Genomic DNA, 239,972 nt, shown 5'->3' with positions numbered 1-239,972 from the left:
CAGGTCCAGAGGAGTGCCACAAAGAGGATCAGGGGCTGGAGCATTTTACCTATGAGGACAGCCAGATTTGGGGTTGTTTAGCCTAGAGAAGAGAAGGCTCCAGTGACAGCCTATAGCAGCCTGCCAGTACTTATGGGGGCCCTACAGAAAAGATAAGGAGGGACTCTTTATCAGGGAGTGCAGTGTTAGGATGAGGGGTAACAGTTTTAAATTGAAAGAGGGTAGTTTTAGATTAGATATTAGGAAGAAATTATTTACTGTGAAGGCAGTGAGACCCTGGCACATGTTGCCTAGGCAAGCTGTGCCTGCCCCATCCCTGGAAGTGTTAAAGGCCGGGTTGGATGGGGCTCTGAGCAACCTGGTCTAGTGGAAGGTGTCCCAGCCCAAGGTAGAGGGGTTGGAACTAGATGCTCTTTAAGGTCCCTTTCAACACAAACCATTCTATGATTCAATATTCAACCAAAAATATCTTTCCATAATACGAGCTAGAGCCTAATTTTACATACATCTTTCTCAACAGGATCTTTTTGAATGGCAACATAGTTCTTTTAATTTTGGTAATTCAATCAGGATAACTCTTTATAGCTGCCTTCTTGATAATTGCTTGCTACCTTGCACAACATTAGGTTTTAGTGAAGAAAGCCACATAGAAAACACTGTGTTTACCTTGGTGAACTCGGCAGTATAACCACATTGCTTGAAAACAAATCCATTCATGCAAATTTGGATGCCTCTGAGCCACCACATGTGTCCCACATCAGCATACAACCTTCTGTATTTTGAGAACCTCATTAAACCTATCAACACTTGTATCTCCTCAGACTGATGAAACAGGAAGTTTCAAGACAGCAGTAGGGTTTTCTGTCCCCTAGCTATAATCTGCTGAAATTGAGAATTCCCTTCAGAGTTGTTTCCCCTCATGGGAAACGGGCATGGCACAAAGACCATAGATTCAGCATTTATTCAGAGATATGATTCTCCATTTCAGAAAAAAAATATGTAATACACAAAGCAACATAAAGATACTTCTTATTAGCAGAAGTGCAAAAAAATAAATCTTCAAATAAGCAAAAAAGTCTGATTTAAAAAAACCTCACTTTAATTATAGTGTGGTTTGTTCAGTTTTCTTTTGAAGACACCTAATATATGGTATGATTTACACAACACTGGCAGTGAGCTCAAGACAGAAGACTCAAATCTAACTGTAGAAGTAGGCAAAACACTACTCATCGAGATTGTCCTTATCAGCTGAGTATGGCCATTTGAGTTTGCATGTACAACTAATTCCAGTGGCTAAACATTCTTTTAATGAAGTGTATTTTTATATTTTCATATGTACGGCTTGTACTCGTAGCTGATGACAGCAGTCCTCTCTTTCCAGAAGTGCACTTACACTCCTGGCTCCAACAAACTCAAGAGAAAAAAAAAAAAAAAAGGAAGTACACAAAGGAAATGGCACTTCACAAGTTGTAGTCTTCAAACTATGCAGCATACAGACTCTGGCTGTACCTCTCTCCCTCAAGGGTTTGCGCAGGTCCCCTTCCAAGATGCCCCAGGGCTCAGGCCCCCAAGCTGTGCCAGGAATCAAGGCACTGGGTAGTAAAGGAAGGCATAACAAGCAGGTTGGGCAAAACCCCTCAGCTGTAGGTTTTCTTTCTAGGGCTTCAAGGAAAGAAGCTACAAATGGGGCCATATACTACAAAATACTACAACCTTCAATAATATCACACCTTTTCACATCCCTCAGTGCCCTGCACCTCCCAGTGCTGTGACTGCTCCGTGTGTTCAAATACGGCATTAGGTTATTTCCTTCTCAGTTAAAGCACTTTAAAAAACAGCACCAGAGGGTTTGTAAAGCAGAGCTGAAAAAAAAAATACCACAAGAGTTTAACTGAGAACCTCTTGTTCAGTTCTCAGGAGTTCAGAGAACCCAGTGGTTTCTTTTTGACAACAGATAATTTTAGTGGTGTAAGTTATCTGCGCTGCCGTAGCTGTTGGAGCAGCACTTCTCAGGCTCTGGGTCATCAATAGGTCATAAACCTCCATGCAGCAGTTTGCAAAACAACTACACACAAAGTAAGATGTTTTTAAAAGATATCTGTACATTCCTTGGTATGGAAAGAACTAAACAAAATCAGCACTGGAAAAATGATAATAATACAAAAGCTTTGCCTCATTATTTTGATTGCAAATAGTGATAACTACTGTGGCAGCACTCCACAATGCATTTGTGATTCATTTTTCCCCCCAAAGAGGTTAGGCAATTCTCAGATTTTTTCCAACAAGTTTAGGAGGCCATAAAAAGACCTTGAAAAACACTGATCTAGATGGCCTCACCATCAAGGTTCTCTGTCTGAAAACCTTATTTGCAGATTCTCACCAGGCAGATGCTAGGGATATTGAACTAGAGGAGAGAAGAGGAGAATTGAGATAATGAAATTTCCACTCATGTTGTTTTTAGAATCAATGGTACAAACAATACAAAATAGAACTTTTTATTCTGTGTTCAAAGCATTGAGAACTGTGATAAACACACGTCATTTAGAATTAGGAAGTATAAAAGAGTCAAAGAACATCAGAAAATAAGTGAGAGGTAGCTCGTGTTTTAAAATAGTACCTTCATAGTACCTACAATTTTCGTATTTTGGCAACATTTACATTACTAGACACTTAAGGTGAAAGGGAAAAGCCCATCCAAAAGGGCCACATGCACAGAGCAGCAGCAACCCAGCAGTTGGTTGTCTACCACGAGACAGCATATCAATGCAAACCTTAGCCTCATTTTTAATTAAAGACAGAATCCTAAAAGCACTTAAAAAGAAATCTGGGTGGCATTTAGGAGCTGAGCTGAGGAATGCAATCCTCAGAATTGCTGTCCAGTCTTTTACACACCTAAAATTTGTGGGTGTCTGAGTGATGCCACTGAAGTTGTGCTGCCCACACTCAGGTTTGTTCAACAGACTGCTGCCCATTTCAGCCCCAACCCAGCTCTGATTCAGGACTCTCCAATTTGGCAAGAACTTCAGTGCACTCTAACTCAGAGCATAAGCTCAAACAACATACAACACACACCAGTCTCAGGGAGGAATTCCTGCTACAAACATCACCCTCCCCTTCAAATTCATGCACTGTTTTGCAAATAAATCAGTAAGTCAGTATTTAGAGGACTCACCAGGACTCAAAGACCTGCTGTAATTTCCTTACTAGACTGAGGGAACCCAGACATATTCTCTCTTTCTCTCTCCCAGTAGAATCCTGCAATCCTGAAACTGCAGACTGCTTCAGAGTATTACAGAGTGAGGATGTACTTTCTCCCGCAGCTGAAGCTATGGCACTTCATCCAGACCAGGAATGAAAGCCTCATATACAACAAACACTACAACCTTCAATAATATCACACCTTTTCACATCACTCAGTGTCCTGCCCAAACAGTAAGGCACCCAGCTTTTACTAGGAAGACACCTGGGCTTTGATTCCTGCTGCACGTGTGTCAGACATCATAACATCTTCATGTTAAGCACAGAATCCTTCGACTCTGATGATAGACAGCCTGAGTGGCCAGGTTACAGTGAATAAGCAAACTGCCTCCTTAGATCTCAAATCTCTTTCTTCAGGAGAGATGGGAGAAAGCCCATCCCACCCTACAGGAGCCTTTTGACCAGAGCAATTTCAGGGACAGTGCAAGACTTGAACTTGATGGCCACAAACTGATAAAACAATTGAGCTTTGGTTTTACCTACGTCCTTTTGTAACCACAAACTGCTTTCTTCCCCACTGGCATTTCACTTCACATTAGGCAGCTCCAAAATCACTTTTTTTTCCTCCTTGTGAAGACAAGGGAACAATACTGTATTGCTCACAACATGGTATTGCTCACATCAATAGACCAACTTCCAATGCTAAATCTCCGCATAGAGTCTTAGTTTTTCATGTCATCCCCGTTGTCTCCCAATGAAAACAAATTAACTCACATTTGTTCCTGGTATAAACCAATCATACTAAAAATTGCTTCACCTGAAAATTTTGAAACATACTATAAAAGGCTATCTGGAAATGCAGAAGAAATAGTTTTCAAAATAAATACTATCATCATACTCAGCCACAATGCTCCTCCTTCCCTGCTGCCATGGGAATTGCACTGAGTGAGGGATATGCCAGTTTGCAGCTAACCTTCCCATCACAAGGACCCTTACCCATAGCGTGCTGAGAGGCTGAGATCCAGGAAAAATCTGGTTTAGAGAAGAAAAATAAAATCTCATCTCAACCTGGGATTTGTTATAGGAGGCTGGAGAGGAATAGAAGGATCCAATCGAATAACACTTTTTGTACATCCTAAAAGGAAGACAATGAGTCCCTAACAGGTGTGGGATTGCCACCCCCCTTGTGATATCCAACAATACAGTTACAGTCAGCTGTACAACTGCTTCAGATTTGTTGGCATCTTGTTGCCTAGCCAAGAAAAAAGCTGACATTACTTCTGAAAATGTTTGCTTTATTATACAAATAATATAAAAGATAAGGAGTATCAGAGAGGAACATAAATCAAGAGGTCCTCTTGGTACCATCAGAGTTAAAACCTGTAACTTTAATATATAATATTTCAAGTATTATCAAGCAGAGATAATCAGACTTCAGTTTAATTGCTCCCTTTGTGAAAATACTTTATTAAATTAATTAACCAAGTTACCTTCTCAGAGCACAATCCATTACTAATTCTAAAATTATTGATCTTTTCATTTGGAAGCCATTGTTCAGCATCAAACTGCATTTTGCAATTAGCATATACTAGCAGACTTAATAAAACTCAAGGACTCCTCTAAGAACCTTAGAGACTACAGAATGAAAATATTCCTAAGTAGGCTCAGAAATCACCATCGTGCATAGTCATCTTGATCCTAGGCAGGGAAGGCAGTAAAAACTTAAGTACCTATTGGCAGCATAAATCCCGAGTGAGCTCACTATGAAAAAAATTCTCTTTTCTCTTGTCCAGCCAACACTGACCTACAAACTAATCCAGCTGCATCACCAAGGGTCTCCATTTTGCCCTCCAAGCTGTACCTCACAGGAACATATATAAAAAACCACAGCATTCACCACATCACGCTGACTTTGTATTCCTTTCTCACATTCTGCTTTGGAAACCACTAGTCACGAAGTCTTCAAGTTCTGTGCAAACAAAAAGTGAGCATTATCTATTGTCAGGGAAGCTGTTGTATAAGAGAAAAGCACCCACAGACTACACTGAGTGGAAAAGCCTATTAAAACAGCACTACTAGCATTCCTGACAATTTACATAACCACCAACAAAAAAGGAAACCTGATTCTAAAGTAATTCAGGAAAAGTAAAACTTAAGTTTGCATCATATAATTTAGCAAGTGGATAGTTTAAATCATTCTTATATTTCAAAAGCTGAAATTTCCTCAAAAATAGTGACTGGAGGAATACAAGGCAAAGCTTATTTACAACCATGCTCCACATATGCAAATTTTCATTATCAAAAGGAAGTTTCATTGACGCTAAATAATAATTATTGCAAGGCCCACAGAATTTCTGTCCTTCTCCTTGCTCTTCTAAGCTACTGCATTTGCCCTCACTTCTTTCATGCTTCCTCCATTTCTCCACACATGCCCTTTCCATAAACAATGACAGACTGACATTCAGGTGGAATTGAGGCCTTTCACTTAATTTCTTCCTACCTTAATTTTGTCAGTGTGTAAGTTTGCATGGTGACTGTAGGACCCCAAGTGGCCTTGGCCTTAACTTCTACAAGATGCACAGGCTTCTTTCTCCTTAGAACGAGTGCTTCCTTTCCACAAAAATCTCACTGCAAAATACAAATATTTTCTCTTGAGAGCAAATGTCATCAAGTTTTCTCAGGATACACATTGAATCACCTAGTGCAAAACTGCAAATATGACATCAAGAAGTGAAGCTATAAAAAAGGCATGCATCAAAACAACATACCTGTTGTTCAAAGATAACAGATAACAAAGAAGAAAATTCCTAATGTCCCAGCTTGACAGGACCTCTCACTTTGATCTTGCTATGAACTGGTATAGAAGATCCTCAACCCAGCAGTAGCAATGGGCATGTACCCTCCGTCAGGGTCTGAGCAGCAAAAAGCCTCAGGACTGAGGTCATCTACCTACTGGTCACTCGTTCTGACCTGTTCCTGCACTGCTGGGGGCTCAGTCGACCTGCACCTGCCAAAAAGAGCAAAGCTAGAGACTGCAGTATCAAAAGGCCACACCACTACGAAAGCAGAGACCTGAGCCTAACTCAGGGGGGAGAAAACCTCATTTTCTATAATTCCTTATTTCTCATTACTCTCCATGTAGCAAGTTAATTTTTTTTTCTAGCTGATATCATGTTGAATTTGGGTGAGATACATATCTTTACTTCAGATGGATTTATACATCTGCATATACGATTCATTCATTACTGGAAGGGGGAAAGCAGTAAGTATTTCAGCAATTGAGAACATAACAGCCAACCCCCCCTGTCTTTTCTAAGTATGATGACCATTCTTTTAACTACCTACAAGCACAGAGATGAGTTGTTTACAGTATCCATAAACAGCTTGTTATAACACATAACTTTGGATGAACATTGCTGGTTTTGTCTTTTTCTCCAAACAGAGGACAGTAAGGGACGTGACCTGCACACAGAACTGCTGATTTATGCTGTGCTGACTAGAAGGAACTACACTGTCAGCAAGACAATTTCTCATGATTACAGTGTTTACTAGTCTCACTGAGACCAGAAGTCCATGTTCTGAATGTAAGAAGAAAAGCTATGAACAGTTCAGATACAAGACATAGCACATGTATAGCATGTACGAGCTAAATGTCTCCTTTATGCAAAAGGTAGATGACACATACTCTAATTAAAGGTTAGTCAAGGAGTATAATCACCAGAGACCAAACATGAGAGATTATAATCTTGATTACAGGTTGGTCAGATAGATCAAAGTAATAAATTGGCTCAGTGTTCCTAGAAACAACTTTGTGAACTTTTGATGAGAAGATTACTATGCCCTGAATTCCTTCTCTATCACTTGAGACTCTTTCTTGCCTTAAATAAGTCCATACAATTTAGTCACTTGCTTCTTATTCTTCTGCTTTGACCAGTGCTGAAACACTGGTGAAATGGAATGAAATGTTACACAGTGAAGATTAACCTTGATCCATCAAACTAAAGGGTGGCTTGAACCTTTCCTGGCCTATGCCTATCTGTACTCTCCAGGGCTGCAACCTGCACCCTCATCATAATATTGTGACTCAGTGCAGCTGGAGAAACTCCCCCCCCCCCTCCATGGGCTGCTCTAGGTTCTTTACTTCCTTGCCCCCCTCTTCACAAGCATCATTTCAGCCTGTTTTTCCTTGCCAGTGTTCTTCACTGAACTCCTCCACTGAGTATGAGCCACAGCTCCTTGCCCCTACTCTTCTCCTTTGAGCCCATGCAGCTGCCCCCTTCTCAGCCTCCCCAAATGTTAGCACAGCAGTGATCACCATGTGCCCTGAGCCATCTCTTCCAGGATCCCACCCACATAGATATCCTCCAGAGCTTACCTGAACTGACCTAGACCATCTCTTTCTTACCTCAGTCCTGCTCCACAGCACTTTCCCTCACATCTCCAAGCACCATCACATCCTTCACAGTGTGCTAACACACCCCTCTGACCCCTCTTCCAAGAGCAGAGAGCTGAGCTATTCTTCAGACTCAGAAGGGAACCCCTTAGCCCCCACCACCCTGACACCTTGCTCCACACCCTCCTCTCCCACCTGTGATCCCCAAACAATCCTCCTCCTCAGGCTGCCCATACACACCTCAGGATTTTCCATGTGAGGCCATACCTCAGTGCCTTTGACGATCCAACTCTAATGCCTTAGGACCACTTTTCTCCTCCAAACAAAGTGCCCTTCCCTTCCACTTTCCCCAACAAGCTTCTGTAAAGCCCCAGGGTTCCCCAGTTCACTGTAACATCACAAGTGACTCCATTCATTTTCCTGCACCCCTTGCTGTGAAGATCATGCCCCTGTTCTCCTGCCTTCACAGCCATGGCCCATATCCAGCATCCTGCACCCCCAACAGCTGGTTCCACAGCTGTTCTCCATCCCAGCAACTGACCTGCCTTCACTGCTGTACCCGTCAGAAAGTGGGGGGAAGAATGAGGGGAGGAGGGAATAAGGGAACAGGAACCATCTTCCCAGAAACTGATCTCTGAACCTCAGATGAAGAATGACCTCTGATCACCCTAGATTTTGAGAACACCTAGCTAAACTTTCTGCTCATGGCCTCCTGAAGCCGAGCCTGAATAAACACTTGCATCAGATAATAGGAAGTATTGTACTGTCTTAATATCAAGGAGAGAAACAGCAAGCAAAAAGGGGATTGAAAACCTGTTACTGTCTTGTTTTATTGGGATGCTATGAACTACCTGTCTTTTTATCATTAGACAGCAGTTACATAAGGATGCTCAGAGAATGAGTACTTAATGTAAAAAGAAAAATAAACAGTTACCAATATTTATTTAAAATAAATACAGTGCAATAGTTCCCCCTATTGACAGCACAAAATCAAACTACCAATCAATATTTCCTGGGTAGTCCTCAAATAACTAATTCAGTGTCCTGATGTGGTACCCACACAAGCTTACCAGTGCACAGTTAAAAATTGTGAAAATCAGTTGTCTTAGAAAATAATGAAGATTTGCCTAATGGTAGAGAACAGAATTTGGTTGATCTATAAGGTTATTTATCAAATATGCAAAATAACAGCATACAGTCCTACGGAAAGATTATAAAATGTGAGTGCATGCATTCTAAATGAAATGCCAGTATATTCATCAGCAAAACCAGAAACCTAAGTAAAGTTCAGCTTTACTGTATAGCCTCCTATGCTTGCTGAAATCTGAAGGACAGATATCAGGTTCGAGCAGAGACTTGTCAAACTGTGGCTGTATTTGGGGACTGACCTCTTTGGACAAAGGGCAAGTCTGACATTCAGTCTGGTCCACAATTCCCAACAAAAAGCAGTGAAAATATTGTTATTCTGCTCTAGTGTCAGTTCTTTTGAGCCAGTGGCAGCTGAGTTAAATCAGAGCCAAAAATAGCCACTTAGAGAAGTCAAAATGCAATTTGGGACTAGATATGCTTCTGCTCATGAACAGCAACCAAATCATTCCTCCAGCCTTATACACCAAGCTTTCACTTCTGGGTTGTAAAGCTAATGTGATTTTGCACTCTGGTCATTTAGTAAAAAAATAAGAGGCTGAAGAAAATCTTCTACTACATTATATCCTCATCTCACTTAAAAAAACCCCCAAAACATAAAAGAATAACAGAACTAAAGAGAGTCTACTGAAATAGGGATTAGACCATACAAATCTATAAATCAGGATTTTTTCAGACTTCTGTTATGATCCTGTCTCTCTGTACACAAATGCACCTGAAAATTTGCTAAATGCTATTAAAGACAATGCCAAATCTCATTTCAAACACATGTACAGTGAATGTGTCTTTTACCTAGCCAATATTCAGACACGGGTCAGCTGCTGACACCTGTATATGATCTTCTAGAAGTTGCCTTTGTATCAAAGTTTTTCACCTCACATTCAATTCTCCCTCTGCTCTGCCTAGAAAATATAATTATACATCAGTAGTAACACACACCTTCCTCTTAACAGCATCTCCAGTACCTGGCTTTTTCCCTTGAACAAGGATGCACGTTCCTCTCAGTGCAGAGACGGTGTAATACTGCTTGGTTGGCTCCCTGGCAGGTTATGAGAGCATTTCTCTTACTCCAGGTTTGCACAGAATGGCACAGAAATGCTTTGCTCACAGCTGGGGTTTCTGGTAAAGACAAAATATGACAAATAAAACAATAGTCAAAAGGATTTGCTTCAGGGCAGATTTCAGCTGCTTCATGTTACACCAGAGCCATGATACTACTGCTCAAAGTCTGCACTGAGGTAAGATGGGTGTGAAATGGTCGTAATTTAGCATTTTCCACTCACACTGGTTTTAACAATGTTACATCTGCTATTATATAAATCCTCTTTCTAATAATGTACTTCTTAAGGAAAAAGGTACTCGGAACACCTCTCTTGGCATTTACAGATACGATACTGGATCATTAACCCCTTAGGACGGGGATCAAATCTTTTATATTGGAGAGATTCCAGCTATTACCTGGAATGCAGAATGCTGTAGAAAGATGCTCTCTATAACTGCTTGAAAGGAGACTGTAGTGGTGAGGGTCAGCCCCTTCTCCCAGGCAACCACTGACAGGATGAGAGGACATAGTCTTAAGCTGTGCCAGGGAGATTCAGGTTGGTCATCAGGTAGAATTTTTTCACGGAGAGCGTGGTTAACCATTGGAACAGACTGCCCCGGGAAGTGGTGGAATCAGCATCCCTGGAGGTGCTCACAAAACATAGTGCTATGGTTTAGTTGATAAGGTGGTGTTCAGCCAAAGGTTGGACTCGATGATCTTGGAGGTCTTTTCCAACCTCTGCGATTGTCAAGGCTCTGCTGCACAGTACGAATTAGAAAGGTCTATTTATTTCTCAGCCTCCTGAAGACAAACAACTCCCTCCCTGCTCTGACCTTTCCCCAGGTCGACTGTCACGACTCGGGTTCCCGCACGTCTCCCAGCACCCGAAGCAGGGCCGTGCCGGGTTCGGCGCTCCGCCCTGGGTACGCAGAGCCCGGCAGAGCCCGGCAAAGCTTGGGCCCCTCGGGGCTGACTCACAGGAAGGCAGTGTAGGGCCGGGGGCGGGCACAGCACTTAAAGAGGGCGGTGGCGGGACCGGAGGAGCCGCCGGCAGCAGCAGCACCAGCGCTCGGCCGCACCCGCGGAAAAGGCAAGTGGGGCGCCGGGAAGGAGTGGATGAGTGGATGAGTGGATGGATGGATGGATGGATGGATGGATGGATGGATGGATGGATGGATGGATGGAGCGTAGCGCCTGGCGGGACAGGGGCGCACGGAGCGCTGGGGACAGGCGGGACCGCCAGGGACAGGTGGGAGCGCCGGAGAGTGGCTCCAGGGCAAACCCGGCGGCGGCCGGGCGAGCACCTGGGCACACGGAAAGCGGGATATCCCTGCTCTGCGCTGTCCAGGGAGCAGTTGGACGCATCTCCATACCCGCCGTCACGCGTCGCCCGCTCCTGCCGGGAATCATATAATGGTTTGGGTTGGGAGCGGACTTTAAAGGTCATCTCGTTCCGCCTGGCTGCCATGGGCAGGGGCACCTCCCACTAGACCAGGTTGCCCAGAGCCCCATCCAAGCTGGCCTTTAACACTTCCAGTGATAGGCAAGCCACAACTTCCCTGGGCAACCTGTTCCAGCGCCTCGCCACCCTCACAGTAAAGAAGTTTTTCCTAATATCTAAACTAAACCTACTCTCTTTCAGTTTGAACCCACTCCCCCTTGCCCTGTCACTACATGCTCTTGTAAATAGCATTTCCCCATCTTTCCTGTAGGTTCCCTTCAGTTCCCTTCAAGGGCCATCCACAATGAGCTAAAATTGCTTCTCAGCTTTCCCTGTGACTTCTTTTGCACAAAAGGAATATGTATTGTACTGAACATGTCACAAAAATCCCAGTAACCGACCATACCTGTGTGCTTTGCATGCATTTATGCACATGAGCATCCCTGCACCTTACCTGGAAGGCCTAAGGGGGCTGCAGGCTGAACAAAATCCTGCCTTTTTTACTGTTGTTTTTCTTTAGATAAAAAAATTAAGTTTCTTTACTAATATTTTTAGGATGTCATAATCACCAGAATTCACTAGAAATTGCAATAAAAAGTCCCATTGAAAGTGAGCCTTACTATCTGATTTTTTTTTTTTTTTTTTTTTTTTTTTTTTTTTTTTTTTTACTGAGTATAAGTTCAGAAAAAAGTTACAGTTGGATTCAATGATTTTGGAGGTCTTTTCCAGCCGTAACAATTCTGTGATACTATTCTAAAAGGTATTAATGCATCATGATTTGGTTCACTGTAAGTACGTCCAGAAACAAGACCTGGGATTCTTTGTAACTATCAATATAGCAACACAGTGAAACACTCCTGTGCCTTACTCCTGCTCAGCAATTTAAAGAAACAAAGTAAATATTCAGGCAATATTTTTTTCCTCTCAGAATGGAAGAAATAAAAGAGGAGGGATGTGTCCCTGGGCACATTTCCACTGACATATAGTGTCCTTCATACTACACACTGAATCATCCCATCAGCCTTTGTTAAGGAGAAACTAAAACCCGTCACTTTTACTTTTGCATGAGTAAGTACTCAGGACTCCATTACAAACCTTGAGATATTTCATCCTTTTTTTTAAACTCTGACTTAAGAAAAAGCAAAAAGAAAGACCACAGCACTAAAAATATGATGTTTTCTCTATTTCAAATTGCTGACATTCTGAAACCACGATTCAGAACTGGAAATAGAAAAGCTGCTTATAAAAAGGTCAGCTTTCTACAAAAACGTCCATTTTGATGAAATCTCATCTTTTTTTTTTTTCAGGAAGTTTCTGTCAAAAATGTTCAAACAGATCTGTAATTTGTTGATGTACTGCAATGCAATCATTAGCCCCTGACTGGATTTTATGTCTTTTGCTAACACGAACAAACATTCTGATGAAAGGGAAGATCACCTCTGGTATGGGAATAGGGTCATCAAGGACTGAGATCCCAGGGCACAGGCCTTAGGGCACTCCTCTTTTCTGCTCATCCAGGGTGGCCTGTTCTCAACACTGCCACTGACTTTTTGTCCACATGCAGGATTACAGCCTGGCAAAGACTGCCCTGAGGCCATGGTGTATCAGTCTGTCCTGCACTGAAAGCATCACAATGAAAATGGTGTTTTCACCAGTGGGATTAATGATGATGGGGTGTGACCCTAGAGAGCAGGTATCAGAAAGGTAATGTTCTCATGAGTGGAGAGAGTACTCAGGCTGAGGTGTCCTCATGGAGAGTCTGCTCACCCAAAATAATCTCTTTAGACCATGGAGAGGAGCAGATATTCATTCAGCTCACCTAAAATCTGGAACAACCAAGCTTCTATTTCCAGGATCTCAGTAAACAGGAAAAACTTACTTGGAATAGTTTTTTTCACTAAGAATTTCAGAGCCTGTCATCAGGAGGTGCTACTTTTGAGTGACTTACAGTTTTCATATGACTTTATGCTTAGTTGTTTTTTTGTTTCTGTAACATCAAATATAATTCTACGGCAATTTAAAATGGAGAAGATGTACTAGACAAACAATTTAGGTGGTAAAGCAGTACTCTCCAAACAGAAGATGTGGGGCTTTAGGAACAGCACAGTAACACACAACCATAATGGCTTTAGGAAAAACTTGAGTGGTATGAATTCACCAAGAAGAGAATAAATTCATTATTTTCTACTACTCTTCAATAAAAATAGTTTTGACTGGATTTGAAGAGTACAGTCCTAAACTACTTCTCTTGATGAGAGATGCTGTGTAAATCTCACCACTTCATAAGCATCAGAAAGTACCCCAAAACATTTACATTAAGGAAGGGAATTGACCGAGGTGCCTATTCAAGTGTAAAAATCAGAACTTTCTTTTAATGGTCTTGCCCACTTTTCTCCCTCTTCCCCTTAACAGATTAAATTTACTCAAGTACCACCACCTGTTTTGAAAGAAGGATAGACAGAAATGTTGAAGTACATAAAAACTTCAATGAAAATAAGTGATTTATGCACTTTGGATTAGCAGTTCATATTCACTTTTCAATGGCAAACATGTTTCACCTTTTCTTTTGCAGTATGTCCCAATGGAGTCAAGTTCAACAACTGGAAATAAAATTTTTGGAGCAGGTGGACCAGTTCTATGATGATAACTTCCCCATGGAAATCCGGCACCTGCTAGCACAGTGGATAGAAAGCCAAGACTGGTAGGATCACATTTATTCTCTTTCATAATTTTCCAGTTACAAACAATTCTTTTGTTTTCTGGCAGGTTTTAGGGTGCTCATTTATGAACCGTACAGACATTTGTACTCCAAGAACAGTATTCCACCAGTTATGGATTTAGCTGTTTAAACTTAAGGAATATCTGGAGGCAAGGTTTCGCATTTGAACTTACTCCTAAACAAAATCCAATAAAAAGGGTCTAGCTGTAATGATATTACAGGTTTTTCATAAAAAAAATAATGCAAGTTACTTTCAATGGAAGTGTTATACAATTACCTGTTGAAGCATAAAATTATTCATTTGTCCAAAACCACACTTAAAGCTGGATAATTCTGGGGAACAAGCCAGCTATTTCCAGGAACTCTTCTCTAGAAAGTGAATTTATGCACAAATTTGGATTGAATTTACTTGATAGTTATCGTAAGAAAATTCCAAACTAAATGCCAAAAAACCATTATATTAGCTATATCTCAATTTTTCAAGCTAAACCCACAGGACTATTGCACAAAACCCAAGCAAACAAAAATTTGCACAGGAATATAATCTTTCCTTACAGTTTATTGTTCAGTATTTATGGGGCCGTAGGAATGCAGGAAGCAATAAAACCTCCTTTTTGCTAGACTTAGTCTTAGCAGGCATATCTCAAACAGGCATCTGCCATCTGTTGGGCAAGGAAAAAGACTATCCCAAGGACAAGGATGCCTTGCTGTCCAAACTCTACCTTCCTCTCTCTTTTGCTCCTTAATGTTATTGCCCTTCACATCCAAGCTGTACCATGAAGAGCAGAACCAGTAAAGCCTGGTTTTACCTGTGTTTGCGTCCTTTGTCCCCTACATACCCTTCATCAGTAGCTTCAGAGTCTTCCTGTATCCCCAAATAGTTTGGCCAGGCGAAGGCTCATCTGGTGCCTGGTGTGAAGAGATATATCTGCTGACTGGCCATCTGGCTGTTGCCTCCTGGAGCAAGTTATTACTGCCGTTTCCCTCAGTGGAGGTATTAATTTGGATTCCTCTCTTCTACCAACCTGCCAGATTTCCATGAAATTTGTAAGAACGAACTATTTTTTGGACTTCAAGTCTGTTGTCAGCTTTGTCTGAAACTAGACAGCAAATTCAGTAATTATATCTCTGTGACTGAGTGAGAGGGACAGTTTGCATAAGCCCCATTTCCTCTGACAAGTGAGGTAGAAGTATTTAAATATTCACTGGAGCAGAGACTAGAAAACCCTGGTTGTCTCCTCTGGCTGACTCCTCACCCTGTTTTTATAGCTGCATATCTATGTGAGTATAAAACACCTCAAAATCTTAAAAATCAATTATTGGCAAACCTCTAACGATATTCAGGTCACCATATAGTTAAAGCCTTTTTTTGCTACCTAGATTTCTGAACAGATTATAATTTTCTGTACTGATAGACTGACACATTACCCGACACTTTAAACGTGTGGTTCTCATTCACTGATTATTTTTTTTTTTTTTTAGGGAGACTGCAGCCAACAATGAAGCAATGGCAATGATCCTTTTACAGAATTTGATAATACAAGTGGATGAACAGCTGGACCGGGTTTCACAGGAGAAGAATCTGCTCTTGATACACAATCTGAAAAGAATCAGGAAGCTGCTGCAGGTGGGTCATTACTTCAGATGACAGATTGCATTGTAAACTGTTACTGGTCTCTAGAGGCTGTGCCCAACCTCTGCTGAATGTACTTTGTTCCTGTGCACAGCTCAGAGCTGTCCTGATTGCCATAGACTCCAAGCTGCTATGGGAAGGCCAAGCTTTCAACAAGATAATTCAAAATAATAATTCCACTGCTGGTTTGTTTGTAGAACAATAATTCATATTTTAATGCATGCAGCTTGGATACAAGTGCTGCGACTTCTTAGCTCTCTGTGTATCTGTGTTTCACTGAGCTCTTACAAATAAAACTGTATAGTGCTTATGGATGTTCATGTTTATTACAAATGTAGCACCTTTCAGCCACATACAGATATTTAACTATGGAATAAAAATACATATTTGGGGCTTAAGGCAGCACCTGAAAAAGGAATCCCTGTAAATCATTAGCATGTTTGCTGTTTTATGCTTAGCTGGGATTATTGTTGTGAATGGCTTAAAGAATTTTCTGTTAGACTTCTGCAAAATGATATTTATTTTGATTAGCTGAATGTTTCTCTAATAATTGTTTATCTAAGGCAAGGATTCTCAGAGTTCCACTTCATTAGTCACCTACTTCCTGACATCTATCTGTCTTCTGCATATTCTTTATATGCATAAACATTAAACTGAGTTTAATGAAAGTTTGGGGGTTTTTCTCCTCTTTGATGGTGTTTTCCATCAGTACCTAAATGATAATTTCACTGCTTGCAAAACATTTTTTTTTTGAGAGAGAGAGAGACATATACACACACGCTGGTCTGGAAAATCTTACCCTGACTTAGCCAATTTTTTTTTTCTCTTTGTGGCTGTGTCTTTCTGCTCTTTATCCCTAATTGTGGCCTCTTAAAAACATGACAATATTTCCATCACTACCACTTTTTCATCCTGTGTTATGCAAGTGGCCTCCTGTAACTTAAAAATAAAGTCACTTTCTGTTTCTTTTCTGGTTTGTGTAGCAGCACTTTTCATAATTTCAGTACTACTCAAACACCAAATTTACTGAACTGCTTTTGGTTTTAACTGCAGAAAGCTTAATCCTGTAATTTCTCTCATGGTCTTGGCACATTTTATCACAGTAGGGCTGAGACAGAGCTGTCTCACCTTTGTAAAGGGTTATTCCACAGTGAGGTGAAATGTGTGGAAAGAGCAGGACAATGGTGTATTCCATTTGTACGTTGGTGTATTCCCGGCTTAAAAGATAGTGCATTTATGATTATACCATCACAATGTGCACATGCACATTGAACCAGTATATACGTACAGACAAGCTCTACAAAACTAAAGTCTCTCCTTGTTCCTTCTACTCTTTGCACCATGTATTTTTTTCTAAATTTTTTACCAAAACCTGAAGCATCAGTGCTGCATAGTCTGGGAAATTGGGCATACCAAGACAAGCAATCGGGCCTTGGGTGCACACATGTGAGTTCACAAAATAACCAGTGTAAACATGGCCAGAGTGAAAAATGCTTCCTTGAAATCCTGGCATGTTTGGAAATTATATCACGAAGTGCTTCACGAAGAGCACAAAGCAAAGGAGGCTTACTCCAGACAGACAAAAGGAGGACAGTTTTAAGTGATTTGTGATTAAACGGTTTCTCAGGTGGCAAGAGTCTGAGTCACAATTCCAGAACAAGCCAAAATGCTCGGGCACCCCCATTACAGCTGAACAGCTGGGTTACAGTCACCATGTACTGGTTACAGGAGCACCAGCGCTGGTCTTTTCCTTCTCTAGAAAGAACAACAGTCAAGTCCATATAGAGTAACCTGACCCATCATTTCATTCCATTGCTGGCTCTGAAAGGTAGTGCCCCACAAGGTGCAACATGAACCAGCTTGTTTTCTCCATCACCCTGTAGCACTGCCAGGCCCTGCCTTAGCAAGCTTTCTCAAGCAGGCAGGTCCCTTTGCTCCCTTGGCTTGCAAAGGTCTGGAGATTTGCATTACAAACTCCTTGAGAGGCCACGTGTGATACTGGAATTATACTGCTTATTAAAAAAGGATCTGAGTCTTGAGCTTTGTAGTAGAATGTTTCCAGCTGAGCAAAAAAACCCAACCGCTCTCCCCATCACTAATAACGCTGGCCTATCTCCATTACATCAAGACAGCAGATAACCTGTATTCAGATAAAAAGCTACTCGTTTCAAATTACACATGTGAACCACCAGATACAGATATTGGAGTTTTTCCTGACCTTTAACACTATCACCCACAGTCTATATTCTGATTTCCAGAATAATTTATGTATTACTCCAGCCTACTCCAAGGCTGGAGTAGGTCCAGGCCCTTGCAATATTTGAGAGTCGTTATTATTATTATTTTTTAATAAGACAAATAACTTAAACTCTCTTAAGAAATCTATGACACCAGTTATTTGGATGTTTGCGTTACATACTGTGTTACAACTTTTAATTTTTAGAACACAAAAGATAAATCCATTTTCAGCCAAAGTATGGGCTGCATGTTCTGTAGAGCTGCACAGGCAGTCTCCTGGCTTCAGCTGTTAAAAATATTTCTTCATTGCTTAGGTAAGTACATCAGGAAAGAAATGCTATAGTAGTTGAAATCAGCTGATAGCCTATCTTTGTTATTAACTGTCAAGCGTTATGAATGGACTGTGAACTGTACATGACACATAGCATGGACAGTATCTGCCGTAACGCTCTTAAATTTGAGTATGCAAATTATGTACTTATGGGTCTAGTTTTTTTAATGCATCACCGGTTGCATTTTATTGCTGAATATATGCAAAGTTTGGAGATGGGCATTTGGCTTCCCACCCACAGCTGGAAGCCCTTGCAGATACCTAACTCTTGTGATTTGAGCTAGTTTGTGACAGTTTCATGAGACAACGCCAGAAGAATGTGACTGATGTGCGTAGTGGAGTGCCATGGCTCCTTTTGTCCAAACGTACCACTCACAGAAAGGGAGGCTGGAAGGGTACGCCGTAAAACTAATGAGATTTTTCACTGACTGATGAAAGAAAGAGTGGGTTCCTAAATAGGAGAGGAAGCTGCTTTTGTAAACATCTTTTCCTTTCTGGTGACTCTGAGAACAGTGTTGGTTTGACTTTCTCTGAAGGTTTGTTACCATGAGCCCACCTTTATCTCTGCTTCGCTCTCTAGTGCAGGCACTTCTTTGAAATGTCACAGTTCACACTCCTCTTCCTTCCCCTCTCTACCACACACACAGAAATACAGGCACATGCACAGCGAGCACACACACAAAGCTGTTCAACCTCAATACACGATCTGAGTACAATCTTTTTGGATTATTTTGAGCCAAATTGTGTTACCATATTGAGTAATACTCGACAAATGAGATAATGCTGGAAATCATCCCTTATCTCTACGTACACAGCGTTATACGTTGAGCTATACTAAAGGTTCCTAAATACTATGGCAATAGTAATAATAAAAAAGATTAAATTAGAGAACACACAGAAGCTATTCAGAAGGAATCTGCAGTTCTTGGTAAAACACAAAATGAGGGACTAAAATTTAATCAGAAATACAACTGTAGTGTTAGTGAAGAGCAACCTTAGAAGAGAAAGCAATGCACGCTTTATAAATGGCTTGTGCAGCTGTTTGTCAGACAGACAAGGACTCCTTAGGATCAAGGTTCCTGGTGCTGCTACTGAATCTAGAGATAATTATGTCTAGGACCTTCCAGCGCCATAGCCAAGCACACCTCACCTGAAAGATCTCCCTGGGATTCTGTTTTGTTATAAAATTGAGAAAATGTTTTATTTTGACCTTGACCTGAAACATCTTGACATAAATATGTCAGTTGTTCCATGAAAATAAGTAGTGAAAGAAGAGAGAATTTGCCTGCCTCATAACTGTAATACAGTTTTGGGCAATCTTGGGTGTTTTGAAGGTCAAAGAGTAGAACTCTTAGCAGAAAGATGGGTCTGCCTGGCACCTTTGCTTTTATCCCACAGGGACCATCCCTATTCTCTCACCATTAGAGAAATAACTATGGAACCTGGCATTTTTTTGCTTAGACTGCTTACATCTTCAAAATTATCTGGAGGCAAAAAAGAAACACTGACCAAGAAACATGCAATTTGTAAAAGTTGTAAGCACTTGAAAATAGTGCTGAGAAACTTAGTTAAGCAGCTGTGGTTACTGCTAGCTCTCTGTAATTTGCTTCTCTATTTCCTGCTTTCATTGAAATATCACTTTTGACACTAATCTGGTATAAATGCACATATTGTATTAAAATCATGGTCAGCATTTTAGGTTAAAATCCTTCATATGTACTTCTTACATTATTATTACTTCTCTAGTCAGTAAATTGGATTCATTTTTATAGCAGAGCAGCCTTTGGTTTCTGTGCTTTTCAGTGGGATACGGAACAGCCCAGTCACTTTCTAATGTTAAATTCTTTGTCCATCTTCCTGCAGAGCTCCTGCTCCCCCCAGCAGTGGTTCTGGAAAGGGAAGAGGCAGAAAATGTTCAGAGGCAGTGGAGGAAAGAGTGGGGAAACTATGCCTGTGGTTCTTTCTCCTTCTTAAAACCTAGATGGAGAAAAGCAAAGCAGATTAGTCACAAGGAGATGGTTTGTGCTGTTGCCATGACAACAAATAGTAAAGGGCAGATGTTAAGCTCAGGAGAGCTGCCTAGCGCTTCAAGGAACCAAATTGCAGGTGCAACAGTCTGCACAGCCTTGGCCCTTGAACAATTACATCCTAGTTTTCAGAAAGAATGTTTTCACATGACAGTGAACCTGTCCCTGATGTAAGCTCCTGTACAATACTCAAGTAGATTTAGTACACAAAGACGAGTGGTGGAATGCAGAGACACTCATGTAAGACAGGCACTGTCCACATTCCTGCCTCATATGCCAAAATCCTCAGTCAGTGAAAAGCAGCCAGGCTGCAGTGCACCAGAGGAGCCAAGGCAGGGGAGGCTCAGAGTAGCTTGGGAATTAGAGGTGGCCACTACACACCAGTGTCCCACTGTTCCATTTAGGAATGATGCTGGTGGACAATTGCCTGTAAGTCTCTAATAATGTTCAGTGATGTTCATCTCAGGGATGTCCTTCCCCCACACACTCCAAGCTGGAAATCTGGAGCACTCATTAGGTACCTACTAGACAAGAAGCAGCTCCATGGAATGCAGCCTGGCCCAAGGGTGGGTTCAGGTGAGCTCTCAGGAGCTGAAGAGCCACTGTCTGTGCTGTGCACTACAGTGGGTGCAGGATGACATCAGGACAAAAGCAGGAATTCCCAGAATCATCCTACTCATAACTGAAGCCCTCATTTATGCTCTAGACTCAAGATAACTTCTGAAAGCAATCCTTTCCCATTAATGGCAACATGCATCTGTGTCACATCACTGTTTATGGTATTCAGGGGGAAATCTGATTACATAAATCTTCCTTTATAAAAGTGAAATAACAGATTTCAGGAATAATAAGAAGGGCTACTCTACTCATTTACCATTGAAGCCGAAGTTAATGAGTATATTGTGTGCTCTGGGGAACAATTTGCTGTAAATTATGTATATTCATGAAATCCATTTAATACTCACAGGAGATTCTCCAGTATTGGTGAACTTTACCCAATCACCAGCCCTGCTAGATTCTAAGATGAGGGGAGGAGGGGCAATGGGATTCTACCTGAATGAGCAGGTCTCTGTGAACACACACCACTAACACGTTGGGGTCTGCTTATAAAGGGAGAGGTCAAGCAGAATCACCAGATATGATGATTCACACCAACCAGTTATATAAAAACAAGCTTTTGGAACTTCTACTAAGTAGCTGGGAAATAATACTTTAGTTACATATACTTTCTCCTGCAGAGGTCTGTTTTGGTTTTTTTTTTTTATGGAAAGGTCTGGAACAGCATCTGAAAGTATCTTCTGTCATCTTAAACAACATTATGGCACTTCTTTCCATATAAAATTTACTCTGTTTCTACACAGTACAAACAAATAGCATCTTGCTTCACATGATGCTACTTAAAACAGTAACACAGTAGTGCATTCCTAATTCTGTGTCATGTTCTTTGTTATACTGCCCAGTTTGTTTCTATTTGTAGTGGAAACTGAATATCATTGTGCTTCTCCAGACAGAACTAAAATGAATATATAAAGGTTTTTTAATTCAAATGACTGTTTACATAAGCCTCTATATCAGAAAGGTACATGCATGAGGAATCCTAAGATTATTTATTTCAGTACCTCAAAGAAAGGGGACAAAATAGCATTAGATCTGAAACAGGACATTCCAGTTGGTACTCGACAAACAATTCTAATAAGCCCTGTGCTGAGAAACAGCTGCAAAGAGTGGAAAGAGCCATTGAAGTTTACGTTGCAGTTTCCTGTTATAGCGTACAAAAGGGTAAGAATGGAACAAAATGGAGAAAGTTCCTAATAAACCACAAAACATCCATTTCAAGATGTTATTTACACGTATTTAGCGCTCATGCAGCCTGCCAGATCAACAACTCGACACGTTAAAGTGGGACATGTGTTTTGAACCAGTGTGTCGTGCTGCCTAACACAATTCAGATTGTGTTAGACTGCCCCCAGTGAGTTTTCCAGTTCAAACATTAAAGCTGTTAACAAAAAATGTTGGCATTCAAATGGGAAACCCTGCATAGAAGCCTGTAAGCTAAAGCAGCTAGCTGTCTGCTCTTAGCAGTCACAGGCTGGTGACTGCACGTCAGCTAACAAGGATTATAAAAATGATTGATACAACACTGAAAGAGGTTACCTATTAGAAGTAAAATATTTTTGGGTTTCTAGTTATTATTTAAAGAACACAATTCTAACAGTTTATAAAATGTTTCAGTTTGGTTTTGTAGGACGAATAAGAGTTAACTTACAGACAGGGGTAAAAAAACAAGGAAACAAACTAAATAACCTCCTGTGGGCTTTGTTCATTCTGAAGTATTAAGACCTCAGTTGCAGTTGAACATCTGCCTGAGAGATTATTTAATAATACTCAGGTCTTTGAGTCCAGAAGAGGAGGGGGAGTTGGGGATCAGTCCTCTGTCCTCTGCTGGTTTACCCTTTTTCATAGGGAACACTGTGTTTTTATTTATTTTCAAATAAATCTCATTTAAAAATAAGAAGTTATGTATTCTCAAATAAATCTCATTTAAATAAGAAGCATCACTACATTATTTATCCCTCCCTGGCTGTACAGCTCTACTGTCAGATGATGAGTTCTAGAGACATGTATTTTCTGTAGCTGTATCTCACCCTACCTGCTCAGAAATCTGCCATTTCTATAGACTGTTCCTTGACTGATTTTAGTGGCTGCTGGGTGGGACTCAGCAGTGGAATTTGAGAGGTAGACAAAAAGACCTCTGCCTTCACAGCTCATTCACTGTGCTTTTGCAAACAGCTTTGCCTATTGCAATTTGGGTGCACATGCCCTGAAAACATTATGATCTTTTGGAAGTTATGCATCATACGCTATGAGAAAAGCAGAACTACAAGGCTACAGACCTGTGTATTAGGACTTCCCACACATCATAGGAGTTTTCTAAAACAATGAGGTTGCCTTTAAGCTTTCTCATGTATTTTGAGACGGGGAAGGGGAAATCTAAAAATAAAAGTATAACAAGAGCAGTCTAAATAGGTAGTGTCACAGGTACTTCCTCTTAAAGACCTAGATAAAACTGAGCCATCTTTCTTGTAGAAAATGATTTTTTAGTATGAATACTGCCTGTTTAAATACAGGGTCTCAAGAAACTCCCAAGCAATTCATCTTTATCGGGGTAACATAAGGACTGACTCTTTCTTTGTATTCTACTACTGTCTTCATCAGACTTTCTGCCTGGATGCATAAACAAAGGTAGAAAACAAATCAAGGCAACATGTTGTTTGTTATATTTGAAGGTGAAAACGGGAAATAAGTGTGTACGGTTATGCCTTCCCACCCACACATTTCTTTGAGATACACAACAAAACCAAATCTTTCTTTTTTTTTTCTCCCTGGTTTTTGATTTTATGAAAGATGAGATATTTGCTTATCTGGAAAGATGCTGAATATCAGAATTTGTAAAATAAGCATATCACAAGTGAATAATAGGGAAGGAAATGTATTTTTGCTTGACTTTGTAATCCTGCTTCCCGTCTCCCCTCCCTTCCATCAGCTTCTCTGAATATTCATTCAGTATGAACAAACACATCGGTGGTCATACTAGTTAAGAGTTCTAAGCCTCCAAGTAAAGTTCCTATTGTATACAATTAAAAGCTCAAGAAGAGTTTTTCTAGCAGAAATTAGAAAAAAAGCCCCACAGATGATGTTTTTGATAGTTGGGAAAAAAAAAAAAAAGAGAGAGAGAGAGAAAAGAAGGGAAAACCCAACCAAATTCTGAAGCGCTTTTTCAGAATTGGAAAGCACTAAAACCTACTCAAGTCCTTTTTTAATGTCACTTTGAAAACAAGGAGATAACCAGGTAAACCCCTGACTGACTTTCTAAAGGTTGCACAGCACATCCTTTTACAAGTAGAGACCAACATTCACTAATACCTAATCCTCTACTTTAACCACTGAAAACAGTCAGTTGTGCAAGTAGTGCACATCCAGTATTATGGATAGGTGTGCACAGGACATAGAGACCTTTGACACATGAAAAGCAAGCTGCCACTATTAGTTTGATTGGGAGTGATCCACTATGTGATGGAACTGCCCACAGGAAAACCAGCTAAAACATGAAAAATTAAAAAAAGTGGAAGAAAAGAGTAAGAGAATGAATCTCTGGTCTAGATTTCTTTCATTTGTCTCAGAGAAAGCAGCAAATTTCAGATGCTAAAACTGAGAGTTGTTTGGTGTTCTTTTTAAAAGCACATATATTTTAAAGTGTCATAATATTTATTTTAAAGTTTCTTTATGATCTTGCAACTTACAGAATCAAATCTTGCATTTCCCCAGCCACTGTTTCATGCATCTTAACATACCCCGAATAGTTCAAGCTGTTTTAAAATTTGGCTAAAGGGTTTAAATTCTGCATGCTGTAATGTATAAATTGTTTTTGCAAAAATGTCTCTTTGTTTTTCACCGTGATCTAGTAAGATATTATCACAACAGATGTCTCTGGAGCAGAAAGAGCACATGCCAGGTGGTAATAGGAAGGTTTTCTCCAAGGAAATGTCATCAGCATTCACAGAAAATTTTCACCTGTTCAGAACGAAAGTTTAATTTCCCTTGTTTGTTTAAATTTAGCATCATGCTGGTTGTTATTAAAGAAGAAGCCAGTCCAAAAAAGATCATTTGGTTTTTGTTGTAACTCACGATAGGAAAGACCTCATCAGAACAGAATAGAAGAGAAAGAAATCTTCTAAGAACAACAGAATTAGCAGTTATTTCTATTTGAAACTTCAGATGAAAAGCAAATCCTCAGGTTCTCTTTGTTGGTATTTATCAAAAGACAATTTTCTCCACAAATATTTAAACTTAGTAATACAATCTTGCATAACTACAGAATCCACACTCCTCCTCTTCTGGCTGCTAATGTTCTTGTTACACTAAGTTAGGATTCCACCATCTCAAGTCTTTTTTGGATAAAATTTCTTAATTTTCAACTTATACTACTCTTCTGACGCTAAGAGAGAGTTTTCTGTTAGTCATTTAGGAACTAAGGTCATCTTGAGCAAATGCTGCCCTCAAACAATGACAAAACAGAAGTACAGAACAGCAAGAGATGGTAGTAGACAGATAATAAGGGAATACCAAGTGGCATATTCTGAATAATTACTGCTGAGAAGTAAAAAACACAGGGAGAAAAATTTTAGTGTTATTATTTTTAGAGAGTCAAACAAATTGGTTATTGTGACTTTTAGTAGCTATTGTTATTTAATAACTTACTACTGCTTTATTGTTATTTAATAAGTTACCATTGTTTAACATTACAATTTATTTATTATTTATCAATTTATTACTGTTGAGTTGCCATCCATCTGCCAGCTTACTGCAAAAGGGGCTTTTGATACAGCCTATATTTTACAAATATAGCTGTTTTAGGGAGCTTGGGACCAACAGAAGGGGATGCCCACTCAGGCTGTGCACACAGCTCAGCTCCATGTCAGCTCTCCAGAGTTCAGAGCGTCTCTCCATCAGAAAGGCAAGGCCTGTTCCCAGCCTTTGGTCACAAGCATTTCTACTGCAGATCCACCATTATTCCAGCTTTGTCTGAGGAGCTGCTGCTCCAGAAGTACAGGTAGCAGCTCTCTGTTGACCTTCTTGGTGTCTACTCAAAGTGAATCAAGTTGAAGAAGCGCCAGACAGGCACAAGTACAGGCACAGCTTATTATTAGAGCTTTATGAGTTAGTGAAGAAAGACATTTTTTAAAAAGTGAATTTCCCTTTACCTCTTGATTCAGATGGTTTTCTCTTAATGAAACAAAGAAAAAGATAGAGAGGAAGAGTTTTTGAAAGTTTTGCATATGAATACTGTCTAGAAATGCTTAGGAAAGTCCCTAATAACCGGCATTGTTAGCGGGGGATTTTAACACATCCCACTGTCAAAATATTTTTTTTAAGTGCCTCTTCTACATAAATGCATTTCTCCAGCTCCAGGAGAGGATATTTATTTCTTTTTGATTTTGCTAAATAGCTTTTGTTTGACTCCTTTAAACTCTTGCTGTGCTTGTATTCTCTCAGTCAATGGTGAGCTGGGACTACACACTCCTCAAGCATTGTAGCTTCAGATACCGACTTGTGGTATGGTCCTCATTTACAGACCATCTATGGGAAAGGCAGAACACTGTTTTACTAGTAAAAAAAAAAACAACAAACCAGCAACAAGCATAAATTAACAGACTTAGTAATTAATCTGTCCATCGGTAGGCTTCCACAGTCACAGATTCCTCCCCACAGCTTTCATCCCAAGCCTTATTAATAACAGGATTGTTTTTTCATCTAATCAAGGTACAGGTGGACGAGACAGGCTTAGTGATAAAACTGACTGAAGCTGAAACAAGGCATGACTGTTCTTCTCTCTCCCAGCCACCCTCTCCTGACTTCACTTGTGCTAGTCCTTAACTATAAACTCATCCTTTGCTGAGCAGTTGCAGTCCACTGAGGAGCAGACAACCCATTCAGCAGAAAAGCATGAGTTGTTTCCATCCCAGTTAGCAACCTGGATTGACTCTCTAAGGAATCAGATGGGCACTGGGCTGGCACCACACAGCTGGAGCACAGCCACTCTTTGCAGCAGTTAATTTGCTTTGGCTTTTGCTGTTGGACCATACCCTAACCTTACTTCCACATGACACTCCATTCAATCCTTTGCAGGAAGATGACAGCTATTTCCCACGTTTCCCTTCCCAAAGTTACATCCTGATACTGCACAGATTGGGAATGTGCTCAATAAAGGCGACTATGAATATATTACAGGACCTGAGTTGCTGAAGGAAGCGTGCAGCAAGAACATAGTTACTACCCTTATAGCCAAGAAGCTGTCAGGGAGACAGAAGTAATGAGAGATCTTTGGCACTGTTATTTGACATGGAAATCAGGAGTGTATCCTTAATCTTAAGTTCCCCCTCACTGCCCAGGAAGGAGCAGGCAGGGAAGGAGTGTTTAATGTTTCCTCCAAGGCATAGTGTGTCCTAGGGTGGTATTACTCACCACTTCTTATTTCCAGAAAAGCTCCTAAAAAACGGCCAGGTCCATATATCCTATTCCTCAGGGTAATTGATACAGCTGATAATTGATTGCTGGAGTAAAGCACTGTCCTGAACTGCTTTTAAAGACAAACAGAGCAAGCACTGGGACTGTTTTGGATATGCACTGGTTGAACTGTGGGCATGTACTTTATCTGTCCTGAAAAGACATCAGAAACCCTAGAAACATTAGAAAGTTTAGTTTCCTTGCTAACAATGCCATGGCACTCAAGGCTTCCTTAGAAGGGAACAGCTTTTACCTCAGTTATTTAATTTTAAGAGTCCTATATCTTTCACCTTAGTCTATATTAATCCTGAGATTAGTTCAGTTGGTTAGAGCCTGGTGCTAGTAATGCCAAGATTCTGGGTTCAGTCCTTGGAGGGGCAATTCACTGAAGAGCTGGACTTGAAGATCCTTGTGGGTCCCTTCCAACTCAGAATATTCTGTGATACCTGGAACCATCGTGTAACCAACACACAGTATTTAATACCAAGCAGATCAAACCAAGTCTCCATGATCAAAATTGCCATTTTTAATATAGTATTTCTTTACCTTGTAACTGAAGTCAAAACAAATTATGAAAAAGTCTTTCAGATTGCATAGATTTCATGCAAAAACACACAGGAAATGTTTAGTAAAAAGCATTAGAAATAAATGTTCACTGCCATGGTAGCTGTTGGCATACAGAAGCAGTGTGTTCACATTTCTATCAGATGCTTTCACACCCTCGTTTCTAATACTGGCATGAGATATCAAAGGAAGATACAGCATCAGTTTAAGTATGTATAAACTTACTGTGTCACATTCAGAGAAAGCTAGAATAAAAGAAGCTCTCAGTGGCAGAAGAGTGTCATGAGAATAAAGACTAATCATAAAGAGGGGAAAACAGAAGTTCTAGAATCCAGTTCTAGAAATTGCACAGGAAAATTAACTGGATTAATTCTAATGAATGGCCAAAAAATGTATGAGCACTGAATGAAGAGAATCTGAATTAATGATACTGGACGAAAGCCATGAAGGATACTGAGACAGTGATCACACAGTGATATCTGTGATGACAAATAGTGGTGAATACATCACGATGAAAGAAGCTGTTTGAGAGTCCTCAGTCATTCCAATTTGATAAACACAGTATAAACCAATATTAGTTCAAATTCTGCCCAGTCCTCCTTTACATCTTGGTGGTGTAAAAATATAGACATTTTTTGGTTCTTTGGCTTGGGATGAGATTTGCTTATTCCTTCATCTTAGGCATATTATTTTTTGAAAGAGAAAAACTGTTTATAGACATTACAATTTAAGCCTTCTACTTTATGCTGAGGAAGCCTTTCTGCTTGCATCATTACCATATTGATATGCTTACCAACTTTTGTTGGGAGAAGTGCTACGTGCTAACAGCAACATCCTACAGAAAATCGAAGATGTGATAAAATCGTGCACAGAATAGGCTGACAAGAAAGCCCTTTCAAAACAGCTGTGGTAGCAGTGGAGCAATTTGATCTCCAAATGATATACATCTCAGAATTGTATCTTTATAATCTTTGTAGAACGTCGCTAAGAATATTTTATTATGTTGGCACTGACTGATGCTGCACTGCAAGGCTGAACCAGCACTATCAAAGGCCAAAACCAGTAGGGGAGTCTTTTCCACCTGCACCAGGCTGTAGCTCACAGACACTGAAGCACATTGCTTGTGATTTCCAGAGGGACACTCTGAATTCTGAATTTTTTACGGTTGTATTTACTTGTCCTTGCAGGGCAAATATCATGGTAATCCCATGCATATAGCAGTGATCATCTCAAACTGCTTAAGAGAAGAAAGAAGAATATTGGCTGCAGCTAGCATGCCTGTACAGGTAATGAATTACATTTCATTAATCTGCTCCATGTTAATCTGCTCACATGCTTTTAAAACCAGATCCTGCCCTCTCATTCCACTGGAGTGATTTGTGTGCACTACGGGTTGCCAAATGTTGCCCTTTAAACTCATGTTTGAACTTCATTAGTGGCTCTACTGCTGCAAACATTGCTGTAAGGGACTTCTATGTCACAGCTAATCTTCAAAGACTTTAATCTGTGGGAAAGGTTTTAAAGAGATTATTCTTTGCAAAACAGATGTGTATATTTTAAATTATGCAATGCATTAATTCATATTAATTATGGAATGCAAAAGACATTCTATCCAATATGTTGCAAAGGCACTGATGATTTTTAGTTTGAAGAAAAAAACCCAAAACTTTAAAACTTATTTTTGGGAAATTGTTATGTATTTAAAACCCAAAGAGAATTTTCAAGCGAAATGAGTTCTTTAATTACCTGTGGATGTAATATATATTCCTATAGGAGTCTTGTGACATGGGCCTTTTTCAGAAATCTAATAATCTGTGTTTCAGTTTCTTTAATTTACTAGATGTTTAATGTCTGCACTATACCCATACCCTTTCACCTTTTGAATTTCAAAGTTAAAGCTTCATGTCTTTCAAATCTGTGGAACTAAACAGATCTGTGTGTTTACACCAGTCTCCTGCTGGTTGAACACTGGCTTCTGAATTCCCTCTCTGTGCTAGGACTTGCAATACAGTTACTATCGCTCATTATTATTACTCATCCACCAGTTATCTGTTCAATGTGTTACAGGGGCCGCTGGAAAAGTCTCTACAGAACTCTGTGGTTTCAGAACGTCAAAGAAATGTAGAACACAAAGTGTCAGCCATCAAGAACAGCGCTCAGGTAGCTTTTTTTGTCTGCTGTCTCTGCAGACATGATTTTCATACAGACATACCTGAACTATCTTTAAACTGGGTAGCACAAAGACTTCTGCCAACAAGATGCACTAACCATCTTCCATTGTTCCAAGGACACCTGCCCAGACTAACCTCCCAGGACACACCTCAGGTGTTAACAGTTCCTCTGGGTTCAGCGTGAGACCTACACATTTTTAAGCCATCACACTCATCCCTGTGCGAGTTGCAGGCAGACCACTGAGTGCAGTAAGAACATACCAACTGTCTCTAAAAAGACATGAGGTTCATTAAATGTGTTTCTGCAACTTCACTGCCTTTAGCTGGGTCAGCAGTAGCTAACCTTCATGACCTCTGAGTCACATACCAAGACCTTTGTAAAGCCGAAGGCGACGTGACATAATTACGTGGTTTGGAGATGTGAGGGGAGAAGAACATTGGGAGCTGATGGTAACCATCCTCCAGGAGTTTCTCATACCATTGCAGGGCAGAGCTGGGCTGAGTCAAACCTGTTGCTATGTCCCACAGAGGCCTTGAAAGCTCAGCCAGAAAATACCTGTCTGCCCAGTTCAAGGCAGGATAAGGACTCAGATTACCTATGGCTTTTTTGCTACCCCCCAGCCCCACTTTCAGCTTTGCAGCAGTCCCAATGTAGAAATTATATTCAAAATGCCCATCCATGTGTCATTCAAGAGCAACACTTCTGGTATACTGGAAAGAGGTCTTAGCATCATTCTCTCATCAGTGTATCTTTTCTCGGGGAAGTGTTAGAGTGATCAAACCCTTAAAAGGATAAAGCTAATTTTAGAAGAATGTAATACTAGATCTCTATCTAAGTATAAATTTGTAAGATAAGAATTGCAGACTGAAAGCAGACAAAGCAGCAGCCTATCATGCTGCTCCTTCTGCCCATGTGGGGAAGTGCAGCCACCCCTGAGAAACCAGTGAAAATGAGAACATATTCTAGATACCAGGGGTTTTTTAGTAGGTAATTAAGTTGAACACAGAAATTAGCCAGCTCCTTTTATATGTGATTTCATACCTTACACATATAATTTAAAACTTTAGTCTTCAAAATAAAGAGTAAACCAAAATGGCTAATTTTGTGTGTCCTAATTTAGCAAGCAAGTTTTTATATTTTCATAGACACTTAACATGCACATCTCAGGGAACTAAAAAGGATTGCTTATGAGTTGTTGGCAAAATCAAGGCTTCCTATAAACACACAGAAATAGACCTTCAAAGTAAAACAGATGATTTCCACATTTTTATTTTCCTTCTTTTTATGTCCTTTTTTGAATTATCATTGATTGGTTACTAGAAAACACCTTTTAAAAAGAACTCTTGAGAAATGCCAAAGCAGCAAAAGTGTTTCATTTCTTCACCCAAATTCTTAAGTAATTCTGTAAATAAATTCTGTGAGCTCTGCTCCCCTCTCTCACTCCACCTTTTTTGGCTTTGCACACCCCCTTGCAATTTCCATTTAAATCAATGCAAAATTATCCATTTGCCCTGCTTTAAAATTTCAAGAAGAGAGTAACATTATTGGTATAATAATTTCAGTTAATCTCAGGCTAAACATAATCATTCCTACTTTCCAGTATGTCTTTGAACTAGTGAACAAGAAGGAGTAAACTGTATCAACTACTTTGGCTGCAGGAGAGAGGATAATACTTGACTTTCTAAACAAATAAAATGAATCTAGTTATAAATGTGCATCTATAATTTGATCACCTTTTTTAAAGTTTACTAGATAGTAAACCAGAGTTTCCAGAACTGTTCAGGGATTTTCAAATGGTAGCAAAGTAAAACTACTACATTACACATTTGCTCGTTTCTTTTCCCCGGGAAAGATGACTGACCAAGATGTGAAATACTTGGAAGACTTGCAAGAGGAATTTGACTTCAGGTATAAAACAATACAAAGCTTAGGTAAGAGTCTTTACAATCATCTTTAGATCCTCTGGGAAATGGCTGATTCTGTGGCTAGACTCCAACATCAGGGGGTTTTGTGTGTCACCCAAATAGTATATCTAAACACAAAAAAATGGATCTTCAGTTTGCATAAAGTTATAGTCTTGGAATTATTATGACTTTTGGGGTTAAGAGGGTAAAGAGGAACTTGTCAAGCAAGTATCTATTTCTATAGATAAACTGCATAAGGGCATGAAAATAATCAATTTCTCAATTTAAAGAATCTATTTTTCAACTTCTTCAGTTATGACGTGGCCCTTCCTTGGTAAGAATTTCTTCCCAAAGCAGAGTTGTGCAAAATTGATCTTTTTAGCCTCTAACTTGGCTTTCTGTTCTCTTTTGACCACAGTGATGATAAGCAGCTGGTAAGCACTCTGACTGCATGTTTGAGCAGCCTGTGATGGTTGAGATGTGCACATGGCAACAATCCTTGCATGATCTCTTTCAGAAAAGAAACTGGGGTCTGCTTGTGCCTGCTCAGATATTTTAACATGCAAATATGCTGGGCTTGAAATGTCTGAGTTCTTAAACACATCAATCCTATATGTTTAAGGCTGTATATGGCCTAGCAACCAGAAGAGATCAAGTTGTCATGGTTTAATGAGTTGTTAGTCATCAGGCCACTCATAATTATTGGCCACACCGATGATTGAAGCCTGGCCCACTTGCAATATCAAACCTGCTTACAAAAAATGACTTTCAGGGCTTCAAATTTCACTGTGTCACAAGTGCTCTACACCAGCACAGCCAGCTTACAACGTGTGTGAGCAATCACTGTGGCTGAGCTGACCATCAGTTACTTGTCTGCCTCTACTGAAAAAGAGGGAAGACATCAATCCAGAGCTTAGCAGAGACACAGTTAGCACCAATTTCTTTTTTGAATGTAGCTTGAAAGATGCAAGAAGAGCAAAAGGTGGGGAAAGGTGAGGCTGGGGAAGAGCTGCATATGAAAGAGCATGGGGTAAGCTTGGGGATGCTTAAAACTAGACTATGATCCAGAGAAGGACACAAGCTAGGAGAGGGGGAAATCCCCAGTGACCAGTAGTCCTGGCTGCTGAAATCCCCACGGTGATGAACACTTTCTCTCTCTTTCAAATGCCTAACCTCCATTCTCTCTGCCAGACATCCTAATTCACACTGAGTCCAAAGAGCTTTAGCCTCACTGCTGACACCACGAGCATATTTGTGTGTACAGATCAATCACTGATCCAAGCCAGATGTACATAATAAACATGAGTATGCACATGAATGAGAGATGTAGAGATTTCTAGGTCTCACCTGTGTTTTTTTCTGCCTTTTCCTGTTCCACATACACATGTAGACTGAAGCCATAAAACCTTGAGTTAAACTTGTTCTAAAGTTAGTGCTTTCAAATGAAATATGCAGTTACATAATCTACTGATGCAGTTTATTTTTTCACTAGTTTGTGCTGCAGTCTGGTCATGCTTTTTTCCTCTCCTCCCCTTATAAACATGCACATGCACCCATGCACATATTTATACTGGGTTTTTTTCATCCTCTGCAGAGCAGAATGACAAAAACAGCACCCACATTAAACAGGAAATGTTGGTGTTGCAGGCAATGCTCAATACTTTAGACTACAAGAGAAAGGTTAGTGACAATGTTTTGTCATTTGTGGTTCATCTGCTTTCTCCCCTTATTCCCACACCAAATACTCAAATGTGTATGTGTGCCTTTTTAAAGTCTCATCTCAGAAGAACAGGCAAATTACACAGGAGTTAAAAATCCACAAAATGTTTGGGTGAATATGGGTGATTTTGACTAACAGTGAAGAAATTGGCAATTAAACAACAGCTCAACAACAAGGATATGATTCTGCACACTTCATAAGTGAGGCAATTTGTTTGAGTCCATGGCTTTTTTTTATGGTTAAAGCAAGCAAACAAAATACCAATGCAATATATATGACGCAAAACAAAAGGAGAACTTTTTGAACTTGACACTGCTTGCAAGTGCCAACATCTTGGAGGTGTTATGCCCACAAAGAATGCAACAATATTCCCTCTCACCCTCCCCCCCCCCCAAATACAAGTTTTACTGAAGAAGAGTTCGTAGAGATTCAAGATTAATTCCAAGTACAACCGGTGATGAATCCTGTCACTGAAGCAGTAGGAAGATAGTATGGTTACTTTCAAAATAATTGAAAAAAATGTAATCAGCACTTTATGATAATTGCTGAAACTTGTGGCAGTTGCCTGTGGTCAGTTTGTGACACCTTTCCTATCTTGCAGGAAGTACTGAGTAAAATAGGGCGTGTGATTCATGAAATCGATATGCTTATGAGCAACATGCTGACTGAAGAGCTGCTAGACTGGAAGAGACGGCAGCAGATTGCCTGCATTGGGGGTCCTCTCCACGGTGGGCTCGATCAGCTCCAGAACTGGTAAACCTGCCTTGAACTTGTCTTTCCACTGAAAAACCACAGGAAGTCTGCTGCACTTGAAATGATCAGTCCCTCAGATCAGCTGCAACAGCAGCAAATTTATCAGCAGCTAAGCAAGGAAATAACTAAACGTACAATTCGATCTGGTGGACAACATTTGCTGTTCAGAATTAATAACACTGCAGTGAACTGCTGAGCCTGCCTTGTGGCAGCCACTCATTTTTGGGTTTGGGAGTTGTTCCAGATATATGATACATACTCTCTTGGGAGTTTTGCTTGAGTAAGAACGGTGCTGACCGAGTTTGTCATTGAGGACAGTGGAAGTTTTGTCTAGGCAGGAGTTGGGTAGAGACTTTATGCTTTGACTCACTAGATACCTCACCCCTCCAGACTTCAAACTGTGCAGGAATTGAATGGCAGAAGTCTGTGAGGCTGCAGCACTAAAGTGATTGCAAATAAAAAGAAAATAGCCAGAGAATGTCACCATCCTGGTCATTTCTCTCCCATCAAACTTCTCTTATGAAAAGGCAAAATAAAAATTAAAACGTAAAAAGGAAGGAAAACCTTTTTAAGGTTTGAAGAAAAAAGATTTTTTGCCTTTGTGTGTGTGTATGTGTGTTTTGATTGGGTTTGGATTTTTTAAATTAAGTATTTTTTTCCCAATGAAGATGATAAAAATAGCTTAAAAACATGATTTTATACACACATACCCTACTGAAACGTTAGCAAGGGTGTTTGGATTTATTTTTCCTTCCTGTTTTTACACTTCTTCAGTCTTGGTAACTTACTCATTTTATATAAATATTATCCTTTCAAAGAATACATTTTGCAAAACTACTGAGCTGTAGGAAATAATTAATACTGGCAAAAGTGACCTGCATGTAAAACATCAGGACCTCATATATATTTCTCCCAAATTGTCACAGACGGTGTTCTGTTGTTGCAAAAATATTTATATTTGAAAATAAAGTAGGTAATATGCCAGATGTATTGATATACTCCCGTAAATGAAAGATGAATGGATGTGAGTTGGGTAAAGCTAGAAAGCACTAATCAATACTGACTCTGACTTCCCCAAGGAAGAACTTCACTAGCTCTTATGTTCTAAGAAATGGTTTATATGAAAGATTGCAAACTAATTCTTTGTCTTGCTGTAGTTTTACGCTGTTGGCAGAGAGTCTCTTTCAAGTTAGACGGCAACTAGAAAAACTGGATGAACTGTTGACCAGACTGACTTACGATGGGGACCCTATTCCTGTGCAAAGACCTCAGCTGCTGGAAAAAGTCAACTTTCTGCTCTACAATCTTTTCCGGAAGTGCGTAAGCCATTGTCAGTGTACAGAACGTTACCTCAACTGGAACAGTGAGACCATACTGCTAAGAATTAAAACAAAAAAAGTTTGAGTGTCTGAGGAACTTAATGACCAAGTTCCTAATATAAGAAGTACGTACAGCTGTCATCAAAACTCCTAGAAACTGAAGGTGCCAGGCAGCTTCTTGTGGGTAGCAGTTAAGGGTTTGTGACCAAGTTCTGGCTGTAAGTGAATGGCAGAAACCCATTTATTTTAGTTATGTACATTCTGCTGAGAAAACTTGTGAGGTTTCGTGTTTCTTGTTTTGCCTTTTTTTTAAAGCAAGTGTTCCTTGTCTTTCCTCTTCCCCACCAAGATACTCCTCTTGCTCCCCTCCCAATTCACCCTTCTATTAATAGAGAAAATATTATCATCATTTCTCTTGCCTTTTGTACTGGCTATACCAGAGATATACCACAAGTGACCATCTGAAAGTAAAACATACTCACTTGTTTTTTTATATACATACAAAAGATTAAATTATTAATTTCATTGGAGCCATGCTCAGTGTATTTTCACACCCTGTTTTATGGTTCTGATAAAAGTTCGGAACACCAAGACTTTTATCAGCCTTGTATTTTAGGACTACAGAGTTTGGTTTGATTTTCAATGTGTCCCAAATATCTGTTTTCTTATGAGAACAATTCAACTGTAAGCTGGATCATTTTGAGAACTCAGAGTTGGAATACACAGCTTCCACTTCAGCATCTGTAGAGAAATAAGTCTTTAAGAGATTCCAGCCCCATTTCCCCACCTGCTAAAACAGCACTTTGTCTGTACATATTCCTAAAAATCTATTTGTTTTGCTTTTTTTCCACACAGTTCATTTGTGGTTGAAAGGCAGCCCTGTATGCCAACACATCCCCAGAGGCCAATGGTTCTTAAAACATTAATACAGTTCACTGTTAAATTAAGGTAAGTGAAGAAAATCTGATATAAACTCATTTGTGTACAGCATTTTATCCTAGGAGAATCTAGACAGCAAAGCAGCCCAACTTGTGTTAGGGATCCTTTTAACTCTAGGGAGGTTTTCTAGAACAGGGAACATTGCCACACAGAACAAGTGACAATAAAGAATAAAACAGGGTGGGGAAGAAAGGCAGATTGTGGCCAAAAGTCAGCACCTTTGGGGTTCTGTATGTATTGAATTCTTGTTTAAATAACTTTACAAACTGAGTAAATAATGATCCATATCATACAAGCTGACATCAGAATACTCAGAGCCACTTTTGTACAGAGGAAAGAAAATCTACTCCATTTTGGGGGGCTCTGATGAATCAATGACAAGTTATTTCTCTCCCACTAGCTCCTTGCCTGACTTTGTGAAAAAGCAAAGATTCGAGAGGGACTCTCATCTCATTTCCACCTCACAGCAAAAACCACGTGTGGAAACTGGGGGGAGGGGAGGGTGGGAAAAAAGGTACATGGAGGAAAGTACATCTGTGGTGCAGTCAGAGATCATACAAATCCACCACTTAATTAATTATTGCTTCTTTGGTGTCTCTCCAGCAATTCCCTCAAATACATACTAAATTTCCCACACACTTGCAGGGAAAGTAGAACACTTGCCACTGGAACAGCCCAGCTCCTCTTTCTGAGTATTCAGCCCTGTAAACTGTGTTCTAATCCTAGATGCCTTATCTGTTTTCAGGTTATAATAATTTCTGATACTCTAGTCTGGAGCTACCAGTCTCTAATGTTTTCTGGTGAGAAATTCATTCTGTTAATATTCAATTTTGCATTTTCTGTTTTGAAGGTTGCTAATTAAATTGCCAGAGCTGAACTACCAGATCCGAGTGAAAGCAACTATTGACAAGTAAGAAACTTTTAAGATATTCTCTCTCCCTAGAGAGACAACAGGTTTTTTTCAATGGCTACCTTATCTGATTTAAATGTTGCTTTAAAAAGGAAAAGAAAAGAAAAAACAAAAAACAAAAAACCCCAAACCAAAACAAAGCAAAAAAAACCCAAACAGTTAAATGATCAGAGTAACACTTTTTCTTTTTTCTTTTTCTTTTTTTTTTTAATGTGGAAGATTTCTTTTTTTAAAAAAAAAAAGCTGCCAAGTCTAATTGATATTTTCAAATTAAGAGGCAGGGAGTCCATTTAAGATTTGTCTCAAGATTTAGATAAAGTTCATCAGTCTGATACAGCAGCATCACACAACAACTTAAAATCAAACTGTATTGCATTTATGGGATAGTTAGCTTTGAAATACTACTTATTTCCAAGCCTTCACCACCCACCATCCCCAGCCACAGGTACCAGCTACTCCCTTCTTCTGCCTGTTGTGCTTCTGCAAGCCCCTAAAAAACATCTTGACTGCATGGACATGGATGTTGGCCCACAAGAAAGAAGGAAAACACTCCCAGTGAGGAAGGAGCAAGAGAGAAGCCAGGACTGTTTCTCTCAAATCCATGTAGTGTCTGACAATAAATAGCAACATAAAATATACAGATTCAAAAGTCTAACTGGACAGTATGAATATCAGTTCTTCAGTTTAAAAATTGAAGTTGTACTGGTAATACAAACTAACCATGACAAGGCAAAAATCTACCATCTCAAGATATGTTTCTCAGCATAAGTTACGGCTTACACATTTACTGATTCACAATCTCTTTCCTCCCCCCTTGCCCCTCTTCTGTTTTAGGAACGTTTCAACTGTAAGGTAAGACAATAAAATATCATATTTCTTAAATTTTTCCCATATGGCAGTATTTGAATACATAAGTGTAATGTCCTCCACAGCAATCGTAGATTTGTTCTGTGTGGAACACATGTAAAAGCAATGAACATGGATGAATCTGCAAATGGAAGCCTGTCTGTAGAATTTCGACATTTGGTAAGTTTGACTGCTCTTTTCCTGTTGTATACTTCTGGTAAAGAAATAAAAGATTCTTTGGAAACTATGGAGGGAGAACTGTGTTACTGTCAAGCCTACACTCATTTTCTTTCTGTTTATACAGAAAGTTTACTCCTAGAACCTCTTTATACCATTCCATACTTCATCCATTCCATAAAACAAGATGATATATTTTCACAGAAATGACAAAGCGAATCCTAGTTAACACCAGAGAAGGGAAAGACTAATCATGCTGAATTACACAGCTTCTCAGAAATTGAGTTTGGTTAAAAAAAAAAAAAACAAACCAAAACACCAAAACCAAACCAACAACAACAACAAAAGCTAAACCCAAAAACAAACCCAAACCAAAAAACCCAACACACAAAACAAACAAACAAGAAACCCAAACCACACCACCATTGTCTAGGGAAAATGGAATCGAATGCTTTAGATCTAGTGGAAATTAATGCCTGTTACGACTGTCTTTTGAGAGACTACAGTACTGCTTCTGTAACTTCTCTAACAGCCATGGGAGTCCTACTTTTTGACTAGACTCCCTCACCTATGATGTTTCTGGGGCTTAACCACAGTGCCTCAGAGTAGTTTTGCAAAAAGAGATTGAGACGAATGGTCTTTAGTGCTTTTTTGTATTATACACTTCGCAAGCACCTTAATTAATGCTTTGTTACATTAACTTAGTTTCTGTAAAAAATCTTGAAAAATATCCTAAGATTCCTCACTGAATAGAATTTTTGAGATGTAGTGTCAGAGCCCTCATTACAGTATATGTCAGAGCCTTCATTACCTTATTATACTAAGAGCATCCTGGTTACAAATTATTTTCTTTATATGTACTTCTGTCTATAATTTCTCTGGTACAGAAATATTATTTTGTTTTATACAGCAACCCAAAGAAATGAAAACAAGTGCTGGAAGCAAAGGAAATGAGGTTTGTGCATTTATTTTACTTGTTGGTTTTGACTACTCTCACAAGTATTTCAGATATGATTTTATTTAAATCAAAGAGTTGTTAGATTTTGAAATATATTCTATTCTTACAGTAAATACAGGACCCAATTATCATATCCTAGTATAAGTATAATGAGAACAGTTCAGAACAACTCATAGAAATTTTCATTATATGCCTTAAATCTGTATATTTAAAAAGTTACAATAGAAGGTAATAAGTAATAATCCAAATATATGCATTCCTCTCTAAGGTCACCTTTTTGGTCATTTACATTTTGAAAAAGAATCCCAAACTTTTAAAGCTTTTTGTTGAAATAATTTTTCCTATAGGGAATGGTTCTTTAAATAGACGATCCGTTGGCCAAGTTCACAGCTAAAGTAAAGGTGTAATTATTTTTGCATCAAAGGAGTTTGCTTGCCTCAGCAAGCGTGCTTAGTTTACCAGCACTCGTCCCAATCCGGTTGTAGGTTCCCCTCTCGTGGTGACACCGTATATAGCACGCCAGCCCTAACAAAAGGTATCATAAGGGCTTGTTCACTAGCAGAGGAGCTTAAAATCCTTACATCCTTGCCTCGTGGAGAACAGAAGCCACAAATATTAACCTCAGCACTAAGCCTAGCCCAGGACACTGTGCCCCTGCATCCACCTGTAGCACAGAGCCCTCTTTCCATGCCTGTGCTACTCTCCAGCATCCCTCACGTGCAGACTACCACCCTCTGCTTCTTCCCCTGCCCAGCTTCTCACCCCTTCCCCTTCCTCACCACCTTCACAGCTCTGTCCTACGTCCTTCTTTTCAGCTCTGGCTTCTTACAAACGTGATTCCCCTGAGTGCTCCAGGTGTCATAGACAAAGGCAGAATCTCAGGCAAGAAAGTTACTGCCTTCATCCACTCACCTTCTGCATTTTTGGCAGGGGAGAAGGCAGGATGTCCTCATCCAGCCACTGGAGGCAGTAGGCAGGGTGAGGAAAGGCAGGAATACGCACAAACTCTAGGGCGGCCATGGACCATCACTGTAAATTTGGCACGGCTATTTAACAGCAAATATCTGCAGATATATCTGTGACTGAAGCAAGAGTCAGAAGCTTGCAGCCAATGAATCAGTCTCTGCCAATGCTATAGGAAAATTACTGTCTCCCAAGGCAATTAAAGTCATCAGATGCTTCTATGAATGCTGGCTATAATAAGCTAAATAACCTTCACTGGTTTAATGCATTTCCACATCAGCATAACTGTGGGTCAAGTTGTATTGGTAAGTTAAAAAAAAAATAAAATAATAATAAAAAAAATAGTCACTCATATCACAGCCTAAATAGCTGTAGTTATACAAGCAGAACAGTTACTTAAATCAGTATTTAAGTACAAAGCAAAGGTGTGACCAGCATGGAGAATTTCACCAAAACCTAAAGCAGAAGATACTTGTGCCCGTTTCACTCAGTGTTTCTGAACGGAGAACTCACAACTGGATTAGCAAGACTGAAACTCAAGGTTTGCCTCCCAGTTACTTTGCAATTTACAAAGTCATTTGCATCAAGACAAGCAAAGGCAAAAATGTAGGTTAAAAAATGTTGGTGCTCTACTTTTGGTAGCATTTTCCTCTCACTTCAACACATTGTGCCTTTAAAACTACATGAAGCACAGGGCTGTGGAGAATTAGGACAGCTGAGCTGTGACCTGGTTCACTGTTGATTTCCCCAAACAGAGCTTCTCCTTGGTCAAGTCAGTCTGTGGAGTGATTATTACATGAACATGGTTGGCCTGTACATGAACAAGGGTTGAGTTTTGTTCACTAACAGCAACTGTAACAATTTTAAGACTTGATTTGTTATAGGATGAGTACACCAGAAGTGTATATAACTTGCCTCATTAAAAAAATTTTTTAAAAGTGTAAGTTCTCTAATTTAGATTTGTCCTTTCATGTAGATTTACCTTTTTGCAGAGATGATTTTTCCAGGAGAAAAATTTAAGTTTCTGCAAAATTGTAATAGGGTCAGGGGGAGGTGTAGGGGAAGAAGTGGAGTTTCACCAACCCTTTTCGACTTTGTGTCAACAATACAGGTTGAGCTGGATTGATTCTACCTGTATTAAAACATTTGAGCTCATTTGATGGATGAGTGTTCCACGTAAAAGCCTTCAGCTCTAAGCTGGATTTTCCCTCTACAAGGCAGATTCATTATTCAGATGCCTAAGGATCTCCTGTGGTCTCAATCCCTCATTTATTCAGTATCTTTTGTTGCAGTGGCCTGCACATGTCCTGGAGGAGATGCTCCATAGGAAAGATAAGGCCACGAGGCACTCTGCCAAGGAATAGTTCTATTTTACATTGACTGAAAGCAGAGTATTTCAGTAAATGGAAGCATTTTGATTTGCAATTTCTTATTTTTTTTTTTTTTAAAGAAAACTCTGACAGAACAAACACGTGATGGGAAGAGAAAGAAAAACAACAAAGAAAAGAGGAAAAGGACAAAAATATTTTTATACTTTGAGTTCTGGGGATGGAAATGTATTTCGAAAGATGTTTCCTAAGGGGCAGAGATTTGGATCTTTACAGAGCTATGCCAGTTTGTAATCAAAACAAATGCCTGTACTACAAACTTTAATCAACAATGACACAGATTTTTTTTTTTCCTGTCCAAGGAAGGCTTGGGTTTTTAATACCAGATTTACTTAGGATTAATGATTTAGACCTCTACTCCTTCAACCAGTATCATCGAAGTACACACAAGAAACCTGTGTTCTCGAATGAAGGTCTACTTGTCATTAAAGATGTGGGGTTTTGTTTTGTTTCCAGTTTGTTTCTCCTTGAAGTTTAATATCTCTGTTTCAAGTAGAATTGTCAATCAGTAAAGAAACTTTAGGAAAAGGAAAGCTGGAGACAATCTCTATCAGACACACAAAATTATCTTTTAACTTTTTGTGTGTAAATCTGCGGTTAAAAACACCATTTTAGAAAACGTTAAAAGTGTAAAGGTATTGCTTTAACAATATTAAGGGGGTTTTTTTAAGAATCATTAGAAAAAAGCCCTCAGACTTCTGGCCTAATTTAATGTCAGAGTTAAACAAAAAAATTATTTCCTTCACTTCCTTCTTTTCCTGTTCTGCTGATATCTTTGATATGTGTTTTCTTTCCAAGGGTAATCTCAGCAATTGGATCACTAAAACAGTGTTAAATGCCGACTGTGTACTCACAGTTCTATAACCCCCTTCCTCCCTCAGGGCCCTCACATGGTGACGGAGGAACTGCACTCCATCAGCTTTGAAACACAGGTCTGCCTGTACGGATTGACTATAAATTTGGAAGTGAGTATTCTAGACAGATTTTCTGGGGCAAGAATAAAAGGCATTTTCCAGCAGTTTGCAGAAGAACAACCACGCTGGGCCAGACCACAGGTCTGTCTGTTCTAGATCTATCTCCAGCAGTAACCACAGGCTGGAAAAGAAGTGTAAGCTTTGGGAAGGAAGAGGGGTCTAAAAAAAAAAAATCAAAGCACAACACAGTATTAACACTTTTCTCAGCATCGTTTACATACTGCATTCATTCTATCCCCCAGACCAGCTCTTTGCCTGTGGTGATGATTTCCAATGTCAGCCAACTGCCCAACGCATGGGCTTCTATTATTTGGTACAATCTGTCAACCAATGATCCTCAGGTAGGTCTTCAGTATTTAAGTACTGACTTTCTGCCTTTTCACAGTTGTATTATTTGGTTACTAAATACATTAATTATAAAAGAAATATATATTTTCCTCTTAAACTGGCCTTATTTTCTTCACGTACACTGTTATCAACATCACACTTTAATGCTGTCCTCTTTATCTTTTTTTCCCCGCTTGGATATAAAACCAAACGCACCCTTAGCTTTCCTTTTTGTATGCTAAAGTAGCAGTTCTTAAACTAAGGAAAGGTGACAGCCCTTCTCCACAACTTCTCTAAGTTTGAATTTATCTCTTTTGGGTGCGGATGATCAAAACTAGACCTGTTAAAAATAATTCTACTAGTACAATTCAAAACCATCAAAGTAAGAATATGGGTGGGTCCGTAATGTACTGAAGTGCTGCTTTCCCTCATGCATTTTATAGGGTTTGTTATTTCTGTGGAGAAGATTATAAATGTTAAGTAGCAACTTCTAGTGGCTGTAACCCTGAGCAAAAGCAGAATCATTCTTTCTTTCTTTCTCAGTCTCCATCTGACTCAGCACATATTTTAGATTCAGTCACTGTACTTGCAGATTGTAGAACAGTGCTGTCAATAGCTCTCAGGCTTTCAGTCGGGGATTAGCGGCAGTCACACAGATGTCTGGAGGAGGGAAAGGGTCAGACAGTTTACCATGGAGAGGGCCTGAGAATGATGGCAGGCTGGACTGCATTATCACTCTCTGATACTGCAGAGAGTTTTTGCACAGTCTTCAGTGTGTTCATTAAGCGCACAGTCCAGAAACCAAATGAAAAACTAAGATAAGCCAGATGATTCAATAACATATCTCTATATCAGTATGTAACAGTTGAAGGTTTCCATGTACCAAACACTAAAATATAGTGAGAACATCTACATCTTTTGACAGGACTTAAGAATATATTCATTGTCCTTACACATGACACTACCAGAAGCACAGCAAGGTACTTTATCATCGAAGATGCACACAAGGACTCTCGCCCTACAGCTCTGCTCGGGCATCCCAGTGGACTTTGCTGGAAGGCTGTGGGTGGGAGGGCCCTCACATATTTGCCTCAACATTTCCCACATAGACAGAGCTCACTTTCAACACTTCCAGATTCTGCTGAAGTACCTGCAGCCTCCTTTTATAGCCTGCAATGTATTTCGTGGTTGCTAACTGTCTAAACAAAGCACTAATTCTGTTGCAGAATTTGTCTTTCTTCAACAACCCCCCTGCTGCCACTTTAAGCCAGCTCTTAGAAGTACTGAGCTGGCAATTTTCATCATACGTCGGTCGTGGACTCAATTCTGAACAGCTCAACATGCTGGCAGAGAAACTTATGGGTAAGTGTGTAGAAATACACAGATTTTGTTTGCCTTTTGGCTCTTATATTTGATAGTTAGAGGTAATGACTTTAAGCCCTTGTTATGGTTTAACCCCAGCTGGCAACTAAGCCCCACACAGCCACTTACTTACACACAGTGGGATGGGGAGAGAACTGAAAGAGTGAGAAAACTCAAGGGTCAAGGTAAGACAGTTTAACAGGTAAAGCAAAAGCCACATGTGAATGCAAGGCAAAACAAGGAATTAATTCACTACTTCCTGCCTCGGTCCGCAGGGATAGGGGAAATTGGGACCAGGCACTGCGGTTAGGGTTCGGACACAGTTGAGGTCTCGTGATGCAATGCCCGTTTATTCAAGGGAAACAAGGGTTTAAAAAACCGCGGTTTGAGGGGTGGACGCTAAGCCAGGGGGGTGCAAGAGATTGACAGCTTAGGGAAAGATGTGGTAGGGGGACAGGGGAGAGATGGGTGGAACTCTCGAATATCAGAGGGGATTGACTAATGGTAGCTCTCTCTGCACTGTGATAGCTACAGCTTATCAGTAACAGAGGCATGGGAAGACAGGGGAGAAGAAGAGATAAGCAGCTTTCAAAGGGGAAGCCTGAGGGAGAAATAGGGACAATATGGAGGTACAGCAGGATCTATAAATTTTTACAATAAACTGGGGTGTACAAGGGTTCATAAGCACACAACAGCAAACTGGGGAAAAACTGCCAGTCTGCTGGGTGGATTATTCCGTAAGTAAAAAGTCCATTCAGACTCCATTAATGCTTTTCCAGGCCACATATCTCTCCCATTCTGTCTTTTCATCCATCGCAACTTCCCATCAGCAGGCAGGTGTTCAATTTGGAAATCAGGGCTGGATCCATCTCACATAACAGTCACTTGGGAAGACAGATGCCATCACCCCAAGCATCCCCTCCTTTCTCCTTCTTCTCCCCTAGTTTACTTGCTGAGCATGTCACCATATGGTGCAGAATATTCTTTTTGACCAGTTAGGATCAGCTGTCCTAGCTGTGTTCTCTCCCCACTTCTTGGCACTCCCAGCCTACTCACTGGTGGGGCGAGAAGCAGAAAAGGCCTTGGTTCTGTGTAAGCACTGCTCAGCAAGAACTAGAACATCCCTGTACAACCAACACTGTTTCCAGCACAAATCCAAAACTAGCTACTGTGAAGAAAATGAACTCTACCCCAGCCAAAACCAGAATGGCATGACCTCCAGTTCCAGAGCTGATGTCAAAAATGTCACAGCAACATTTTTCTTCTTTAAAGAAAGGAGGTGTCAGCTTATTCCTATGACAAAGTAATTCAACTTTTGAACTTCCAGGCTGTAAAAAGGGCATCAAAATCACACTGAACTGTGATGTTATTTTGCAATAGATAATTACTTGGTAAGGAAGCATCTGAAATCAAAAGGAAGTATATTTTTGCTTGCTTATGAGGTTTGGTTTGGTTTTTGTTTCATTTTAAGTATCTGGCCCTGTGGGTCTGTTTACATCTGGGACCCATCCTTCACTGGTGTCAGCACAGCAAAGAGGCCCCATAACCTCAGCAAGATGAACTATTGAATACCCTGTTCCAGCTGTCCCACAGAAGGAACAGGCCTGAGAGAAAGCTGAGAAACAACGTTCAGGCTAAAAACTGAAAATGAGCACGTAGTGTTGCAGACACCAAGTCCCAGAGCATTTTAGGCAAATATTCCCTAAACTACTATTATCAGCTGCTTCAAAAGGATGCACTAAAACTGCCCCTTAGCATGCCCCTCTCCAAGTCCAGATGTACAGTACTTCCCGCACACCCCACCCAGTTATCGAGCTATATCTATTTCAAAACTTCACAAAGAATACATGCACCATTTGTCCTTTTTTTTGTGTTGTTTTTTTCTTTTAGGACAACAAGTCAGTTACAATGATTATCAACTATCCTGGGCAAAGTTCTGCAAGGTACAGTTCCAAAAGTAAAACTGGACTCTCATTTCCCTTAATACTCACACATGTACCTGACTCTGTTTCCCTGAAGTTACTGGCAAGATTACCACTTGCCATACCTTGGACTTGCTCAGCACAATCACATCCCTTGTAAAAATTTAACTAGGAAAACAACAATTCCAGAAGTTTAAAGCTTGGGATAGGAGATCTACTTAGTTATATTGCTACAGATATCAGAAACTGCCATTACAGTGTGCCCTATGTATTTCTGTAAATCATCAATAGATTGTGTTACCAAAGCATGCAATACGTTTTTCATAAAGCACAAGTAATTTTTTTTTATATGCTCAGTTGTGACCTAAATTATTTGAAGACAGTCAATATATGCAATAACTTTGATGAGGAATTTACTGCTAAAGAAGGATAAACCCATCTTATTCATGTTAATTACATTATTTAAACAAACATAGAACACTGAAAGAATTTCAACTTTCTCATAGTCATTTCACTCAAAATGTCATTTCTAACCAGGAAGAAACAACAAATGTGATTTTTTTTTTCATTGAAAAATGAGATGCTTCCAGCACATATTAAAAATCTGTTGGTTTTATGTCAGGCTGACAGAGAGATGTTATTCAAAACCGCAGTTGAAATTGTCATTCTGACTTGAACAAACCAGCTTATTCTTGAGAAACTGAGATAGCTATGTCACACAGATGTCAGGTAACAACACCCTCACAATTTTCTTCTTGTGTGTGTCTGTTTTGTTTGTGTTTTGTGGTTGTTTTTTAACCATTAGGAACATCTACCTGGAAAGTCTTTTACCTTTTGGGTTTGGCTCGAAGCCATTTTGGACTTAATTAAAAAACACATTCTTCCTCTTTGGATTGATGGGTGAGCAACCAGGAAACTGCTGTATATTTATTGATCTCTCTCTATTTTGTCCTTTACTAATCTCAGTCTTAGTTGTGCAGAAGAGAGTTTGCAATGAGTTTAACACTTCTGTCTCCCTTCTCCTATTTATACCTTCTGACAAGTTTTGCCAAAGAGGAACAACACTGAATCTCTTAGAAACACAGGTTTAAATCTATTATTCTGTTCTTTCTATACAGTCAAGTACTGTGGATAGATTTCAACAGGCTTCATAGTACTTTGAGCTCAATGTCATACTCCACATGTAAATCACATGAAGCTTTGGTCATAGCCTCAAGGCCTTATAAAGCTTTTATAATCAGGTTTTGGACACCTATATAAAGTCTGGCCAGATCAAGGCTGGCTAGAGTCCTGGGCAACCTAGTCTGGTGAAAGGTATCCCTGTCCATGGCACAGGGGTTGGAACTACATGATCTTTAAGGTCCCTTCCAACCTCAGCCCTTCTATGATTCTATGCATCACACAGATCAAAGTCTGTATTTTTTTCCAAAAGTAAACCCGTGATTCCCTGTTACACTACAGGTACATTATGGGATTTGTAAGCAAAGAGAAGGAACGAATTCTGCTCAAAGACAAGACACCAGGAACATTTTTATTAAGGTTTAGTGAGAGCAATCTGGGTGGAATTACCTTTACTTGGGTGGATCAACTAGAAAATGGTAAGTATAATTAAGAAAAAGGGAAAAAAAATCCACAACCAAAAAAAAAGCAACCCCAGAAGACCAAACCAAAACTAACTCAAACTCTGCAATATACCTGTAATATAGGAATTAAGTTTTTTTCTGGTTTGAAAGTAAAATTCTTGTGTATTATGTCTGAGTATGGTTTTGGGCATGATAAAAGCACCATGTTTTCTCAAACACAGACCAAAACTCTGACAGTCTACCCCTCGGCTCTTTATATTAACTAAGCTCTTTACTGCAGGCTTTAAATTTGTTCCCTCACGTGCAGAAATTAAATATTGGAAGATACTGACATTGGTAAGAATAGGTAAAACCCATGCAAGTGTAATCTTCAAAAGAAAGGCAAAAATGTGTTCCAACTGCAGACGTTGATCTATTAATTATCAGCGGTTACGGTGCCTTTGTGTTTTTACAGGAGATGTAACATTTCATTCGGTGGAGCCCTACAACAAAGGTCGCTTATCTGCCCTGCCTTTTGCCGACATACTGCGCGATTACAAAGTTATTATGGCAGACAACGTTCCTGAAAACCCTCTGAAGTATCTGTATCCAGATATTCCCAAAGATAAGGCCTTTGGCAAACACTACAGCTGTCAGCCAAATGAAGGTTGGGCTCCACTTCCCTATTTACCCCTTCCTGCAAAGCAGCTGCAAAGTCAAGAGGCCACTTGAGCAATGTGGGGAGAAGAGGAAGAGAACAAATTAAGATGCCTCATTTAATAGTCACTTCAAGACAACTGTTTTAACATGTGTCTATCATTTAGACAGCTTCATTTTGCAAATATGTACCTGGTCTTCGAGGTTACAGTAGAGGTGACGACAACAATATTTAAAAGAAGCTAAGAAACAGATCTTAGGGTAGATAGAGACAAAAAATAGGTTTTTTTTTTCTGATGCATTACAAAATTCATTGCTCAGGTGTTCAAAGGAGAGGAAATTGAAAAGTCATTCTGCTTACTGTCTTCACAGTTGTGTTATACTGTGCCATGCTGTCTCTTTAATTTCAAGAAAATTCAGTATATTCCAAACAGCTTGGAAGACCAACTTTAGTCCATTTCATTCAGCAGAACTATACAACAAAGGTCACTTATATGCACTGCCTTTTGCAGACATACTGCACAATTACAAAGTTATCATGGCAGACAATGTTCCTGAAAACCCCTGGCAACTGCACTGGAAAATGCAAAAAGGCTGGACAAGAATGCTTCAAATACATTCTGGCCCATGCTCTTTCTTTGTCCAAGTTACAAGACAGATAATTCTTAGATCAAACTCATTATCTCTCAAAAAATCCCTCAAACCCATAATTTTTAATAGATAATACACATTCTTCTGGACTTTAAGTATCAAAGGTTACAATTCCATTTGAACTCAAATTCCTACACAACTCAAAAATATTTGGAGGCTACAATTTTTCCCCTCTTCATTTTAATTCAGTGGACTTTGCCTAATGCTCCAATCCTCTAAAATTTTATGTATATGCTTAATTTCATGCAAAAGACATTGCTGAAGCTGTATCTGTAGAGATAGAGCTCCACACAAGCATTTGCAGAATCAAAATCTAGAGGCTCAGAGTAAGAAGCTTACAGAGTTATTGTGCATTTGCTTTTGAAGGCCTAATGAGATCTTTCATCAGTTGTGGTATCATATTCTGAGATGGCGATTCATATCAAGGTAGCACAGACAATTATGTGACTAAGACCTGAAGTCAATGACTAATCTCAGGAATTCCCCTCACTTTAATGGCTGTTTACTTACGCAGAAGCAGGGACTTTTCAATTTATTATGGTCTACAGCCCTTAAGACAAATAATTTCAAATAAATAATAAAATTACAAGATAATATTTAACTTCTCTAATATTTATTTTAGTCTCAAAGCCCTCAGATGGAGGAGTCAAAGGTTATGTTCCTTCTGTATTTATCCCAGTCTCCAAAATGTAAGTATCCTTACAGATGTATTATACTTCAACTGCTATTTTTATTTAGTTTACATCCCATTTCAGAGTTTTCCTTGCCTCCCTTCCCCAAACTATTTGAGAATAGTTTGGCATAGAAATACCTAGTGTGTTTTTATCTGGCCAAGGACTGCTAAACACAAGAAAGGGAAGAAAAGAACTTCACCTGTACAGTGCTTTTCCCATTTATGCAACAAAACATCTCTAAAAATTGAATTCAGATTTTATGGTACTCTGATCTATTTATCTTTCGCTGTCTCCTTTTTCTCTCCAGCAGCTGATATTAGGGAAAAGGGGGAAAAGGATAAACCTGACTCTATCTCCTACATTTTTAAGTGTAAAGCAGGTTGTTGGCATATGCTTACAGAGCCACCAGCAAGCCCAAGTACAGGCCTAACTAAGTGAAAAAACATTCACCATACTCCACTGATATGCATGAAGGGATTATTTATCTAAAATTAATTTTTTATATTTTATTTTTGCTTGTCTTTTTTTATTTTTTAGCCTAAATGATTCCACAGAACCACATTCTCCATCAGATCTTCTCCCAATGTCCCCAAGCGTTTATGCTGTGCTGAGAGAACACCTGAGTCCCACAGCCATTGAAACTGCCGTAAGTTGCAAACTTTTCCATTCCTAAGTTAATAATAAGCAAACAGGACACGTAGAGCAGAGATGCTGGTTATAAAAAGGCTGCTTGTACAATGACAAAAGAATCACAGCTCTTTCATCACTTGCTGTATTACTCTGAAACAATGGTGCAGACGTTTCCTATTGTAAATGGTAACAGGATACTGCAAATATCTTGGAAGCCCTGTGTTGCATGGAACTGCCTGACATGCTGGCCAATGAACCCTGAATGTCATAACACAAAGGTCCTAGAGTTCTTGCACGAACAAAGACTTTGCACTAACAAATACATGACAGTTGTATTATTCTGTAAATAGCAAAAAGGCCTGGGCTTGCTCAGAGGAGCTGCACAAGGAACATAAAAATTTTCAGTTCAGAAAACTTGCGTAAGTTTTTCAAGCCACATGTTTTTAAATGGGGTACCAAGGTGCAAAAGTAAAAGCAAATAAAACTAATATTAACTAAGTATGTAGAAAGATTGGGAAAATACTCTATGAACATCATATTAAAAAAAATTCCTCCTTTACTTACCGACTAGAAATTTTATTCTGAATCATCATGGCTTAGAGTCCTTAGAGCACTGATGTATACCCAGCTAGGGATTTGCCCAGCAGACTTCTCTCAGGAAACACAGCAGTGGTTTGGGCTTTAGCAGCTTTAAAAGAAAATTTCCTTTTTTAATACTAGCTCTTAGTTTTCTGAATGCTCAATGATTTATGATCTTAAAATAGTTACGTATTTAAAAGCCTGCTAACTCCCCGTCAAATGTACCTCTGTAAAACACTCCTCCTCACCCACAAACAGAACAAAACTAAACCAGAATCATGACTGTTGATGACTGGAAGCACAGTTAAGCTTTATATACAAATAGATGAGCTCTTTAATATACATCAAGTTGATGATGTGTTCAAGATGTGTTTTTCTTCTTCACTTTTTTCTCTGATAGCAATTGTGACAAACTAGTTCATCAGCTGAAAATGAAACAACCAGCCTGAACTAAAATTCCCGATCCAAGACCTGTCCTCACTCATTTCTGTGTTGGCTTATACATATGAAAACAGTTCTGACCTTCTAAAACGGCACTCATGAACTATGTACGACTTTGTGTTTCCCAGAGTTTTGGCAGTGTAAAATATTTGGCTTCACTTTCATTTAACATCAGCCTCCAAATGTTTGGTTTCTTCTAGCACGCACAGTAGACCTCAAAACAGCTCTGTTCAGAGCTTCAAAACAATGACCACTGCCGTCTTTTAGAGTCTTCACCGAACAAAAAGAACGTGTTTGGTGGCAAACTGGAAGAGTTCAATACAGTCATGTTGTGGTTTTTAGAAGTACTAAGACAAGTGGTTCAGTACTGCTAGACAGCAGGCGATATTTCTGTAAGATCTTACTAGAAATGTTTTCAAATTCTGCCAGAAATTGAATGAGAAAAATAGTTTTAGAAGATCTTTAAAGAATTCCTTCCTTTTTCCATTCTATTTACCTTGCTAAACAGAAACAAGGTAAATATGGAGGTTTTTTCTTTATCACCCCAAATTCACGCCAATCTACCCTGGTGAAGAGCTGGCTAAGTACAGTAAGCATGCAACCTGCATTATTAAAGCAATACTTTTCCTCCAATGCCAATAAAAAACACTGTGTGAGATACAGAAAACAAGAGTGAAATCTGCAGCAGGACAAAATATCCTACAACTCAGGAACTCAGTAAGATATACTTTCTGCAGTCTTGCTGCATTCCCTTCTATTTCCCCCTCTCCAGATTCCCTGACCCATTAGGAAAAAAAGACTCCAGGAAGAGCCCTGCTACACATATCCATAGGCTACAAGAACCACAAAAGTTCATATAAAAATAAATAGGTTTATTGCCACTGTTTCCCATGCAGTGTTTTCTAATGAGTGTTCCTATATTCTGTGAAGAACTAGGAACAGGATCCTCAGATTCTCATCAGTTTGTATTACATTGTCAAAGTGACACTGCAGTTACCTTGAGCCAGAGACAGTTTTATCTGCAGTCACTTTTGAATGAACAGCTGCAAGTGCCATGAGATTAATCTTTTCCTTCTTTTCTTCTAGCTGAGTTCTCCTTACTCAACTGACTGAAGTTCACATACTGGAAAAATCAGTAATCATGTGAATACTGGATGGGTTAAAGATGCCTTAATTTTTTTACAATCATCTTTGTAAATCAGCTTTTCCTGGAAACCATTATGTTATTCTTAGGTCTCTTTCTGTTATCAATCAGCATGAAAACAAGGAATTTTCTCCCTAGGGATTCAAATAGCTTTCTGCAAGTCAGATTTGCTGTTCTCCGTGATAAAAAGGCAAAATCCTTTCTTGTTTTGAAGTCGTTTGACTGCAGTGAGGTCCCAGCAGAGATAAATTTTACTTGCAGAATTAACTAACATTCTTAGAATTGCTGTAAATATGAGAATATAAGAACAAAATGTTTTGCTTCTGAAAACAGCACAGAAAGATAACTAAAGACATTAATGTGTTGGAAAAATTTAGGATTTATTATGTTAAATACTTATTGTTTAATTGTAATCTTGCACACCACTGGTTTAGATTCTACTTCAAAGCAAAGATTCTCATTCCCCTGAGTTCGAATGTCCCAGAGGTGTCTGGGACATTTTTCTCCAAAGAAGAAGTACCTTCAGTATAGATTTTTATCTGACACCACACCAAAAGTTGTGAAAGACAGGTGAGCGTGGCTGGGAAGAGAAGGGAGTTCTGGAAAGGAAGCAGACACAAAATTTGTGGTGTCAAAAAGGCTGTCTCCGATTTGCCACTGGAAGACAGAGTTAGTAAAACTTTCTCCCTCACAAAATAGTTGCAGGAGTAAATCTGTTTGGGCAAGGAGCACTCAGATACTACAGCACGTACCATCAGAAAGCCTAGAAATAAGAAAATCCTGACCAGTTGCAGTCTGGATACTAACTGATAGATGCCAACTGGGAAGCACAGTTTTAAAAACTGAGGAGCTGCAGCATTTGCCAACCACTGGGAAAATTGTGCTGCATGGCAGATGTCTGTCAGAGGCTCATTTAATAAACAGAATAGCTAGCTTGGTCTTGTCGGCTTTTTTTGCTCTCAGCATTCTCCCTAAAACCTGTGTTAATAGAATAATAAAGAAGCAATTCCAAGGACACATATACCGGCTCAATCAAGCTTTAAGTCTTATCCACAGAATACATGGTTAAGGCATGCAAAGTTCTCACAATACAAACCCTCGAATGTTTGCAACTTACTGTTTTCTTGAGCAGGTACAAATTAGACATCTGAGATGAAAACATAACCTCCTTAAATCAGTAAGACATGCATTTTACTTTCATTTCTCCTTTTTTACTCGCTCCTTTCACCCGTACCATTTATGTTAGTTGAAAGCAAGTGAACGGAAACAAGAGTAATGAGCTATTTCTGTGATACAGGGGGATAGATTTCAAAAAAACCCAAACACATCTCTGTTCATTGACCTGAGTGATTTACAGTGAGCTGCACATAAGTCATTTTCTCTCAGAAAGCATCATGTATAAATAATTTTACAAAACAACAAGAGCAATTCTGTATATAGTTTGGTAACATCTGTAACTTATATAACCAGCATGAATAAAAACAGATTTTGGCTTCAAGTTGCATACCTGGACCTCTGTGGATTTTTTTTCAAGGTACACAGAAACAGTCTTGCTGCCTTTTTGTTGATCTCAAGTCTGAACTACAAGCAGTAACACAGGCTTCTAGAGCAGCAAACATAACTTCACCTAGCATCAGCTACTGCATGCCTTTTCATTCTAAGCTCTTCTCACAATCTTAATATAAACTAAATGAGGGATGCCCTATATTTTTGACCTCATGAGAAGTACTGTAAAAAGGGGCCAGACATGACACGTGAGGCAGTCTCCTCTCCCCTTCCTCCCTGCTCCCTGAGCAATGCAACCCTTCAAGACTCCCAGCTATTAACTTCAGCATGATATAATTGGTGTTACTGAACAGCATTGTGGATCAGGTTTTCGCATTACAGTTTCTACTATTGCTTTAAAACAGATTTTGCAAGGGGTAGGTTTAACATGTCATTGAAAGGCATGTGACTTTAAATCATTTTACTGCTTTAAAAGAACACTGGAGTAGTTTACTGTAAGATAAATATATATATAGCCCAAGTCTCCTTCCACTAAAAAAGTATTTTATCCTTATGCTACTACAAGTAAGAATAGGGTTCTCTAGCAAGATGATGGGGAAGGGAGCAAACACACAAAGGGGTGTCTCAGACACTGCCAGAAGAAACAAAACATCCACTTTTAAGTACTTTTACTAACTGTGCTTACGCTTCCGCTGTGTTTTGCAGCAGCAAATTAAAAAATAACACGGCTGTTGTGTGCTTTGTGTCTTGGTGCATCACTTTGACGGTACTAATTAAACAAAAAAAAAAGTGAAAACTGTCAGTTACCTTCTGCTACAGCTTTTATTTACAGCCGTGTTTACATATCCACTGCTCTACGGCATTTCATGCCCCAAAGTTTACCAAACAGACCTTCTATTTCCTCGTTTCTTTCACGGAGTAACAGTTGCCCCCTCCATCTGAGGAAGGGGCGGGGACACAGAGGGCACCCAAAGAGATCCGAGTACCCTGGAGACCCGCACCAAAGCCCGCACTTTATTATCCCGGTCTTTGCTGACACTTCACAAAGGAGACAAAACCCACCCAGACCGTGTGCGCCCAAAGCAGCAGCAGCAGCGCCGCTATTCCTGTTCCCTATTCCTGTTCGCTGTTCTAGTCCTAGCGACTAGGACTTGAAAGAAAAGCGGGATGAAGGAATGGGAAGGGCGACAACGCTGAGCCGCCCGAAGCGGCATTCTCAGTGTCCTGGAGGGCGATGCGGGTCGCAGTGCAGGGACCGACACCCGCGGCTGTGCGTGTGCACGTCCCCGGCCCTGGCTGCCCTGCCTTCCCCCAGCACGGCCCGTTTCGGTTTCGCTTTCCCCTTCCCCTCAGCCGGGGCCGCTCCAGCGGCTTTCCCAGAAATCACGTGGAGCGGCTGTTCCCTCAGGGGGCGCTCCTCCTCCCGCCGCCGCGCCTGCGCACTGCGGGCCGTGCGGGCGTCCCGAGGGGGCCGGAGGCGGCGCGGCGGGCACTGCGGGCCGGGAGCTGGGAAGGGCTCCGGGAGCCGGACCGAGAGGTGAGGGGAGCTGCCTTCGGACGGGCGCTACCGGCACGTCGCGGTGAATGCCCGGTGCAGCTGGAGCTGTCGCTCCCTCCGACTGCCCCTGCCTTTGGCTCGACCACCGAGCTTTGCGCTTCGGTGTCTTTTCCTCCCGTGGCAGCGGGAGCCGTCTCCTAGCGGTGTTCATTCCTGGCAGGGATACCCATCAGGACATCACCCGCCTCCCGGGCGGCAGCGCTGCTCTTCCGTCACCGGTTGCATCTGCTCCCAACTCCTGCTCCCTGAACGCCCTTTGGCTCCTTCTGGACAGCTGCACCTGCCCCTGCGCGTCTCCAGACTCCGAACGCCGCCTGCTCGGGAGCCCCCAGGAGCGCTCCTGTGCCGGGGTCGGTGCTCTCTCCCTGTTCCTGCTGTTCCTGCTGTGGCCGCGTCGCCGGGCAGCCTCTGCCCAACAGGTGCGGTACCCGCGTGGTGCTCCCACCTGCGGGACTGAGCCGGGGAGCGGGGGGAACACGGGGAGGGAGCGCTGTCCTTCCCCGCGGGAGCCGTGCGAGCTCCCGGCGGCAGCACGGGCTGCCCGCCGCCCTTTGCTCCCGAACTGCGCCGCGCGGTCCGGCCGCGATCCTCCGGGAACGACAGGAAAGTAGGTAGAGAGTGTCCAGGAGGGAGCCCTGGGGTGCATCGGGAAGAGTGTGGCCGGCAGGTCGAGGGTGGTGATACTACCCCTTTACTCAGCCCTAAAGAGGCACATCTGGAGTGCTGTATCCGATTCTGGGCTCCTCGGTACTAGAAAGGCAAGGAGTTACTGGAGAGGGTCCAGCAGAAGCCACAAAGATGATGATGGGTCTTACAAGGAGAGACTATGGGAACTGAGCCTGTTCAATCTAGAGAAGGGAAGACTGAGAGGGGACCTCATTAATGCATACAGATATCTCTAAGTTGGTGCCAGACTCTTATCACTGTTGCCCAGTGACAGGACGAGAAGCAATGGCCATAATCTAAAACAGAAGTTTCATCTCAACACGAGGAAGAACTTCTTTACACTGAGGGTGGCAGAACAATGGAACAGCTGCCCAGGGAGGGTCTGGAATCTCCCTCTCTGGAGACATTCAAAACCCCCCTGGACACCTCCCTATGTCACCTCCTCCAGGTTACCTTGCCTTGGTAGGGGGGTTGGACTGGATGATCTCCAGAGGTCCCTTCCAACCCTAATAATTCTGTGATTCTCTGAGTCCAAGCTGAGCTGTGGAAGACACCCTCAAGCACAGTTGTTACGAGGCACACTGACCCAAAGAGCTGCAAATACATCACCCATTTAGGGGCTTCCAACGGGGCTCCTTTTCTCCAGGCACACCTGTGGGCTGTGATCATACTGCACTTCCCTTGAGCAAGGGCAGAATGACAAGAGGGGCTACCTGCCCTACACCTCCTCACTCATCAGTTTGTCAGTGGCAGGCTGTGCCCTGTGCCCCACTGTGTGTGTCTCTGATGCCTTCCCTACAAAAGGTATTGACTTACCCCTTCTTTGATGTTTCCCTGCTTGCATCCCCAAGGATCACGTTTGCTGCCTTATTACATTGCTCTGTAACCACCTCACTGGTTCTCTGCCACCACTCCCCAGTCCTTTCCTAGACTGGTTGCTTTAAGACACAGGAAGGTTGGAGTACACCTTCACTTAACCATTATGGAAAGCAGCAGATTAACTTCATGAATTTAGACAAATTCTTTCCTCAGCAATGTCACATTTAACTGTTTAGCCATGATGCAGCTACAGCACACTCAAATGCTGTGTTACCTGAAATCTGAATAGCATGCACATCAAAAGCCTCAAGGCCTCACTTAAAACATAATAGCATTTTTAACTCTCATTTGCTTCTCACACATAGCATATGCCACTCAGCAGCTGGGGGAACCAGCATACAGACACTAGCAGATTTAGCAGGAAGGCACATACAAGATAGTCCTTCACCCTGATGCTGCCCTGTTCTTTGGATAGGTCCTATCACCTTTTTTTTAAAGGTTCTGTATGTGAGTGGATTTGCATCTTACCACGCATGTTCTCAGCCTGTACTGTTCCTTGGACATATCTTTATGTGCTATTTCCACTACAACATGATAACCTGCAGCCTAATGAGAAGACTAACTGATCTGCTGCTAGAAACCATATGTCACAACATAAAGCCACTCTCATAAAAGTGTTATGACTGAGAGAAGCCATGCTGTACAATTCATTTAAATACCTTGTATCTGCTGCACAGATTACTTGAATTTAGCCTGAAAATGTGGTCATGAGAACTAAAGCATATAGCAGAAAAAACATCTTTCCAGTACTTCTCCATTTGAACTGACTTGAGATCTAGTCCATTTTCAGAGCAGGTAAGTGGGGACACAAGTACCAAGTGAAAATGAGTGCTTAGAGGGTTCTTTGATTTTAACTCACGCTCTTGGTGATGGAGAGTATCAACAGAATGTGAAACTCCACATGCAGAATCTCAGTCATGCGGAGTACAGATATCAAACACATAGATCCTCATTCTCATATCCTTGCTAAGCAAGAGAGCAGTAACATGAACCATGCCCTAAATGCCATGAAAAAGGGTTCAGAGGGGAAAAAAAAAAAAAAAAGCACATTTTCATGGGAAAGGGTTGTTCCAGCTTGGAGTCATTTTTCAGCAAACAGTGCAGTGTCCTAATTTGTAAATTCCTTTTTTTTTTTTAAATTTAAACAAGCCCAAAAGAAGTTTTATTGTGATTAAAGGACTAGCATCTAGAACTGTTACAGCTGAAAATACAATACTTTTGTTGGATGAAAACAGTTTTCCTTCTTACTCCTCTGTCTGGTTTAACCCCAGCCAGCAACTGTGTGGAGCTACCACACAGCTGCTCGCTCACTTCCCCCTCCTCCCTGTGAGGTGGGATGGGGAGCGAATCAGAAGGGTAAGAGGGAGAAGACTTGTGGGTTGAGATAAAGACAGTTTAGCAGGTAAAGCAGAAGTTGTGTACAGAAGTGAAACAAAGGAGTTAATTCACTGATTCCCATGGGCAGGCGGGTGTTCAGCCATTCCAGAAAAGCTGGGTTCCATCACACCTCATGGTGACTTGGGAAGACAAACACTATCATGCAGAGTGTACCTCCCTTCCTTCCTTCTTCCCCCAACTTTATATATAGAGCATGATGCCATATGGTGTGAAATATCCCTGTGGTCAGTTGGAGTCAGCTGTCCAGCTGTGTCCCCTCCCAAATTCTTGTGCACCCCCAGCATCCTGGCTGGTGGAATAGGGTGAGGAGCAGAAAAGGGCTTATCTGTGTGTAAGCACTGCTCAGCAGTAATAAAAACATCCCTGTTTTACCAACACTCTTTCAAACACAAATCCAAAACACAGCACCACACTGGCTACTGTGAAGAAAATTAGCCTTATCCCAGCCAGAAGTAGCATATCCTCCAATTTTATCAATGTTCATGAAAACTTATGTTATTTTTCACCAGCTTTGTCCAAATACTACTTAAAAATTTACACTGATTTTTTTTTTCCACCCCTTCCTCAGGATGACTCAGTGGCATCAGCTGCAGCAACTTGATTCCAAGTTTTTGGAGCAAGTTCACCAGCTATACGATGACAGCTTTCCCATGGAGATCAGGCAGTACCTGGCACAGTGGCTGGAGAACCAGGATTGGTAAGCTTAGAAATTAGCCTTTGGGTTGTGTGATAAGCAATGTTCTCATACACACAGTTACAGGCAGCAGCAGGTGAAGCAAGCTGCTTAGGTGAACCTTTGCTGGTAGGATGCTTTGCTGTGTGGATGTTGCAGCCTGTGTTCCTGCCCCTCTTCTGGGCTTTCTAGAGGGGCCTGACAGCTGGAATAAAACTGTCCTAGAGCTCATATTGCTTTCAATTGGTCTATAACAAAAGCAGCTGTTTTAAGACCGATCAGTTGCTGTCTTGGTAGCTCAGTCTCTCACTGTTCAAAGACTTTGAACTTCTGACAAGATTTCCGTGGAGTGTCTTCTATTTGAAGGGTCATACACCATGCACATGCATCAGGTTCAATTTTAAGATTCTTGATGTGCATGAAGTGAGCAAATGAATTTGCACACAATGTGGCAAGAATAATACAGAGAAAACCAACATTTCTGTCTGTATCAAGGAAAGTAAAGTCAAAGTTAAGAGAAAGAAATTGGTTTACATTGGAAAGTAATTCTTACTGCTTGCATATTCTACAACTGTAGTGGGGGATTAAAAATAAAGTACACCTGTAATGCATTTCTTGGATGCTGTATTAGAAAGGTATTTAACACAAGCATGCCTTAAATTATTCTAGGGAACATGCAGCCAACAACGTCTCTTTTGCTACGGTGTTGTTCCATGACCTGCTGTCACAGCTTGATGACCAATTCAGTAGATTCTTGATAGAAAACAACTTTTTGCTGCAACACAACATAAGGAAAAGCAAACGCAATCTGCAGGTATGCTGGGGTTCTATACATTTGCTTGAATTGCTTCAGTAGTGCCTGTAAGCAAACTACCCTGCCATGAGGGATATTCACAGAGAATGTGTGAGAATTCTACTTTAAAATCCAGAATTCAAATGTCACTCCATTTTTGTTTTAGTTGGCTACAGTTAGAAAGTTACAGTTTACTTACAGGTACAGTTACAGTTTCTGAGAGCTCTAGGAAAAGGGCAGTTGTAGTTTGTAAGGTGTTTACTGTATGTATTTGGGGCACTTACTCAACTGCAGTTTCACTTAACCCATGCCCTCCCCATCCAGTTTCCTCAGTGTCCTAATAAGCTTTTGATGCAGAAGAAACACAGGGAAAGAAATCCTTCCCATGTAACTGCAGAACTGCAGTTAATAGCAAAGGACTTGGCCTTAGGCAGCACTCTGCATTGCACTGTACTGGCAAAGAAAAGGGCCAGAGCAATTGGTAGTGAGTGCCAGTGCAGGACATATCCCTAGTGGACTTATTAATTTCATTAGTCAGTCCTCCACTCCTCCCTATAGGGCTCTATGCCAGAGGGTCTTCCTTCACCACAGCCTAATTTCCACTCACTGACCTTCTGCTTACCACAGGTAGGTGACCAGAGGACTGTTTTCTGAGGAGAGGAGAAGATGACTTGTATTTATACCATAGTAACTGGAGATAAGCAATGAAAGATCAGTCAAGAAGGCTGGCACAGCTCAGCGACCCCCAGGGCAGCACCATCCTGAGCAGAGCAGGGCAATATCAATCCACAGCATGTTCCAGCTTTGTATGCATATAAAACACTAAGGTTGAATTTCCACCCAGCCTTGACCACATGTTCACAAGTGGCAGCTAATATACCTTCTTTACATCACTGAGCAAGAACTGTACTCGCCAGGCTAGAACACTGCCCTTCAAAACCAGCAGCCATATGTCAGAGGGTGGGAGGGCAGCTCTCAAGAGATGAGCTATCTTTAGGACTGTAGGATAGTATCTCCTCCCAAAAATGTCTCTGACCCTTTCCTGTTGTTTTATCCCAGTACCATCTCATTGTATGCTAATGCTAATGAACTAAAATGAAATCTCACTCTTAGAGCTGGTGCAGCTGCCATACCCTGTAATCTTGGAGCAGGCTATGAACACAGTCACTCACTAATCTTTTTGCCAGTCTGAAGGTTATTGAATGACAACAAATTATGTGTGTGAACTTAAACAATAGACTGTCTCTAATGCTAGGATAACTTCCAAGAAGACCCGATACATATGGCAATGATCATCCAGCACTGTCTGAAAGAAGAGAGGAAAATACTCAACAGTGCCCAGCTGTCAAATGAGGTAACAGTCTTGAAATGTCTACTGCAGTTATATCTACCCTTTCCTATTATTTGGGACAGGGGGAGTGGATGAAGACTGAAAGGGGAGACAGGCTGTCCTCTCTCTGCCCAATAATATGTTTCTTAAAGACAGAAGAGTGAGCACTGATATGTACCAGCTGGACAACCCTGATGCACACCAGCTGGACAGCATGGCTTGTTTCTGCTCTATGAAGCAATTGGAGGACAAATGGCCTGGAAATAATTTTTATTCCTTGAGTGATGTAAAAGCTATGCTGTTTTTTTAATGTTTCTGTAGTATGACGTAGCCTGATGTGCTCATTGGATCTTATTTAAATAACTAGTGCTTATCTTATTTATCGAGCAAAATTTTAGCTTTGTTCTGCTGCATTTTACTCCCAAATCTACTCTGTGTTAAGCAGCTGAGCTTGATGCTTTTCTGGACTGTCTGTTTGGGAAAATGAGGCATCATTGTCCTTCCCAGTTATCTCCAAGTGTTTCTTTTTATTTTTGGTGGTTTGGGGTTTTTTGGGGATTTTTTTGGTTTTTTGTTTGTTTTTTTTTTAATGAAGCCCTTTTCTTTCCTCTGAATCATAGAAGGCCATATTCTTCTCCTTCCTCATGTGTTCTCCAACCTACTTTTTTTTTCCCCCCCTTTGCAAGAACTGTTTTGCAATAAGGATTCTGCAATTAGGAAGGGCATGCAAAATACAGAGATAGATGTAATCCACTTACGTAGAAATAAAGTGATGACTGACCAAGCACATTAAGTTCTGATACTGAAATACCTCACTTTCTGGCAAGTTTTTGTATGAGCTTTGGTAGTGTGGGAGGAGCACTCGGGCATGGGGTCTACTGCAACAATGTCCAAAACATCTCCTCTAAGAATGGGACTCTGACAGAGTCAGAGTAGCTGCAGCTACAACAGCTCCTCAGTTCTGTCACGTGACATAAAGCAGTTGCTACTTCATTTCCAGTATGCAATAAATTTGGGTCATCAGAAAGGGAAATGGAGGTATAGAATGGTTTGGGTTGGAAGGGACCTTAGATATCATCTCGTTCCAGCCACCCTGCCATGGGCAGGGACACCTTCCACTAGGCCAGGTTGCTCAAAGCCCCATCCAACTTGGCCATCACTTCCATCACTGTTTAAGGTTGGCACTAGGTGCACCATGCCCTGCCTCTGCTTTCTGTTAACTGCTCTCATTTCCCAAAGCTGAGAAGATAAAATACAAAACAAGCACATAAAAACCAACGGAGAATCCCAAATGTCAGAGCATGCTAAGATTGCTGTAATAGTTTGACTTAATCTATGATGGGGTAAACCTTTGCCAGTTTACCAAAATAAATACATTAGATGACCTCAGCTTAAGCTGAGGCGTTCATGAGAGCAGCAATGCAAATCTGACTGTCCTGCATTGGAAGAACAGCAAGTTTCTAACACCAGTAGTTCTGTTAATGAAAAATTCTGTCTTTCACATCACTGCAACTGAGTGATGTCATGCAGTAAGCTTCCTGACTCTTTCAAAGAAACTATACAGAGATGTAGAGCATGCTTGAATATGCTGTAGGAAAACAGCTGCATGCTAAGTTACCCCTTATGCCTGTACACAGACCTGTATTGTTCCTGCTCTTAGTCCATTTCTCCCCATATCCTTTATGGATGAATCTAATACTTGATGTAAATGTCATTCAGCCTTCAGGGTGGTTGTTTTCTTGAAGTACATTTAGGAGACACATGAAGCTAAGCAAACAAGAGAATGGATTTGTGCAGAGAAAAAACAGATATTGATGTGATGAAAAAAGTGCAGCATCACCACACAGTAGGCATTTTTAATCCTCCCTTGTTTCTTGCAAATTCTCCTAATCTTGATTTTATATTACAAAACCTTAGTATGATTTACCAGAACAAGCCATGCTTCCTCAGGTTATTTGCCAACAAAAGCCACTAACCTACATTAACAAAAAAAGTATTTGCTGTCATGGGTCACTCTGGTTTAACTTCCATTGTCGCTTTGCCTCTTCTCTCAGATGGAAGTGGGGGGCATACAGAACACTGTGACTGGGATGCTGGACAAACAGAAGGAGCTTGATACCAAAGTTAAGGCTGTAAAAGCCAGTGTTTTAGTAAGTATAACTTTTCATAGTAGTGTTTGTTGATTCATAGATGTCTAAAAGCTTTCAGTACATAAGACGTGATGAAATGGCAAATAAAAATAAGATAGTGGTTTGATTTTCAAGTCTAACCAGTGATTGTCTGATGATAAAAATTATTTGTCAGTAGCACCATAATACAGATTAGTATTTAACTCATTTAGCAAGGTCAAATTTCTTGTGCCTAAATTTTTGCAACAAAAATTTTACCCATCTGAAATACTAGCAACCAAGGAAAACCTCCTAAATCATATACTGACCAATTTGTTATTAACTAGAAGATGTATTTTTTTAGCATCTTGACTTAGCATATTTTTATATTTTTTTAGCTTGTTGACTTAACAAATACAGTCACAACAGAAAGTTTTCTCCAAACATTACTTAAAAATTAGAAAGTTTAAAATGCTGTGTGCTGTTCCAAATTTTTCCACTGTAGCCTAGGTTCTCCTAAACTCTGTGAACTTACATGGCTAGACAACAAAGACATATCTGTATTTTTTAATTAACAGATTTCAGTTAGCTGAGACTAAAGAGGGAGACTGAATAGAAGGTGATGAAGTTTAGGGATATTTCCTGTTAGGGACTTCCAGGAAAAAGCATTGCTGCAAAATTGGACTTCATGTCTGTAAGGGGCTGGTACCAGGCAGTGCCTTGCATTACTTGAAAATATTGAATAATTGTGGCCACATTCGTTTTTGCATTACAGGATGTGGAGCAGGACATCAAGACATTAGAGGATATGCAAGATGAATATGACTTTAAATATAAAACCTGGCAGAACAGAGGTGAGTAATTTTTGTATTGCATATAGTTTGTCAGAGTAAACTCTGCTGTCTTATGTCAGGACATTAACCTAATGATACACAACCAAACTTACTGGTAATTTCCCTCCTTTATTAATTCTGCTTTATGCTGAAACAAATTTCTGGAAATGCATTTTCTGCATCTGTCTTTTGTTACAGGCAGAGAGCCTCCTTGTTAACACAGTATTCCTTTGTCCTTTACATCCCTTTGCCAATAAAAGCAGCAAACCCTATAGAGTCTGTGACCATTCAACCATACACGTAATTAGCGTAGTTTAGGCTTCTCTTTGCCATTTTGTATTTCACAAATGACTTCCTGCTTCAGGTTTTGTAGCCTTTTGTGTACCAAGGGAAACACATGCAGCTGTTAAGTCCACACTGGTTTCTTTATACAGATCTGTCTCTGTTGTTAAGTTCTTTGTTCTAGAAAAGGCTTCAGTTTCCAACAGCAACTGGCAGTTGACTGTCCCTCAGAAGGGGGACATGTTCAGAAAATCCTGAGGGAAGCACCAAGTTTCAATCTTGTCTTTGTACCTGGGACATGTAGTACTTCCATGGGGCAAATGGGAGCCTCTAACTGAGGGTCAGCAGGCAGCAGAGTAGTAACTAGGGCAGTTACACATGATCTGCCAGCCTGGGCTGTAAACAAACTCAAGAGGCTGTAAACTTCCTCTCTTGAGATAACAGCTAACTTCTGTTACCGGGTTAAGAGGTACAGGCCTGAAGTCAGCATGAGAACAAATTGCTCTGTGTGTATCTTTACACAGTATAATCATTACTTTAAATCAGGTTCTTGCTCTGAAAAGCAAGCAAATTCGCATCTTAATTACTTCACTGAGGTAGTGGCTTTTCCTTGCATTAATGCTTTAAGTGCAGACTCTGCCCTTTCAGCAGGGGGAAAGGAGGAATCAAAAAAATCTAGGAGGCAGTAAACATTTCCTCCCTTAAGCTTTAAAGATACACTTCACTTGACATTAGCCAGGCAAGTCCTCTTCTCTCCACAGCATTTCTCCCACCTGTGCTTCAGCACTCCCTCAGCCTCATGTTCACAATTTGGATTTATTTTACAGAACATGAGTCCAATGGAGTGTCTCAGGAGGAATATAAGAAAGAACAGATGAATCTCCAGAAGATGTTTTTATATCTAGACCGCAAAAGAAAGGTAGTGCTCAAGTTTTCTTTTAGAAGTCAACAGGTCTTCATTTTAAGCAAATGTTCATTTTCATTGAACTGACATATATTAAAAAAACCCTTTTCTACTGCTAGTTTATCAGTTGAACTGAGATTTCATTCTTTCCATCCTGTTTGAAAGTTCAGAATCTCTGTAAGCAATTTTATTTCTCTTCTAGCAACCTTTATCAAACTCTGTTGGCTAAGGCTAAAAGAACAATGAGAAGGAAAAGGCATCATACCAATATTTATGTTCTTGAGGAAAAAAATTATTAAAAATCTGCAGCTATATTAGAGTTAAATATACTCTGATTGCAGTGCTCAAGTCTACAGCACACACTGGATGAGCCCAAATATACACTTGGGACATATATGGACGCAAGACACTGGCTCTTCAGAGTTCAGCAATACTGAATATGGTTTGTTTCTCCACTTAATCTACCAAATACTCCAGCTAAAAAAAAAAAAAAAGTGCTTTTAGAAAACAACCTCTGTTGACAGAATCTATTATTGAGGGGTTTGAGGAGTTTTGCAAGACAGATGAGCACTAACTAAAACAGTACTTAGTTTTTGTGTATGAAGTATTTTTAATAAACAGGGTAATTTCATTCTCTCTGCAGGAAGTGGTGAACAAGATAGTACAGCTGCTGCACAACACAGAGCACACACAGACTGCTCTTATTGAGGAGGAGCTGGTGGAGTGGAAGCACAGGCAACAGACAGCATGTATTGGTGGCCCACCCAATGCCTGTCTTGACCAGCTACAGAACTGGTAAGTCTCTAGTCAAGGACAGAATTGAAAGCATGTTATGAAGGAACACCAGATCTATGAAATATACTGATTATTTATATTATGCATTTTCATTCTGTCACAGCATAACTATAGTTCATATATTTTATTACCTCACCACATTTCCCATGAGCATGAAGGGTTCTCTGTGCACTGCCTGGTCCTTAGGGACAGTCACCTGGCTGATGTCTCTGCATTATTACATTATTACAGTGCAAAAACATGCTAAAAGTAATAAGACTGTGTAACTGTAGGTTTACCACTGTTGCTGAAAGTCTACAACAAGTTCGTCAGCAGCTCAAAAAGCTCGAGGAACTGGAACAGAAGTTTACCTATGACTCTGATCCCATCACAAAAAATGAAAAAGTTCTGCAGGAGCGAACAGACAGTCTCTTCAAACAGCTCATCCAAAGGTAATGGACCAGAAAAATCTTTTTCTGTTTGCATGAATAAATAGATGGAGTGCACCTTCCTTACTGTTCTCTCAGTATTTCATGAATCCTAACTCTGCATTTCATGAGATTTTTCCCTAAGTTTGTCACAAACATTAAATTACTGATTTTGAGATTTATGCTCTCTAGTGTTTCCAGGGGTTCAGGCCCATGGAAAGGGTTTGTGATCAGTCATTACTGAAGTTAGGAGGAGCTTTGCTACAAGATGCATTGATTTACAGAATTAAACTCCTAGTCTGTTAGTCCATTTCTTGCTTCAAGCTTCAACCCTACAAAGTTTAAGTAAAGAGAGGCAAGAAACAATCCACACCAAGCTATGCCCAAAATAAATACACACTAGATTCTCCAACCCTTTGTCTCTGAACACATCCTCTTTACCTTCAGCACAGGGAGGCCATCCCTGTCTCTATATCATCTCTGGGATGCAAGTTACTGTAGATGGTAATTGCCCCACATAAGATCAGAGTCCCACTCTGTAAACATATAGTAGACAAAAATGAATGCTACAGAAGACTTGAATCTAGGAGATAAGAGCAGGGGCTAAGATGCAGTAGTCCAACACCTTCCTGTGGTGGCTAGAACCCAGGTTTCCAGAGTCCCATTCAGATGCTTTGATCACTGATCTTCAGCTGAAAAACACAGGTACTGCTTTTCAGTGAAGTGAAGGCAACAAGGAAGAACTGTACAAATCCAGCTGCTGTTTGTGTTTCTTGCCTGTGAGTACAATGGAAGGAAAAGTCTCCATGCTACCAAGATTTATGTCTACACAGCACAGTGCTATACAGAAAGTGCCCAAGCTGGCAAGTTTGGGGTGTGTAGGAACAGGTTAGCCTCACAAGTTTGCTTTGTGGGGTTAGCTAGCCCTCATCAGATCCATAAGAACTCACTATAAGAACTCAGCAAGCCCTGGGAATGGCAAATGAAGCAACACTCCTCACTTGGACTGTGCTAATTACATCACAGTGTTTACTTGCTGTTGATTTCAGAGAAGTTTGATGTAGCAATCTCCCTGCTCAAGCCATCAATGCATTTAAGAAAAGCCAACCCTCATGAAATCACTTCTTACTTGCAATATTTTTAGCCCCATTGAAACATTTGAGAGAAAGAGACACACACACACCTCTGTGTAGATGGAAACTGAATGAATAAAATGTATAGTACTAATGGTAAATAACCATTTTTTTAAAATTTGCTTTTTATGTAAGTTCTTATTTCTGAAGGACAACACTGATAAATCAAAGTGCCTTTAATCTGTTCATTCATAGCTCCTTTGTGGTAGAGAGGCAGCCTTGCATGCCAACACATCCTCAGAGACCACTAGTCCTGAAGACAGGAGTACAGTTTACTGTAAAGCTGAGGTATGTTTTCCCCCTTCCCTGTTCCCTTTTTGTGGTAAGGCTTTCATGTCATTGGCTTCTTACAGCTGAGAGGATTGCACAGCTTGCACTGCAGCCCAAGTGCCATGTGCAGGTGGCTCTCTTCCAGCAAAGCTTAACTCACATTCAGCTTTTACTCTTTACCAGAAGTGGGGTGTATAGGATTGAGTGTATAAGAAACACAGCTAAACAGCAGACACATGCAGACCACTTTGTCATGCCAAAGAGTAACTCGTTTGTTCATTTAGTTTCATCTGTAACTGCTTGTCTTATATGGAACAAGCTTGAAGCCTGTATGTGGCCCTGAGCGTGCTGCTTAAATATGTGTAATAAGCAATGCCATAGAAAAAAACCCCATCTTGTGCAATTGCTGACGTTAAAAAGTATCTCTCTTTCCAGACTGCTGGTGAAATTGCCGGAATTGAACTACAACTTGAAAGTGAAAGTTTTATTTGATAAGTATGTTACATTTTTTCCATCCCACTCTGCGCTAATGGTAAACAGTCCCCATGTTCAAAATCCAAAGGGCAGTCATATTATAAGTGCTGAGGAGGCCAGGAGCAGGCTGGTTCTCCACAGCAGCAGGTATTATATCCTTCCCCTTTTCTTACCCATGCCCTTGCTCTAAGTCTCTCTCTGCCATTAGAGACATGTCACAAAGTACAGATGGCCTCAGCTTCTTGCCACCAGCTCCACTGGGATGCACCAAGGAGAGCTCACTACTGCTAAATCAGGCTGGGCACAGGGCAGCACCCAGGCAACAGCCACCCCTCTGGTGTGGGTGTTTCACTTGGATGAGCACAAAATGAAAACACAGAATTGAACTCCACCATTTCCAGTCACATAAGTCAGTCATGTCTCTAAAATACCTTCTTGGGTGCATGTAGAAAGGAACGTAGTTATAAAGCTGTCCTTGAATTAGGGGCATAAGCAGTCTACCTGTAACATAGGACATGATCTCAGAGAGAAAAAAAAAATAAATACAGCAATCTAAACAGACTAATGCCAATCTTGTATTTTTATAAACGGTTCAGGTGAATTTAGCACTTATTTTAAGGGCAGGGAAAGAAATGTAACAGGCTCTCCAAAATAACAACAGGGACTGTACTGTTAAGAAAGCATGTGGGTTTTTGTGTTCCCATTCAAGTAATTCTGTTCTTGAAATGGCTCTGGAGTCCAGAAACTTGCATGGAATAGGGAAAAGGTAAAAAAATTCCTATGTGGATGTGGGAGGTGGAGCTTTGAGAAGTCCACCACATAGAATGCCACTCAGTAAAATCCCAAGTGGTGGGAACACTGATTCAAGTGATGCAGCAAGTTATTCAATAAGTTATGTGGTTTAAGAGTAGACTTAGAGTGACAGAACTGTATTTTTTGTCCTCAGAGCAAGAGTTAAACTCTATACAGTAAAAGAAAGGACTTCCTTTGATTATAGAGCCCCTATAGCAACATTTAAGACTTGGTAAAAAACACCCTATGTGTAACACAAGATTTACTTTGACTGCTTGAACCAATTGTTTCCTCTTTTGCACAAAAATGTCACAAAAGCATTTTAACCAGTTCTCAATCAGTTCTGACAACTACTAAAACAAACACATGCATTTTCTCTGTGGCAGAAGCTTTAAAATATTTTTGTCTTTTCTTTTCTTTCTTGACAGAGATGTAACTGAGAAGAACTCAGTCAAAGGGTACGTGGCATCACAGTTTGATATATTAATGTTAGATTCTGTCAGTGAATGCGAGACTTAATTATTTTTTACTCTCTGTGTGAAGGTTCAGGAAGTTTAATATTTTGGGAACAAACACAAAAGTAATGAACATGGAAGAATCCACTAATGGAAGTCTAGCTGCAGAATTCAGGCATTTGGTAGGAGATTTTTTTTTTTCTTTTATTGATACAGCCATTAAATTTTGTGGGTAGAGAGTGTAGTAGGAAGGAAACAAATTGCTTTTGTTATTGAAGTAATTATTTGCTTTTGTGTAAGAGGAACTGTGATTATCTCTTCTTTTTCTCTGTTCTTTCCTTTTTGAAATATTTGGCCTGTTGCAAGCGAAATGCAATTGATTGTCACTGAAACAGGGACAGAAGTGAAAACAAGAGTATTTGCTGCCATACAGCTTATGCTGCAATAGGTTCTTTGGAGGAGGAAGAAAAACACCTAGAAATGTTGGTTTGGGCCTTTTAAATGAAGGCCCATGGGTAGGAAAGTTTAAAGAACTTTGAGTCTGGAAGATGAAAATCGTCTAGGAGTGGGCAGCTAGAAGGAAGTCAGTGCCTTCAACAGACCATACAACACTTTTGATCTGCAGATTGTGAGAGAACAGATTGGTTTCATCACTAAAAGGAAAGGAAAAATGCAAGTGCAGAACCACTGAACATGGAAGTCTCCCTTCATTGTCCAGAACAGAGACTGTCTAGAGCTTGTCATCCAGTTCAGAGGGGTACTTTGATAAACCAGTATTTCATCTGATCCTGATTTCATATTGCTTCTGTTCTTAAAAGGCCTCTTACATAAAGGCATTACATCATAACTGTGCAATATCTATTTTCACAGATGAAAAGTTTATAAAAGAGTGGTAGTTACCTACAGTTTAATGCTTTGGCTTCCACAGCTTAGAACCAAATAGAATCAGACACTAGTGCAGGAAGTTTGCATACAGAAGAGTAACTACAGCATGCAAATGTTTGTATCCTGTACCACTTCCATTTGTGGCTGATGTAAATGAGTGACAGGGTTTTTTGTTTGTTTGCAGCAACTGAAAGAACAGAAAAATGCAGGAACCAGAACAAATGAGGTAAGCAGCACTGACCTTCTTTTTGTAAAGTTTTTGCATAATTCTAAAAAGGCATTCAGGCATTTAAGACAGTGCTCTCTGCTCAGCCCCATGAAGACACACACAGGATGACAGATCATAGGGGAGGAGTTAAGTGTTCCTAGAACGTGATCCCTGTAGGAGGTGTCTGCAAGTGAGAACTACTGCCAGAATGGCAATGGGGCACTCTCCCTCACTGGCATCTAGCTTTAACACAGCTTTCTGGCAAGCACAGATTTTTTTTCTGTGACTTCTAAGTAGTAGTCAAAATAAAAAGTACCTAGAGAGGCAATTTTAGGAAGTCAGCATTGTCACTTGACTTTGCCCTGTGAGCTGTTACTGAGGTCTAGAGCAGGTAACCATGGACAGAAAAGAGCTTTCTTCATGATAAAACCCCATTACCTTCACCCTAGGAATTTGCAGTCCCTGAAAAGTTTTCTTTTAATTTTTGTTTTTAAAGGGTCCTCTCATTGTAACAGAAGAGCTTCACTCTCTGAGTTTTGAGACGCAGCTGTGCCAGCCTGGATTGGTAGTAGAGCTAGAGGTATGTCTCAGATGAAACAGATGGACTTAAATTCCTGTATGTCACTCATGCTGACAAATCTAAACTTTTTTTTTTTTTCCAAGTACTGGGATATCAAGTACTTTCAGTTATTTCAGAGTATGTGAATGACACTTCATACCTCTGTATTGACACATACAGTGACAATGCTGTCAGATCTCTGGGTAAATCAAAGTAGATGTGCTGTGCAAAGTGTTTGATAACCAACCCTGTAGTTTAAGCCCTCTAGGTATTTATTTCAGAAGCAATATGCTATGAACTCTGCTGTTAGTATCATCAGTACTGTCATAACTGACACTAAATGAAAGTCTTTATTAGAAAAAAAATCACCCAAGTCTTTCTAGTATTTCATCATACTGACATTTTCTCCCCTACATAGAAACTTCGATTGAAAAAGTTAAGACTATGCAAGCAGAGAATTAAAATGGAAATGGGTTTGTGGGTAATCTCAGGGAGGATTGCAGCAGCAGTACAAGGCAGCCTGACATGTTTCCTTTTGTGCCCCATTCAGACCACATCCCTTCCCATTGTTGTGATCTCAAACGTGAGCCAGCTTCCCAGTGGATGGGCTTCTATCCTGTGGTTCAACATGCTGTCTACTGATCCCAAGGTATTTGCAAGAAAAAAAATGGCATCACATCCTCTGTGTAATTTTGAAGCATTGTCTGTATGCAAGTGGCTGCTGCACTTTTTTTCCCTTGTAGATGACTCTTAATAACTTTCAGGTGTAGAGAGAGGCATAGGGACTCACTTCCCTGTCCTAAGCAGAACAACGTTTGAAACCCACTTAAGGGTAGTATACCTGTATTCAGTGTATACAGAACACACTGAGGAGCCAAATAAACATTCAAGAACTAAAATATGGGACACTTGAGTAATCCAGCAATTCTGGGAAAAGACATGTCCAAAGCAGAGCCCCAGAGACAGCTTTTCCTGGTAAAGAGTGCCTGTCAGAATAGGAACCTGATTTTGCAGAGTTGTCTCAAGCTGACATCCGTTCTTAAATCTATATTTTGTTTTGGCAATACACTTTTAAAAACTCAGGTGGCATTCCAAAATTAACGTTTATTAACTATAGGTTGTATTTTTCTTTTCCATTCTAGAACTTGTCCTTCTTTCTGAGTCCACCTTGTGCAAAGTGGTCTAAACTTTCTGAAGTTCTGAGCTGGCAGTTTTCTTCTGTCACAAAGAGAGGACTTAATGCAGATCAGCTGAGCATGCTGGGAGAGAAGCTACTTGGTATGGTCTACTTTCATCACAGATGGCCTGTTTGAAGTAAAGCTAATTCTACATCTTTTCTGCAATCCATTTTAAGTTTTTATTCTGTTCCCATGCCTTTACCACTTATACAACATCACTCTGTAGCAATAAAGCATTTTCCCCTTTTCAGTATGGTAGAGCTTGTAAATGAGATCAGGTCACAAAAAAAAATCTGCAGTTCTAACTTAGGAGTCTTATGCATTAGAGCAAGGCAGATTGGGGCTACTTCTGCCTTTTTAAGTAACACTCATGTTTAATCAGTCTTTGAAGTGGCTGTTTCTTGGCATCTTTTTGGCTTTGTTTTTAAATCCACCTCCATTCATTTTAACTTCATGCATGCCCTCAACTACAGTGGGGGATTAGTCTGTCTGCAAATACACAGTTGCAGTATTAAAGTGCAAACATTATGAAACCACTAAAGGATATCAAGTTGAATATCTCCTAGATGACTGTGCTTAGTGAAAGCCTCAGCAGCCCTGAGTTTTCTATTCAAAGTACTTGCAGTTTGCCTGATAGCTGGGGCACTGATCTTGCATAGCAGACTCCAGATAAAAATACTGTTGATTCAGTATATTCCACCTACCTAAACTTTCAGAAAGCATTTATATTTAAAGCTATTTGACACCAGTGTGTCTAGGTGGCAAGTACAGCATTCCAGTCTCTAACTCCCTTCCTCTAATTTCCCTAAGACATAAGATCTGACAAAAACCAACTGATTTAATAGATTACCTTTCAGAAATCTGCCAAGAGAATATTTTTATTTTTAATTAACCAACACACAGACAAAGAGACCAATGACATATTTCTATGGTCAACTTGCATTTCAGAACTGCAGGGACTTTGTCAAGCTCTGGTAACAGTAGGACTGCTACTTTTATCTCTATAGATAAAAATATCACACTGCTAAAAAAAATCCTGGTCATTGAACACTGTATGTTCAGGATTCCTTAGTTCAAGGAGACACAGAACCAACAGGGTGCCAGGATACAACTTACCTACTGTTTTTGCAATGTGAAAGTTGACAGAATCTTGATCTCTTTAACACTAGCAGCATCAGAAATGAGCCCCCTAACCCAGTTTAATTTTAAAAACATGAGAGGGAAAAGCATATTTATGACCTCTAATGGAAAGAATTTGGCTCCAACTACAGTTGGGGTCTGCAAATCTGCAGCTACTGTAATCACAGCATAGGATTTTACTTTGTGGTTTGGATGTGATTATGAAACACTGTTGAAATAAAAACAAGACCAGGGGAAATGATTGCAACAGGAGCAAGATGAGTCTGTGGCTGGGGTAGATCTAGAGTCAAGAGTTTCTGGGGCAAAAGCCTACAAGTCACCAGAATAGAGACAGGAAAGTGCTTAATCTCAAAGATATTCTAAGGTCTGCTGAGCCCCTATGGAAGAGCTTGTGGGCTGCAGTCTTCTTATTTTGCTGGAAAGAACTGTGCAAGCATTCAGTCTCCTTCCTGGAAGCATTTTGAAACTGGCAAGTGTTAGGTGTAGCACAGCTTAGAAAGAGTCAGTATGAATTGGTTCCCATTATGCAAGGTCTGCTGAAATAATTTGGTTATCTTAAAACCTCATCAGAGGGGAATTTTTCATGGCTACTGCAGGGGGAACTTGCAAGCAGAGTAGCCTGCCCTTCCTTTTCTTTCTTAGTCCAACAGCTGAGTTGTACATAAACACTCAGAACTTGGTTCTTTAAGTACTTTTAGCCTTACTAAGTAAATTATGGAGCATGACTGAAATCAGTTTATTGTGTTCAGGGCAAACAAGTGGAGGATCTCATGATGGCCTTATTCCTTGGACAAGATTCTGCAAGGTATGAACGAAGTTTAAAAATTGAAATGGAAGAAGCTCATTTTAGTTTGTTGTGGGTTTTGTTTGGGCATCTTTTGTTTGTTTTTCCCCTAGGATACCTTCTTTTTTAGTAACATATGCTAATTATTCTAAAGCTTACATGGTCATGGGAGGTTTTGGTAGTGGGGTGAAGTAGCAGCACAAGGAGGAAAAAGGGCTTGCAACAGCAAGGAGAAGATGATTTTGAGATTCCTTTAGATCCATGTAAACTCTATAGGAAAAAAATGCATCTTTCAAACTCACCATCTTCATTATTATTAATACGGTGGCTATTAACAGTAGTTCTTTATTTTGATTATTACAGAAAACATAAACAAAACAACCAGCAAGATGAACAATTCTTCTGTATCATAGTGAAGGACATTTCCTAGAATGGGGAAACTGGATTAGGGTGAGGATTAGAACAGGGTGGCCAAGAGGATCAGTACGATGACAGAAAACCACATCATGATATTTCATGCAATATTGGCTGCAGCAAAACAGGAGGACTCTTCATGTTTTCTTTCTTTAGACCCTTAACTGGTATAGATAAGACAGAGATTACAGCAGGCAGGAGCAGATGCCAGGGGAAGAGCAAAGTTCTGGTGACCTACAAACACTTGAGTTCATTAATATGGATGTCTCATGAGAAATTGAGATCCAGGTCTGAACTGAAAGTGTCTCTAAGCTCATCTGCTGCCCAGCCTGGGCAAAAGTCCCCTGGGATGGTTTGTATGTCCAAGAACCCCAATAAGAACAGTGCCCAAGCAGGAACAAAAGTCTTATCTGCTCTTAGACCAGCATTGTTGCACACGAGAGGTGATGGATCACATGTTTGTGGGTACTGTAGGCTCAGACAGGCATTTCTCTTGCCTTAAGGTTCATTAGCAATGGTCCTTGTCCTTCTGGTATGGAGAGACAGAAAAAGTCATAAGAGAATATGGGCAAGGGGTGGAGGAGAGGGAGAAAAATGCAAGAACAAGTAGATACTGGCAGGATTGAAACCTTGCTTTCCCTCTGCTGCTTAACAAAACTCATGTCTTATTACCCCTGTTCTCTCCCATCCCACTCCCGCCTTTCCATATTCTGAATTTCAGGAAAATATAAATGATAAAAATTTCCCCTTTTGGCTGTGGATTGAGGGAATCCTGGAGCTTATTAAGAAACATCTCCTGTGTCTCTGGAATGATGGGTAAGGCCTGAGTGAAGTTTAAAATGGGGTCATTGCCTCAGACTTCTCATTTAGGCTAGCAGTTGCATCCTCAGGTTGTGAGGTTGCTTGTGCAAGTGAATTCTAGTAATGAGGAAGCCTCTGATGAGGCAACTGCTAAAAGCAAGAACATCAGATGACTGAGCTGTCCCATTTAAGTCACAGAGCAGGGCTTTGAATGTAAGATTATATTTTGTTTTGCCTCTGCTCCCACTATAAGTTGGTTCTCTCCACACCCTAGAACAGAGCCAAGAAAAATGGAAGGAAGGATAAGTCATAAAGCGATCATCCATCTTTAAAACCAAAAAACCAAATCCCCTACCCAAACAAACACTATTGTGAGCCGCCTGGAGGTGGCAGCAGCCAGACTCTGAACACCTGTACCTGCACTGTGCACCCAGAACACAGCAGTCTTCGCTGATTCTAAGGTTATTACTAAGTAGAAAGACTCTGCCAGAAGGAAGCCCTTTAATACTGGTTTAGTAAATTTTGATTCTGGGATTTCCAATTTCCAAATTTATTTCTGCCAAACCTAGGTTTATCCAAAGTCAAATCCTGCATTTTAGCTTTAGCCACATTATGAAACACTATCAAGTAGCACACTCACAGTGGGGCCTCCTAGTATCCCACAAGGATCTATAACAGCAGGTTTGCTTTGTCTTGCTACATTCAGCAGCAGGCTTCACATTATTACCCCCCAACTCCAGATGCGTTCTGTCAAAGCCCTCTGTAGTAGGCTTGTTTCACTGCCTATTTCTTTGCTAAGTAGACTGCAGTGCAGTGGGAACATTTCCCACCACTGTTGAGGCAGAATTGCAGTTCCTGTTTGGTGTTCCACCTGAGTGTGGTGATGTGCCTACGGGATTGTTTTTGCATGTGGCTTTGATAGAGACTTGAATAACATCGCTCTTTGCTCTCAGTTGTGAGAGCAATCCCTCACTTAGGATTTAACAGAAAGAGGTGCAAGTTAAATCCTGAAACTCAGGATTTAACCTCAAACTCAGAGGTTTAGCACTATTAGCTTTTCCTCAGCAGGCTTTGATGGATAGTCACAAATCATTTTTTCCTAGAAAGTCAAAAAGAGAAAACAAAGGAAAAACTGTCCAACTACAAAGATATTTCAGTGGGAAAGAGACAAATCCCCAGTATTCATTAGGGCAGAGACTCCTTTGCATACAAGAGTAAGCATTACAGCCTCAAAAACACTTGCCTTTCTTTGTACTTGAGAGATAAGGCAACAACAGACTTTTGTTATACACAGGATATTGACTACCCAACACATCTAAAAGCAAACAAAACACAAAGCTCACCAAAGGAATGGCCAAAGCCCCATAAAACAGGACAGTTTACAGCATCTGAAATTCTAAGCAGAATCCCGATCATTTAGTATTTCTTGTGCAAAACCCACTTTTCCCCTGACTTACTGCACACAAAGACAGTAGCAGTATTCAAAAGTTCATTATTGATGCAGTATTTTGGGGAATAAGAAACAGTGCAGAGAAATTCTGACCTTTGGGGGAAAAAAAAACCAAACAAAAAACCAAAAACCAAACAATAACCAACAAATCAACCAAAACCAAACAGCTGGAGCTTGGCCAGGATTATGCCCTAGTACTCCCCCCCAGTACCTGTTCAGATTAACCAGTCTCTTATAATTACCACATCAGCCTCCTTGCCTATGCACTAACGTTTGCTGAGCATGGTGAGTTTGGGGGGTTGAAGTCACGCAGGCTTAACAGTTCCTCCAGAAAACATGAACAAGGAACAAAGCAAACCCCACACCTGTAAGAATGCAATCTAGTAGCTAGCAACCTTTTTTTCATCAGCCAAATAGGAGAAATAATTGTTCCTTAACATACTTCTGAAGTTAAAACTAACTGCTAGCTGGGATCTGACCATATTATGCACATATAACTCCACTTCTGCTCCCAGAGCCCAGCTTTGACAGCAAAAAGGACAATCTGTTTTACTCTAAGTTCAAAAAAAAAAATGTTTGTACAAGCCACCAGGCCAAAGTGAGAGTGCTGAGGAAAGCTGTGGTGATTCATGACTTCCATGGGGCATGAATCACCACCTGACTCCAGCCTGGCAGTCCTACTGCTAAGCTTTCCAGCTGTTCTCAGGACAAAGCCTTTTGCAAGGCTTTTACAAGTACTTCAGCTCTTAGGTGACAAAAGCTGTTAAGTTTTCCTAGCTAGCCCAGCACAGCTTAGGTTTTACATTGAGGAGTAACTCAGCTCTTTCTTTTCAACGTTACAGCTGCATTGTGGGTTTCATCAGCAAAGAGAGAGAACGTGCTTTACTGAAGGACCAGAATCCAGGAACATTTTTACTAAGATTCAGTGAAAGTAGCAGAGAGGGAGCAATCACATTTACTTGGGTAGAGGGATCTCAAAACGGTAAGTCAGTTACTCTTTGTTGATCTACTTACATCAGAACAAGAAGTCTTTATGCTCTTCTCCTCCACACTGAGGCCCAGTACAACACACCACCCCAGCAGCCCCCACCCTTACAAGCAGCAGGCCACAAGCAACAGCAGGCATGTGCCATACCTGGTGTAGCTCAAGCCACACAATGGGTTGCTCAAGGTTTCAGCTAAAACTAGTAACACTTCCAGGGTACTGCTTCTGGCCTGGAGATTTGACAGGAAAAACTGCCCAGACTGTACCCTGCCTCCTTAGGGTCTCTCCTAGCAAAACACGTGCACCTCCATCTTCTTCTAAACCCATATCACCATCTTAATCAGGGAGTTCTTTCCTAAGAAAAGGTCACTACAGCCACATTCATCATTACTGTTCTCTCCCTGTACATCTTTTGTGCAACACTCCTTTCTCAAACTGCTTTCTCAAACTCACGGCCCATGGAACGTTTGTCCCTCCTCCCCAGGTAAACCACGAGTTCACTTACTTCATTTTCCAAGCAGTTCTCCTTCCTCCCATTGTCCAGAAGGGCCAGTGAAGACACCTCCCTTCTTCAGTTAGCTGGACTATTCTCTCCTCCTCTCTCAAGGAAGCCTAGAGCTGTCACAGCTGCAAGATATAACCTTCCTCATATCCAATCAGGGTTCTCCCCTTATCACACTAATAATGAGCCCCACCTGCCACCATGGTGCAGCTGTGGACACTTCACTTGGATGAGCCCCAAACCTACTACAGCTGGAAAAGAAACTAATGAGTGTACTTGCACGACTTTCCTTTTGCAGCCTTCATTCCTGAGACATCCAAAAATGAAGCAAAGAAGGGTGATAGTTTTTGGAGCACTCAGGGAGGCTTTATCTGTCTCTCCTTATGATTCATAAGAGCTTCACACAGTGTATTTGGACCAACCTTCCTAACAGGCAACAGTGTTTGAATGATATAATTTGGAAGAAGGTTGAAAAGGTAGCACAACTTAAATTAGTTAGTGAAATACCAGTTGATGAAATACTGCAGTTAATTTCCATGGACAAGTCACATCAGTCATTCTGAATACAAAGCACATCAAGAGCCATCACTGTGTGCTATCCCCCCCTATGCCTCCCTACCCCACAGAACAATTATGTTCCCTTTGACAGGTATTAAATATTTACCTGCAGCACAGTAGGTGTCATCCAGGTAGGCCTTTTGCTCACGTGACCTCTGAATTTGTAGAAGTGGCTGCAGCTTTTCTGAGCAGTTTTAGAAAAAACTTTGAAACCCCCTTTAAGAGTTGCTGCTTCTCTCCTCTGCAGAGCCCCAGTTCCATTCGGTAGAACCCTACACCAAGAAGGAGCTCTCTGCTGTGACTTTCCCCGACATCATCCGCAACTACAAAGTGATGGCAGCCGAAAACATTCCTGAAAATCCACTGAGATTTCTGTACCCAGATATACCCAAAGACAATGCCTTTGGCAAATACTACTCCAGGCCTAAGGAGGGTGAGTGCTATAAGTGGCTGACTCCATGTATATTGTTCCTGAGTTACTTGGGCACTGTGCAATTCCTGTGGCATGGAAAGAAAGGAAGCGGTTGGCCTGAATTTCTTGGCAGTCTGTCCCATGGTGAGCTAAAAGGTCAGAAGAGGCACCTGAGCTTTATAGGTTAAGAAAAGGTCTGTTTTTAAAGAGGCACAACATGAGATCTAATCAGATCAAAACCTGAAAACCTGATTGTCACTGGCCCTCCAATTCGGCTTTTATGTGAGCCCATGAGCTGTTACAGAAATGTAAGTGCCCACTAGCAGCTGGAACATGACTGGCTATGGAAGGGGTTTTTTTTCCCCATTTTCAATAGGGGAAAAGGAAAAAGGAAAATCTGACTAAAAAATGGAAAAAATTAACCATAGTGCTGTAAAATGCATGATGGCGAGATTTGCACATTATCTGGGTCACAGGCTTTATTTTTGGTACAATGAAGATGGCCACGTGAAGTAAACTTGCAAAAAAAGCCCCAAACCCACATGCTTGTTTTTTTTTTTTTCCTTGAAGCACCAGAGCCAATGGATTTGGATGGTCCCAAGGGAAACGGCTACATCAAGACTGAGTTAATCTCTGTGTCTGAAGTGTAAGTGTCCACAAAAATGCTGTATTTTTAAGAACTGATCATAAGTATTTAGCTGTAGTTCATGTCTCTTCACAGTATTTAAGGTGCAGGTGCCCCTGCCAAATATTTCCTCTTTGAGGATCATTCATGCAGTGCTGTGTTTAAAACACCATTTTTAGATAAAAACCCTAGAAACTTGCAGGTAGTTGTACTGACAAATGATTTCTTAAAGACTTGTTGGACTCCTTGATTAGGATGTGCATCCCTGAGTAGTCCCAGTTCTCACTTAAAGCCATTTTGCTGGCTTTGCAAGCCTGGCGTATTGCTCACAGGCCAGGTCTTCTTCACAAGAGGCCTCTTTAGTGGCCCTTCTGGCCTCAGAGCCAGACATGGTAGCCCAGCTGTGCCTCATTTCTTTACTGAAGATTTATCCCTGCTCTTCTCCATTAGCCACCCTTCCAGGCTCCAGTCTCCAGAAAACCTGCTCCCCATGTCTCCTGAGGAGTTTGATGAGGTGTCTCGGATGGTGGGCCCGGCAGAGATTGACACTGTGGTATGTATCATGAACCAGCCGTTTGCTGGGTGCTTGAGCCAGAACTGGCTTTTCGCCTTTTTTTCCCCCTCCAGATGTACCTCAGACACTTAACACAAGTGAACACTTCAGAACATGTCTCTTCACACATGTAGGGAATGCTGGGGATCCAGAGTTAAACTGGGATTGCCATCAGTTGTTCTTTCCACCTGTCTGTGGGGACAGGGGCAAAGAACAGGAGAGCAAAGCTTCCTGTGTGTACCTTGTAGGTGGAGGGAAGATGAGAAGGGAGGAAGGAGCATCGCTGTAGTCCTTCCTGTGGGGTCTGGGTGGGGAGGGCCTCTAGAGTAGGAGTGCAGTTTGGATGTGTTGCTCTGGCAGTGCTGCCGAGATTCTCCCTGTTAACAGAGCAGTGTTGTCCTTGCAGGATGTGCTTCGAAAAAATATCAAAATAAAAGTATGGGATTTCCCCCCTCCCCGGGTAGTTGGATCTTAAGATGTGAGTCTGGTTTTATTTAGAGAGAACATGGTCATGCTCTGCTTAGCAAAGACTTGAGTATTAGGGCTTACTTGGCTTGTTTAATGGACATTTCCTTTTCTTGTTGCAGATGTGTACACATATGCAGCTCTGAGCTTTGGTTGAGCTTTTTACTGTGTCGTTAACGTGGCTGATTCGCTTTCGCGTCCTGCGCTGCAGTCCATGCCTTGGTGACACGCTTCGCTGCCGTTCTTTGGTTTCTCAACCTGAAGGTCCAGTAGCAATTTTTAGCTAATGGAAATATCAACAATAGCAGTCTCAGTAGCCCCCTCATGTGCACTTCTTTGTTTATTTAGCAAGAGTGGAGGAAGAGAAGAGGATAGGAATGTGAGGTCCTCAGCGAGAATGACAGGAGAAACATGCATTCATGTTTAAGGGAATTAGTTAAATGTAATTTTTAAAACAGTTGGCTGTACATAGAAGGCTTCAAAGGAAAGCTGGTTCTTCTGCAGAGGTTCTGCTCAGAAAGCTTGTGCCTTCCGTGTAACTACTTCTGCAGAACTTCCAGAGCTTTGAATTTTCATCTGCATCACGGAAAGGAAAAAGGAAACACTCTACATGCCACACCAAATCCATGTGCTGCTGAAGTTTGCTGTGGTTTTAGCTTTTCTAGGCATGGCATGTTGAAAGGACAGGAAATGTTACCAGCATTTCATTTTTGCGGTTTCTGTAAGGCATAACCTTGCGTAGGATGTTTAGCACAATCTTTCACATAAAGAGCATTTCTTAGGACACCACCTTAGAGCTGCATTGGCACATGCTGAGCTTGCAAATCCAGGTGTACAGTCAGGACTAAAGCTTCTGCAGACTGCAGTCATGCTGTCTAGCAGAGTATCAGACAGAATGAGAACCTACTCTTAAAAAGAGTGCAGAAGGGCTTGAAGTATGTTTTTACTCACTGTGCTTAGCCTATCAAGGTGAGGATTTGGTCACTTCTATCTCTTACAATAATACATGCCCCATTTAGGTTATAACAGGTGGAATGGAACTCAGTTTTCTCATGCATTATGAACCAGGGCATTTATTTAACTGTTGATTTGAATAGCTAGAAGATCCTACAGGCTTTGATAATGAAGTGGTTAGGGATTAGGGATGAGGCACAGGAAAGTGAGGGAGTTAAATTTATACAGAACAACAGCTGCAGGACATGCAGTTTGTGGCACTTAAAGGATGAAATTGTGTTTCCACCAGAGGAGGAACACATTTGTTTCTCAGCATGTTTGAAGATAATTAACAACTCACAGTTCAGAGGCAAGGCTGTCTCAGGCAGCTGGTCTCTGCACCAGGGGTATCTATTAGTGCAGACTGCTAATTAGCACACAGAGGAACAGAGGGACTGCAGAGTACTCGTGCTGGATCCCACCAGTTCAGGTGGAACAGCAACAGGAACAGGGCAGCTGGCTGTAGCAGGGGGTTGGACAAGGTGACCTCCAACTTCAGCCTCAGCCCAGCGGTGACTCAGGTGCTACTGCAGCCTCTCCCCCCACTGCTGTCTAGTCTGTTCCCATCACCTGGGAGAGCAGCAGCCGCCCATGGGACTCACAGAGGTTACAGAACTGCTTCTCTAGATCCAGCAGCTGCTCTTTGGGAGATAAAGGACTGGAGCAGTTTAGTGTGTTATGCCCAAGATGACTGTTGTGCCCCCTGCAAAGGCTCTGGAGAAAATTTAAAGGACCTATATGTATTTAAAGGAAAGCATTGCCAAACTGACTTATTTTTGGTGCTCTGAGTTACTAAGGTTAACAGTGCTACAGGATATCCCAAATGGTGACTTACTGCTTTTATCTTATTGTAACTAGCTGAATGTGTGTCTTTATTGTTAATACAAAAAGCATTTGTTTCTTGAGCTACACCTTGTACTCATGTTCCATATGCAGCAGTTTGTCTTCATTAATTTTATATTTGTTTTATCAACCAGAGTGAAATGTTCTTCTGAGATTTAAAGCAGTAGCCTTATTCATGGCTTGTTTTTTCCAGTAGTTCTTAAAGTAGTGATTTTTCCACAGTGGTATATTCTTTTGCCATTTTAAATAGATGGAACTGTCAGTTGACATTTTTGTCCTCTCCCTTGTTTGTTGACTACTTTTATTATAAAGATAATGTGTTTTCCAGTAGTTTACTACTCTGTATCTCATTTTAAACTTACTTGTATAACTAAAGTGTTAAAGCTCTGAAGCCTACCTAAGGGGGTATCGATGCTATTAATTCTCTATATTGTAGCAGGTCAGTCTGCTCTGGAGTACTTAGAAGGTGCCTGTTAACTTTTTTTTATTACTGATTGTATCATTTCACTGATTTGTTTTCTTCCCCACCCAAAGTCCAATAAACTGAATTTGAATTTTTAATTTGAGTCATCAGTAGGATAACTGATGTATAGCTAACCTTTGTGAGCTACCAAGCTGGACCACTGCTGCATCATTTTTTTCTGGGGCTATGAAGTGACATGATCCCTTGTCTCATTCATGCTTGTTGGGCTTTTATATGAACAGCCAGAAGAATAATAAAGGAAAGAAACTGTTGGTGTGATAAAGGATAACAGGAGTGAAGAGTAGGCAAGAGAAAGCCAGAGCTGTTGAAAGTACCTGGGCAATCCACTTAAAAATTCCACCATGAACAAAAAGCAATCAGTAAAAGAATGCAGCTCTGGAAGTGTAGGTTTCAAAAAAAATAACGAAAACAATCAGAAAAAAGCTAGATTATATAAATTAAGTCTGATTTCTTGTAAGCTTTGCACAATGCAAGTGTCCAGAGTAGGTTTTCCTGGACAGCCTTCTCCATGACTGAAGACTTATTTCAATGGCAGTCACATAGATAACCAATAAAACCAACCACCACCACCATCATCTTGGTATTTCCATTTATTATGCTGTAAAAAGCAACACTATCTGGAATTTATTTCTCAAAATAAATAACTTTCATTTTCAGAACCAGTACAGCTCAAGTTTAGATTCATTCATGGGAAACTGCTAGAAATACATTCATCACTGTCTAGTCCCCACAATACAGAATCTAAAGTCAAGATCAGCCCAGTCAGTTACAATGACCAGAAGTACACTGCCAGTAAGTATAGTCACGGATAGTCCAGCTCTTAAGCAAAAAAAATCTGGTACAATACAGTTTGTTCACAAGGATAGGCTAATTAATGCTAAGACTACCACGAGATTTCTGAGTACAAAGCATTAAGTTAGCTTAACGATTTTTAGGTTGTGATACAGAAGAAACATATATGACATAAGAACAAAGGAGTGGGGGAATCCTCTTTGGAGCATAAGGAAGTCAGCGTTGGGTAAGAGAACCAAAAGCTATTTACTGTAAAATCTACATGTCAGTGTCATGAATGATAAACAGCCAAACCAATGTACTGCATATATTTATATTCATAAATAACGCCATGTCTAAGTAGCTGCATCGCTGAATTGGACATTACAAAATAATCCATCTTCTCACAATGAGAAAATACTAAAACTAACCAGCAAAAATGCACTGAAGCTAAGACCGGCTAAAAGCACGCGGTATGAAAGTGTTAACTTTAGGGACAGCTATGATCTTCAATGTCAACCCAGTTAAAATCTTTTTGGTTTTGGTTTGTTTATATATGTGTACTATATAATATACTTATCTTTTAAAAATGCCAGTTTGAACAATGCAATGTCAGGTAAATAAAGCTAAATCAGGTATTTTTCTGAGAAGCTATAGGATGTGTTTTAATAGGGAAAAAATATGGAAGAAGTCAGATTACCACAGAAATTCAGAATACTAAAGCAGAATCCATCTGAAAGTATTCATTTACACTACAGCCAACAGATCTGTTGCCAGAGAAAACATGTTGGAATTTAGTTCAGGGTGCAGCAGAGAAGAGGCCTGTGCTGCTACTCAGTGGCTCAATAATTAAGAACCAAGAGGCTGTTTCGTTTAGGTCTTGGTTAGAACTGAGGTGGTGGTGACACAGGACATGAAAAGAAGGGGCTACAAGCCTTCAGAAAAATAGCTGATCTTCAGAAGAACAAAAACAAAAACAAAACCACCAAACCAAAAAACCCAACCAGCTTAAGAACAGTAAAATTCTTGAGAAAAAGTGTTTGATAATCATGCCAGCCAGCTTCAAAATGCTATTTCAGGGCTTTAGACTTTCAGACTCTTCCAAGATTTCATCATCATGAAGACAGTCACTGTTTGTGATGAGTACCAAGCACTTTTCCATGTGATTTGTCCTCCCTGCAGGGAGGCAGTATGGCATATCAACAAGAGACTGTACAGGAACTAGAAAGGTTTTGTTCTCAACTATACTGACCTGCTGGGTTGCTCTGGAGAAGTTACTTCTCTCTAAGCCTTAGTGTACCCATTGCTAAAGGAGGATAATGTGGTTCAGATCATCTTTATAAAGTGCTTGGGCCATTCTAGAAAGAATTTGGGCATTATTTCAGGAGGATCTTGGTGCCAAAACACAGAAAGTTTGAACTTTGAGATCTAATGACTTGTACACTACGTTAGGATAAAAACCATCATATACACAATTCTCAAGCACAATCTCCTTTTCCGTGTGCTAAACAATTCTTGCCTAAAATTCTTGTGCTAAAATTCTTGCCTATGTCCAACAACTGATGTGTTTTGTGAGTATCTTAAGTGACAGCTCACTTCTGAGGTTTTATGCCACAGTACTGGCAGAAGCAATTGCACATGGGACAGGGAGCTGTGGTAACATTGTACTCCTGCAAACAACAAATATCTACATCTACATTTCCCACGACAAGGCAAGTGCCGTGCTGGCTCCATGGCAAGACATTAAATGCCACCACAAAAGGCATTTACCTACTTGTGCTCCTGGTGCTGAACTCCTGTTCTACACCAGCGGAATCTCACTGATGCAATATCCTGCTCCCTGGCTGATGGCAGTGCAGGAAGAGAACATACTCAAAAACCTGGCTTATCTCCTGCTCTGCTCATGCTTTGATTGGCTCTATGCTCCTTAAAGCTGTTTCACTCCGTCCGTGTTCCTTATTACAAGCCTAAATTAGTTCAGAGTTACATGTAGTATTTGGTTTAGTTCTTTGTCTTTCCTGTACTTCCATTCCCCTCGCTGGCTCCTGGTGCACCCACCCAGGACACCACCTGCCAGCCCCAGAGGGGGTTTGAGGCTTGCCAAGGCTTGCTGTAGTGCAAATAGACCTGCAAGGAACACCTGCATGGAGTGGAAGCACCCGCTTTCCCCAGTCACAGGGAAGTACTTTAGCAGCTGAACATGGAGAGAGAGGAGGGAGGCAAGACAAAGGGAACTGAAAGAAACGCTTCCGAACAAAAACCCCACTACACACCAGTGTTACAAGTCACATTCCCCTACGCCATTTGGTCAAACAAACCTTTAAACACATTCCCTGACAAGACTACCTCTAAGAACAAGCCTAGACCATTGACAATTGTCACCTATATACTCTGTGATATTTATATTATGTAAACAAGGTTGTGTGGAAACAGGTTTTTTCTATTTTTTCCAAAAGATAAGTGCAGGTCCTTACTTAACACACCCGGCCTAAATCTACATCAGCATCTTCAGCTTGCAAAAAACCTCACTGACGCTCATACCTGACAGTACTCTGGCTCACCTTGGCCATACTGGAAACAGAGGGCTAGAGAAAAAAAAATTCAGCAAAAAAAATTCCTGACCACAGACTAGAGTTTACATAGAACACAAAAATAAATTAAGTAGTGCACAGTAAAGCCAACAACAGCTAAATATTTTTATACATCAATTATATGCAGCATGAGGTAATATTGCTCACATTATGGAGGGAGATTCTTAGTTGGTTTTGTTTCTTTTGAAGAGATTGGATTTGTCCTGTGCGTATAGAAACTCCTGTAACGTAACACTGAAGTAACAGAGACTTCTGTAAAATATATACCACTATCAGATAGAAACACACACGCTCTTCATTACTTATGTATACCACAATTAAATAGGTAAGTGATTTGATTCTTAGGATCTAGCTGAAGATGATTATAATAAGCCATCCAGATTTTTATGAACCGTTCGGTTCTCCTTCCCGTTGTTGGAATCCTCTGATGGCGTGTATTGGACCTGATATTCTTGGAGAATTTTAAAAACATCATGGTGTCCGAAATGTAAAGCTTCATCCATAGGAGTGTTATTCCACCTACAAGAAGCAACACAGTATTTTTAAGACCAGCACGTGAAGTACAGAGCCGAAAGCACCAAAAATCTAGTTCTTTACATACTGTGCTGATAATTCAGCACACAGACCACACTCAGCTCAGTAACTGTGGAATTACTTCATTAAGCTGAGCATAATTTTTTATTCCTGCTTGCTCTGCAGAACCTACAAAAAAGGACCCGGTTCCTTTTGCTTCAGTGGACTGGATCAATACATTTCACTCTTATTTGACAGATACCTCACTCAGGGAGTACGGAGATGCTACTGGAGCATCTTTCCCCCAAACCAGCAATAAAAACCACTCACCTGTCTTTGGGGAAAGGATTCACTTTGCATGCTTCCAGTAGAAACTTAACAACATCTACATGTCCTATAAGAAAAGCAAGTTTGTGAGTATATGTACTTATATACACCCACGTATATACAGACAAAAGCAGGTATGCACAGAGAGAGCAAAGGTACTCTAAAGCAAGCTGACCACCTCCCACTGACAGAGAGAGCAAATGACATGTGAGGAGATATTACCTTCTGCAGCTGCCACATGCAGGGCTGTCCGTGAATCATAGTCTCTTTGCTCCATATCCATTCCTGACAGAGCAAATCTTAAAAAAAGATTACAGAAGACAGTCTTACATAATTGAAGCAAGTTACAAAACTAGCATGGAACAACATCCCTCTGCTGAGGGCACCTTTTTGATGGTTAGGTTTGGGTCTTTTGTTTGAGTTTTGGGTGAACATATTCAATCTCTCTAGCTCATGCAGCTCAATGTCCCCAACACGGAAGCAGTGCATGTGTATGTTCATAAATAAACAACAGCAGGAACCAAACAAGCAGCATTCCTATTCCCAGACCCCCACTGATTTTTACCTCCGGAGTGCAGACACATCCCCTGTGTAGGCAGCAAACAGCAGATTTATCACAGACTTCACCTATAAAGAGAGATGAAGTCCAGTTTATTGATCTTCTTTCCTCAAAAAGGAAACCCAGAAAAGCCCAGGGTGGCCAGCTGGTTCAGTGCTTATGAAACTTGCTAATTGTATCCCCTTGCTTGGCCACGTTTTGCAGTACAGCATAAAACACTGGAAGAATTCACTCCAGCTTGCTTCGCTACCAGTACTGTAAGGTCTGTCTTTCCAAGGCTGAAGTCATTAAAGACAATAAAAGAACTATAAAGCATGCATTTCTGCTGTACTATGGTAAAAAATATGGGCTTGCTGGATGGACAAACCGTATTTCTCTTTGATTGCCCAATGACACCAAGTATTGAATTGCACAGACAGTATCACTTTAACAATTCATAAAACCATGAACTCCTCATAAGACTAACTCATTCTGGAAAAGTAAGATTTTTTTTTTTTTTTAATTAACTGCAAAGATTCCTAGTGCCAGGAGAAATCTATGTTAGCAGAAGAGAAGAAACAATACTGTCAGGCTACACCAACCTTGCCCCATGCACATTAAAAATGTGTCCTGGCTATAACAACTCTACAAGTTTTAACAAGAGCCAAAAATGACAAGCTAGATCATTTCAAGCGTCCCACATCAGCTTCTTTCATGAACTGATACAGCCACTGCTAGCCACTGTTTCTCAGTAATTTCCAGTAAAATTTCTAAATGCTGCTTTTGCTTTTTGAGTCTACAAAGCTCTGCCACTGCCACCAGCCAAGAAACAGAGATAAAGGAGGAAACTGATGCTGCGTTGACCTTCTACAACAAGGAGGAGAAACAAACAAAACAAAAAAATCCCCACCCACAAGCAAGTCTCCCACAGATTCCCACAAGAGCACTGGCATATTTTCACAAGGCCACAGAAGAGCCAACATCTGTGCCTCTTATAAACCACACTTGTGGAATTGCTTGTTGTTTTTTACACCTCAAATATGCACTGACGCAAAGAGAGACCCAGCTATAAGGAGAAGGCGGCGCAAAGGCCAGGATGGAAATACAAAGGGGACACAGAGCCATCCTCACTCCAGTACCCACAAACTACTGCAGCTCCTTTTTAGCTTGCATTATGAGCCCACCCACCCCACAGGCAGCTCCCCCAGCTGCCCCATGGCTGGGCCTGCCTCCTCTCCAGCCCTGGCTCAGCATCAGGGTTGCAGGACCAAGGGAATGAGCCACTGCCCAGCAGGGCTATGGGGTCTCCACCTTCCTGGGGTGATCTTGTAGCTGTCACAGATACACAGACTTGCACCAGCAAGTCCAGCTCAGGGCACCCAACCACACTCTCACTGGGCTTTCCATAGCAAACAGCACAGCCACACCCAAGTATCAAAATCTCCCAACAGAATGCACATCTTTTACAGACACTGGGCTGCAAACTGTATTTAAACACAGGTGTGAAAGGGCAATTTGGTTGCATAATCTCTACATTTCATCAAGATGATTCAGGCGTTTTCCTCAGGGAGGGAGAAGCTGAGCACTGCTCTGCTGCTGGGGCCCTGCAGGCAGACCAGGCTGGCTGCACTCCCACGTTTCAGGTCCTGCAGGTGCTGAATACTCTCCCTTTTCAGGATCTAGGATGACCAAAGGACACTCTTGTCTTTCATAAAAACCATTTCAGAGGTAACTGACCATTTTGGGCTGGGCTTCTTGATGTTTCTGGGAAATACAAATGTGTAATAAAGCAATAACATAAAAATAACACACATTCCATTTTTCAAAAAACCTTCCAAGTGCAGCCAGGGCCCAGAATCCCCCTGGATTCAGCTGAACACTTTGCTAAGAAGCCATTTTTTATAATGATGTGACAAAATGTAATTTGGAGGTTTCTGAGGCTTTCTAACACAATCATCTTAAGCCAGGTCTCTCAGCAATCTGGGAGAGGTTAAAGCTGCTCCTTTCTTAAGATACAGCGTGTAAAATCCAAAGCTACATTATTATGCATCTAAACTTCTTAACAGATCAAAACAAAAAAATACAAATCCAGATACATAGAAAAAAAATATCTGCTTAATTAGTTCAGAAGAAGTAAAACTGAGAGGAAACACAACTGCTCCCTGTACAACAGCAAAAGTAATAGGATACAAAAAACAGGAGAAAACCAACAAATTTAGCAGGACAATTATTAGTCGAGTAATTATCCGAAACTGGTCAGGAACGAGCTCAAGCTGAGAAAAAAAAAGCAGAATGTAGCCATCATAGCTGAAACAATCCCTTTGGGGCTACCATCACCCCTGCTTCTAGAAAGACTTCAGTGATTTTATGCAAGAACTGGATTTACTAGCAACAAAACACACCTTGACTCCGTAACTGAACCCCACTCTACCAGCAGCATAGTCCAGGCCAAAAAGTTAACAAATTTTATGAAGTGAAAATTTGTTAATGAACAAATGAAATTGTTCAAAAGGCACCCATAAACAACAGAAGTTTTACTGGGTTCACATAAAAAAAAGTTAATTCAATAAAATTTAGAAATCTGCAAACGCAAAACACATTTTGAATTCAAAGAATATACCATTTCTGTGAGCACCTTAAGGATCTTTCCTTAGTTTTCAAGAGAATATTAATCCAAGAAGCATATATACTAAATCATCATGTAAGAGGCTATCATTTACACTGAGAAAAAATTACTATGTGAACAGCACTTGCTGCCAGAAGCTTTGTAGCTGTGCAGAATCTCACTTAAGCTGCCATAAAGTCAAGTACAAATTCTTTACCCCCAAACTCACAGCATACTAGCCTGAAATAAGAGGTCCATTGCAAAAAAATCAAGAGCCAAAATAAACTCTAAAGTGGGAGTGGCAAACATAAAATTTCGGGGGGGTTAACAGTAGGGGAGAAAAAAAACCAGTGAAGATGACAGATGAGCTGTGTCCATTCAAACTAGGTAGGGCAAAAGGCAACTAATTTAAGTGTTTAGAGACTGAGTGAGTTTCTCACCAAGTGGCTCACGATCCTCACAATCCACATTCAATGCTGGTGCTTCTATAACTGCACTGGTGAACACAATTTTTCCCAGTGTTTAGAAACAGAAAGTTTACTACCTTCAACCCAACAGCCATGAACTACCTTTTCCTACTGCACGTAATTCCCTAACTATGAAAATTTAATAAAATGAGAAGGGATGGAGTCCCTCTGCTATATATGAGCTGGATCACACATTACCATACAGCTGTATGGCAGGATCAAACCCAGAGTGGAAACTGTTCCACCTTTTGTCAAACGGGAGAGAAAACCCACAGGCACTGAAGCAGATGAACTTGGCAGCTTTCTTCTCATCATGCCATCAGCACAGAGCTGCTCAGCACTGCTCACTCAGCTACGACAAAACCCTCTTTTGTACAACACTCTTTCCTCAGTGCCGGATATAATCCTGGTTATCCAGGTAGTGAAACCAGCACAGAAAGGTTCCTCAGGAATACCTGTGTCATTCAATGCTAAAGATCAGAAACACACCTCGTTGTTTCACCTTCAGGTTAGTAGGTGTTAGAGGTCTTGGACTCAGGTGGATGAAGCTATGGAGGATTCAAGTCCTGCTTCACATTGGAGGTGACCAAATGACCCCACCTCCAGAGGTCCTTTCCAATTAACAGTCCTGCAAGCCTGTGGGTGAGGACAGGCACAGCACAAGAAAGAAAAATCAAGACTGTTGTTGCTCAAGAACTACACCAAGGCCAAGTTAAAGGAAGGAAATACGCAGAGTTCAGAGTGGCAGGAAGTCACACCACTGCAGCAGACACTTCAGATAAACACAGGGGACCAAAAGGCAAAAAAAAAAAAAAAAAGGCACCAACCCAAAACCCCAAAAGCACAAACAGATTGTTCTACGGCACTGAAAGCTGCAAAGGGAAACTCAGTGTTAATGTGACTCCTAGTCCAAAGCTTCATATCACAGTTATTTTAAATATCTCCTAAACCTGGATATGTTAAAAGTTTCGAAGAAGTCTCCTTCAAGCAGTGGTCAGATGTGAACTGACCACACAGGAACAGAGGAGCACAAGGGCTGCCTCTGCCTTTCAGGGAGCACATGCCCAGCGCACAGCAAGTGCCCGGCTGTCCCATTTCTCTGCAAGCACACTGTCAAAGGACTTGGGCAAGACATGAGAGTTTTTCTTTTGTTTTTCAATTTCTCAGTGTACCAACTTGAAAAATCTAATAAAAAAAATGTTTAACTTCAGTGTTAATATGCTGAAGTCACTTAACGCAAGTGAAATTTCAACACATCCACCCAATCTGAAAGGCTTGGCTGGAACATGCAAATTGCCTTGGTGAAGCATTTGTAACAGAACAGTCTTTCCTACTTGAGCTGCACACCCAAATCCAGACTTATTTAAATGGTCTCATGATGGCTAATAGCAAATGACTGTACAAGACTGAGATGGAATCACTTCCCTCTTTACACAGACTGGGTTTAGAGAATTTTATTTTTTAGTGAAGAAAAGTGTGTCTATCACTGCCTGGTTCTAATTCCATCAACAGAAGACCACTCCAAACGCCTCACAGAGAGAACTCTGCCATCATGTTTGGCACTCAGATGGGAAATTGAGGCCCAGAGATGGAAATGAACTGCTACAGTCTCATGACAGGAGAGTGACCTGACACCTTCTGACCATTGACACTCACACTTCAGCATTAATATAAAACAACCAGAGCTCAAGTAGGAACCAAACCCAAGCAGCTGAGCGTACCAGCCCTGTGCTCTGTCCCTTCCTGCATGTCCCCATCACTACAGGGCTCTGTCCCTCTTTGCTACTGCTGCAACACCTCCAGCATGGCAGGGAGAGCCTCTGCTCTGCACTGCACTTGGGGCAGAAGAGAAAAGCCAAACAGCTGTGCACGCAAGGAAAACAAATCCTTTAGAAAAAATTAATTTAGCTCAAAGCTGGATTAATTCCATGAGAGGCTCTTAGCTAAAAAGGTCACTGAATCTGGATTTTAATTTCCTACTCTGTCCTGCTTCCTGAGAACATCTCCCCCTCCAATTTCTTTGAAAACATAACAGAATTTACATTCTAAAAAAAAAATATTACTTACAGCTTTACTGTTTCTCCAGGTGGCTGAGCAATACAGTCAAGCCCAATAGTTTATAATAGTGCTGCTCAAGGCAATACAAACAAGGATAAATAAACAAACTCCCCTAAACTTTCCAATGCTCTTTCCATGATATTTAGGGATGACGTCACAGGTTAGCCTTCAGAGATGTTCAAAATATTGAGGGAAAAAAAGGGTTTAAATGTATATTGTTTCTCAAGAACTTTACCATATCTGAACTTTACTATGCACCAGATTGAGTGTGCTCATAGGAGACCTTCAAATACAACAAGGGGAGTTAAAAAAAGAGTAGAGCTAGTTGAGAGAAAACGAGCAGCACACTCTTCTCTCACATCCCATTTTCTGTGCTTAAACTGGGATACAACATTTCCCTTTGGGAACCCTGCCCTCCTGACCAGCTGGTTTGAAGAACAAAGTTTTAAATGTTCCCCTGCACAGCACAGAGGTATAGAGACAGTTTGGGACATAAACTTCAGCTCTTGCAGCTCAGGACTTCCCCAGTGATATGTGACTGCCACACCAACCCCAGGGCCTGATGCACTGGGATCCCCGTGCGGGTCCCAGGTAAGCAGGGCTGTGGGAACATGACACCCAGACTCCTGACAAACGCTCCCAGCTGCAGGAGAGCTGCATGGTAATGGGAATGAAGTCCTGCAGCTCTTGGCCAGCGCAGAGCACAGCAGAGCAATCAGCAGGGCTTGTCTGGAAGTGACCTGACTTATCCACACCACCACCACCCACCCACGCCGGGCAAGGCTAATCTGCACGCACGACATCCTGGCTGCCTTCCTGGGGCACCTGCACGCACAGCAAGGGTGAACACAGCCCAGTTCCCTATTTATACCAAAAGTCTGTCAGATGACAGTTCCAAACTGCAGATCCTGGCAGCACACTGTTACAACCGGGAGGACGGCGAGCGCCAAAGGGCTCAGTGATGTCCCACACATTCCCTCCTGACTCTGCTGAAGGCCACCCACCCTGTTTGACAGCGGGGCCATACTGACACAGGGAGCACATGAGCCAAGGCCCGGGGGCCAGACGGCCCCAGGGACCCCACGGCCGGCAGCAGCCATGCCCATGAGCTCAGCTTTGCACCCATTGTTCAGAGCACACAGCACGGCTAATCCGGCTCAGCGCAGGATTAACTCGGAAACTCAAAAAATAGACTGTTAAGCTGTCCAAGGTGAGCACTCGTCTAGTGAACGGGGATTAACGCTTCACAGCGGAAAGAGACCGGCTACTCCAAACTCTGCCTACTCCCCAGGCCTCTGCAAATGGCCAAGCACTAACAAGGACAGCAGGAGCAAAGTTTACGTGAGCCACAAGCACAAAGCAATAAAATCTCCTGAATCAACAGAAATTCAACTTCACAGCAGCACTCTTCAGCTGCTGCTTTTCCTAAAGCTGATCGCCTGATGAGGGTCATCGGGGTACGCAGCAAAAAGCAATCACTCCTCTTGCTCTCCAGAAGAACTGCTGGTTTTTAGATGCTTATTTTATCCATGGAAAAAAAAATCCTGAAATATAAGACACCAGTATATATTCTGAAACAGCAACGCTGACCTATAAAAACCAGAAAAAGTAAATCTAGAGCACAAAGTAAACAATTTAGTCATCCAGTTTTTACACACGGAACTTGTAACTCAACTATGCTTGAAACACAGCCTTTAGACAGCTTTTCCCCTGGATGTAAGGTTTTAAAATCAAACTGAAAAACGAAAGAGAAAACCCTCAAACCTGCTCAAAATGAATTTTGAAGCTTAACTTTGAAATTAAACATAGAATATAAGCAGCCCATCAAAGGACAAAGATAAACCAGGGATGAATCCGAGAGAGGACGCAAATGTCTGTACCTTCAGACACTAGACAGGGCCACTTATTTTACAAATTAGCCATTTTTGTATTTACATTTAATTTGCAATAAACTAGAAACTGCTCTCTCTCAAGTCTAAAAGAGATTGTCACAGTTTTCTTTTAAAGTACCATGATTCAATACGAAGCCAAGTTGTACTTTTTAGGGAAAGAAATCTCAGTCAGAAGTCTGTTTTTGCAATTGAGCTTCTGCTTTGTTTCCCATGAAATAAAGTGAAAGCTATTACCCAAGGGGAAGTGAAGCATTTACTTTTAAAAGTAAAAACTAAGACTGAACTGTAAACAAATACCCAACCAAAATAATATGGATTTGTCAAAAGCACGTAGGTATTGCTCTGTCCACACACTGAAGTTTCATACAGCTTTTAGAACTGCTGGTGTTCAGTCTGGCACACACAGATCTCTAAAATCCAGAGTATGTGAGGAGTTGGAAGTGGTATTTCGATGGCCACAGTGCCAGAGCTGGAGCAGAGCACACCTAACACCCCTCACACAGAAACCTCCAAGCACAGCCTGGATCTGACCTGCCTGCCCCACTCCAGTGCCAGCAGCCTCTCAGGATGCAACTCCTGGACTTAAGTGCTGTGTCTTCTTCACCAAAAGACCCCCTGACTAGTTTAAGTGTCCACTTAGGTGAGGGCTGGCTCTGAAGCAACCTCAGAGCTTGCTGGTCAGGTTCTGCCCATGAATATTTCTAGGGACAGGCAATCCTTAAAGGCACTCAAACAGTCTCTAGATTAAGCCTCAACATTACATTATTCTACAGAAAACTAAGTTACATAAGAACAGATAATTTATCTAAATAATTTCCTGAAGCATGCAAGAGGCTCTCGGCTTCAGTAAGAGTGATATCTGATCCCACATACCTCTACAGCAACCCAACACCGACTGCCTCCGACAGAGCCTCTTCCCCAACTTCAGATGAACACAAGATCATAATATAAAGTTAGAATTCTTTGGGAAGGTCTTTGTTCCCATTATACTATGAATAATAATAAGATACATCCCAAAATTAATACATATACTTACACACATTAAAACATTGAAATTTTTGAAAATACAAACAAGGCTAGCTGTTCCACAAAACTTTCATTTATTCATCCAAGACTTTTCCCCTCTCTTTACCCTATCTTCTGCACCATCTATCCTTGTTTCCTCATGTAATTTGAAGAAAGTGCAAAAATACCTTTAGAACCTGTCAATATTTACTCTTCTGTGTTTTGAAACTAACACAGGAAACAAGATTTTGTCCATATTTTTCCCCAGCCCATTTTCTAACCCTCTGACTATCCCTTCTCTTCCTCAAGATGGTGCAAGGTCCTCTTCACAGCTGGGGACAGAGGACCATACCCAGCTCCTTTAGTTTTACGAGCTGTGGGTGCAGCATTTATTTTTGGACTGAAAGCTGCCACAAGTGACTTTCCTAGCTGCTACCACGGAGTTTATTTTTGGAGTTTCCCTGGTAGAATTAACTTGAAATGCTATTTGCACAGTATTTATTCATATAGCTTGTGCTGTTGATAGAAAACTAACAAGACTCACAAAACACTTATTTATTCCTCCTTAGAGTTTCCAGCAGCCATGTTCAAACACAATCCATGCATACAACCAAAAGCTGCTTCTCCCATGAGTGATGTCTAGACTGCAGCCACACAAGAGGCTGTATTTCCATGTATCCATACCTAAAGCAGCTCTAAATCAACGGTACTGCTATAGCTGCAAAACCCTCTGGCAAGCCAGTTTGTTATTATTTTTATCTTTTTTTTTTAAAGCTGGACAAAATCCCAGTAGGATTTTAAGCATCTTATTGCAATTCAACTATTAACATTTTCAAATCCAAATTTAATCTTTTAGAATAAAGTTAGTAATTTTCTCCTTCTGACTTCCTACATTTTTTAACTGCCTGGTACATACTGACAAAAAAATTTTCGGTGGTCCTAAAAGTGTCTGTTTAAAATCCAAAAACAGAGCAAAGACTTTTCACTAGGTTCAGTGAGCATCCAAACAAGCCTGAAGCTCAGTCTTGGTACTTGTCACAGAAGCTGTGCCTGAATATAAGAAGTATTTAATTAAACCAAATACATACATCAAAGATTTCTCTTGACACCAGGAAAAACAGAAGTCATAAACCCCTTCCTTCAACCTAAGAACTGTCAATCTGCTTTCCTGGAAAACACACAGGCTAAGGCTGCCAAAGGAGAAGTGCAGCCTTCCTGAATGGAAGGTCGAGTAGAGATGGTTTGTTCCCCTCTTCCCCTACTCAGCCACTGGCTTCAAACGGATTTCTACCATTCGTATCTCCCTCTTATTCAAACCTTTTGGAGATAAGTCAAAATGTTTAAAGTACTAGATTATGCCACTCAAAATTGCAAGTAATTAAGAGTATTGATATCCCATGTTTCAGTAAACTGCATTTCTTTGTCCATCTCTGCCTGAAGTCCTTTTTTTGTCAGAACACTTTAAATATAATCTAAGTATTTAAAAGCATCTAAAAATGATACTTGCCACAAAGTAGCACAACACCATAACTGTTTGTTCTTTTTTCCCCTGCTCTATTAATGTATTATTTTGAATATAATTTTAAAAGCTTAAGGACACAGGAAGCAGTAACTGTAAACAAAAGGTACTTTTCATCTGATCGCATTTGGAGCCATGAAAGACAGACTAAACCAGAATTCACCTCTTCCAACACCAATTTCTCGCTCATAAGATAGTCACCAAGTGGACACAACATTTTTGGAAAGAGTTTGGTATTCCTCAAAACAAAATCTGTCTACTTGTGAAAAGGCTAATTAATCCTAAATACTAACAGGCAGGAGGTGCAAACTCTTCAAGAGTACAGAAATATCCTTTGACTCATACAGAACACATCAAGAGTCATAGACAGTGCTGAGCTCAGTTCCACAATTAATTCACCCAATGAATGCTCACAGATGATTACACTGAATTATTCTAATTTTTAAACGCTAAATGAGATTCAGTATCTTGTAAATGAAGTCTAAAACAATCTCTATTTCAAATCCAGCTTGTGGATCCATAAGTAACAATCTGCTTCATACAATGTTTGGTTTTGCTCAAGTAGTAACAACAGCACTGACAGAACTGGCCTTGAGACGGAAGCAGAGACCTGGTTTCATGGCAACAAACACTGGGAATTTGCAATGCCTTATTATTTACAGTTCTGACTATTGATTAATTCTAAAGTATTAGTAAACTCATGCAGTTTAAATTACAGATAAGACTATTTAATTAAGATGAATTAAAAGTAATTAAACAAAATGTTTACTACAATAGGTGAAACATCCACTTACCTTGAGTAACTGAGATTCTTTCAGAAAGATCATGCCCATCTATTCCACTCCCAAGATGTGCAAACCCCATGGGGTGAGCTGAGGCTATTGTGGTCAGCCACGTTCCTGAACTCCCCCACTCCCACCCCTGCCTCCCCTCTGATGGAGGCAGAAGAAACAATCCTTCACCAATCCCAACTCCAGAACTTGATCTACAGACGTGGAGAGCGCGTCACACAAAGCAAAGTGCAGTTGAATCCTTCCATACAAGCCTCTCCCCACAAGAATCAGGGCATTCAAACTGAATTTTTACTAGAAAATAGTATCATAGCAGGGTGCACACATGGGGCAGTTTCTCCTTTCCAGTACCATCATCAGAAGCAGGACAGTCCCAAAATGTTGTGGGAAGCAGTGCATTACTGGTTTTGCCTTTCCCCTTTCTAGCACATAAAACCACCATTAAAGACGAACTGGTTCAAGGGGTACACAGAAAAAAAAACCCTACACAACTCAGAGCTCAAGATTCAGAGTCACTGACTCCATCAGTATTAGATTACAGGATCTCAGGAACAAACACTGCTGTAGTTGAAAGAAAATTCCAGCAAAAAAGACCTGGTACAAAGTGTCAAGAACAGGTACTAGGATGGACACAACCAGTACTGATGTCACAGATACCCCTGAACAGCTCACAAGTCATCTTCAGCTTTTAGGTATAAGAAGACCTGAAAGCACCTAATGCTGAAGCTTCCCCCCTATTCAGCTGATGATGTAGTGACTGGAGAGTTTCCCTCCCCATGCACATGTGCCTGGACAAACAGACAAGCCTGGAAAAAGAGGAGCTAATCTCAAGTGCTACTCACTAACAATTACTGACAGATGCCTTATCCTTTGCTTGATACCCACGTTGGTACAGACATACCCATCCCCAACCCTGTGTTTTGGGGATGATTATGTTGATTTCAGAAGGTACAAATACTGGGAAGAGGAGAGAAAATTAAGTACCAAAACTGCCTTGACTAGATTACAATGAGCGTGACCATGCTTGGTTCCACCTGCTGTTTCCAATTTCTTCTGGTATCAATGAATTAACACACTTCTTACTTTTGGAGACAACAGAATTAAGCACATCACTGAAAAGACTCTCAAAATATCAAGCAAAAATTCAATCATCTTTCACTAGACTTAAGACCTAAAGTTGGCTGATTCCACATACTTTTTTTTCAACAAAAAAAAAAAAAAACAGAACTACCTTTCAAGGGCATTTATAAACTCATAAATTGAGCTAGCAAGACTAGGCAAAGTTTCAGTTCTGGGTGGTATGCATTTGCCATCAGTAGTTTGGTGGGAAGTACACAAATGATTCTTTGGACAGGACAGCAACAAAGTTATGAATAAAAGTGACCCTCTCGAAGACTTTAACTTACTCTGCTGTCAAACTTTTTCAGCATTCCTCATCAGCAATGAAATGTTTTGTCAGTAAATTATGATGACTTGAAGCTCCAAAATGGTAAAATAACAATTCTTGCAGTAAACTATTACAGGAATCTCACAATACAGACTTTAGCCGTTCCTGCTCAGTCCTTTCAAAGACTAACTCCCCCCTAACAGTTCTGCAACAAAGAGCATGGGAGATATATACAGAAACCTTAACAAGTGGAATGAATGCTGAGCCATTGGTTCTGGATGCAGGAAAAAAACAAGAGCCTTTGAAGTAGTGGATACAGACATTACTAACACTGCAAGATTTGGGACCAAAGGACTGGGATCAACGACAGTCACATGAATAAAGTGGAATGCTGATGGGTGCTTTAGTGACCTAGCTGTGTTAAGCAGACAGGACAAAAGGATGTCTGCCTTTTCAAGGACCTATTGACAGGACTGATATCCACACAACAGAGCAGAGTGGAGTCATGCTCTGGCTTCCCAGGCTGTAGGTACTTCCCAATTTACGGATGACAGTTTACTCTTAAATACAGAACTTGGAACTGGAATTATTTCCAAAATAAAGGACTCTGTTCTAAGAAGATATTTAGGGCAACTGCACTGGCAACAGACTGATTCCACCCTACCAGCTGAAAGAAGAGTGGGGAACTCTTACCAGAACTTTGCACTCTACTCTAGTTGGGAAGGATTGTTTTAAACTACTAGGATCAAGTTTCTATAAATCTTTTTCTAATTTCTAGGCTGTGTATTTAGTTTTCCTTGTATTGAAAATATTTAGTAGCTTAAACAAATCTTCCACATCCATGCTTTTATCTCCAAACCCTGCAAACAGATATTATTCCCCATCAGCCTTGGTATACGGAACAAAATGTACTCAGCTGTTTTAGCCCATTTCTCTATGTCCTCAATCATAATTCTTAATCCTCTTCTGCAATAACAAGAGTGGGATTTCTTTTTTAAACACATTTAATCAGAAGAGTTTATTCTCAGACCAAGATTACATATTAATTATTTGACTTGTAATAATTACACGTTGGAGAACTTTAAAAGACAAGTCCTTTAAAAGACAAGTCCTTTAAAAGACAAGTCCTTTAAAAGACGTGTGAAATGCACTTCCCATTCAGAAAGCCAAAGCTACACATAAAACCAAAACCAAGTCTATCAGTCAAAAAAACCCTGATATTGAATGAGTAATTCCTGAAAAAACAATAAAGTTGCCTGCCTCAAGGAAAAAGCTGGGCTGGTGAATGACATCAACAGGAAGTGAGCAACATTATCTCTTCCTATCACTCCACTTGTGTTCTCAGTTCATTGTTTGGATAAGTGCTCTGATCACAAGGGGTCCTAACAGTAACATGCCATCCCTCATCATACTTCCATGCTGGCATTTAGCCTGATAGGTTTCAATAGAAAAATAAAGGGAATATGGCCTTTTCAAATCCTTAAACGACTTTATTTTCAATGATATAATGAAAAAAATATTTTGAATCCAGTGGGAAAATACAGCAGGAACTGAAAATGTTAGTTATGGCTGACGAAAAGCCAGTTTTACCTATGCCACTTCTAGGACTCCCTAAAGGCCAACAGATTACAGCATGATGGTAAATTCATCATGCTCTGTGAAAAGACAGAAGTCACCATTACAAGCTGCAGAAAGGGAAAATTCCAACTGTAGGCTAGGAAACAATTCTTCAATCAAAGTGTTAAAGCATTCAGATTACAGAAACCTCTTCACTGGAGGTTTTCAAAACTTGACTGACAAAGCCCCTGAGCAATACCATGTGACTGGATTATTCTTTGAGCAGGAGGCTGGACTGGAAGATCCCCAGGGATCCCTTCCAAGCTTTGCAACCTTGTGGAATGCCCTGCACTTCATAGAGATGGGTTATGATGACTGCACCCCAGTAAGTAAAACTGACCTGATTAAAGAAAAAAAGATACAGTATGAACATAAATTTCCAATTTACAGTGTGCACATGAATTTTGTAAAAACACATGAAGGCACAGCTGTGTGCCAGCTGGGTCAGAACTGGAGCAGAGCAGCAGCTAAAACAGGAGGCAGTACCTGACAGCAGATACACTCCCCCACATGCCTGCTCAGTACATGAAATACATCAAGGTAGGGCTGGCTGGAACATTTTTGAGAGCAGAAAAGCATTCTAGAATTACTTCCTTTTCCCCTTGTCCTTCCTTCAACCTTGTTTCCTGATCAGCCTTAGTGCCAAGGTGTCAAAGTTTCTATTATTCTCCTCACGTGCGAACACGCCTGTCTTGTCCTTTTAAAAATCTGCCTGGTCCAGTTAACTAACAGCCTCACTCTAGGTCAAGTATCCCTTCTTCACTGCCTAAACTAAGTTCTGTTTCAATTACTTAAACTGGTAAAAAAAAAAACCACAAAAACCAATAAACAAAATAGCCAACAAATGTGTCCCCACCACACTTCTGCCAGTCTGAACTCTATCCTAGGCTTTAGTTAAACTGCAGCCTCAGACATAACCATTACACACCCCTGCTACACAGAGAAGAAATGCACCTGCATTTCCAGAAGCAGCTGGACCACGTGCAGAGCTGTGCCACTCTTCAAGTCTCGCAAAAACTTTTAAATGTTAAGTGTCCAAGTGATACCAAAAGTCTGCATAAAGCAGGATTAAGATGTCAATAATAAAATTAACTCCTCCTTGCATGAAAACCAAACGGAAACAGGGCATTTCTCTTTCGTGTGCAATATTCTCTAGAGGGAGCAAATGGCAAGTCGGAATCCACGCTTGATTCAAGGTAGGTATTTTAATAATTTAGACTATTTAAATTATTCAACATACTAGGACATAAATTCCTGAAAGAAAATGGGGCTGTGCATGACCCAAGCACATCATTACACATACTAGTTAGTCACGTGCTTTCTAAACTGGACAAGAAGTGTGGAACAGACAAGATACTGGCACGATAAAAAAATAATAAGGCTTTAGTTAGATTTCTACCTGATTTAAAGCCTCCTGCCATCCCTGCAACTACTAGAGACACTTGCAACACTCATTCTCAATTGGACTCCGCAATGAAGGCAAATTATTAGGTGTATTTAGTCATCCCAATAAGAACTCTACTGAAACAAGTCTATTCTTCTTTCACTGCAATAACTGCTCCAAGACTCCCTTCAGAAAACTACAGAAAAATTTTTTAAAATTAAAAAAAAAAACCCAAACACTAAAAGCCTACAAACAACATTTATGATACTAAAACATCATACATAAATTATGAAGCTCATAATTAATTACTCTGTTCACAGCTAACTACTGTGCATCAATGACATGTATGTATCAAGACCAAGAGCTATAAGAGAAATGAAAACCCAACATATTCCATCCCCCCCTCCCACCCACCCTCTTCTGAATCCATTGCCTTTTTATTCATCTACCCACCCACTGGTCTTCTGACACAAATACACAATGAAAACCAAACTGTAAGAGCCAAAATAATTCCACGGTAAATCACCAGTGGCTCTCTCTTTGTACATACTACTCTTCTACCTTTCATCATCTTTATGACTTTTACAGAATAAACTCTTTTGATATGGGATATTTTTATATTATTTCATGTTATAATCCAGTCTACAGAAAAGCTAAATTAATAATTACGGCCATCCTCAGTATTAGGCACACCCCACTATCACTACTGAAACAACGTGGGGTTTGGACCACCTTCCTTGCTACATGTGATTATTATGCTGTATTTTTCCCCTCATAATGCTCAGGATCAGCAGTTACTACCCTGGCACTAGAACTATTAGGCACATATTTTCCAAGTGACTGAATCCGTATCTTCAAAACCAGACAAATACACAGTGACACTGATATCCTACTGCACCAGGACTTTTTTATTAAAAAAGTCACAGTGAGAAAGTTTGGCTTCTTTGACTTTTGCTTCAACTCTCTAAGATAACAGTTCAAAGAGAAAAAATAACTAGATTACTGTACAAAATGTTTAAGAAATCTTAGGAAGGTTTTCAATGACTGGTTTAACTAAATCTGCTTATTCCACCTACTTTTCCAGAATCTTTTTAAGAATGGGGTGCTCGCTATCTCAACTTCAACTTCAAAAACGTGTTCTCAATTGAGAGAAAAAAAATACAATAAAAATCAGCTTAAAATAAATTTATTAAACAATACAAAAATAAGCATGCTGGAAATCAAGATACATAAATAACATACAATGCAAATGAAAAATGGAAAACGAGACAGGTAACTTAACAACTGAGTCAAAAGGTACAACACAAATGCTAAAATAAAACTTTAAAAAGCATTTACATTTCTAATGAAATGTTAATGATGCTGACAAAGAAAAACAAACAAACAGCTAAAATGCTTGAATATCAAGAATTGCTATTACTGTAGCACAGGTGAACACTAAAACCGTTGCAGACTTCACACATGGAATGACCAGCCTCTATCACCCGTCCTTTGGGACCCGCTCACCAGACCCAATGTAGGTGGGTAAGTCATCAGGGCAGACCTAACTCTGGCCTCCAGGCACCCTGCCATGAAAAAGAGCCATCTGCAGACATGGCAGGCCAGGACAAGAAACTACAAGTGTAGGCAAGTTACAAAATAATTGGTTCAAAGGAATCTCCTCCTGAGATTCTACTCCTAGCTAGAGGCTGCCTTCAATTCTGAGACAGGCTTCAAAAGCATATATTACAGAACTGTAATATATATATAAATATATAAAGATTGTTTAAGCTGTACCCTAAATATTCTTATTATGCATATTAAAGATCTAGTAGTTTCTTTATTTTTCTATTTCCCATGCAGGACTTGACTCTACCACAAGTTCTGTATGTAACTGACAAACATAAATAGGGTAAAACTTTTTATTTTCAAGTTGAAACCCAGATGGAAAAATCTTCCATCTTCAACCACATTTTTAGAAGTGGCTTCAAACAGTACTAAAAATCCAGATGGGTAGAGTCAGATCAAGCAAATCCTGCATCATGCCTTTTCCATTTTTAATTAAATCAGTAATTTAACCAGCAACGTCATCACTGTAAATACTTTTCATTAGCAGCACAGACACATTACATTCCCTCTTGCAACTGAGGGTATTTCAGGTAAGGACATGTAGTTCTGCAGGATCTGAATACTTGTTACGTCTCTGTAGCTACTAGTTTACTGTAAAATCCTCAAAGGGGTGAGACATTTTTATAATACAAGACTTTGCCTTTACTCACTTTATTTTCAGGATAAGCACTGACAAACTTAACCTTATCATCAGTGATAAGATTATAAAATAATTATTATTCAGCAATTTATGACTGACACTTATTACTGACATCTGCACCACAGATCTACCTCTTCATCCCAGTAGGGCTTCAAATTCACTGAAAATTGCTTAAATACTTTTCATCCCAGGCTTCAAAGATCGGGAGCCCATCCTTTTACAACACATTGCTAAATGAAGATTATTCAGGGTTTCGTCAGAGTTATTTTTTTTTTAAAAGTTTATGCAAAATAACAATACCTAAACAGAGCAATTAAGAGGAGTTTGCTTTTTCAGAGAACATCAACTTTGCTTTATGCATCTTCCTAAACTCAAAAACATCTAGATGGGCCAAAAGAGGGGCAGGAAAAATTGAACTCTCCTTTTAGCAAAACTCACATATGAACACACCTTGGAGTTTTAGATAAACTAAAAAGGGAGAGGGACAGGGGAAGGTGAGAAGAGGTGAAGGAATTGTATGTCACTGCCTCTTAAAATCCTCAATCAGCTAATACCATTTATCATTGCTTGGACAAGTTTTCTGCATGATGTGTAATGGGTATGGGATGTATCAGATTATTTGCAAACTTATAAAAGTGATACAGAGAATAATTTTCTAAGATTTTTAGCATCATTAATAATCTAATACCTACAAGTGTCAAGAATTCAGCAAATCTTTGACCTCTGTCCAGCATTGCCTACAGAGCCTATCTGAAGCTTAAATATATCATTTTGAGCTACACCCTACTAAAGATACTCAAATTATCAAATTGTGCAGCTTGACAGATGCTGTTATCTGTAGAAAAATGCAAGTCCTGTTCTTCAGCAAACTGACAGAGCTGCAAATTCAAAATAATTAAAAAAAGAAATCAATGGTAACTTTTTAAGAATTTGCTCACGTGTAAGTAAACTGAAACCTCTGATCTTCATATATGAACGTGTGCACATATTAATGGTTGAAAAGTAAGTTAATTGTAAACAGTCTAATTAAGATCTACCTATCTGCTCTACTCTGAACATATTTCCTGCTCACTGCTCAGTTAGTTAGCACTCTAAACCCCAGATTGCTTACATTCCTCTCCAGGGTGGAGCACTGCACTATTAGTAAGGCAGACTTCTGAGTCATAACTACCAGCTGGCAGCACAAGCAGCTAGAGAACAGTTGGGTCAGACATCTTTCTGCTTTGTTAGTTAACTTGCAAATAAGACAAATTTTTTCCTCCTCCTCCCCGCTTCTCCCATTCCTCCCCAGCCATTTTTGCTCTTTTTATTTAAATATTGGCATTAATAATTATTAATGGTCTGATTAAAAGAGAAAAATAATCTTCACTAGCATGGCATATGCAAAGGGTCCATTTCTGTTCAAAGCAATTTGAAAGCTCACATTAAAAAAGAAAGGATATGATAATAACATGACTCAGAACCTATCTCCACTTAATATACAATTATTTAGAGATTCAGGAATTTGCTGTATTTTGCTGACACTATTTTATATTTTAATTCATATTCTCCTACCTTTACATGCTGACCCTTCTCAGAGGACACGTAAGTTCTTGCTTAGCTCTAAAGCTCATTTACTTAAAATTCTGAGATATAAACAAAAATAAACAGATATACACAGAAATGGTATATCTTTGAAAACAGTAAGAATTACCTTTTTTTTTTTAACTAAATGTGTTCTAAGTAACTACAAAAGTCATTTAACAGCTTTGGGTTTGTTGTTTGCATGTGCTTTTTCCCCACCCCGCCCTTGAACTTTGACAGTCTTTTTGGTATAGCATACAGAATTTACACAAAATATATATATAAATGGAACACCAGGCAAACAATATTCAAATCCAAGTTAAATCTAGAGATGCTTGAGGGTTTGTAAAATGAAGAATGTAATGAAACTAGAACCCATTCGTTTAGTTCTGCTCTCCCCGACCTTCCATTCTATACACTATGGTTCTGGAGATGTCCTCGTTTGATTCAGGTGACACTTTTTTCCACACTGTTTCTTTTAAAGCAAGTTCTTGCTGGAGATTCTCATAGTCCATTGGTCCAAAGGAATGCTAGTTGTTCAAGCAACATACATTATTTATTAGTGTATTTGAAGGAAAAAAAAAATCCATTCTTGCAGTCAATGCTAATAGACTCAAGTTTTTCAGCTCTTCACATAAACTGCTATTTTCTCTTTTCAACTTATAAAAAATTCAAATTCAAAACTTGGTAATTTTTAGATGTATACATGCATATCGAAGCATTTTAAAAATCATTCTACTGCATCTTCTCCTACTGAAATCTTCATGCCTTAGTCAAAACATTAATGGTAATGAAAACAAAGTTTTCCTTATCTCAAGCACCCTCACACTTTTATCTTTTCAGTCCACTCCCAGATATTGCTTTCGCTGCTTCCTAAGTAACAGGCTCTTGTCTACAGGACTATTCACACCTGAATTCACTGCCTGTGCAACTCTCAGCAAGACATGTGGTCTCAGAGATATCCCTATAAAAGTACAGCTAAACACAGATCTCATGCATTGCAGCCCAGAACAGAAAGGTTAAGCCCACCAGCTGGTCAAGTCTTTATTAAAGGCAACCAGTACAGTAAAACTCTTAGATCAGATATCATCTACTAAATCTAGCAGGGGAGGTGAACTGCATGAAATGGAGTAACAAATCTAATATGAAATTCTGCTACATGAAACCCTGTGACAGTGTGGTCCACCCAGGTTAAGTGTCCACTAATAATGTAAACTAACTAGATTATCTGAAAGCTTTGATGCAATACATGTCATTGAGCAGTTTTGTATTTAGAGAAGAACTTCCTGTATTTCCTCTGACATCTGCTAGCAATACTCACTGAACACAGACATCAACTTACCCGCTGATCACCACCTTCTCTGCGAGGATCAAGCTTTTTTGCAAAGTGTCTCAAATTATCGTAGTTATGGAAATTGCACAAAGAAACCAGATCCTGTAAATATTTAGAGAACATTCATTATTATCTGCATATGATAGCCAAATGCATATGAGATAATAATACTACTGCTTACGTTTTACATCATATCCTAGCAACTTAAGCCAGCAATAAGAGAAGTTTATTTAATAAATCAGTATCAATGTCCATAAGGCCCTTTGGAGGTAACATAATTACACTGTAAAGTTCTAATAATACCTTAAAACTCCTTCTTAAACAAGTAACAATTTGCAAAATATCTATTTTAATACCTTTCTATTCCAGCTGTATGGAACACTTCAGGAACAGAAAGAATAGCCTGGGCTAGTCCAGTACATCAAACTTCAATCAAAAGGATCAAACAAGAAAACGTGACATAATGGATTCTAATTCAGTTTGAATTACAGCATGAAAGGTTATAATTACAAAACTTGGCTATGTTGTTCTATTTTTAAAAGTGAATGTTACATTCACGTTACCTGTACACCACGATCAGGAATCAGTTTTTAGGTCTCATCACCACACACATAAATGCAGTAAATCCTGTTGTTCTATGATTTTATAGTTAATTTGTATAAATGTTAGATAAATAGAAGCATGAAAAGTTTTAACTGCTGCTCAACCTCCTATTTATAATTACATCATTGGTATTACAAGGTACTTTTCAGGAGAAAAGAAACAAGGAAGAAAACATTTTTCACATTCTCCTCTCCCACAAAACACCTTAATTAATCATTACATAGTACTCTACAAAATCTCTCCTGCTTCTAATGCTGCTATCAACAGACTATCCACAGCCCTTTTACTGGCAAGAGATGAAGCTAGGAAGAGCTTGCCCAACAGCTGGGTCTGATCTATAAAGACATCCTTTATGTCAGATGGTTTACAAAAATCAGTTTAAAAATACATCAGAATGGCAATATTTCATTACAGCCTTCTTTTATTGCAAAGAAATAAGAGTTGCATTTCCAGTGTTTTGCAGACTGTTCACTTTATGACAGAAGAAAAAAAAGTCTATAGAGCTCTACAGCTTCTAATACAGAATAAAAGAGACCAGCACTTTCACTACTTCATGAACTGTTCCTTTTCAAAGCTTTTCCACAATAGATTTCTCTAGTTTTTTTGGCATCATATTTTCTTAATGGTCACTGAATTCAAGTGCTATTTATTACTAAAACATGAATGTGTACTCTTGGACTTCCAGCCTTGAACCAGATGAAACTTGCTATGTAGGGAAGAATCACAAATCACTATTTAATTCACTTAGACCTCAGCTATGCTAACTGAAGCTCAGTAAACATCAGCTGCAAAAAGAAAAAAACAAAAAACCCAAAGGCAATGCAGCTTACATGACAGAAGTGAATTCCTTTAACACTGTTGCCCATCTTGTCCAAAGGAGGTGACCAGCACATCAAGCCCATGACATTAGGAACAACCAGAAGAATCCCACCAGCAACTCCAGATTTTGCAGGAAGACCAACCTATAGAATAGAGAATTACTGGCCTCTGCATACATTTTTCACTATTATAACACAATGCATCAGCATTTCACTGAAGATTATTATGCAGTATTTATAAAACATGGATCTGGAAAGTACTTTAAGCTGGGAAAGCATTAATACTCATCTCTTTTTAGATAGACAATAACCTGAAGCAGAATTGTGGCAATCCAAGGTACACAATCATAAAATTATTTGCTGTCAGGAATACAGTGAATCAGTAATACAGTGAAAAAAGATAATTTAAATCTATTATAAAAAAGCAATTATGACTAAGCAGTAGTGCACAAGTGTATCTCTCATGAACAGCTTGCAATGATGTAGTAGCATGAAGCCGCATAAATTTTTAAAAATCTTGACTGGAAAAGGTAAAAAACAAAACCACAAGAAAACTGAAGAGCCTGTCTATGAAATCACACAATAACCTACTTATTTACAATCTGGACAAAGCTATTACTTTTTTTCCAGTATGAATTAACAGCCTTGTAGCTCTCTAAGCAGTAACTTTCAGGTCACACAAAGCATCATAATCAGTTTTACATGTATAAAGGAAACAAAACAAAACGCTGAGAGCACAAATAAGATACAGTCCATCTTGAAATACTTACATGTAAGGAACATATTACTGGAAAATAGAAGCATGGTACATGTGCTCTGTGTGACAGACACTTTTATAACATGTAAGGACAATTTATGAGCCTGAGTTAGTGAAGAAAAAGCCAACTGTCTGCAAATGCTTTCTGCTACCTTTTACTCCCATGTAGCAGGATTTCTTCAGTTATGTTTTCAGTTACACCTGCATCATGACCCGTTTCTCCCATGAACAGCCCTTCCTAGTGAAGAGTATTTATGCTTTCACATGAAAAGGATTCCCAGCTGTGAAGTGGCAGAGTGCCATAAGGTATGTGATATTAGTCGTGCCACGAATCCTAGGTGAGATTCTCCCTTTTGGTGTGCTCACTTTCTAAACAATTCCTGGAACGCGGAAAACAGTTGCAGAGATTTATCTTCCTGGTCAGCTATAATTATCATCTGAAAACTACTTACATGGAAGGCAAACTGCCCTGAAAAGTCATACATGCCACAGGAATGCATTAAGCTCAAGGTATTCCGGACTGCTTCAGGACTCAGTACTCTTTCACCAGTGATTGGGCAAAAGCCACCGTTAGCCAGAGTTGCTGCCATCACACTTGCTGATTCACATGTTACTTCTATTGAGCAAAGCTTATGAAAAAGAAATAGAGATTATAAGCACTGATACTTCTAGCACAGTAAGGCCAACTACTGCAGGATCAACAATATGTCTCTACACAAATAACATCTCAAAATCACCTGCAGCATAACATTTGTTACAGATGACACTAAAGGCATCAATTAATACAGTCTGAATCTTTCTACTATAAAGATCCCAGCGACAGTGTTTGTAAGCCCTCTCAAAAGTTTGGGACAGTATTTTTTATGGGTAAGTGTCTCTGCTTGATTCCTCCCCCCACCCCCCCTTATGTTCCTTTGAGAGGACGAGGTCTGTAAAACAATCTCAGTATTTTGCATCTGCTTAAAATGTCAAAGCCACAGAATGACTGTTTTTTTCAATTTGAGCTCATTTTGTGTGGGTTTTTTTTTTTAAAGCCTTAGAAGATCCCACACATCATTAGAAGTACATTTTAAAGCTGCAAATTCTAGCACATGCAAGTCTTAATGCCAGCACTTCCTGCTGATGCAGCCTTATTTCACCTTTCTCATATATGCTTTTTTATATAGTAATGATACAACCACACAATAGTTTTTCCCAGGATCCCTGCTTCAGTACAGACTATACATACTTTGGTGACACATCAGGAAATGTGATATGATGCCATCACCTGATGCTGCCTCATTTCTGCAGAAACCAAAAGATAAGTTGGTTTCAACCTGAAGCTGAAATGCTGCTCTAAAAAAGTAAACAAACTAATGCTTGTATTCTTGCTTTTGCCAAACAGTCATTACATGATACTTCATGAAGTTACCTAAGCCACGTTTGCATGAGTAGTTACTACCTGGAATTCTTATTTTCCGGGTGCCAAACTCAATACATCCTAGTCCAATCAACTGGAGTTGCAAATCAAGAGATTGTCAGAGACGCATCTAAAATGGCAACTGTGTTTTAAACATATGAAGTATTACATAATATCACCTACTTTGAAAAAAAAAAATTCTTTCTAGGTTCTCAGTTTAAGCACCTGCATTTTGTACCTTGTTTCTCTAAACTGAGAATAATCCATCCTCATTTTACAGAGATAATAAACAAATAAGTTTATTCCTGTTCAGAAAGTTCCCAGTTACACAAGGGATGAAGGAGCATTACAGAAAACCCAAAGAAAGAAATAACTAGACTTTTAAGTAGAATCTGAGTGTTGGAAAGTTAGTCTTGTACCATAACAAGAAAACAGAAATGCCGCTCGTGTATGAGCTACCCTTTTTGGGACTTTCCAAGGGAAACAGAGAATGACACACAATCATTAAATTAGAGATCAGAATGCACAAAAATGAGGCCAAATTAAATACATCAGACAAGTTAGCTTTAGCATTTCTTAACTTATGAATAGCTTTGTCTCAGAAGCATTTCAGGTCTTGAGGCAGTGGGATACGAAGCATTTAAAAAGCACGTTTAAACAGTAAATTCAAATAAATATCGGTTCAAATATCAAATTCAAATACTGGTTTTGTTCTGTCAGAAGGGAAGTTCAGAGCAGACTATTAGCTTGTACCTAGTTAATAACTCAACAAGAAGTCAACTACAGTAAATCACACACACCTTACTTCATAAACAGTCATCCATGTGATCTAAAGATAAGAGCAGGTGCATCCCAATACAAAAAACTCAGACAAAATTCGCATTTTGAAAATAATGGTTTATACTTTGCAGAAGTAAGAGCAAGTATCTGAGTCAAAACCAGATTCATTTTGAGAACTGAACTCTTTATTTTTTAAACTCTCCCAAATGAGCTGAATCAGTTACACAACTTGAACTGCCTCCTGAGAACTCTATACAGCAGAGCTGACTGAGTCGGGAATGTTTTAACATTAGGAAACCCTCACTCAGGAAATACCTCACACTTGCCAAGTTCTCATTTTGTGACAGTTGCGAATAACTCGCTGAAAGTGAAAATGAAAAAAAAAATGGGGGAGGGGAGGAAAATATGTGACACGACTCTTTTACTCCTAACCACTGAATAAACAAAAAGGAGGAGATACTTATATTACTTCACTTGCAGCACTTGTAAGCTTGAGCTTACTAAAGAACGTGCATTCTTCAGTTACACAGAGTTTAAAATACTTCGCTGTACTGTAAGAAGCAGCCACCCGAAGAAGCAGAAATGTTTTGTCAAACTCACTGAAGTAATACAAGACATTTTAAGCCTCTACCTATTAGCCTTTTAAAGATTATTGCTAGTTTCCATTAGCAATAAAGACATCTAAGTACATCTCCTAAGCAAAAGCAAATGTGGATACATCAAACATCATTCATTTCCAGAGTCTAACAGAAGCTGATAAGTTTAAGTCATTAAAACCTTCATATCTAGGCACAAATCAGTTTTTACTGCTTATATTAGCAATTCTAAGTCTACAGTCAATCTCAATTTTAAAGTCAGTTACCTGAAAATAGAAGTCTAGTATAGCAACCATATCCGTGCCTTCAGGAAAGCACTGAGGAAGAAAAATAAAGTCTTTAGGTAAAATTATTATTTTTTTCCAATATTGCTTTTAGAAAAACGTAAATTAAGCTATATTTTTGTCAGCATACTAAGCATTAGGCATATTTTAAAATAAATATTTAAATGCAACAAGTAGAAATATTTAATCAAATCACATTTTAAATAAGTGCAGTGAAATCAATAAGCTAGGTATTAAAATATTTTTCAGTACAGCTTTTAACATCTTTAAATCAGTAAACTGAAAAATGCAACTAGGAGTTTTATAAAGTCATCTGCACAGATTATCCATTTTACAACAAACAAATTAACATGGTTATGATAAAAAAAAGGTTTAGAGGTATTCTATTAAAATGACATAAGAATCACACTCTAAATGTCAGCATTTTGAATAACAGTGAGAAAACAAATACAGTATTAATTCGTGCCATACTGTACATCAAATAAATTAAAAATCTTCACAGACTATGAAGAAACCCCACCACAGAGTCTTCAAAACACATTTAAAAGAGATATCAACCTTTTTTTCTTTCAAGTAATAGCCAATTGCAAAGTTTCTATCTCCACTCTCTCTTTCAGATTGGAACCTAAAAGTGAAAAAAAAAACAAAAACAAAAAAAAAAAACAAACCAAATAAACACAAGGTAACATGTCAAACTTGAGTTATGCATAATGTCATTTATGTCTGAACACAAATATTCTACTAATGGGACAGAAGTTCCATAGCTCATCCCAGTTCACCCAGATGGAGTGAATTAGCCTTGACATCCAAATACACACAGTAGTGGTGACCTACACATACATAAAGGAGATAAGACTTGGAGATAAGGCAAAGAAGGGTAAGATCCTACTCTTGGAAGCCTTTCCAGACAGCCCATAGTGGATTGAAACATCCCACACTGAGATAAAGTGAGAGGGTCATTCCCTGAGAACTCTGACCAAACCAGAGGAATCTGGGGATCAAGGGGCAGCTCAGACAATGATCAGACTGAGGGCTGCACTATTTATCATGATGATTAAGGCAAGGATGTAACCTAAAGGAGGAATACGTACGATACAAGGACAAGTAATTCTCTCCTGCCTGGTTCCTTCCATGGTACACACCTTTTACAGGAACAAAGCTCAGGAAAAACACTAGTTATCTCATTCTGTCTCTCTGCACCTGCATGCCAGCTGACATGGAAGCAACTCTACTATGTGGAATCTTCACGATTTTCCCTGTGCTGCCTCAAAAAGCTCTCAAGATTTCTGGAATGCTATACACTGATTTTATAAGGGAACTGTTGGTTTGAGAAAAGCATTTAAATAAGCAAAATAAAAAATCAGAATGAGTGCCAGTTGTATGAACTACGCTTTCTAAAACATTTGATATGCAGCTATCAACATGCAGAGTTTAATTTTTAATACGAATGCCAGGAAGAGAAGAGTTGCACTTACAGCTCTCACTGCCATAGCACCAACAGAGCACTAAGACAGAATAATGACAGTTCAAAGAGGTAACCAAAAATTTTAGGTGAAATTTAGCCACACTGATGTCAGAGACATGCACAACTTTAGTTGTAAATTTTAAGCCAAGGAGACCCTCTGATATTAAGGATGAAATGCTGATTCAATGTAAATAATTGAATTTATACCAATTATCAGTTAAAGCACTTTCCACCCAACTTCATTAAGTAAATAAAAAATACTTACGTAGCATTACTGAATCCAACATACTCATTACCAGCCATTTTATTCATGAACTGCATCACCTGTTAGAGACAAAGAGGGGGAAAAGCATGCTAACATTTTTACACAGTAAAAAGTTATGAACTTTCAACCCAGCCTTACCCCAAAATCTTGTAACACGATTTTACAGATGCAATCCAAATCACTAAATGTTTAAACAACCAAGTGCAGCTACAAAGACAAAACATATATTACTAATATGTCACTTGCAATTCCCTCACCATCTTTAAACTTTTATCACTGAATTTAATTAAAAAAGGAATGTTGTAACATTGACTTACGTAGTCAAATTTTTCTGCATTATTTGCTCCTTGCTGCAAGAAAAGAAAAAATAATTTACAAAAATTGTTAACATAAGAAAGAAGTTAGTTCACTTAACAGTATTAGGATTTTAATGCATATAACTAAGGTATGAAGCTAATTACAAATAACAATCATTTCATATATTAATGAAAAAATTAAAGTGTTAGGTAAGTAAATCTTTAATTATCATTTAAATAATCCTATAAGAGTCTTATCAAATACCTGTATGCTGGAAATTAATTTAAACTGAGAAAGGTATGCTTTACTTTAAGTGCTCTCTATTCAATTTTATGTGCTTAGCATAAGCAAATGCAGTAGCTAAAGCAAAAAATACAAAAGTAATTACAGTCAAGCTAATTACAGTAAAAATACTAACTTTTTACAGGTTAGTAATCCAAAGGTATTCTCATACTACCAACAGAGCTGAGCATAGGGAGGTTCAGGCTACTGAAGTTAAAATATTTCCATGGCTAGTGCCCATACTTAGAATTTAGACTAAAGACTTAAAAGAAGGTGTTATCCCTTACTAAGAAAATAATTGCATTTAATAAAAAATATCTGATTAATGTCCTACCTATCAAAAACTGTTTAACAGCTGGAAAAACAGAATCTCACAACATAGGGCATATCATTGTGCTAACAATGTACAGGAAAATCTAAATCCAACTTAATAGAGAAGGTTTGTTGGTTTGTTTTTTCAGGGAGGATAAGGGGTGTTACTTTGGGGCTTTTTTCTGCCCTCCCATTTATTAAGAACATCCTCCAATTTAGCAGCTGCCAGTTAAAGATGTATTAATTCTTTAGAGGGCTCTGATGGGTGACCTTTCAGAAATTTCTATAGGAAGAGACTGAAAGAGGAGTGGGAGGTAAAAAATAGTGCAAGGTCTGTTGGGGGCACTTCTTAATTTTTTTAAGTAGCCAAGTAGAATTTTTTGAGGAAGTTTAAAAAATAGTGGCATCACATACACAAGTGGAAACAACGTATCTGGAGAAGACGTTTTAATACATAATTTTAGTATTAAAGATACTCTATTTAGAATAACAAAACTCTAACAAATCTCAAACAATTCAAGACACTACTTGCACTGCGTTTAGTGTGGGGACGGAGGAGGCAGTGGAAAAACGGGAGCTTCGTATCAACCAGTTATTTTACTTAATGAAATGCATAAAGCCAGTCTTATTTCCCACTCTGTGTGTGGAATTAAGGTGTTGCAGATAATCTCTGAAGCCCATGCATCAGCTCATCTACCAGAGGATGTGCAGCCATACCCGTACAATCACTAGTGAAAGGAACACCACACTGTTTTGTCAGAGTTATGCGCCAGGGGTTACCTTATGCTAAGAGGCTAATAACCTTATTCTTAAAAGGCAATAATCTCTAGCTAATTTGCAATAAGATAAAAAAAAAATCATGATACATTTCATCAAAATGTTCCTGTTTAATATACCAGAACACAAGTCTTAAAAATTTAACTCCAAATCTGTTCAATGAAAAATAATTAAAAGAAGAAATTACCAACTTCATTGAACTGTTGCAGTTGTCAAAATATTCCATAGATCCTAATGCTGTAAAATATGTAACAACATTTAAACCACAAAAACCTTTTCAACCTTTCAAATGCACAATGAACATCTTTTTCTGGGAAAGTGGGTCAGCATTAGTTATGGGATGCTGCATTGATAATTGTATGGTTAGACATGTATAATAAATTGAAACAAGTTCTTTTGTTAAAAAAAAAGGAAGAGGGAGAAAGGGATCATGCTTTCTGAAAAAATATAAATGCATAATACTTCACTTTTTTGTTTTGCCCAGTTGAAAAAAATTCCCCTCAACAAAAACCTAGCTTTACCAGCAGCACACAAAATTGGTGGGCAAAAAGACTCAATGCAAACTTTTTCCACATGAACTCTTTATAAAAAAGGTTCCTTTTCAAGTTTACAACTAAAGTCACAGTTTGGGAAGAAAATCTTCAGTATATTAACTCAGGCGATGCGTTCTTAGTCCTTGATGTTCCACACACTTGTATAGGTATTTTATATCAGACACAAAAGCATTGTTACTGAAATCAGACTGCTCATACACCTGAACTATTTGCCAAAGCAATCACATGATCATGACCTCAGTAGATTTACTACAACATGTAACTGAAATAGAAAACTCTGCTTCCATACACACCATGACTGAAAACCCAACATATTAGTTTCCCTCTTTCAGCAGTCTCCTAAAAAGCTGAAGAGACACAGTGGCAACACACATTCTATAATTAAAATTCAAGTGCAAATATAAAATCCTAACATTCAGAATACTGAGCAGCTTTTCCAGAATAATTTAAACAAACATGAGAGACAAGAAAACTTCTGCCCTTCCCACAAGTGCTTCTTATGTTTTTGCTTGATTCCATAAACCTCTGAGGTTGGGGGCACTGTGACAATATTTCTTAAAAAGCATTTTTTAAGTTCAGATGCAATTCACCTGTCCAAAACATCAATGAAAACATTCCATGCACTAACTGCACAAACACTCTGTACATTTACTGGAACATATGTTCATATACACACTTACTTATACATGCTCGTGTGTATATACATATGAAAAAAACATTTCTAAATGAATACAAAATTAAATTTAGAATGTTAAGATTGAAGTAGTTTGATAGGCAGAAAATTCAAACTTGCAGAAGACAGCTCAGTACAATTTTGTAAACACTTCAAATAGCAATGAACACTATGGCTGTCGATCATAAATTTGAATTTTTTGACTGTGTCAGGTTTTAGTGATCTTCCCTTTTTTTCCTAAAAAACCCCAAGCTACTTGCACTGTATTATTTGTATTTTTACTAGGAAAATATAAACAGCTGCAAAGGCTGCATGCCTACGTAGGAAAGAGACCCACAGATACTTATCAGAGCTTGCAATAACAAAATTATGCAATTTTTATTAGAAAAGTAGTTAATATTAGCCACTTTTCATTGATCAATATTCAGTGTTTACATGATTAGGCCACATAAGCTCTTACTATGTGTCTCTTTTAAGTAATTTTTCAATTTTGAATCTAAGCAAAATTAATAGAAACATCTTGATCGTGAAAAGTTTAGAATCTTCTAATAACACAAAATCATTTAAAAATTAATTTCTGGAATCTTTAAAACCAAATTTATAATCTAACACTATACTGTGACGAAAACATCTAGAAACAGAAAATCATAATACTATGTCGGAGGGCAAGAAAACTGTTTTATATTTGTGCACTTTTCATTCAATTATCAATGTCTTTATTTCAGCTTTCTGTACTTAAACGCACTTTTAAAATTTCATTTGTTAATGTGGTTCTGTTCTGGTGCCTTGACTGTTTAGTGCACCATTTTCAGCTCTGAAATACTTGAGAGTACACTGTCACAGACAGCATTTGACCCACTAAGACCAATACTATTACTATTTCAAATACATATAAAAATTATTTTTGTGTCCTTCACTTATGGGCACATGTGACCACTGAATACATGTAATTCACAATGTCTATCGCACAGCCTACATTAAATAACACCCAGTACACTTGAGTTATAATAAAAAGCAAGTGCAGAATAACGTGGACGTATGTTCTATCCAAAATAAGTTACTCCAAGAAAATTAATAACCCAGGAAGAGAGGATACATCACCAAAATATAGACAAGTATCTGGCAGAGAAGATCACAACGCCAACACATGTTTTAAAAGTGGTATGTACATACATTCACACATCAGTCTATCAATAAGAATAACTGGAGTGGTAGCACAGAGCAATTAAGCTAAAATCAGTACTATTTATTGTAACTATAATAAACCCAATAAACCATGCCTTTTCCCACCCCTCAAGTATTAGACCAACTGCATAGGTTTCCTAATAATTGAATCCTGACAGCAAACGGATGCTCAGCACAGCTAGACAGGCTTTTTCTGACCACTCCTTGACTCATTTGTTTTATGACTTATTAGGATATGTAGAAAGTTCTTAAAGTGTATTGCATACACCTCTATGTTTTATACAAAAAAAAAGAAGTTCCCATTGAATTAAGGGGTTTTTTAGGGTCAGCAACACCAGTATTTTCATTTTCTCATACACCAAATTTTTGCAAGGACTATGAATATCGCTGTCCTACCCCCAACACGTCTAAATGCTTCCCACCTTAATTCAAGACCACAGAATACTTCCCTTCACGGAGCATTCAAATGTCTACACTGTCTGTGTAGGGTCCTACGTGTGGCTGTCAGCACTTGAGGATTTATAGATGCTTTATGTGCCTGAATCTTTGCTGTTAGATTAGGAAAACTTTTATCTACAGATGGAACGTTAAAACATACAATAAAAATGACTTAAGATTACTCCCTTGTCCTCTGGAGATTCCTTCCACAGCCATCTGCCTTCTTCCACATATTTCCCTCTGAACCCTTCCTCTTCCTCTCACCCACACTTCTAACGTGCCAGTCAGTAAAGGTAACGTGGAAGTGGCAATCACTGACACAACCACTGGACACAGCTACACCATGCCTGGGGTTGACAAGCTTGACAAACTGAGTCTAAGATTTAAGAAAAAATAACAGATCAAAGCAGTAAAATCTATCCATACTACAGGCAACAAAGGATTTTCCCAGTCAATGTGACGCGCAAAAAGCTGCACTGAATCTGTACTAAATTTGTACAGGAGCTGAATCATCTTCTTTTGAGCACCTGTATTTCCTTGGAGACGTGGAAGAATTTACCATTTTATCAAATATCACTCTTCCACAAACTCCTGTAATTGCCATTACAATTTTCTTTTGATAACAACTATTTGAAAATTGTTGGAACTATGTCATTTATATAACTAGTAATAAAGGCAAATGGCTGTACGACTATCAACAAGGGAAAAAGGTCCTTAGGGGTTTTTTAAATTTCATTTCATTAAAAGTGACCCACAGGATGTCCTTTTGCTAATGCATTTTTATTGTAGATCCATGCTTTAAACTGCTAGAACAGTCTGCGGAGTATAATGCAAGTATAATAAGAACATTTGGTGCCATGAGTTAAGGCACCAGAACATAAATACATCATAGCCCCAAACATCTAAGCTGGCAGAAACATGATACAGTCATGCCTAAGTAACTCAAACAAATGTACAACTTAACATGCATATACCCTTAAATTATTTATTATTATAAATAGCAAGGACTAAATGTAACCTCACAATTTAGGTCCATACTCTGTTCCAAGGTGCATATACCAAACTCTTATGGTAGTCAGAACTGGGTATGTGATGCTAAGAGCCCTTTTTTCCCCTAAAATGTTAACATATTACATGTTAACATATTCTGACAGAGAGATTACTCCAAGCATCACCTCTTATCCATAAGTAATCATAATCTGTGTCAGACTCTTAGGACAGCTGTGTGCAAGATCATGGTAAACCCACAGCTGCTAAATTCAATAAAACAATGTACTGTCAGTACAATGTGAATTTTGAAAGACTTCTAAGATCAATTTCTCAGAAACAGATAAAATAATGAATCTCAAAGGAGATAAAAGCATTCTTAACCATCAAATAACAGCAACAATCTCTCCATAGCTATCAACATGCTAACATTAGATGAGCCTGTCATACACGGTGAATTCAATCATGTTTCATCTCTTAATTTTCTTGGACTCTAAGAGCCATACACAGTCTTCAAGACATATAAGTTGCACCTTAAATAAAGAGAATGAACATAGAGGAATTGAGGGCAAAACATGAGTTAATGAAGCCACCTTTTTCAGAAAAACATTTGGTATTAGATCAAATAAAAAGGTGAGTTACTTAAATCACCGGTTAGTAGGAATACTGTTAACTTGTAGATTATAAAGAAGTTACTTCACAAAAAATACAACTGTTAAGTAGTTTTGTACCTGTGACCCTCCACGTAATTTTCTTCAGAATATGTTTAGCTTGGTTAGTTATTCAAATGATAAATGGTATCTTAGTGAAAGCAGTACATAAAATAATCTGCATTTTAATCACACTAAAAACGAATAATGGAGTGTGATAAGTAAAATATGCGTCCACTAGACGTGCAGCTACTACATGCAAAAATGTTAGTGCAATGCAACACTCTTAATAAGAACATTACAGAAAAAAAAGATTAAAAAAAATACAGCAAAACCAATCCCCCAACCTTCTAACAAATATCACAATGGCATGCAATAAACAAACCCGTGTTATATATTCAGGAGTACACCATTTATCAAGAACTACGTGCCTTCCACAAGAGGCACATGCTTGTGTTTTGCCTTATGATCAGTAGGGCATGTTGTAGTTGGACTAACATTTTGACACTTCAGACAAATGTGTTAAGTCATATTTTAAAATTCACTGTTATCCAAGTGAATTTCAATGCTCAGTCAACCTTCAAAAAATATTAAATGTGAATAAATTTACCTGTCATACTTAAGGCCATTTTCTTTCTCCTACAGCTATTAAAGATAAATGTCTTTAAGCAGGAGTTCTTACACCTTCTTTAAATATAAAATAACAGAAAATCATGATCTAAGTAATTTTAAAACCAACAATTTGGAAATAGGAGGTAGGAAATACACTGTAACTAATGGGCTTTGAAACGTAATAAGAAAAAGGTTGTAAACAAGATTTTTCGACCTCTGAAGTAACAGTATTAAGTTTATTATTTAAAAACTCCAGGGGACTGACATGTTCCCCACAACTCTATGCAGGTACCCATAGAAAAAGAAATATTTTTTTATCTGTGACTACCAAAAAAGGCAGAAAATATAAGTAAAGTATCTGGTAAACATTAGCATTATATGAAATTTATACCATTAACAATTTCAAGGCATAAATACAGCTATTCTATCGAAAAAAAAAATGCAGCATTCCAAAAGTCTCAAGATCATGGACTGAAGATGTTAAGTCATTATTCAGTCATGATTTACTCAGCAAAATATGAGTAACTGATTCCAAACACTCTTATTTTAAGAAAGTACATTTACATCGCAACAGCAACCACGTAACATAGAAGGTAAACATAATTTAGTTGCACAGTATGTTAACAGCACACAAATTCAATATTAAGACTGACATTCAGATACAGCAACACTGCTCCTGTACAGCATCTTCCATTTCTTCTGCACAGCAAGAAATACTCTCATAACTTTACGCTACATGAGAGCATTAGACATTCCAGAAGATATTTCTGAGTGCTATAAAATATATTCCTGAGGAATATGCTTCCACAGCATTCAACAAGTATGAGCCAACACTCTCAAGAGACTATCACAAGTTGTGCAGCTAAAGAAGAAAACCAAAACATTACCACTAAGGAAAAAGAGACTCTTTCAGCTGCACTGTTACATTTTAAAAACTACTAGTCTAACACTGCATTTGTTTGGGCTACTATTTCCAAAATACCAGAGCTCGTCTACCTGCCAATGAGTAAACTTCCATCAGACACTGCAGACAAAAACTGCAAACAGTTCATAATCTGTACAAGATACTTTCTCTACATTCTGTTAAAATACTCCAAGAGAAACTAAAAATTAACTTTTTACCTTGATCAAAGATGTGATCACAATTGCTCCAGCATTCACCATAGGGTTATGAGGCCTGTCTGTGAAGTAAAGTTTTTAATTATAAATATATTCAAAGACATGTTTGTCAAACAAAACCAGTCAAGTGTTTAAGTGAAAAATTATTCTACATTCACGTATGACTTAAAGCTATTATTATAGAACAGTTTTATATAATCCTAAATTTTTTAAAAATCCTGTAATCCAACACTACACACAATTTTTTGTAATTCTGAGCAAAGTATTTTACAGCTGAGAGCACAGTAAGCCTTATGCTACTTCACCAACCAGTAAGTTATTCCATTTGGTATAATTTCTTTTCTTGAGAATTATGAACCCTTTCCAGTGTTCTACGGATGCAACGAGTGGAACAACCCCTACAAGACTTTCCAATTTTTCTCCCAAGTTACCAAATCTCAGTGATTTTAAAAGTGTTCAAAAACAGGTCCTTTAAAAAACAAACAAAATACAGTTTTCGAATTTCCTTATTGCTGTACATGATTGTTTTTAAGAATCAGGGGGTTCTGCTGGCAGCTTCTGAAATGCAAAAAACAATTTACTCATCCTCACTAGAACTTCACTTACTTCATGGCTGACTTGCATATACCTGCTATATTTAAGTGTTCCTTTTTATCACTGACCTCCATATTAACAGTATCTTGGTATTCCCAAGTCATTCTTGGCTGCACATGTGAATGAATCACCTTCTTTTTCATCTTTTTCCAAAAAAAACATACCTTATCAACTGTCTTACTTTTCCCAAATATAACATCTACCTCCTACAGTCACCTTTTCCTTTTTTAACTGACATTTCTGCTGTGCCTTTTATCTAGAATGTTGACTTTTGAGCGTTCTGGTGTTTGAAAACCTCAACCAATTCTCAATACATTAATATCATGAGAGGTTTGAATTCTTTTTTTGCTGTTAACTTTATCTCCAAATTTGAATAAAAACACTAATTTAAAAACCGCACAAAAAGTGTTCCATATTTTTATGTATGATATACACGCATGTACATTAAAAGGAACTTCAGATGATTGGTTTTTTGAAGATTAGTTTGATATTCACAGCATACACACACACACACACACATTTGCCCAGGAACATTATGCTGCTCATGGTCAATGGCCCTTAGCCACCTATGACTATCAGATAACCTTCAAAAACTAATCATCAAGTTCCCTTTAGTATTTTTCAGAAAGTCAGTATTAAAAGGAACTTACAAATAAATCTAGTTATTCTATTAGTGAAAATATGAGACTAATACCTTCTGTCAGAAAAAGTGAAGCTCCCCTAAAACACAAATTTATTGTCTAGATACTATTTTTAAAGTTGTTAGTGACATTCCTTATCTCCATAAAACACTCACAAATTGTGAGTACAATTTAATTTGATTGTACTTAAGATCCACCTACACCAAACATCCTGTTCTATTCTACTGTACTAATACAAGCTACTAACTAGGGTCAAATGTATTTGACTTTTTGACTTAAAACCAGACTCTCAGTAAGAAAGATGTAGCACTTCCATAGCTCCTTAAGGACTAGAAACCTGAACACTAGTAGAAGACATTACAAATTAAAATGACCACTCACAGCATCACAAACTGCTGGTCAGAAGGGACATCTGGAGCTCATCTCCTCCACCCTCCCACTCAGTGCAAGGCTACTGCCAAGGTTACATCAGGTCAGTCATACCTTTATCTGAGTCTTGAAAACCAACAAAGGTGGCAAATCCTCTACCTCTCCAGCAATCCTGTTCATTCCAGAGGACAAGTTTACCCTAATATCCAACCTGCACTTCCCAAGTTACAGCGTGGGGCCACTGGTCCTTGTTACAGCAGCTGCCCCTACTAAGATGAGTTACAGAAGTCTCCCTCTTTGCAATTGCTCCTCAAGAGTTTTAAGAGGCTTCCAAGGGAGGCCTTAAACTTCCCCTTCCAACTGGCTCCTTGGGAGTTACATGAGCCCTGGACTGCACAGCACTGGCAGCTCTCCACTGGAGCCCTCCCCAGCATTTCAACATTCTCCTTGAACTGGGGATCCCAGCTCTGGATGCAGTCCAACACAGCACTGGCTCATGCATGATCAGAACACGCTGTGACCCTCATTTCTTGCTCTAGCAATGCTTCTCTTCTTTACAGCTTCCCCTCATCAAGGTATCACTCCAGTTCATAAACACACTAATGACTTCACCACACCCAGCCCATTCTAAAAGCATTTTTAGAGATCTTTTGCTCTTGATTCTTCTGCACATCTGTATGGCTTCTATCTGCTGCACAGTAAAAAGAAAAAAAACAAACCACCAAAATCCGCACTATCTGTATATTTGAATAAAAAGGATGTGTAATGTTTATTTAGCATTCAGCAACTCAAAAGCTTATCAATGTGGCATGTCCACATACAAAATACACCTTCAGAAACTCTGTTGCATCTCATTTCTTTGAAGATGTCACCGCTTACCTTCAATGTCACAAGGCATTCTTGGGTTACATTCTCCTCTACTTTGAAGATTCCTGTCTGTCACTGCTTGACATCTCAAGCTACACGTATTTGTCCTGGTCACTTTACAACTAACACATCTCCATGTGCTGCCCACACATGAAGAAAGGCAAGAACCTTCTGATAAAACACGGACTTTCCTGAACGTGCTGCTGAAACACACTAACAAAAGCTGTTCTTTGAGGGTCTTTCCTACCACTGCACAGCACCAGCACATCACAGAGCTGAAAAGGACACCTTCCACTAACCCACTGCTGCCTCTTCTAAGCAGAATAAAGCCTGGTATCCAGGTATCAGGGTATCCAGGTCCCAGGAAAGCAGTTTTCACTATTATCTGCATAGCACCAAATAATACCACCCAAATGCTTTCCAGAGCTATACAGATACCTGTAATTGACAGAAAACATATCTTGCCAAAACAGCTACAGGCTTCCTAGAGAGGTGATTGATGCCCCAGCCTGTCATTGTCTAAGAGGCATTTGGACAATGGCCTTAATAGGGAATTGTTCTAGGTCCCTTCCAACTGCAATATTCTATTTTACAGTGAAGAACCTCTCCACAAACTTAAGGTATATTGGCCTTCTCTAAGGACTAGGATGCCTAAATAAAATCTTACATTTTGAAAGATTCCTGCTAATTTCAAAGAAGATATGTCTTCCACTCCCATCAATAACACTTCTATTCTTTAAGGTAATTTTTCACCTCTTGAGGATACATAGGTTCTGACACTACATTAATTGTTAAGGAAAGTCATACACTGGTCTATTTCTAAAGCAGCAGCAACTACTGATGTACCTCACAGCGGGTGCCATCAGCAAGGGGATTCCACATTGTACAACAACAAAGCATGAAGACTGATACTGTAGTTGCAAGTTTGCCAAAGAGGTGAACAAATTCTTCCCTTAACCTTTAGAACGAGGTAATCCGACTCTGAAAAGCTAACTGACACACTTTACTAAAACCAATCACACACACGAACTCTCTTATCAAATAACAAAGGCAACGATCTGCTCAGACTGAAAAAAAAAAAGACATCTTTTACACAGCTTCTCTGCAAGTTACTTATATTGCTCTATCATCTCATTATACTTCAGAGTAAATTCATGTCTCCATCCTTAATGAAAAGCACAAGTCATAATAACTCTTCATCTTTAACTGGGATGGCCTAATTAAGTCAAGCCCTGATTCAACATGTCTCTTGCATAAACAATCCACCTAACAGCCTCTGAAGAGTAAATATATTCCTCACCAATAAGGTGCTGTTTTTCCCATAAGAAGGAGATACTTGTATAGAACAGACTTTTACACAGAGAACTGCAGTATCTTTAACAGATAGAAGAAAATATAATTTATTTAGTTACCTAAGAAACTTCTCCACTAAACAGCACTATTAAATGGTGAAAAATATGTATTTATTTAATAGTCAAAACTGCCTGACAATTAGCACAATTGCTCTGGCAACCTGCCAGGCAATTATGACATATGCAAACTAGACCTCTTCCCTAATGAACTCAAATTACAACACTTCTCTGCCAGTTCTTCTGACCTTTTCAGTCCATCATTGGCCTTAGGCCTTTTTTGTACAACTGGTCTGCAGTCTTTGAGCACAGTAAGCAGAGGTTGCCACACTTACACCATATGGCATTTTAATACACAGAACAGCTCATCATGAAAGCTCTTGAAATGACATGAAAATGTATTTCTCCAATAAAAAACTTAGAGAACGCATTCCATTTTTGGTGAAGAAAACCCTTTAGCAAAATAAACAATTTCCGGGCAATCCCTCATTTAATGAGAATGCAACTTTTATTATTTATATCCACAAATAATCATATTATTGGACTAATTCTGCAAATAATTATCACGAAGACAAGGTTTTATGTATGGATAAGGGATATTAACTGTTCATATATACACAGGTATTGTCAAGTTGCATCATGAACTTAACAGGCATGAAAAAAACCTGTAAACTGCTCAGTGACTATAGACAGGAAAATTATTCCTAATAATGCCTGTTTCAGACATATTTTACTATGTAAAATTTCTGATCTACTTCAATCAACTAGAATAATCTTTTTTAAATTAACAAAAATTACTTTACTCCTCCAGAAATCTGAATTGCTGGAGGGGCCATATATTCCCTTTGATAAAACAAGTTTTAAAACTGAATATTCACAAGGCTGCAGAAGTTTCCAAATTTCCATTGCACAGCACAGATCATACTCAAAATATAATAATAGTTTTTTGTTATAGGTTGGCATTTTTAGCTGTAATGTACAATTGTCTTATAATATTCTCCATTCTTTCTAAGTTAACTCTTGATTAAACAACGAAAAGGAAGAACAATCTGTTTTAGGAATCTTCAGTGTAGTAAATATGAAAATAATAGCTTCAGAGGCATGTCTAACCAGTCTTCAAATACCTGTGTACCTTGATTACCAACACGAAATTCAACTATATCTGAATAATAAGAAAACAAATAGATTAAATATCTATACTTTTTTTTTTTTTTTCAACTTTCAAATCCGGTCTTCAAAGTCTTTATGCATGTTCAAACTGACAAATACTCTGCATATCCAAACTTCATACATCACTTTAAATCTACAAGAAAAGTGTAATCCCTTCTTCCCTCCTCATCCGTCAATTGCAGAAACTCAGCCTCCCTTTTCCCTATAACTGAAATATTCCTATTTATTAGACTTCTACCTTCCATTGCAGTCTTTCACTCAAGGACAGGGTAAGAGGTCATTCAGGTCAGTTCTAATACTTCTTGCTTGTGTCTACCAGCCACAGAGAAACATACTTAAAAATTCAATTTTCTATCATGTGAATTAATCTTCTCTATTAATTTCATATTCATTGGTCAAACTTTCAATAATCCAAATTCTCTGACGTATAACAGTCTTACAAACACTCTTAAAGAATAACAGTAATGTAAAACACCACAGCCCATCAATTCATCTTCTCCCATAAGTTCAATTTCGAAAGTAGAACTAAAAAGAAGAAAATATTTATTGTACTTTCTGTGATTTTATTAAAAAGAGAAAAACCCCAGAATATCTATATCAGTCAAAAGGACTAAATGGGCAATTTTCAGCACCATCAAAACTTTTTTTTATAGTAAACCTTTTGTAGGATATGAAAGACAAGTCTTCTTCACACTGTTACAACAGTGTATTTGGAAAAACAAGAAAAGCAAAAACAAAGCAGCAAAGCTTTGACAAAATGCTTAATTTCCTCCTGGCAATATAGTCACATGCTGGTATTTCATCACCATTTACTAGCACAATAAAAACGAAGAAATAAATTGTCAAGATATATTTTAAGTATGTAGAGATGGGTTTAATCTATAAATAAATAAATTTTATATAAAAATTACTTGCATATATGTGTAAATATATTCAATATAATAGTGTATCATTAATATAGTAATAATATAGATATTTGAGTCAGAATTCAATACAGCCCTAGACAAAAATATCATCCAAGCCCTATGCTGTTAATTAAATATTAATTGCAATACCATGGCAACAGAAACATTGTCTGTTCTCTTACTGAGACAGATCTGCTAGAAGAAACATTTGTGTTTCAGAGATAACATCCAGTATTTCCTCTAAGGCTACATGAGTCATCCTTCTCAGATTTTTGCCATAATGTTTTCTTTTAAAATAACATATCCATACTTGAGAATTAAGACAATATTAATAATAAATAATCTAGATGAAGTACTGTAGGAGAAATTCTTGCTAAAACACTCCTGCCACAGGGGAAAAAAAATAAAATAAAAACATTGTTTTGAATCAGTAGCCAAATTCCATTTAGAATAACCTGTGGGAAGATGTGTTCAATTTTGCCTTCTGGAAACTAGTCAGCGCTGGCCTTTGGCACCAGCACCTGCTTCTCAGAAGGCCAAGAAGGGAAGTGATATACATGTTTCTTAAAATCATTTTAACATCTTTGCTTCTTTCACCACCATTTTACAGAAGGTATGACTAAGGAACACATGCTACCAACTCAACCAAATAAATACAGATTTCAAATACCTGCATTATCAAAATCCTTTGGGTTTTCCTACAACTCAAGGGCTAGTAAAGAGAACAGAAGCAATAAAGCATCTTTTACTAGCATTTTAAATTAGGCAAAAGGACTGACAAAGACTAAGTCTACCTTGCTGATGGCAAAATATTTTGAGACACTGTCTAGTAATAAGATTTAAGAGGATACAGTAAAATGAAGAGACTGAAAAAACTGCGTAGCTTGTTTTATAATTTTCTAAAATTCAGTATTTGCATTATTATGTGTTATATATCTCTTACCATCTTCATTCAGGAACAACTTGTTGAATCTTAGTCCACTAGGCTCTTTCCCAACATATCTGTGCACATACTCTGTGCCAAGATCATTAACAGCAATGGCATATTTCAAAGGCTTTACGCAGGACTGAAGACAAAACGGAACTTTGGTATCACCAACAGAATGCCTGGGAAAAAAATATAGATAAAGAAGCTTGAAATTTCCTGTTTGTCAGCTGTGGCAGTAGGGTATTATATGCTACATCTACTGTTCAACATACGAGGACTATTAACAAAAACACCCCAAAACCCCAAATCATGTTATTATTAAGTACCATTTTAAAGAACATAACAAAGAGATTTAAAGATTTTAACAACTGACTCTATAAGCCAAGCATAACAAAGTCAGTTGCTAATGATTATTGCAGACGTAATTAAAAAAAATAAGCAAATTCAGAAACAGGTCTGTACCAGGGCAAAAAAATCACCTCACACCTCTAGTACCACACTTCCCCTATGCAACTGCAAACTAAATACTCAACAGGGTACAGCTGACCTGAATATAGTCACTATACATATTTATGTCATCTAAACAAAGATGAGATACAATTTGGTTTTGGAATTTGGGGACAATAATTAAATAGTTGTAATTACATCCCCTTCGATAGTGGCATAGGTATTTTATAACAATTACTAAATGCTATCTTTGGGAAAGTTTACTTTCATCATCTGTCAGACTGCACCAAAGCATGACTCATACAAGCAGCATATGCCACATCTAGAGCAAAAGGCTTCAAGCAATCACTTGTCTAACGGCAAAATCAGAAGTTTATTCGATTCTTTTCTTTGCAGAAAATGCGAGAAGGCTTCAGAGAACTCACATTATAAAAGCTAACATTATGCAACATTAAACATAACAAAAATAAACATTATAAAAACTTTCATTTGGTACATGATATAACATCCAAAAAAAAGCAAAATGCCAATTTAAAATATTCAAAAGGATGAACATTTTTATTTTTAAAGTTGTTTTACTACGAATAGATTATAACTCAGACACTTAAACAGGGAGATGAAAAAAATACTACAGCTCCTCCCCTAGAGATTACAGAGCATATGGCTAATTAGAAACAAACATACAGATCATAACAGATCACATTAAAATGATGCTCTCTCAGGAATGCCCCATTCACAAACTGAACACCTAAAAATTACAGTTCTCAGAATATGCAGTGCAGTACCACCACACAACCTGCAGCCCAGCAGGGACACCTGATGAGTTGATGAGCATCTGATTGTCTAGTCACAAAGGTGGACACAGAGCTCACATTACTTCTCAGCTAGATAGTGTGAGATACTCAGATCTAGGCTCCTAACTGTCTCTGCTACACCGAATTACTAATAAAGAAAACAATAGAAGTAAGATCACTGACTATATCTAAGAGTGACACACCCTCTTTACAGGAGAAAGCTTAATAAACCTGAAAAGCAAAATCATATTTAGTTCTGTCCAGTTTTCACATCTTTTTCTTTTCAAGAGCATGAATCTGCATTTTTTTGGTGACACATACAGATTATATAATAATGCTACAGTAAAAACATTAAAATGCAGAGAAGGAACTATCTTAAGAACATCACAACCTGCACAAAAAGTAATACAGCTTGATGCAGAAGTACTATCAGACAAAGCTTTGATTTCCAAATTAATACATATTAATACTACAGAAGTATTGTCTCTGTCCTGTCCTTCAAATATTCCAGCAATAAAATCTAGACATTACAATATACCTCTGTCCATCGACGGTGCAAAGGGACACACCCCACAAATCAGGGCTGAACTTGGCCAGTTGTGGAATATAATCAGCAACCTATCACAGTGTGAAATAAAGACAGAGATGTAATTACAACATCCAAAATATTTAACTATATGTTAATTAAAATAAATGTCAATGGGAAGGATAACTCAGTTGTGCCTTGTGTATCCCACTAATAATCACCTGGCATATCTAAAACTTCATTACAAATTATTATATTCACAAGATCATTATCAAATAAAACATTTCTTCAAAGTAAAAATTTCAGCACATTCTGAAAGGTATTTGTGCTCTGTATTACAGCACGTTCAGGATTTTCAAATCATATACAATTTTTGCTTGTAACAGTCTTGGATTTTTCAACTAATTTACTGAAAATAAGCACTAGAATATTTTATTTACTAACAAAGGTACTATGTTGACAATTACTTCTGTCACACAATCCAGTCAGTTGTGTAGAGTTGCATAACTCTTCTACAAAGTATAGTCTCACAAATTATACAGCAGTTTTAGAGTTCATGTAAAATAAGGAACAATAATATTCTCATATTCTAACAGCAAAACTCTACAAGACTGGTTGAAGTTGTGAGCTGTATTTCTGACCCAGTTTACAAGTTGTAGACATAACTGAACTCCCAAAACTTTTATCAAGTTACCAGTTTAACATTTTTCTAAAAATGTTAAGAAAAATCTGTCTTACTTAAAAAAATAATGTATTTGCTTAATATCAAGGAATCTATAGAAGTTTGAAGCTGAATTTATAAGTTACCTTTCCTCCAGACTGTTTTTTAGCACTTTCATATAGCTCATCAATATGGGAAGTAAACGACATAAAATCCGGAATGACAAACTTCCTCCTGAAAGCTTGAGTAAGCAACACAATATTACTTTGTACACACCTGCAAAAAGTTAAAAAAGTTTATTAATATTTTGACAATGTACTGTCAAAAGCCTACTTAGGTAGCAATTACATGTTATTTAAATAAGAACCCTCAGTCCCTTGAAGTTACATGCCTACAAGAACACGTCCGTATTAGAAAGAATTTTCAAATCTGCTGCTTTAAGTTGCATATTTTTAAATTATTTACAATAAATTCATTGCATTCACTTTTACTCCTTTCTAATTAAAGCTCTCTTTTGAAGTTTCAACTGTAAGGCTGTACTGCAAGGTACAGCCTATCTATCTGCCTTCAAGTAGCACCTCAGCTTGCAAAAGGGATCTAAGCCACCCATTTCTTAGGATCAAGCCAAGTGAAGGTTATCTAACTCAGCCCTTGTCCAAAGAAGTGCTAATTTCAGAGTTAGATCAAGCCTGTGAGGTTCAGCGTTGGTTTCTTAACTTCATTGTTTCACCATGAACTGAGTGAAAACAGTGCCAAGAAACGAAACTGGAATGTGATTCCACTTTAATAAGAACAAAACCCTGTGCAGAGACTCGATAACATCTCCTAAAGTAAGCAAAAGTTAACAGGGAGCAGTTCTGCAAGTATCTTGCTTTGAACTACCAGCAGTTAAGGAATCTTTGCTGCCTTTTGCCTTTTAACCCAGGACACAGTTACACTACGTCTGTCCACACCCTCTGAACATGAGCCCATCTGGGACATCTAAAAAAATGATAAAGTAAAAGGGAAAGGACTTATCTAGGACAAACAGAAGAAGGGAAGGATGAAAACAGGCTGAGACATGCTGAAAGTGGTGTGTCCTTGGGTGAGGGGGGTGAGCAGGAGCAGGGGTGGGAATTGGGAGCCATTATCAGTCAGTTGAAATATGACCTGATAAAGGATATTAACAGCCCTATCCCAGTGCAAAGAAGAGAAAGGGAGGTTTAACACCAAATAAACAGTTAACACCTTCACACCATGCTTTCTGGCAGTGTTGAGGAAAGCAGAAACATACTATTAGTGCACGAAAACTGGAAGTTAAGAACATCTAGGAACATGCTACAAAGGAAAACATATCCTTCCAATGAAGACTTATTCAGAAAAGTAAAAAATTAGGGAAAAATTTTTAAGGGAAATACTTTCACTTGGAACAGATATCCCAATAATACTATTATTGAAAGTTATGATCAGTTCAAAATGAATGTGCATAAAGACCAGTGAAGAGACAGAATTACCCTCCCTTTGAATTCCCCCTCTTTTTTTAAACCTTTGGTTTTAACTCCTTTGTACTTAGACGACTTTATCCCAAATTCAACTGACAGCCATTTCAAATGCTGGTAGGCACTACTCTCCAAAAGCAAAAGAGAAATGTTAGAGAAGTTTCTGTTGTACATACTGTCACCTTAAAAACTGCTGTCTGTAATATGCTGCTTTGTTAGTTTATGTTAAAATTGCAACTGAGTTAGTTTTGTTGCAATCTGCAAAAAATCCTGTTTGTTTTTGCTCCCAGCAACCTTTAATTACAGTTGCAGGTGCAAAATCCCTTTTCCAAAGTAATTAAGAATGCTGATGGCAGCTAAGTGTGCAGAAGGAGTAACAACATAATATGCTCTAGATTTAAAGTTCAGATGCACTTCTACATTGTCTGTTACCACCTGGACAACATTATGCACTCTTATAAGAAAGAAAAAAAGTAATATCTGAGGTTCACCTAAACCTATTAGAACAACTCAATGCAAAGTGTGGAAAACAACAAGGCAGTGTGCACTGACATACAGTCCTCTAAGATTGTATTATGCTTCTGAAAAAGGAAGGGCATTTATACACTTACAACTTACAGCAAGTCTATGATGTTCACTGCAGTAGTTCAATCATTTTAATCTACAGATTGAAACTCACTGCAGAAATGGCTATGCTGGTTAAGGACATTACCTATTTTAACCAGTTGTTCCAGGACTCTGTCCACGTATTTATCCTGCTACTCCTTAACCCAGGCAAATCACATGAATTACAGACTAAATTAAATACAGGGGCTTGAGTAATCTAGAGGGGTATTCAGAGCAATTACTGCATGGACAAAATAACAGAGGTCTTAGTATGCTCCCTTTAACAGGGCATAATATTTTCAGGCAACAGAGGACATGAGCCACGACAGCCTCTAAAATTCTGCAACTGCTGTCTCCTCCCCACCAGAGTGTCCAACTGCTTTATGTTCCAGGTAACCCTTTGAAGATGACTGGCCTCAGAAAAAGCGGAGCAGCAGGAAAGATCACAGGGAGGAATTCAAGTAAATGAATATATTGATAAATAGAAATCTTTCCACAGTCAAATTTTATGAACAACTTGGCTCTTATCTCCCACATGGTTTTAGAGGTGTTCTAAATAGGTACACTAAAAGCTCCTACTTTGCAGTACAGGAGTTCCTACCTCCTACGGTTCAGGGGTTTTTGGAAACAGCATCTTTGGTCTCTATCATAAAGTTAGGATCACTTTGTTTCTTTCATCATACAACTTGTTACATTTATCCATTATTTTTCGAGTTCTGGCTCAGACTGTTGATTACTGTTTCCCTACACAATGGAGGCCAGACCTGCTAAAAATGCAGTCTGAACTACCAATTCCAAAGAACTCTTCTGCTGTCTATACAGATGGACACCTTTTTTCCTGTTTAAAAAGTATAAGCATTACAGAAAGGCATGTGAAACTCCATGTCCAACTAGCAATATTAGGTCTGTAGAAGTGTTCAGCATATTTAAACATTTTAAAAAAATAATGATACTATGCTGACAAATCAGATATTAACATTCTAATATAGTGGAAGTCCTCTATATCTTCTGTGATAAGATTGCTCAAATTTAATTGCTCAAATAGGGTGAAAGCATTTATTAATAGCTGGGTTAAGGTTATCTAAAATTAAAGTTTTTATCAGGATTTGCTACCTATATTGGGAGAGCAGCACAGCTGCTCAGCAGCAAATAGAAAATCCTGTTTGAGATCCAGCAACGAATTGTCAGGTTTGTGCTCAGAACATAACACACCCAGCTTGTTGCTTCTGACCCACACACCAGAGGAGATGTGCCTGCCAAGACCTCAGTTCTGGGTCAATAAAGCGGGACAGACAGCACCTTGTGACAAAGGCTAACCCTACAGAGCCAAGTAAGCTATTCTGAAAAAGAATAGAGTTTAAAGTTCAGAGTTATATCTGTTACTCAGTGGCTACCATCTTGTTCAAGTGTACACCACCTTCAAATTAACTGAATTTTGATTGCCTTGTGCCTTTCCTTCCCCTCCATTGACCAAAATATTGTTAGTTAAGAAACAGCACTCTCTGCAAGTCATACATTTTTCTGTTAGGAACATGCTATGACTTAAAGGAAAAGCTAAAAGTAGTTGGAGGATTTCTTACAAATAGTATTGGAATTTTTTCTACAAATTAGCTACAGTGTCACAGAAACAGATCTAAAAAACCAGGATATGTCAAAATGAGGATGCTTTATGAGGAATACTAGCACATACAATCCTCCATATTTATTAAGGTGCCTAAGTTCCATCTAACAGTAGACAGTATGACTACTACTATATTAAGCAGTACCACAGCTAAGGTACCACAAAAACAAACAAAAAAGAAAATTAAAAAATTCACATAGCAAGCTAACTAGCACACTGCACTGCTTTCAGTAACAGGCTGTTCTCAGTGAGGTGTCACTCATGCTACAAAGACCACATGTTATGTTTCATGTTACACAGATGCAACATGAAATTCAAGAAATTTCATCAATTTATAAATTCAAGAAATTTATCGAGCCCTCTCTCCGAAATGTGCAGCCCAGAAGTCTTCAAGAAATTCTGGAGATCGAAGATTAAAACCTCAAGCTGTTCTGCCTGTAACATGGAGATTGTTTTCCAAATTTTTACTATAAGTGGAGAGTACTGTAAAGCCGAAAAACTTCAAAAGAATGCAATTTTAGTAAAATTGGAGCCCAATATTTAGAACCACTACAAAGGTATAGAGAAGCAGACACTACAGATGTGTGAACTAACATATTTTACAGGTAATTTCTACTGGACTTGATTGATTTAGGCAAGCTTATGCTACCACTGCTCCACATCATTTAACCTTGACACTTTATTTGATCTAGCAGCTTCGGATTCACATTTAAGAGGAGAATTACACCACTGACTTTTATGTTTAGGGAACTGATGCTTCAAAGTCCTGAGGTAAGTACAGCCAAGGAGATAAATTATTATATTTCACACCTTAGACACTTGTAGAAGAAAGAATACAGGGAACCTGTACAAGCCTTTTCACAGGAAATGCAGTGTGCCTAGGAGGAACAGATAACTGATGTCTGGGTTTTTATCATTTACAGAAAAGGTGGCAAAGGAACCTTCTGCTGCTGCAAAGGAAAACCTGCTATGTGAAATAAGATTCACCTCTCCATTCTCTGTATTGTCTTTATGTTCAAAACTCTTCCTACACAAACAACTGTGTAAGCTTTCTACAAATTATTAAAGTAACTACTGTCCTAACACAGAGGATCAAATCCCAGAGATGTGACACAGAACATGAGTTAATCCTGCCAATCAGCAATCACTTGTCCTTTTTCAAATGTAGAGCCCTTGCCTAAAACATAATTCATAGTTTACTATGACAAACAAGCCCTCTAGAATGCATGTCATGCATTCTAGCAGAAGTATTTCCTTTCCAATCCATCTATACACCCAGGAAGGTTTCTGAATCTAACAATTTACTAAGCTGATAAGTAACCAGCAAAGACCTGGTCTTGAACCTAATACAGAAGTGAAGTTAGTCCATGTTGTACCTTAAGGAAATATTCCATACCTGATGAAGGAGTTCACTGGTTTGTTATTTAGTCACACACACTGACATTCATTTTTTATCAATATATTTCAAAAAATGTTATATATGTTTTAATATATATATAACACATATACTTTATATTTATATAAACTACGTAAATATAATACACATTTAACATATATTAAAATATATAGTATATGCTTATGCTCTATTATGTATCTTATATACTTGTATGTCTATAAAATATACAAAATGATATATGTAAATACACCTTTTTAAACACATACATATTTTTAAATTGTGAGAAGAAAGCACTAAACAACATTAGTTCACAAATTCAAAAAAATGCTACAGATCAACAAAAATGTACCAATTTTACAAAAGAATACTCTTGATGAAAAAAGTGTCAGATATTTTATGATTTACCATGCAAATGGAATAAAAATACAGACTGAAAAATAGTCTGAAAATTTCATTTTGAGATTTAAGAGCCTCTAAAATTCCAATCTTTTGGCACACAAAAGCTTTAAGTAGAGGAGCAAAGGAGTGTGCTTGGAATCAATAGAAGACGACCTGAATAGTGCTTACACTGTTCATCTGACCACAGACTTTGCTTAAAAAAAAATAAATTACAGCATCACTAAAATATGGCACACAAATCTTTTGCAAAACAGACCAAAGGAGTGTCTGCAGCCCTAACCACTCTCATCTCTCCATCTTATAGAAATTTCACTTCCCTCTGTTTTTCATATACTCACTTTTAGCATTAACTATATACATACTCCAAACATCTCGCCACACAGAAGCAGCATCCTGAACTTCAGATTAAAAACTGAGAAAGCAGTTTTAAGTAATCATACTAAACAGTCCATGCTGCATCAATTACTTTATTTGGCATCTAACTGAGAGCTGCAGTATGGGGTCAGACACATGTGCAAACACTGACACATTAAACTCTTGTGGAGATCACACAGCCTGTCTGCTACGTGAAACCTGAGAAAAAACTCGTGTGAAAACAGCATCAGGCGTGTATGTTGGACTCCATTTCTAATTACACATTGATTTATATACCTTATGCCTCTCAAGACAGCAGTCAGTAACGCATAGACAACACTCATTCAGAATCATACAGTTACATTATTGACAGAAAACTTACTTTTTAAAAAGGTCTTTGTCCAGCATAACACCATCTGAAGTTGTCTGAAGAGTCAGTCTTAACATATCCATGCACTCTTTCAATCGAGGGTCAGACGTACGTAATCCTGTAGATTTGAGTGCCTATTACAATAAAACAATAATTACTAAAGGGAAAAGATATGCTATTACAATCAAATTATCTACTGCTTGGTGTTTTTATCACTGTTAAGACACATCTGCCACTGCATTATCAACACAGACATTTTGACATGTTATTGATCCTTTGGCCCTTCTGGCTGCATTTTATGTCAAAGCATTAATGTAATTTGAAATCCACAGTGGTCTGACTACATTTTACAAAAGTACAAATACTATCCAACCCTGCCATAGGCACAAATGCTTTCAAGTATGCTCCTCTGCACATCGAAGAAGTGGATAATAAAAATACATTTATTCTTTTACTTAGCTACAGAAACAGTATTAGGGAAAAATAGTTACATTCCTTCCCACAGCTAAACATGTATAACAGAAATTCTTTGCTTTGCATTCTTGCATTTCAAATGTAAAATAACCCTGCAGTAGCCACCTTTCATACAGCACTCTGGAACAGTAAACTTACAGTTATGAATTTATGAACTGGTATTTTTTCTTGTCCTTCTGCAATTGTATAGAAAAGTAGATCTTCTAAGCTAGGAAGGAGACCTTGCTTAATTTTACTGGAAAAGAAAGAAAAAAAGAAAGAAAAAAATCAACGTTATTTTAATGCCTATTTTTATTTACACATATTTTTGCATTCTCAAGGAGACACATTTTCACCACCAATCTAACTGCTACCAGTAATTTCAAAGGACACTTCTATCACTGAACACAAAGCTTAATTCAGTCTTAAGTAGAAAAAAAAATGGTAATATAAAAGTATTGTACATAAATTTTCAACAGCAAACACTCTTAACTGAACACAATCATCTATTTACTGTCATACATATATTGTTAAGATTATATTTATATTTTGGGGGGGAGCAGATTAATCACTTATCCCTTTTCTTGATGTTACAGAAGATAGATATGCTATTTGCAGAGAATAAATTATTTGTAACATTCAGAGACCTACGTGCCTCATCACAAAGTTGTAAGAACATACCGACCCAATTGTTTTACAGGCAAGAGAAGGAGATGGTCAATGTGTAGTACTTCCTTCAAAACAGTCCTGTTTTTAGGACTCCACAGAGGAGTCCTGAAGCCCCTGTGCTCCTGGAAGCTTATGTAAGGCACATCAGTCACCGTGAAAGCAAGCAAAGCCATCTGCAGCACAGCACAGCCCCCTGAACCGGCTCAGGCACCAGGAGCTGCGATTCTCATCACACATACTTAGCAAAGTAAACGTGCAGTGCAGATACACCTTTAATGGTCACTGTGCTTATCAATGCAAACACACCGGCTCTCCAAGGATTCCAGGTGTTGGATATTTCACTCTGAGACACACTTGCCCTATGACTGCAGGTTTTTTGTACCTTAATCTCCATTTTATGCAAAATCTGAAGGAAGCCTACCCAATTAAGCACTGAGATTCCTGCTAGGACAGAGAGCTGTAATACTGACAGCTTTCCCTTAAAGTCTTTGGAAGTTTACAGATTTAACCTATAAAAAGTTCTGCCCTTCCCTGATATTCCAAAGCACCCTGAAGCAGGCAGGAGCCAAAGTCTATACTCAGCTCTTTACACTTCCCCCAGAAGTATGGCATCTTAGCACACAGCTGGAATATGCACTTCCAAACTGCCAGGGGCAGCAAAAGCAAAGGGATTCGGATCAGTTCTTCCAGTCCTCTGAAGAACTCAGGTTTGTTTGTAGACAACACAGTTTAGAGAAAGACAATGTTCTGATGTCTGATAAGCAAAACTAAATAAAATCAAAACAAAAGAGTTCTCCAGCAAATGCACACATTAACTAAAATGCAGAGTATGAAGTCTTGCATTATTTTAGCCATCAATTTCAAAGGTCAATCTTATAACCTAATAATATTGGCGATACATTGTTACTACACTGTATTAGATAAAAGTTATTGCCTGAAACTAGAATGCTCAGTGGCAATTCATGTATTTTTATACATTTATGCATGTGTGTAGGTCCAAATTCTAGTCATTGAAGTTTTCACAAGATTAGTAATTCTTTGAATAACAGAACTCAGAGTTATAAGGGCAAAAATAAAATGCTACAACTAAGCACAGACCCCAGGTAGGCCAATTCAGTCTTACAGACTGATGTTTAATCCTCTTTCCTCTCCCAATAATTAAAGAAGTCAGATCTATGATTATTTTTAATAAAAATCTGATTATATCCAAATACACTTTTAAATTTAAGACAACCTCTAGATCGCCCTTGCCTCCCTCCTTCCCTCATAACTAGCTGTGAAAGCCAGTAGTAAAAAAATATCACCTCTCATTTTCCAATTTGAAACACTGCACTTATACACAAGAACAGAAGACAGCTTTATAAGCCAACAGAACTTTCCTTGTCTTACAGCCTGGATTTTTTTTTTAAATTATGCTGGCTGACTAATGCACAGACAGGCTGGCAATTCAACCAACACAAACGCTTGCAACTACCTCAAATTACTGAGCGCCCCTTTTCCTTCCACACAGCAAATTTTACCTCCAATCTTCTGAGAACAGCATGTCCAGTCAAGCCAACAGAACCAGAACCACCCATGGCACCAATTAAAGCTTCGCTCTGTGTTCTGCATCTTAACTCTGCAGGTACCCAATTCTAAAAGTCAGGCTAAGTTACATAGCCTACACCCCGACATCCCCACCATGTACACCAAGCATTTAACTGAGCTCCCCAAAGGGTCAAGATTCCACGCTTTAAGGAACGTCACTGGACTGCTGAAGGTCTGGCAGAGGAAACTTTCCTATTTCACTTTGGCAAAACAAGCCACCAAACACACTGTGAAATTTTAACTGATTACCTGTTTAATTGGACATTTCTGAGCAATTAGTCAGAATTTTACAGCTGTCCCAAGTATGGAATTTCTATCTGAAAAGGTGCAGAAAAAAACTTCACACATTTGACCAAGATTTTACCGGCCTCTTCGTAAGATTTTACACAGCATAAAATCTCTTGACGTGGTTTCCATGTCTTTTACATCTGCTGCTGTTCAATATTGGGTCACTCAGCCTAATTAAACAATGGATCTGCACTGACTGCCAAAGCAAAGAGGATGACATTCAATATATTTACAGAAAAATTCCTTTTTGTCAAATAGTCCATCTTTTGATAAAGTTTATCAGCTAAATAGAGGTGAAAAGGCTTGCTCTGCAGTTTATCAGATCAGTGATGCCAGTAACTAATATTTGCTTAACCTAAAAGATGTGTGTTTTGGCACCATGAATACACTTAGCAAGATAATTCCATTCAGCACATGTAAAAAGCTGTTTTTCAGGTCAGGGAACTTGCAATTTTCACAGTCAAATTAAGTGGAAATTCCAGTCTACCTGATTTCATGAATAAAGATTTTTGATACTTACTTCGCTTCTTTAAAAAAAATAAATAATTAAGCACCAGACTATTGTACAACTACACTTCTTTGATCGTATTCTAATCTGCGGACCACAATACTGGTGGATGGTCCACACTGTTCTTTAAATACAAAGAAAAAAAGAACATAGGAACCCCAAGCACAAGGTCTTTGCAGTATATATCATTCCTTCCTTCAGCTCTTCTTTTGCATCAGTACAGTGTTAACAACCAGACTCCAGGGAGGATTTCATTTTAACAAATGCTGAATTCTAATTTCTACAACAGAAACAAGATTAGATTTCAAATACTGTGAAACGTTGCTACTTCCTACTTCAAGACGTAACAGCCAAAATGCAGACCAGGATTTACAGAACAACAAATGATATACAGATATGATATTGCTAATAATAGTTTTAGGCCTGTTACTAACCATCAGGCATCGGTCATAAAAATATGAGGTCACAACTACTGTCACAAACAATGGTCCCTCAGGGGTCTCTTCTGAGACCGGTGCTGTTTAACATCTTCATCAGCGACACAGACAGTGGAATCAAGTGCACCCTCAGCAAGTTTGCTGCTGACACCAGGCTGAGTGGTGCAGTGGACAAGCCTGAGGGATGGGATACTATCCAGAGAGAACTGGACAAACTCAAGAAGCTTGCCCAGGTATGAACGTCATGAGGTTCAGTAAGGCCAAGTGCAGGGTTCTGCACCCAGGTCAGGGTGAACACTGGTATCAACACAGGCTGGGGGATGAATGGATTGAGATCAGCCTTGCTGAGAAGGACTTGGGGGTGCTGGTGGATGAGAGGCTGGACACGACCCAGCCATGTGCACTCACAGCCCAGAAAGCCAAATGTGTCCTGGGCTGCATCCAAAGCAGTGTGGGCAGCAGGTCAAGGGAGGGGATTCTGCCTTCATACTCCACTTTGTTGCCACCCCACCTGCAGTGCCGCATCCAGCTCTGGGGTCCCCAGTACAGGAAGGACACGGACCTCTTGGAGCAGGTCCAGAGGAAGGCCACTAAGATGATTAGAAGGATGAGCACCTCTCCTATGAGGTAAGGCTGAGGGAGTTGGGGTTGTTCAACCTGGAGAAGAGAAGGCTCCTGGGGGACCTCATTGTGGCCCCCTTCATAAAGGGGGGTCTATAATAAAGATGGGTACAGACTTTTTAGCAGAGTGTGTTGTGACAGGACAAGGCGTAATGGTTCTAAACTAAAAGAGGGCAGATTTAGATTAGCTATAAGGAAGAAATTTTACGATGAGGGTAATGAAATGCTGGAACAGGTTGCCCAGAGAGGTGGCAGATGCCCCACCCCCAGAAACATTCAAGGTCAGACTGTACCAGGTTCTGAGCAGCCTGATCTAGTTGAAGATGTTCCTGCTCATTGCAGAGGAGACTGGACTAGCTGACCTTTAACAGTCCCTTCCAACTCAAACTATTCTGTCATCCTCTGAAAGTTGCAAGGGCTGCAAAGGACGGCCAGCAGCTACTCTACATAAAACAGGCACTTTGAAGAAGTTGTCATCATACTACAGACAAATGTCTCCAACCAAGAGATACAAACACTTGTCAAGTCACTAAATAACTACTTTCTGTACCCTTGCATAGTGAGACACTGATCCGGTAGCAGCGGTGGGTAACTGTTTACCCAAGAACTTACCAAGATTCAAGAAAAAACTATGTATTTATAAACTCAGATCAAAGACAGACATGTTTAATAGATATCAAAGTGTTTATGGTAAACCCAAGAACTATTGCTTCAAAACCTTGGACTCTATGGAGTTATGAATGGTGTAATGAAAGTGCACTTCTAACAGTTCCTTGCATTTCTGAGTATTCCATACTCCAACAGGAGCACCAGTTAAATGAACCACTGCCTGGTTACTACAGTAATTCCTCTGGAATCTGGTTTGGCTGCAAAAGCAAAATTTATTTTTAAAGTTATCTCCAGAATTCACGTCTGCCCTTAAAAAAGAGCACTACCACTCCCTTGTCATTAAAAAAAATAATTTTTTATTCATTTTGCTATATTCCACATACTAGTACCAACCACTACTGCAATTTAGTATAAAAAGTTAGCAATTTAGCTTTTAAAAGTTAAGGTTGCTCACATTTTGCTCCTCCCTGTCACCTTAATCAAGGTCTTTGCCATTTAGAAATAGGTTATACAAAGATAAAATGTTTGATCCTTTTCCTGTCCAGTGTGAGGTGAACAATGCACACTTATTCCGAAAGTAAAAGTAAACAATGCACAGTTATACTGAAAGTAGAAGCAAACACTATTAAATATAACATGAGGACACTGCCAGGATACTGTGTTTTAGTAACTTAGGCATGAGCATAGATATGACTGCATTTTAATCCAGGGTCTTTATTAATTAAATTTACCAGTCTATGACCACTCTCAGTTTAAGCTCCATTATTTTTTCTCTCCAAAATATATTAAGTTTCAGTTGGATACACAGTGTGAAGGCTGGATAACAGGGATAAGGAGGTGGTGGAGATGTTTCGGAAAAAATGCACAAGGGGATCTGGTTATGCAATGGGATACTAGTTATTTCATCAGCCACAGACCTCATAAATTATTCCCTCTATGAGGAATTAAACTGTTCTAAATTTCTGTATAGTCTTTGCACAAAACATTTTAGGTGTTCACTTGCAACTCCTACTCTCTGTACACAAGGACTGTCAGGCAAGGAAACAAGCAGTAAAACCTTAGTTCTACTTTTTGACACTGTGGGTTATTCCACTATCCCAGAACTTCAAGATCAAACAGAGAAAAATAATCCCTCAACACTAACAAGTAAAAACACGAAGTGTAAAAAGGACTACTGTCCTTCTAGCTGGGTCCACAAACCATTAGCCTAACACAACTCACATGTTAAGATACTCCAGGTGGCAAAGTGCTGGAATCAGCAGAATACAGAGACTGCACTGACTTAGCCCAGTTGACAACACAGTCCAGAAACCTGTCTTTTGAAGAACTTCCCTTTTCTTCTGAACCCTGTACTCTGTCTTAATATAGCAATGATTTCCACATGTAACGTACCACTTACTAATGCTTAAGGAAGATTTTCATAGTTCTGCATTAAGAAAAATACAAATGAAAGTATCCAGCAGCCTGACTAATGTGCCACCAGGAATTCCTGCACAGCCTGAAATGAAAAGAAAGTTTCCAGCTTTTTCCTTGTTCATAACTATATGCTAGACGTTTTACAGATTTTCTCCTTGTTCTTTTTGCAGTAAGGCTCAAAGAACAAGCACCTGACTTTCAAATATACCCTTTTGTCAAAAGTGATTAAAAGCGTTTAACTGGTTTGTGACTACATAGCTTGAGCACACATTAAAAATTACAGAACTTCCCTAATTGATGCTAGCTGTAGGAAGCTGCTAACAGCTCAGTTTAAGAAAATGTTACCTCTTCAATAAATCACATCTGCAGCACCTCAAAAACCCACCACAGCTGGCATGCTGCTTTTTTCCAAAGTTTTTAATGGTACTGTGTGTATTTCTTATTGAAAACAAGTGCAACCTGAGCCACAGCTGAATAATTTTTTGTTCCAAAACATTATGCACAGAGCCAATTCAAAAAGGAGACTTCATATTTGTTGAACAATAGTATAACACCCAAATGATTGTGCATTATATTGTACATGGTTACATAACCTGACATGCATGCATTTTTTAAGGCATCTGACAGCAGAAATTGTAAGTGATGCCTAAAGAAGGCTACACCCCATTAAACCAAGCTGAGCAGCCATGGCCTTCAGTGGGAAAAAGGGGAGAAGAACAAGGTGATAGTCTCCTTTCCATGTGCCATGTTGAAGGAGTGCAAGTTCATGCTAAAAACAAACCCCACAAACCACAGCTCAAAAACAGAACTATTAACAAGCTAAAGACTGAAGCCTTCCTGACAGGCCTTGTGGAATCTTTTCCAGACTTCCTCTTAGCGTTAGACTAGCAGAGACTTTGCTCAGTGTAAAAACAAGGTACTCCTTTTTTGGCTCTATTTCTTCTGTCATCTGCTTTTTTCATAAGCATAGCAAATTCTGGGAAAGCAGTTTGGGGTTAGATTTTAATTATGCCACCCCATACAGGATGCCTACAGGAGAGCCATGGGCCACGTTTCAAACACACACAAAGGATGTGAGTCCTCATGGGGCTTGCAGTTAAGCTGTCAAACTTCTTTTAAAGAAGTTTTCCAAGATACTAAATGCACCCAGGTTCAAACAAGGAATGGGCAAACTGTCAGACAGCGTGGTAGGAAACGAACAAGACTTTCAAGAACTGCATAATGCTGAGGACTAACAGAGCAGAGTGCTCTGCCAATCCATTTACCTCATCATCATACTCTATCCCTACTATCCACTACCAGTCATTACCAGGGATAAAAACTGGAGCTGATGCATCTGTCCCTGACCTTTTTTTTTAAGACTGTTTCAGGTCCTGAGTGGAAGAATATTAACTTCATAAACATATACAGCCTTATCATTCTATTACCTGCACGTATCTTTGTCACTAAGGAACAATTAAGGACCTCTTGGTATGGACACACATCCTGCAGCACCTACGAATAACTGTACTCACCACCAATGGCTGGTAATATCTGTCCCTGGCTGCACTAGACCACAAAATCATGGAATTGTTAAGGTTGGAAGGGACCTCTGCAGACCATCCAGCCCAACCCCTTTGCCAAGGCAGGGTCACCTCGAGCAGGTGACACAGGAACGCGTCCAGGTGGATGTAGACGTGGAGGAGACAGCGCTGCAAAACTTCCAAGGCAGCACTACGCACCACGTACACTGCCTTTAATAATTAATGCAAGATGACACAGCTTTGCCTTCTCCTGGGAAATAGTTTTAGGCGAGTAGCAGCGCTAGAAAGAACACCCTAGCGCACACTGCCTGCTCCGAGCCTCACATGGGAGGGAGGGACCCCAGGACAAGGGGATGTCGGGGACCCCAGGGAGCGGTGAGAGGAGCCCCGGGGGGCGCACACGCCCCCCCCCCCGCCACGGGGCTGCGCTTCCCTCCCGCTCCGAGCCCGCCCGCCGTGACCCGCGGCCGCCGGGAAGCGGCCCTGATGCACCCAGGACCCCCGGGTCCCGCACCTGCCGGGGCAGCGCCCGCCCGGCCCGGCCCGGCCCCTTCCGCAGGCACCACGCGTGCATGGGGAGGCGGCGCTCACATGGCGCCTCCGCATCATCCCCCGCGCCCGCCGCCCCCTCCGCACTCACTTCTCGCCGCCGCCGCCTCCGGCCACCTCCTTGCCGCCGTGGTTATTGTTGTGCCCGCTGTCGGCGGGGGGCTCACCGGGAGCCGCCGACGGCGCCTGCGCCCCCTTCCCCGGCTCCTCCAAGGCTCCCTCCGAGCGGGTGCACAGACCCCGCGCCGCCGGCAGCGCCGCCGGGCCGCGGCGGGCGGCGGGCGGGCTGGCGCCGAGGGCGGCGAGCGGCGGCGGGAGGCGCCTGGTGCCGACGGTGGGTCCCGAGGCCGCGGCCCCGCCGCCGGCCGCCCCCGGCGGGCCGAGCAGCAGCAGCTCCCGCAGCAGCGCGGAACGCCACAGCCGCATCATCCTGCGCCACCGCGCCGACTGCCGCCGCGCCGCCCGGCCGCGCCTCTCGCGCCGCGCCGCGCCCGCCCCCCGCCGCGTCCCATTGGCCGCGCTCGGCTAACTGTCAGGCGGGCGGCGCGCCCATTGGCCAGCGGAGACGCCACTCTGGGCCCTGCCACGCCCCCTCCGGGCGCGCGGAGCGAGCTGCCCGCGGGGCCGATGCCGCGCGCGGCCGCGGGGCGGGGGCAGCAGCGCCCCCAGAGGGCGGAGCCGGAGCGCTGAGGGGGCCGCGGGGCGGTGCCGCCCTCCGTCCCTGTTCTCCTCCTTTCCTATCCCCTTGCTTTCCTGCAGCCCTCCTTCGCGCTGCGACGTGTAAAGGCTGTGGTGCGGCGGTGCCGGGTCAGGTTGCCATGGATATTGGCCTTTTTTTTTTTAAAACTGTATGGTTTTGATTACGAATTGCAAAGCGCCTCTGATGTGCGTGCAGGATCAGAGAATCACAGAGTATTCTTAATTGGAAGGGACCCACAAAGATCATCGAGTCCAACCCTTAGCCCCGCACAGGACATCCCCAAGAGTCCCACCACGTGCCCGAGAGCATCATCCAAACACTCCTTGAGCTCTGTCAGGTTTGGTGCTGTGACCACTGCCCTGGGGAGCCTGTTCAGTGCCCACCCACCCTCTGGCTGAAGAACCTTTCTCTAATATCCAACCTAAACCTCTCCTGACACAACTTCAGGCGCTTCCCTCGGGTCCTGTCACTGTTCACCACAGAGAAGAGAAGGATGTGCAGGACCTGCATCAGCCCCCCCATCCTGCCCACCAGGCACCCCAGGAAAGGGCTCAGGAAACAGGAGCCTGTTGGAAATACCCTCAGCAGGAACACTAGTTCCCAAATTGTTTGAGACAAATGCTTCTGGCAATGAGCAGAGCTACTAAGGGCTTTCCATGTACTTTCAATAAAAATGTAACTGCGTAGTCATTGCCAAAACTCACGGTGGAGGCTGTAAGTCTTGGTCAAATGTCTGAAGTTTGTTGGTTTTTTTTTTCTTAAACCAAGAAAAGCAAACCAAACAAACACAAAAAGACAGAAAACCACCTGGATGCCTAGGTGAACTGGATGCAGCCATTCTTCATGTTCATCAAACATTTAGTCAGTGTGAAAATGACCCATAGTAGTGCAGTGCTAAAGGCCAAAGTGGGAAGAGCATCAGAAAATAACTACAAGGCTTCAGCACAAGGTGTAAATGTCACTCCTTATATACACACTCGAGCTTCTGTCACAGCTGCCAGTACATAGCATTTTAAAAGTCACAGATTTTGCAGTTACTTGGTGAAACTCTTTGCTCTCATAACCAGTTGCTAAATTTGTCCTAGATGAGTGCAAATCTATATTAGTAAATTGTATCCATTATGGGTAACAGTAGAAGCAGAGATCTCTTGTCATCCAACTTCATCAGTAATGCCAATGTGCAAACCAGCTTTTAAATTGTCCCTGGTCTTCTCACTTTCTGAGCAAAAATGTAAATACTTATGGAGCTGTGAGTCTATTACTGCTAAATATCCTTGTGAATAATTTCCCCATGTGTTGAGGTTTATTTCTTCTGGTATGTTTATTATGTTTGGCAGAGGTGGGGGCGGTTAAGTTATAGTTCTGAGTTAAAATGATCTTGCTGCACACATTATTGAAAGTGTTTTACTCTGAGGATACTGATATTTTGTTTTCCAAAACCCCTTAGATTGAAAATTCCAGCTGTCTAGGTGTAGTAAACTGCTCTTAAAGACCCCCATAAAACAGAGAGGGTTTTGTTACCCGTTTTCCATGCACTCTGAAATAACCACAAATAGACACTGAGAATAGCCTTTGCTTATGCTTATACTTACACCAGAGCACGAATACCCACAGGAGTTCCCTATGCTAATATGTTGTCACGACAGCCATGAGGGATTTTGGAAGCAGATTTAAAGACAGCTGATAATCTATGCCTATAAAATGAGCCTCCACGCACCAATGGTTTTTCTTCCCACTGAACAAGGAAACTTGAAATACCAGTGTGGGATGTGTAATCTTGTGCTGCACTTACTTCACATACAAAAATGCAAAGTACCTACAGTTCTCACATACTTATTACGTTACCTATTATATTTCCTGGAACTAATTTTGGATTTCCATTTGCTAAGTCTTTTTTGGCAAGCCAATACTACCTCTTTTATCCTGCCACCCAATAATAATGTTTCTCATTTTTAAAATTCCGTTATGTAAAATATTCTAAAGATAGAAGTTTCTCGAGCACCTTTTCCACTCTCTTTACAGAGGCTGCTGCTGTAAGACCAGAGACAGCGAGCACACTTCCAGGGTGTGCTAATTCCAGGTCGCTAATTGAACACACAGTTCTGCAGACACTATAAGATTCCCTGATGAATTTTAGTGCCAAGGTGTTTTTTTGGTGTTTAGCCAACTGTTTAGCCACGACCTGGTACAAAATTCATGTAATTCATCTCTTGTACTGCAGTGGGGGAAGAAGTGGAAGAAGGCAATATGTAATTATCTGGATCTTTCCTTTTGGTGTTCCAGTTTGTGTTCAAAACATTGCAGATAAGGAGGTGAGAAGGAAAAGAAAAAGCTAGTACATTCACAAAAATGTTTTCCTCTCGTAAGAGTACCATGTGCTACACATTCTTGACCGTACAGGAACTCTTTAATTTTACTCACTTCCTTTTTTTTCTGCTTTGTATGGTATTGCCTTAATCCTTTATATAACCTCTTAGTATTATCTTCACATCAGTTGTCTCCCGATGCAAGTATTCTTCAATAAAGCTTTTCTTAAAACTCACTTAAAGAAATTAATCCTCAACTTTGCTCCCTGGAAATTCCCTTGTGTGTGTTTTAGCTCTTGAGGGCAGAAAATGCAAGTTGCTCTGTGTGGGGGACTGCAAATACACAGCTTGAGAACAATGTGAAATGATAAATATAGTTTCAGATCCACAAAGTTCAAGGGCAATAGTGACTCATTCCCTATTCTGAGAACTTTTGCTGCATAATTCAGGCCATCACTCCTTGCTCCTACTATGACTAAGCCTGAGACACTTCACCCAGTGATTCTCTCCCCTCCTCCCAATGGCACAGGTATACCAGAGAGTCTTAATCTAAAAACAGATTATTTTTTAAAAATTTTAAAATAAGCCATAAGAAACATAGTAAAAATAGCATCAGAAATAGAGCCATTTGCTTGTGAAAAGTATTACACATTAAACCTGTTAAACCAACACTGATTTTTGTTTTGATCCAGATATTAGACTGGGCCTTCCTATATTCCAGTGAAACCCTCTTTAGACTTTCCCCTTGAACAGAGTGATGTTACTTGTCTCTTTGTAAAGAGAAGACACACCATCTGCTCTGCCATTCTGGGTTTCACACAGTATCCCAAGAGAAAGAGAAAATTACAAAATGGTTTCCAATGTAGCTCAAAGAAATTTGAAATCAAAATTCCCGATAGCTTTTGATTTGGTTATACAACCAACCACAAGCCAATTATTCTCTTTTTAATTTCCACAACTACACGTGTTCTTTTGTAAGACAAAAATTATAAGAATTTAAGACAAGGTTCTTCTGTAAAGAAAAAAAGTAAAATATCTTTTAAATAGGCTTTTTTTATTATTTTTTTAGTATTTCCCTTAAGCTGTACTGTAGCAAAAAGTCCTAGTATATCCCTCTAAAAATAATCCATATTTCAAAGATTTTCCTTTCTAAAAAGGGCATAGCAGTGTTAATCTCCTAGGAGAAAGGGCTCTGAAAAGCAGGTGGATGGAGGTCTCCCCAGTTCAAGCACATACACTGATAACAGCTTTCAGGAAGGTTAAATCCTCCCATCAGATCAGCAGGGCAGATCTCAGATAAGCAGCAGAAATTAAGGATTATCTTGACTACGACATGAACTGTTTACTTTGCTATTTTAAATGGTTATGTTGGCTCCATTTCATTTGTTGCTGGGTAATGCTTTCCAAAAGAGAGCTAAGGACCAGATACCACTATTATCTAGTCGAGCATTCTACTGATTCTAGCAGCAGTTCCTAAAAATATTTTTTTCTTTTGTGAGGCTAACTTGCTGCACATTTGGGTAACATTTTGATATTGATTCAAATGAAAAGTAGTCAGTCACAGGAAACATTCCCCACTGGATTGTACAGAGGATACGGAACAGCTTCCTCTGAGCATAGAAGCATGAGCAGTAAATGGTTACTATTTAATCTAAGAAAATGAAGTTTCAAATGTCTAGCAATAATAGCTCAGAAAACCAACAAGAAGGAAAACATTCAGAGGATTTAACTGGAAGGTAATAGTTGAGGGAGTGACCCCAAATGACAAGCAAAAAAATAAAATCAAAATACCCTCCCTGTTGTAGTGCACTGATGAGTCCATAGTTCGTTTCTCGTCACTCACATTCCAGGCAAACGGGGAAGTGACTAATTAAATCAAAGGGGAAAATATTTGGAGGATTTGCTGAGAATGACATGAAGAAAGACTACAAGAGCCTGGGACATTCCTAGCACAGTTAACAGACAATATATGATATGTTCTAGTGTATATTATAACAGAGCAAGCAAATCACAGAAGTAGGATTATTGAGGATGATCTGCAAAGACTGGCACAATTTTTTCCTTTTACTCTATTTGTTAACTTGTTTTCTTTCATCTTGGTCGGTGAGACAGCACCATCGTTCCTCATGCTTATTATCAGTCATAGCATATTTCAGATGTAAAATTCTTTGCACATCAGAACATTCACCTTCAGAAGCCAACAGTTTACCTACCAGAGAAGTATTCTCTGCTGCACCCAGCACACTGTATATTATTTGCACTATAATATACCTAAATCATAGTGTTACATACCCCATGCATTCCTCTCACAATCATATTTAATGCTTAATTCGAATGACATCTCTCAAACTGCAGTCCAGGTCTCAATACTACAGGAGGCCACGGAGCGGAAGCAAATTTGGATCTTCTGTTTGTGTTCCTGATCCTCAAATATTAGCTTGGTAACCTCGTGCAAGCAAACAGAAACAAGCGACAACATCGTCTGACTGCTCCATCACATCCCAGATGTCTGTGGTGAGCATGTATGAGAGAGCTCAGGGGAGCTCATGAACTCATGTCTCGCTGCTCTTGAGAATGGACACGTAAAATCAGTGCCTGCATTGAGCGAAGGTCAGAGCACTTGGGCTGACCAAAACCAGGCTCTTCATGCACAAAGCTCCACTGCACTGGGTGATCTCTGGCTGACCATTAACATCTCAGCACCTAAAGGGAAAGATGGGGAGGGACTTTCTACAAGTGCATGCAGTGACAGGACAAGGGGGAATGGCTTCAAAGTGACAGAGAGGAGGTTTAGATTAGATATGAGGGAGAAATTCTTCACTGTCAGGGTGGTGAGGCACTGGCACAGGTTGCCCAGAGAAGTTGTGGATGCCCCATCCCTGGCAATACTCAAGGCCAGCTTGGACAGAGCTCTGAGTAACCTAGTCTAGTGGAAGGTGTCTCTGCCCATGGCAGGGGGAGTTGGAACGAGATGATCTTTAAGGTCCCTTCTAATCCAAACCATTTTATAACTGTATGATCTGCATGTGCCACCCCAGCCCTGAAGCGACGGAGAAGCCAGTCTGTGCTGCAGCCACCCCTCATCCTAAACTGGTTGCTTTCAGCTCTGAGTTCCAGCACCATAAGAAGACACTTGGAGAGGTGCAGTCTTGCAGGCAAAGGCATAAAAGTGAATCCTGTTTAGCAGTCCCATGTAGGAAAAGCCTTGGGTTTACCCTTTCACAAATTCAGGTTGAAATTGCTTGTGGCTCTGTAGAAGCTTAAGCTTAATAGAACAGCCAGGCTTAGGAGCAGATCTACCCAGCCTGGAGAAAAACAACAAAAAACAAGCTAAAATCAAGCAAGCAAAACAAGCAGTCAGACTGTAAGGGAAACTGTCTGGTAGGTGGTAATCCAAACAGTTTAAAAGTCTCCAACCTCCAGAAGGCTCCTCTGGAGTACATAGAAACAGCTCTGATCAGGTACAGGTTATAACGCCAGCACCAACAAAATCCCACTAGCTCTGAAATGGCAAGCTAGTCAGCAAAACCACATTTTTTTTTCTGCCTTGATATTTTTGACACCCTCTCATTTCTGCAGCTGCACTCAGGGAAGAGGAATGTACGCTTCAGGTGATTTAGTCCTCAGCCATCCTTTGCAATTGCCATGAGTTGCAGGTCTCCTTGTAAGTTCCAAGACTGTTTATGTCTCCTGTTGACTTAAAAACAAACGGTCCCATAAAGACTATTGGGAAAACAGACAATGTTTTTTAATTCTTGAAGGATGTAACCTTGAAAGATTTCCCTCCTCCTCCCACATCTAAATCTCCCTTTATAAACATGTATCTTTCTTAAGGAGGTGAAAGGGAGAAAGACCAGCAGCACTTCCAGTAGCACACAGTGTACCATCACACTTCAAGGGTGAGTTAATGTTTAGACAAGGACTTTTGAACATTTCCACAACAGTAGGCCAGGGGACTGAAGATTTGAAAAACTGGATCCAAAGATTTAAAAAGTAAAGCAATCAAGGTTGTAAAATAGCCTGGATTGAGCATGTGTTTTTGCTAATAACAAATAACACTGGTCTAGTGCTCAAACATGTGTGTATTCATCCTAAATTCCAAGGAGACAAACATGCAAAATTTTGTATGGCATTTTTGGTGCATTTGAAATATTTGCGAAAGTCCAATATTTGTGCTTCTTTAGAGTTAACTGCTGGCATAGAACTTCTTCACATCATCTTTAACTGCTTCATAATGCTCCATCTTTTCAGTCAGGGCTTGAAACAACTCTCACTGAAGTCAGGAGTTGATGGGAAAATGTACAAGAAAAGAAACTCTACTTTTTAAGTAGTATTTTTAGCCCTCAGCATAGTTTCCATAGCAGTATTAGACCCAATTATTTGGACTTTTACCTCAACTGACTGGGTCGTGCTATTGAAATTGGTAGTGTTTCTAACATTACATGATCTCTGGTGGCAACATCACTCATTCCCACACACATGCCATGGCTTGTCACTCCCTCACAGCTGTCTTGAGACAACTATTGAATTGGGTCACGCTGTAAAACACATAAGTGAAACAACATGGGTTACAAATTGACAGGTCATCATTCTCTTCTTTGAGAAATAAGAATTTGACATAATAAGTCTGTGAAATATGTCTCGAGGTGCTTTGAATTACACATGTTGTAGGATGGCGCAAAGAAAGAACAGCAGCCAAGAAATGCTGATAATTTTGTTTCTCTCTGTATACTTGACCTTGTACCACAGGAAAGGGATGTTGTCAGACAACAGACTTCACAGCCTTCCTGTCATAGGCAATTTTTAAACGATGACCAAGTGCTTGGATATTTGGAATGTTTAGATAAAGTTTCACCTGATTCCTTGATCAATGAACAGAGCTTCAGGCAATTAGATATCTCTATAATGAAGCATGAAGCCAAACCAGTTGCCTGTTTGGATAATACAGTTATATTGATTTTAGGAGGAAATATAAGCAGTTCTGAAATTACTAGACCATCCCCTATTCTGCCACATACTTGTACGAAAAGTAACCTTGTAATACCCTACACTGATCACCCAAGACATCATGGACTTAGTTTGAGAACAAATCTAATACACCCTATTGGTAGTCCGTTCCATAGGAACTTTTGTGTTGTCTTCAGGTTCTTTGCTACACGTGCTTTGTTAGACTAAAGTCTCATTGGACACTTGAGGATCAGCTCTGCTAAAACAATGTCAGAGAATGGTGGCACAGCTGAGCAACCCAGCTGTGGTAGGGAAGATATTTTGGGCTAAAAATACTTGAAGGCAACAAGTGAAAAATGAACTATGTTGAGTATTTTGGGCCAGAAGGTGTGCAGAACAGACACATGTAATTATTCACGTGTCTGTGGTTAGGAAAACATCATCCAACCACCTTTCTGTTTCCTCCCCAGCTTTGGCTTACTGCATCATGGCTGCAGCAGAGTTACAAACTCTCAAGATAGGGCACGTGTGTTCCTATTAGTCATGTTTAATCAAGAAGTTACATTTGTTTCACATCTTGGACTTTCATTATGTGTATTTTGATGTAATTCTTCTATTCAGTTTATCTTACCTTGTACATATCTGCAAGTTTTTCCTCTGGTTATCCACCTTCAAAGTTGTGTGTCTGTCTTTTGATCAATATACTGTAATAGAGAAAGCATAATCTAAAAGAAAAAAAATAAATATTGACTCATTTTGTTCTGCTTTGCCTGTTACATTGTTTGATATGTCAGCATATTTTCTTAACAGTAGAGGTGAAATTCAGAGTTGAAAAAGCACAAGCAGTAGAATGTATTGCCTTTTTACATAACAATATGATTGAAGAGAAAGGTCATAAGTGCTCAGCAGAGCTTACTTAACTTGCCTTGGTGTAAAGCCAAATAAACTCCACCCTTTGAAATAAAAAGTAATTCTTGAACTACCAGTAGTTGTTAATGATTACTAGAACTGGAAATAATCAATCAAAACCACATGCTCGTGAGTAATAATCTTCTAGAAACATCCTGAATATAGAGATTATACCCTTTATTTAACAGATAAGAGGGAAAAGGTTAATTTACGTCTCAGTACTAATTTGAGTAACGAGAACCATTAACTTGTGAAGTTAATGAGCTGAAACATCCACCAGCTCAGTCCAATGACACTGTACTTTGGGAAAAGCAGAAGGATGTGTGTGGTGGAATGCTGCTGATTATTTCCTAAGGATTTGGCCAGGTTCTGGATGCCTGGCACACCCCAGCCAAATGGCATTCAGCCCTGCTCAGGATAAGTGGTTGTATAGAAAAAGAAAACCATGAGGAACAGTGCTCTTCCCACATAGTGGTTCTGAAAAAAAACTGGTAGCCTTTTTTTGCATCCCCAAATAGATTGCACAGAATTGGCTCCAACACTCTCAAATAAACATTACAGGGAGGAGAAGAAGAATGAGCACCTTTAAAAGCCATGTTTTTCTGCCTGCTTATTTCTGTCCCTTGCACACTTCTAATGTTCAGGCCACATTTTTTGGCACATTGAGACTTGTAGCTTAAAAACCAGAAGAGCATTGTATGCATGAGATGAAGGGTAGAAGCAGTATGGTCACCAGGCAGCTGTCACCCAGACACAGAGTCACAAACCAGTTCTGAAGTTTACTGCTGCAACTCGATGTTGTTGGAATTGCTGTGCTTCAAAACCAGCAAGAGCAGAGCAGACTGGCTTCAGCTTGCCCATAGCAGGACAGAGCTAGTTCCTCCCTACCTCTGTTACCTACTGGTGTTCTCAGTTCAAGGGCATGGGTAAGAGGCAGCTGTAATGCAGAAGTTACAGGTGTAACCTTTGAGCACCTATTTCAGAGTTCAAGTATAAAGTCAGCTGCATCTTCCAGCCAGAACTCAAACTGCTTAACCTTCAACTCTCAGAGGTTTTCAGATCAGGGCTGCAAATGAATAGCGAAGATTATTCCCAAACAGGCTGGCAGTCTGTTACACATTATCTTGAAGCAGAGTGAGTGGAAGGATGCCAGGAGGGATCTTCTGGGAAACAGTCGGTCCGCTGGGTCAGGTCTGCAGGTGTGCAAAGGCCTTGTGATGCCCCAAGAGAGAGGTCATTTGTATAAAGGCCTTCCTCAAAGGTGTCACAAAGCTGTCCGCTGAAGACAGAAAGAGAGCTAGGTGTCTGAATGCTTTAGAATTGGGCTGCATGAGAATTAAATTATTCTTAACTAATTCATTCTTCCTTCCTAAAGAATTACATATATTTTAACCACATAATAATAAAGCGACAAGAAGAGAGAAGTGATGAGGAATGATGCTACTGGTAACCATGAGGTATGTAGCATTTTTAACAAAGCTAATTAGTTTGGGATTTATGAAAAAAAAAAAAGTCTAAGTTTTGTAAGTGATTCTGTAAAGATGAACTATGCCATATTCTACTAAAAAAAGTCTAGACCTCAGTGCAAGCTTACACATATGAGTGGCCATTTAAAGAGGTATTTTTTACTACGCAAATAATCTGTTTATTCTCACTGTTGTGAACCTCTCTGGTTTTAAGTCTTGCTAGTGCACCAGATCGCACGTATCTGTGCATGGGAAAGGCTTCTTTCCGTAGCATTTGATGCATCCCCAGTAGAATTGCCTACAGCACAGTATCCGGTAGTGGCACTGCCAATCTGTCCCGCATTTGTGTGACACGAGGCAGCACACGGAAGCAGCGGTCCTGGCACGGACACAGCTGCCGGTGCTCTGCCTGCTGCCCTGAACAGCAGGAAGACGGGCCTTAGGAGCTGGTGTCACGACCAAGTCAGAGCAGAAATTGTTTAGCAAAAGGTCAAACAGAGAGGCAAAGCAAGACGTTTTTACAATTGTCTTTGAGAGAAAAAAACCTCATTTGAAGTCATTGTTCTGAGAACAAAACAAAAACAAAACAGAACAAAAAAAAAAGGAAAGAAAAAGACAAAACAACTTTTAAAAGCCTTTTCTGCTACGAGGAAGTTCATCTTTCATGAAACCTGGAGGAACAGCTGTTATTGTGTTCCCAGGCAAGTAAAATCTGGAAGGAAATGAACACCATTATCCAGGAAATGGAAATGATGGGAAGCAGCTGTGAGCTGGAGCCTGCTGGCTCTCCCTGGCAAGTTCCGTGGCTGCTGCTCATCCCTGCAAAGCGGGGCTTTGGTGTCCCTTTAATTCCTTTTACACTGGCGGGGACACCCCCGGGAAGGCTGGCTGCCACGGCCCCACTGGCATACTTGAAGATTAGTTTAGGGAAAGTGCAGATGCTGTCCTAATCCTGTGTTGAAGCCATGATGGAGTGAGTGTTACACAACAGGATCCCTTCTCTGACTCAGTGGAAAGGATTTCCTGAATGCCCCTGGCAGTGTCGGTCAGACACAGGGAAGATATGCAAGGGAGCGGGCGCACGGCTCAGTCAGTTACAGCACAGACATGACCTATCCGAGCACTTGAAATAAGAGTTGCTGGCACGTTTCCATGCTTTTGGGCAGCCTTCCCGTGCGCAGGACCCACACACTCAGTGTGAACCCATGCAGTCATTTGTCTCTAAACCCCAAACTCATGCAAGGCTTCCCCTCCCCGTTCTCGGGTGTGCAAAGTCAGGGTCCGCGTATCTGTGCTGCGTGCCCAGCTCACAGAAGCATCCCTCCTAGCTGCTGCTAGAAAAGACTGCTGCGATCGCCCTCACCTCCCAGCCATCCTTCGCAGCCTGGCTGGCGGCCGTCAGCGCCTCCAAGGAGTCGGAAGATAAATGAAGCAAGGGCTTTCAGCAACCTGATAGTGCCACAACTGCACAAAGCAAGCTTTCCCTGCCCCAGCAAAGGTGCAGGATAAAAGAGGCTATAGTACTATAGTCATAGTGTTATACAAATAATTACACAAATGCAAAGTCTTCTGTCTGGAAAGCATTTGCAATAGTACGGGTGGTGTGTTTAACCATTTCCATTTCCTGATTTGCTAAATCATCTCAAGAGCTCTGACACAGGGCAAGTGTCCTTTTGGTTCATCTGAACGTGAATCCCAACCCCATCCCTCCAATTTATTTCACTACTCAACTTCTGCTAGAGGACTAGCAGCACTCAGTGCTTCATCAGCTGACTTGGGACATGCAGGCAACATCAGCTGTGGCATTGAAGAGACAGCATGACAGTAACAAAGAAAGCACGAGTTATCTCAGCGAGCTGGTCAGTGCTCTCCAGCTGGCTCCAGGCCTCAGCTCAGAAGGTCACAGAGCTGACATATCATCCTATGAGTCAGCCCCCGATAATGCCTGTGTCCAGCATAACTCATGTGGTTTGGCAGCATCGAGGGAAGTTCGTTCTCATTTCTTGCTGCCCAGAGTCAACATTGCCCTACAGAACAGATAAGACACAAAAGCCACCAGCAGGCAGATGTACGGCAACTTGACCACCTTGTTAGTCATCATCACCTCCCAGAGTGGCAGCACCAGACAAGATTCATACCACAAACATTACTTACAAGCTATCTAGATGAAGTATGTGTCAGCACAGCCAAAGTACATCTAACCACACCAAAAATAAAGGTTTACAGCCCAGGTCATCTAATTGACCTGATTCTCTGAAGTCTCTGCTAAAATACCAAATGTGTGCAGGTCTTAACAAGGCTGAAACAACAGACATCTTCACTAAACACTGAGATAGATACCTGGTCTCCACAGCTCTGTGGAGTCAGGCCCATCAGGTCATACAGGTTTCATTCACAGTCTGCACTGTTACGCTCTCTGAGTCTATTCCCTAACCAGACAGTAAAAGCATTAGAGACTCAATTGGCACCCTGACAGCATTAAGATATTGCCAAGTGTCACTCCATCAAACAGGTGCTCAGTCAAAGCCACTGTCATCCAACACAACCACTGTTTCTACTTGGGCTGGCTGGAGTCAACTAGGGAAGCAGGAACTGAAGACACACATAAAAGCAACAGGGTACATTAATCACTGAGAAGGGCAAGTAGAAAGCTCAGATTCAGTACATTTTCTGGCAGGAGATGAAGCAGAGAAGTTTGTGAGCAAGGGAAGAAGAAAACAACAAAACAAAAAAACCTCCTGTCAAGTACATGTGAAAATTATCCTCCTCAGACTAAAGTCAGGCCTGAGGCCCCTGAATTTTAACTAAACTTAAAAATGAAAAAAATGCATACACTAAAAGGAAGACATAGTGTTTCAGGAAAAAAGACATGCAACCAACAGATGAAAACAGCAGAACTGTGGTGAGACAGGACCCCCCAGCTTGCCAGGTGAGACTCCATCCCTTCCAGGTAGTACTGTCAGTTATCCTGGAGGAGCAAATGCTATGTCTAGAAGGAAAACTGCCTTGCTGTAGTGTGCAACAGCACCCGTCATGTAATTTGTCAATGTAATGACAATGAAAGGATTTTGTGATTAGGCAGGTAGCTATAATGAGAAAACTATGACAGATCACGCACAGTACATCTTCCCAGATGCAAAAAGGAATGACCATCATGGTTGAGCAGTCTGTTGACCATGCAGACAGATGTTTGAGATGGGTGCTTAAACACACTGCTTTTCATTAAGAGAGCAGAGCAAGTGGTAGTCTTATGGATTTTTTTCTGCCAGGGTAAGGTGTAATTTTTCCACTGGTTCTGATGACCACCTTGAGAGAAGCTGGAATTTTTCTTCTGCAGTGAAAGAAAATATACCTTTCAGCATTTAGCTAAAAGTTATTATCCTGCAGTGCTGGATGAAGTGCTGCAAAGTGTCACGGCTGCTCCAGACCCTTGCAGAGGTGCTGCATGCCTACGAGGGCTGTGCTAAGCCAAGAGATATGCTGAGCCATGAGGCTACTGGCCATAGTGCTCAGCATGTGCCACACCAGCTCCTGTTGGTTTGGAAGCCTGTGGCAGGAGCAGTGCCGCCAGCAGGACCTCAGTGGCTGCTGTGATCACCCTTGCTCAGAGGTTAGTGCTGCTACAGGTGCAGTGGCTGCCCTGGGCCTGCTGCAAGTGGCAGCGCTACACACACAGAAATCAGAAGCTAGAAAAAACACGCTCAAGAATACTTCTCTGGATGGTGCAGTACTTTCAACAGGCAAAGAAAGCCAAGGGTTTTAACCAAGAAGGGGTTTAAACAGAAGAGCTTATACCCTGTTTCCTGAACTACATGCTAAAGTTACTCATTAGCAGTTTGCATTCAGATACAGCGATGTTTGTTTGGGGCAGGAATGTATGTTTGTTTTTATTTTCTCAAAAGCATGTAGCTTACATCTGAGGAAGATCAATTATTAACTCCAGGCTGAGATGAAAGTGTTCAGGTTTAACTTTCCTGCTGTGTTTCTAGATCTGACAGGTTCTGATGTGGCTTGCTCCCATGCAGGAGGTGAAGCACCAGCATGCAGTGAAGGGGTCCGTCTGGGAGAAAGGACAAAGCACTAAAGTGCTGATGGGCATACGGTAGGGATTGACTTCATTTAGATTCAAATTTTTACAGTGCTAGTAGAAACAATGTTGTGGAAAAAGGATTTTTTTTTATTCCTAATAATTCCTAGGTCTTAGGTTTTGCTAAAATCAGTACGAGTTTTTGACAAGGTGCAATGTTACTGCACCTGTGCTCTGTGGATGTTTCAGACCTCTACAGAGCCACTTATGTGCGTACATAATTAATGTGGGGAAACATCCTTGAACTTCTGAAGACTGCTCTTGAAGTGTGACTTCAGACTGAGTCGTCAAGACCTAGTTGAGCTCTTGGGTATCAGATGTTTCCGCACAGACGTTTTCTCCATGTGCAGCAGTCTGTATATATAAATATACACACATACACGTTTCACCCTTTTGTACTGTCAATCCTTCAGTTAGGGGACCTGAAGCTTTCATTTATTAACACCAGCTTTTTATAATTTACAGCTAAAAGTCACCCCAGCTTTACAGCTACATGACAGAGTAGCATCACCCAAACCAAGGAACAGCCGTGGTGGTGTAAGTGCCCTCACAAGCAGGTTTCATATGTTACACGACCACCTGCCCTCAGGGTATATTCTGGAGCTGAATCTGCTCCCCTAGAAGTCATAATCAGGCTCATGGCATTCCTGAGAATCATAACTAAACATCTTCCTCAGAGGAATCCCTCCCCTTCAGGGAGGATCCATTTACCTCCAGAGCAGAGGCTTGATGAAGCTGAATTCCCAAAGCATTGGAGGTCTCTGCCCTGTGCTGTGGTCTGCAAAGCTGGGTTCAACAGTACATGGGATCGGGGGAAGCTCTTCTGTTGGATGACAGTCTGTGCATGGCAAGCTGGTGGGGATTTCTCAGTTTTGGCCCTTGTTTTCTAAAACGAGGAAGGGAACTTCCCCACATCTGCTTGTTTGCAAATTCAGTTTCTGTCTGACAGTGCACTTCACTAGTCTGCGATGGCAGCACCAGAGGCAGCACAGGCAGAGCCGGGAGCTGGACCATTGCCACGATGATCTACTCTGGGAGGCTGCCTTCCATACAAAGAAAACCTTATACTCTCCCACCAAGGCTGTGTTTCATTCCTCCCCGTTCCAGCAAACCCTCTGCAACCACTGTCTCGCAGCTGAGACGGCAAAACCCAGGGGAGTCACATGGCTGCGTGGCAGACATTAGCAGATCTATTTAAATTGATTGTGCTTCAAACAAAACTGGTGCTGTCAATGTCTACTTGCATTCCCGTTTCAGGAACATTTCATAACCACTTAGCCTTTTAATTAAAAAATGTATGACTTCGTTGCTGAGCCAGCAGTCTTTGCAAAGTGTCTTTGCTGTCTCTCTAACAGCACATTAAGTCAGGAAGGGACCTGAGGCACAAGAAGAGAACCCACTGGCCCAGTTTCCTCTCTCAAAACCAGTGAGCTGCCTGGGCACATCTGCAGATGGGTGAGGCTCTTACGGACCACAGCACAAATGATCTGCCCCAGGAGTCAGAGAGGACAGCTCGTACTGGTGGATAGGGTGACAAACCAGGAGCCTTTCCTATGCCAGGGGAAGGACCACTCGCCATCCAGCTGAAAGTGCCTGGTGAAAGTGTTTATAGCTTAGAGCTGATAAGAAATCATCTAAAGTACCAGCCTGCAATAAAGACTCTGCACTGGCTGTTACAAAGGAGGCTCCTGTTCAGACAAACTTGTTGCTGTTTCTTTAGCATGACTGCACACACTACTCCTCAGAAGGAAGCTGGTGGCTTCCTTCACGCTGAAGTTTTGCAAAGTTATTTAGAAGAGTGGTTTTTTTCTGGCCATCCCTGCAAGCTCCTGTCTGACACAACACTGTGTTGCTTTCTGGATTTCCCTCCCAAGGAGAGGCTCGCTGGAGATCTGTGCTTTCTGGCAGTTCCCTTATAAGGCAAAGCTTTGGGCTCAGCTGGGTTTAGCTATTCCCTTAGTCTTTAGTCTTCAGTGCAAAAAAATAGTCCTGCACTCTGATAATCATTGTACCAGTGTCAAATAGGAAAGAAGAAAACAGAATTCCTCTTTTCCCTTTGCTAAATGCCAGCTGACTTCACCATTTGAAAAAACCCACCCCACCCCCCCAAAAAAACAATCAGCTCAGAGAATGTGTAATGTTTGTACCATGAGCTTTACCCACCAACAATAGCCTGCAAACTCTTCAGCACTTGTCTCTTCATCACATGTTCGTACAGTGCTTAACTCGGCAGAGCTCTGCCCCTCATCCCTGATCCCTGGGCATCACAGTCATGTAAGAACTACAGAAAATAGGGAGAGCCCCATCAAACAATGCCTCACAATGACTTGAGTTACAAGGAGACTGGGCTGGGCCCTGACTCATCTCTCCCAGGAGCCCTCTCACAAAGGGTACCAGAGAATCCCTAACAACAAACGTGCCAGCCCAACTAACTCCCTTTTGAGCCCTTAGCCAGAAAAAAAAAACAACTATTGCCTCAAATCCAGGGACTGCAAAGCAATTTGAAGATGCCAAGCAGTTCTGCAGTAGCTGAGTAAGAGAGAAAGGAAGGGACAAAAGAATATTCAGATTATGATATATGTATTTATACTATACTCAAGTTGGAAGCCAAGTTAAAACCTGACTGTGTTTGTGCTTGAACTGATAACAGTCAGCCAGATCCAAGTCCTAAATTTTCAAAGGAGCTGTAGAGATGCAAGTTTGAACTTACTTCTACACGATTGTGGTGCCCTGGGTAAAGTTACTCTGTGTCAACCGTCCTAACACATAAAGCCTTAGCAATTAACACCTCACTGCTGTGTAAAGTGGATTACACATTTGCCTAAAAAATGTGCTTTTCATAAAGAAAATCTATTGCTCAGATCCATATTCAGGCACAGATTCAATGAACTGTTAAATCAAGGTGACAGGAAAGTTGCTATCCTTGGATGCCCTGTCTGCTGAGGATTATCAAGTCAGTGGCCAAGAGTATCTTGCCTTCTCTTCCTAAGCAATAGCAATTACTTTGGGATAGAAAAATAACAAGAATTTATTTGTAAATGATTAGCTGTGTCCCCATTGATTTTTTTATATGCCTGCTACTGCCCTACTTATAGGTTGATAACTGGAGCTATAAATGCAAGTCACCGTGCTACTAAAGGTCATTGCAAGGCATCATTGTGTGCTCCTCAGCCTGGAGATGACTCACTTCCAAAACTGAAATGCCACTAGTTATGTAGTGGTTTCTCAAACCCCAAGAGCATTCAGTTGGGATAATGTCACTGGAAAAAGTCATGTTAGCTGAAGGGAGAAGCTGAAATTCGTCACCTTGTAGCTGCTGCCCAATCTATTTGTTACCTGCCTGTTGGAACGTCGCCTTACTAAGTGTTGTTTCCTTTTTGGAGGGACACCAAATGAGCACTGCACAAAAACAGCACGTAACAGACTCTCCCTCCAGAACCCCATGATCCTTTTTCCTTTCCCAGTGGGGAGAGAGGGGCTGCCGCCCTGTGCTCCAGTGGCCACAGCACGTGAGCCCTGCTGAACCGGTGTGCAGAGTCAATGGGGATTTACCGCTCCACCCAAAATTAATCTCATAATAATCCAAGGTATTTGTGCATCAGTGTAGATAACAACCAGGGCCACTGTGTCACAGGAGGCTTGTCTGTCAGGCAGGGCACGTAGCGTCTGCCATTCCTTTCATGGCTTATCTTGCAAATCTACTGCACCAATCAGAACAAAGGCTGAGAGATCATAAAATTTACCGGAGAATAACAAAAATGTTTTAGACTGGTAGGCTTGTAGTGCAAGAGGAAGGAGTTGTGGTGCACTTAGTTTTGTTTACTTCCTTGAGTAGTACCACCATGCATACCACAGCGATGGCTTAATCCAAAATAACATCTTTTTTATGTGTGAGAGGAGGAGGAGAGCTGAGAAAGGAACATGCTGTAAAAACAATGCAAACTGGATATGCAGAAACAAGGGATATTTTTGTTTCTTCTAAAAAGTCATTAAGCAAAACAAAATAAAACCTGTTGTAAATAAATTCAACTTGTTCTGAGCCAATCTGCCTGTTTCCTCCTGCGCCTGCCATATCCAAGCTACTTCTCCATTTAGCAGCACAAGGCATAGCCCTTCCGTACTGTAACAGCAAAATCAGCCCAGGCTTTTCACTGCATTTCACAAAGTTTGAGGAGTGGCACGTTATCAGGCGTGGTCACTGACAGGGATATTTCATCATGAAAAACAAACAAACCAACCAAAAAAACCCCCTCGACCACAGAAAAACATATCAGCCTCAGCATTTTTCTCATGCCACTGACATTATGCATGCAGTAACGTTACTGCTCCAATATCCCAACCAAATGAGGCCCTTCCTCACTGCCCTTACCCCAATGGCTGTTTGCTCCAAAAGTGCTCTGGGGCAAAGACCTGTCTTCTAAGGCTTTGAAGTGCTTAGAGCAATGCTGGCATCATGTGAAAGTATCATAAAGCATACACAAGCATATATCTGCATAGATTATTACTAGTAAGGCTGTTGCTACATTTGTTGGTTATTTTATCATGCAGCAGCTATCTCCCTCTGATTTCTCATAAGCTCGAAGTAGGTTTATACAGCTGTAAAGGTAATCTAGCAAATGCAAGTGATTAATCATTTCCCCGACAAACATAATCTGTGAGCAGTAAGACAGAAAGTGCGTCATTTTCCGGGATGGATCTCAGAGAGCAGTTGGAGCTGATGGGAAAAGCTGTCCAGAGGCACAACCTACAGGTACGAGCTGATACTGCACCTCAGCTTGCAGGGCATCGGCAGGGCTCATGCCTATGGAAAAACAGTTTGTCCAGCAGCGTAAAGCCCTCCTGACAGGATAAAACTGGTTACGGATGTGAAAGGAATACAAGCTCCACGGCCGCCGTGCATAACATCCAAGAATTCCCTTGCCAGAGCAAGAGTCTGCACTTACCCTTTCTGGGCAGGGGGCTGGAAGAGGATTTCCAAACCTGTTATGAACACAAGCATGGTGGTACTAGGTAGAAGGGTGAATGAAGGTTGAATCATCGTATTAATTATGGTTTTTTCTTGAAGTTCTTCTGTCCTTGAAGTGAATTAGTCGCTGTAATTAGTAATATCACCTCCTTCTCCAACAAGTCAGGAAGACTTGGAGTCCATGCAGGTATTATTTACACCCAATGCAGAGAGGAGAAACGGCAAAATGAAAGGTGACTTACTTCCAGGCGAGGCTCCTGGTCTTCAGGGAACTTCCTGAGCAGCTCTGCAGGCGACCTACTCACCCTGCTGGCTACCCCTTCTGTTTCCATCCCCTTTTCTGAAGTGATTTCACAGGGAGATAGTCCAAACTCCATATTTCTGCATCCCCTGGACTTTATTTTTATCCCCAGGGAATGATTACCTCTGGTCTCACCAGCATACCCAGGGCCAGTGAGCTCAGGCGTAACTCCTGCTACAGCCAAGGGACTGGAGGGCACCAACCTGTCACGGGCAGGGCTATGCTGGCACCAGGTTGCCAGGATTATCAAAATCACAGGTAGGGGAAGAAGAGAGGAGTCCCTGGCAGGTGCTAATGCTTAGACAGCTACACTCCCAGCTGTGCTTCCTTGGGGGTCATACACCAGAAGGGTGTCCACTTCCCCCCTTCCCAGGAAGCTCTTTCTCAATCAGTCTTATGACTCCCAAATATATGAACACTTCAGTGTGTGTCTTGAAAAATGTGGGCAGTCAGCCACTCCAGAACTAATGAACAAGTGTGTCTCTGAGCTGATGTCTCTTTTAAAAGCCCAGTTTTCAGCCGCATAGCAATTTTTCTAAATTAGCTTCACTTGAGAGGTATCAAATGGGATGGTCAATCATTGCCTATGGCTCTTCAAAATAGCAGCCTTCATATTTGCCTTGTGAAGGCCAAATATGATTTGAAGACCCTTACTGCTCCCAGGTAATTCAGTAATACTGTTAACTGCAGCAGATCTGCGTGCGGAAATCGACTGGAAAAACTATTTCCGAATCACTGCAGACATGTTGTTCAGGGATAAAGGGAGCATTATTTCTTTGACTTTTTTTTTCTTTATTTTTTTTTTTGGGTGGAAAGTCATATGGAGGCAATCATCACATGGGCATCTGGGAGAGATTCCAGAGCAGAATCAAAGAACAGGTTTTTTTCTCTGTGCTGCTATTCCGGTAATTTTCTTCATGTGGAAAAATCCCAACAACGGTCGAGCTCACAGTGTTGTTTGCCTCTCTTAGGGCATGGAGGGGTGTCTCATACAACCTACTTCAGAGTTAGCTGTTTCAGCTACGTGATGGAGTCATTTTGGTAGGCACACAACACTGGTAGAGGCTTCTGAAAGCATTGGGATCTGCTGCAGGAGCCCTCCCAGCCAGGCAACCTCCCTGACTTCCGCAGGTCCCTCCTTATCAGCTCATGCATCACTGCTCATGTTTTCAGAAATGAAAACCAAGAAACAGATACCATGACCAAAAAAAAAAAAAAAAAAGTTAATTTAGATTCTAAAGAGATAGGAAAACTGCCTTTTTATAAAGTGTCTATGTATTTCCTTTGCAGTCTCCCTACAAACCAGCAGGGTGTGCCTGTGGACCAGCTTTTTTACAGACACACAACTTATTTCGTGCCTTAAATGATGCAAACTCTCCTCTTTATCCATCATAGCTTTCTTCAGTCAAAATAAAAAAAAAAAAAAGAGGCTATGGCCCAATTAAACTAACAAAAAAAATCATCCCTGCTCATGCTACACCACCTTTCCCACCTTTCTGTAGTTTCTCACTGAAGTACAACTAAACTTCAGCAACATGTAAAATGAATAATAAGCCAAGAAACAGAATCACCTCTGGTTTTCTAATAAAGATAAAACACTCACAAACTCCTCCTTACACTGCCTGCCCTTAGGTGGATCAGCTTGGCAGCCTTCCCACCAGGACCTCTAAGACTAGGTTTCCTGGGAAGGCAAACAAGGGCACAGCAGCTCCTTCTTCCACCCCAGTCCCTCCAGCCCCTGCTGAGCACCGCTGAACGCAGCAAGTTTCTCCAGCTCATGGAGTTGGGAAGGCTCTGCTGCTGTCAAGTGCCCCATCAACAACTGGATGCAAATGCTACATTGTACCACCCTGAAAGCTACATCTACGGAGAACAGTGCTTTGATAGCATCAGGCAATTTAGTTTACTGCTGAGATGCACGTGGAATTGATCTGTGTAAAAAGACATGAGAAATAGCAGTTTAAGCCATTTAAAAGCACTTTGTGCTGCTAAAAAGAACACCTGATTTTTCCCTGCTGCTGCACGTTGCAATATTGTGCACATCACTCTGTGAATTCACCTCCACTGACCCAAAAGAGCTACAGCTGGCACTTGATCTATTTTTGACACTAATGCAAAAAAGCTGTCCTGGATCACTAGCGAGTACCATCTGCTCTTTGCAACTGAAATGCCATCAATTCACACACCAGGGCCAGAAGCTTCAGAAATAGCTAGTCTGAAGTGAGATGCCTCAATCCTCATTTAGGCACCTGCCTGACTTTCAGGGAGAGCTGGGCATGGTGCAGCACCCATTAACCTGAATTCAGTACCTCCTGCTACTGCAGCCTTGGCAGTGTCTTCTGGGTTTCTCTAGCCTGAGACTAGAAAAAAGGAACTGGTTTGTAATTAATGTTGATTTAGCAGTGTTTCAGATGAGTGAATTGCTCCAAAGCATCCAGACAACCGAAGTCTGAAGTGACCAGATTACTACTGACTTTCCAGTTCTTAAGCCAGAACTACCTTTTAGCTCAGTTACTTTAAAAAAAATGAACTTAGAATGATAATTTTCACATTACAGAGATAATAAAAGAAAACCTCCAATTTTTAGTGTTTACAAGGTAGAAAATAGTTTGCAGAAGTGATAGGAATTCTATGCTAAAGTTGTAGTTACAATATATTTCACCCTATTTACGTAAAGCACTTTCAGGACTGTCCTTGCTCCTACCACACTGACATACTATATTCATTTTCTTCTGAAGGGAACCAGAGAAATGCGGTCTCATACCTAGGCTCAGGAAGACATTTCCACACCAGTGGAGATCCAAGATTTATACAATGCAGCACAAAAATCCTGAAAGCTCTAAAAGATGTTTTCACTGTATTAGTGACTATCATTTTGATGTGAAACCTGCTTTAATGAATACCTGACAAAGAAACCTCTTAAAGGAATGATTTCACTTGACATGAATGCATTCAACTACTGTTTGTTGAATGATATTCTTGTTAAACAGCCAGCCAAAGATTCTGGTGACACTGTAAATCAGGGGTTCACAACCTTAGCAGCACTTGGGGCTGCGTTTGAAACCTGCTGCTCTCAGGGCAATGTTGGATTTCAGAGTAAGCTCAGGGGGTGATTTGCATAAGCAGAGAGAGGCCCTCAGGAAGTCGGTATTTGCTCTGTATCCAGGGAGCAGTCCTCACCACAAACTTTATCAAGGGCTGCACACAGAATATCTTTTTTTCAGCCAGCATATTTACTTTTTCCCCCATCAGACACAGACCGACGTAAAGCCAGCATCCACAGGCCAGGTGCTCACCGCTTATGGCTCAGGTCTGGCAGCCTGAAATTCCTGCTCAACTCCAGCCTCACCTCTCCAGCTGGAGAGAAAACCAGTGTGTAAATACACCTTGCAGCTCCACGGCCCTCCCAGGCTCTGCAAAATGCCACTCAAGCACACCTTGACTAAGTGGGTTCCTCCTGCTGCGGAGCAGCCCACCAGGTTTGCATTGGGAGCCATGGAGCTTTCCATCACAGGGTGTCCATACTCCTGCTCTCCATCCCACAAATGCAGCAGGCAGGTGAGGTAACACAGAGGGCACGGGTTGTGCAAAGCTGATAACATCATAACAGCAAAATAATGAAGCATGAAATAAAATCTGGTGGTGTCCAAGATCTCTGTTTCAATGTGAAAGTATGGTCACCATTATGTATAGTAATGGCACTAAGATACGTTGTACTGGCTCACATTTAGAGCAGTTTCTGTTGTCACTGAAATAACTGAAGGTTTAGTTAGTTTATGGGGGGATGGGTTGTTTGTTTTTTTGAAAGCCCATTTTCTGCAGAATCAAAGAAATCAAACACCTAAGGAGATACATCCTGTACACATAAGTACTTTCCAACCTGTCAAAACGAGTCAAAGCCCTGAGAATACCAACAACGAGCACCAAGAAAAGTTGTAGAGGAAAGGGGTAAGAGACGAGAGCTTTTTGGAAAAGCAAAAAGGCACAAGCAGATCTCCTCTCCAAAGGGCAGCCGTGCCTTTTCCTACCAGCAGGTGTCACATGGAAATAAGCTGTCATCTCAGCTGACACTGCATCCCCTGCCTGTCCCCAGATCAAGGTGTGTGGGGTATATGGTCCTGGCCAGGAGATAAATGGAGTTGTCCTCCACCTGGACAAGGACAGCGATCATCCATAGGTGACTTACATCCCACATAGGGGACCTGGGTAAGCATTCCAGGAGCCACCTCTCACTAGGCACTTCTCTAACAGGACATACAACACTGATATAAGGGCAAGGATGTCTGACAGCTGACCCTTAGCTGCTTTGTTAGGGGCACTAAAATGCCTTATAAACTTTTTTTCATGACATATCACTATTTCGTGCCACCTCAGCCTGTGGTGCTCTTTGCATGGGGTCAAAGTCAGGTCCTCCAGGCTGCCACATGTCAGACTGCCCCACTGCACAGTCCAGTGTAAATACATGAATGGGATTTAAGCAGGACATGCAAAAGTGAAGCTTTGAGTACTGTTTCTTTTCGGAAGAGCTGAGATTCCCAAAGCGCCCCTTTCTGAGATGTGAGTGGTGAATGGTAAGCAGAAAATAGAGGCAAATAGCAATTTCTCATCTCACAGCAATTTCTGAGCTCCAGGTAAACACTATCTGGGTCATTTTTTAAATTGCTTCAACAACTGTTCTCACTCAATGGGATTTGGAGCCCAAATCTCTTCTCAATCAGCCCACCAGAAACACTGTGGGCCTCAGCAATGTTGCACAGCAGCTGCACTAATCCCCACTGCTTTCAGAGCATCATCTCCTGGAGGGAAATCATCCTGGAACCACTGGGAACTCACCCAAACCTCCACCACCACTTGCACTGCAGACTTCCCTGCCCTGGAGGACTTTGCACAGGGGGCCTGCAAAAGGTGTCCCCCGGTGCCCTAAGGGCTGGGTCACATTTGTTACAGCCACACTGTGGGACCTCAGCTCTGCAGGGGAAGCCTTCAGTTGGACAGCAGCCCTAGGATAACAGGAATTTGTCCCTGGATAAGTGCCTTTGGCTCTGCTGGACCACTGGTAAGAAGGGTGATGTTCACTGCTTTGCCCAAGAGGAGATCTGAGCTTCAGAAAGGAGGCATTACCTGTGGGAACCCTCCACATAAGCAGCTGCTGGACCACAAAGTCTTAACTGCTGAGTGACTAGCAGTGAAGCAAATCAAGGCAGTTATAACTCTATTAAATATAAATATTGATTAGTATGGTTCATAAAGTCTGGAGTCTTCTTGAATTATGCCATGCTACCTTGCTTTGGAGGTAGTTTTCGCTCCTAGCGCTGCCAGGAATGTGAGGATCCTTTCCATAATCCATACTGCCTTGTATTTTGTTCCCCTCCTGGAACAAATACAAAGGGGAGGATGGATGCTTCACAGAAATCCATTTTCAACAGCCCTGTGAAAGTGTGGGAGTACAAATATCTGACATCCCCCTGCACTGTGTTTCAGGTATCTTCAGGCCCATCTACTGCTTACAGGCTCCATCAGCCTATGCTAACCTGAAATACCTTCAAACAGAGATGAGTCATTTATAAGAACTGGTGGCTAGCATTGCTTCCATCATCCTTCTATGAGCAAGAGAAGAGCATTTCAATAAAATTGAAAAAGACCAAGAAAAGCATGAGTTTTGAAATTAATTATTAAATTCATTAAAAATGAAATTAAATGTTTCAGCAAAGCTTTAAAATTATAGAATAAAAACAACAGGGAGACCAATACACTAACTACAGCTGGGGAATGCTCAGGAAAGCAAAAAAGATTTGCTTCACTAGCTTCGAGCAAACAGCCAAGTTTGAGTAGCACAGGTGGCACAGAAACACACGTGGCCCTAGCAATGCTCCAACAGCACTGGAGCACTCATTTTTGCTAGAAAAGTAGCAAGCTCACAACTGAAGCCATCATCTCAGGATGGAGATGCTCTATCAGGGATGCAGGGTGGCATTTCCCACGCACACAAGCAGCAGTGAGAGAGGCAGACTGAAAACACACAAAAAGAAGTGCTTGCATGGCCCTGGTGGCATTGATTGAGGGCTCCATGGCCCCATCATCCACATCAGCTCACCGTCCATCCACTTACCCATCAACTGTTTCCAGCTTTCCCTTTCCAGCCCTCATTCATCCTGGGACAGCTCTGAGAGTCTCATGGCAGGGAATGCATCCTCATGCACTTCTGCTACAGTGACTACAGGCTGCAAGCAAAAATCCAATTGTTCTCATCTTCCTTTCCAGAGAATAATTGGCTTTGACATCTACCAATGTGGCCAGACCAGATCTCACAAGGCACATGCAGCTGCTCCTCAGCTGGTACAAAGTGTGTCAGTAAAGGATATTTTCTCAGAAAGAACAGCCCTGGGGAGCAAAAGCCCTTGTGACAGGGCAAAGATAAAAGTGACTGGAACTGAGAAAAAGAGAAGGAGGAAAAAGGAAAAAGTCAGAAGAAAATCAAATGTCATCTTTTCAACCACACATTAAGGGGCGTTGAACAGAGGCTAATGTTACACCAAACAGCAAAGCAAGTCTTGCCTTGCAGCTGTACCCTGTACTCTGGAATATTTGTGCAATGGCTGGATATTTCCCTGTGGTTTTTTTTATCAAGTGCAGCACCATCAGTGAAGGTCTCAGTGCTTACCCCTTCCCAGGGCTTGGAGGGACCCCTCTTCTCTTGCTCAGAGAGCAAGATGGTGTGAGGGGGGGGGCAAAGAAGGGCCAAGTGGGGCCAGGGCAGCTGAAGCGCCCTAGCTCTGAAGGCCAGTGCAGCAGGGCTGGCCCACCCCAGGAAGGTGCTGCACCAGATGAACTCCGGTCATCCTTCTGAATCGCCACTGGAAAGGCACTGGGAGTAGCACAGCTGTGGTTTGCTCCTCAAATTTTCTTTCTCTTGCAGAAAGACCAGATCACAATTTCCTCCATGGGACATCTTCCTGACCAAAATCCAAACTGCCAGAATCATATCCCTGGCTGCTGCACATAAAATGACTTACCCCTTTCCCCCTTACAAGTGGGGAACTGACATCATTAAAAATTTATATTTTTGTACATTCAGGTAAAAAAACCCTTGCTCTTCTTATGGTTTTACTCTGTTCACACACTCAGTGTCTGCTGCAAGCCCGGGGCAGCTGCAGCCAAATTGATTGGCTGTGTCAGAGCTCTGCTGGCTCAGGAACAGTGACTGCTGGGAATGAATTATTCTCCTGCATCCGTGGCGTATCCCTCATCCTGTTTCTTCCCTTCTTGTCAATCCTCCTTTCAATTATAAAATTTCAAACTGGAGTTATTTTTTTCCCTACCTGGAAGTCCCTTTGCCTGTGGGGCACAGGTAGCGAGGGGTGATCAGAGCTGTGCCACCACCGGGTCCTGCTGCAGCTACGGACAGGGTAGCACCAGGGAAGCCCCAGCAGGAGGCCTTTTGATGCAGGAAAAGAGATGAGAAGGATAGTCTGGTATCAACAATTCCCAAAACATTGAAAGTTGAATGTTTCAACAACTATGCAGTTATGACATTTACCAGAAGCAGCATAAAAATACTTGTTACACTCCTACCTGGTATCCCACTCCATTCTTCAGGAAAATGAAAGCCAAGGGAGGTGCTGGATCTGCTGGGCTGTGGGACCCAGTACTAAGGGGGAACAAATTTTTAAAGATCTCAGGGATCTTGGCACCATTCCCTGAAGCACCTGGACAGTTCCACAAGCTGTTTCACACCTTGACGGAACCACAGGGAGTACGAGGTGACAAACCAGCATGGCAAGGGGCTGCCATTCACTGCCATCCCCAGGAGGGTCAGGGGAATGGCAGGAAAAATTGGTCTTGATTTTTAAGTGCTTCAAGAGGCTTAAAAAAAAAAAAAAAGGCATAACGATGCAGGGAGCAGAGAAGAAGCAACAGTAATGTGCGAAGGTTCAGCGGGGCAGGAGGATGAGTCAGTGTGAGTGGGTTGTGGCAAGGGCTGTGAGTGGGACTGGTGGAGCAGGGGCGTGGGCAAGCACAGGGCTCCTGCTTGGGGCCCTTGCAAAATGTATAGGCTCCAACTGCCTGCCACAAGGAAAAAACAAACACAAAAACCACCAAAGACCTGATTTTACACAAAACTGGAAAGCAGAAAGCTGATAGTTAATGTCTCCAGACTCTCTCCTGCGTCCCGCACATCAGGCGTCTTTCCAGTCACCTCATCCTGGTTTTAAGCCTACAGTGCTTCTCCTACGACATGTGAAACCATTCTGGCCTGGTGCACGGCCACCAGAGTCCAGCCTGCTGGGTAGAGCTTTGGGGAGTAGCCCTGGCTCTGGGAGAGCCTTCAAGCAGGAGGGGCTCAAAGTGCTCAGCCCGCTTGAAACAGCTTTCCAGAGTGCGCAATCATTGTAATTAAACCACAGCCAAGTGTCACGGCAGAGCAGCAGCTGAATTACAGATCTGAGAGGTGGAGAAAGTTGGGGGTCTGACTGCCTGACAGTCAAAGAGGGTAAAGGAAACTCTGAGCTCCGACACACTGTAATTGCACCTCAATCTGAGAATAGGCAGGAATAGAAATTTGCCTCCAAAAAAAATCATGTTGCAATTACATTTCTCTCCCTTCCTAATCCATAGTTTGAAATATAAGTATTTTAAATTACGACGGGCAATACCTCTGTAGAGACCAGAGTGAGTTGAAAATTAAAAACTATGTAATAAGTAAACGTAAGCTATCTCCAGCAATTTATATTCAATGAAACTGCTTGCAGGCAATGTCCCAGGAATTGTAGCAAGTAAGGTGAGCACCAGGGTGGCTGGAACTGACAGAGTTTCATCTCACCTCAATACAGTTCCTCACCTCTGTACAGGACATCTGAAAATTCTCCCAGACTGAAAATATCCCAACTCAGCAGCAGGTGCCTTACTGCTGGCAGGATAACTAGCAGTGAAGGTACCACAGTGGGCAGTTGTTTCAGTATGACCTTGTTTAGCTACAAAAAGCAAATTGTTGCACCCAGGACTTTGTGAACTGCATTTCTAAACTAGGTGAGATTTGGGTGTTGGAGCTGGCAGTGGCCCTGTCAGCAGTGACTGTGCTCAGCTCTGTACAGGGACAGAGTTCAGGGCTGCTCATACACGCTGGGAAATGCTGCAACTGCCTGGGCTGTGTATGCTATAGTGGACACTCTTAGAAGCACTTACACTGACACTTTTAAAACTACATTAATTTACACATCTATTGCTTCAGGAGGTTTGGTGGTTTTTTTGTTTGTTTGTTTTAATTATTCAAAATAACACCCTTTCTCCCTGCTAAAAAGTGTTCTGAGTATCAATCAAAGTAGAAGAGCAATCCTTTGGTCCCTCCTCTGTGAAGAATACCTCAAAAAAAAAAGTATCAATAAATTATAAAGCCTTTCTTCCACAGCATCTGCATGGAGAAGGAAATCCCCACTGTACGTCTCCTCATAGGGCCACTTTATTAAAATACCACTAACGAACACACACAGTTCCCACCAGAAGCTAGGAGGTTTCCTGGAGCATACAGGCAATCCCAAACTGGCAGACCTGGAATCATGCAGGAGCCCACTTGTAGGACCTGGGAGGACATCTTTTCTGGGAGCTGTACTTTGGCACACAACATTCTCATGGCACATGACGTGCCTGAGCCATTTGCCCTTGCTGGCAGCAAATCCAATTACAATTCATCATTAAACGTGACAGGAAAATACATAGGGAATTATGTCTTTATCTTGTTACAGAATGGCAAAGCTGGCCTTGGAGAATGACTTTTTAAATTTTGTCTCCTCAAAACACATAAAAATTACTAACAGACTCAAGTAAATTGATACTATGAATTAAGTCAGCAGCACTGTTACATGGAAGCAAAGCTTGAATATCAAAAGCCTATAGATGCCAGCCCAAAGCAGGTGTCATTCCACTGATCCCTCGCCCAGGTCACGCACAGGTCTCGCTGGTTATGCAGGTTTGTGGCCACAAGATTTGAGTTTCCTTCATCCCTTACTGAATGAGGCCTTCATTAATTTATTTATTTTAATCAGATTTCTCTCATATCACGCACACTTATCAAATCTGATTGGCAGGGCATGAAATAGCAATACCTGAAAATAGCAGCGAGGAAGAGAGTCTCGCTCTACTTTCCCCCTTCTCTCAAAAATCTGCCATACGGGGCTGCCAAGAGGTGGGATCCCACGGGATGGAGCCATCTAGAGAGTGTAATATGGGTGCTGTTGCCATCTCAGGGTCACCAAGGCCAACAACAAAGGAACCCAACCCAGGTCCCTTGGAAGCAGTTGGTTGCAAAGGATTTGCAATGGCTATAAAAGCAGCAGTACAGCCCAAGAGCAGGCTTTGTGGGCTGGAGCACCGGGGTCACATCACAAGTAGGATCCAGCAAGAGTCTTTAGAAGTGACAGTGATGGGCACCATAAGAATATCCCCACTTGCTCTAGCTTTTCTGTGAGCTCTGGGCATGATCCTAGTCCCACAGAAGTGTGTGGGCGTTCTGCAACTATTCACAGTAAATGTAGATCTGTTCTCCTCTCCTTGTTCCCTTACCATCTCTGCTTGGCATTCCTTCCTCCCTGCAGCTCTCCTTTCCTGGTAGGACTCTGCTGGGGTCAGGGCCTGCAGCCCCAGGCAGGGGTTCACCACCCATCCCATGCCCCTTTTGAGGTGTGCACAGCAGCTGGAAACCAGCCCATTTCCAACAAGCTTGTTTCCTCCCACATCACCAGGGATAACTGGGTCCTGGAGCACAGCATCCAACGGGAAATGCCCGCCAGCCCCCGAGCTGCCGGGAAGGAGCTATCCGGGAAGGCCGCATTTGCATCCTGCGCCTTTAAATTCATTTTACTATTACAGTCATTTCACTAACTACTTAATTGCAGCCATCTCTCTGCGTCTGTCTCGGTCCGACACCCACAGCTGCAGCCGCCCACGCAGCCACCCACGCCGGCCCACGCTCTGACTCATGCTCCGAGCCGCTCTCAAAAAACCCCGCTCCCCGCCGAACACAAGCGCTCCCTTCAAATGTGTGCTGCTACTTTGATCTATTTCCATAGATTCCTGTGAGTCATCTGATCCGTCTCTGATCTAAACCCAGTAGACTAGAGCCTACATGTATGGTGTTTTGCATGAATTTGACTTGCACAGAGAGCTGACCCTGCTGTAATGCACAGGCTTGCGAGAGCAGAAAATTCCTGGGAACTTCTTCCAGGAGGGAATTGCTTACTTATCCAAAAACAAGAGCAATTATTTCCTATCAAAAAGTCTTACTGTGCTCTAAATATATATATATATATATGTAGTGGAATGGCATTATTCTAGGATATAAGGTCACAGTGATGTTCAGAACTCTTCTCCATGAAATCCTCTCACATCATTTTCCCACCCCTGCCAGCTTGATATCCTCTCCTCGCTTTGCAGATGGCAACATGGTGGTGCCAAACCTTAAGGTGCCTTTCAGCAGGAGTGGGAGCCAGCCTGCCACCAGCAGCACAGCTTAATTAAGGCATGGGGGACGATCAGTCCCGGGCACCTCGGGGCAGTGTAATTTGGCTGCTGTCACAGAGGAAGGCAGTAATGACACCCAGGCTACCACCGAGGTGCTGAGCTCATCAAAGGCTTCACGCCTACTATCTGGCAGATCTGTGGTCCCTCATTATCCCAAACCCCAAGAGCTGTGCCCCAGGGATACCCCAAATTCCTCCCGAGTGGGTATTTTCTCCTGGTGATCTATCCAGCACTTGTGGGTGGATCCACAAAAACCATCGGGGAACCTTTCTAAGCCTGCGATGCTGTCATGGCTAAGAGTGGATAGTCGAGGTGCTCATTCCTACCTGGAGCTTGTTGGCCAGGTCATGCCAGCCTGCACCTGAGCTACCCCCTGCCTCTCCTCTCCCATGGCCAACACCACTGGCTGTGCCTGTGTTTGACCTTGCAGATGTACCTTCCTCAAAAATTGCTGCTGCAGCCACCAGCATTATTACTTTTCCACAGCCTCTTTGTGCACGGCAGGCAGGCAGCATTCCTTCCTGAATGCTTTGCAGGCAAGTAGCAGATGGTGCCTGTCACTAAAAGCAAATAAACGCTTTGGTGCCCTGATTTATCTGCACAAACACCACCTGAGTTATCAAGGACAGGAGGTCCTGGTAGAAACACCTTTTTAGTGGATTTGCACTGAGTGATAACGAGCTCTGAGCACATGAAGTTCATGCTTTACCGTGTGTGCATCACTGCTGAGATCTTATTTAGATTTGCACAGACGCATTTAAAAAACAATGAAAAAAAACAGAAAAAAAAAAGAAAGAAACAACAATGAAAAAAACCCCTAAACCATAAAAACCCTCAAACACAAAAATAAACACTAAACAAGAGAAAGCAGATGGGTTGCATGAAGTTGCCACAAGGATCATTCCAAGAAATGCCTTAAATGTTAAATATTAAGAAAAAAAAATAAAGGCATGCAACTTGAAGCCTACACCTGAGCTTCCTGAAGTTGGTGGCAAAGCCACTGCCACCTCCCTGCTAGAACAGATCTGCAGGCATGCAATTAGAGGTGAGAAACCAAGGGCCAAATTGCTTCCTTTTGCTCCCTGGGTGTAAAACCAATTAACTCCCTCCTGCACAGCAGATGAGTAACTGAAAGCTGAATCCTCCTGCTAGATTCAAAGCTTCCCAGTGGCTGACGTTTGGGCTCACCCTTTTATTTTCCCCATCCATCCTCCTAACGGGCCTCAGCATTGCCATCATGCCTGGCACCAGTGGAGAGGGGGGAACCTGTGGCCATCCATCTCGCCCTGCAACGTGCAGCCCAGTTGTAAAGGAGCCCTGGGAGCCAGAGGTTTATTTAAACCAAGCTGGTGGGGCCGTGCACTGCCTGCTCCCAGCATGGCTGGTCTGAACTCTTCCCGGGAGCACTGTATCTCCCAGCAATTCATGGTGAGCGTGGTGCGGCACAGGGAATGCTCTGCCGGCCTGGAGGGGGATGCTTATTGTTTTAAACATCTTGGATCAGTGAAGCACAAATTTCAGTCTGGTAATTTGTCATGGGAATAACATCTGCATCAGGAGGGTGACCAACCCTTACTGCAAAACACAGCTATGCCCCATTCCTGGACACCTCAAAAAAGTGCCAAAAATAGGCCAAGCGTCCCAGGGAGCACAGCAAGGCTCAGCAGCAAGGGGTAACACTCCCTGGGTGTTTTTTCCAGGGAACCTACAATTATATTCCACTTCAGTACTGAATAACCCCTTCTCCCTTTTTTTCCTGCTTGTTTTTGTTCATTTTCTTTCATTTTGTTTTTGTTTGTTTTCAGGAGAACTGGGGGAGGAGGAAGAGAAAGGGGTAGAAAAAACATTGTGTGATTTGATTTGAATTGCATTGCACTTTGCCTGTGTTTTTTTTATGCTCAATGGGAGTGATGCGTGCAAGTCTGAGAAAACAGCACATTTCACCAGCCTGAAAAATACTGCCTTGGGCCTAACCCAAATTTTCACCAGTTTCACTGGAAGTTGAATCTAGTCTTTTGAATAGCTGGAGCTGCAACTAGCAATACCAGGGGCTCCAAGAAAATAGATATTATATAGCCACTGAAGTCTCAATAGTCTCAAATATTTTTAGGGCATTGATGGCCAACAGCACTGCTGAGCATCGCACTCAGAAAGCAGCACACACCACCCTTGCCAGTCCCTTGCAGTGCTTCTGAGTGGGAAGCAGTAAGGTAACCAAGGCGCAAGAGGGAGAATTTTTGTCTTGCAGGTCCATAAATGATATGCAATATATTAGCAGAATCAAAATGAATCACAAAAACACAAGGAAACTGCCTGATTTCCCCCATTACTCCCAACACATCAGCTCTAAATTATACACCCCAGAAGAGCTGCAGTTAAAACGTGGCTGTTTATTCAGTTATTTCCATATGCATCTTATTTATTTAAGATTGAGACAAATACTACTCGCATGCCTGCTCTGCCGGCATTAATCATCTACTGCATCCCAGGCTACCAGGGATGCAGGAGGTGGAAGGAACATGACAGCCATGTGTGTGGGCAGGCACAGAGGTGGGTGTTTGCCTGTTGGAGCAGAGGTTCAGAGCAAGCCAGGGTGAATGTTCAAATTCAGAGCCTTCCGAGGGTCTTGTACAACGCTCCCTGTTTATTTATCAATTTTTTGGTTTAAATATCCTTTCTTTGCCAATTTTATTTGTGATCAAAATGCATATTGTTGGGGCTTGGTGCTGAACCTCCCTTGGTATTTGTTTCCCTGTGGTGGAGACTCACAACTTTGTGGCCTTTGAAAATCCATTTTCAGCCTTGCCTCTGTGCCGCTTCTTGGCACTCAACCACTCTCACCACGAGCCCTCCCTCTCCATTCAGAGCTGCTGAAAGCACCTTGGCTGTGTCTGAATGGGGGAACATTTGTTCCCACTCACTATGGCACAGGGAGAAAGCTGTGTGTCAAGGAATGACGTCGGTACAGTGTGCAGAAACACAACCAATGTAGCCTTTACCAACACGGGCGTGTAAGCGTGAGCACTGCTGCCTCCACTTGCAGCAGGAATTAAATCAATTCAGAGGAGCAAAAACACACTTGTTGGGAAGCCCCAGGCTATAAGAGCCAGAGCATCGCCCTGCAGGGGGGAGGCAGCCCATAGACACCTGGTGCAGGGATGGGGGTTAGGGCTGTCCCTCCCTGCGTTCCTCCAGCCGCTGCCTTGTTAATCAACCCAAACCCTTTCTCAAACATTTATTTAGCTTGAGAAAATCGCTAGTTTAACTTTGAATGTGGTCCTAGTCTATTTAATTAACATCAATTAATCCTGTTTCCAAAAAAAAACAAAGACAAAAGAAAGGTTTATGCCCCAACACCAGTAAACCTGATTAGAGCAAGCCTGACCACGCACTCCCAAGTTAAACACCTCCAGCGATCTGTGCACAGCCACACTGAGTCAGTCCTTTAGGTTAAACCCCACTGCATGCACCATTTGGGGCATTAACTCACCTCTTCTATATCTGAATGCTCCCTCCTATCTTAGAATCATAGAATCGTTTAAGTTGCAAATGACCCTTACAGTCACTGAGTCCAACCATAAACCTAACCTGCCAAGTCCACCAGGAAACCATGTCCCTAAGTGTCACATAACTTCTTACTTCCCATCGAGTTCCAACAGTGAGAAAATCTGTAACACCTGCTGTAGACATAGTTCACAGTCCAGCTGTGCCCACAATAAATTAGGTGGATTTTCAGCTTGGAGAGCAGAACAACTCCCTTTGCTGGGTACCCTCTGCCACAAACAGAGCCTGAGTTGGCATTACAGGACTGCTGATGTCCTGCTGACCTGAAGATCAGCCTCACATAGGCAAAGCTCACAAAAGCAGCAAAGTAAAAGCCAGTGTCACTCACCTTCACCTTCTGCTGACAACTTCCAGTAACAGAAAGGTAGGCTTTAATCTCACCTGAGGGACTGTGGTAGCATTCATCCTCTTATATCCTCCTTTCTCCATCTTTCCCAAGGAAAGTCCTCAACAGAGCAAAGAATAAAACAGGTTAAAACATAGAAACTGTTTAAATATGCTTTCTGCCTTCATTTTGAAAGAGAAATTTTAGCAAAGACACTGAGGTGGGAGCCCAAGGAGGGACAAGCTGCATCCCACCCTGCCAACAGGAATTGTAATCAGCATGGCCCTTGTGAAACAGGGGCCAGCTGCTGCCACTCTCCCAACTGTACCAGCACCACCTCTTTGATTTCAGCTTGGAGCTAAATGCTAAAAAAAAAAAAAAGGTCGCTGAATTTTGGTTCCTTTTGCCAAGGACCAAAAGGGTGGTGTAGGAATGGCAAACAGGAATCTAAGGTGATCTGCAAAGCAAAAAGGACCTCGTGCTTTGTGTTCTTTGAAATAAATATAAAGAATAACCTTAAAGGATAGTTACTCTGCTTTCTGATTAACAATGGAAAGAAAAATATAAACTTGTCATTTTTGCCCTCAACCACAAAGACTGTGAATTTATTTTGGGAGAAAGGAAAATGGCATCTCAGAACCTAACACATTCAAGACTCCAAGTGCTCCAAAAATAAAGCTGAGCATCACAAGGCAGGCAGCCCTGTCAGCAGGCTCTGTGTGGGGATCGCCTGCCCCTATCAGAGCAGATTTCATGAGGCTTTACAGGAAAGGCGTCTGGTGAGGACTCTGCTGTCTAATCCAAAAAGCACACCTGATATTGCAGGAAGAAATCTTGGATGTACTCAATAAGTCACACTGTCAGACTGGGGCCCCATATAGCATTGGGAGCTATTTCTAAAGAGCTTAAAAACAAGTGAGTGAGTGAGGAAAGGAGGAAGAAAAAGGGAATAAAATACAGGATGACACTTACATAGATGTAACGGCTAACAAATGGCTTACATGCTACCTGTAGAGACATTTCTGTTGAAAAAAAACAGAGCAGTTGTCTCCCAGTATTGGAGGCTCTACAGGACACCTTGTTCTTATATGAAACACAAGGTAAACATGGTCCCTATGGTGAAAAATTTGCGGGGTTTTGTTCCAATAATGGGAATGGATCATTTCTGGAATTAGTCTTCAAAGTCAATACAATGCTTATTAGGCTATAAAATGTGCATTGGGTTTCCTGAGTAAATCAGCATTTACACAATGAGACACAAGGGGGAAATTCCCTAAACACCACTGAGGAATCAGCTCATTGGAAAAGCCCTGTTTTACAAAGCTAATTTGTCATTATTGAGTCTTGATTGAAGTTCCTTAATGTGTTTCCTGCACTCCTGGAAGTTTACCATAATTTTACAGGGACTGTGTGTACACCAGCCCCAGGTGTGATGTATTGTAGCAGACAGCCCCAGCAAAGAGCTGTCACTTCCACGGGGAAGAGTCAGAGCATCCTGCTTTCTTCTCCTCCTCGAAGTCCTGTTATCAGCACAACATTCCTACCCCAAAGGAGAGGATTCCCACTACATCCTGGTATGAGGATGAACTATGGAGCCCCCTGACCCTCACATTTTATTCCCTTTGCACTACTGAAGGAAAGGAGGGCATTTGTGGAATTTGGAGCCTGGCTCTGGCTGAGCAACTGGCTCGCAAGCCATACAGTTCTTCCTGCAGGGACGCTCTGCATTTTCTCCACAGAAATATATTTGTGTAGGAATGAAGACACTTTCATTACAGGTGAAATAGTGATAGTTAATAGTGATACCTAGACAAAGAGTGTAATTTCAGCTGCTCTGTTCAGGACTTTACCCCACAAACATCAATGTTCCTGAGCAGGGTAAATGAATAGGCACATGACCCCATGGGATCACTCCCCTGACTTGCTTTTTATGCTAATCCCTGGTGAACTAAAAGGTACTGTCACCTTCACTGAAACTCATTATTTAGTCTTTGTGGAAAAACGACAATAAATCTTTACATTCAGTGGAATGCTTTGGGGCAGGGTGTTATCCAGCATTCCCTGACCCCACGCACAGCCTCTGATCCTGTCACCTCTGCAGCGAGGAGCCCGGGGGTCCCCAGCTCCCAGCCAGCCATGCCAAACATGCCAGGCTCTGCATGGACACCCGGGGCTGTCACTGTTCCTGCTCCACTTTTCACCTGAGTTTTCTCTTTGAGCTGTAACACTCATTAATTACTACTCTGAGCAGCATGATGGATTGGGAGGGGTTTGGGCTTTGAGGGGGTGGGGGAGAAACAACAGTTTGGTGGAATCCAGCTTTCTCCATGTCTGCATCTCTTTCCCTCACTCGAGCGGAAAACAACAGCCGTGACAAGCGGGGGAGCAGCATCACCCACTCCCTACTCCCACTCATTCCAGGAAGAAAACAGCCTGCTCTCAATTCTTCCTCACTTCTGTCGGCTTCCAGCAGCGCCGGGCTGCCAAGGAGGCAAGAAGTCATGTCAGCTGAGCGGATACACCTCTAGAGATACAGGGAGGTCACGGATTAAACACCTTATTGATTCATTTCCAAGGACGGGCGTTAAAGAGGGCCCGAAGAGGTTGCAAACTGTCGTCGTTATGGGATGAAGTTCACCAATAGTAGCTAGCCATGAGCAGAGACTGAGTGTCAAAATCAATTATTTGTTATTTATTTCCCTGGATTTCCACAATACTAGGGTGGCACCCTTCCGAAAAGCTCTGGGCTCAGCGCCATGATTTAAAACACGTATATCCGAGGTCCTCCACCCCCCGTCAGCCTCACCCCCAGCAACACCCAGCTGCAAGCTTTGTGGGGGGAAAGAAAAAGGAAAAAAAAAAAAAAAAAGGAGGAAAAGCAAGAAGCAACCCTCTTGGCCACCCCACCCTTCTCTAGGAGGAGCAGGACCTCCCTCTAATGCCCAGCTCCCCATATTCTCTCTACCTGCCAGGACTCAGGCCACCAAGTCAGGACACAGGGTAGACCCCAAACCCTGGTGTCAGCTAACAGCACTACCACAGCCTTACCCTGCAGCCAGGCTTGGCTAGGACCTCCTCACATCCCTGCAGGGATGCAAGTGGCAATGCCAAGGACAAGGATCTCTAAATCCTGGGTTCTGAGCAGTTAAATCAGGATGGGAGACTGTCTGCAAGGCGAGGGAGAGCTTTTTCTCAAGCCAGGAAAGGGAACAGTACCTCTTAATATAGCAAGGGGAGTAATATAAAAAGAGTTTTCCCTATCTCCCACCTCCCACCCCTCCTACAGCCTAACTTATTTTAGTGCCTGGCTACACCCCGGCATGCAGGAAACCATTAGGGTTGCCAAATGCCTGTTTCAGGAGACAATTTACATACACAAAATAATTAAGTTTTTGTTTGCTGCTCCTCACTGGAGCACCTGCAGATAAGGCTGGCCAGAAACCCTGCTGACAGTTCCTTGAGTTCCAGCAAACCTTGCCTGCTGGCTGGGAGCAGACTGTGACTTCTGGCTCTTTCCCCTAATCCCAGAAAGCTTCTTTGGTCCTGCCTGTGCCTCCAGGTATGCTGGTGGGTAGGCTGCAGGACTGGGATGCTGTAGGGCATGGGAAAGGGCCACATCTGGTCCCTGCCCACCCTGGCACCTACCAGGGATGAGGGGGGATGTTGGATGTGTCATGGCCACACAACACCATGGCTGTCAGCAAAGCAGAGTCCTCGAGTTTGGAGGGAGGACAGAGAAGCCCCAGAGCTAAGGAAACCCCTTCCCTCCCACATCAGCTCTCTGCCAAACAGTGAGACGTTACTGAGAGTCATGAAGTGAGGTCACGAAGTCACACACTGAGACCACAAGGGCTGTTTGCACTCAACTTGGGAAAAAAGCCTGAGGAAGCCAGTCTCTGTTGGGAAGAAATTCTGCAGCTTCCCCACTTTTCAGTGGTGGTCAGCATCCTGCTCCTGGTCCCAGCAGAGCAAAGCTCGTCCTGCCTCCTGGCACAGGGCACATCTGCAAGAACATCTCTCCATCCCAGGAGGCCGCACACCGAGGGCCCCAAGCTAATGACATCTGTTTCTTAATTTTTGGTCAAACTAACTATTTTCCATCACAAAGGCACTTGCAACAGAATTCAGTTGTTGATGAAACATGCACATTGATGAAAACTGCCACTTCATAAAAGAAGGATTCTCCATGAAAAAAAATAATTCTTATTTTATGGAGTTTCCTTCTAATAATATTATTTTTACCTATTAAATTACATGTCAGAAGTAGTTACTGAATCATGTCATATTATGACAGGAATAATAGTTGAAATATTCTCCTTTTATGTGCCATTACAATCACAAAGAGCAGCTGTTATCTGGTACTGTTTGAGACATCTTTTCTTTGTTCTAGATCAAAGGGGCTCCTGTTTGTGCCCCAGTAAAGCCATCAAACCATTTTGTTACAACATGAACATGAGCCACTTTGATCTAGAGACAAAGGCAAGGGAGATTAATCAGTATCAAGCCAAACCACTCTTAATTAAAAAATAAAAAATACAAGTAGCTGAAGCTCTTACGTCATACTACGATGTGTCAGTAATTGTAAGGCGCATAATGCACTGCCTCTACAGGGATGACATGGAAAATTGGAATGGCAAAACATATGCACACACTAACCAAATTTTCCTCAAACAAACTCTAAAGTTCTAAAAAGAAAAAAAAACAACAAAAACCCCACCAAAAATCACAAAAAACCTCCAAAGTTCCAATATTCCAATTTATGGAAAACTGAAAATATTCGGGTTTGTTCTAATTCAGCAGCTATAGATTATTTTCCTTTGTGACATTTCATAATAATACTGAAATCCAATGAACTTTATATGTCTATCATGTAGTGGTTTTCCAAAACATCATCTTCAAATAATGTCTGCTAATGCCTAATTTGTATAACAATGTATTACCACACAAATTTGCTGAAGTCTTTCTGAACCAGCAGACCTCCATGGGGAAAAAAAAAAGATTTATTGAATCTGGAACATTTCAAAGGAACGTTTCAGTCTCATCAAGAAGGTCCAAGATAAAGATTCTAAGCTTTTCCTTCAAATTTACAATACATTTATAAATTAAAATGGCAAAATAAATTATCAAAATATTTTGATGAAAACGTCTGTGTAGGAATTGTATAAAGTTTTTAAAAGGCATTCCTGAATCCTCAATTTCTAGACTATAAGATTACAAGTGTAGGAATGAAACAACATTCCCTTGATTTTCTCATCAGCTGTACAGACCATCTCTTTTGCTGAACAGGGGAAGAAAAAGCCCCAGCAGCTCTGCTGTGCAGAAGTGTTTCCTTGCTGAAGGCTGCAGCAGCAGCAGGAGAGGTCTGACAGACCAGAGGTTTGTGTTCTCCTCTGGAGGTCCTCAAGAAACTCTGCCTCCTGCCCCTCCACTGCAGAGCATCTCTGCTTTCCCTTTGGTCTGCCACCCCTCAGCCTTGATCATTGCTTTTATTTATGCAAACTCAGACATGCATATTTTAAAGGACTGTTTCAGCACTCCAGCAGATGCAAAGCACAACAGCTGGATATTAGTGCAGCTTGGCATCACAACCATTTTGGGCCTTTTTTTTTAATTAATGCTCTGCCATATTACAACAAGGAAACAGTTTCTCTTCTTTTATTACCATCCTAACCCTGAGCCAAGTATTAAACAAGATTTAATTTAATTAGTTCTTATATTCTCTCCTCTTGCGTGATTATTCAGTAACACGAGGTTTCTACCCAGCTCCCTTTTTTGCAGGCAGATAAAAATCCTGCTGATGGTGGTGGGAACACGTCAGACACCTAATTTACATGCAAGACGGATTACCGGGTTACGAAAAGTAAAGATATTTTCAACCACTCCTGTGGCTCACCTTTTGCTCTGCCACACATTCCCAAGTTCTCCCTGCTCTTCTGCAGAGTGTGGGGATGCCACCAGTGTCAGACCTCACTGACACTCAGCACCACCAGGTTCGTCCCACGTTTGGGTTACTCCAGAAAAACCAAAGCTGTGAGCTGTAGGTTCAAGGGTTGTATCCTGGCATCCCCTTATCCTGCTGGCATCACTTCTTTCCCTCATCCCCAGCTTTTCTCTCAGACTAGATCAGCCAGTTTTCCTCACCCTTGTGTTTTGGAGGAAGGGTCAGTCGTCCTAGCAAATGCTTCTGATCTCCATTCTTAAGCTTGGAGTGGACCTCTTGCGTTCTCAGACCTGCTGGGCATTTGCATCCAGATCCTGCCACCTCCTTCATGAATCTGCCAAGTAGGACCCCATCAAAAGCCTGGCTGAAGACAAGGACTACGGCATCTATTGCATTTCTACACTCCACCACTAAAATACCAAACCAACTGGGCAACTGCTGTGCCCCAGCAGAGCTATGCTCACTCCATCCGGGGAGGCTTCTGCCAGGATTTGAAGGGATGGAGTCACTTCTGTGCATGCCCAAGGCAGAAACTGAGCGAGTGGGACCTCGAGGGATGGGGCTGCCAGGACAGAGCTCTCTAAGGCACACGAGCTGCGTCAACGAGTTGGAGCAGGAGCAGGAGCGGAGCAGGAGCAGGAGCGAGTCCGAGTCTCATCCCAAATTTCATCCCAAGTGGGAACAGCACTGAAATGATGGCTGTGCCTCCAGCAGAGCCCCAAGCTACCCCTGGTGATCACTGTGGGTGAGCTGTGACAGCAACCATGCAGGATGCTGCTGAAGGGTTTGACACCACTGACATTGGGCACGGCTAACCTTAGCTCATCACCTTGATCTGTCCTCCTGGTGACCAGGAGCAGCAACACATGCCAGGCAGCCTGGACTGGACCTGACTTTAGAAATCTTGTAAATGTTCTGACTTTGGAGTGGGCATCTCATCCTTTTGAGGCAGCAATAAATAAACGTACATGTTGTGATTAGTCACTTGAAATCAATTGACATTGACAGCCACAGCCCGGATGGAACATGGAAAGTGAGCCCTTGAGAAGGGGAGGCACAGTGTCATGTCACAAAAATTATCTTTGAGGAATAACAAGCCTGTGCCCCAGGCTTATTAGCTAGGCAGTGACTGTTCCACAAAGCACACACTTCCAGCCAAAAACGGGGAACATCACCTTGAAGCAGCAAATCACAACAAAACCCAGAGCCTTGGAACAAACACAGTCAAGATGATGAGCAGGACACAGCTCTGAGGGTTTTGTTCAGTCCAGAGCAGAAAACGCATAAGCTGAGTCAGGTTGCTCAGCCATGAGTCACCACCACAGGTTTCCCAGCACTCCTGCCAGCAGGTTTGCCCAAATGGGGGTTACAGCCTGCCTGCTGCCGGCCCTGCCCTTGGCACCCACATCACCATGCTCCCAAATGCACCACCTGCAGAAAACTGGCACTGATGCTCCAAAAGTAGAGCAAGGAAAAGTTCTGGCCACAAGCAGTGTCTGGAGGAGACATCAAACAGCAGCAGCTCTGCAAGGGGAAGGGAGAGATTGATGGGAAGGGCGAGGGGGCGGGAGAAGCCTGGGCAGGAGTGGGTGTCTGGTCCAGGTACTGGTGACAGCACGCCAGGAGGGTTTTGAGTCTGCAAAAAGCACTCTGCAAAAGGAAAAAACACATTCGAGCAGCGAGGTGAAAGGTCTGGAAAAAGCGGCGAGCGAGAGGGAAGGAGTAGGAGGAAACGTGGGCGCAGAAGTAGGTGGTGCCACATAGCAAGTTTCTGATGTAGCCGGGAAAGGCATCCAGAGCTCCCAGTTTCCAGTCCCACACCTTCACCAGGAGACCATCTGTCCTCTCCCAGAGGGAAGGAGCCCCCAGGTCAGGCGAGAGCGCTTTCCTCATCCTGCAAAAACTAGCAGGCGGTGCCGAGCCTCGGAACAGCACCACTTCTCAGGGTTCCTGCACTGGCAGCTACACTCCAGGCTGAGTCTGTGCCTGCTGGTACCCACTCTATAGGAGAGCTGCATCTCTGCTATGAGACCTGCCATACTTACCTGCCTCCTTAAATGGTGTCTCAGCTAACGCTTTAAAAGCATCAGATGATAGCTCGGGGTTTTTTCTCCTCAATGCACAGCCGTAGCTAATCCAATTCCTCTCTCTGGAACATTTTAATGAGGGTTTTGGTTTGGACTTCTCTCTGATGAAAGGTTGCCTTTTGGAAAGACAGACATTCCTCCAAATTCTGTTGAATGCAGACTGTAGAGCAAAGGAACAAAACAGTTCAGTGGTGGGTCTCTTTTTCCTTTTTTTTTTTCCCCTCCGGCCTTAACTAAAAGGAAAATTTTAACAGTTCCGAATAGTGATATTTTCTCCGGGTATCATTTGTGTTTGTGAGAGCAGGCAGAACATTCACCTGTTTTCCAAAGTCCTGATGCTCAGGCACCACTGGAGGGGGACTCATAAGCAGTGTCAGGAATGCCTTCAGGCTGGTCTGTGCTGCTTAGCTGCAGTGAGGGCATGTCCCTGTTGCACTGGCAACATCCCCTGGAGCTGTCAACACCCTGTGGATCACCTGCCCTCCCCCTATCTGTGTTTGCCACAGCAGGTACTTGTGCTCTGCAGCAGCTCTGGAATGGGGAGGATGTGATCTGGACAGGTCCTTCAGGAGGGTACCAACCTACTGCCAGCCCATGGTCAAGGGGAAGCATGGTAATGGCCCAGGCGTCTTCTGTTATGCAGAGCACATTGTCCAGCATGATTCAGGAGACTTCTTATCTGGAGCTTTGAAAAGCAACAAGCCGTAGGGGATGCCTACATGGATGGTTGGAAGACTGGATGCATCTACCATTGGGTGCACACAGTTCATCACCATCATCACCTCTCCCTCTAGGTATATCATAGAATCAGAATGGCTTGAGTTGGAAGGGACCTTAAAGGTCATCTTGTTCCAATCCCCCTGCCATGGGCAGGGACAACTTCCACTAGACCAAGTTGCTCAGAGCTCCATCCAATCTGGCCTTGAACACTGCCAGGGATGGGACAGCCACAGCTTCTCTGAGCAACCTGTGCCAGCGTCTCACCCCTCTCATAGTGAAGAATTTCCTCCTAATATCTAATTTAAACCTGTCCTCTGTCAGTTTGAAGCCATTCCCCCTTGTCCTGTCACTATACCCTTGTCAAAGTCCCTCTCTGTCTCTCTTGTAGGCCCATTTAGATACTGAAAGGCTGCTACAAAGCCCCCTCTTCTACAGGCTGAACCCCAGCTTTCTCAGTGAGAGAGGTGGTTCAGCCTTCTCATCACTTTCACAGCCCTACTCTGGACTCATTCTATCAGATCCACATCCTGAGGTTTAAGTGTGCCAGACTAGAAGACTGAAATGCAGCTCAACAGTTCTGAAAATCAAGATGTAGCTCATCCACATAAAACAAGGCACTTCTGATAGGCTGTTTAGCAGCACCTCACGGGGTCAGGAGCAGGGCCAGCAGAACTAGGTGACACATCCAACCTCTTCCCCAGCATGGCTGCAGACCCACCCAGACCCCCTGCCAACAACACACATATCAAAGTGCTTTGCAAACACCACAGCCCATGAGGAGCAAAACACTTCACATTAATTTAACAAAGAGGGTGTATGGCAGGGGGACCGATGGCTGTGCCATCCTCACTGCCAGCCAGGGACAGGACATAGGGAAACAGGGCAATGTCAGACCCACATCCCCCAGTGTCCCCTGCCAGCAGCACACCTCCTGGGAGCACAGGGGTGCCAGCAGCTCCAGCACAGCCACAGCAAAAGGAGCAAAACAAATCAGTCTCTTTCCATCCCATGGGAATGCAAACTTTTGACACGGTTCGAGAGGCCCTGTTGATGTGAGCCGTGCATTTACATGTCTCTGCTCTCTCCCTGTGGAAGCTGGCGGGTGCCAGTTTTGCTGTGTTACCGGTAATAAACTTTTAATGCCACGTATTCAGAATCCCTTGTTTGCCCTGTAGAAAGTTTCTCTTCGTGCATCAGACTCAGAGAACAAAGCACGGACTGTTTAGCCGCAGGATTTAACCACCTGTTGTAATACCTCGTTGATCTAATCTTTTGTTTTAATTAAAAGCCTTTCAGTTTGGTTTGCAGGTTTTTTCCTCCCTGCACCCAATGCCGGCTTGCCACCTGCTTCACCATCTCTGTCTTGGCTGTGGAGTTCACATCAACCCTCTTTGAATTCCCCCAGTCGCATAGAAATAGGAGAAAAAACCAATCCATCCCAACAATTGTCCAGCCTGAGACCCAGCACTGTCTGGCCACTGCTGGGCACAGCAAAGGATGAAATGAAACAGCTGCAGAGAGTGCAGAGCCAGCAAGGCAATTTCTATGGTGTCCACTGCTCTCCAACCCAGTTCAGCTCTACTTGAGGGAAGAGATCAACTGACTTTGGGCAATGAGATGGGACCCCACCCCGTGGGCATCCAGGGGATTAGTGTTTCAGATACCAAGAGAAAGGTGTTTTCATGAGGATGAGATTTAAACTTGGTTTCAAGCACTGACACGAATTCTCCTCTATCTCACAATTAAAACATCCACAGCTACATCAGGGATCTACTGCAGTGGATATATACTTTAGAATAGCCACTTTGAATATTATTCCAACTTTTTTCCTATACAGATTTAAATAAAATCCAGACTCCACCAGCCAGCAGAAGCACTTTTTAGCCTTTTGAGTAGGTCACTTCAGAAGAGGAAAATCAGCAAATCAAATAACGAGATTTCAGAAGATGCAAAACAGAGGCAAATCCAGCCACAGAGCTGCCCCCAGCCCCCTGCAGCCACGCACTGGTGCTGCCTTCCCCAGCTGCTCGTGGCAGCTCCTCGGCAAGATACGCTCCACTCTCCCTCCCGTTTGCAATTCGTTGCTCCTATCAAGCTTCAAAAGCTTTGCTTACCCTTCTGAGAAGCACAGTGATGGCTCTTTAAAGCTGGCCACGTGCTTAACACATCAAAACCATCTGAAAGCTCTGTATTCACACTATTTCTTTCGTTTCACCTCTCAGTGCTATCAACACAGCAGGGAACCCAACACGGCCCCGACCGGCCCTACGCAGTCACCTTCATCTAATGTGGCCAACACCGCCTGTGAGAATGAAAAGCAAAGCTCTGGGCACACCCAGTGGCTGCGGTTTTCCCTGCTTCTCTCCCTGCTTTGGCAAGGGGTGCGTTAAAAGCCAAGACGCCTTTGGTGCCATGCCATCACCATCCACAGCATCCAGTACTCTTCTCTGCTTTCCCGAAGGTGGGAGCCAGTGTGTCCGGCCAGCGAGGCAGGAGGGTGCAGCAGAGACAGCTGCTCCGTGTCGTACCACGCCACGCCGCCGAGACCTGTCAGGATATGTCACAACACGCGGCGTGTCGTGCCTCACCGCTTTGTCGAGCAACAAGCAAAAAAAAAAAAAAGAAAAGGGGGGGAGGGGTAAAAAAAAAATTCAGATCTAATACGTGAGTGGGCCGATATGTGCAAGAGAGATGAATATGAAGTTAAACATGCTGGATGCTACAGTAATAACCGGGCGCACGCGGAGCGGCTGGAAGCGAGCCAGGGAGGGGAGATTTCGGTAGGGATGCTGCCGAGCTCAGTCTGTGCGTGGCGGCGAAGCTGCGGCTCCTGAATGAGCGCGAGGCGGATCCCGAAGCTGCCGCGTGGGCGTCAGGCTGACACTGCTCCACCAAAACCAGCGGGAGCCCTCGGCCACGTCACCCCCCCGGGCTGGGGCTGTGCCCCCCTCCCAGGCTCAGCAGTGGGGTCACCAGACAGCCGGGCAGCTTCACTTCGTGTGCAGGGGGGAAAAGCTAGACTTTGTCCCTTAAAAATAGGGCGGTTCCTATATATGTGCTGGGTCCAGTAAACTGCGGTGCCAAACACAGAGATGGGAGACTTCCACAGGTCCCCGTGAAACATAAGAATGTGTCCCCCAGTATTTCTGTACTAAGGGAGGGACCAGTTCACACCTCTTTGTATGGCGGTGCTGAAGCTAAGGGCCTCTCTTATAGCAGCTTTGTGTCCATGCAAATCTCTTTTTGGGGACCAGTGGGAGGAGACCTGAGGTCGCAGGCAGCCACCTACCACCAGACAGCATCCCTGCCTCTGTGTCCTGCCTGCTGGAGGCGGCGGGAGGAAGGGCTGCCTTCCCCAGATCCCGTGGGCGTTCACATGGCCCCTTCGCAGCAGTCAAAGACACATTTACGAAGTGCAAACTTCTAACGGCATGGGAATGAGTCATTACGGGGTTTCAAAATGCGTAAATATGATCACATCCTAATTCGGTGTGTCACAACGAGCTACCCTGTGTCTGCGGGGTTGCTCTGCTCCGCAGAAACCTCGGAAATTCCTGCCCAACCTTCTGATGAAAAAAAAATCATCTGCATTCGTGTCACTGCATGCAGAGAGTTAATGTGTTTTTTAGTTTGGTTTTTTTTTTTTTTTGGCACTGGATTTCAATGAAGGCTTATGTGCAGTTTTACAACCCAGTACTGCTATGTTTTGCACCACAAATTTACAACTGAGTAATAAGTAAACACAAGATTTTTTGGCTACATGGGATTTTCCAAGGTGATTAAATAATTTTCTAAATAGCCCTGAGAATGAAGCTGTCTGAAATCCCCAAGGTAATAGGAAATTAAATGCATCCACATATGCTCCAAAGACATAGGAGAATTTCAAATTTACTGAGAAATAATATAAAATAAGAAAGCAAATAAAATTGAATGAAACCTCTTGCAATTTAAATTAAATCTACCCAAACCAGCAATGACTACCTCTGAGGCCAAAGCTCCTCTGGGAGGAGCCTCCATCCTCAATATGTGCCCCAGGCTCTACACGGCCCCTGCCCCTCCAGAGCCCGTCACAGACAGTGCACACCTCAAATCAACAAGCTTTGAAGACCTCTGAATATTTTGTTAAATGGACAAAAGCAGTATTCTTTGTGGACTTACTCAAAGAACAGAGACAGGAACATCAGGAATCTGGCCAAGGGGCAGGTTTGGGGTGTGCAGGTGTCTAGGGCACCATCTGATGACCCAAGGACTTGGAAGCAGCCCACATTAGGGCTTCCCAAGCTTTTCCACAGTGGCAGCCACCTCCACTGTCTCCCTCAGCACTGGAGCTGCTGCCTGCTGGCACAGCCAACTCTCCCAGTGGTGGGCAGCCAACCTTGACCCCTCTCCTTGGGTGAGAACCACAGCCCAAAACCACGTGTGAAGGGGACTCGCCCTTCCCCGGGGCTGCAGGTGCAGGTGATAGGGCAGGGCAAGCAGCCCCACCTGGGGGCCTTCCCTGGAAGGGGCCGACCTTCATCGCAGCACAGCAGGGCAGTGGGAGAGGAGAGCCGCCGGGGGAAGGGCTCTGGAAAGCCATTCCTCCTGAGCAGCTCGAGGAAATTCATATTTCATGTTCTGCTCCTTCTCTGCCCACGGAGTTCTTTCTCGTGGTGGTGTGTAGGTGTATGTGAGGGATTTATCCTTTCCCCACTGAATCACTGCAGCACAACATCTTTTCAACCCTTCTGTACAGCACAAAAGAGCCTCATGGCATTTCTCCTCATTTTCCTGCTTAAGGAGACAGCCAGCAAGCTCCACATTGTGACCCAGTTGCACCCCAGCTCAAGGCTGGGAACAGCACAAGCCTTCCTAGCCCCGGTGGGACATGCTTGGGAGGGGCACACACCACTCCTTCTGCCAGCTGGCACCCCAAAACCACAGCCCAGCTTGGCTGATGCCTGCATGAAGGTGCCTGGGATGCTGCTGCTTGTTTCGCTGGAAAATGGCTCTACACCCAAGGAAAGGAGCAGAGCAGGGTGTCCTGAGCATGCTGTGCTCTTCCCACTGCCTCAGAAGCCCAGGTCCAAGCCAAAGTGTTATCACTTGCCACAGTAACAACCCTTTATGCTTTAACTAGGGGCCGCTGGGTTACGCTTCCACCAGGTCTGGTACTGGTGTTGCGTATGAGTTCTCTGGATTTTGAAAAGAGAACAGGGAGTAAATGAGTTCTGCAGCTGTCATCATGGGCAGAGGCATCGCCATGACCAGAGGCTCAGCCATGGACGAAGGCTTTCCTGGCTGAGCTTCTTATCAATTGCTTATTTAGAAAAAGACACAGGAGCTTTAGGGAGGTAGCCAACAATAAAAAATTAAATTACCTTTTTCTGGCTGCATGAGAAACAGGCACTTCTTGCAATTTCACATAATCATTAAGGACCCTTCTGTAAGTTGTTCCACCCAGCAGTGCCTTCCAACCCAAGGACCTCACAGCACTCAGCTTCACAGCAACTTGATGAGACACTGTATCTAGTGGGCCTGACACAAGCCAGTGGGCTCTGGCACCACCGTGCCTGTCCAGCATCACTGTGTTCTTACTGCACTTTGGCCAGTCACTGCTCAGCCCACGTCAAGTTAAAAAAAGTCTAAAGGTTTTCTGATTATCCTTGTGTGCAGTCTGATAGATCAATACCTTGGGGCTGTTCTGCCCCATCTTTGCACTGTCAACACAATAGTGCCTGGCTCCTTCCCTCTCCTCTTTCCTCTTTCAGAACAGGGCAAAATTGCACTGAAGTGGAGGCAAAGGCCAGCAAACATTGAGCCATTGGTTCTGAATTCCCACATTTAATCTCCTCTGGGCTGGGAGAAGGCAGGGAGATCACTTCTACTCTGCCCTCATCTCTGCGTCAAATCACTCCCGACTTCTGCATCAGCTCAGCAACCTGATGTTCTGAAGGTTTTTGGACAGGATCCCCACCACACACATACTTCTCTTTGCTGTTTTTGCTCCCTAGTCTGTTTCTCTTCTCTTTTCATACCCCATCTCTCATCCAGTTTCTACCCTCCGACAGTCTCTTAGCAGATGTATGGGCTGCTCCTTAGAGAGCAAGTTGAAGCAGGGTGGATCACCAGGACACTGTGGAGAGCAGCAATTAAGGCTGGACAGTGATGCTCTCTCTCTCCAATTCCCAAAGACCACTGACATGGCTGGCATCCCCTCCTAGCAGATCTGAGCTGTTTGCAATCTTGTGTAAATATGAGCACACACGAAAGCGGGAGCACAGGAGGTGGGGAGGACACTCAGTACAAGTGCTGTGCGCTCCAGACCCTTCCCGGGTTTTAGTTCCTCCCTCCTGCCTGGGCCCACTGAGCCCTGCGGGCTGTGCACAGAAGGTAAATGAGGATTCAACCACAAGAGCAGGAAAAGGCTTCCTCCAAATGAGAGCTGCAGTTCAAGCTATTCCCTCCTCCCCTGTCCCCCCAAAATTAACATCTCCTTTTAGAAAATACAATTAAAAAAAAAAAAAAAAGAAAAGAAGGAAAAACCCTGGGGAAACTAAAGAGTTCTCACGGTGAATTTTATTTTGTAAGCAACAATATAAACATGTGAATAAAACAGGCATCATTTGCAGGGCTGGCCTTTGATCCAGAGTACCCTGGATCTAGCAACCCTTCACGAGCAGACGAGGGCAAGCCTTTACCTGTGACTCCAGAGGCTAGCCAAGGTTGCAGTCCACCAAGACCTTTGTCATGGAAAGACCAATGCTTGAATATTTGCTATTACCAAACGTATGTGCAATCTCGGAATGTACCTCCCACCTCCCCCCCCCGGTTAAAAAAATCCAAATCATACAGCTGCAAACCAGTAAAAAAAAGTTGCTTCCAGCTTATTGAGACTGAAATGGCCTGTTGGACTATAAACTGAAATATTGTTCTGGAGATAACCAACTGGTCGTGACACAAAGTACTGTATTTACAACTCAAAAATATAACTGTTATATACTTTAATTTATAGCAAATTTAATACATTAGTGTTTACAAAATAAAATCTGGACTCAACTGAAACAGCGTGCTGCTTAGCAAGTTCTTCTTCCTTCCTCTTGCTTTAATTGAAGAGACCAGCAAGCTTAAGAGCTTCTTCTGTGATCCACACATAACTTTTGATGGTGTTAGATGTTGGAGAAAACCGAATGTTTCCTGCATCTCTAAAGGTTTGTCGCTTGGTACCTTCTATTGCTCAAGCTGTACAGTTCAAACCATAAGCTGTCCTTTAACGAGTTCCATACACGTCTCATGAAAGCTACTCAGATACTAACCAGGGCACTGGTTAATGTTACAAACTTAAGAAACATCCGTACTACTAGCTCACACAACAGGAAAGAGGAAATATAACTACACATTCAATCTCTTATTCCTAACAGCAAAGCTGTGAACTCCATTGCTTTAAGATACTTCAGTAAGTGAAACAGTACCATACATACAGTTCAAGAAACATTTCTTTTTTAAAAAAAACAAACATTTTAATAGTATAAAAAGTTGTTTTACTGGTGTTTCTACTATAAAGCTTTGTTCCACAAATCAAGTGATAAAATAATTAGGTATGTTTACAGTGATAAGAGACTGCAGTGTAGACATTTCAGCTCACATTTTGCTGAGCGTTTCAGTACAACAGAGACTGTGACTGATTTGTTAATACACACCTATGACACAGAGCAAACTGCAGACATGAAGTGCATACTTGAACAGGGAAGTTTACCCACTGGCATTCTAACTTACTTTCTTCAGCTATCCCTTTCACCTCCGGAACACAACATAAGCAAAACCTGTATTTGGAAACTGAGGCATATAACTATCTTGACTGCAGAGCAGCACAGTGGAGAAATGGATGCACACAAACACACCATGGTAAATTCCAAAGTTATATGCCAACTACTTCTCCTTAGATAAAATGACATCTTCAAAAGTGAACATGTACAAAAAATAAAAACTGTCAAATAAATAAAGAATACAGATGTTAATTAACCACATATATAAAGAAACATATTGGCATACTGTATGCAGTATACGGTATATTCATAGAATCATGTGGGCTGGACAGCACTTAATAAGGAGTCACATGCTAAAGACATGACTCCTTGTCTCTCTCCCCCAAAAATTCTTATGGTTTCTGGATATCAAGTGCAACCTTTTATACTGATGCATAAATCCTGCATCGTATGTCATTTTTTGCCACACTTAGGATGCTTTTCTTTTTTTTTTTTTTTTTAAGATTCACAGAGAAGTCCAAGAAGTTATAATGGTTTGAATCACAATTTTTGCAGCCCTGTCCATACTACTTGGTCTCTTGAGTTTCCTACCAAATGAGATTTCGGTAATTGTACGGTTTGTCAAACCCCAGCTTTTCCCAAGGAAATGGGAGCCAATCATATGGACTCTTCCATACCCTAACTGGCATTTCCTATACTCCTGACTTGTAGGTAGGTATTATGCTATAAAAGTGTTACACAAAGGCTGCTGAAACCATTGAAAGTGATGTAGCGATAGTTAAGTGTCAAGTATGTCTGCTATGATACAGAATCAGGGTCTAGGTCTATCAAATGCTATATCCACATAACATTTTTAACCATGAAATATTTTATGCATTTTCCTTTTTCTATAAATATTGTTGAAAACTTGCTGTTAATTGTGTCACGAGGTTTGCATTCCTAATTTTCCAATGATTTTAAATTCAAATGTTTAACAACCATATCTACGCTAGGTACACTGAAAGTAGACATTGAAATTTCAAGTAAAATGAACTGTAGCCACATCTACTGGACTCAATACACGTCCCGACATCTAGATTTACTTTGATAAGTTATACAAATACATAATACATTCTTAAATAATGAAGACCCACAATATTAATTTGTGAATCTTCCCATGTTATAAAACCACTTTTACAGGAATGTTTATCCACCTGTATTACTGTTTGAGTTTGCAGTGTCTCTTGCTTTCCTGTTTCCACAGATTACTGTACCAGTTCTTAGGCTTTGGCTATTGAAATCTCTTATTTGAATGAGGCAACACTGGTTATTAAGGCTGTTTTTTTTTCTCTTGTGAAGTTTCATTCTTTACTACGACACTGTTTTCCAGAGCAGAATGACTATCTTGTGTCTTCAGGTTCTGTTTTTATGACCTTCCTTTCTATGTTGTTAAAAGCCGAATGAGGAAAATCCTTTAAAATACCAAGGCCTTCTGCATTGAGAAAAGAAAGAAAGTAAGATGTTAAAACACTGCTTGGAAACAAATATATTCTGTTTTTAAATCAAGAAAAAGGTCCAAGAACCATATGGATACTAAGAGTTGAAGCAATAAACTCTGCCTCCTCATTTGGGGCTTTAACCCAGCTGGGTTAGAACCACCTCAGTTACACTGCAGTGATGGCTGAGGAAACACAACAGATTTACTTCAGTCCTCTCCAGGAGCAGGGATAATGGAGATGCACTCTGCACTTCCATTTTGAGAGGGAACTGGTAAAACTCCCCAAGTGCAGACTCCACTAAGTGTATTATCAGTGGGATTGAGACAATCTGCAAAAAAAGGTGAGCCTAAGATTCCAATATTCCAAAGAGGAAAATGCAAGATTCTGCCCAGTCTTCAAAACAACTTTTGCACCTTCTCTTTCACATAATCTCCTTTCCACTGCATCTTTCAAACTCAGGTGGGATTTTATCATTACTCCTAAAATTACAAGAGTCTCCAGAATTCCTGTCTTCATCTCAGTCCACCAAGTATTAAACTGAAACCACCCAGAGAGATTTCACAAAGGTTTCTTGCTCTCTTCTATCAAACTTAGAGTGGCTCCCAATGCCAGAGGTAAATTACAAGATTGCCAGTGAGCAGAGGTCACTGAATAGGAAACCCAGGTAGAAAAGACTTACTGCATGACATGCAGTTCACAGTAGAGAAACAGTGGCAGGTCCTTATAAACCAGAATAAAGAGGTGTTTTAATAAAAGGTCTCATTCCTTTATACAGAATGAAGCCATATTAGAATCGTGTTGCTGTGACTGTAAGGCAGTTAAAGTATTTAACAGCAGTAGTTTGGGTCAACAGCACTGAGGACAGACACATGCCAGAACTTGCTTATCTGAACCTAGTTACTGCATCCCCAAAGCTTTTCCCAAATCATATTCAATCCAATTCCAGATTAGCGAGTAACACTCCCCTTGAAGTTTTCACCAAAGCTTTGATTGCATGGTTCCACACAGCACATGCCAGGCTGCCTTGCTAGCTGCTCCACTCAGAGACATCACGGATTAGTAAATTTATCACAGGCTTTGTAAGAAACAGTGGGTAATTTCCACGGGACAGCACTAACCTGAGGACTGGGACTTCGCCTCGCCACCGGGATAAAGCCGGATCAAATCACTGCACAAAGGTTTTCCAACATGCTGCTCTCCATCAAGTGAGATGTGCTGCATCTGTCTGCTTGGCAGATTGGACATCCGGAGGTTCAGCGGCCTTTCACCTGCAGGTTGTTAAAAGAAAAGCAATATTAAAAAACAGGTAGAGACCTAAAGACATACTAATTCCATCTGCAAAAGCGCATCCTAAATTCCAGCTGCTCAGGGAAGGTTCACAGCAAAACAAGGCTTATGTAAATATGTTGCTTTGCAGACTACTCCACAGGCACTGCTAGAAAAAGACACTCAGCCTTAGAATTTTTTTTTTTTATAACATCTCTTTATTCTTTCAAAAAGCCCCTTGAGATACTAAAAATTTCTGCTCCCACTTCAGAATTCCTCTGAGATCCTAAAAATTCCCACTTTCCCTGCACAATGGATTAAGGGTATAAAAAAGTTTGCTCTGCCAAGGAAAGCTGGATCCACACACCTTCATCTTCCTGTATACTTTTGTACCTCATTGCCTGACCAACACATACAAATAAAAACCTATATTTTATTGCTTACTTGTATTGATTCCCTTAGTTCCTCCCTCCACTGTTCCTCTTCGCCTCCCCTTAAACAAACTAGCTTCTAAAAAACAGACACGAGAACTTCTGGTTGTATTTCTTCTGTTTGTAATATTTTGTCTCATTTCACAACAGTAAAAAAACAAATCCAAACAGAAAGTGCTCCAACAAAACAAACACTCCTAAAATTAATTCAAGCTAAGGAATAGCCAGTTGGTAAATCAAAGAGAACCACAGAACTGAAAGCTTTTTGAAGAATAACAAGCTACTAAGATCATCATTAGAATCTGCTTAGCTCTAAGTAATTTACAGAGCCAGCTCCTCAGGTTTTGTTCCTAGACTGCACAAACAGGTAAAAAAAGGAGTACCAACTACATTGTCTGCTTTACTTTCAATTTCCACAAAACCAGGACACAAATGAAATGCAACATTCTGCTCTATTTTCAAAACTGAGGATAAAGGTAGAGCAAAGTCCTGCTCTCAGTAATAGGGATGCACCCTACCTTCTTCCCTCCCCACATTATCCAGAGGGAAAGCAGTTTGCCCAGATACATTAGAGTAACAGAGCAGAACCTGAGTATACATCTGATTGCATTACTGAGACCGTGAGCACTTCAGGGCAAGAGATCTTGTCTTGTCCATTCAGTGCTCAGGGTTCTATACCAGATAAACAACACCACTGACACGGGTTGCATAATACCAAATGTATTTGCTGGCAGCAACGCCGTGCCTGGGAGCTACCATACCTTGTCCATCAGCATTATCTAATGACATGCCATTGGGGCTGTGCTCTTCCGAGTTCTGTCTGTAACACCCTGTGGAAAGACGTCTCTCTAATGCTGCCTGGTTGCAAAGAAACTCCATCTGTTTTGCCATCACCTTTTCCGACTGCAAATAAAACAGAAAAAAAATTCTCTCTATATACATACATATAGCAAGTCAAAACACAGGGGGAAAAACAATATCAGATGATAAAACTAACAGCCTAGATAGAGGTTTTTGTTGACTCATATGTACAGATGTGTGTTTTACGGTTTCTTCAAAACTATGAAGCAAACAAAATATTTTTGCACCCATAGAGATTTTCATAATGTACATCTGAGTCACTCAAGAATACTTAAAATGCAAGCTGTTGTAGTTCATCCATACAGAAACGCTACATTAAATTCCGTTCTTCAAAAACACACAAAAATCACTTTCTGCACTTTAGGACTCCAGGTTACGTGTAGAGAATCTCAAGAAAAGCAAATAAGAATGTCTTAATTATCCAGTTAGCTCTGTTCAAATACATGTCTTCTCAAAGTACTCCAGAAAGTATTCCAAGAGCAATGGTAACATCTGCTAAAAACTTATGCCAAGATTTCACCAGACATCTTGGAATCTTTATTTTAGGAAACAGCACTACACAAGCTTAAAAATCTGCCATTCTGAAAGTGTAGGATGACAGTATGTTTGTGGGGGATAAAGGTGTGAAATGTCTGTCTAGAAGAAGAACAAGACCTATACACCTCTAGAGAGTGGAACTAAACAATCCAGTGCAACGTGGGAGGAAATGGCGTCTGAATGTTTGTCATTGACTTTAATGCCAAGAGAATTCTAACTTTCACTATGATCTTGTTCTTGAGAGAATGTAAATAAGCATCTTGCAAAAATAAAAAGAAAATCACAAGTCAAGAAAGTTGATTTAGAAGAGCCACAATGAACATAAGACTGGAAAATGTACAAACTTAAAATTTACATTTGATAGGAAAAAATAATTTGTCTTTAAGGTAATGACATAATCAGTTCATTTAGTACAGAGCCTTATTCATTGCAGACCACTTCACTTTTCTTGGGAGATGATGAAAGCCCTGACTTCCCACAAAAGTCTGCTTATTCAGCATAGTTAGGTAATTTACACATACAGTGACAGCATAACAAACCAGCAAACCCTCAGCTTTTCCCGCACAGTGATGACCCTGACAGCAGGGTAATAACATGACCAGTATTTACTTACTCTGGCTCAGAGCTCATCAGGTTTTGCAGAAGACCACTGATAGCTCAAGCTTGGTCGTTGGAGGTAGGGAAAAAACTATTTTCAAATCATTCACTTCCAAGTATGCTTTCACTTTGCTATTCTGTCACTTTTGTTACCAACTTTTGAACTGTAATTTTAAAAAAGAATATTTCTGATTCATGTCATCTTTGTTGTTTAATTGGGATAAATCCAGAATTTTAAACTGCCATGATGCTTCTGATCACTATAGAAAAATCTGTAGAGTTGTAGATACATTTAAGCTTCAATTAAATCTCTAGTCCATTGTTATTTGGCAATGACCAAACTTTAAAGCATACACTAAATGAAAATAAGCTTGCATAAATCAAGTTCATTTAATTATTCTGTGACATCAGAACACGCAGCATAATTGCTTTTTGACGTATCACAATGAACAGATTTGTATGACCAAGCACTGCTTTGCAATAGAAGGTGGTAAATGAGAGGGTAACACATCCAGTCCCAGAAAACAGGGGGAACTCCTAAATGTAATCTTACATGCAAATTCGGTGATTACATTTGGCCAAATCACTTATACGAAATAAATTTGTTGCAACTTAGCACGAAATCCGTTCTTGCCAACAACTGGCAGTGGGAGATGCGTATTTTGCCTCGAGGCTGGGATACTCTACAGAAAGGACAAAGGAAGAATCGGAAACCAGTCTTCATTTATACAAAGCTTTCTGTCTGCTCAAGAATACTGCGCTTCCAGCAGAGTAGATGTTGTCTAGAAGGCCAATCTATCCTCTCAGATCCAGAGGTTCGCTGATTTCCTAAATATATTGGCCTTTCTTCTTACAAGACATGTCAGAACTGAGGACTCCAAGATCGCCTACTCTATTCCTCTAGACTCAGTAACTTGAGCTTTCCATTTATAGCGAATAACGCAAGTAACACAGCACAGACTGTACCAATACTACCCTACTTGCTCCCAACAGGCAACCACAGATTGTCAAGCCTACTATGCTAGATCCTACCTCCTTGGAACTAACAAGGGCAAAGCCATAGCACTGTGTCAGAACAGTTTCAGAAGGTAAAACCCAAATTAAGAGTGATGCAATTCCAGCTGAGCTCGGCAGCCTTTGAAAACTGATGGTAATTAATTTAGTCATCAAAACAACACACCAAAACCAATGTGCAGAGACGTGGCCTGTATTATTCACAGCGTAGTGTAGTTGGCTTACCTGGGAATTAAGAGCTGTTGGGTCTTCACTCTTTCCTTTAGCCAAAGCAAGTGGCATTTTGTCTTGCTGATAGAGTGTCTGGACTGTGTCCTGGAAATCAGGATAACCATCCTATTGAGCATAAGAAGAAACCAAACCAAGAGGGGCATATTATTAATTTTTCTTGACACTCTCCATACCTCAAAAGAAAAAACAAAACAAAAAAAACCTCCAAAATAAAAAACAACCTGAACCAAAAAACCAAAAACCACATTCCTGAACTTCTATGAAATTCTGGACTGCAATTTATGTGTTCGTGCTATCCACTCCGTTTAAGTTTGTGCACAAAACACACACAGCCCCTCTACAACAACTGCTATATATATCTAAAATGGCATAGACAGAAGATCTCATCTCTCATTTCTTTGTGAATCCAGACTACCATTTTTACTGACATTAAACTAGCTTGCATTCAGTCTTGCCAGGCAAATTTAGGCCTGTGGTTTCTGTCACTCATAAGAAATCAAGTTTATGTGTAGTCAAGAATATATACTAACCTTGTGAAACTGAAGAAAGCCTCCTGAAATTCAACATATTTCACACAGAACCTTCACTAGTACCACAAAATGAAATATCACTATTTTAAAAGTACGGTAGAAAATTTATATACTATGGGAAACCATGATTCAATAATTCTTCCAGCCTGAAATTCTTATGACATGCAGATCTCCTCTGCAGCTTGCATATGTACCAATAAAGCAAATAAAGTTCCTGTGAAAGCCTGCCAGACTCCATTAAAATAAATTAATCATCGAAGCAAAGGTTCGAGATGAGGAATTTATCCAGCTCGGTATTATAAAAGGAAAGCTCACGTACACTAGAGGAACATCCAGAAATGTTTACAAAAGCACAGCATAGATGACACTGTCAAAATGTGAGAGGAGGACAGAGATCTTAAGACAGACCCAAATCTGAGAACACTGACATCTGCCACTGAGGATCTGCAGAACTGGGTATCAAAAGTATGCCACATTAGGTATATTTTCCTTGTGGATTTTAAAGACAGATATATGTCAATAATTACATTTTTGACAATAGCTGGACCAAAGGGTTACAGCTCAAGAACAATAAAAGTGATCTTTCAGAAAAATCAGGGGGGAAGGACTACAAGGTTCCTGCCATTGGCAGGCTGCCCACTGACCTGCAGAGCTGTGCTCTGACCCACGGCAGGTTGCCAGAGCCTCAGGGCAACGTAATGCCAATAGACCTATTCTTCATGCTCAGGAAAAAACCCTAAAATCAGTCTGAACACTGTATACTGCTTTTATCCACCCAACATAATCCCTCACGGAACAAATAAACATGAGAGCTATGCAAAAATTTCATAGCCAGGTAAATTGCCACAAAGCCTCATCCACTAAAAAGCTTTGCAGCACTTTTCCATGAGCACTGACCACTTTCACAGTCAGACCTGAATTTGTTTGGGAGAGGAGAATGATCATGTGTAGGAAGATGAGGAGCTGAATGCACAAAAAACCTATCACTCAGGATCCTATTTTTGCAACGTAACAGGTAACAGGGTTTTTTATAACGTATTTGTGACCGCCTGCCTATACAAAACTGAAGGCTGTTTCCCAAAAGTGGGTCTGGCTGCCTGTCTCTGTGTCTGTCACCCATCAGTCAGACAGGTAATTCTCGGATGATGACGTGGTTCTGGATCACCTTCCCAGAGCCCCTCCCCACCAGTGGCTGTTCTCCCCGTTGGTAAGGGCTGACAAGGAGCACGCTGTGCCAGGCGAGGACCTGCTCTGCCCCATGGTTGCCTGGAGGTCCTGCTGCATGCAGTGCAGCATTTTTGTGTTGCCATGCTGCTGCTCAGTTGTTTTTCAAGCGGTTTCATGCAGCAGATGTTCCCAGTCCCACATGTGCTTTTTTGCTCCCTCTAATGACATTTTTCCTATGAAAACAGTAGCTTCTACTCCTTTCGCTGTTTTTGTGAAAAACACAAATCCCACACTTTGGTTTTCTTTTCAACCTTCTCAGCAATAGTGGAGGTGGGCCTGTTCCCTCCTCATCCTGCACCTGTACTGGCACCCAGGGAAGACACTTCTTTGCAGCCTCCGCTCAGGTCTTCCTGCCTGTGCCCTCTGATTCCCACTGAGCTTTCGGAAATTAGCTTTTGAAAGCTCTTACCACCCTTCTCTTTCAGCTGAATGAAGACACTGACACACAAAACAATTTCTTTATACTACAGACAGCAAGAACATTTTAAAAGCTCTCTTTTTGCTCTCATGGCTGTTCGCATTGACTCTGAAGGGGAACCTGGTCGACCCCAATGGCAATGAGCAGTTTCCCTTCTCCCTGAATTCTGTGTGATACACCTGTGACTTGTTTTGTTTTCTAGCTGGTGCCACAACAGCTCGTTGCTTTGAGCAGTGCTGGCACTGAGTCACGGAAGATGACAAAGTAAGGGATGCCCCTACCTCGCTACACCTAAGCAGGAGAGATCCTTGCTCTGCAGGAGGATATGTCCTTTCCATCCCTGTTCGCCTGTCCTGCTCTTTGTCCAGAGCAGATTAAGGAACTACAACCCCTTTTTTATAATCTGCTTCCAAATCCCAATTCAGTCCATTGCCTTTTTCACTCCCTCCACACCTTTAGTCAGTCATTTGCCTGGAATTTTTTCCCTTCTCCTCTTTACACTTCACTCCCACAGCTCACCCACCCACTCTACGAATAAGAGGGGGAGAGGAGGCAGGGGAGGAGAAAGGCTTTTACAGGTAATTTGATGTAATTCATGGCATATTGTTTCTTTGTAATGCTTGTGAGAGTTTCATATTCATGAAAAGGATAAATTTACAATGTGGCTGTAGCCTGACAATGTTGCAGCTTGCACACACAGCTCTGCTCAAGGATGACCTTCAGAGTCTCTCTGGAGGCTTTTTAAAGTGTTATTATATTTCAGGAAATTAACTCATCTTTTTTTTTTAAGTAATCTTTTACACTATGCAAAGAGGCTGTGAAGTCTTTCCAAATTGAAGCCCTAGTATTTCAGACCATGCTTTACAGAGACATTAATGACTAATGGCTAAAGGAATGGTGAATCAAAATACAGAGTTCAGCCTTAACACAGAAAGCAAAATGAGCATTATAAAAAAAAAAAAAAAAAAAAAAAAAGAAAGAAAAAAGAAAAAGACCTAGTTACAACAAAAAAAATCCCCATGTTCAGATCCTCTGTGTATTACCATGACAGAGCCACAATGAAGCATTACAGCTTCAAAAACAGTGTAAGGAATTCTTATACAGAACAAAAGGAAAAATTTGCAGCATTTGCTGCCATTTTCCTTTTTACCTTCACCTTTCCAAACCAAACCAAACCAAAAAAAACACACCCAAAAAAGCCACCCAAAAAACCCTCCCCAAAATCCCTAAACATATTGCCAAAAATGACCTCTTTTTTTTTCCAAAATGCATGCCCCAAGAACCCAAAACACCATATGTAACAGTGATCTACTATGTAATACTGCATCTTTCTTACATTTCATTGAAGAAAAATCTATGATTTACAGCAGACCTCAGAATTATAATGCACTAAAGTAATGGTTTACTCCTTTGAAGACTCTCAAACTCGTGAGGAAAACAGACATTTATACTGATAACAACACTGGTCACTTAAAAAATAATAATGCTGTGCTACCAAATGCAAAAATATTGAATTTCATTTTCAATTTTTTATTTTGGAAAAATGTCCTATTTCTGAAACAGTGATTTATACAGTTAGGACATTAAATTTCCACAAGCATTTTAAAATACAGCTGGTAATTTTAGATAAAAAGAAAATGAAGTAAACAACCTTTCTCAGAATTACTGAACTAAAAAGCAGACCTTCCAGAGTTTCTGCCTGTATTTTTCACTATTTAAATTTTACACCTTCTTTCAATGAAGAGTCTGCAGAAAACAGCACCTCCCTTGCAGTGTGTCATTTTAGACACTTGCTCATCATCAATTATTACTGAATGAAGGAAAAACTTCCTAATGCTGAAATCTAAGTCATTGAAATACTACTTCAAGCAGAGGAGTAGCAGTTCCCCACCAGCTCATATAAATTAGAGTTAGACTGAACAAAAGAAAGGAACCTCAAGCAACCATCCTGCAACATGCTGGTCAAGGCAGACAGTGGTGAGGCTGGATAAAATCATTTAATGCAGCTTTTCCCTGCTCTTTTTTGTGGATTGAAGAACCAGCACATGTCAAAGCAAATCCTAACACATGTCAGCGACATGACTGATCAAAGCTACCAGCAAATCCTCAATGCACATGAATATTCTGCATTATATAAACTCAAACTACGACTGTACACAGACTGATGGACTTATTTATTAATCATAACTGCCTTTTCAAAACTAACTGCTGTCACCAGGGTTTGCCTCTCAGGAAAAGCCTTTGCACAGGTAAAAGCATCACAGTACTAAAAAAGATTAAAGCCTTACTACATTCAGTACATCACTTATCACAGAGTGAGTTACATGAGAAACACACTTCAGAATATGTTGCAATTTTCCTCTACACTTCAAGAATACATCCCTCATCTGTGTCACACACAAACCTAGCTCAGGTCTAGCTTACATTATAATACACATTTAACCTACACCTTTTGGAGCAGACGGTACAATAAAAAACACCCACAATGCTAAGGATAAATTAGATACCCACGTAACAGTGAAACAGTAATTTGTTTAAAATATAAATTAAAAAGGAAGATCTGCTACTCTTATGAGGTATATACATATGCATACCTTTTTTTTTTTTTAAATTAAAAGTACCTTTTTAAAAGGTCTCAAATTTGCTTTCCAACAGTGGTAACTGAAGAAAAAGGTAAGCTACATATATGCTGCTCCTACACTACTAACAAGGAATTCTCAGAATCTCTCTAAGCAACAGTTTGTGCAGGTGTACATATCAGCCATGTATACATGCACATTTTACACAAAACTCAATCCAAAAAACTGTAAATTAATATCTACAGGCACAACCATTTGTGTTGACACACAGAGCTTTTAGTAAGTTTTAGTTCTTGACTTTTCAGTATGATCAGTGTCACAATCTAGAGAGAGATGGCTAATATTATGCCATCAATCCAGAACTGTGGATTTTGGACATGATCAAGAGCTGACTCAAGTGAATTAGGCAAACCTCATCTCACACTGACTTAAAAGCAGGAGGCCTTACGGGAAGACATTTCCTACAGTGCTCGAGCTTATTCCACCACAGGAAGTCAGTCAGTCCCATTCCTCCCCTCCTACTCACTCAGAGTGCAAAACACTGAGAGTAACTTTACCATTAAACAAATCCTACTCTTTTTCCCTGCTCCTACAGGTTTCTCCATCAAGCATTTATATTTGCAGAGACAGTGGTGATGTTCTCCCCCTCTCTCTCTCTCACATCCATCACCTGTCTATCAAATGTTTTTCTGACAAATTTCCTTAAGACAGATCCCTTCAAAACAGAAGTGAATTTTAGCATGCATAGGTCAAAATACAGGAGTCACAATACTGTACCTCCATCTTGATTCTCTTTGGTGACAGCTCATCCCTTTCTCCACACTTAGATCTGGAAGAGAAGACACATACACTGTCAGTGAACAGCACATTAACCCTGACTACCAATAATAATGAAAAAAAGTAGATCAGGGACAAACAAGTGAGATGCACAAAGAAAGTCCCCAGTCCTCTTGGACATGGCAGTGAATGTCACTCAAGTACAGAGGAATACAAGCACCTTTTGTTGTCTTCAGAAGTGTCAAGAGATTCACGGATTCCTCTTCCAAAGAGAAAGGAAAGCTACCTGAGCACACTGACTTACAGAAATGCCTCTGGCATTGCTTACCCAGAATGGATGTATATTTACATTAATCACTATGGAAGAAAGGAGACCAAAGGAAAACTTCTCAGAAGTGTAGGAGAATGTATTTTGAAAGGATATTGCATTGCAGGCAAGGGAGTTAACATTTAAAAACAAAGAAAGCATCAAGATTTTCAATCATACTTACTAATTCTAGGGTTTTAATTGTATTTAAAAGGTGTTAAGCCTTTGTCACTGTTTCATAACAGCAGTTCATTTAACAGAACAGTAACAACTGAAATTAGGACTTGGTTTCACCTCCTTTAAAGCAAATTCGTAAGCCCCTCTCTATGACCTTATCTTTTTGGCTAACAAGCCAAAGCTGTATATGGAAAAAAGGCAATTGAGACACTGAGCATCTTTGGCTATTCTGCCTATTTACATTAACTTTAAAATACACAAATGCCTCATGTGCTTGAAATAGCAATCTCTCAGATGCTTCTCAACATGCACCATCATCAAAATATCTGGAAAACTAAAGAGCAAATAAAAAAGGTAATTCAAGACAGCTAAATCTTATTAGTTTAAAAGCTTCACGACTTAAATAGCATTTTCCTACCCTCCTCAGAAGAGCACTTTGCTCAGAAGAGCAAGAATAAAGTGTCTCTAGCGCTTCAAGAAGAAATGCTATCAGGCTGATTAGCTCTCTGAAAAGTGTAGATCCTTTGAGTTAATTAAAGCCTTACTTGGTGGTCCTGTAAGTATACTTGTAGGTAACTTCTCGAGAGATTTGCCGAGCTAGCGCGAAGAGTTCATCTCTCCTGGTCAACAACGCGTTATCTTTCACACACAGCTGAGCGGCTGCTTCGTTAACTGTGAGCTGCAAATTAAACACAAACACAGGGGTTCAGGATTCTGAATACTTTCACCTATTGTGCCTGTAAAAGTACCTCTCCTGAAATAATAAAAAATTTCGATTGCAATTAAATTACCCATAATTGTATACTAAACCCTGGAGGGTTTCTTCAGTGCATTTATACCCCTCACTAAAGCAGGTAAGCCTCTGGGAAGACAAAAGGATATGAACGTAGTTGGTGCAGAAAGTAAAACATTACTGTAAGACTGTCTCGGTGTGCGCTGCTTGTGCCTCATCCCAGCATTAATTAAATCTCAGTATAAAACAGTAGCACTGAACGTTCACAGTGTTTGGCTTCCAAAGCCTGGTTTACAGGGAATACTATTTTTATAAACGCAATATGCCCAGGACTTGGGGGAAAAAAAAAAAAAAAGAAAAAACCCTGACAGTGTGGGTACAGATGGCTTTCCCTGGTGAATACAGAATAAATTCCGTAGAAGGTGATGGTTTAAGAAACGATTAAACTTTTTTTAGCTATGTTTCTCACCCTCGTGTTTGTGAAGACTATCTTCAGACATGAATCAAATGTAACTTGTTTCAAGGATGTTTTCCTGAGCCTGCCAGGACACATTTCTAGTGCCTGTGCTGGCAGGCAGTAGATTCACAAAGAGGGGGGAAAAAAAAGCCTTTAAGTTAAGGCTCAATGCTCTTCAGAAGCCTACAGGAAGTGGTGATACTGTCATGGATTATATCAGCTTTACAATACTGCTGTCTGAAAAGCCTGTGGTCAGCAGTATGGACACAACAAAATTCTTAATGCAAGAGAGACACAAATCGAGATGCTGGAGAGGTGAATCCATGCTCCTTCCCTAAGAAGCAGGGGCTGAAGAGACATTTCACTTTTTCCTCAGCTGAAGAACAGCCAGCACATGCAATGAGGCGTAACAGCAAGAGGCCAACAGAATACTACAGGTGTTTTTACCAAAGTGCCCACAACCCTTCTCCTCTTCTATTTCTAGAAATTAAGGTGCTCTGAATGGGCTTGGCTTCTGGCAAAGGAGTACAGCTGCTTTGGTGCTACTGTCAACAGTGTGTTCTGCATCTGTCTCAGGTTAGTGAATATTACAAAGCATCTCAGTTTCCAGGGCACAGTCAGCACATTCACGATTGACTGAGATGTGCCATGCCCAGCCCTTGGTCTGGCAGTGCAGAGAACAGCCACAGCTCAGGGCACAGGGATGTGGCCGAGGACGGGCAGGACCACACATGTGACCTCAGACACCGAAGACACTGCTCCTACAAGAAGCACTTTTCATGGAGGCAGACAAAGGTGCAGCCAAGGACAGACCAGCAGATCTGCAGTTAAAGGGTGTCTCTTGGGAGAAGGCTAAGAAACTCACTCTTTCACCCTGCTGTCTACCACACTGCAGAATGTTATTTGTGAATTAAACCACAGAGGCCAGCAACTCACTCAAAACACTGCACACTCCAAGCCTGAAGGATGGAAGCTGTCATAAGACATGAACAACATACAACCACGCTGTCCTTCGCTGTAGGGCTTGACGGTATCCAAATTAAAAAATATATTTTGCCCAATGTGACACCTGTTCTCCAGGAAGGTTAAAACAACAAAAACCTGTCAGAAGAGCTGAGCTTCTCTCAGCAGCCAGTGCCCATGCAGTATTTCTAGTAAAACCTCACACAGAACTGCTGCTCCCAATATTTTGTAAGCACTTTTTCCTGTGTTTAGCCTAAAATCCTCTGATCTGAGTAGGGCATTTCCTATGGTACCTGAATGTTAATCAGAGCACAATTATGTCTTTAACAGGAAAACTAAATATGTTGCCTGATCCTTTAGTCTCTGTAGAGACAAAAAAAATCATCTTACAGGAATCAGATGGACAAGGGCATGAACTTTAGGTTTAATCTGTGAAACAGGTTACTATGCTCCTACAATACAAGGTACTAAAACAACAAACCATTACCCCCTAGACAGGAACAGTTATTCTACAATGTCTGTCTTTTCAGACAAAAACACAGAGGGGAAAAAAGATACAATAAAAGATTAATACAACACTGATGAAAAGAATTACCATCCAAAGCAGGCAATAATTTCTGTAACAGTGATAGCTATTACTTTGCCAAGGATGAATAATATGGCTAATGCTTACAAAATAATTTGAGATATCTTTTTTATCCCTCAAAGTGCTGAAAGGTTGCAAAGAGCTGAAATGACTGAAAATGCTTTGGGTAGTTGTAGGCAAATGCTGTTTATCCTAATATGTGAGAAAAGCCAAATGTTTATTTGTTTGTTTTTCCTGGTTTCCTCTTTGAGGTCACATCCAGACTTACTGAATTGAAGTGCATCATGGCTTCCTGCCTTTTCAGGAGGCATAATACTGCAGACAGAAAGCTTTGCATGCCTAAAAATAAAGATTCTGTTTGGTGGAAGCCTTAAGGATATGGAGCAGCACACAGCCATACAGACTGTACGGAGAGGGATGGGTATATTCCCATCTGACGGGGTTCACATATTCCCCCACTAAAAACACATAATTAAACACCAAGCTCTACTGTTTTGGTGAGTCAGCAAAAGAAGAGACCAGGCCAGACAAAATTTATTACTTGTATTTCTAATTCCTGTCTCTCACACTACTGAACAGGGGGGTTTTTTTGTTTGTTTTATAGGCACTGAGACAAGTACTGAAATATTAACAGGGAAATTACAAATCTGACTCAAACATGCTCGGGTCGCTGAGTTCAAGGGCATGCCTCGTACTCATCCCTTCTCCAGTCCAACATCAAGTGCTCTCCGAGTTTGAAAAGCTGTGTAACACTGAGACAATGGGATGGATTAAGAACTGCATGTTTATTAGTTTTGGAACACCTCTGAAAGATTCTGCATCAGATTTTATGTCAGATTAGCGCTTTATGGAAATACTCCTACCAGTAGCACACACATCCAAACCAGCTCAGTGCCTGCAGCTCTCGCAGGCCTCTAATGGCTGCTCAAGCCCTCAGAGACACTCCAGTGTTCATACTGAAGTGAAATATTCTCACTAATTTACCACTAATAATTCCATCAGGTTTGATTTTAATTTGCATGCAACTCCACTGTGCTCGAGGAGCCAGAGATACTCTGATCTTTACATTAAGAAGCTAACCCCTACTTAAGCTTTTTAAATTCATAGTGAAGTTTATTCAGCTGTTCCTTGCCAGCTGCAAGGAAAAACCTTGAACTACAAGGCACAATGACAGCCTTGGAATGTATTAACACGTGCAGAAACAGTCTCTGGACAAGTAGAAACTTACCTCCCTGGTTGTTTAAGGTCCTTCCTTCTGAGCAGCAAATTGTTTAAGCCATCAAAACCAAAAACATACTGAAGTTGAGTTTATGAAAGGCAAACTCTGGTTTAGCAGATTTTAAACAAAAAAAAAAAAAAGTCTCATTGTTGCTATTTGTATATTTTCCGCTTTTTTCTGCTTTAAAATGGAAATGAAAACTGTTCAAGACAAAACTTAATGAAATCCAGCCTCTTTAAGCAAACAGTAAACCAATTATGAGCAAATTCTTCTTGCTTGCATGTGTGCAGTTCCCATCAAGTTCAGTGAGGCCCCACATGCGTAAGTGAGGCATAAGTCAACCACAGACTCCTTTGATCTTGTGCCCTTAATCATAATAGCGATAGAAATATTTCCTAAAGCCAAACCATGCTCTCATTCCATTTTTAAACATGGTTTTACAATGATGTAGTAAAGATCTGTAGTGCAATACTTAAAAAAAAAAAAAAAACAAAAAAACGGACAAGGCAGAGCAGTCACCCTTTCTTCCAGTTCACTGCTACCCTGCTCCTTCAAACTACCAACCCAGTATTCATTCCTCCAGCTTTGTAGAGCCATTCCCAAGCCTACCACATGCCTGACACAAAAGCTGCCCTTGGAGCCCACCTCCCAGCACACCGCTGGATTCCAGGAAACTATCTTACAAGAAGTCTGCCCAGATTTCAGAGCATTTTCTGCAGTCACCACCCCAGAGAAAGACTGTGAAAGCACACAGCTGCACACATTGTACACCTCGACTGCCTCCGTGCCCAGGTGGGGAGAACCCCCTTTCTCCAAATCCTGAATCTGCAGCAATGTGCAGAGGGCATCTACACAATCAATCCTTTCAAATCCTGCCTCCATCTCATACACAACTTGTTCTGTTACGAGAGAGACTTCCACAAGGTCAGGGGAGTAAGATGAGATCTGGTTTTGTACACTGGATGAATTCACAAATTATAAGTGTTCAACATAAAGCCACAAAGCACCTAAGTGAAAGCTGCACAACTAGAACTGTGTGGTAGAAATGTGGCTCACTACTGTGGAAGTGTCTCCCCAGTCTATAGTAAAAGCCCTTGTCAAGTCACTGCCGGTGATGTGCAGTTGCCTTATAAATGTAAATACATAAACAAAAATGTAAAGAAATACGCCTTGTTTCCTTCTGCCCTTCTACTCAGAAGCATAAAGAGAACTCAGTCTTATGCTATGGATCACACACCTACAAAACTTCTTCTAGAAGCAAAAAAAGGCTAAAGCCAGTACAGTTTTTTTGGCACTCCTGTAACATAAACATTGCCTTTCCTTTTGGGAGCTAAGCCTTACATGCCAAATTTTAAATCCAACTGAAATTTTGCAATCAGTGTTAACTGTAAAAATGCTGATGCAGCATTCATATCAACAGTGTTTTGGCACTGCTTTGAGTTAATGTTTGTTCTCCTCTTGTACTGTACTCTGGCACTAGGAAACTATTCCCCACACAGACACACCTATTGCGTTACAACATATGCAGTGCGAGCCTCAAGAATGCCAGAAGAGAAGCAAAGGAGGCCCACATGGACTTTCAAGGACAAGAGGGAAGAGATGCTGCTCAGGACAAACTTTCAAATTACAGCCATCCATCAATACTGGGGATGGTCCTTCCCCTCCTCCTCACACAGGAGGAACTTCACTTGACTGGCTTACGACCACTGTGCCCAAAAAACCCCACAGGTTGTATAGGTGAGTTTCATCCCAATTCAAACCCAAAAAACCCCACCACACTGGGTTTAGGAACCTCATTGGCAGAATCCTTTTAGCCTCAAGGGCACAAGCTACAGAGCAGGGTCTTGAGGTGAGGAAAGACAGCAGAGGGTAGTAACCACGCCAGACACAAGCCATTTTAGTTACTGATCTTCCAACCAACCAATCTACTCTCAAAGCTGCAAGGAAATACAGGACCCCCTTGAAAACATGCCAAATGTTTAGAACCCCAAGGGCCATGCTCAGTGCAATACTGGTTTGCTATTTCAGTGCCAAACTGTTTAAACCCTCTGTCTGACAGGCTGCAGCGGCGGCCGAGCGGTCTGATGACACCACGCTGAAATCAGTGCACACATGCACACACCCACCCACGGAAGGGTACTTGTACTGCACCCGAGGCTTCTGTGCCAGGGCAGCCCTGCCTACAGCAGTCAACACACAAGTCTCATCATCCAGCAAGAGGTGCCCTCACAAGAAGTGCACCCTGTGAACAGCATCTCGTAGAAGGTGCAGGAATAGGGGAAGGAAGCCCAGTGTCGCCCAAGGTGTTTTACCTCGTGGAGGGTGAGATGTTTGCCATCCTTTCTTTTTGAGTCAAATCTGCCATATATTGCACTGTACTTTCTGATCTCCTCCTCTTTGTGAGGGTCATCGTCACTCATCTCAAAGATGTGACCAATCATCTTTGCCAGTTTCTTATTTGTTTTCAGTAACTCCTTGACTTCATTGGAGTCGCTTTTGGGCAGGGAGGGAACCATACGTTCTACACACTCAGCAACTGACAGAGCAGCAGCGGCATCCAGGGTCTCGCTGTTTTCCTTTGGTGAAGCTGGAGAGCCAAGGTCAGCCGGGGAAAGACTGTGTTCACTCTCTGTGGTGTGGTGCCCCTGCCAGAGTCTCGCTTCGCTGCCGCTCTGCAGCGATAAGCTCCCCACCACATCGGATTTGCTTGCGCCCACACTTTGCACACACGTTGTGGCAGCACATTTTGGAATCTTCAGGTGAGGCTCTCTGGTGCTGCTGTTCCTTTCATAACTGCTGCAGGATATCCCCAGCCACGCAGGAGACCCTTCTGGCAGCTTATATATTGGAATGCTGCTGACGGGCAAGGAGGTGAGAGGCTGGTTAAACAGACCAGGGTTTGTGACCCAGTCCCTCAAAGCCTTCTGCAGCCTTCGGACATGAAGCGGCTTGCTAGCCATGCCTACAAGAGCCATTATCTCCAAAAACTCTTCTTCACCTGCTTCACAGAGCTGCTGGACATCATCACCACCCTGCTGAATGAAGGCATCAAAGTAGAATAAGAGATTTGCTTTTTGTAGTATTCGATATAGCTGCAATTCCCCAAGGGTTCTGGGTAGAGCTGACGCCATCACGGAGGACAGAACCTGCAAAGAGTAAAAACAGAGAGGAGATGAGCACCAAACATCATCATCTGGATGCACTACCCCCACAGCCCATATTTCCGTAAGGCTGACAACTCGGAGGACAGGATTTCTTTCTCTCATCATAACAACACACATGGAAATGAAAAAGGAGTTTTTTGACTAGTTAACTTAATGGAAATATTAGTGAAAAAACAAATCGGCAGATAGTTGCAATGCAGCTACAAAAAAGATGATTCAAACATGAAGCCAGCTTGTTTTCAACATTCCCACTTCATGTTTGCTCCCAAGAATGTCAGTCAATATTGCTCACTGCTTCTACTCAACTCTCTTTTATATCTTCAGATCAAAATGATCACAAAAAACAATCTGAAGAATTACAGAATACTTGGTTCCTTGAAGAAAAAAGCTCCTCAGTTTCAATTCTTAATTCTCAAATCATTTTCATCCGTAGCAGTATGGAGGGCTGTAAAAGGAAAGCAAAGAAGAACAAGTGCTTCACAGAACCCCAGAGGATTAACGAAGCTGGGCCAGTAAAAGGATATTTCAGAACCAAGTATTTCTACAGTTTTCCCCATTTCGCATAAAAAGGATCTAATGCCTATGCTGATCTTAATTATGGCAGCAACAGCTGCAGACAAAGCAAAAATACTGATGGATTCCAACACATATACTTTAAAAACCTTACTTTGAATTTCCCTGCCCATTCCATTTGCTAACAGGGCTGTGTGTCATTGACACTTATGACATGAAACACCACTCAGCAATACAGCAATTGCACTTAGGGGCTCCCAACAGACAAATCGCAGCAGTATTCTACCCTTACAGCTGCAGGAAAAAAACATTTGCACAAGTTTCACCTTCATAAGCCCTGTTATCCAGTTATACCACAAATAATAAACTCTTCAGAGAATTCTCAGACCTCTCACACACACACCTCTTCGCTCTACGATGGCTTTCACAACCACAAGCGGATAATTTCCAGTATTACTGTATTAAGCTAAACCACCAATCAATAAGGTCTAAAGCATGTAATTTATAGTTAGTTGGGAAAGTAGCAAAACTAAAACACTGAGCAGGTCTGCTAACATTGCTCTGGCTCTACTATCACATTGCACTTGAAAAAGCACACAGTAGTAACCTAAAAAGCAACACCTACAGAACGATTTGCACACACTGGGGGGAAGCTATTTTAATAACGTGCAACTCCCCTCCATCCAAGACTGTGATGCAAGAATATACGTATGCTATGGGGCAGTGGGAGACTGGTAATCAAAAGTATAACTAAGACAAATTACTTTTACAGTGTGTACTTTTCTATATTGGTTTGTTGCTTGTTTTCTGTTTTGTTACAATACCAGCCTTTTCTTCAGCAACACAAAATAAACATGTAAGACGTAAGAAACAGAGCTCAGCTCCTATTCAGGAGGCATCTAAAAGATCAGGTTTTTGCTACAAAACTGTGATTAAACTCTACTAGAGAAAAATAAAATTAGGAGGCCAACAGAAACTTTCCAAAAATGTATATGGCATGGCAGCAACAGGATGCCTACAATCAATCTCTTCAGGAAGAGAGACAGGAGCCCCGAGGGAAAAAAAAACAAAACTCACAAAAAATACAAAATCCCCACACCATCATCTGAACATATCATTCCTTGTACACTGATATTTGTAAAGCAGAAGGGACAGCAATAGCTGTTCAGATCTGAGAAGCTACCTCAAGGAGCTGCTGGTGAGCTTATAACCTAATAAACTACACGCTTTTGAACTCAGGGTGAAACTGGAAACATTTAAGAGCTACATATTTTAGAAATACAGTTTAACTTTTGAAAATAACAGTTAACGTCAGAAATATTGTCTACATTCAAAGATACAAGAAGAAACACGGAAAATGAGGAAAATCACTTAAAAGTAACCCTTTCAGGGGCATATAATTCAATATTTTAAAAAATTGTTATTATTTCACAGAATTTCTTAGAAAAATCCTCCCATTCCACAAAAACTTTGACAAGACAAACAAAACTAACAGCTTATGGTTTAGTGGCATTTCAGTAAGCTGTTCCTACCCTCTCATTTCAAACGATGCTGAGTTTTCACCATCAATACCACAAATTAACTTATATAACTTTGAAACAAAGGCCCATTTCCTAGGAAAGCCATTCATCTTAGCACTAAATATACATAAATCTACATAAATGGACTTTGTGCAGAGAGCTAAATTGAATCCTGGGAGGATGGTGGCAGTGAAATTACACACAGCCCAGGAGCTCCAGGCAAGCCATGGAACTGAACTCATTTTTCCAGCCCACAGGCTGGAAGAGCAGAAACAGTCCACAAGCAGCCTTTACCTAGAGGCTTCTAATCAACAAATCTCCTCATGACAGATAAAACTGGATTAATATGTACTATGGAGGCGTCAGTAGTGAGTCCACGGTTCAGACTGCATCGAGATTTGCATTTACAGCAAGACTGAAATCCCTTTGTTTTGTACTTTAAAGACCCATTCTGCTTTTCAAATTCAGTACAGTAACTCCTGAGAGGGCCAAGCAAATTTTCCATTTACGACTGCTACTGATTTCTGCAGAGAAGGCATTTTCAAACACTCCTCCTTTTGACCTCTTTTCTCCTTGCATTATACAGAGCTCCTCCATCACTCACCTCAACACCATCCCAAGTATTTCTAAACTTTTACAAGGGGAAGGCTCCCTCCCCTTTCCAAGACAGCCTCACCAGGCCGCCAGCTATGCTGCTTCTCCAGACGTTACCGATCCAGTCCCCTGGTTCGGTCAGCTCACAGCCAACAAAGCCAGAAAAGCAGGTATGCTAGTAAGATGAGGTTTAGGAAGAGGAGAAGCAACAAAGCAAGGGTTGCTGAGGAAGTAGCACAGCAGTGCCTGAATCAGAGGAGACCGTTAACCCGAAGGACACACGGCACTGCTGCTGCTGCTGGCTCTGCTCACCTACGCAAAGCCTTAGCACACCCACTCAAGTCTCAGCGCCCCACATCTTTCGGGTGACCTTTAAGCTGCATCTAAGAGACCTAAAGTACTGCTTTCCACCACTGCTGTTCTCATTTCCTAGTGCATCAGGGACTGTGCTTTCGGGGTAAAGGGTGAGCACGAGAAGAGGTTACACAACGAGAAAACAAGGGGCTAGCTCACAGCCAGAAGACTTGTGTATCCTCCTCACTGGGCAGAGCACCTCGGTAAGACCCTGGGACACCATGTGTGCTCCCCCTCTTCTGCAGCCTACTCCGTAAGTCTTAGGCTTTCTAATCTGAGATCCCAAACCAACCTGGTTCAGGAGTAACAGTGTGGTCATGCCCTCTGGCAAACTCTTAAGAAGCCAACCAGAACGGATCTGCCACCTCAGGAGTGAGCAAGGAGATCTAAGGTATGGGCAACTACAAACCCTTTTCCTGGCAAAAGGCAGGAATGCATAAATACATGCATAAATAAATGCATGGCACTTGAGCTGCTACTTCTCCCCCTTCTTTGCTCATTGTCCATACCAGTGAGAAGTGTGGGAACACACGGGGAAGAGTAGCCACCTCTTACATTTTTCACATACAGAACAAAGAAGCCAGGAAACTCCCTGTAGCAGACAAAGCTGTTTAAAATACATGCAAGGCTGCATACTGTTATAGCCATGGAAGAACCAGGAAATCACTAGTTAGATTTTCACTCAGCCCTTGCAACCCATAACCATGCATTCTGATTTTCCACATTACCTCATTCACATCCACAGCCTATCACCCCACATGCCATGCCCTCCTCTCCAAACGCTGGATGTCACTTTAACTCTGACCACAAACATAACTCCTGGGAAAAAGGAAAACAAAAACCACAGTGGCACCACAGAGCACTCTTAAATATTTGTAAACAACTAGTGCAGGAATCACAACCTATTCCTGCTCCCTCTATCAAGACAAGGGCAGCGGCGGCAGCAGCAGCCCTTCTCAACATCTTTAACCATGGGAAAACACCCGTTCCTTCCCGTTCTGCCTGCTCCGAGTTCAAAGCTGCACACTTCCCGGAGGTGGCAGGAAGATACGCGGCTGAAGTAGGCAGGTGGTGGACGTGGGTGAAGTACTGGGAGAAGGAAAACTCAGGAGCTGTGAGATGTAGGCATGGGACAAGGACTTAAAGAGCAGCTTTCCTGCTTTTTAAGGTTGCACCAGAAGTAAAAGCAACTGAGCAACTCTAACCGATTTTTAGAGATTTTTATTTCAGGTGAATTCTATTTGAGCTGTCACCAATTAAATTAGGAATACGCACAAGGAGAAAGTGTGAAACATCACATCCCTGTATTTTAGGCAAAAGTGATTATTTCATAATATATCTTGATCACTTTGGGCGTTTTGAAAAGTCTCTGAAGACAAACCGGATTTGGGTTTGAGAGCTGGCTGCTTTGCATATTCATTACATTTCTGCAGCGCTTCCAAAGGACTTTTAGCAGGAGGAGAAAATTACATGTAGCTGCAGAAGCGAGACTTTGCAAATTAAATAGTCTTGTCTAGCTCTGAGATGTGCCAAAATACAGCCGATTGAGTGAACTCCGCGTTCACGTACAGATCCGTATCTCGCCGCTAACTAATGAGAAACTTCAAACGTGCAAAAACACCACCATCGCGTAAAGACGAAACGAGAGCACAAATACCTCAAGATTCCCGCACGGCCAGAGAGGGATCCCCCACCGCCCGGCCCCGAGGAGGGGGTCCCCCAGGGGGGATGGAGCCCAGTGGAAGGAAACTCGCACAGCGGGCAGGGGCGGGGGGCTGCGGTCCCCACACTAAGTTCGCAGCCGCCGAGCCCGGTGACGGGAACGTCCTCGGAACAGCTTCTCGGCAGGGACCCCCCGGCACCGCCGCGCCCGGACAACCCGGGGAGGTTGGCGGCAGAGGCGGCGGAGGGACACGGCCCCGCACAGCTCGGGGGGCGGCCGGCACCGCATCGCCTCCCCCCGCTCCCGGTGCCCCGCGCAGGGCGGCACCGCCTCCGCCTGTCCCGTCCCGTCCGTCCCGCCCCCGCCCCGCGGCCCCCCCGCCCCGCACACACGGCAGGGACGCTCCTGCACTTTCCGCCCACTCCCCCGTCCCGTCCCCCCCCCCCCCGCGCCGGATTTCTCCGGGAATCACCCACGCACGACCCGCCCGCTCCTTCCGGCCGTGCCCCGCGGGGCCGGGGCCGGGCTGCCCGCGCCCCCCGCCCGCCCCGCACCTACTCTGCAGTGGGCTGCTCCCGCCGCCGGCCGCCCGGGGCTCCCCTCGGCGCCGTCCCGGGGCCGCAGACTCAGCCCCGCCGAAGTTCCTGCCCGCGGCCCCCCCGCCCAGGCTCCTCCTTTCCCATCGACGGGGCGGGTGGGCGAGCCTGTCCCCGCCACCGCCTCGCTGCCGCCGCCGCCGCCGCCGCCGGGGGGGCGCGGGGCCGCCCCGCCGCACCCGCACCGCGCCTTCGGCCGCGCCTTCGCCGCGCGCGGGGGCCGAGCGGGCGGCGGGAGGGAGGGAGGGAGGGAAAGAAGGAGGGAGGGATGTAGGGGAGGAGGGAGGGAGGGAGGGAGCGGCCCCCGCCCCCCGCACACGCCGCCCCCTCCCGCGCGGTCACATGGGGAGAGCCCGCGCGCGCTCCGCCGCCCGCCCACGCGCGGCCGCCGCGTGACGCAGCGCCCGGCGGGGGCGGCACCGGCACCGGCAGCGACCCCCGGCGGGCACCGACCGGGACACACCGGACACCGACCGGGACACACCCCCGGGACACCCCGGACACAGACCGGGACACCCTCTGGGACCCCCCGGACACCGACTGGGACACACCCGGGACACCCCGGACACCCACCGGGACACACCCCCGGGACGCCCCCCGGGACACCCCCTGGGACCCCCCGGACACCGACCGGGACACACCCCCGGGACACCCCGGACACAGACCGGGACACAGACCGGGACACCCCCCCTGGACACCCCGGACACAGACCGGGACACCCCCCCGGGACACCCCGGACACAGACCGGGACACAGACCGGGACACCCCCCCGGGACACCCCGGACACAGACCGGGACACCCCCCCGGGACCCCCCCGACACAGACCGGGACACCCCCCCGGGACACCCCGGACACAGACCGGGACCCCTCGGACCCCGACCGGGACACCCCTGGGACACCCCCCGAGACACAGCCCGGGACCCCCCGGACACCCCCCGGGACATCCCGGACACCGACCGGGACACCCCCTGGGACCCCCCGGACACCGACCGGGACAGCCCCGGGACACACCCCGGCACACCCGGGACACCCCTGGGACCCCACCGGACACCGACCGGGACACCCCCGGGACACACCCAGGGACACACCCCGGGATACCGACCGAGATATCACCCGGGACCCCCCGGACACCGACCGGGACACCCCTGGGCCCCCCCGAACACTGACTGGGACACCGCTGGGACACCCCCTGTGACCCCCCGGACACCGACGGGGACACCCCCCGGGACCCGCCGCCCCCTCGGGAAAACGCCGTTTCAAACTTTCCGCTCAGTGCCGGGCTGTGACCGAGCGGCGCGGACCCCGCCGGGTGCGGGCACAGGGCCCCGGGGGCGGTGTCGGGACGGGCCGGCCCGGGGTGCAAAACACAGCTGTACACAAAGCGGTGCAAAACGCCAAGTATCAATTCAAGCAGGCAGAAGTGATACCGTGTATTTATTTTACGGATGGAGAGTTGATTAAGCTGCCAGCTTTTAAGTAAGTAATATTTAAGTGATCAATTAAGTAATACATGGTAAATTAAGTAGTAACTAATAAATTAAGTCATATTTAGTGCAGATAACAATAGAAAAAAAGGAATAAACGGAGGGAAAATTAGTAAGCGAGGGAAAAAAGCCTCAATAAAATATGCTTGTCTTTTAAGCCAATATCCATCCCCAGAGCCAGGAATGCCTTTCACACAGGGTTTACTTTCCGTTTTCCTTGCCTTCCCATCCATACCTTGGCTATCAGAAGACTTCATTGTACCTCCTGGCTGTTTGTCTGAGCAGGGACCTGCCAGGCAGGAAGCAGAGTTGTGAACTGACTCTTTGGTAACCACGTCAGATAAAACTGAATTTCTCCTTCAGTTTTTCCAGCTGGAGGCTGCTGGCTTTGTAGCATCTTAATAAGGAACCTATGGCAAATCACTATCACCAAAACTACATAAATACCTCTAAAAATTAATATATTATCTAGGCACACAGTTTAAAGAAAAGTTTTCTAAGTTTTCAGGACTACATTCAGAACCTGGAGAAACGCAAGTGGCTTTATTTTATACCCTTCTTATTTTGTAACACCCAAACTTTTAAAAACTTGCATTCCTGCACAGCGTATTTTCCTGTCCCTGAGTTAGTTTTGACGCTTGGTGGCTCTAAGCCTGCTGACAGTGGAGCCTGCCGTGGGGCACAAGGCCCCTCTGTCCATCCCCTCCCCTCTGCCCTTGCCCACGCAGGCTCGGCAGGGACGGGTGGGCGGCCTTCGGGAGCCAGGGCTCCGTCTGCGCTGCACACCCTGGCCAAGAACAGGCATGCTGCTCCCGAGGCTGCTGGCAAATCTGTGCCCCAAATCAGCACTTGCCCAATCCTAAAATCATCCTGCAGGTGAAGCTGCTGCTCGCTGTATAGAAGGGATGTTGCCTGAGGAAAAATACCTGTTGCCTGCAGAAACGGGCAGCACCTGCCCCTGGAGCCCCTCTACAAGGCAGTGTGTCGGTCAGCCCAGCTTTTCCCTAAAACTGGAATGATGTGGTTGTCTCCTCGGCTTCGGGGTGTGATCCAGTATCCCAATGGAGCAGACGAGGAGGCAGAGGCAGCTTTTCTCCCTGGCATGCTGTGGTTCCCATGAGAAAACTCCATTGCACATTGCCCAGCAAAACCACAAAAATGTTCACAGCGCTGCCTCCTCTCCTCCCACTCAAAATGTTTTTGCATACGCCTCTAGGCACTACAATCATGGTAATTAAAGCTGTAAAATATTATTAGTATCACACTTCTATAGACTTCTCGTCCTGAATGCTTTATATACCATGCATCCAGTGCAAAAGAAATGCAGCCACTCCTATGAAAAAAAAAGGAGTAGGAACAGTGCATGTCAAGATAGGAAGTCAAATTTTCACCAGAGAAGCTCGATGCAAATCCTTTCTCCTGCAAGAACTCCCAGGACATCTCTGAAGTCCACCCAGGGCGATGCTGTGCTGGGACTTGGGAAAGGATTTTGCACGCCTGGGACTGACTGTGCACGTGTATCCTGTTTTGGGAGCACTCAAATGGATTTGTGGAGATGCTCACACCACTTAGCTGTGCTTCCAATGGCTGCTGGTGAATGAGGTGTAACTTAGCCCTGCCCAGGGCTACTGAATATATCAGGGCAGGTGTAGGAAAGGGCTGAGGAGACTGTAATCCCCTCTGTGGTGTGTTCTTAAGAACAGGAATGGTGGCATATCTGCTCCAGTCTGGCATCTCACACTGAGGAAGAGGAATAGGACAAACGTGTGTTGCTGTCTCCCTTCATCAGTAGATCTGAGGATACTGGGCAAAAAGCCAGAGGCAGCCAACAAATTGAGACTTCCCCAGCAAAAAGCAGGGAAGTATTTTTAAAGTGTTTTTTAGCACTGTCCTATCATTAACATTCAAACGCTTTCCTGTCTAGGTACTGTTTCTGCTTATATCCCACAGAGGACATACAAGCACCACGTCTGATCCCTCTTACAAATGTCCTGACATCTGGAGGTAAAAGTGTGCTTCAGATGTTGCCTTACACAAATGAGAAGGGAGAGAGGGATGGAAAGAGTTCTGGTAGCTTTATAGCTGCTTTATGCTTTCATATTTTGATATTGAAATGGTTGTAGTGCACTGAGAGTAGGTAGGTGAAAGCAAGAAATTGTAACACTAAGTGAATAAATCAGTAAACAAGTGATGGAGGGAGCAGAACTTCAGCTCAGACCACATCTATTTCAGATCTCCTTTCTTTCCTAAAATGCTTGCAAGCTAGGGAATAAATGCTAACGACCCTTGCCCAGTGTGGACCGTCTAGACTGATATTCGTGACAGAGGCTCTACAGACTGTTGAAAAGCTTGTGATGAACTTTCAGCATCGTGTATAAAGAGCACACGCACCCTTGCACCCAAATAAACCCACCCAACCTCCTACACGTGCTTTTTCTACCACCACGCTAAGGTAGCTGGGTAGATAGCATTAAAATTCTGGCCAATTCCATGAAGTGATTTGGTTCCTCAAGACCTCCAAATACGGAGAAATGGGTCCATCTGCGGCACACGCAGATTTCCAGGCAGACGTGTTCTGCCGCTCCTCAAGGACTCCCTGCAGCCATCGCTGCTCAAGCAGCCGTGCCCCAGCGGGCTTGGCAAGGGAGAGAACATGCTCTGCCATAGAAGATTTGCAAGGCTGAGCAGTGTGGGCCATGGGGAGGTAAAGCACGGGGTTAGAAAAGGGGAAGCCACAGGTGTGCTGTCACCTCTGTGGAGCCGGTAGCAGGGAGTACCTCTGCAGAAGCATCTCCTTCCTTCCCCGCCCAGCACACAGACCTCACTGGTATAGTCTGACACTCTGATGTTCTGTCTGATTAAAGAAAAAAAAGATTAGAATCACACATGGCATAGGGACACTTTCACAATGTACAGAAGAAGTCTGCAGATGATCAGTTCTCTTATTTCCTCAGGCTCCCCAGATTGCAAGATTGATGAGGAGTCTGAGTAGGATACGAGTGCTACAGAATCAAAGGGAAAGAAAAAAAAATAAATCAGCAGTGAGCAATTATATTGAAGGAGACAAGGCGGTAAGTCAGACCCAGAGGCAACTCCAAGGCTGCCAACACAGCAGCTGGTATGCAGAAAAGTCTCTGTGGTCAGTGCCCAACCTCCCTGACGGTCACTAGAGGAGTGAAGGGATGGTGGAGCAGAAGAGTGGAGCACAGGGGTGTAGGTGCAACCACACCCCTGTCTGGCTCCTTCTAGCAGGTCACAGCTGCTAGCTGGGGCACAACACACGCTCAAGTAGTGCTGAAAATGCATGTTGAAACATATTTCTCAGGAAGGCTATTAATACCTGTGAAGAAAACACTGGAATTGTTTGCTGTTAATAGAGGAAAATGTATTGCATAAAGACAACTTTTATTAGCTGTCATTGAGGAGGCTGCAGGCTCTGGTGGCTGGACCATGTAGCTGGGGTCAAAGACAGCTGAATTCCCTTTCTAGCTCTCCTCTGCTGACAAGTTATTTCACCTCGCAGCACCTCAGTTTCCCCATCTGGAAATTAGGATAATGATTTGACTGCTTCCTCAGTGAAGCAATACTAGATCTGCTGATGAAGAGTGCTGGGTCAGAGGCAAGGATTATGATTTAGCATCATAAATATTCATACCATTGTGCAATGGGCAGGACTTGCTGAACAGACAACAGTGCTTGTTAGAGATTAGAAAGTTTGCAGTCTCCAAACACTATACCTGTAAATTCAACCAGTGCAACAAAGAACAAATACGGAGCTGGGTGTATTTTTGGCAGCTATAGCACCTGAATGCATGGTTGGGAAAAGAGTTTTGAAGAAGAGCGTATAAATCAAAAAGTGGCTTCAAAAGAAAAGGAGGCTACCCCAGACACACAGAGGGGCTGTGCAGGATGGGGTGGAGCAGAGCTTCCAGAGAGAGAAAAAGGCATTTAAACTTGATGGGATGGTGAAAACCAGGAGAACGGGGTCAGGGCTGAGTAGCAGAGGAAATTATCTCATCAACATGGCAAGTGATATCTTTCTATTGATTTTCAAATGAATAGATTTTATGGCCAGGGGCAACTATTTAAAATAATCAGTCATCATAATCTCACCTCTTGTACCCTAGAGATCAAAGAACTTCATCTAGTCATTTGAATTACATTAATCCTATGTAAATAAAACGGTGCACTAATTATAATCAGTTGGAGGATATAAATCCATCACAAAGACCTGTGTGAGCATACAGCTCATAAAAATAAGACTTCGCTAAAACTTTGCATTGTCTTCCTCAAAACAGGCACGGACCTGGAAATTACTCCATTTCCAAGTTGTGCCTGCATGGTATTTTAGTCATGCCCACCCATTTGAGTCCCTTGGAAAACACAGGTCCTGCTTCTGTCCTCCCTCGAGGCACAGCCCCAAGTGACATGCGCTTTCACATCTGAAGGTGGGGAAGCGTTGCATGATGAGCAGACTGCAACTGCTTGTCTGGCCACCACACACCCCCACACCATTTCTTGCAAGGGCCAGAAGGTACTGGTGTGCATTCCACTCTGGCACCTGAGCACTTGGGAAAGCATAGCTGGGAAATGTGCTGAAACAGAGAGCTCCAGAGGAACTGAATGTCTTCACAGGTTCAGCTGCTGTCTGACGAAGGGCTTCATCTGAAAAGCACAAGGAGGATAAGGAGGAGCAAATGCTGAGAAACCAGAATATACCATTTCAATGTTTTCAAAAGAGCAGGGCTGAACTTTTTGCTTTGAAACGACATGTTTCTAATAAAAATGCACACCAAAATGTAAAACCAATATTAAAAAAAACAAAACAACAGCAACAACAAAAATCCCAGTGAAAAATTGCTTTGTAGAGCTCAATATGCTGAGTATTGTCATGATGATGGAGTCATCATTTTGGCTCAGACTCACTGCTTTGGTCAAATAAAAAATACAGACAGAAGCACACCAGTAGTGCTTTGGGACAGTTTTACTTCTGTGCCTTTCAGCCATAATTCCCAAAAGGCTATTCTTTGCCCAGTCCTAATGAAGATAAATGTGCGGGGAGGGGGGGGGGGAACAGAGAGAAAATACGCTAACTGTGAGCACACCTAGTGGTAGGTTTGCTAGGGTGAGGCTTGTAGGAGACCTCTAAGAAGGGACTGGAAGGCAAGAAAGGAATCATGACCCTCCCCATATGATTACCACCATCAGTGGTCATCACTGCCACCCCTCCCTCGCCATCCCAAGTGAAGCAATCCAGCCCCCACAACCCGAGCAAATAAGGCTCAAGTGTGCAATGAGGGAGAGCATAAAAACACCCCCTAAGCCCCTGGATATTGCCAAAGCATCACTCAGGACCGTCCTTCAGGGCAAAACTGGTTTATTATTTATTTCTTGGTCTGTAAAACCAGCTAGGGCCGGCAGCAGGAGGGGATGACGGGAGCCTGTGGCTCCAGTGTGAGCAACAGCGTGCACGGCACCACATCTCTGGAGTGGGAGTTTGGCTTCGCAGCCAGGCACTCAGATCTCGTGGGTAGCCCAAGGGGGTTTTCAGTTTGTAACTTTAATCTTTTAATCTGGCTCCCTCCTCGTGCACGTGGGACAGTGCTCCTCCAACGCCTCTTCCTCACCTGCTGCTCTCCATGCAGTGGACCCACGTTTAGGACAAGAAATGAAAACCAAGACCACGAGGTGGCAATGGGCCAAGGGATCATCCCAGGGAAAGGGCTTTCAATGCACAAGGAGGCAAAGCACCCCAATTTTGCCAAGGACAAGGCAAGTCAGGGCCAGCAAACAGAGGTCTCCATTATGTGAAAGTGGAGACACGAGCACCAGACAATAATTAAAAAATTGTAACCTGGCAATAAAAATACATAAGTGCAAATGGTGGTGTGTGCTGGCAGTTGAGACCAGAACAGTCCTGCCTGTGCAGGTAACCAGCAATGCCCTCTGAAATTCCCCCCCCCCCCCCAGAGCAACACCCCAAACTCCTCACAGGCAAGCCTTAAATACAGGCAAGGCTGGTGCATGCTCGCTCTGCAGCTTAGTACAAGCCTCTTGACACTGACATTTAAAGTCAGAGGGCAAAACCTTGACCTTGCAGAGATGACGAATTTACTCACCACTTTTTTTGAAGTCCTTTAGAAGAGTAAGCTGGATTTCAAATGCACCATGCACTTGCATCTCCTGAGCAGATGGTGTCTTTGTACAGACCTGAGTTCCTAAATGTTAGATGCATGAATTTAAATACCCTGTGCCTTGGTTTATCCATCTCTCACTGGTGGCTGAGGGTTATTCACATCACAGCATCTTGGGAAGCCAAGCACTCACAAAGAAGCCTGAGGCCTACAGGTGAAAGCCTACAGGAGAGGGGAGCGATGACTACCCTCCTTTTCCAAGTAAGGAGAAGGCTTCTGAGCCTTCCAGCTCCTCTCTTGGCAGTGATCTGTGTGTAGGCAGTGGTCATAATCAGGAAGTGCCTCCTCCAATTTACAGCTGGTGGTACCACCTGTGCCTCTGCAATTCCAGCCAAAACAACCACCTCCTCAAACCCACTTGTAAGGAAGGGCAGAGGATCCAGCTATGACAACTCAGAGGGGAAAATCAAGACTCGGGTTTAAGTGCTGACATTTTCCCTTGATGAGTACCACTGCTTATCAGTAGAGTATTCTCTTTCTTCTTGTAAAAACCAATTTCAGTGCCTACTGAGAGAAGATGAGCCCACCATACCATAACAGCAAGCAACCAGTAAGTGATAGGGCAGACGGGGGACAACAAGAAAAGGGTAAGATGATCAAATTTTCTGTGTCAATGAGGAACCAACATTCTTGCCTGTGTGACAGCTGGAATGGAAGAAAGTGGAGTCATTACTCATCACTTCAAGTCTGTCAAGGATTTACTTTCTGAAAGAAAAACAGTGAGTTAGTAACTGCTGGTGAGGCAGGGAACATTTCTGTACAATTGAGATACAGCTGTGTATATGGGACTATATATATACACATACCTCACTGGTATTATCCTTTTGTCTCCTGTGCTGGTTTTTGATTGCCAGGTCCTCCCTGGCCTTTCACCTCATCATGGTTGAAGCCATCTCCCTACTCATGCAGCACCTCAAGAACCAGTTGTAGATTAGCAGTTGCTGCTTTAATCTACTCCAGACCTTGAATGGAGCTCTTTTACTTCAGAAACTCAAAACCCAAGGTGATTTTAAATTACAGAAATTTGTAGGAATTACACCTCTGGTGAGCCAAAACTACGACCTGAAAGGGAAGTCTTGCTGTTCCTATCAATGCAACCAGCAGCAGGGCTTCCCAGACTTCCATGGTTGGGATAGTCTGGACAAAAAGAATGGAGGCCACCACCTTATGAGCTGGCACTCATTCTAGGTGGCTTATTTTTTCCAGATGTATGTCCCTTGAGTGGCATATACTGTGTTCCCGCTCTGGTCCTAATCACAAAACTTAAGTTGGCTTCTCAGAAGTGCAAAGGGCCAAGAGGCACTGATTTTCAAATTTACTAAATGCCTGCATTTCCAGTTAATCTGGAGCTGTGGGTACCAAAACCTCAAGATAGTCATTTACCCTCATTGCAAATATCATTTCAGCCTTTCTGATGCCACTGGAAAAGCAATAACCTTTTGAGAAGACTCTAAAAGCTATATACAGAAAAAACCAACAAGATCAGAATGAAAGCCAACAGTTTCTGATATCAGATAAAACGCTTCCTTTCATCAGTGCTATCTCCTTTAGATTAGCTACTTCTTTTCACTCACTTCCCGTAACCTCGAAAAGTTATTTTTGAATGAACTGTTTGCTGCAGATTTCCTGAAGAGGCCCAACCATCTACTCATCTTTGAGAAACTACCCTGCTGCTGCCTGGTCTTAAAATTACTTCCATATGAACCCAAAGCAGGCAGGTTCTCATCTTCCATTTAGATTTTTTTAAATGGATGATGAAAGCAGAAACAATTCAGCCATACAGCTCCCTAAAGCTTTTGATCATCAGTTTCCCCCGTCCAGCACCATGGTGACAGGCCAGCACAGGGAAAATCCACCAAACAAAAACAAAGAAACGTGCACTTTACATTTCAGAGAGAGTGCTCTTCACATGGCAAAAAATCTGTCCAAAGCTACAAAGCAGGCATCTTGCTGTCTTTTAAGGCAGTCCTGACACAATGCCTACAAATCGCTCTCCTCGGAAAACAGAGCATGTTATTTTTCCTTCTAAACTTTGTATCTGTTCATCCAACTGATCCCCACCATCTGTACCTGCTGAATTCACACAGCATACTCCCATCTCCTAAAACTGGGGTTGTCTTGTCAATGGGATCCAGCGCCATGGGGCTCTGACCCACACTTGGGATATCCTGGTGCTACTGACAATTTTCTTCCTCTAATCCACCAAGACACGTGTGATCCCCTCACATCCTTGCATCAAAGCAAATCCCTCTGAGACAGCTGGAAGTACACATCACAGCATCACCAGCTCTGACAACTGCCAACAGTCTCATGGTTACCTCCACTGGATGTAGAGCGAGGAGTCCCACTGTTTCCTTCTTCTAGCTGTTTCCTTGAGGTAGAGCAGCAAACTGTGCTTTGTCCTGACATACAACCCAGAGTGCTGGTGCCTTACAGAGCACCAGTGACAGTGGGATGAATGGGAATGAAGACTAGCCTTGTGATCTGTCAGAAGATGACTGGTGGCCAACACAGATATGTGAGATCTAGGGCTTAGCAACACACAGGCAAAAACCAAGCCTGTGCCTTGCTCTGTGTTCTGTGTAAGTTTGACATCAATGAGAAAGGTCACATTCAAGTACTGAACACAATAAAATACACACAGAACAGAACCTCTTTCAAGGGGGTTGCTAAGAAGCAAAGCAGAAAAGACGTGGTCAGCTTTGAGTAATGTGCGGAGAGCTGCAAGGTTGACTCCAATAATCACTATATAGGCCTTTTTTCTTCTCAAAATTCACTGCCAGCTTTTCAAAGGCAGAACAACATATGTTCTTCTTAAGGTGCTGATCCATCTCAAAGTGATGAATACTAGCAGGGCTGGGAGCTTCATCTCTTACCTAACATTTCCTGTAATGAAACCTTCTTGCTAAACTTTAATCATTTGGATTAAAATTTTCCATGTCAGGCACTTATCTTGAGTTGCTTTTTTAAAATCAATGTGTCTTCATACCTGTTTTCAGAAGTCCTGTATTAGTATCCTCACTACAGAAGAGATTAAAACGCTCACTAGACCAGCTACCTGCAAGAGCAGGGGTACGTAGGTCTGCTGTTACTCCACAAGAAACAGAGAGCTAGAGAAGTTACACGATCAGATGTTTTTGACAACAGATGAAATTTTTGTGGGAATGAGCAATTTTGCTCATTCTGTAAGCCTTTTCTACACCGAGGCTTATTTTTAGCATTGGCAAGACCCAGCTCATTAACATGCACGAAGGATTTTGCAATAAGTTAGTATCACCGCTCGTTACAATGTGTGGAATTTTGCACCCGTCTGAAAGCAGGATACATTCAATTTTATGTGGAAGGATGTTTCAAGGGTGTTCCTGACCCTTCAGATGCACTGCTAAAGGCAAGATCAAATGCAGATCCTACACCACGGTGGGAATAAGGAAGAAGCTGAATGCCCAAAGGTTGCTGCTGCCTCCCCTTACACATCACAGAGAAGGGGATCAGGCTCTAGATCGACCCCTATAAGATTCTAGAGGAGGAGCCCATCAGCTGTGCTTGTTGAGCCCCCCACCACTTTAACTGAGGACTGGGGTTTGGGGTTCCCTGCTGTCCATTGTATGGCTGGTGGCAATGACTGAGCTCTGAGGGACGTCATGGAAAACACTGTGTGCAGTTCTACCCTCATGACTTACAGAGATTTGCATTTCCTTTCTTTTTTCCATTGTCTTTTCTCCATCGGGAACTGTTTAGAGAGAGGATGAAATGACTTTGGGAAAGAAAAAAATGTGTGAAAATGGAAACCTGAAGAAAGTAGCAATGAGAGGTCATTAGAAATCTCTTCAATAGTGAGAAACTTTTGGGTTTGTTGAGAAACAGAATAATTCCTCTCTGTGCCACAAGCAAAATCACTGAACTACACTATTTTCCCTCCATCAAACACCAGTTTAATCATATAGATTTCAACCATGTAAGCAATTCAAAATAATTATTTCTCCTCAGTTGTTTTTGGGTTTTGGTTTTGGTTTGTTTTTTTTTTTCTCCACAAAATACTGACAAAAATGGCACATGGTTCTCTTATTGTTTGAATTCACTTTTATTTGGGCCAAAAGTAATTTCTGACCTCCAATATGTGCTCTAATAAACAGAGACTGAAATAGAATGTGAGACTTTTCCTCTGATCAAATGTTTTTATGGTTTATGGTCACACAAGAACCACTGACTAGTGCTTCCCTGCAATCCCTTCTTGGCCTCTAGAAATTCCTGGTCAACAAGAAACATATCTGGGAAACCTGACCACAACATTTCAGGGGAAAGAAACTAAAAGGAGAAGAATTCCAGAAGTTACAGTGGAGTAAGAAATAAATATGGGGAAAAAGGGTTGAAAGGCCAGTCTAGCACTTGCCCACAGATCCCAGCAGTAGTTCCAGGTAGGATTCATTCTAGTAACAAAAATATCTAGAGGATACAGGTATCCTAACAGGACAGAAGTAGCAGCACTGGTAGAGCTGAGTTATATGGACACAGTGTCCCCTTCGACCTGCCTGCCTGGATCTCTCTGGATATGGAGCAGGTTCTGTAGGATCACAAATGGGCAAATTTGTTAGCAGAAGACTTGGGAGCAGATGAAAGCTTGGGTCCACCATCCCCCAACATACTTGCCAGAGAAGTTGAGCTAGTACAGGGTGGGGAAATTAACTGTGCTAGATAAAGGAGCGGTATTAAAATCTCCACTTGCCTGGAGCAGTAAAGAAACCAAGAGAAGGAATAGCAACTCTGCAAGGGATGCAGCTGCATGCCACTCCTTTTTGAGGGTGAGCCGTGATACTCCACTCTTGCCTCTAAAATTCTTCCCCCGGGAATTAGAAGCTGAAGGAAAACTAGGGGGGTTATTTATTTATTTTCACCAACCCATTGTGCAGCATTCTTTATTCATGATCTAATAGCTCTTTGAGCATTCATAACTTCTGCGATTTCAACCAGAGGGAAGAACGTGATAGGATTTTGCATGACTCACGGGTCTTGTGAAATACTTCAAAACAGCTCATCTTTCAAGATTTTTAACCTGATTGAATCAGAGTAAAAACCTGAATTCTGTAAAATGGCCTGAACCTCAAGATTCTGTAAAGTATACTTTCTGAATTTTAAAGGTGATTTCCTCCTGAACGTACAAACTATTCTGAAAAATTTGGCAAATACCTACCTGATTAAGCCCACAAAGGTGTGTTTCTACATTCTTGAGTACATTCTTACATACCTGCACAGGCCTTCAGGCTTTTTTCTTTTCTTTTTTTTTTTTTTCCCCCTTCTTTAAAATCAAGGCCAAATTTTCAATCAGCAAAGTAGATCTGCAGATTGGGGTTTGCTAAGCCAACCATTACCTGAAGCTTGCACACAGTTACTCTGCTCTCAGCTCTGCTGCCGCTCTCAGTTTCTGGGGCCAGGCTCTCACCTGGTGTGAATCTGCGTAGGGCCACCAGAAATCTGATTGCCAGGGATCATTCATCCTTATTTTCAGAGTGCAACTTTGCCACGTGGATTTTCCTTTCCACTGAGCTCTGATCTGCTTGTGTCCTTTCTCCTGCTCCCTTACCTCATTAGAGCTTATGACAGAAAGGCAAGTCATTGCCTGGAGCTCCTCGAAGAGAGGCAGACTAAGCACAGCCACAAGCTCCTCGTGCCTTTCCATACGCATTTTTGTGGCACAGCAGCAATGCTCTGTGCATCACAGGCACCAAGCCTGATTTCTGATTTCTGATTTCTGATTTCTGGCTTCCAAAGGTGCCAGAGCCCACTACACCCTCCCAAGCTGTGTGTCCTCTTCTTTGATCTTTCCACTCATCTCTTCAGTCACAGAAACAGGAGTTTTCAAATGCCTGTATCCTTCATCACATTGCCAACCTCAGCCAAGGGCTCAGCAGCTTAGCCTTGGACAGAGGGGGCGTTGTGGAGAGGGGATGGACTTAAGAGACAGCAAGGGAGAGTGGAGGCATGTCCCTCAAAGTTGTCCTTCAGTGCAACTTTGAAAAAAACCAGCTGTGACTGACATACAGAGTAATAGGTTACAGGCTGCAAATGGTGACATCTGAAAACTCTGACCTTTCCCACGGTGGGGAGAGTTGTTGTGCTGCTGCTCCAAGTTACTCCTCTACAAGGCTTACTAATAACAATTAGCAGTGATAATAATGGGTTATGGAACAAATTTGCGGCAGGGAGTGAAACATACCACAACTGTCTCTTTTAGAAGTGTTAGGAAAACTTGTCATGGCTAAGAATGAAAGTATTAGGCAGATGTGACATTTAATACCTGAACTGCCATTAGACAGGAAATTGTGTTGCTAAACTGCACTGTTATCCAAGTTAATTAAAAAAAAAAAAAAAAAAAGAAAGAAAAAAATAAGACAAATCCGACAGTGAGCACCAGGGGCAAGCTCCATCCCCACCAGAGCTGTAGCCCATGATACCCAACAGTGGTTCCTGTGCCACAGCATCCCTTCAGTGGCAGCTCCATGTCTGGGAACATGAGCAGGCTTCACAAGGGCTTCCTGTACAACTGCATTAAGCACACTGCAAGTTTCCAGGCAAAACTATAAACCAAACAAAAACTAAGAGACTTTCAAAACTAAATGAAAGTCATCCTTTTTTGATTTCCCCTAGACCCTTGTCTCTGTCTTGCTGTGTTTGCTTTAACCATTCAATGCTGAAAAGGCTGCAGCACAAGAGTATCGAGCTGCATGGATGGAGTTCTGGCAGAGTTGGATGGAACAGGAAGGAAGTTAATAGGGAAAAAATTTCACATTTCAGTAGACAGAGATAAGTGTTTCCTATAATAAGGAAACAGGATTTGACATAATTTCTTGTGTTTTAAGCTTTGTATGCCTCTCTTAATAAAAATTAAGCTCATTTTCTCCTTCTGCTACAGTGCATCGTGGCCAGATAAAATCCTTTTGAAGAATAACATGCACACACAGTATAATCTGACATTATCCCAGAGCTACAGGGAACATCTTGAACATAATTGCACCACATGGAAGTTGACTTGCTATGAGAAAAACACACAAAAAAGCTTTCACAACAAATCTGTAAACACATTTATTCTCCCAATAGCCACGATAAATCCAATTAAACAGCCAGGATTTGTGGTACAAACTGTCACTAAAGGAGTTAATGCAGTTGCTGTGGCAGGGAATATACCATCTCTAAGCAAGAAATCACAGTTCCTCGCTGCCTGAGGTTCACAATTTCGTGGTTAAGCCTCACTTAAGAGGACCAATGGCCAAACCAAGACTCTTCAAGCCCAGCTCACTCGTATGCCACCCATGGTGGTACCGCACTGCCTCACCCTCACTCTGTCTAGTCCTGGCATCAGTTTCCCTCTGTCCCAGTTAGGACCTTGAAGATGCTCTAATTGGCTCTAATGCAAACAAGGTCCTGCAGATCCACGTGCCACATCCCACATGATACCAGTATTTCAGGATGCAACACTACAGAGACCCAGTTGTAAAAGCACAAGTCTTAAATGTGAAACAACTCCTTTGCCAAGGTGGTGTTCAACTTCGCCATTGGTTAGTGCCAATGAGCCCCCTTCTAAAGCCAGTTTAGCAAGAAGGTCCATTTCCAGTCTGATGTTCTGCTCCCAATACAGTGAAAGCATACAGTTACCACAGGGAAGGAATTATTTCAGCCTGGAAATGAAGAATTTCTTTCCTGCAGATGCCAGTTGTGAATAGAGAAGGAATGCTGCCTTTGCACTGGAAAGAGCACAGTGTCTTGCAGCATCAGGGAACAAGAAACTCTGTCCAAAGAACATCTGCTTCTGAGGAACATCAAGCAATCCACAGCAAGATTTGCACTGGCTACCTGCTAGCCACACTCAAAGTATAAATACTACTAAATAAATAATGTCTCTAATACCATTGCTTTGCATCAAAACAATTTAAATCTCATCAGTATTTCTCATGAGGGAGGAAATTCTATTTATGAGCACTCAGAATAAGAGCAGCAGCAGCAGCTGGTCCAGTTCCCCACTGAAAGCTGGTCCCAGCTGCAGCAGCACAACAGCATAAACCCAGAGTGGTGTGGGACATCTTGGCACTCAGTCCCATTGCTGGGCATCCCAACTGCACATTAGACACATAGGTAAGACTTCAAAGCTCAACAGTTAATTATCCTTCAAATAAAGGGAGTACAGTGAACCCAAACATGTTCCATCCTTCTGTTGGAGGAGCCTGAGGAACACTCCAGCCACTGCTCCTGTGCAGTCTCCCTGTTGCTGTTTCCCCACACTGTCAAGGTCTACTCATAAGACAGGCAGCCCCTTCACAACCTTACCATTTTTTTGCTATTCTTTAAAGGTTTGAAGTCTCCATCTTCAGTGGAAGTAGCAATGATGTCTCTCAGGGCTGTAGTGCTATGACTCACAGCAAAAGAAACTAATATAGCACCGGGTTTGAATGCACAGCTTCGAAGTAAAACCAA

At 41.6% G+C, this 239,972-nt stretch overlaps 5 protein-coding genes across 11 annotated transcripts; 3 read left to right on the top strand and 2 right to left on the bottom strand.

Moving 5' to 3' along the window:
- The first annotated feature begins 10,699 nt into the window (after positions 1-10,699).
- Positions 10,700-54,273, top strand: STAT4 (signal transducer and activator of transcription 4). The gene is made up of 24 exons (XM_032693659.1): positions 10,700-10,873; positions 13,793-13,921; positions 15,422-15,566; positions 28,985-29,083; positions 29,865-29,957; positions 31,822-31,900; positions 33,468-33,553; positions 34,195-34,346; positions 35,504-35,662; positions 36,521-36,613; positions 37,455-37,514; positions 38,349-38,366; positions 38,447-38,540; positions 39,448-39,492; positions 42,728-42,811; positions 43,063-43,161; positions 44,374-44,509; positions 46,400-46,452; positions 47,237-47,331; positions 47,893-48,029; positions 48,469-48,660; positions 49,924-49,990; positions 50,513-50,621; positions 52,712-54,273. Exons 2-24 carry the CDS (start codon positions 13,794-13,796, stop codon positions 52,736-52,738), a joined length of 2,250 nt encoding a protein of 749 aa, XP_032549550.1. The 5' UTR covers positions 10,700-10,873; position 13,793; the 3' UTR covers positions 52,739-54,273.
- A 1,442-nt stretch (positions 54,274-55,715) lies between these two features.
- STAT1 (signal transducer and activator of transcription 1) lies at positions 55,716-83,286 on the top strand. The gene is made up of 25 exons (XM_032693622.1): positions 55,716-55,812; positions 55,994-56,252; positions 59,345-59,473; positions 60,119-60,263; positions 61,498-61,596; positions 63,627-63,722; positions 64,456-64,534; positions 65,623-65,714; positions 66,343-66,494; positions 66,767-66,925; positions 68,230-68,322; positions 68,740-68,799; positions 69,999-70,028; positions 70,114-70,207; positions 71,095-71,136; positions 71,615-71,698; positions 72,228-72,326; positions 72,820-72,955; positions 74,745-74,800; positions 75,915-76,009; positions 78,287-78,426; positions 79,737-79,922; positions 80,472-80,547; positions 80,977-81,079; positions 81,667-83,286. The coding sequence occupies exons 3-25, from the start codon at positions 59,346-59,348 to the stop codon at positions 81,688-81,690; spliced, it is 2,268 nt and encodes a 755-aa protein (XP_032549513.1). The 5' UTR covers positions 55,716-55,812; positions 55,994-56,252; position 59,345; the 3' UTR covers positions 81,691-83,286.
- Positions 83,287-84,457: 1,171 nt separating this feature from the next.
- GLS (glutaminase) lies at positions 84,458-152,779 on the bottom strand. Of its 4 annotated transcripts, none has more exons than XM_032693625.1 (18): positions 152,760-152,779; positions 139,414-139,510; positions 138,814-138,935; positions 132,724-132,853; positions 131,929-132,008; positions 130,165-130,328; positions 123,330-123,388; positions 115,758-115,790; positions 115,441-115,499; positions 114,269-114,335; positions 113,693-113,743; positions 111,104-111,280; positions 109,907-110,038; positions 108,483-108,575; positions 88,632-88,693; positions 88,289-88,365; positions 88,070-88,133; positions 84,458-87,745 (listed from the first exon to the last, which is right to left on the bottom strand). In XM_032693625.1, the coding sequence occupies exons 1-18, from the start codon at positions 152,762-152,764 to the stop codon at positions 87,589-87,591; spliced, it is 1,629 nt and encodes a 542-aa protein (XP_032549516.1). In that variant the 5' UTR covers positions 152,765-152,779; the 3' UTR covers positions 84,458-87,588. The 4 variants fall into 4 exon arrangements, with proteins under 4 accessions (XP_032549516.1, XP_032549514.1, XP_032549517.1 ...); XM_032693623.1 differs by lacking the exon at positions 152,760-152,779 and adding an exon at positions 147,553-147,934; XM_032693624.1 differs by lacking the exons at positions 84,458-87,745; positions 88,070-88,133; positions 88,289-88,365; positions 88,632-88,693; positions 152,760-152,779 and adding exons at positions 104,500-107,670; positions 147,553-147,897.
- Positions 152,780-198,262: 45,483 nt separating this feature from the next.
- NAB1 (NGFI-A binding protein 1) lies at positions 198,263-223,976 on the bottom strand. Of its 4 annotated transcripts, none has more exons than XM_032693619.1 (8): positions 223,790-223,976; positions 217,740-218,573; positions 212,015-212,148; positions 210,986-211,037; positions 205,449-205,559; positions 202,976-203,117; positions 201,636-201,785; positions 198,263-200,510 (listed from the first exon to the last, which is right to left on the bottom strand). In XM_032693619.1, exons 2-8 carry the CDS (start codon positions 218,556-218,558, stop codon positions 200,419-200,421), a joined length of 1,500 nt encoding a protein of 499 aa, XP_032549510.1. In that variant the 5' UTR covers positions 218,559-218,573; positions 223,790-223,976; the 3' UTR covers positions 198,263-200,418. The 4 variants fall into 4 exon arrangements, with proteins under 4 accessions (XP_032549510.1, XP_032549509.1, XP_032549511.1 ...); XM_032693618.1 differs by having other exon boundaries at positions 223,794-223,976; XM_032693620.1 differs by lacking the exon at positions 223,790-223,976 and adding an exon at positions 223,230-223,342.
- LOC116789404 (extensin-like) lies at positions 219,029-225,026 on the top strand. Its single transcript, XM_032693209.1, has 3 exons — positions 219,029-219,103; positions 221,211-221,388; positions 224,338-225,026. Exons 1-3 carry the CDS (start codon positions 219,029-219,031, stop codon positions 225,024-225,026), a joined length of 942 nt encoding a protein of 313 aa, XP_032549100.1.
- The last annotated feature ends 14,946 nt before the right edge of the window (positions 225,027-239,972 follow it).

This window comes from Chiroxiphia lanceolata, chromosome 7 (assembly GCF_009829145.1).
Source record: "Chiroxiphia lanceolata isolate bChiLan1 chromosome 7, bChiLan1.pri, whole genome shotgun sequence".
Taxonomy (NCBI): domain Eukaryota; kingdom Metazoa; phylum Chordata; class Aves; order Passeriformes; family Pipridae; genus Chiroxiphia; species Chiroxiphia lanceolata.
This window is presented reverse-complemented; position numbering and strand designations above follow the sequence as displayed.

Coding starts and splice junctions, on each gene's coding strand:
- GLS (XM_032693623.1), bottom strand. CDS start 147,890: ATGATGCGGCTGTGGCGTTCCGCGCTGCTGCGGGAGCTGCTGCTGCTC. Junction 115,500..115,757: donor ATGCAGAAAAATTTGACTAC/GTAAGTCAATGT, acceptor TGTCTCTAACAG/GTGATGCAGTTCATGAATAA. Junction 88,134..88,288: donor GCATGTGGCAGCTGCAGAAG/GTAATATCTCCT, acceptor CTTTTCTTATAG/GACATGTAGATGTTGTTAAG.
- STAT1 (XM_032693622.1), top strand. CDS start 59,346: ATGACTCAGTGGCATCAGCTGCAGCAACTTGATTCCAAGTTTTTGGAG. Junction 65,715..66,342: donor ATCTAGACCGCAAAAGAAAG/GTAGTGCTCAAG, acceptor TTCTCTCTGCAG/GAAGTGGTGAACAAGATAGT. Junction 81,080..81,666: donor CGGCAGAGATTGACACTGTG/GTATGTATCATG, acceptor TTCTTGTTGCAG/ATGTGTACACATATGCAGCT.
- LOC116789404 (XM_032693209.1), top strand. CDS start 219,029: ATGGAGGGCTGTAAAAGGAAAGCAAAGAAGAACAAGTGCTTCACAGAA. Junction 219,104..221,210: donor GGATTAACGAAGCTGGGCCA/GTAAAAGGATAT, acceptor TGCATTATACAG/AGCTCCTCCATCACTCACCT. Junction 221,389..224,337: donor CAACAAAGCCAGAAAAGCAG/GTATGCTAGTAA, acceptor CCCCGGACACAG/ACCGGGACACCCTCTGGGAC.
- NAB1 (XM_032693619.1), bottom strand. CDS start 218,558: ATGGCGTCAGCTCTACCCAGAACCCTTGGGGAATTGCAGCTATATCGA. Junction 203,118..205,448: donor CAACAGCTCTTAATTCCCAG/GTAAGCCAACTA, acceptor TTTTATTTGCAG/TCGGAAAAGGTGATGGCAAA. Junction 200,511..201,635: donor GGCGAAGTCCCAGTCCTCAG/GTTAGTGCTGTC, acceptor TTCTCAATGCAG/AAGGCCTTGGTATTTTAAAG.
- STAT4 (XM_032693659.1), top strand. CDS start 13,794: ATGTCCCAATGGAGTCAAGTTCAACAACTGGAAATAAAATTTTTGGAG. Junction 13,922..15,421: donor TGGATAGAAAGCCAAGACTG/GTAGGATCACAT, acceptor TTTTTTTTTTAG/GGAGACTGCAGCCAACAATG. Junction 36,614..37,454: donor CAGTTCACTGTTAAATTAAG/GTAAGTGAAGAA, acceptor TCTGTTTTGAAG/GTTGCTAATTAAATTGCCAG.